The sequence below is a fragment of the Phocoena phocoena genome, chromosome X, assembly GCF_963924675.1.
Source record: "Phocoena phocoena chromosome X, mPhoPho1.1, whole genome shotgun sequence".
NCBI lineage: Eukaryota > Metazoa > Chordata > Mammalia > Artiodactyla > Phocoenidae > Phocoena > Phocoena phocoena.
Window position 1 is genome coordinate 16734820 of NC_089240.1, and position 288358 is coordinate 17023177.

General features: G+C 40.1%; 2 protein-coding genes and 2 non-coding genes across 5 annotated transcripts; 1 reads left to right on the forward strand and 3 right to left on the reverse strand.

Moving 5' to 3' along the window:
• Positions 1 to 4334: 4334 nt before the first annotated feature.
• Positions 4335 to 25480, reverse strand: EIF1AX (eukaryotic translation initiation factor 1A X-linked). The gene is made up of 7 exons (XM_065900698.1): positions 25247 to 25480; positions 14182 to 14265; positions 11976 to 12079; positions 10841 to 10891; positions 8627 to 8708; positions 7395 to 7486; positions 4335 to 4438 (listed from the first exon to the last, which is right to left on the reverse strand). The coding sequence occupies exons 1-7, from the start codon at positions 25260 to 25262 to the stop codon at positions 4433 to 4435; spliced, it is 435 nt and encodes a 144-aa protein (XP_065756770.1). The 5' UTR covers positions 25263 to 25480; the 3' UTR covers positions 4335 to 4432.
• Positions 25481 to 33774: 8294 nt separating this feature from the next.
• RPS6KA3 (ribosomal protein S6 kinase A3) lies at positions 33775 to 139232 on the reverse strand. Of its 2 annotated transcripts, XM_065900546.1 has the most exons (22): positions 139159 to 139232; positions 109772 to 109828; positions 83299 to 83415; positions 77376 to 77457; positions 69942 to 70022; positions 69110 to 69189; positions 68426 to 68532; positions 64213 to 64250; positions 63835 to 63977; positions 63564 to 63634; positions 54763 to 54851; positions 54502 to 54566; positions 54323 to 54425; positions 52221 to 52345; positions 50485 to 50610; positions 47074 to 47163; positions 44960 to 45118; positions 42747 to 42908; positions 38838 to 38914; positions 37969 to 38086; positions 35233 to 35373; positions 33775 to 34571 (listed from the first exon to the last, which is right to left on the reverse strand). In XM_065900546.1, the coding sequence occupies exons 1-22, from the start codon at positions 139225 to 139227 to the stop codon at positions 34449 to 34451; spliced, it is 2223 nt and encodes a 740-aa protein (XP_065756618.1). In that variant the 5' UTR covers positions 139228 to 139232; the 3' UTR covers positions 33775 to 34448. The 2 variants fall into 2 exon arrangements, with proteins under 2 accessions (XP_065756618.1, XP_065756619.1); XM_065900547.1 differs by lacking the exons at positions 109772 to 109828; positions 139159 to 139232 and having other exon boundaries at positions 34449 to 34571; positions 50485 to 50607; positions 54502 to 54560; positions 83299 to 83409.
• LOC136143190 (U6 spliceosomal RNA) lies at positions 56019 to 56125 on the reverse strand. The gene has a single exon (XR_010657885.1). It is a non-coding gene; the product is annotated as a U6 spliceosomal RNA (small nuclear RNA).
• A 52433-nt stretch (positions 139233 to 191665) lies between the features above and the next one.
• On the forward strand, positions 191666 to 191738 carry TRNAG-GCC (transfer RNA glycine (anticodon GCC)). The gene has a single exon. It is a non-coding gene; the product is annotated as a tRNA-Gly (tRNA).
• Positions 191739 to 288358: the final 96620 nt, after the last annotated feature.

The window sequence follows — 288358 nt, forward strand, 5'->3', positions numbered from 1 at the left end:
AAGCCTGGATTGGAACAGAAAAGACTGGCTTTTTAAAAGAGAGCAAGTTAAAAAAGAAAACCAAAAGTGAGCAAGTTGACCAGAGGATAAATATCTACTTCACCTATGTCTTTGCACAGTATAAAATAAGGTCCAGTGAATGGGATTCTGGAAATTTGAGATCATTCTGGACAACTGATTTACCATTAGAAAATGTCTTCAGCACAGGTTTGTAACAAATTCACTTGCCCAGAAAATGCAACCCTGTAACTGCAGTCTGACCAAACGGATTCATTCAAATCAAACAACCAAAAACACAAAAATAAAAAACAGATTAAGTATACATTTCCCTCATACATCAAAATTTTCAGAAAAGAATGATCATGAATAAAAGTTTAGTTAAAAATGTCATAAACAGTTTGAAAAGAATCAACTGCATACACTGTTGAAAGTTATTTCATATTTTATTTCTAATTGCAATAGTTTGCATCTGATTACATAATTCCAAATGATGGGAAAGGAAACCTCCAAATCAGTACCAATTAGCTGTCATGAATCTATGGTAAAAGGACTCATTAAAGACTTAAGAATGAAAGATGACCAGAGCTACCAATATTACTAATTATAAGCTTTCTCTAAAGAAATATAGAGCAAGTTGGTACTTTGCAAAATACCTTTCTTTAAGCAATTTAGAGACTTCCATCTGTTAGTCTTATGCTGAATTAAATGAGGGTGGTAGCAATTATTTTAAATATTGTGTCGACATGAATATACAAATATATATTCTACACACCTCTTTTGTTATAGGAACCAAAGACTGCAAGTAAAAGAAATGGTAAACAGAGAATAAAAAAGACGTGCATATTCTATCTTACACAGTTCTGGATATCAAGTGAATAGTGGCGGACACTGCTCTAAGTGGATCACACATACGAACACACATTATTAATCCTCCCAACAATTCTGTGATTCTGCAGGTACTCTTCTCATCATCTCCATCTTACAGGTGAGGAGCCTGAAGCTCAGACAAGCTGGAGAAGGTGCCCGTGGTCACCTGCAGGTAAAGGGCAGAGTGGGGGTTGTGGCACAGGCTGCCTGACCTCAGAGCCCATGTTCTTCACTCTCTACCACATGCCTCCTAAGCACTAGGCGGCTGTAGAAGGGAGAGAAGACACAGTCGAACACACCCTCCGAATTCCTCGGTTCACTCCATACCTGAGAGGCTAGTGTCTTATCACACTTATAGTAAGACTTAATTCAGATTTTGTTCTTTTCTAAAATAGGAAGAAAAAAGCAATGATGGTAGTTGAAGGTAAATAAAAAAAAGTGGTATGTAAAAGCTGTATAAATGAAACTTCCCCTTACTAAGCAGGACAGAGATCTAAACATCTCACACCAATACAAATCTTTTTAATCTTTATGACAGGTAACATAAAGAACTTACTTTCATTTCACTGCCAAGCCATAGTTAATACTGGATGTTGTTAAATCTGTACACAATACAAATAAAGTATAAATCCAGCTAGGTATCTTATTTGAAACATGCTTTTACCTATTAGATTACTCACTTGCTCTGAAGTCAATACTGACAGCAGTTTGTATCTATTCAAGATGTTATACAATGTCCTATAATTTAATATTTACACAAGATAGATGAGAGTAAGTTAAACTACAAGTCACCAGGAGTTCTGTAAGCAACTATACTTATAGCCATGATTCCACAGATGTGGTGAGTAAACCAATGGCCACTCCTTAATAAAATACAAGAATTTTCATCATGCATAGTTTACAGGCTCCTTAAGAGGTGGTCTCTTTGAGAGGCGGGATTTTCAAGAAAGATTCAACAGTCAAACAATTAAATCTTGGCAAGTCTTTTTTTACACAAACACTTGGTTTGGTTATTTAGCCACCTTAGTAATACAACTTATTTATATACTCTAATTGGAAGTGGAATAAACACTGCATGAAAAATGCATGCCTATCGAACTCATTAGTAATTACTATTACACTCTCTTAGCAGTAAGAATCATTATTCTTGGATTTCAAAGACTTTATTTTCTTTCAGGGCATACTTTATAGCATTGTATTATAGGAATCAAACAGTATAACAACAAAAAAGGTTTTTTTTCTTGAGGACCACTTCCATTCCACCTTTGAAATATAATCAAATCAATGAAACTAATTTCCACACTAAAGACAAGTTAGTAAAATAATTCCTCCAAGTAGTGTTGCATATGAACTACAAGTTTACCCCAACTATTTTAACCATTATAATTTGAGATTTTCTAGGGTACAACAGCACTAGATTGGGCTGTTACTACGCAGACAAGAAAAAAAAATGTCACCTGCAAACACGTGAATTGGGGTAAGAATCTTTAGACAAACCATATTATTAGAGGAGGTTAAGTAGAAAAACTAATGTTTGAGTTGCACCACCCGTACCATGAACTGTAGCACAGATGCAGAGTCAAAACATTCTTGGTAAAACAATGCGGAGGAAAGATCTACATATACCACAAATTTACCAAAACACTTTTATGTACAGAAGCCTAAATATCTTAGGAGGTTTAGATTACCGACGAAAATGATCACTCAGTCAACTCTTCAAGGCTGGTTCCTTACGAGTACTAAAAACCAGTCCATGGTCTCAGACGCATTCCACCTAGGTTAAGTGTTCAGGGACTCCACAGAGTGAGAAACATCAACTGCAATTGTCCACTCTTAGTTTCTGGTTTTTGATTTAATGTTTTATAGTACCTCAGATTTTTATTCCAGAGTTTGCACACTTAGGAAAGGAAATTATGCTAAGCATGGGATCAAAGATGTGCTTACTATAAAAAAAAAAAAAAAAGATGTGTTTATTTTCTGAAGCCATGTGAAGGTTTAATCCTCTGTGTATTACTTTTCAACACTGAAGAGTTCTCTGGAGACCAGTAGAATAAAAGTTTCACAAGCTACATGAAGGATTTCTTTTACAGTTGCATACCACTTCAATGTGGCTAGTTAGGTCTAACTAGCCCTGCCCTTAATTTCATCTTACTAGAGTTGATGATGAAAAACTAACAAAGGGTAAATCTAAATTCCCAATAAAATACAAGCAAAGAACACCTGTACACACAATAAAATACATCCTAAACACAAAGTAAGGGTATAATATACTCTGCAGCATGATACTGTCTTTATTATATTTCTCCACTATATGTAGTTCTTCCATTCAGAAATGAGAGACCATCTTTTCATTAAGTTGTTATTCCCTCCTCTTTCCCCAGCTTAGGGATACTTTCCCAAAGGCTTAATTTGTACAAACTGTTATGAAATTAAATTTTCATTTACACATAATTTAAGTGTTTATAAAGCACTCAAAATTGTAGCTCACACGTATATGACTTCTGAAAATAAAACGACACTTTGAACATAATCCTTTTGTTCTGCAAAAATATTCTACATACGTGCATATGTTCAAAACAATCTGTTGTTGTTTGGGAAATTTCCGATGCACAGTAAGTTAAAAAAAAAAAAAGTTGACAACTATATCAGTATCTCCAATGTTAAGATAACTGGGTGCCACCTAGTGTTTGATTTCTGCAACTATCAACTTTACAAATTCAAAACTGCTACTCAGGTTCTAAAAACCACCTTTTTTGTTGATGTTTATAGTGGCAAAATAAGATCATGAAAAGAATGTATACAATATCAAAATCAGTATAAAAATAGCCACATGCTACTTAAATATGAAAAACAGACCAATCATTTTTGACTTTAAATGCAGATTTCTGCCTCCATTAAACTGTACCAAAATCTCAAGGGATAATTCATCTAAGTAAGTGGAATATACAAAAATTCATTGTACAGTAAACAGGCTAGTCAAAACTAGGGCTTAATTATGATTCATAATGCGTGTACGGGGCTTCCCTGGTGGCGCAGTGGTTGAGAGTCCGCCTACCGATGCAGGGGACACGGGTTCGTGCCCCGGTCCGGGAAGATCCCACATGCCGCGGAGCGGCTAGGCCCGTGAGCCGTGGCCGCTGAGCCTGCGCTCCGCAACGGGAGAGGCTCACAGCAGTGAGAGGCCCACGTACCGCAAAAAAAAAAAAAAAAAAAAAAAGAAGTACATAATGCGTGTACGGCAAATGGTTTTACTCAAAACATCCATTTACTTACTGGAAGTGGTCAAAGTGGGAAAGGCAGTTAACACACTTTTTTTCTCTTTTAGAAGAGCAGATGTGGTCTTTTACCCATAAGCTCCGTCGCATCAAAAGAACAAAGTGGGTTTAACATTTAAGAGAATTCAGCATTACTAGTTTTTAAAGAAATACCTTAGAAACAAATCAGTCTGCTTTAACAAACTGCACTCATGCTAATGAAATTTTAATCTTCTTTAACGGGTCACAGCCCAAATCCAAATTGTTGAATAATCCTCAAAGAAAGTGGAATGTGAAAGGTTGAGTTCGACTTAGATCTGGAAGGAAAAAGAACATCAGATCAACCAAAAGAAGAATTTTTATATTCCAAGAGTCTACCACATGTAAGGGACACATGCACCCCCTTAGGCTATCTGGGAAACAAATCCAGTTTGAAGAGGAAATTCTGAACACTAGGTTTTTCTCAATTCTGGTCTGCTGTCATTGAATCTTTACAGCAGCCTTCAGAATGCTATACGTTATGCAGAATATTCTCAATAAAGTTTACTATTTTACTATCTCCTTCCTTTTGTGCTACTGATTAGAAATTTATTTTGGGGGTAGGAACAGACACAGGGAGTGTTACTTCCTTGAGAAACGGAAAAGTGAGATACCAAATTCTCCTCCCAGTCAACCTGGTTATAGGAGTGAAGGCTAGAACACATAGAAACCATTTGGAGAAACACCTTAGGGAAGAAGTCGGGTTCTCAGGTGACAGACAAAGCGACCCTTACGAAATGTCCAAGATAACTCAAATTCCTTTAATAACTACTACCTTTACTATCCCTTACTGCCAGCCTCAGTTCTGAAGAAGCATTGGCACAAACTGAGAAATACTTTCCCTAGAAAAGCTTAAAAGCTTAATCTAGATCCTCACCCTATCACCTCTGTGTATGTGGCTTCATATTGAGGTATGTACTCTGACTAGGTTCTTTATTTCCTAAAAAAGGTCTTCTACCCCAGCTAAGCTGTCAAAATGTTGGGATCGCTCCTTAACCTATAACACAGTAGTAGCTCCATGTCAGGTTCTTGTCACAGAGAATCATCGATAAATCTACTGTCCAAGTGTCATTCACAGCTTGGTCACAAGAATCCTCTGGCTCAGGGGTTTCCAAAGGGAGATAACATAAAAAATAGAAGGATATTGTTCATAAGAACCTAGGGGCAGGACAGGAATAAAGACGCAGATGTAGAGAACGGACTTGAGGACACGGGGAGCGGGAAGGGTAAGCTGGGATGAAGTGAGAGAGTGGTATGCACATATATACACTACCAAATGTAAAATCGATAGCTAGTAGGAAGCAGCCACATAGCACAGGGAGATCAAGATCAGCTCGGTGCTTTGTGACCACCTAGAGGGGTGGGATAGGGAGGGTGGGAGGGAGGAGATATGGGGATGTATGTATATGTATAGCTGATTCACTTTGTTATACAGAAGAAACACACCACTGTAAAGCAATTATATTCCAATAAAGATGTTAAAAAAATAGAATGATGGATTTATTTCTTATCCCTTTTCATTTTTCTATTTTAGGGTATGCTCTGAAATACAGTACTGTATGTTTAAAAATTCATAAATGCAAATACACACTGGAGATACGTACTCAAATTTTCTTTAATTCATCATGTATTCTAAAATGGTTTGGAGATGCATCAAAATGTAAGATGGACTGAAGGATGAATAAAGGTATAGGCAGGTATGTGATAAACCAAGTACAGAGATGTTAATTGTAGAATCTCGGTGGTAGGTATCACTTAATTCAGACTTCCCCGAGACCAGCCTTTGTTTTTGTTCGGTTGGGTTTTTTGTTTTTTGGGGGTTTTTTGGCCGCGCCGTGTGGCTTGTGGGATCTTAGTTCCCTGACCAGGGGTCGAACCCAGGCCCTTGGCAGTAAAAACACAGAGTCCTAACCACTGGACCGCCAGGTAATTCCCAGCCTTTGTATTTCTGAAAAGCTCCGGGGTAATTCTGTTGCACAAACAATCCCGGCCAGGAGCAACTACTCTAGGTATACTAAAATTTCACCTTTGAATAAAATCAAACATTACTACTCTTATTTTTAGATTTATATACACAGGTGTTCCTGAACTACATTTTTATTTAAAAGGGTTTAAAGAGCCCAACCCAGATTTAAGAGTAACTTATAATACCACCCCAGTTATTAAATAGATTTATATTGCCAGAAACTAAGTTTGAATTTCACTGAAATATTTTAACAGCAGAAGGGCAATGAGGCACTTATTCTTGTGAGCATTACTGCTTTACAGTGAGAAAAAACAACGCATTTTCCTCAAAATTAACACACCAACTCCAAACCAAGAGTTTGCCAATAGTGCATATCCAACAGATAAAATAACTGGCAAAAGGCCTCAATTTTAAGAGGGCGCTTTATTTTTTTGGTGGCTGCGCAGAACAGCTTGTGGGATCTTATTTCCCTGACCAGGAATTGAACCCAGGCCACCACAGTAAAAGCGCCGAGTTCTAACCACTGGACTGTCAGGGAATTCCCTTTAACAGGGCTTTTAATGTTATGCTGTAATTCCAACACTTCATATGAAACTGGTTCAAACAAGATTATTCTTCTAACACACTAGTGTTTCAATTAAGAGAAGGCATGTTTGTATAACACAGGGAATATAGCCAATTATAGTAACTATAAATAGAGTATAACCTTTAAAAATTGTGAATCACTGTGAACTTCCGTGGTGGTCCGGTGGTAAAATTCCATGCTCCAAATGCAGGGGGCCCGGGTTCGACCCCTGGTCGGGGAACTAGATCCCAGATGCATGCCACAACTAAGAAGTCCGCATGCCACAACTAAAAAAAAAAAAATCCCACATGCTGCAACTAAAGATCCCGTGGGCCACAACTAAGACCTGGCACAGCCCAAATAAAATAAATAAATAAATATTAAAAAAAAAATTGTGAATCACCTTACAGTACACTTGTAACTTATATAATATTGTACAACTATATCTCAATAAAAAAGGCCTGTTTCTTTGATAAAATCTTGTATTTCTCATAACTGTCTGCTAAATTTCTTAATAGCTATCTCTCTAGACACCCTTAACTTAAACAAGTTGAGATTCCAACGCCTAGCATTCATATTGCCAAAGCAAATATTGACCTTTTTAGGAAGAAATACTGAAAAAGATGATAAAATTCTCAAAGCATGAACAGTTTGACTAGCACAAACAAAAGTTGAAAAACTCAACGTGAAAAATGCTACTTACATCATCAATGTCTTCATCATCATCTCCAATGTCATCAAACTGGATTTCATCATCATCTCCAGGACCAAATGTATCAGTTTCATTGATTTTAGCTAAAGAAACAATAACAAATATACTCATATAATATAACCAAGATGTTAGTAAAATGAATAAATTGCCCACTAAAAGAAGTGGTTGGATATCAAATGTTGAAGTATAAAAGGAGACTCTTACAAGTCAAACTTTTAAGTTTCATTACCAAAAAGATCCTCTTAACTTCTACCTAACAACCCTAGTATATAGAACAGTATTTTACACAACAAAATCTCTAAGTCAAAATGCAAACAAGTTTCTTTTGCTCACAAAGGTATTTTTAGTGAGGCAGGCTCTAATTACACAAATTCTAAAGCTATTACAACTTCCAGCTACACTTCAAAAAACGTCTGAGCACACGCTAACAAGCCACAAATCATCAGATAAACTCATCAATCAGAAAAATTTGGTCAAATCATGCTTATCCCTAAATAACAAAAATGAACCAGGAAGTGCTAGTCCTATTCCCAGATATATTAGCATTTCCTAGATTGGAAATGCCAAGTAAATAATTTCAGCAGGGTTTTCATGCTCAAGTAAAATTATAGTTTTCTTGATAATATGCAACAGAACCAAAAAATAACTTCCAAACAAAAAATGCAGGCTTACACAATAGTATGTAAAGTCACTTCCCCTTTGATGAGGTCATGAGAAACTTATTTTTATTTAAGTTTTATGCGTTAAGAACGCATAACTTTTGTACTGCGGGGGAGAAACAAAAAACGTTGATTTAACAAAATCCTATGGATACTATGACACTAGGATAAGATGAACTGAAAACTGACTTTTTAATAAAAATCGACAACAGTACCTAATTGCTATCCTTGCTTCACATTTAAAGATGACAGTCTCTTTAGAAAGGAACTTTCAAATAAATACTATAATAAATTTATTCCGTTGACTGGCATTACGCAGAAGTTTAGGGCTTATAAAGGATAATTCCTCACCAAAAGTATATTTATTAGGAACAGAATCCCAGTTACTTTTTTCTTAAGGTGTCTAGTATTATGAAGTACAGGCAGGCATACATACTTGGAATGAATCACGTAAACTCAAAACTAAACATGCAAAATCCACAAAATTCTACCAAAATTCCTTCATCTAAATACCACCAGGTAATAACACTATGTAACAGGTTAATGTAATATCTCAGACATTACCATGTTCTGGAAGTTCGCCATATGCCTTCAGACTTCTAGCCTCATCTGCATTGTATTTTAAAATTACATCAGCTTTATTATCCTTAAAAAAGAGACAAATAAGATTTACAAATGATTATGCCAAAATATTATCCATTATTCCATAAATTAGTTTCAAACTGGATAGAAAATTAAATTTCACTGTTGTGTTATAAACTCTTGTCCTTTTTCTAAAAATTTAAAGTTTTCTCCTACCCTCTGAAAAACATCCTTGGGTTTAACCCAGTAGAAAGAAGCTTGCATGCGTAAATGAATAATGATCAACAAGCTTAGGGAAGACAGTTATAGATTTCACTTCAATAAGAGCAGAACTGTACAGACCCAATCTTTTGGATTATTTATAGTTACCCTTTGATTAGAAGTCTTTTGAAGTACAAAAATTCCCTGGGACCATAATTTACAGGTGATTAAATACTCTAATTCAAAAATTGAGACCGGTATAACGACCCAAGGAAATTATTATACCTTTCCACGTATCAGTGGTTCTTAGGGTACAAATCCATCAGAATCTCCTATGGAGCTTTTATACCTCCTAAAGACAGATAAATTAGGAGATGTGGAGTGAAGTCCATGAGTGTGTATTGGTAAAACATATGGGTATTTCTGATGCAAGTGTCCCACTGAAAACTAATACTTCAGAATGTTCACACTTCCCCATCTGAAAGGAATCTGACTCAGTTAAGGAAGAAAAAAAGGGTTGAAGCTGATTGTTTCAACTTCAAAAATTCTCAAAGGCAACGTAAGTGATCACAATGATCCAAGAATGGTGTGATTCACACCAGCACTTCTTAAAACGGTAAGTGTACAGAAGCCCAAGGGGATTCTGGTTAAAACGCACATTCTGATTTAGGAGGCCTGGGGTGAGGTCCAAGAATCTGCATTTCTAACAAGTTGCCAAAAGCTAGTGATGCTACTGGTCCCTGTACCACCCTTTAAGTGGCAGGGACATAAAAGAAGGATCATGGGAGATTAAGAATTGGAAAACTTAATGTGGCTGTCATTTTATAGTATGAATGTTACACCTTTCAGAACCTTGATTTCCTTATCTGTCAAACAGGGAACTAACTAATTGTTCCTACTTCTGGGGTTATCTTTAGGATCAAAAGAAGAAAATGGACATTAAAATGGTACGAGTTTAAATTAAAGCAGGCTATCTCAACCTCAGCACAGTTGATATTTTGGACCACATAATTCATTGCTGTAGGGACTGTCCTGTGCATTGTAGGATGTTTAGCATCACCCCCGGTCTCTATCAACTAGATGACCAGCACTGATCCCTACCCCCAGGTGTGAAAACCTGAAATGTCTCCAGACACTGCCAAATGTACTCTGGAGGAAAATAATCACCCACGGTTGAGAACCACTGATTTAAGGTAAAGATTTTAATTCTTTATTCTAGAACATATATTTAAAAAAATCAAAGTACGATCAAAGTTATAAAAATAGAAACACGATCACTCAAAATGTAAATACATGGTGATGAGTTCCAATAGGTGGAAACCAAATGGATTTCATAGCCCTAGCATGAGTAGAGTCTCCAGGTTGACATCATGAAGGACAACTACCATTTTCTTCCTAAGTGCTCATCTAAATTTAGAGCACATACTTTTATCATGGTTTGTACTGCAATTACTTGTGTGCCTGTCTTACCCTCTCCACTACCAGGCCATAAGCATTTTGTGAGATGACAGCTTGACTCATTCAGTTGTATCCCCTAGAGCAATGGTTTCCAGATTTTGAGTTCAAGACGTATAAGTTAAAAAAAAAAATTTTTTTTAAAAAATGGAGTCAGACAGTCCAACATAAAATTATTTTTATCTTGCCAAGTAAGAACACCAACAAAACCACCACAATATAGTATCCTCCATTCCAAAAAAGGGAACTTTTTAAATATCAAAAAGGGAAAAAGGACTATTTAGCTTCATGAAAAATTCACACTGTCTGTGATTCTTCTATAGTGAAAATGCAGACTCCACAGACTGGCATTTGGGAACCATGATCCCTGGGGTACCTAGCACAATGCCTAAGACAGAACTGGCCCTTAAGAAATGTCTGTTGACACAACGGTGAATAGCATACTGGCCTGGAACTGGTCAAATATGGTTATGACTTATGTTCTAAACATTAATTGCTCATAAAATTCAAGCAAGTAAACAATGAAAATTTTATTTTTACCTGGTAATCCCGTAGACCAACCAATATAATGTCTGAGGTATTTATCCAGACCTATAAAAGTCACAGGAGGTTACATTTAAAATAAAAATAATCAATCAAGAGCAAGGTAGAGTCAGTCTTCCCATAAAATACACATACTATTCACCCAACTGTGGGTAAAGTACCTGTATTTAGAATTAGGAAAAAAAACTACAGTAAGCAGCTGAGCCACTTTCAAATTTTCTATAATTTTGGATATTAGAAAAGTAACAATCTTATTTAACTACTTGACAGTTTAATAATTCCAGAGGACCAATGATTAGTTTAGAAATTAAGGGATTCTTAATACTGAACCCCTCTAAGTGGTCAGTTATCCATTACAACATATGAGAATAGTAAATTAGGAATGTGGTTTTATCTCCCTCCCTCCCTCCCACACACCCAAATACGCACAGGAAACAGAACTCCTTTAGTTTGGTAACATGAGCATTAACAAGACAAATTTTTTAAAAATCATAAAGACAGGGATGGAGTGACTTTTAACCAACCTGATCAATAAATCTGCCTGAACACCTACCCTGATGAGAAATTAATCACTACTTTCCAAGGCAGCCCACTCATGATCTCAGTTCAGGAAATTTAACATTAATACAACACTTATTTACTGTAATTCATATTCAAATTTTCTTAACACCTCCTTACAGCTATTTCCCCCACCCTCAAACCGGAACCCAAACAAGGGCCACCTACTGCATTTAACCATTGCATCTCTTTAATCTCCTTTACATTGAAATAGCCCACCCTGCTGTTTTTTTCCCATTCATGACATTAACATTATATATACTAGCAGTCAGGCCATTCGTTTTGCAGTGTGTCCCTCAATTTGGACTTGTTAATTGTTTCCTCATGATTTGATTCAGGTTAATCATTTTGGGGCAGGAATACAACATAGGTGATATAAATGAGTCGTCAGACAGATACCTGTATAAAATTACCATCAAAGATCTTGCTGTTTTGACTTAGAGGTAAATCACTGTTCTACTGAAATCTTTTGGGAACTTACAAAAATGAGGTCCTTGGCCCATAAAAACCTTAGAGCCATTTTTTCCCCTTAACCATAATTTTATATTAAAGTAAAACAAGTCTCCACACTTACCTTTTTTCTCAGTTTCCCTCTGATGTGACATAACCTCTTTACACCATCAAAACACATCGCTTCTAATCGTCCATTTCCCAACATTTTGATTACTTGAGCATACTCTGGAGGAGGGAAAAGTAAAGGGTATAGGATATTGCTGAATTTTTGATAAAAGCAACTTAAAAGTCCACATACAACTGATTAGAACATACAGGTGTGTTGGTTAGGAATAAGTATATGCAGTAAAATAAGTACAAGGGAGTGATAAACACCAAGCTAGTTAACGGCAGAGCCAGAACCAACACTGTGTAATGCCATTTCTATGACAAGCTGTCCCTGCTATCAGAAATATTTTAATTATCTACTCATTTTGAGTTAAGTGGACTGTCCACTGTCTTCATGACCGTATGCTCTACTTCTGGAGATCAAGGTGGCCTGGCCCAAAATGTACACTAAAATGTATCTCATCAATCTCTCACTTTGGATCCTCGCCCAACTTTCGTCTCCTTTCCCTCAGAGGGTTAGTCTTTAGAGGCTAACTGCAACACAATTTTTGGTACACCGGCAAATAAAAATCAGCTTATATGTTATTAATGTCTTTGTTAAATTAGAATATCTTAGTGATTATTCTGAAGTTTTCGTAAAGCTGGAAAGATGCTCCCAGACAAAATGCCAAACTTTTAATCAAAAATCTTTCCAAAAGGGTACCCAGGAAGCCACCCTACTTCACTGCCACTTGAAAAACTGAGATTATGAGCAGTGGATTGCACACGGGCCGTCTCTTCTGTCATTAAATGACAGAAGACCGGGGGGGGGGGGGGGGTCACTTCAGAACCTTTAGTTTACTCAAGTTGTATGCAAGGCTGATCCCCAAAGAGGACATCCACCAATTTGTAAATACACTGAAACAAAACTTTCAAAGGCTCGACTGTGGTGTTGACAAGTGGAAGTGAGTTACTCAGACTACAGTGAACCTAGCACCCACCTAGGGCCTCAACAAGGTTGGTCGATTTAAAGGCAGGCTCTCTTCCAAAGTGGGGGGAAAACATGAAAAAGAAAAAGTAATGGCAGTCAAAATAAACTCAACTGCTAAAGGAGGGCAAGAATCAAGGGTAAGAAATAAAAGGGTCTTTTAGCCAAATAACATGTTTCATCTTTAGTGGCTTATATATTCATGGCATGAACAAATCTACCAAGTTCTATAAAAAGATAAGTAGAAAAAGTTCTTTGTTAAAAACTGCTGAAAATTACTGGGATAACTAGAAAAATTTCAATCTGGACTATATATTAGATAAATAATATATTCACGAGTGTGATAATCCTACTGCAGTTACGTGAGAGAATATACTCGTTCTTAGGAGAAACACGATAAAGTAAGTAGTAAGGGAAAAGTATCATGATGTCTTCAACTAACTTCCAAATGGTTCAGGAAAAACACACACACGCACACAAAGATGAAGGGGTTAAAGGAATTCATGGTACTTAGAGTGCAACTTTTCTGAAAGTTTGAAATTACTCAAAATAAAAACATGGGAAATGGGGATATATGTATACGTATAGCTGATTCACTTTGTTATACGGCAGAAACTAACACACCATTGTAAAGCAATTATACTCCAATAAAGATGTTAACCACCCCCCCACCGGAAAAAACCCCCAAAAACATAACTCTCAAAAACCAAAACCAAACAAAACATGGGAAACTACTGTTAAGTATCTGGCACTTAACAAAAATCTTAATCAGTTTGAAAAGGTCAACTGTTCAGTTTCATTTTATTATGTTATGAAATTACATGTAATTTACATGCCTCAGATGCATTCCTCAAATACCCATGGTCTACTGAACATACTATGTAGCACCATTCGCTATCAAAAAAAGTCTACTAAGTCATGGAATCGTCAACCATAGCTTTTGAGGCTTAATTCCCTCTGAACTGCTCAATTCATTCTTAGTTGTAACATGAGTGTTCACATAAAACAGTGAAACATACACATTTACAGAAACGCCATCAATCCTCAGCGCATGCTGAGTATACCAAGAAATAACTACCAGGAGAAAGGCTCTGGAGAAGTGTGGGGGATGAGAAATGGAGAAGAGCAAAAGGGGACATGCGGTTTTTTGCTCAGGATTATGAACAGTATCTCTTTTATGTTGAGAAATTGAAAACCTTACTTAAGAAAGCAAACTATTACTGAAAGAAACCTAACTTATGAAAATGCTTACCTTGCCCATCTTCTTTGAACACCAGCTCTCTCTTTTCAGATTCATTCTCATTCTTACCTCTGCGTCTATTTTTACCTCCTTTACCTAATAGTTTTAAAGAAAAAGACATTAATTATCTGCAAAACAGAAAAAGAAACCAAACTAGGGCTTACAGAATGTTCTTTAAAAGCCACTTAAATTATAAGAAGTACAATCTACTATGTGTAATATAAATAAGCTACACGAATATATTATACAGCACAGGGAATATCGTATTTTACAATAACTTTAAACAGAGTCTAATCTACAAAAATACTGAATCACTATGATGTACATCTGAAACTAATATAATGTTGTAAACCATACTTCAAACAAACAACAAAAACCTGAAAAAAAATGAAAAATTAAAAAATTCACCTAATTTGGTCATGTATCTCCAATCATATTAAACATATACATGTCGTCACTTCCCTACCCTTCCTGGAAATCCCTTTTGGGATACTGCTGACATAAAATACAAACAAACCAAAAGGAGATATCATAAACATAACGACTACTTGGTTGAATACACTGCTCAGTGAACTCCTCCTACAGTGGCCCACAGGACCAAGGAGGGATATATAACGGATCATGATAAATTTTATAAAATGGGGTCTCTCTTGTACCTGCTCCCCCAAATGAAAGGTCTGTGTGCAAAAAGAAGATAATTGGGCCGGGGTGGGGGGTGGGTAAAGTTTTATCAACTGGAAAGGGACACTGATTTTGTGGCAGTAGAGGGAGAGCAACAAGTCTGGCAACCCTGAGAGTTTACATTTTGTCCTATAGCTGTAGGATACATCAAGCAAGTTAAAAAGCAAGGCACTTAGAAACAAATGACAATGGAGACACGATGACCCAAAACCTATGGGATGCAGCAAAAGCAGTTCTAAGAGGGAAGTTTATAGCAATACAATCCTACCTTAAGAAACAAGAAACATCTCAAATAAACAACCTAACCTTGCACCTAAAGCAATTAGAGAAAGAGGAAGAAAAAAATCCGAAAATTAGCAGAAGGAAAAAAATCATAAAGATCAGATCAGAAATAAATGAAAAAGAAATGAAGGAAATGAGAGCAAATATCAATAAAACTAAAAGCTGATTCTTGGAGAAGATAAACGAAATTGATAAACCATTAGCCACTTTCCACTAAGATCAGGAGCAAGAAAAAAAGGGAGAAGACTCAAATCAATAGAATCAGAAATGAAAAAGGAGAAGTAACAACTGACACTGCAGAAATATAAAAGATCATGAGAGATTACTACAAGCAACTCTATGCCAATAAAATGGACAACCTGGAAGAAATGGACAAATTCTTAGGAATACACAACCTGTCAAGACTGAATCAGGAAGAAACAGAAAATATGAACAGACCAATCACAAGCACTGAAATTGAAACTGTGATTTAAAATCTTCCAACAAACAGAAACCCAGGACCAGATGGCTTCACAGGCGAATTCTATCAAACATTTAGAGAAGAGCTACCACCTATCCTTCTCAAACTCTTCCAAAATACAGCAGAGGAAGGAACACTCCCAACTCATTCTACGAGGCCACCAGAACCCTGATACCAAAACCAGACAAAGATGTCACAAAGAAAGAAAACTACAGGCCAATATCACTGATGAACATAGATGCAAAAATCCTCAACAAAACACTAGCAAACAGAATCCAAGAGCACATTAAAAGGATCATACAACATGATCCAGTGGGGTTTATCCCAGGAATGCAAGGATTCTTCAATATATGCAAATCAATCAACATGATACACCATATTAACAAACTGAAGGAGAAAACCCATATGATCATCTCAATAGATGCAGAGAAAGCTTTCGACAAAATTCAACACCCACTTATGATAAAAACCCTGCAGAAAGTAGGCACAGAGGGAACTTTGCTCAACATAATAAAGGCCATAAATGACAAACCCACAGCCAACACTGTCCTTAATGGTGAAAAACTGAAAGCATTTCCACTAAGATCAGGAGCAAGACAAGGTTGCCCAGTCTCACCACTCTTATTCAACATAGTTTTGGAAGTTTTAGCCACAGCAATCAGAGAAGAAAAGGAAATAAAAGGAATCCAAATCAGAAAAGAAGAAGTAAAGCTGTCACTGTTTGCAGATGACAGGATACTATACATAGAGAATCCTAAAGATGCCACCAGAAAACTACTAGAGCTAATCAATGAATTTGGTAAAGTAGCAGGATACAAAATTAATGCACAGAAATCTCTTGCATTCCTATACAATAACGATGAAAAATCTGAAAGTGAAATCAAGAAAACACTCCCATTTACCATTGCAACAAAAAGAATAAAATAGGAATAAACCTACCTAAGGAGACAACAGACCTGTATGCAGAAAATTATAAGACACTGATGAAAGAAATTAAAGATGATACAAATAGATGGAGAGATATACCATGTTCTTGGACTGGAAGAATCAACATTGTGAAAATGACGCTACTACCCAAAGCAATCTACAGATTCAATGCAATCCCTATCAAACTACCATTGGCATTTTTCACAGAACTAGAACAAAGAATTTCACAATTTGTATGGGAACACAAAAGACCTCGAATAGCCAAAGCAATCTTGAAATCTGGAGAAAGAAAAACGGAGCTGGAGGAATCAGGCTCCCTGACTTCAGACTATACTACAAAGTTACAGTAATCAAGACAGTATGGTACTGGCAGAAAAACAGAAAGATAGATCAGTGGAACAGGATAGAAAGCCCAGAGATAAACCCACGCATGTACGGTCACCTTATCTTTGATAAAGGAGGCAAGAATATACAGTGGAGAAAAGACAGCCTCTTCAATAAGTGGTGCTGGGAAAACTGGACAGTTACATGTAAAAGTATGAAATTAGAACACTCCCTAACACCATACACAAAAAGAAACTCAAAATGGATTAAAGACCTAAATGTAAGGCCAGACACTATCAAACTCTTAGAGGAAAACATAGGCAGAACACTCTATGACATAAATCACAGCAAGATCCTTTTTGACCCACCTTCTAGAGAAATGGAAATAAAAACAAAAATAAACACATGGGACCTAATGAAACTTCAAAGCTTTTGCACAGCAAAGGAAACCATAAACAAGACCAAAAGACAGCCCTCAGAGTGGGAGAAAATATTTGCAACTGAAGCAACTGACAAAGGATTAATCTCCAAAATTTACAAGCAGCTCATTGCAGGTCAATAACAAAAAAACAAACAACCAAATCCAAAAATGGGCAGAAGACCTAAACAGACATTTCTGCAAAGAAGATATACAGATTGCCAACAAACACATGAAAGGATGCTCAACATCACTAATCGTTAGAGAAATGCAAATCAAAACTACAATGAGATATCATCTCACACCTGTCAGAATGGCCGTCATGAAAAAATCTAGAAACAATAAATGCTGGAGAGGGTGTGAAGAAAAGGGAACACTCTTGCACTGCTGGTGGGAATGTGAATTGGTACAGCCACTATGGAGAACAGTATGGAGGTTCCTTAAAAAACTAGAAATAGAACTACCATACAACCCAGCAATCCCACTACTGGGCATATACCCCGAGAAATCCATAATTCAAAGAGTCATGTACCAAAATGTCCATTGCAGCTCTATTTACAATAGCCAGGAGACGGAAGCAACCTAAGTGTTCATCATCGGATGAACAGATAAAGGTGTGGCACATATATACAACGGAATATCACTCAGCCATAAAAAGGAATGAAACTGAGTTATTTGTAGTGAGGTGGATGGACCCAGAGACTGTCATACAGAGTGAAGTAAGTCAGAAAGAGAAAAACAAATACCGTATGCTAACACATATACAAGGAGTCTAAGAAAAAAAAAAAAAGGTCATGAGGAACCTAGAGGTAAGACGGGAAAAACGACACAGACCTACTAGAGAATGGACTTGAGGATATGGGGAGGGGGACGGGTAATCTGTGACAAAGTGAGAGAGTGGCATGGACATATATACACTACCAAATGTAAAATACATAGTGGGAAGCAGCCACATAGCACAGGGAGATCAGCTAGGTGGTTTGCGACCACCTAGAGGGGTGGGATAGGGAGCATGGCAGGGAGGGAGACGCAGGAGGGAAGATATGGGAACATATGTATATGTATAACTGATTCACTTTGTTATAAAGCAGAAACTAGCACACCATTGTAAGCAATTATACTCCAATAAAGATGTTAAAAAAAAAAAAATAAGCAAGGTAGTAACTGCCTGATCTTGGAAGTAACCAAGATGTCCTTCAGTAGGTGAAAGCATAAACTGTGGTACTCGCATACAATGGAATACTATTCAGCAATAAAAGGAAATGAGCTATCAATCCCCCCCCCAAAGACATGGAGAAACCTTAAATGTATATTACTAAGGGAAGGAAGCCAATCTGTAAAGGCTGAATAGTATGATTCCAACCATATAACATTTTTGAAAAGGCGAAACTATAGAGAGAGTAAAAAGATCAGTAGTTGCCAGATGGGGAGCGGGGAAGGAAGGACAGGTGAATAGGTGAACAACAGGATTTTTAACGCAGTATGGTACTGTAATGGTGGCTACATGTCACTATATATTTGTCAAAAATCCATAAAACGTACAACACAAAGAATGAACCTTAATGTAAACTATGGACTATCTATAGTGGCTCATGTAAGATATTAATAATAGAGGAAACTGGGAGGGTGGGAGTTGGAACTCTGCAATTTCTGCTCATTTTTCTATCAACATAAAACTGCTCTAAAAGACAGTCTGGTAAAAAACAGTAAAAAGGTACACTAGGGATGCAATCAGCAAAATCTAGCTGGGGGTTGGGGGATGACGGGGACGATGACAACATGGGGACGAATCCACAAGACAATCTGTTTTCTTCAACAGATACATTATGAAGGAAAAAAACCCCACAGATGGATGAAGAACCTACCAGTTAGAAGAGACTTAAAAGATATCAACCAACGACAATGTATAGCCCATATGTGGACCCTGATCTGGTGTGGACGGTGCAAGTTTAGCTGTGAATTAATGACGTCTGAGGCCAGGAGTTGAGTACATGGAGGCTCATTATACTAGTCTACTTTTGTATATGTTCAAAATTCTTCATAATGTAAGTTTAACAACAAATAGAGCAAGCTGAAGAAGAGTATAAAGCTACCATTGTGTAAAAAAGGGATATTCATACTTGATTACATATAAAATATCTCTGGAAGGGCACATACAAGAAAGTTAATGACTGCCTGTGAGAAGAACTCATTGGCAAGAGGACACACTTAGGAAAGACATTTCATTCTACACTTTTTGAAACTTGAATCGTGAATTTTACTATTCAAAAATCTTAAATAGGGCTTCCCTGGTGGCGCAGTCGTTGCGAGTCCGCCTGCCGATGCAGGGGACACGGGTTCGTGCCCCGGTCTGGGAAGATCCCACATGCCGCGGAGCGGCTGGGCCTATGCGCGTCTGGAGCCCGTGCTCCACAACGGGAGAAGCCACAACAGTGAGAGGCCCACGTACCGCTCTTAAATAGTTCGACAAAAAATAGAGGTGTGACATGATCCTCTGGGTGGGAAAACTGGTAAGAAGGTCACTGTCCTTATTACACATAGAATGAAGCACACCTAGCCTGACCGTGAAGAGGAAGGGACAAATAAGAGGAATATTTCTGAGATGGAAACAAGATGGGAATTGTGACCATATGTGAAGGGAGGAATAAAGGATACATGGAGCTTTCACAAAACTTCTCAGGATCTCAATTCCAGCCTCTATAAAATGAGGGAGTTAGAACAGAAGATTCAAGTGCCTCTATATTCTTTCTACCATGTAGGGTTCTAGAATTCTTCTATCTACCGGTAGCCTTAAAAATCTGTACCCTCCCTCCCATTTTCCATACTTTAAATAATGACACTGCTGATCTTTTCTCAACTCTTTTTCTGACTTTTAAAGGGCCACTTGCACTATTCTTGACCTTTCATCACCCCCTACCCCTTCACTATGCCTATCCCTTTTGAGCTTCATTAAGTCCAAATTCTCAGCTTCTGCTTACCTACTTTCTAAGGAAAAATTTCTCTCACCTACCACTTCCATGCTAAGAATTTTACATCTCATCCTACTATTTCAGCTAAGCTTTGGCCTCTTATTTCTAATGTGAGGCTCAGCACATTTCCAGTGAACGGGCTACTGTCATTCAAATTTTACTCTAAACTCAAATTACTTTCTTTTACAAAGTTGGTCCTTAATAAACATCCTTATTTCTGTTAGTAGTTACCTTAAAGAATATAAGTCTTTCAACCTATAAGCGTGACAGCAATCTACCTCTCAATACTCCTCTTCAATTTCCCTATGCTTCAATCCAAGCAGACTTCTCGCTGTCCCAGTAACTCGCCCTTAACAAGCTTATGCCTATCAGATAGGCACTATTTTGTCTTTATCTCACAAGAGAGAATGAAGTGAGAGCTGGTATTTGCATCAGGCAGTATCACCCCAGTGACTATGCTCTTAACCAGTATGCAATAATGCCGCCCATTTACTTGTCACTATCACCCTATGAGATAATAAGTCATTTATGCCCAGTTTACCAGTGAGTTTACTGAAGCTCAGAGAAGCAACACACTATTAGTGAGTGGGGGTGACCAGATCCAACCTAATCCTTTTTTGTTCCTGGCCCCCACATTAGGGTATCTCTCCACAGCGTTTTGTTCCCATTCTAGAACCTAAACCACATTGGCAGCCATTCCAAAAGACAGAAGAAAGGTGTTAAGTGGTAGCGACACTAAGCGACTCACGGGAGGAGCCTGGAAGCAGCAAAAACAGGTTCACAGCCCAAACAGAAAAAAGAACGTGTACCTGGCCACTGCAAAGACAGACTCTTAACTTCTTGAGTCATGTGCACTTACTCGGTCCCAGGGGCAGTCTCACAATGCTCTGTGCTATGTTCGGCAGGCCTCTACAATGTCCTGACCCACCCAGAGTCCTCAGAGCTCATTTCCTAGAAAGAGAAAAAGTATCCTCTGCTTCAAGCCACCAACCATGCCAAATCTTCAAAGCAGAGTGGGCATCAGTGCAAGTACCACACCTACTTTGTTTACTGAGTCACATATTTAGTTGGAAAATTCTTTGAATCAATCACTCAAGAGTAGCCCATACATTCCTAAAGGACTGGTGATTTTAAAACTAAAAGTAGTAACTTCTTTGAAGTGTGGGAGGGAGCACCTTACCCCAACTGCTCTTCATTAGTGGGCCCAAGGCTACCTTTTTTCCCTGAGGTAATAAACTGACAGAGTCTAGAGGATTCTGGAGGAAATAAGCTGGTAAGAATCAATCCAAATCAAGTCATTCAACACACAGTTAGTGGCAACACACAGTGACAATACATGTGTAAACATCACAAAGATTATGTTCACAGGCTCTGGCTTTTCCAGTGAATAAAAACAGAAAAATAATCATGAATTTATTTCACATTAGTAAACCGCATCTCGTAAAACTCGGGAGTCTTGAAAAGTACTGTTCCTCTAAGATAACAAGTAAAGATAACAGATGGGTTTTACAACTATAGGAATGCTTAAACACCAAATTCAGAATGGTGGCTACCTCCTGGAAGAGATGAAGAGAGGGAGCGGAAGGGGATTGGGGAGGGGAACACAGAGGGCTTTAACTGAATATGTGTTGTAATTCTCAAGTTCAGAGTAATGGGTTGATTCCCCAGGCGTTCACTGCGTTATTTATAATTTTTGTATGCCTCATGTGTTATTTATAAAAGAATGATTCATTGCTTGTCAATTTACCAGAATTAACCATACCCTGATCATCCCCTTCCCTATTTTACTGCCATGTAATGAAATGAACTTTAAAGGACGTTTGTGAACTGGATGTGTTTTAATGTAGTTCAGTCCCTTTGGAACCAAGGGAGAGCCTATTATTCACCTAAGGGTGGAGTCAACAGAAGGGAGGTGACTTAATCCAACAATTATTTACTGAGCATCTACTAAGTGTCAAGTGCTAGCAACCCAATGTGGGGTCTCACTGCAGTGGCTTCTCTTGTTGCGGAGCATGGGCTCTAGGCGCACAGGTTTCAGCAGTTGTGGCATGTGGACCCAGTAGTTGTGGCTCGCAGGCTGAGCTGCTCCGTGGCATGTGGGATCTTCCCGGACCAGGGCTCGAACCCATGTCCCCTGCATTGGCAGGCGGATTCTTAACCACTACACCACCAAGGAAGTCCGAATCGCTCGCTCACTTTAAAGTGGCTAACTTTACGTGATGTGACTTTCACCTCAATAAATTAAAAAATATAGTATACGACATTAGGTATATTATATACTTACACTCTAGACATCCTTGAGACAATAGGGGAAATTTGAAAATGGACTGGATGTTGGATGATGTTAAGAAATTACTGTTAGAAATTTAGCATTGATAACGCAACTGTAAATATGTCCCTCTGCCATTTGGGCCACTGACACCACAAAAGCCCGCCCTGAGCTGTGGGCCTCCGGGAACCCCACCCGGCCAGAAGCTGAGCACCAGTGCTGGTCCTGCAGCTTTCCTCTCGGAGCTTCCCCACCCCCACCCTTCTCCTTGGCCCGCTGCTGCCAGTTGGGCCCTGCCGCTGGGACGCTGCAGAGGGCAGGCTGGAGCAGAAAGGGGATTTGCTTCTCGGTTTTACTGGCATAAACTCAGCAGCAGTCTTCTCCTGGCTGTAACTGCTTTCAGTGGTTGCAGATGATTCCCTTTTGCTTTGCCCCAGAACCAACCTCACAGGGTCCTCAAAGACCCTGCTATCGACAGCGCCCCCTCTTTAGAGGTCTGGGCCCCTCCTCCAAGTTTTGTCAGGTTTGTTTGTTTGTTTTTCTTTAATTGGAGTATAGCTGATTTACAACACTGTGTTAGTTTCAGGTGTACAGCAAAGTGATTCGGTTATACATATATATGTATATATCTAAATTCTTTATTTCTGATTCTTTTCCATTATGGTTTATTACCATAAATTCAAAATATTGAATATAGTTCCCTGTGCTCTACAGTAAATCCCTGTTGTTGTTGTCAGTCTTAATAATAACAACCTCTCTCCTTTTTTCCCTCCAGTTCTAGGAGCCAGAGCTGTTTCTAGCAATTGCTACCTTAGGGTGGTTCCCTTTTTGCCTTTTCAGCTCTCCAATACATGGGTTAACCAACCTTTATATTATAATGATTTTTTTTTTGATGTGGACCATTTTTAAAGTCTTTATTGAATTTGTTACAATACTGCTTGTTTTATGTTTTGGTGTTTTGGCCGTGAGGCACGTGGGATCTCAGCTCCCCAACCAGGGATCGAACCCGCACGCCCTGCATTGGAAGGCGAAGTCTTAACCACTGGACCACCAGGGAAGTCCCCTATTCTTTATATTAAATTTTGTCTGTGAAAATAACTTTTATTGCTATCTTCTGACAGGACATGACTGATGCATCAACTGCAGACAGTTACTCATTATATTTGCTTTATAGCTTATTGTAGGTCTGAAATCTTTCATTCTAATATTTTCATTTTACCATTTTAATTAGCAACCAAAAAATATAAGGTAGCTAGGAATAAACCGGACAAAAGATGCACATGAAATGTAAGGAGATATTAAACAACACCTAAATAAAGGAAAGATATACTACATTCAGGCACGGGAAGACAAATAGCCCTAAAGACGCCAATCTTCTCCAAACTAGATACTACTTCTCCAATAGATACAATCTTCTCCAATAGATACTACTATTGCCCTTCAGAACTTACAGTCTAGTGAGGAAATCGGAAATCTCATCGCCAGAAATAAAGGTGAAAAATAAGATATCTATTGAATGGATCCAGTTACCATCTCAGAGGGGATAAAAGATGATGTAGGTTACAAGAAAACCATGACTTTGAAAACCCTATTTTGTCACCCCGTCTTTACCAGAATAATTAGCAGTAAAATACTTGCTACAAAAAGGAACGGCAAGTAAGAGGGCAGTGAGGTGGAGTGCCCTGAGAGAGCTGCACCAAATCTCGCACAGAACTGCAACCAAATACACCAAGGAATAAAAAGAGTAGTGACAGCTACAAAGAGGAAATGAGGTAGAATTCCTGGAGCCAGCTGTGAAGTGAAAAAGAGAACAGAGTAGGCCTGGGTCAGGGCAGGGGTCTCAAAGATGACTAATCAAAGGAAACTTGTGGGTTGTGAAATACATGCCTCTCCTGTAGGAAAATACCTTTTCCCTGTTTCGACTTCCACAATTTCCTTTGAGAAATTGTTAAGAATACTGAAGACAGAAACACCATTAAGTCTTAAAAAAAGAATTTCTTTAGGACTGTTCTGCTTTTACCTAGATTAGGCCTTCCATTCAGCAAATTCCAAATAAAATTATCCTCAAATCTGACAGTTTGTGAATGTTTGGCCTAAGAATGGTAGGAACTGAAAGGTCTTTACTCCCATCACAATATATACCGATCTGGAGCAAAAGTAGAAAACTTGGCTAAATATGGAACAGGTGTTCTGGGAAAAAGAAAGCCCCGTAAAAGGATGGGTAAGAGTAAGTCTCTAGAGAGGAACCCTAATGCATCAAGGTTTCGTCCACTACTTACAAAAGAGAGAGGGAGTAGTCTCAACAATACCCAACAACTGCCCATAAAGAATTCCATGCAGAAGTACCTGATGGCTACTTAAAACAGGTATCACCCTTTGAAAGTTAAGAACTGCCGGGAAGGCCAAAGACGCCCATTTGCGAAGCCCAGGCGGCCACGGGGGAGGTCTCCCCACAGGTCCCTATAGTGCCAGGGTCAGTCTGGCGCGAATCTGGAGCAGAAGCACACGTCCTCCCGCAGGAGGCCCTACAAAAATGGCGTCGGCTCCACCCCAATGTGACCAAACTGGAAGACAGGAGTAACTTCCCAGCTCCTCTCCCGAGCCCAGGATCGCGTCCGGATCGCCCAGCTGCGTGCAGGCAGGGCGGAGAGGCAGGTTACTGCCGCCTAGGAGATCCGGAGGCCGCGTGCACAGCCGGGGAGACCGGGCCGAGCGGAGTCGTGGTCCCGGGGTCCAGGCGGCATTACCTTTATTCTTAGGCATGGCGGTGACGACGGCCTCGCTGCGTCTCCGACTCCTATCTGGGTGGCGGCGGCGACTCCTCCGAGGGGCGACACGTGGGACAGCGTGACACGAAGCAGGCGGGGGAGAGCGGACCGCGCGCGCGCGTGAGTCTAACAACCGAGCTCTTCCGAGATCCGTTCGCACCCACGCTGGGCCGCGACAAATGGCGTCGCGGCTGCTTGCGTCGCTTTTCCCCGCCTCCCAGCGCCGTCAGGGCCCGCCCCCACTCCCGGCCCTACGGCGCAGGCGGGGCCGACTGACGCCTATTGTCAGAGCGGAGGGTGACGCGGTTCCGGAGCGTTTACCGCAGTTTGCCAAACCCCTTGGGGGACTGGGCCGTGAGCAGGCAGAAGGCGGAATCCGGGAGGGAGTGGGCGGGGCCGAGGCACCACAATAAAGGCGGGTTCTGGTAGCGCCCGCTGCTGGCTGCTTTGTGGCAGACTGGCGTCTCAAGGTTTGAGCTGCGGGCTCATTAACTCTAATCTCAACAGCTCAGTCTTAACTTGGCCCAAAGCGTAATATTTGCATGACACTTGTTATTACTTTATAAATATCTGTGTTTCCTACTTCACTGTAAACCTTATTTGGCAGAGATCACATCTCTTGGTTACTATTACCAGCATTTAGCAGAATGTCTGGCACATAGTAAGTGCTCAACACACAGGAAGGGAGGGGAGAAGACAAACTCAGTGTTAGGGGCTGCATTGTATCCTCCCAAAATTCGTATGTTGAATTCATAACCCCCAATACCTCAGGATGTGACTTTGGAGATAGGGTCTTTAAAGAGGTAATTAAATTGAAATGAGATCATTAAGGTGGGCCCTGATCCAGTATGACTGGTGTCTTTATAAGTAAGCAGAGATTAGCACACAGCACAGAGGGGAGCATCGCATGAGTAAGAAGGCGGCCATCCTAGAAGCCCAGGAGAGAGACCTCAAAAGAGACTAACACTGCGGACACCTTGATCTCAGATTGGTAGCCTTCAGAACTGTGAGAAAATAAAGTTTTGTTGTTTAAGCCACCCAGTCTGTGGTACTTTGTTTATGGTAACTTCAGCAAGCTAATACAGCTGACTATGCAGGATGAATAGCTTTATTTTTAAGCAAGCTTATTTTAAATAAATCACCTTTCTGAAAACATTAGCATTTCAACATTTTCTAAGGAGGTGGACATACCTAAGTGACAGAGAAATAAAGTACAATTGTCAAACAAAGTGGTTTTCTACCAGGGACATTTGACAGTGTCTGGAGACACTTCTGGTTGTCACATCTGGGGAAGGAAGGCCGTGTTGCTGGCATCTCGTGGGCAGAGGCCAGGGGTGCTGCTAAACATCCTACAGTGCACAGTACAGGCCCGTCACCCCTAAACAAAGCAGTATCCAGCCCAAAACATTATTAAGAGTTGAGGATGACAAACCAATGACAGATGCACTTCTTAGAGGAAATGGAAAGATCCGGGCTTCTCTTTCCATCTGCAGTATTTTGCAGTTTACACGATTGAGGATGAAAGGATAGCTATAAAATTTATTTAAATTTTACTTCCAGGCCAAATAATTGTGAACTTGGGCTTTGGAGTTAGAGAGACCCAGTTCAAATTCAGCTCTGCAGCAACTTATTACTACATGATCTTGGACAAGTTACTTAACCTATTTATAAGGCTCAGTTTTTTTCATCTTTAAATTGGGTGTATGAATAGTACTTACCATTTTGGGTTGTCGTGGGAATTAAATTGATATAATGCATTCAAGTGTTCAGTAATTGTGCCTAGCACGTGGCAAGTAATCAGATTCCAAATATTTGAAGTTTAAATATTTAAAAATCAAAAGTCTCTGTCAATTACCCAATATAAAACACCAAAGGAGAAAAAAAATCAGGCTTCATTTCTCTGTTACAGGATGGCTCCCAAACATGACTGATCATCAGAATCATTTTGAAGGAGGTGAGTCATGGGGACATCTGGGGGAAATGTGTTCTAGGCAGAGGGAACAGCAAGGACAAAGACCCTGAGTGGGAGCATGCTTGGCATATTCAAGAAACAGCAAGAAGGCCCATGTGGCTAGGGGAGCTTGGGGAGATGAGATCAGAGAGGTAGGGAGACCAGATCACTTGTTATAATCCTTAGTAGGTTTTGAACAGATCATTTTTGCTTCTGTGTTAAGAATAGACTGTAGAGGGGCAAGGGAGGAAACAGACACCATGCAGGAGGCTACGCGAAATAGTCCAAGCAAAAGACAATGGTGGTTGAGAGTCCGCCTGCCGGTGCAGGGGACGCGGGTTCGTGCCCCGGTCCGGGAGGATCCCACGTGCCGCGGAGCGGCTGGGTCCGTGAGCCATGGCTGCTGAGCCTGCGCGTCCAGAGCCTGTGCTCCGCAACGGGAGAGGCCACAACAGTGAGAGGCCCGCGTACAGAAAAAATTAAAAAAAAAAAAAAAAAAAAAAGACAACGGTGGCTCTGACTAGGGTACAAAGTTTCTTTATGGGATGATGAGAATGTTCTAAAATTAGATTATGATAATAGTCACACAACTCTGTAAATATACTAAAAAACTTTAAATGGGTAAACTTTATGGTATGTAAATTATATCTCAATAAAGCTGTTTTAAAAAAAGAAATGGGAAAATGGGTCTGTCCAAGGAAAAAACAAAATAATTGACAAACGATACTGAGAGCTTAGCTGAGATCGGATAACATAAATCTGCAGTGGTATCCTTTTGCATAATTGTATGGTTTCTTCCAACATAGTTACTGCTCAGTGGATGCAGTATAAAGGCAAGGATGTAAGGAAATTCAGGGTGTTCCTGAGATAGAAGTTCAGGTGATCAACCAACAAGAGAGGCCTCAGAAGAACACAACCTGGCCAGCACCTTGATCTTGGACTTTTAGACTCCAGAACAGTGAGAAAATAAGTTTCTGTTTTTTAAGCCACCCAGTCTGTGGTATTTTGCTGTGGCAGTCCTAACAGACTAATGCACCATCATAGTATAAAACTACTAAAAATGTCAACTGTGAAGAAAAGGGCTAGCTGCAGGCCTACAACCCATTCCCTCTCTACCAGGAATCAAGACCTCAATCAAATTTTCATTTTATTTATTTTGGCTGTGCCACGCAGCTTGCGGGGATCTTAGTTCCCTGACCAGGGATCAAAAACGGGTCCCCTGCAGTGGAAGCTTGGAGTCCTAACCACTGGACCTCCAGGGAATTCCCCAAATTTCCATTTTAAAAGTGCTAATAATATTTACTAGCGGAAAGAAAATGAAAAATTCTTCTCTCTCAAAAGCTTGTAGCAAGACGCACTTGGTCTATAGAGATGGCTTATTGTAAAACCTGAAATTTATGAATTTATGAGGCATGGTTGGCTGGAGAATGGGGCTCATCATTTAAATTGTGTAATTAATGAGGTATAAAAAGAGGACGATGCAAAACCAAACGACTCCCTTTGTTTATACAATGTCTCTGAAAACACTGCCCAGAAGGAAACTGTCCTTTCATTTTGAATTCAAAATGCACCGTAATGAGGGAGAAAAAGGGCATCGTGGAGCTAAGCCTGGTAATGCTGGACTTCTCCAAGAGAAGACTGTTTCACCTGTGCCTAGTGATCGCCCTGTATCCTTTAAATCATTAATCAAATTTGGTATTGGCTACGATCTATGACTGATATGAGTCTGATTTGACAAACTCTTTGGGTTAACCAAGACTTTGCATAGAAAAATTATTTTGCACTTCTTATTAACTCAGAAACATTCCTGTTTTAAGGTCTATCAATCCAATTTGACAAATGTATACTTCAGATAGAATAATTTGATAATATGAAGGATTAACAGTCATATAATTGAAATAATCTCATAAAGGGACATACATGAATTTATTTGAAACTTTATTATATAAATTTTCATTTCTTTTAAAGATTACAAAACCTGTTCTGTGACAGGAATACAAGCAATATTGTTCCAGGATTATTCATGGATACATCTGAAAGAGCTTTGATTACACATTAATAGTATGATTTGAAAACTTCCCAGATTAGACTCTTAAGTAAAACAATTTAAAGTATTCAGTGATATTTAATCCTTTACAAGCATTTCGTAATTATGGCAGCAGGGCCAAGCATCTGATGCGATTTAACCACCAATAAAAGGTACAATACATATGAACTCATGATATGGTGCCTTGGGCTTCTGGCATGCCTTACTAGAGAGAAACTAGTATAAAGTAAAATCATATATAATAGTAGAAAAATATTTGTGATTTTTTTCTTTTTTAAAAACTGTTTAAGTAGATACCCATCCCTTTCCCACCCATGGCCAAAAATGCAAAATAATTACATCCCTTAGGTGTATACCTTCCCTTTTGCTTAGGGTAAGAGTTAAGATAAACACAATACAGGTATATAATTTTAAGAGTTAAAAACTCATCATCCATAATCATTAAGGATGCTAAGGAATGGCAATACCTTGAAGCTTTTTTTAAAAATTAAAAAACAAAGCCTTAGATGGTAAACTACACTTAGAGAAACGCAAACCAAAACCTTTATCCTTATGCCCTTGCTTTGTATTTAAGTTCTATTTTAAGTACTTGTTTGAAAAACTCAGTATACAGTTCACTCAGTACTATAGTGATAATAGGAGTAAAGATTTTCACTTCCATTAGATATTGAACTAATCTACTCAGAGAGGACTATTATAGCGACTCTCTTCTCACGTACGTTTACATACATTGTACTCAAATGGTATGTGCTCTAAAGAGGTTTTCTTGAGGTTTGCACCTCTGAACTTAGTCTCTAAATTTTCCTTTCCACTAATCTCTATTCAATGTCATATACTTTGCTAGATGCTCTGGGAGAAGTCATGGACATTTAAACAGCTTATCATGCACTTCAAGGTTATATGGCAAAATAATGAGGAAAGTGCCTTAAGAGGTAGGAAGTAGGCTCTCATCCCAACCCTTGGTATGCCCTGGTATGAACAGTTAAAAGACTGGAATCGAAGTGGTAAATGTGAGACTGATAGTAATACAAGGCTTAAGAAAATTAAGTCGACTTAGTTACTAGAATTCTTTGCAAACAGTCACATTGGAACCAGTTACAAGTCACTCGATCACACAGAATACAGCAGTGTCAAAAATACATAAAGCGCACTGTAGATACAAATTCTTCTTGGCCATCCATATTTAGTTATTATCATTCTGTAGATTCTTCACTAGAAAAAGTGGTTAAGCGTGGCTCTGCAGAATACCACACTCCCAAGAAAGTGAGTTTCATTCCTTCATTAACTGGTCTCCACCAATGGTCACTTGGGGAGACCAGCAAAATGTAAGCAATCTGGAGGTGAAAAGAGGACTATTTTCATTAATTGAAATAAAAATGCTGAGTTAAGTCAACTTATCTGTGAATTAAATAAGGCTCAAAGTATACATCCAGTTTGTTAGTCACATGGAGTTGGACGTTTCGGAGGGACAGAACTCTAGGACTGGATTGAAACCTCCTGGTTTAAGCACCAAGGGCAGCCATGGAACCCATCATATCTGTTCATCACAGAAAGCAGACCTTTTCTGACCATTTACATTCCTGAGATATCTGTCCTAATGCCTTCATAAATCTCAAATGCTGCATACCACCATAAGAGAGAATTCTCAATAGTAAAGAAGGCTGAAAAATTTTAGCTCATTTATAAAGGCCAGGAAGTAGAGAAAATCAAAGCCATGTTGAAATGTATATCGCTGACTTTCATGGTGATGCACATCTATACCAAGCCCCCAAATCTTGAACGCTTTTCTGCTCTCACCTGAGGCTGGACGTACCCCAGCCTCTTTCTTACCCAACCCATGCTGCCCATTCATGAAACCTTTCCTGGGCTGAGGGTACAGGGCACAGCTAACAGGCTAGCCCCACCTCCCAAGATGTCCCCTGGTCCCAACAGCAACCACTTCTTAAAAATAGTTGGGAAATGGTTGGCCCAAACCTGCTCTTTGCAGCCCACTGTGTGTGAAATGTAGAATCTCTAATGCACACACACCACACCCTCTCCAGACACTCACTAAGTGACTTTTCCCACACGTCAGTCTCCAGCCTCACAGCATCTTGATTCTGTGCCCTGTCAAAATTATTATATTTTTGGACTTTTGGGGTTGCTTGTGAATAAATGAATCCATATCAGATCTGTTAAAGTGAAGGGTCTATTGTACTTAGAAAGAAGACGTATCTATAAATTAGGAGCTGAAATGACTTACTTATATGACAGCTTAAAAGGACAAAAAACTTACCTTAATTTAGCATCATCACTTGAAAGGGAAGCTACAAAACACATGGTAGTGTGATCCATATTTTCCAGTACGTGCTTGGTAATGTTAAGTCTACCATTCTGGATATTATTGTGGATTATAAGCTAAGAGGAGGTTTGTAAAGGTGGCCTGATAGTTTAGTTCCTTCTTTCATATTGAAATATCTTTCAGATTGAAATAAAACCTCCTGGGAGAAGCCCTGGTAACCAGCAGGACTAACTGGGAAAGGGCCTCACTACCACAACTATAGGGGCCAGGAGGAACTGGACTTGGAGAAATTAATGGAAAGGTTATCCCAGCACAAGCATTACATTTAGAGCACATTGTTGGCCAAGTTTGTCTGCTCTGTCAAAGGCAATAGGAACACCAGAATCACTGATGAAATAAATTATACTCATGAACTGCTTTTTAGGCAGAAAGCCTTCAGTTTTGTGAACATATAACTTGCTTTTCTCCAATAAAACTGGCAGCTGTACTAGGCAAAGAAGGCATTCATATACCAGTAGAGGACTGCCCCAGGAAATATATAGTTTTTGAACAGCTCAGTTTGTGGTCGAGTGATAATACGAGGGGAAGGCAGCACGGTGTTATGAGGGAAAAAAACTGAAAGGGAAGTTAAGGATTCTAGTCTTTGCTTTGGGTCTCAGGTTCTTTACCTGCAATATGAGAAAGTTGGACTAGATAATTTAAAAGCATTTACACATTTACTTCTGGTTCTAAAAGATGATGATGGGCAATACACCTAAGCACTTATGGAATAGTGTTAGTGTCAAAAATCTGAAAATGCTATCTTTTTTCTGCCTAGAGTTACATTAACATTTTAAAAGTGACAAGAATTTGGGATGACCATGGTTGGGAACACTTAATAGAGGAGAAAGAAAAACAAAGCTTTCTTTCCAGGCATTGGAAAGCAGCTGTTCATAGTTAGCATCCATATACTCAAGAATATTTAAAAACTTTCTCCATCTAGATCTTCTGAAATCCCTCCTCCTACACATTTTTTATTTAGAAGATAAACTTACATTTGCTTTCTATGCAATAATCATTTTGTGTCACTTGGGCAAAAGGCATGATAGATTTTCTCTTTCCCTTTAATTGCACAGAGGAGAAATTAAGGAATAATGAGCGGCTTCCAAGATATTTAGATAAACCATGCTTTCCTGGCTTTGTACTCTCAGGGGAAGATTTAAAGCTTCTGGCAGGAAAAAAAGAGTTCTGATGCAAATGACTTAGTACATGACTAGGAAAGATCTGTTCAGGCACATTCTTGATGAGATAAGTTAAATCACCTTTTTCTTGCTCATATGTTTTTCATATTACATATTGATGTATGCTAGGTAGCTTGGCAAAGATACAGGTAATAATGGATGCAGAAGTTTCTTTAATGATATTGTGGAAACTAACAAATTAGATGTAGATAACGAATACTCTAATCTAAGCAGATCCAGTGACCATTATGAAAAGTGATCATTTCTGAAGTTAAAGAAAGCATTATATGAAACTAACACAACACTGTAAATCAACTATACTCCAATAAAAATTTAAAAAAAAAGAAAAGCATTATATGGCTATAAATCATCAGGAGGAATTCAGAAAACACTCAATGCTGAACATTCACTTAGCCTACCTCAGCTATGATTGTTTGATCAAGAATGTTTTATTCCCTAGAATAAGAAAGTTTAAGTCCAATTCCATAGAGAGGCCTGTGGCCTTTATTACATTCAAATTAGTGTTTAATATAGAGCATCTTAATGGGATAGAATTCATTATGATTTACTTTTTTTCCCCAAAAAAGCATACTTTTCCTGCAGGTATACAAGAACAGGTATCCTGTTATTCATATGCTAAATTCTGCAATTTGATCTATTTAAACATGAAATATTCAATGGGACTTCAATGACCTGTTGCTAAATTTTCCTTCGCCAGTCTCTTCACCATGCCTCTTAAAGGCCTTTGATGTATATTGGGAAAAATCCGAAATTTATGTCAACTACTAAGAATGGATACTATTTAAGATTAAAAGTGCAAGGACTACTTCCTTAATAAAGGAAAAAAGACCCTAAGGAGTTGCAAAGTATATGGACTAACTTCACAGGTGTACTCTTGATGTCATACCACACACATATGATAACTTTCTTTACCGTAACAGCTCTCTAGGTTAGCCTGACAGAGCACCTGACTTTAAGAAACAAACGAACGAACCAGTGAAACAGACATGGGGAAAGTTATGTACATTTTGGAAGTATTACATTCAACAGCTGTTCTACAACCTGGCCATTTTTAGGGCTGTCCAACAATACCGTTAATCCAGGTGAACTATTTAACCAGAATTCATAGTCAATTGATTAATAATAGATTCCAAGTTAAACAAGGCATGTATACATTAAAGAAAGCAGTACAGAAATGTACTGTATATGAACTGTTTACAAAAACATACAAAATGTTGGATGGCACAAGGGATACAGTGCTAATATAAACGGATTGTTTAAGCTAAGTGCTTAACATAAACTGTCCATCCCTATAACTAACAAAGAATATTTAAGGGACATGAAATATCTCCTATAAAAATAATGCTATGTGGTGTAGAGTACTTTATTCAGTGTATTTTTAGGTGGTATTCATATGTTCATTATTCTTCTTGTTGATTCAGTGAATATATCTTCATCATGTTTCCATTTTCAGTTCAGCCGAAGCTCCAGGAAAATCTAACCTGCTAACAATCATTTAAAGCGAGAAGAGACGAAAGCGGGAGAGCAGCAGGAGCAGCAGCATTATGGGTACCAGCTGGGACAGTGTGTGCCTGCAGGTGTCTCTCAGATATGTGCTACCTGTCGCCAGAACTTGTGCTATCAGCTTACACCATGGTACCAAATATCTCACTGAGGTCACTTCACAGGGCTGTAGAGGTGATTTTTTTAATACCTCTCCGCTGAGCAAGAGTAGAGCGGCCTACTGGTTCCAAAACTGGTGACTGATTACGGTTTAAAGCAGAGTATGTAGCTGCCATGGCACCCTGAAAACAGGAAAGAAAGGTCACAAATAATGACAATGGGTAGTCTGTACACAGAATATGAAATGATTTTTTTCCCAGATATTTTCTTCATATGCAAATTTATATAGATTTTATTAGGCTCATAATGAAAATAACCACACAGGTCAAATCCTCTGATTTAACTAAAACTGAAGAGGCCAATGTGGGAGGTTGAAATTACCAATGAGAGAGGCACACTTTGACACTTGTTATGAGGTGGGCTCATAACAAGCAGTCCTTACTTTTCTCAGGACTATTAAATTTGTTTTTCCTTTGCAATCCTTTACCATGACAGTCAGCAAGGCATGCTGTTTTAGAATTTGTATTTTGCCACTGCTGACAACCTCCAAGAGTCTGCTTTGGGTTGTGCGTAAGAAAGACAGGTACAAAGAAAAGTTAGGAAATCCATAAAGTTTATCTGATTGATAAATTCAGAAATCATTCCTAAACTGGTTTTATTATGCTATTTTGGCATGCCTTGACTTTTTCTTTTCTAAATCACCCACTGTAAGAGATTCCCACGCAAGAACTGGATGCAGGTTGAGAGGCAAAGTGAAAGGGCAAGGTGCTGTGGTACGGAGAGGGCATCTCATAGTCTCTCCTGGAGGACATGTGGCACACAGTGCCCAAATGGGCCGCTCACCTTGACTAGATGCGGTGCGTCCTGTCTGTTTAGTTGGTATTGCGGCAGTTGGTCCCAGTGGACGATCCAAGGATGTCTGAGCACAAGGGCAGCAGTCAGTCTCTGATGAGGGTCCACATGAAGCATCTTTGACACCAGGTCCTACAATGGGAAAAAGAATAATAAAATAAACTTAAACCTTTGTTTTTCTATAGCACCTGATACTGTTGAGTATTCTTCCTTGGCTTCTATGACACTATTTTTTCCCACTAGCAGACCTTTGGGTGCAAAGCAATTTACTCAATATGACAATTTGTTTAAAAAAAGCAAAAACTTAGGTCTTTGTTTTCTCCTCCCTGAGTAACAGTAATTTTGGTGTATTACAAAGGGTAAATTTACCACATTTTATGTATCTTTAAGGACTTTGGCTCTTTTTTTCCCTCAGATATTCTGAGTTTTCTACATTTTTGTGGATTTATTTATAAGTAATTTTCAGCTACTTAAGACGTTTTTGTGCTATTGGTAATGCTGAAAAGCAGTACATAACTGTCCAATAACAGGAATTAACTTGAGGGCTCTAAATGCTCCCCTCAAAGATTACAGAGTTATTTTTATTTTTTTTCTACTTCCCAATTTTGTGGGTATTCACCGTATTACATTATACTTGTAATCACAGGTCTTAACTGGACAAATTAGCAAACGTTATTAGTAATCACATGGCATTCATAAGATAGGCTGTGAGTTGGATGCAATTTTTTGTGCTCTATTTGTATCTCATCCTCACCTGCCTTGCACTCAAAAAAGCATAATAAAATGCAAGTGAATGAGAACCAAATTATAAAAATTATAGAGATAACCTCGACTTGCTTTAACTTATTAAAAAAAGCAGGCAGTATGTAAACTCTGATACTTTCTACGCTAACATTACTTGATATGCTTGACAACCGATCGTGACAAAGTTTGTGGTGGACTCCAATGGATAAGAACTACTACTTCACAGAGTGACCTTGAAAAAGGAAAATCTGATCACTACAATGCTTAGTATTTTTCAACAGTTCCCCAATACTTAGAGTAAACTCCAAATCTTGAGCATGATCGACAAAGCCTTCCATAATTGGGGTTCATCGGCTACCCTCTCACGTGTACCTGGTACTAGTCATACCAAACTCCTTGCCCTGCCCTGGAGGCATTCTGCCATTCCCATTCCATCAGGACCACGCATGGGCTGATGCCTCAGCCTGGGATGGACTACGTCCTTCTGCTTCCCGAAGCTGCGTGGCGAATCCCTTCATTGCTTCTGGAAAGCTTTCCCTGAAATCTTTCTGATCAAGCATCATCTGTGAACTTCTTTAGCATACAAAACAGAGCATTGTAACAGCACATGTGACACTGTACTGTATATTTTTGGCTATCTCCCAACTAGACTGTGAGCTGTCTGAGATCAGGAATTCCATCTGAGTCACATCTTTTATCCCTGGAGCCTTCACTTATTAAGCACATTGTAGGTGCTCAATACATGAATTAAAAAGTAAACAAGGGGCTTCCCTGGTGGCGCAGTGGTTGAGAGTCCGCCTGCCGATGCAGGGGACACGGGTTCGTGTCCCGGTCCGGGAAGATCCCACATGCCGCGGAGTGGCTGGGCCCGTGAGCCATGGCCACTGAACCTGCGCATCCGGAGCCTGTGCTCCGTAGCGGGAGAGGCCACAACAGCGAGAGGCCTGCGTACCGCAAAAAAAAAAAAAAAGTAAACAAGTACCCAGAAAAATGAATTATCTGGTTTAAAAAATTTTATTGTTAAACAAGGGGAAAGGCTGACCTATCACTTTAAATACAGTTACAAAACTAAATATTATCTACACAGGCATTAAGCTGGTCAACTGAGGCTTCATCTCTATGCCAAAAGTAACTATAAAAATTTCTGACATACCCTATTTACTAATGCAATCACCTCAACTCAAGCATCCACCTCTAAGCAAAATGAGCCAGCACTTTTCACCAATATGTATTTTCCTCATCTCCTCTATGTTTTCCTTATTTTGAAATGAAAAACTTTGCTCTTCTTTTTAAAAAAGAGTTTTCTCTAAATAAAGTGAAACTAAAAAAAAAAAAAAGTGAAACAGAGCAGGGTTAGAAAGCAAATCAGCGTTATTCAGGGGATGGCAGGTCTTCCAGCGAGAAAGCCTTTCCAAATAGATTTCAAGCAGACATATAAAACTAAATTACTGTCTACTGTGAAGAAGATTGACCCTTTTCTTCATAATATGGACCAAAAATAGAAAATGGTGTAGTTATTCTAGGGAACGAGGGCTTTGGAATCAGCTATTTATTTTTGAGCATCCACATGTGCCTGGTGTATAACTGAGGGTAAGTTCACACTAAAATTCTGGGCTTTGGTTTCCTACTGTGAAATGGTGACTCTACCACCTATTTTACAGGGTTGTTAAGAGGATTAAATGGGATAATTTAGGTAAAGTGCAGTGTGAGGCACAGAGGAGACACACAAATCATGAAGACCATCACCATTATTATTCATCATGTTCATCAGTAAGAAGTAGTTTGAGATATATAGATAATAAAGCCAAACCAATATATTCTGGGAAAGAAACAAAATTAGTGGTCAATTTTTGAGTTCGAGTTACTTGGTAACATCATTTCAATACAACTTTATAAACAAGTTTCTAACTGATATTATTTTTTCTCACTAGGGATTATGAAAAATTATTTTCTCAAAAGCTTTTAATAGGAAGCCATACTTACCTTTGCTGTGTCTGAAACAGAATTCCAGTAGCCACCACTGAGTGAGAATTTTCCACTTCCTATCCGTGCCAGTATTTCCTCTGGTGTATCATCAGGGCCATTTGCAAATGGAGTGTAACTAATTTATAATAGAATTAAAATGCTAATGAATAAAACTTCTTTTTTGGTTGGTAATTTTTATATTTATTTGCAGTATCCAAAAGTACTCTAAGTAGTTCATTTAATGTAATACTTTATTAAAACCTACTAAAGTAAAAAAATAACAACATGAAGCTTCATAAAGCACCAGGTCAAGATATAAGTTATGAAATATTAATTTAGATTTAATACACAATAATATAAATAAGATATGACACATTCTAGAATAAAATATTTAAAAGAGTATGTGGGGCTTCCCTGGTGGCGCAGTGGTTGGGGGTCTGCCTGCCGATGCAGGGGACGCGGGTTCGTGCCCTGGCCCGGGAGGATCCCACATGCCGCGGAGCGGCTGGGCCCGTGAGCCATGGCCGCTGAGCCTGCCCGTCCGGAGCCTGTGCTCCGCAACGGGGGAGGCCACGGCAGTGAGAGGCCCGCGTACCGCAAAACAAACCAAAAAAACAGTATATGTTTATGACATAACTAGACTACAAAAAAGATATGGAAAAAAATCAACTTATGACCTCAAGACATTAATAACAGTACACTATAGAAAACAGTAATGATATAGCTATAAATGTGAGAGAGAGAGAGAGAGATAGGACTGTATTATTAAACAAGATGAGAAAATATGGAAGGAAAGATATTACAACATAGAGATTGAAAAAATAAACCTAGATAATTTAAACAAAATATTGATAAATAAATGCTTACAACATATGGTACATACTCACCCAGTGAGCATTGTATAGAGGAGGACACCAAGACTCCATATATCGCAAGCCGCATCATAGCCTTGTCGTTTTAAAACCTAGAAAAAGTAAAAATTAGTATTAACACACTGTTTATTATATAGATTTGGATAGGCTGTGAACTGAATTATATCTCTTAAATCAATGCACACAAGAAAAACAGAACATGATTAACAAACAAGGCAATATAGTAATCCTATTCTAGAACCTTCTACTACTACTAATTCATATATATAAATTTAAATTTCTTTTGGCATTTTAAATCTTTTTTTAAAAAGTTATTTTATTTTATTTATTTTATTTTTGGCTGCATTGGGTCTTCGTTGCTGCAAGCGGGCTTTTCTCTGGTTGCGACGAGCGGGGGCTACTCTTTGTTGTGATGTGCAGGCTTCTCATTGTGGTGGTTTCTCTTGTTGGGAGCACGGGCTCTAGGTGCGTGGGCTTCAGTAGTTGTGGCACACGGGCTCAGCAGCTGTGGCTCGCGGGCTCTAGAGCTCAGGCTCGGTAGTTGTGGCGCACAGGCTTAGTTGCTCCGCGGCATGTGGGATCTTCCTGGACCAGGGCTCGAACCCGTGTCCCCTGCATTGGCAGGCGAATTCCTAACCACTGTGCCACCAGGGAAGCCCCCGGCATTTTAAAGCTTAAAACTTTATTTCCTTCTCGGTGAACTAACAACTGCTTGGGACTCTGGCCATGGACCTATGTCAGACACGTTCATAGGTGAGAATTGTATAAATTTAAATTTTGATATTCAAATTAATTTACTGAATGCTGCTGTGGCACACAGTGGACTAAAATAAATTGAAGGTAAATTTCTTATTTAAATGTATTTATATTTTGTATGGGGCTGCAGAAACGATTAACATAAAACAATTAAGAAAACATATAACTAAGTATAAATGGTATAGTGCAAAACTGTTCTTTTATATATATATAATTTGATTTACTCAAGCATTTAATAATCACCAACTATTATCAGGCATAAACTGTGACAAATACATTGTGACCACCTAGAGGGGTGGGACAGGGAGGGTGGGAGGGAGATGCAAGAGGGAGGAGATATGGGGATATATGTATATGTATAGCTGATTCACTTTGTTATAAAGCAGAAACTAACAAACCATGGTAAAGCAATTATACTTCAATAAGGAAAAAAAACTGTGACAAATACAAAACAACGGTTTTCCTTAAGAAAATCAGAATCTGGCAAAGGAAATAAACATATACATAGTTAACAATTCAACATGATAAGTATTCTAACAAAACTATATGTGTAAAGGATATGAGTACAAAGATGAGGAAGCAATTCATTCTTGATATGGGGAGAGAGGGAAAGCTAGGAGCAGCCTGCTTGTATTGGGCCCATAAGTAAGAATTCAGGAGGCAAAGTGAAGAGGTGGGGGAGGGCAGAGGACACTCAAAGGGCAGAGGCAAGAGAGCAGAGCCTGCTTAGTGCCAGGCAAGTTCAGTGTGGCCAGATTTCCAGACAGGGGATACTAGAGAGACCGAAGGTCTTTTTTAAAGGCTTTTAAAATTATTTATTTATTTGGCTGCGCCACACAGCTTGCATCCGGGATCTTAGTTCCCCGACTAGGGATCAAACCTGGGCCCCAGCAGTGAAAGTGCTGAGTCCTAACCACTGGACCGCTAGGGAGTTCACTGAAGAGCTTTTTATAAAAAACTTGTTAAGTAATCTAGATTTTTTTCCCTGCAGGCAATCAGATGTTATTGAAGCATTAAAGAGGGAAATAAAATAAGTGGATGTGTATACCAGAAAGATAACTCAAGGCATAGAGGAAATGCTGGCAAGAAGAGAGAATGGAGACAGGCCACCTCATAGGAGGCAATTTGTAAGGCAGGACATGAAGGCGAAAAGACATAAAGATAAAATGGGAAGGACTTAGTAAAGATTGGATGTATAGGGCTTCCCTGGTGGTGCAGTGGTTAAGAATCTGCCTGCCAATGCAGGGGACACGGGTTTGAGCCCTGGTCCGGGAAGATCCCACATGCCACAGAGCAACTAAGCCCATGTGCCACACCACAACTACCGAGCCTATACTCTAGAGCCCGCGAGCCACAACTACTGAGCCCATGTGCCACAACTACTAAGCCTGCACTCTAGAGCCCATGCTCCGAAACAAGAGGAGCCACTGCAATGAGAAGCTCGTGCACCGCAACGAAGAGTAGCCCCCGCTCTCCGCAACTAGAGAAAGCCCGCGCACAGCAACGAAGGCCCAATGCAACCAAAGATAAGTAAATAAAATAAATTTTTTTAAAAAGAAAAGCATTAAAAAATATATCTTACTGTATGTTATACGGCAAGATAAAATTTAAAAAAAAAAGATTGGATGTATGGGGTAAGGGAAAAGGGGTCTACGGTATTTAGGAATCAGAATGGAAAGGATTTGGCAACAGACTAAATATGGAGAAATAACAGACAAGGAAGATTTCAGGAGGACTTTAAAGTTTTAACCCAGATGACTAAATGGTAAAGAGGAGACAAAGAGTTAAGAGGTCTAAGGACAGTATGATCACTGAAGATTTCCTGAAGGAGAATTCAGAGGCAGGGTCTAAAGCAAAAAACATTCCAAAAACCATTCCAGTGTGCCAAGGCATAAAAGCTACATGGTGATTTCAAGAAGCAGACTGCTTATATGAAGCAGGAAACAATCATGAGGAAAAATTAGATGGCTGGATTAGGGGGTCATGCTTGGACACCAATGTGTGTCAGAGGCTGTGGATATGTGGACAAAGAAAAGAATCTGTCCCTCATCAGTTCTAGTATCTCTGGGAGAACAGACTCAAATAATCTTTAAAAAATATTTTTCTATCTAAAAAGTAACAAAATTACAAAAAGTTTGGGAAACAGAGGGGGGATCCAACTATCTTAACATTATCAACTATTACAATTTTTGTGAAATATCTAGCACATGGTAAAAGCATAGACTTTGCAGCCAGGTTGCCTGGGCTCAGATCTAGATCTGACCACAGGCAAATGACATCACCCCCTCACTGTGCACCTGGTTTCCTATAAAATGCAAATAAAAGTACTCACCTCACATAAGTTATAATGAGAATGAATTATTATATATAAATTATATCTCTGAGGATGAAATCCGTTAATATATGTGACTGGCACATAAGCCCTATATTAGGATTAAGTATTGTAGTTACAATTTTTTACACAGTGATAATCAAAAGGCAAGAAATTTTGAGGGCAAAGCAGTGGATTTTAGAGTTGCTACAGTAGGGAACTGCAATTTCTTAGGAAAAGAAGCAACCTGATCAAAGCAGTGCTTGAAGAAGACTTCAGCAGCTTTGTAGCTTCTTTGTGGACTGATCACAGAACAACAAAAGGAAGCAACGCGCACCTAGGCTGCGGCAGTCATCTGGGGGTGTGGTGAGGGAAGCAGGGGCTAGGATGACAGTTCTGTGAACAGAAGAGCCCCGAACCAGTTGCAGGGGATAAAAGAGATGGTACCTGGTTATACAGCTAAAGACAAGAAGAGCCCATGGTGTTTTAGCCTTAGAAATACAAGGAAGATGGTGACAAAACCAGGAAATTCGAAGGGTGTTAGGAAAGGGGAAGAATAAGCTAGTTTCCATTTAACTCCATGCACTGACAAGCACGGAAGTGTCAGTGATAGTAGTTAGCTATAGATGTGTGATTATGCAGAAAGACAGAAGTCAGAGCAGGAAAAGCATTGTAGGTAGTACTGGATTGATGACAGGATGAACTACCAACAGAAGAAAAAGGGCTGACATTTCATTCTAATTATTTGCTCAGTAACTAACTCTTCAGTTAAACAACTATTAACTATTCTATATTAAACACAGTAAATGAGTTTTTAAACATACTGAAATATTGCAAGCAAACTCTTTCGCAATTACCTCTGGTGCAACAAAATTTGCAGTATAACAAGGAGTCATGAGAAGACCATTTTCTGCTCTTAGCTGTTTGGCAAAGCCAAAATCACAAATTCGAATAGATTCTGGATTGCCAGATTCATCCACATAAAGAATGTTGCTAGGTTTCAAGTCTCTGTGAACCACCTAATTGAAATACAAATTAAAGAGGTGCATTAACAATACATTTCCATTATGGAAAATTATTTATTCACAAACTGTCAAGCAATGCACTTAACAAGATGATGGGTACCAACCTTTACATTATCCCAACATTATAAAATGCTGACAGTGTAATATAACTGCAACACAGAACTGGGGCAAGGTGAGGAGGAAGAAAGAACAGTACTTACCTTCCCCCTCTTTGTCCAATTAAGTAAGCGGATTAAGGAAAAATGCAAATAGCAGTAATATCTGTCTCCAGGTTATTCATAGTTCAACAAATATTTATGGAATGTGTATCATGTATCAGGGTATTATACAAGGAGCTGCAGATACTTTGGTGAACAAGACGTGTAAGATCCTTGCCTTTATATGCTAGGAACTTAGTAGTAAGGGAGGCAGAGAATAAATAGGTGAGAGATGGGGCATAACTTGAGCGGGTCAGGAAGGGTCTCTAGAGGAGGTAACAACTGATCCAACATCTGAAGAACAGAATGAACAAGTCAGAAGAGTGGGGGTAGTCATTCTAAGTAGAGGGAATGGCGTGTACAATGGATGAATACAACAAACATATACAGACAGGCTCAATGGAACAGGCATGGGTTTTAGGAGTAAAAAGGAAAAAAAACTCCCAGATTTACGTAAGTACTGCCTACTTGATATCCAAGTAACAAAGTCACAAACACAAAAAGATACCATTCCTTTAGAGTTTGTATTACTTTCCCCCTTTAATCACCTACGTGAATACTTCTTTTATCATAAGCCTCTCTGACACTCCTTATTAGACTTATGTCTTTCCTCCATCACCAAATTTTGAGTCTATGTTCTAATCAATAACCTCAGTTTTAGGTCCTAACATCCGGAACACTATTTCTCCAGACCATTTTAATAACTAATTACTGCTGAGGCACTGAGAAAAGAACATAGAAGAGTTAGATGATTGCAAACTCACAAATTCTTCAGTGAAAACTGAGTTCTACCAATTTCCAATCCCAGTACTAGGCAAATCTTGAGCAGCTACAAGTCAAGAAGCTCTAGAATTAAATTAACACATTTCATTTGTTAGCTTCTAGGGGCAAAGAAAACGAGAATAACGTACTGAAAATAAACTCCTTAAGAAGAGATCTCTTATTCTTTTCTTGTTTCCCATTCCTCTTCACTCCTCTGCTGTCCTCCTTTCCTTCCTCCCCTCATCTCTCCTTTGTTCCCCTTCCCTCCCAGACTTCTCTTCTTTTAAAAATATGATTTTTTTTTGCCACTTACTAAAAATCTATATGCAGGAAGAAAGGAGGAAAGCATCCACCATCCAGAAACCAGGTGGCTATTTGGCCTCATCTGTTTGAAGGATTTCCTTTTATAAGTGAATACAACCCATGACTCTCTGGTTCACTTCTAAACTCAAAATGGGCCCAGTTCTCAAAAGTACACAGTGGCCTAGCAAAAACGGTGCTACATCTTCCAGGTCACAAAATCTCACTCACTTCTTGGGAAGCATAAAAATGTAATGTTTATAAACAAGCTAAAATTTCAAAGTAGAACTTCAAGCTCATGACATGTACACACTGCTATATTTAAAACGGATAACCATCAAGGACCCACTATATAACACAGGGAACTCTGCTCAATATTATATAACAACCTAAATGGGAAAAAAATTTGAAAAAGAACAGATACATTTATATGTATAACTGAATCACTTTGCTGTACACCTGAAACTCTCACAACATTGTTAATCAACTATACTCCAATATAAAATTAAAAGTTAAAAAATTAAATTAAATTAAAAAAAGAAAGAAACAAAAAAGAATTTCAAGCTCAATGGGAGAAGTCTACATAGAGGAAGAACAGTAGGATAATTAAGCTAATATATTTTTCATTACAGGCATAAACTAACTTCTACCTTTGTAATTTCAGCTCAAACATTAAGAAAGAAAAGGTAAGAAAAAGAGTATTTGGTATTTTATACCAAATTTTATAAGACATTATATATATATGTGTGTGTGTGTGCATATATGTAAAACATTAAAAAGACTTACCCCTTGTGCGTGAAGATATTCAACAGTTTTGGTTATAGTAAACAGGACAGCACTGGCCTCTCGTTCAGAGAAAAATTTCTGTCTAAGAATTTTATCCAGCAATTCACCCCCTTTCATAAGTTCTGTCACTACATACACATATTTTCCATCATCATATACCTGTAACATTTAACAGCAAAATGTAAAAAATTATGTGAAGCTTTACATGTGCTCAGCACACAGTTTGGCATAGTAAAGGAGAAATTAAAACTCACTTTACATACAAGGAAAATTTTACTTATCACAACCAATGAAGGATATAAAATTTGCAAACCATTTTATACACATAAAGATATTAAAATAGGAATTGATGAGACTGAATGTCAGAAAAATAACCTTTAGTTTCCTTCTGTGAACCTTAACTCATGGCAATCAAAATAAGTATGGGTATGGTATCCGAAGGGGCACTGAACTTCTGCTCTTAGGGTGTGCTCTTCTTGATCTTTCTACCTACTAATGATGAGAGGGACTGGTAGAAAGACATGCTGCTGTGATCTTCCTGGAACTTCTGCAACTGCAGAACTTCTGTATTTATACATACAGTACAAAGAATTATTCTGGTTTTGATTAAATCGAAAGACAAGCTGTGGCAAGAACTAAGTAGGAAGATTAAGTAGCAAAGAGAAATTCCATTCAACCACGCAGAAGCATACCAATTTACTCCTAATGTCGAAAAAGAAAGCTCACTGTAATTTTGGATTTGTACTCTAGGCAATCCCAAACTGAAATAACCCTCTCCTTAAACTTCAGGCCCTTTTATTCCCCTCTTCTCATAGAGTTACTGCACACTTCTGCTTAGCTCCCTAACAGGTACCATGTATTAGGGCCCCAAATATAGAGAAAACAAGGTACCTGCCCTCAAAGTTTTTATTCTAGTAGGGAGAAACAGACATAGAAATAAGAGTTTAAAAAAATGTTGGAGATGCTGTAACAAAAGTGGGGATAATTTTAGAGACTTTGGAATTTGAAATGAAGGAAGGAGCAAAGATGTAAAAAATAGCAACAGCTTAGGGAGTTCCCCAGGAAAGGCTGAGAGAAAGTGTTTTCTACATTTCCTTTTTAATTTACTTGGCTGGATTCTTGGAGGTTATATTAATTAAAGAGTCACTTAAGTGAAACATTTAATGGGACTAAGTTAACATTCTCCTCTAACAATGAACAGTGATAAATTATTCTGAGGAAATTAGAGTTTCAGTTAGGAAGGAGAAGGGAGGATAAACGTTGGAATTCACAGAACCTCAGAGGTGAAAGGTACCTTAGGAGTCCTCTGGCTTAGCTGGCTACATGACACCTCTGGTCTACAATACCCAGACACGGCCTTTCAGCCTATGTGGGCACCCTGAGCAAGAGAGGACTTAATGCTGCCTGAGGAGTTCGCACCCTTTGCCAACACCTCTGTTATGATGAAAGCTATAAGTAGCAGGGAAAGGAAACTTCACTTGTCTGGGGGGTGGTGATGGGCAGGGCAGGATTCCTGAAGGAAGTAACGCCTTAGCTAAGTCTTAGTTGTGTGGTGGTTAGCCAGGCAAAAAAGGGAAATGGCATTCTCAATTGAGTGAATCATAAATTCAAAGACAGAGCAGCAGAACAAAACGAGGCATGTTAAGAAAAATTTGTACATACTTGAGCATGGCTGGAGCATAGGGTGTGTGAGGAAGTGTGAAAACTACTACAGATGGAGGAATGCAGGGACCAGAGGTGATGGGGAACATGAACTGTAGGCAGGGAAGTAACATGGTTAGATATAAGGGACAGCTCTCTCTGGCAGTACTGTGGAAGACAGTTTGGGGAGCCTGTGGAGCCTGAGACTTGTCAGTCCTGAACATAATTAATACCCAAGTGTTCCAGTAAATACTGATATTAAAAGCAATAATGTAATACTTTTTTTCCTTAAAGGCAGAAAAATTAACTAAACATTTTTCTCTATAACTGGAATTATGCTATATATGTTGGCCTCTAATTTATTTTTTTTACTCACTATATCGAATTCTTTGTCTACCACATGATATTTGAAAACATTCCAAATATGAGTTAGACAACTGAGTCAAATGATCTACGTTAAAGAATCTACTTACATCCTTTAGAGTAATAATGTTTGGATGTTGTCCATAACGAAGAAGAATTTCAATTTCTTCTGTAGGGTCTCTCTTGCTTTTATCAATAATCTAAAAGGCAAATATTTATCATAAAATCTCATGAACTATACAGTATAAACGTTAAGTATTTACAACTACAGGCTTAGGTGTTATTTTGTGTAAACACTGTATTTATAAGCCATTTATCAACCATTTTTATTCAAGTACCTGGCCAGACTGTCTAATCAAAATTTGAAAGCCAGTCTTGATATAGATGGCAAGGCTGTAAAGTAAACTCTACGCCATGAGTCACATTCAAACCAGGTCTGTCTAGTTTAAGTTTTTAGCAAGTTTAGGATTTAATAAAAACTCAAAAGCCTCAAGAAAAGGTACCAAGAACACAGTTAACATATCTTTCTTCCAGCCTTCAATGTCTTACACCTTTGGGAACGCAGTTAACTTTAAAAAAAAACAAAAAGAAGATTTATTTATTTGTTTATTTTTGGCTGTGTTGGGTCTTCGTTGCTGTGCGTGGGCTTTCTCTAGGTGCGGCAAGTAGGGGCTACTCTTCATTGTGGTGCGCGGGCTTCTCATCGCGGTGGCCTCTCTTGTTGCGGAGCACGGGCTTCAGTAGTTGTGGCACGTGGGCTTCAGTAGTTGCGGCTAACAGGATCTAGAGCGCAGGCTCAGTAGTTGTGGCACACGGGCTTAGCTGCTCTGCAGCACGTGGGATCTTCCTGGAGCCGGGCTCAAACCCGTGTCCCCTGCATTGGCAGGCAGATTCTTAACCACTGCACCACCAGGGAAGCCCTCAGTTAACTTCTAACCCCTATCAATACAGATAATTAAGAGCAAGATGTATTTATAATATCACCGTTAGCATTTGTTTATTGAATTTACTTTCTTTAATAAAATGCTTCAATGGAATATCCCATCAGTTGTAAGCTACTTATAAAAAATTAATAGTTATGTAGAACAAACTTTATTTTTGAAGCTAGGAAGAAAGCTAAGCAGAATACCATACCTAGAATTCTACTTGGCTAGAATGAAGTTTAATTATTACAATAAAGCCCTTAAAAATACTAATTTAGCTTTCCAACTCTTTTATGTCACCTGCTTCTTAAAAATACTTCTGTTAATGTTTTAATCTGTTAAAGTAACATTATATTTTTAAAAAGGCAACAAGGACTTCCCTGGTGGCACAGTGGTTAAGAATCTGCCTGCCAGTGCAGGGGACACGGGTTCGATCCCTGGTCCGGGAAGATCCCACAAGCCGCAGAGCAACTAAGCCCGTGCACTACAACTACTGAGACTGCACTCTAGAGCCTGCGAGCCACAACTACTGAAGCCTGCGTGCTCTGGGGCCCATGTGCCACAACTGCTGAAGCTCGCACGCCTAGAGCCCATGCTCCGCAACAAGAGAAGCCACTGCATTGAGAAGCCCACACACCGCAACGAAGAGTAGCCCCCGCTCGCTGCAACTAGAGAAAGCCTGTGTAGCAACGAAGACCCAATGCAGCCAAAAAAAAAAACTGGAAAAAAAAAAAAAAGAAAAGGCAACAAGTTTTCCTTTCATTTCATCCAAAATGTAGTCTGAAATAAATTTTGTGACCTTCATACTTTCAGTTTTAAAACAGCTTAGTAATTATGTATGCAATAAATACCCAAACGCTTCAGCATCCTAGGAAAGAGCTTGCAACTCTCAATATGAGCCAAATCTGCTATCTGAAATGGATTTAGTTGTGAAAACAGTTCTTTATTTGGAGAACAGGTAAGTCAAACGTACAGGCGTCCACTGTGATCAACTGCAAATGATAGTGCAGAATCAGGCAAATGGATGATTAAGAGGAAAGGTACATGGAATAGACATGCTGACTCAAGGGAGATGATTTGGGGTTAGTCTTTTGAAAACCAGAACACATTGGGAGGTTTTATTTTATTTTTTAAAATTTATTATTTACTTATTTTTTGGCTGCATCACATGGCTTGTGGGATCTTAGCTCCTGGACCAGGGATTGAACCCGTGCTCCCTGCAGTGGAAGCGTGGCATCCTAACCACTGGACCACCAGAGAATTGGGGAGGTTTTATTTTGGGCAACATTCTCTCTGATCTGCTAATCTTGAGCCCAGCTTACATTATATCCATAACTCTGCTTGTGAATCTTAGATATGTAGTAATTTCAGTAGAATCAAGTGCTGGGATTGGTTTTAGGGATCTAATTTAAGTCACAAGAATCCACATATAGCTGGAGGATGTTCTCAAGGTTTTGGTATACTGCTCCTGGTTTCTATAATTTGAAGGAGGCCTCAGGACACTTCTGCTTTTTTCTGATGTGTTTATGGAGGCAAGATACATTCTTAGATTGCCTACCAAGTACATTATTCACATTCTCTCCTTTCATGTGTGCAGTTTGAAAATTTCTATGTACCCCACATTTCACTGAGTAGAGGAGCAAATTAAAATGTATTTCTATGGTTCATCCTTTTAACTGACAGAATGCCTTACAGACACTGATGACTTTTTAGAACAATTACATCCAAGTTTAAAAAAGCAGCAACCATTTTTGGGTGTGTCCTCCCAGATATTTGCTATGCATACATAAAGCACATTTATTTTTACTTTTACACAGTAAAATCATACTAGATCTAGATAAACGGACAGATTGGTGGAAGGATAGAAGTAATAATAATTAATGCCACTTTCCCCACTAACTAAACACGAGCTACCCATAGTTATAGACTAGTTCTAAGGCTCAAATTAAGTTGAAAGCTTTAGACATTACTTGAATTGTTTGTGATGGGAGAGCAGAGGCATCCAACTCAAGAAGTGAAAAGGCAGAAACTTGAATATAGTATTTGTTCACTTATAACTAAAGGTTTGGACTCGAACTTTATTACAGAGGTATGTGCGTTGGTTTTTGGCTTAGAAAATCTTTACTGTCTTAGGATGCTTGACGAACTTAAAACAGCTAATGATAATATATTTTATGACAGTGGTTCTTATTCTTTTATTGGTTCACAGATCCTTCTAAATGTGAAAGATGGTATGAACATTTTTGCCATAAAAATGTAAACATACAAAATTTGGCATATAATTCCGAGGAACTCCCTGACATCTTGACCATAAACGAGGGACTTCTGAGAGTACACGGGGTGCTACTAAAAACCAGGTCAGGTGTAAAGTGGTACTGCCCTCCACAAACTGGATGTATGCTGCCTTACCTTTTGAGCTCATAGGAGGATCTATGGTTCCAGATTAAGATCCCTGAAGATCACTAGCCAGACATTTAAATCACCTTACCTTTTTAAAACAAAAGGCACACTTACCAAAGAAGACTATAATTTTTAACTGGTACTAGCATGCATGAATAAGAACTGTCAGAGGTGCATTTGAAATCTAAAAACACTTACCTTCACTGCAAACTCCATGTTTGTGGCTTTATGTATACATCTCTTGCAAACGGAGTAGGAGCCAACCCCAATATCTTCTTTTACTTCATATCCATCAGTAAACTGAATACTGTTCCTGTGTAACTGCTACAAACACAATTATAAATTGATGAAGAGCCCTGTAATGACTTTGGTACATTACATAATAGGGAAACATGTTACTCAGCATGCATTATTGGCCTTAACTATAAATATAAATGAATTTAGTAAAAGTAAAAATGAAATTTTCTGCATATATTCTTCTACAACTGTGCATTTCTGAAGTGTCTACGATACAATGCACAGCAAGAAATATGCCTTTAAAAAAGGCTTATGTTGAAAAGAAAAAACTGAATATGTACAACAAGAAACACAGAGCTACATGATAAGGGGCCGACAGCCTTGACAGTGGTTATGCCCCATTCTACTCCCCAAATGGCTATAGGTCTTTGAAATACCTTTGCAAACGGGGAGACATTTGAAACCTCTGGTATAGAAGAAAAGATTTAGGAGGATTCAGAATTAGAACATCTGGATTCTTCTCTCCGATGCACCACACAGAAATCATAAACATACATTCTAGAGAATTCATCACATGCTTGTCATAATAAAAGGGACAGACTATTTCAACATGAACTTTGTTCAAAAAACAGTGCTTAAATTGGTTTTCTAGAAAGTGGAAAGCAAGATAACTGACTTGTGAAAAAAACTTTAGCGCAAAAGCAACTTAATCATCAAGCAAATTCAAGCACTAAGTATACCCTAAAAACAATTCAGTGCTTCAAAAGATATATCTAGTTCCCTCTATGATTAAGAAGATGAATTTAATTTATCTTTCCATGATACTACGATGGGAAGAAATAAATCTAATGGTTTGTACTATTTGTGTTCCTCTAATAACATTTAATTTAGCAGTGCAGTCGCCTGCTACAAACACACACACTCAGAAACCTGCTTCTGTAGCTCCTTTTTCTCCCACTGTGATCAACAGATGGGATAAGGAGGGAGGTACCCTAAGGCAGTACCCATAACCATTTCTTCCTAATGACAATGGGGCTCCAAAAGAACAAGGACACAAATCTTGGAAAACTTAAAATTTAAGTTTATTTTTATTTCTTATATATTTCTATGGCAGAGGTTGGCAAACTATGGCCTGTGGGCCAAATCTGGTTCACTACCAGTTTTTGCTAAACAAAGTTTTATTGGCACACAGCCATGTTCATTCATTTACATACAATCTATGACTGCTTTTGTGCTACAACGGCAGAGTTGAGTAGTCGCAACAGAGATCCATAGAGCCTACGAAGCCTCAAATATTTATTATCTGGTCCTTACAGAAAAAGTCCGCTGACCCCTGTTCTAAAGTATCAGTGAACTAGGAGACCTCAGCTCACCACAGCTGATCTAACAGAGACAGAGGATGAAACAAATTAGGCCCAATAAACATTCTAAGGCACAGGAGACGAGAGACAAGATGGTGAAACTTATCTCAACTCTCTTAGAATTCTACTTTCAAGTCAGATAGGTATCCAGGATTCTGGCTCATGCAACCTTTTCAAAGGTATATGAAAGGAGTTTCTAAGAGTAATGTCAATGATATAAAATGTATTTTAAGCTGCTCACTTAAGGTCAGCAGATCAAATCTAACATAATTATCCACACAATGAACTGTATCTTACAACACTTCAAATTTAAAATTACTTAAGACATTCACTCACCTGAACAATTGAGTGCACACCAACTGTCTGCATAGCTTGGCTTTCATCATCTGAGGTAATAGCTACAAAACTAAACCCCCGAAAAAGCTGATGTGCATTAGCACTAGGTGGAATGCCAGGTGAATCTGAAAAGAATAATAAATTACTAAGAAAGTAATTGCTTTGAAAGGTAATTAAGGGAAGAATTGTCAACATTATGACCGTTCTCACTTATTCTGGAATTCCACTTCTCAGGTATCCAGTGTTTCCAGGATAACTAAGTAAGGCACTGTATCAGATCTGTCCTGATGGCTTATTGCCATCAAAACTCTAACATCCTAGTCCCTCAGAGCCCAGAAAATTGCTAATTCATTTGAAGAATATACTAAATTAATGAATTACTGGGTTAATATATTCTAAATTAGCACTGTCCCAAAGACTTTCCTGCAGTGATGGAAATTTTCTTTATCTGTGCTGCCCAATACAGTAGCCCCTAGCCACATGTAGCTACTGAAAATTCGAGATGTGGTTAGTGTGACTAAGAAACAAAATTTTACATTTTAATTAATTTAAATTTAAACAGCCACATATGGCTACCGGCTACCACATTGGACAGTGCAGCCCTAAATAATAACCTAACAATGCTATGGCTCCTGGTTAGGGGGAGATATAAGGTTGATCTGCAGATAATTTAGGAGAAAGGGATTTAGTCCAGTGGTCTCAATACATAATGTCAGAATCTAGAAATCTAAACTGAAGATAAAATTATTATACATGTAAAAGATCAAATTTATATATATATATATATATATATATATATATATATATATATATACACACACACACACTAGGACAATCACAGTACGTAGTCCTTAAAATGTTTTATGACGTGACATGTATTGTTATTCAAATTATTTATGTGGAATCTACTGGCATTAACAAAAACAGAAAAATACTTTCACAATATAGTTAATGCTCACTAAAAAAGAAATAATACAAGTATAATAAATATGTTATTCATAAATATAAACATACAATTAGGCATACTAATATTTATAAACATACTATAAAGGCTAAAGGCAAGCAAAAAACAGGTAAATCTACTTAAACATCAACTCCACATAAAGTTCTCTTTTAATATCAGCTTGATATTCTCAGCAATATATATTGTTTAGTGAATTCTACGTCAATGTGACAGAATTATACTGAAGACTTCTGCTAAGAGAACCTATCTGGGCAGAATATAATATAGAACTGCTCTATTCTAAGATTTTTTCCTCTATCAGGACAAATTGTATTGAGAAAGAAAAGTAAAACATTACCATATATCATCAGTTCTATGCATATCACTGTCTATACATTTGATAAAATTCTGTTCATGTGTTAATCCAAATTTCTAAGGCTGCCTTACAAAAATAAACACCCATCATTGCTTAATATAGATTGTTAGACTTTTGGCTGTAAAGCTTTATAGCAAGGTTTGAATGATACACTCTATGGGAAATACACGCAAGTACATTTTCTATTTATTTGCTTGTCAGTGATAAACCTGGGATCTGATACACCTAAATGAGAGAACATTAGAGTGAAAAACACCATTATGTATAATACACACACTAATGAATGAAATACAACTTACCATTTCAAAGATCACTTCTCTAATAGTCACTGTTTGTGCAATTTTAGGATAAAGCCTGATACACGATATGAATCATTTTGAAGTTATCACACCTCACATGAAGTTTAAGTTATGCTTGGGATTTGAACTTTGTAAGTACTTCCAGAATACCATATAATATTAGAATTTTAAAGGGCACTACTTATGCTGTGGTATTTCATGTGAACATAGCTACAGGTAAATAAACGCACAACCAAATAATTTTTTCACACAAATTGTATGGAAGTTTAAGGTACAACATAATTTGCTAAAAGATTTAAGAAGGATCTTGACTTCTATAAAATGCTATAAAGGATTTACTAATGATCTAGTTATTACAGCAGGGGTAGTGTATGAAGGGAAGAAATGAGGACAGTATATAGAGTTATACTAGATAAGATTTTCTGATTGAACAAGAAAAAAAAGTACATTGCCTTATATTTGGGTTTTCACGTTTTCTCCTTACCTTTGGGAGTTTTCGCAGTAAACTCAGGATCAAAATAGAAAGTATCTTCAGGCCTGCCAGTTGCAGGTTTAAAAGGTGGATGAATTTCTCTTCTATACAGTTTCTGGAGGAAAAATGAGAGACTTAGACATGTGTTAATTATAAAAAAAATTTCAAGCAAGCTTTCATTCTATACTTACATTCCAGTCTATTGTTGAGAAAAATGAATGTCTTTTAATTTCTTCAACTCCATCTGGTCCTGCGCCTATCAAAAATTGACTAGTTTTGATTAAATGGTAATTTTATTTCAAGGATAAATATATATATTGTTTATTCAGTCTTCACTTTTAACATTTGTCCTACTATTTCATAATCCCACAACAAACACAAATATCCATCTCCCCCCTAGAAAACAAACACCAACAAACACACAAAAGAAACAAATTAATTAAAAATTTTACCTAATCTGTTTGCAGGATTTCGTTTGAAAAGCATTCGTAAAAGACTCTGGGCTTCAGGACTCAAAAACTGTGGCATCCCAAGTTTGGCTCTAAATAATAAATCCATATATTTTATGTTTTGGAGGTATCTGTATTTTATTTTTAAAATAAACTTTTAATTTTAAGATAATTATGGATCCCAAATCAGAAATAATACAGAGAGAGCCTACGTACCCTTTACCCAGTTTCCCCCAGTGGTAACACCTTACAAAACTGTAGTGTGATATCACAACCAGGATATTGACATTGACACAATCCACTGATCTCATTCAGATATCTCCAATTTTCATTGCACTTATTTGTGTGTGTGTTTAGTTCTATGCCATCTTTTAAATTGAAGTATAGTTGATTTACAGTATTACATTAGTTTCAGGTGTACAGCATAGTGATTCAGTATTCTTGCAGATTATATTCCATTTTAGGTTATTATAAGATAACGGCCATAATTTCCTGTGTTATATTGTACATCCTGTTGCTTACTGATTTTATACATAGTGGTCTGTATCTGTTAATCCCACACCCCTAATTTGTCCCTCCCCCCGCTTCCATCTCCCCTTCGGTAACCGTACGTTTGTCCTCTGTGAATGTTTCTGTTTTGCATATACATTCATTTGCATTATTTTTTGACTCCACGTGTAAATGATATCATACAGTATTTGTCTTTCTCTGTCTCAGTTATCTCACTTAGCATAATGCCCTCAAGGTCCATCCACATTGCTGTAAATGGCAGAATTTCATTCTGTTTTATGGCTGAGTAATATTCCATTGTGTGTGTGTGTGTGTGTGTGTGTGTGTGTGTGTGTGTGCGCGCGTGTGCGTGTGTATGCCAAATCTCCTTAATCCAATCATCTGTTAATGGGCACTTGGGGTGCTTCCATGTGCTGGCTATTGTAAATTGTGCTGCTATGAACACTGGGGTGCATGTATCTTTCTGAATTAGTGTTTTCCCATCAACAGTGTACAAGGGTTCCCCTTTCTCCACATACTCCCCAAAATGTGTGCTATTTTTTTGGCCACACCGCGCACCTTGCGGGATCTTAGTTCCCCAACCAGGGATTGAACCTGGGCCCTCGCAGTGAAAGTACGGAGCCCTAACCACTGGACCGCCAGGGAATTCCCATCCAACATGTGTTATCTGTAGACTTTTTTTTTTAAACATCTTTATTGGAGCATAATTGCTTTACAATGTTGTGTTAGTTTCTGCTGTATAACAAAGTAAAAATATGGAATGCTTCACGAATTTGCATGTCATCCTTGCGCAGGGGCCATGCTAATCTTCTCTGTATCATTCCAATTTTAGTATATGTACTGCCAAAGCGACCACTATTTGTAGACTTTTTGATGATAACCATCCTGACAGCTGTGAGGTGAAGTTCTATGCCATTTTATTACATTTCTAAGTTCCTGTATCCACCACCACAGTAAAGGTACTGAACAGTTCAACACCAAAAGAATCCCTCAAGTGGCTCCTTTATAACCACACCCACCTCCCTCCCTCCCCAATTCCTAACCTCTGGCAACCACTAATGTATTCTCCATTTCTATAATTTTGTCATTTTAAGAATGCCATGTAAATGGAACCATACAGCATGTAACTTTTTTCATGCAGCAGAATTCCCTTGAGATTCATCCAAGTTGTTGTATTAATAGTTCATTCCATTTATTTATTTATAGATAATAGATCTATCTATTATATTATTTATTTGGTTGCACCGGGTCTTAATTGCAGCACGTGGGCTCCTTAGTTGCTGCTCCAGGGCTCCTTAGTTGTGGCAGGTGGGGGTCCTTAGTTGCGGCTCACGGGCTCCTTAGTTGTGGCTTGCTGGCTCCTTAGTTGCAGCACATGAACTCTTAGTTGTGGCATGCATGTGAGATCTAGTTCCCTGACCAGCGACTGAACCCGGGCCCCCTGAATTGGGAGCATGGAGTCCTATCCACCGCACCACCAGGGAAGTCCCAATAGTTCATTCATGTTTATTGCTAAGTAGTATTCCATGACAAGGATATTCCACAGATTATCCATTTATCTGTTGAGGGACATTTGGATTGTGTCCAGTTCGGGGCTATTATGAATAAAACTGCTATGAGTATTTGGGTCTAGGTTTTTGTGTGAACACAGAATGTTAGCCCCAAATCTTCTAATGAACTTTTTCATTTTTCAGAATTTTGTAAAAAGCACTACTGTAAAAGTAAGATCATCTGAGTCTTAGTTCTGGGTCTGTTACTAAGAACTTTGTGACCTTGGGAAAGCCAATCCCCTTGAGCCTGTTACCAGTTCTTCATGAGCAAGGGGATTGGATGTTAGATTAATGGCTGCCAAACTGTAGACTTGGAACTCTTTCTCAACAGGAATTTAAGAAATCCAACATTTAAAACATTTAAAAGAACATGTGCTTCACACACCTATTTTTTCCCTCCCGTTCCCTTTAATAGCCCTCCAGGGAAGGGGAGCTGGTGGGAAAGGGGTCTGTGGAACATCTAAGATGTCTGTGGCACACAGTCTGAAAACCACTGGCCTGGATGAGCTTGAAGGTCTGTTTCACTTCTAATATATAATTTTACTCTTTTTCTCAACCTACAAATTAAGGAAACCATCCTGTAAGTATGAAAATAATAACAGTGCTGGAGAAAATGGCTAGCAGAGAAATTTCTATTTCAGAAATAGATCCATTTATTATTCAGTGAGTTGTTATTGAAGCTACTATGTGCTAGACACTGCTTAGGATACGGAGATAAAGACAGCCCCCACCCCCCCCACAATCAGTGGGGAAGACAGATATAGATAATGCTAGTACATTAAGAGACAAATTCAGAAGGACACATGTAAAGAGTGCTAAGGGAACAGTAGGGAATATCTATGTTAACATGGGAGATTGAAAAAGGCCTTAAATGCAATTTAAAGGTTGAGAATCTATTCGTTTGGCCAGTGTCCCCCAATATTTTACTAAATAATATTAATTTCCCTAGACACTTAGCAACAACAACAAAATATTTCATGATCCAGTGAGTTTGTGGAATGCTATCTATTATACCCCTTGTTAGAGACATAAAATAAAATACGTTGCGTATAAAAGGCCAATAAATTTAGAGTAATGAAATCAGTATTTTTCTAAACATTTGTTTTTAGCACCTCTTCTTCAGAGAATACCTATTAACATCTTGTAGAATTAGCATTCTGTTGAACAACAGAAACGAGGGGAAACACTGCCGTATTTGGTAACAGGAATATAGCAGAGGTCTTTAAACAGTGGACTAACGGACAAGATTTATTTTCAAGAGGGAACTCCAAGGGAAGTATAGAATGATCTGGAGTGGGAAGCGGTGGTAGGCAGTGAGCAATCTACTTAGAAGCTTGGCCCTATAGTGTGGGTAGGAGATCACCATGGGTAGGAGATCTGAGAACTGTAAGCAGTGCAATGCAGAAGGAAGGCTGGGACAGTGAAATAGTTCGGAGACTGAATTTGGTGAATAGCTTTGTATGCAAGAGAGGAAGAAATCAAGAACGATTTCTAGGTTTCTGGCTTAGGAGATAGGGTACATGGAAAAGCTGTTAATTGGGAATACAAGAAGAGGAACAGAACAGCGAACAAAGATAAATTTAGTTTAAAAATGTTAAGTCATGCAGGTGAGTAAATGGAAATAAAGATCTGGTGCCTGGTAAATTAAGGTAAGAAAGAGTGATTTGGGAGTAATTAAAATGTTCAATAGTTATTGGAAAGACTGGTGCCAGTCAGGAAAGTGAGTCCAGGAGGGGAGAAAAGCATATCAGAGATGGAACACTGGGTAACGAGAACATTTAAAAGGTGGTCAGAAAAAGAACCATTTGGGCATTAAAAATAATGAATGCAATTGGCTGAATCACACTGATTAGTAAATCCCATGACTTCGTTATAGTGAAAAAGGAAAAGGAAAAAGTCAAAACTAACATAAAAACCCAACTCATCGGACATCACGCCCACTGGGGCTCATCTTGTTTGAGCCTCATTTCAAGGTAACTAAATAGCCCTAGTTGATGAGGAAAAGCTCATTGCTTTGGAAAATACCAGCTAATAAGTGAAGGAATAACAGTAATAGAAAATACACAATTTAAAATCCCTAATAAAATAACTGTTTCAAGTAATGATTATCAGTGGATGAAACTATTAGATGAAAACCTGACAGGGAACTTTACAATGGAGGGATCAGCTGTAACCATGGGAATTCATCACTTAAAGTGGGGCAACATGGTGCTGTAAGCCTCCTGATATGATGCAATAGGGTGCAAAAGCACGAGCTATGAAATAATGTTGCCAAAAAAGTTTAACCAAAAACAGGATAAAGTAACAAGTGAAAAAACATCACAAGGAGAATAAAAAAACTTCACACTCCTGGGAAAAGACTAATTATTATGTAACCATGGTAACAAGAGAGGCACCAGAACCATTCAATTGATCAAAGACTACTTGCCTAGGTGAACAGAGTTTTTTGTTTTTGCAAACCAACGAATCAGTAACTGCTCTTCATCTGTGAAAATTAGCCAAATAAGAATGAACTGACGCCAATAACCACACCTGAGTGCCAAGAGTCCCACCCAAGTAACCATACTTACAGATGATGTCAATTCATTTTAGGCCCTGAAAACCTGCCAATTCTTGAACTCCACCCTTCCCCAAAACCCTATATAAGAACAATGGTCTACTCTGCTTGGAGAGATTCTACTGGACCAGCACCGCTTTCCCTACTATAGTAAGCAATACAATCACCTTTATGCTTTTTGTTTCAGATATTAAGAAGTGGTCTCATCTTTTAACAAGATAAATTCAGAAAGTAAAATTCTATAAAAGTGACATGGTTTCTACAAGTAAATGGCAGGGGAACAACAGGGGTACACTGTTCTAGATGAACAGAAGCTGAAGAAATACAACGAAAGGATACGTGCAGACTTGATTTGGGATACAGTTTTGGAGAAAACCTGAAAAATCTGGTTAAGGATTGGTATTAGATGACTATTACCAGTTTACATAAGAAAATATCCATATATTTTAGCAATGCAAACTGCAGTAGGTGAGAAATGACATGTCTGGAATGCTTAAACTATTTCAGTAAAGAAGAAAAAAAGAAAGGAGGAATAGACAAAGCAAATGTGGCAAAATCTTTATGACTGTTGAATGTGGGTGATTGGTATACGTATGTTCACTGTATTATTCTATTTTTGCGAATTTACCCTTGAAATTTTTCATAATTAAAAAGAGAAAAGCAGGCAGAGAAGGAATGGTCAAGCAAAAGAGACCAAAAGAGGAATGGCTAGAGAGGTGGGAGAAGTAGATGAAAGTAGGAAAAACGAAGGGGGGAGGGGGTGGCCAGCAGTGTCAAATACTCCTCAGAGAGACCTTCCTTAAATGTCTCATCTAAAATGATTCCTGCCCCTGCCCCTTCCCTCACACTTCAAGAGTACCCTGGTTTATTATCCCCACTGCTCCTATTACTACAGGAAATTATTATATTTATTTGTTTAAATATTAATTCCTTGTCTCCCCCACTAGAATGCAAGCTCAGTGAGACCACAGAAGATCTTGTCAGTCTTGTTCACATTGCATCCTAAGCACATATAGAAAGACCTCAATCATCTGTTGAATGAATTGCGTGAACAAATCATACAAAGAGTCACCTTTCTGACAATCTGCCACTAGTTTAAGCAACCAGGAAATTACTGATGACCATAGTGAGAGAATGGAGCCGCTCAATGGAGCGGCAGAAATGAATGACAAACAGGCTATGGGATAAAAGCAGCCAAAAAAAAAGTAAGAGAAAGCACAGACCACTCTTTAAAGAGGCTTTTTGTTGAAAGAATGCAGGAAGATGCTGCAGAAACTTGAAAGATAGGCCAAGTCAAAGAAATGGTTTGTTTTTCTCAACACTAAAGTGTGTCTATTAGCTGAAAGGAAGGGGCCAGAGTAGATGGAGTGATGAAGGTTCACTGAACATTCATTTGTATAGCAAATATGTTTCAATGTTTTTTATTGTGACGAATAACATAAAGTGCAAAAAACAAAACCAAACCTCCCAAATCTAAAACCAAAGTACACAGCTCCATGATTGACCACAAAGTGAACAGTCATCTGGCCAAGAAATATAACATTGCCAGAACCCCTCATCCAATGTAACTACTTTCCTGATTTTGCCACAGACTTCTGCCATCTAAATAGGGACCCTAAAAACTATGCTTTAGTTTGTCTGCTTTTAAAACTTTATAAATAGGATCATCTATGTAGTATTCATTCTTTTGTGTCTGAATTGCTTTTGCTCAACATTCTTGTGAGATTTACCCAAGTCATTGTATGTAACTGTGGTTTGTTCCTTTTCTTTGCTGTATAGCACACTACACCCACGGGCAAAAGGCTTCAGCCTATTTTTGTATGGCTTTTGAGCTACAAATGGTTTTTACATTTTAAAAGTGCTAGAAGCAAATAATAAACAATACAAATATGTGACAGAGACTGTGTGTGGCCTACAAAATCTAAAATATTTATAGTCAACCCCTGCTGTATTCCACTGTATGAATATACCACAATTTATTAGTCCATTCTTCTGTTAACAATCTAGTTTCTACCTTTTGGCTATTATAAATAATGCTGCTATAAATATCTGGGTACTTGTTTCTTGACGTGCAAGTACCTTGATGCATAAAAACTGGGTGCATGCCTAGGAACAGGATTACTGGATGAGGTTATACATGTATTGGACTTTAGAAGAAATGCCAAAAACTGCTTTCCAAAGAGGTTATATGAGTATTTACATTCCTTCCAGCTATGTATGAAAGCTGCCACTGCTCCACAGCCCGTCAGCACTTTGTATTGTCAGTCTTTGTACCCTTAGCTACTCTGGTGGGTATGTAGTTGTAGCTCACTGTGGTTTTAATTTGCATTTTCTGATTAATGAGGGCAAGCATCTTTTAATAAGCTTATTGGCCATAGGATGCTGTCTTTTTCTTATTGATTGACTGGAGTCCTTGACATATTCTGGAAACAAGTCCTTTGTTGGTTATATGTTATAAATTTCTTCTATTTTTTCAATGGAATATTTTGATGAGAAGTTATTAATTTTAATGTAGTAATAATTTATCAATCTTTTCCTTTATGGCTCATGCTTTTTGTGTTGAAAGACTACTTCTTCTACACCCAGGTCATGAAGATTCCTCCTATATTCTCTTCTAGAATCTTTCTGCCCTTTTCCCATATATATGTAAAAAAATATATATATATATTTATAATATACTTGGAAATGATTTGTGTATGGTGTGAGGTAGTTGTTTTATCTTTTTCTGTTTGAATATCATTTTTTCCAGCATGATTTACTAAAAAAGGGTGCTATTTCCCTACTGCTCTGCAATTTCCAATGGTTGTAAATCGAGTGTCCATATATGTATAGGTCTGCTACTGGCCTCTCAAGTCCATTGCACAATTCTATTTTCTATACTTGTTTTAATGCCATATTGTCCTAATTATAGTTATAGCAAGGCTTGATACTTGGTAAAGCAAGTCCTCCTATCTTGATATTCTTCAGGAGTGTTTTAGCTATTCTTGGTCCTTTGTATTATCATATAAGAATCAGTTTATTAAGTTCCACACAAAAAATTGTTAGGATTTAAATATGATTTGCACTGAAACTACAGTTATGCTGTCCAATATGGTAGCCACTAGTCACATACAGCCACTGAGCACTTGAAATGTGGCTAGCCCAAACTGTTAAGTGTAAAACCTGCAGTGAGTTTCAAATAAAAAAAATAATGTATCATGTCTCGATCATTTTTTAATGCTGATCACATGTTGAAATGATAATATCTTGGATATACTGGGTTAAATAAAATATATTACAATTAATTTTAGTTGTTTCTTTTTACTTTTTTAATGTTGCTACTAGAAAATTTAAAATTATGTATGGGGTTCACATTATATTTTTTTATTGGATAACACACATCCTTTATAACACTTAGGTCTGTCATAATGTGAATATGGTATAACCTTCCAAGTTACTTTGGTCTTTTAAAATTTCCTAGCATTTTCTAAGTTCTCTGCATAAAGTTCTTGCATAACTTCTGCTAGATTTCTCCCTAGGTTTGATTTTTTTTTTTTACTATTGTAAACAGTATCTTTTTTAAAAAATTCCGTTTTCTGTTGCTAGTATACAGACATGAAATAGATTTTATTTACTGACCCTTTATCCAGCAACTTTGCCAAGCTCTCATTAATTCCAAGGATTTATATGAAGATTTGGATTTTCTATGGACACAATCGTGTTAACTAAATAATGACAATTTTTTTTGGCCGTGCCGTGGGGCTTGCGGGATCTTAGTTCCCTGACCAAGGATCGAACCCAGGCCCCTGGCAGTGGAAGCATGGAGTCCTAACCACTGGACCACCAGGGAATTCCCAATAATGACAATTTTATTTCTGCTTTTTAAACCTTAAGCTGCACTTCTTTTGGATGCCTTACTTTACTTGCTAGTACCTCCAGGACAATGTAAAGAGAAATAGAATAATGGGCATCTTTTTCATATTCCAAATCTCAAAGGTAAAGCTTTCAATAGTAACATGAAGATAATTATGAGTATTCTAGATCTATGGGGTTTGCTCATATTTAAACCACATAATATTGATGTCATAATATCAATGAATTTCTTAGTTATTTCTTAGACGATAGCTAACACTCTAAAAATCTCATTTTTTAGTTTGAAGCATTTATTTTTAAATCTCATCAAAACACATCCACTAGGGAGTACTTACTTAAGAATCATAGTCATTGTTTCTTTTCGATCTTTTCCTTGGAAAGGTAGTGTACCAGTGAGCATCTCAAACTATAAAAAGGCAAAATAATCAGAGGTATTAGTCAGTAGGTATAAAATCTCAAGGCTAGAAGATAAAAAAGCAACATCTTAATTACAACCACATCTTCTAAAATTGCTATACAATAAAACAAGTGATTTATATTTCTACTATATTCACTAGTGAACTTCAAAAAAAAAAAAACAAACCAAAAAAACACCCCAAACCTTACCATTAACACACCGAAAGACCACCAGTCCGCACTCTGAGTATGACCTCGACGATTAACTACTTCTGGAGCCATGTATTCCACAGTTCCACAAAAAGAATATGCTTTCTTTTCATGGTCAATAGACTCTTTACTTAGGCCAAAATCTGCCAAAATAAATATCAAGTTCATAAATATCCTACAATAATTTGCACACGTAAAGTTTAAACTTTGAGTTCCAAAGTTTACATTAATAGTTCCAATATTTACATTAATTATTTAAAAATTCTAATTCAAGTTTTTAACACAATGTGTTACTTAATATTTATACCATGATCAACCTTAAAGGAAATTAATTATATAGAGTAGGAGAGACTATTTTAACAAAATGAGGATTTTTACCTGTTAACTTGATGTGACCTTCTTCATCAAGAAGTATGCTGAAAGAAAACAAAGTTAGAAAATCTTTTCAAACCATTAAAGAGAGATTTTTCGAAGCTAAAACTGAAATTACTTTGTTAAGTATCAGATCATCACATTCGTTCCAAAATATTGCTTTAGACTCTGAATAAAAAGGCGAAGGTAAAGGAGGAGAAAAATTATTTTTTTGGACACACGTATATAACGAATCCCAAAGGCAAAGACTTATAACTTGTATTAATGAGCCAGGGACACTTGAGAACTATGAGGAAAGGAACCAAGACCTATATTCTAAGTTGCTCTTAGTGCCTTTCTGCAGAGGTGGCCTAACTAGACTCCCTAGTGCTTGCACAATAGACAGAGGTCTGGACAGTTAAGTCAAAAGTGTTAGAGCTGTCATTTTAAAGGCATCTGACTCAATCATTCTTTACTAGCTTTTTTTCTTTTTCTTTCTTGGCTGTGCTGTGCAGTTTGCGGGATCTTAGTTCCCCAACCAGGGACTGAACCCAGGCCCCGGCAGTGAAAGCGATGAGTCCTAACCACTGGACCGCCAGGGAATTCCTTCCTAGCTTTTTTTCTGACACAACTTACACAATCCTCTTCTCCTCAACACACCTTCCTCATACTCCTTGTTCTTCTTGAACCATCACTACATTGTATATATTATCCAGTGTTTTCTCTCTTTTTCAGTAAACTGAGAGCTCCTTGAGACTTTGACCTTATTCATCTTGTAGCTCACTGTTCGGTAGAGCACAGATAAATAAGAAATGTATATTGCATGAATGGGGCCAGTCTACAAAGAGCTGATAGAGCATTCCAAAGAGTTTGGATTTCTTCTTAAGGGCAATGAAGATCATAAAAGGTTTACATGCATGGAAGGTAAAGATAATCAGATCTGCAATTTTAGAAAACAATTTAGAAGGAAAAATAAAGAATATTTAGTGTGCTCTTAGGTATGACTTATGATAAAGAACAACAACTGGAGAAGACACTCAAGTTTCTGGCTTTAGCAGATACTTGAGTGTAGAGTAAGGTCGTTAATTAAGGAGCTATAGAAAGGAGTTAAGTACTAAGCTGTTAAGCCAGTCACTGCATTTCTGGATGGGTATTTTAGTATACTGACTTGAAAGGTCAAGTAATAAGGTCAACTATTTCACTCATATTCAAAACTATTCCATAATATAGGCATTTCCTTACTTTTAATACATTTAATTCCTTTTAATTCCTTACTTTTAATTCTTTTAATTAACTAAAAAAATGTGCAAGCCAAATTTTGTTATAATAAAATTTTACTATGTCAAAAATACTACCAACCTTCCTATATCATCAGTTCAACTATGATTACAGTAACGTTTACCAGTGAGGGTAATTCAGTAGGGACACAGTGTTCAAGTCTCTTTCACTACAAGGGACTTGTTATGAAAAAAATACTGATCTTGATTATGCTTGACTAGAAAGCAGACCAACACATTTAGGGAATATAAAGGGAATTATCAGGTATGGTGGGAATCATCCTCCCTTCTGTCTAATCAATACCTGGAAGACAGTTCTAAAAACAAAACAAAACAAACCTCAAATCATTCTTGGTAATTTTGAAAAAATTTAAAAAGAAAACATGGCTAAAAGGGCATTACTTATACTTCCTATAGCAAGTGCTTTCTAAGATAACCATGCCCGTCCTTTATCTTTGAAAGAAAAAGTCAACTGTATTACTCTCAATAAGCGAAGTTCTCTTTCAATTATTAATAATTATTTTTAGCCATATTTATTGTAACAGAGTTCTAGTTTAAAAGGATCTGGAAAACCCCTTATAGTGAGTAAAACAATTGGTCTAAAAATTTAAATTTCTCCTAAGCTCTACATGATGATATCACTTGGATCATTTAACAATTAAATGTTATTTCAGTTTAATAGTGTAGTCTAGACATTTACGTGAAAAATCTCACTATAAGCAATCTTACCCACGTTAGATCTTATTTGATCTTTGAGACAGGATCCATGCTTTATATATAATTTTAAAACCAACATTAATACAATGGTCTACAATAAATACATTCAATTAAATGATATAAAACACGAACACATTTTTATTATGAATGTTTAATCTTATGTTCACAGTAAATTTTTCTTCTAAGGACTATATGCTTGAATATTCATTCTCACTAGGAATTATATTTTATGTTGTGATAGTTAGACATTGGGAAAATGATGAGAAAAACTCAGTCATTATCTGGGGAATAAAATCAGAACCATATGAAACTTATCCAAAAACAAAATACCTGAAAAACAAACGTAAAATATGAAAGTATAACAATTTCTAAATGATCACTTAACAGGATTCCAAAGGAGTATTTCCTTTGTTTCCTATTGTAATATATAATTTAAATTTTGCATGTAACATTTTAAGGTAAGTAATATCCAAATTCTTGATAAAGATGATAGTTACACAACTCTGTGAATATACTAAAAACCACTGACTTGTATACTTTAGTTTTAATAGCTGGATATTAATATATCATATAGGTCCAAAGATCAGGACACAAAGATTTATGTACAGTATTTATTTAATAAAGTTTAAAACAAATGAAACCTATATTGTTTAAGAATGCATACTTAGGTGGTAGAACTATTTTTTTAATTAAAAAATTTTTTTTTAGTATAATTAAAGGTTACTTTCCATTTACAGCTCTTCCCCAATATTGGCTATATTCCCTGTGTTGTACAATACATCCTTGAGCTTAACTTACACCCAATACTTTGTACCTTACCGCTTCCCCACCTCTATATTCCCGCCCCACCCCCCAGCAGCCACTAATTTTATTCTTTTTTATGGCTGAGAAATATTCCATTGTATATTTATAACACATCTGGGTTGCTTCCACATCTTGGCAATTGTAAATAATGCTGCTATGAACATTGGGGTATGTGGACTGTATCTCAAAAAAGCTATTTTTAAAAATTCTTGAAAGAACAAGGCTCTTGTTTATATCCTTAAAAAAGGAGAAAAGAAAACCTTTCTTTCTCAAAGTGGTAGATAGTAAACACTAACAAATTAAAACAAAGAAGTGTGTACAATTTAAATAATATTAGCTTCTTGATAATCACTACTATGAAAGTAAAGGGAAATTTGCTTAACTCTCATTAAAAATTTGAAATCATGTGGAGAAGAAAATTTTCAATAAATGGTATTTGGAGGAAACAATTAGCTCCATGCCATCCCTCACACCAAAAAATTTCTAGATGGAGTTAAAAGTAAAAAAAAAAAAGAAAGAAACCATAAAATGAGAAGAAAAAAATCTTATCATGAGAATTGGAAAAGCCCTTCGAAGAATAAAAGTCACAGAAGAAACCACAAAAGGAAAGACTGGTAGATCTGAGAGAAAAATACTTGTGTAGGTTAAAATAACACAAAATTAAAAGATAGGGACTTCCCTGGTGGCGCAGTGGTTAAGAATCCGCCTGCCAATGCAGGGGACATGGGTTCAATCCCTGGTCCAGGAAGATCCCACATGCCGCGAAGCAACTAAGTCCGTGTGCCACAACTACTGAGCCTGCGCTGTAGAGCCTGTGAGCCACAACTACTGAGCCCGAGTGCCACAACTACTGAAGCCCACACGCCTAGAGCCTGTGCTCCACAACAAAGACAAGCCACTGTGATGAGAAGCCCGCACACCGCAATAAAGAGTAGCTCCCACTTGCCACAACTAGGGAAGGCCTGCGTGCAGCAACGAAGACCCAACACAGCCATACATACATATATACATACATACATAATAAAATAATAAAATTAAAAGATAAACTAGAAAAGTGTATTTGCAACATATGTCAAATGGTTAAATTCTTAATTTGTATAGAAAGGTCTCTTACAAATCAATGGGAAAAAAACAACACTCCAAAAGAAAACTGAGCAAAGGCCATGAACAGAAAAATCACACAAAAATACAACTGCCAATAAAGCTATGAGCATAGATTTCCACTTCATTAAAAATCAAAGAATGCAAATGAAAACAAGGTAATGTTAACAGGTATTTTGATTAACAGATATTTAAAAGTATGAGAACATAAAGGGTTAGCAGAAATGTGAAGCATACGCATTCTAATCCAGTGTTTGTGGTAGTTCTATGATATATTATTTTATATTACCCCCTAAATAATTATATTACACTGTATTCAACTTAGCAGCATGATTCCTTACTTTTCTGGTTTTAAGTCTCTATAGATTATTCCCAGGCTATGTAGATGGTCTAAAGCAAGCGCAAGTTCAGCCAAGTAGAATTTGACATCTTCTTCTGTGAACATGACCTAAAATAAAATAATAATTTTTCTGTCTTTATTTTCTTTTTGCATTTTTTAAAAGTTCCATCCTACAGTTTAAATATCAAAAAATTATAAATATGCTAATTACACAATTCACTTATGAAAGAAATTTTCAAAAATGACTGAGTTAGTCAACTAATGACTTACTAAATGCTAAATATGCACTGTGGGGAAAATAATTTTACATTTTGTTAAGTAACAACTATATTCAGATTGTGCCATTGCTGCTCCATCACAGTAACGTCTTAGAAATGAAAAATGATCTTTACAATGCAGGTTGAATTTCCACTACTGATTGTTTAAGGATATCTTGTTGTTATATTATTGCTTCTGAAAAAACTATAACTAAAAGAAGCAGGGCAAAAGACAGTTTATCAATTTAAAATCTACTTTCCGAATAAATTCAGAAGTTAGGAAAATAACTCTTTTTGGCTCTGATTCGTCAATGTAAGAATCTTGTGCCACTTGACAAAATACGACAAGCATAATATTGAAATATAACAAAGCTTTAGTTGAAAAAGGATGTGTATAAATAGATTTAAAACAGAGATTAATTATATACCTCTTTGGATAAGCGTGTAAACAAATCTCCTCCCCTGAGAAAGTCCAATATAAGATACAACTTCCCTTCAGTTTGAAAAGCTGAATGAAGAAACGAAAATTTCCATTTAATTCATAGTTTAATTTGGGGGGCTTACATTAGGTCAACTCATTCACAAATGAATACTATTTTAGCAAATTAATGACTACATCATAGATCTAAACTGATTTTTATTTAGAAGTTAACCAATGATTCCTCCTAATTTCCACGTAGAAATGTTAAATGCAGTGTTTCTTATTATGGAACCACTAAAACATGTGTTAGATTTTATTCAGGCAACAGTCTCTCAGGAATACAACAGTTCTAGAACATGTGGTCAATAAGAAAAATTCCCAACAGAAAGGACTTACTTAACCATGAAACAAAATACAAAATACCATGTCACTTAACTACAAAAAAAGGTGGATTGGTCAGCTTTAATTACACAGAATAAGAACATCAGGACGTCGATATTAGGGATCTTTCTTGCTTGTAAGTTAGTCTAACACATATAGACTATAAAATACTGGTACATTATTATTATTATAATTTAAAAATGATTATTATTACCTGTTCCTATGGCTATCACTCAGAAACTATAATGTTTAAAAGAAACACGAAGCTAAATGCAATAAAAGCTTCTAAAATTTATCTAAGAAGTAATGGTTTAATTTCCATGACTTTACTATATGTATCTACTAGACACATACAAATATACACAAATAAATATTTATATTCATTAGTATATCTGAATGCACTCAGGGAGTGGGAGAATGAGGTAAAGGGATGAGATGGCAGGTTGTTCATAACTTACCATAATGCAACTTGACAATAAAAGGATGGTTAACTTCTACCAAGATATCACGCTCCATTTTTGTCCGAACACGGTCTCGAACTATAAAATATTACACATATGGCTATACTGTAATAGCTTCCAGAGACAATCTTTAAAACAAAATCTCTTTGGTGACTATTTTAAATAAAATTTTGCTTATATGTATAAAAGTGTGAATTCCCATATAAATAAAATTACTTATATGTATAAATAAAACTATTCATTACTCTTGAATTTTCAAAATTAATAACTATTGTTTTACTAAATTATGTTACCAGAAGAAATTGTATATATTTATAAAATCTGTGCTTTACATTAAAGAAATACAGAGAACATATTAGATGTTGGCTTTAACATCAGATTTCCAAGTATTTTGATCAAAGTTATGAAAAATAGCCAAAAAAGGAGCAACTTTTTAAAAACAAGGCATTCCAATGAAATGTTAAAACACACACAAAAAATGAAATAGTTTTTAACACTTCTCCTTACCAACCTTATCAACTCAATTCAACAAACATTCATTAAGCATCTAAAATATGGGGCAGACATGGTGAAGGACAGATATACTCCAAAAGGTGTATTTTGAGGGAGGCAGGAGAGGAGAGATACTGAGAGGAAGTACTGTGGTGCAGCTGAAAGAGCAAAGGCTTTTTGGAGTTAGAAAAATCTGGATTCGGATCTGTGTCATCTTGACCAAGTTACTTATTTAAACTCTCTGTGCCTCTATTACACCTCTCATCTATAAAATGAGGATAACACCACTGTGTCTTTGGGGGCTATGTGACCATTTCAGATAAGGTTTGTGTATCGAGAGCCTCGCATATAAGAGATATCCAATTAAATAGTAGTTATAGCACCATGAATATGATAAAGGGATAAAATGATGTATTACCACCAATAAGCAGTACAAGAATTCAGAAAAGGGAAAGATCAGTTTTACTTGCATAGGAAGACTAGAGCAAAGAGGTGGGGTTAGGGACTTTTAGAGTGGAATTTATATGGGCAAGGAGGATTGGACCGAGAGAAGAAAAGTCCAGGTATCGAGTACCAGTGCAAACCAGGACATGGAGGCATGCATGATGAGCAAGAAGGAACCTAATCAGTGTGGAAACTGGGGGGGTGGGGGTGGGAGGGGTGGTGAAGTAGGGAGGATCCAGATTCCTGACAATTTGGAATGCCAGAATGAATTTACATTTGACCCAGTAGGCAAAGATCTCTTTTACCAACCAAATATTTCCTGAGCAAACTCTACATGCCAGGCACTGTGAGATACAAATAAAATAATCTTCAAGAAGCTAATAATCTGGTGGGAATGACAGACAAGTAAACTGGTGATTAATCATCTGATAAGTACTCTGTTGGTAGCTCAATGGATTTAAGAGGTGAGAATGATCATTCATTAAAGTTTTTTTTTCTGTTGCATAATAAGGATAAATCACACATAACTTCTATTTTTCAGGCCAGAGAGACTGAATGGTTCTGCCAAAGATTAAATAGAAAGAATGGAAAGAGCGTCTTTTTTGGCAGTGGGGGCGGGAACAGACAGAATGATGAGTTTTCTTGTCAATTTAAGGTGACCACTGATATCTAAAACTCAGAACTAAGCCCTCTGGGAAAAATAAACAAATAAACTTAAAAAAATCCTACGTTTCCCATTCTACCAGTTTTCCACGCCAACTGGGAGATTTTGGTGCCAGTGACTGAAAATAGGCAAAACAGGAAAAGGACTCAATTGCTCTTGATATCAACGCAGCTCTTTTTATTGACTTGTTTTGTGGATGTATCAAATTCAGGATCAATCTCTGATTTTGTTATCTTGTCCTATCACTACAACTCTGATGCCTTATGTCCAACAGGCCCTTTCTATTATTTGTGTGAATGAGGTTCATCACCTAGGCCTGCTGACAATTCTAGTCTAGTCTGGCCCAAAACTGCCCTTTTTTCCATCGCTACCCATACAATCTTGGATTATGTTCTTATTACCTTAAAGCTAGATTCCAAGTTTCTACCTCTTTCAATACTTATACAAAGCTTATTTAATAAGCAGCAAAAATATCCATCAGTATATTTACTGTATATCCCTCTTCTATTATTGTACCACTATGGAAAGAACAATTACTTGGGAGTCAAGAGCTATAGTTTAGTGGCCATGCTAATAACTAGATGAGTTACCTTGGTCAAATCCTTTCATTGCTCAAGGGCTTCCTGCTTCCTTCTCTATAAAATGAGAGGCTAGAACCAGATGCTTTTCTTTCTATTATGATTCTCTTGTGAGATAGTTTCCTTATATGCAACACTGATGAGACCTTGTTTAGTTCAAAACGAACAGTAAGATTCACTCACTAAAGAATTCCTTCCTTCTGTCTGAGACAGGACTGTGTAATAGTTCTAATCTGGTTTCTTTTATGTATATAAAGACCTAGTGACAAATATAAATCATCCTACGATCAGCAATTTTGATTAGGATGTTAGTGGTTCAGAAGAAGGCATGCTTTACATTGGTTAAACTCTAAACCCCCAGAACAGAATTTGTTAATACTGACTCATGTTGGCAAAGCAACTACATTCCGCTGAAATAATTTTTATCACATACTAGTTATTACATTTTAAATTCTACTTGACTTGAACATGAGAGTGAATAAGAAGAAATGCTGTTTATGTTTCTAGAATTATGTATTAAGAAAATGCTTTAAGCAATAGTTTACAAAACCTTTTAGGCCCACAGACTACTTTATTAGGACACAAGTCCCCATAAACTCAACATAACACTTTTGACTTCTTTTTGTCCCCATTTATTATATTAATAGAAACTTTAAAATGGAAAGAGATTTCTGGTTAAACATGGATGTTTTACTTTCTACTTTCTTCTAAAACCCTATTGAAATTACAATAATGGAAAAATTATGCATAAACTCACAAGGACAAAAAAGAGAAGCAGTAACAGAAGGTGACTAAGTGGTAACTCATACAGCAAATCAGAGAAAGCTAAAATCTAAGCTTAAAGAAAGGAGGTCAATGAGAAATAAGCAAATTCTTGCCATAGAACCCCTTCTAATCAGCTTTTTGGTACCGCACTTTTTTTTCTTTAAAAAAATTTATTTTATTGAAGTATAGTTGATTTATAATGTTGTGTTAATTTCTGCTGTACAGCAAAGTGATTCACATATATATATATATATATATATATATATATATATATATGAATATAGGTACCTCACTCTTAAATGAGGAAAAGACAGCAAAGAATTCCCAGGAATTTAAGGAAAGACTCTAAACATGAAAAATAGCTATCAAAATAAGTAGAAAAATATAGACCTTATATAGATCCTGATTCAAACAAATTACAAAAAGAAAAATGAATTATAACAATAGGGACAACTGGAAACTTGAGCACTGATCAGATATCTGTATATTAATTTTTCAGGCATAATCACAGAATTGTATTATTTCAAGAGGCTTTATCTTTTAGAGATACATACTAAAATATTTATGGAAGAAATTATACAATGTCTGGGATTTGCTTCAAAATATCAAAAGAGGGGAAGGGAGAGAACACAGATAAAAAAAGATTGATTATGAGTTGATAAATGTTGAAGGAAAAAGAAGGGTATATGGGGCTTCTCTATATTTTCTGTTTCTTTCTGTAGATGTTTGACACTTACCATAATAAAAAGTTTTTAAAAAATGTAATAATTAGGGCTTCCCTGGTGGCGCAGTGTTTGAGAGTCCGCCTGCTGATGCAGGAGACACGGGTTCGTGCCCTGGTCCGGGAGGATCCCACGTGCCGCGGAGCGGCTGGGCCCATGAGCCATGGCTGCTGGGCCTGCGCGTCCGGAGCCTGTGCTCCGCGGCGGGAGGGGCCACAACGGTGAGAGGCCCAACGTCTGAGAGGCCCGCGGACCGCAAAAAAAAAAAAAAAAAAAAAAAAAAAAAAAAAAAAAAGGAAGAATTAGAGAACAAGGAAAATCTAGGAAATTAAAAATAATGGTAGAAACAAGAAGTTAATAGCAGGGTTGGAAGATATATGATAAAATTTCCTAGGAAGCAGGAAAAAAAAAGACAAAAATGGAAAATAGGATGGAAAAAAAGTAAAAATTAGGCAACGACCCAGGAGGTTCAAAATATCCAAAGAGTAGCAGTTATAAAATGGAGAAGAAATGACAAAATACTTTCCCAGAACTGAAGAAATGAGTTTCTAGATTGAAAGAGACCACCCCATATCTGGTATGATGAATTTTAAAAATCCACACTAAAGAAATACCATTATACAAATTTCAGAACACCAGGGATAAAGAGTAGCTTGATTCTAAAGACTTCTAAGGAGGAAAAGCAGCTTATACACAAAGGACTGGGAACCACAATGGCAATAAATTTCATAATTGCAACACAGGAAACTGGAAGACAATGGAAACAATGCCTTCAAATATCTGACGGAAAATTATTTCTGATCTAGAATTTTACATCCAGTCAAATTATAAATTAAGTGAGGGGCAGAATAAAGGCATTTTCAGACATGTAGTTACAAAAAATTTACCATCCATTCAGCCTTTCTAAAGTAGCTACTAGAAGATGTGTTTCACCAAAACTAGAAAGTAAACTGAGAAAAAGGTAGGTACAGAATTTAGGAAAGGAGATCTAATACAGCAAAGATGTGAAGGATATGTGACTTCAGTACAGGAACAATTTGTATAAAGCATTATGAAAACATTACTAGGAGGACATGAAAAGGGAAACTGTGTGTAAGAGAACTAAATCCTAATCTTCCATGATAGGAAGTCAAAAGATTATGTCTCCAAATGAAAACAATCAAAGAATTACAATATAAGAATATTGAATGTGGAGGTAAAAGGCAGAAGCAGCAGCTAAAGAGATGGAAGTCATCGTCTCTGGGGGTCAAGAACTGGGATAGGGAGAAGGGTAGGAAAAGCACTGCTATTTTATAAGACTCTATACACATATTACTTTGATAAAAATAAAAATAAAATTTAAGAACACACCAGCAGTCTATAATTCCAATATGTCAAGTAGCTTCACTTTTCTATGGTCTCTTATATCGCTAACATCTATATAATTTTACATACTTGTGGTAGCCAAATTCGTTATAATGTTCACTTACAAATTTTTGTTACATTCATTTTTATGATTATATTTGAAATATTTCATTTAAATAATATTCTATTAAGTGGTATACCATATTTTTCTAAACATTCAATATTTATAAGATTTCTAAATTCTCGATATTCTAAATAATGTTGCAATGAAAATTTTCAAGTACACAAAATCCTTCTTTGAGATTATTTCCTTAGGTTACTTTAGCAGCAACAATGGCTCATTGTACTTACTGCAAAACCGCTTTCTAACTTATGTTGCCATTATATGAAATAACTCATTATTTTATATGCATTTATCAGAAAACTGGGACATTTCCCCAAATGTTATTTATTTTATCCCCTTGCATAAAAATGTATTCTAAAACCCTTTAGGTGGAGGTTGTAAAGTTATTTCTTAGGAACTCCTAACTCAATCATTCCTTTTACATTTATTAGTTGGAATTCCATTGTAAGGAAGAGCCTTCCCTTGTTCTCCATTAATTTATGGATTAACGCATGGATTCTTTATTCAGTGGGTTGTAATCGATCACTGTCATTAATTATTGCAATGTTTAAACTGTCCTAGATTTGGCCAGTAGGAGCCTTTTAATAAATTCCTTATATATTAATACTTTGTAATATTTGAGGCAAATAATTTCCTGATCTCCTATTTATACTATTTTTCATTGTATAAAAGGCCAAAAGTTTTTGTACTGTCAATTTGTTTGTAATTTGTGCTTTGCTCAATATCTCTTCACAAGTTTCCTAGGATGTGTTAAGTTGTAAAATTCAGTTAGATTGTTTATTATGGTATATGGTTTAAGAGAAGACTCTAGTTTTTTTGCAGGTTGTTCACGAGTATTTCAAACAACATTTAAAAAATCAGTATTTAATTTCCCATTGTTCTGGCCACCTGCTTTGTCATACAGCACAGCACTTACTCAATATTTTTGCAACAAATACATGAAACTTTAATATATAATACTTTTGTACTGTTTTGTTCCACTGGTTTATATGCCTGTATTATTTTCCCCCAAAACACAATGAATTATTACTGCTTTTAATAAGCCTTAAACCTGATAAAACTTGTTCCTTTCTCATTCTTCTTTTTTAGAATACTCTTTGAGGCGTATGTTTTCAAGTGAAATTTTCAATATTTCAAGGAAAATGCAACAGGAATCTTGAGGATATGGAGCTATCTGGATGATTAGAGGAATACTAAGAGTCTTAACAGCCTTCTCTAAAAGGAATTGGGCATGTATTTCCTTTCCCAATATCTTTTAGGTTTCTCAGAGTTCATAGTTTCCTTTACATATACTATGCACAACACAAATCCTGTTATATACATGAAAAAAACTACTTTTGTTGCTTTTGTAAATGAACTCTCAAATAAGTTCCATCTATGCAGCTTTATAGCATGGAATTCATGAGTATAAAATTATAAAAGTAGTGATGTAGAGTAGGGCACTGAGGATATAATTTAATTTCCTGGCCCTAGCAAGAATCAAGTAAGTAGTATGCCCAGGGGTGGAGACTGGATAGGAAAGAAAATACATTCAGGAAGGGAGCAAGAGAACAGAGGCAAAGGATGGTGTTTATAGAGGAAGGTGAAATTTCTTGAAACGATGATAATATCCAGTGTGAGTTACTAATTGGGAAAAATAACATCAGAAATAATAAGTGATCATCACAGATATTCCTTCCAGAATATTTCAAAACCTTTAGAAAATACAGGTACGTTGAAGAGGAAAAAAAGAGATGTCAGGAATCAACACACAAAATAATTAGAGGTTATGTGGTAAAATAACTGATATTACTTTAAAAAAGGAAGATCTAAGTATTTAAAAATCTATGTACAATTTTTTCTAAGTGACTGTTTACCTATAAGAGCCAAATCTGACATTAGATTTTTCAAAATCAGAGGCTTAGAATAAAAACTTATTTGGAGACCAGAAGTCAAAATGATAAAGTCCTTAGAATAAAAGCTATTTTGCATCATAAATCAGTAAGTTTTCAAAACACTGAAATAATAATATGAACTGGAAGATGCATCAAACCTAGTTTTAAAATTCTAAACTTCTACTTGCCTAAAGCCCAAGAAGAATTTATAATACTTCTTTTAAAGCATGGCAACTCCCATTCTCACTAGTCATATGATTCCTAGCCTTGTAGGAAAAATCCACTAAAAGAAAGTCTAAATTTAAAGACAGTAACGGGAACAGATTCTGAATTTAAGTAACTGGCCTAGGAGTCACATGAGACCTATTCAGATTTTTCAATTTGTTCATACTACGCGAACACTACAAATAGCAGTAGCACTTACCTTTCAATGTGGCCTTCTTCAATACTTTCATGGCGTAAAGCTGTCTCGCATCAGAGCCTGAGATTTTTTTGACTAAGAAAACCTGTATTTAAATAAGAGAAAATAAGTCTTACAAAGTATCATAAACTATACTATTGCTAAAATAAGACCCCCTACTGTAATATAGCTTATTATTAGAAAGATTCTGATACATTAACTATTTTCCTTAAAATATTACCAATTATAAATATAGTGAGTTGTAAACACTGGTTATAACTTTGGGTGTCAATATAAGTGAATACATTTTTTGTTGTTGTTTGCCAATTCCCAAAGACCATGTGACATGTAAGACAGAAACAAAAATCTTTAAACTATGAAGCAATTAGAGAAAAGTCTAACATGTTTAAAGTATAACACAGGTGGTGATTGCTCTGCTTCTAACAAAACAAAAATTCTGATTCCATAAAAACTGTTATACAGAAGTTCCCCTTGACCACAATTTTCTGTTGATTCAATTCTGTTGACCGATAGTCTTTTCTATGTATGAAAACTCCACAATTTCTCATTGCTGGGCAGAACAATTTATTTTTATTTTTTAATTTTAGTATAGATGATTTACAATGCTGTCTTAGTTTCTGGTGTACAGCAAAGTGATTCAGTTATATATATAAATATATATATATTCTTTTTCATTATGGTTTATTACAGGATACTGAATATAGTTCCCTACACAGTAGGACCTTGTTGTTTATCTATTTTATATACAGCAGTTTGTATCTGCTAATCCCAAACTCCTAATCTATCCCTCCTTCATCCTCTTTCCCCTTTCGTAACCACAAGTCTGTTCTCTATATCTGTGAGTCTGTTTTTGTTTCGTAGATATGTTGATTTGTGTCATATTTTAGATTCCACATACAAGTGATATAATAAGGTATTTGTCTTTGTCTTTCTGACTTCACTCAGTGTGACAATCTCTAGGTCCATCCATGTTGCTGCAAATGGCATTACTTTATTCTTTTTTATGGCTGAGTAGTATTCCATTGTATATATGCACCACACCTTCTTTATCAATTCATCTCTTAATGGACATTTAGGTTGCTTCCGTGTCTTGGCTATTGTAAATAGTGTTATGAACACTGGGATGCATGCATCTTTACGAATTAGAGTTTTCTCCAGATATATGCCCAGGAGTGAGACTGCTGGATCATATGGCAACTCTATTTTTAGTTTTTTAAGGAACCTCCATACTGTTTTCCATAGTGGCTACACCACTTTACATTCCCACCAATAGTGTAGGAGGGTTCCCTTTTCTGCACATCCCCTCCAGCATTTGTTATTTGTAGGCTTTTTAATGATATGGCCATTCTGACTGGTGAGAGGTGATACCTCATTGTAGTTTTGATTTGGGCAAAACAGTTTAAAACACTTATAGTGAAGAAATTTACTCACAACTATTTAATGTAAATTAAGTCGGAACCCTGCCTCCCCATCTTTTAAAAATCAAATATACACATATACCTAAATATTAAGAATACATATTCCCAGGGGAATTCCCTGGCGGTCCAGTGATGGGACGCTATTGCACTTCCACTGCAGGAGGGGTGCGCGTTCGATCCCTGGTAGGGGAACTAAGACCCCGCAGGCCGTGTGGTGTGGCAAAAAAAAAAAAAAAAAAGCAAGCAATCCCCAGGTATGTTACTGAGTATCTTGATTTTCCAAATATTTTTGGCTGTTTTCAAAATATAGTGTGGGATTTATGCAAAATGAATAAAGTCTGCTCTAAATAACTCACGGTCATGCTATAACTTGTCTAATACAATACCAAACTATCAATAAATCCCCTCTGCTCATTTTGACCATTAGTTTCATGATCTTTTCCAGCAAACCTTTACACAGACTTGCTAAATGGACCTGAATTTCAACTTTTTTTCTCCTACCCATTCTTTCCTAGCAGTGCTACTGAGCTGCCACAGATGGTAAGAAGAGACTCAATTACAATCAAGAATTAACTCTAGGGTCAGCTCTCTATTATCTGCATTAGCACACTAGGCTATTAGCACAAAATAAAAAAATGATTCATTCAACTGATTCTAGGGCAAGGCAGAGTTCCTCACTTCGAGAAATTGTGCCAAAGACAATGGTCAGTGACCTCACGTCCAGTGAAAAGTGCCACAATGTGCACAGAAACCCTGATGCAGGGTGTGTTTCTCTCCCCAAATTACGCCCATTGTCCCCCTTCACCGTGGCCCATGGTGAAACTTCCTTTTAGCCAGTTAGCAGTGAGCCAACCTAGGGAGCGAAAAGTGTATTCTCAATCAGGGTTGTTCCTAAGATGGAATGATGTTTAAAAATTAAAGGCAATCAGAGATTATGAATATTTTTGAACTGAAATAAATTCTAACTAGGTGGGGATAATTAGGATTTACCTGATATTTATTATTCATTCATTCTTAAGATTCCCTAATCAAGCTTCTTCGTACTATTCTACAAGAAAAATTCTCCTCATGGGTTCAAACTTTCTTCATCCTACTTTGAAAGCACCCTCTTGATACTTTTCAGCACATCTTAGTTTTTGCAAAGGACCTTCACAAGCATTTGTAATGCATCATCGTGATAATTTTGGGAGGCAGGCCTACTAAGCAATGCCTATTTTATAGCTAGGGCTTTGAGATGTTAAATAATTAACGCAGTGTCACAGTGGAGGTATTGGGATAAGAATCGGGCCAGCCACCCAGTTCTGTGCTTCTGCTCAGGGCACTCAATCTGTTGCCTCTGGCTGGTCACCAGTCAAGCGCAGCAGGAGCAGCAGCAGTCCCAGATGCCATCAGATCTTCCGCCACCAGCATTTCTGACTTTTCGAATCCCTCATGAAGCTATTCTAGGCTGTGACAGGTCATCCCTGTTTCCTTGGCTGAGACTGGCTTTTGAGGATGAGTAAGAAAGGAGACGCCCTATTTTTAATGTTTGCTATTTATAGTAAGGTATTTAAGTTACTTTTAAAGAAATAAAGGGAGAAGCATGCTAACTCCTGGGAACTTCAATATTATGTTCCCTGAAAATATAATGTGTAGAAATAAATCCATCTATTTTGGTTTATCCATAATAAATTGCATGATAATACAATCTCATAGCAGGTATTATGTGCTTGGCCTTATACCATTTAATTCTTACTACTACCCTATGAGGGCAGGACTATTATTTACTCATTAATTCTTTCCAGAACTGTATGTTAGGTACCGTGCTACTGGTTCCATGCTGAGACATGGTTCAAGGCATACATGGCCCCTGCACTCATGGAACATATAGTCTAGTGGGGGAGACAGCCAATAAACAAATAATTACACAAACAAAAAACTGCAACTGTGGTTAGTGCTGTGAAGATGAGGTATGTAATGTTCTGAGACGGTAAAAATAGACAAATATGACCTAGGTCAGGATGGCTGGGAAGACTTCTTTGAGATCCTAAGCTTAAGAGGAGCCAACCAGAGGAGGAAGGGATGCGGGTGGGGCAGTGTTTTTCAGGCAGAGGGAACAGCATGTGCAAAAGGCTTTTGCTTATGGATTAAAAAAGAAGGCCAATGTGGCCAGAACACAGGCAGTGAAAAGTATATAAACTGATGTTGATGAGGTAGCTAGGGGGCAGACTGAGGGGCTCCTCAGCCATCTTAAGAATTTGTCTTTCTCCTAAAAGCAAAGGGAGGCCTCTAAAGGGTTAAGTGGATGGAGTATAAGACTAGCTCTTGTTGGCTGTCATGTATTGATAAATAAAGGTTTGAGGCAAAAATAAATTTGGGAAGCCCAAGGTAGGAGCCTCCTTCAATAGGCCAGGGAGAAATGGTGGTGGCACAGACTGGAGAAGTGGCAGGGAGAAGAAGAGAACAGGCATGATTTGAGAAATCTTCAGTAAATCAGCAGAACTTGTCAATGGATCAGATTGGTGGGGGTGGGGGAGAGGGAAGGGCGGGGACTAGAAGGATATGTCAAGAATGCCTCTCAAGTCTCTGGACTGCTTAACCAGAAGTCATTCATAGTAACAGAGAAAAATGAAATAGAGGTTTGGGGGTTAGGGGAAAATCATGAGCTTGGTCTTAGATATGTTGAGTTTAAACTGACTTTGGGGCATGCAAAGAGAAAAAAATAAGTAGCTGTACATACAGTTCAGAGCTTAGAGTCACAATCTAGATTGGAGATATAAATCTGTTACATCAGCTGTATGTGGGTTTTATTAAGATAGTGGGCATAAAGAAATTAATTAGTAGGGAGTATAGAGTGAGAAGGGAGCCTAGAATGGAACCTTGAGAACTTCAATACCTAATGACTGCCTAGAAGAGGAAAATGGGGCTCCAAGAGGTTAAGTAACTTGCTCAAGTGCACATAGCAATTACGTAGAAAAAACAAAACAAAACTAGAATCCACGTCTGGCTGACCTAGAGCTCAAACTTGCAACCATTATCTTCTTTTGGCTACTTAATCTATATCTGGATTAAAAATATCATTTTGGGCTTGAAAGAGGTTAACAGCTGTAACAGATTACTTATGTTAGCCAAGAATTGCTAAATAGTCCCGATAAAATACACAAGAGAGCAAAACGGGTGTTGTTTTGAAGCTTGCAAAGCCTATCTTCAAATGCTTCCTCACAGAGAGGTGGCACGGAAGCACTGCACTGTGAAAGCTGAACGCAATCTCAGAACGTTCCTCTTGCTGAGAAATGGACTAGATAGATCAAGTAGTAGTGATTATAATGCTGTACTTCTCAAAATGGAGTACAGGAAGCGCTCCTGAGGTATGCAGCAGGGGGACAAGGAATACTTGAAAAATGATAAAGATGTTGCAATTTTAGTTGGTGGATTTGGGAAACAGTTGAGAAATATTTTTGGATATTAAAAACAGACACAGAGGGGCTTCCCTGGTGGCGCAGTGGTTGAGAATCTGTCTGTCAATGCAGGGGACACGGGTTCGAGCCCTGGTCTGGGAGGATCCCACATGCCAGGGAGCAACTGGGCCCGTGAGCCACAACTACTGAGCCTGAGCGTCTGGAGCCTGTGCTCCGCAACAAGAGAGGCCGCGACAGTGAGAGGCCCGCACACCACGATGAAGAGTGGCCCCCGCTCGCCACAACTAGAGAAAGTCCTCGCACAGAAACCAAGACCCAACACAGCCATAAATTAATTAATTAATTAATTAAAAAAAAAAAAAAAACCAGACACAGATATCACTGAATAGAATGCAGCCTTTGAGTTCATTTTAAAGACAAGCTATAAGTCCCCCAAATTTCGTACATGTAGTGGTAACCCCCCACCCTATTTCCTTGGGAGTACCTATTCGCTTTCTGCTGGTATTAGGGGTACTCTGGAGGAAAGATTGAGATGCACTGTTATAATGTATTGTAAGATCACCTTCCGATTCTACATGAAGACTCAGAAAGAGGCCAGTGTGTCACGGGAACATTTTGTGATTTTTTTAATCATTCAGGAAGTGCAATTAGGGCTTCCCTGGTGGCGCAGTGGTTGAGAGTCCACCTGCCAATGCAGGGGACACGGGTTCGTGCCCCGGTCCGGGAAGGTCCCACATGCCGCGGAACGGCTGGGCCCGTGAGTCATGGCCGCTGAGCCTGTGCTCCGCAACGGGAGAGGCCACAGCAATAAGAGGCCCGCGTATCGCAAAAAAAAAAAAAAAAAAAAGTGCAATTAGAGACGTCATATACTCTTGAAGATAAAATGAATATGAAGTGAACACTGCCAAGTTATGAAAGTTCCCATTGTACTTCTGAATGACTTTATTCACTTTGTCACACTTATTGATAGTGAGAATTGTAAAAACACAGAAAATACTGCATTGTAGGGAGATGAGTAGTATTTCATAAAATATTTCTGTTCCCCATTTGTATGAAATATACATGAATTCCAAAAAGCAACTTTTTACAAAGCACATATTCATGGCTTACCTTTCCAAATGATCCCTGCCCTAGTACTTTTAAAAGTTCAAACTGGGAAGGATCTGCCTTTTCATGTCCTTCCTTTACATGATGTGTGATTGCAATTTCTTTGATACTGCCTTCTTCCTGTTGATGCAAATATAAGGGGATAAAACAGAGTTAGAGCTACTTCCTCTGGCTATAAATCAAGCAATGTAAATTTATTGTATCATATTAGAAATCCTCAAATTAACATACACAAACCACCTTTACTGACCCACCAAGTAAAACGAGAACACATGCCAAGCAAATATACTTCCAAGTTAAATGTCAGAGAAAGAATAATACCAGCCAACCACATAGGCCAGTTTAACCTCTACATAACATTAGTTCTGAATACTTTCAAGTCTTCACTCTTCCTATTGGAGATAATCAGAATGATTAGTTTCATGGGGTGAGGGCAGAGTGTGTAAAGAAGACTGAAAACAGATCAGAGTAATCTGGTGTGCTCTGATATGTGACTGTATTAGGTAGAACCAATACTATACACAACAAAACCTGATTATTGGGGAGAGGGGCTGAAAAATATTCCAGGGTCAACGTGGAGATTTCTACCCTCAGCAAGGCCGTTTGAATTAGCCTGCTGAAGTTTACTGTGTTTGAAATATCTAAGTTACTTTCTGTTTCTAGGACTAACTGAGATCTGAGATGGGAGAAAGGAATAACTCTAAAACACAAAATCAAAAAAGATTTAACATTTGGATGGAGGATTAGACAGAAAAAACATGTTCAGCATGATGGAAAAGTAGAAGGTCTTGGAGTTAAGAGAAGGGTACTTAAAGAATGTGGATGCTTTACTATACCTGAGAGAAGGTGTCAGAAGAGAAAGGCTGAAAATACATGTAAGTAAACATAGAATTTCAATTACTTAATTACCCTGAGATCAGCAGATTAAGTACACCTTATTTATTCAATAATCAAGACGTACTTTATCAGCCCAAAACTACAACAATAAAACAAAACCCAACAAAACAAGAAACATAAGCCTGTCAAAGACTATCTTTTTTTTGCCTATGTTTTTTCTAGTGCATACGTACTATGAGTAGAATCTAAATGTGTTATACAAACATAAATAATTCATTATTTTTTATTACCATTGTATTCCATATAAATGCTTGAACTCAACTAACATTCTCTGAGACACAGAAGGCTGGCAATATAAGGAATTACAAAGATTTCTCGAAAAGATATACCAAGGATATCCTAATGTGGTAGCTTTTGAAAATGAGTAGTAAAAGGAAAAAAAGCTCCTATAAGAGAATAAAAAAGAAATCCAGGCCCACCAATTTACTCTGTAAGAGAGAAGCTGTAGTTTGTAGAATGTTCTACTACTAAGGCAGCTTAATCATTTTGGACTTTCCTGGAACTTTGACAACAATAATAAAACAATCCCCTAATATGGTTGAGTCTTTTATTTTGTAATTCCATATGTATTATCTCATTTAATTCTCACAATGATCCCATGCAATAAGCATTAGGGTAGAATCAAACATTAGCTGACTCCTTCCTGGGCACCCTTCTCTCTAAATGAGACCAATGTGTACAAGGTCTTGAGAGTGATAGCTGTTCCTAGGCGCATTAGGAAAGAAAGGAAGCAAATTACCAAATTCTTTAAAAAAATAAAATAAAAAAAAATTTCAAAGAACAATGTATATGTGGGATTGATTAAGTAAGAAAGATTCAGATTAAAATCCAGCAAATATTTATTAAACACCTAACATGTATCAAGCCCGGGTGAGGTGTTTTTTCACCTTTTCTATTTATGCTTCATGCAAATCTTTGACTACGTATCAGTATTAGAGAGGGCTAATGATAACACAGAGTATACCCCAAAGCAAGCAAAAACATTTCAGAACTCTCTACAGATTCCCCCATTCACCATTAGAAATTTTAAAGGTAAAATGGTCTGAATATTCTACAGTCTGAAGTTTAAAGAGATCAAGTAAAGAGCACAAACTAGTAACTGGCAGACTTAGGGCCCAATTCCAGGTTTTCTGACTTCTAACAACTTCTAAAACAAGGATCTTAGCATTACACCACGTTGAGACTGTCATGAGGCTCTTGGTGGTGCCCCATCCAAGATCAATGACAGGAACATACAGACTTATTCCCCTGGCCTTTGTAACTGGTCTGTATCTCTTCGGTCAGTTAGCTAAACTGATTAGTGAAGTGGTCTCTGAACTTCTGGTAGTACACCATTATTAATAAAAAAAATAGCATATACCCAATATTTGTATACTTATTGGCTCATATATACTTTTGTATTACTAAATTACATATACTTATAAATTATATACTTTTTGTATTACTAAATTATATACATTATACATGGAAATGAAACTATAAAGAAGTTCTCCTCTTTCTTTTCTGTACCCTAAAGTGCTGTCACATCAAACTTTGAAGACTAATGGATAACAGACTTGAACTCATGAGGCTAAGTTCATGGGTTGGATTCCAGCATGTGCCAGTGTGCCTCCTGTGGGAAAAACGAACTGTTCAAGAGCCTAACTGAAATCTAATGGCTATTTACGCCCTTATATCATGACGCTGTGAAGAACTATACCCTGTAATGTTCTATATATTTTACCACTTTTCTTTCTTGGGTTAAGTGGGATGTAATTTATTAGGCTGCAACATTATTTCATCTTATATTTCATAGCAAATACCTACTACAATTGTCTGTCACAAATAAAGAGGCAACATAGGCAAGGAAGGACTACTGAATTATAACCGTTCTGCATTTTGTCACAGGCATACAGCATCAAGCCTTACTCTCACAGTGTGAGCTACAATCAGGCCATGGATCTCAAAATAAACAGCAGTTACTATTCAAGAAAGATTTCATCTTTGATGACTATCCTTCCTTTCATGTCAAAAAATTACTAAAAAATGTAGAGTCTCCCTTGGATCCCTTCACTCAATAAACACACTTAAGCACCTATTATGTATCAAGCATGGTTCTGGGAATACCTTTCATTCTAATTCCCGTAACATCGTCCTGCTGTAATCCTTCATTACCTTTCCTGTAGGAAACTGAAACTAGCTTGGTCACTCCTAATGCCCCTTTCTGCCACTGCCACTCCAATCCATCCTCCTGACAAATTCATTTTCTGAAAGTAGACAGCTCCAGTTACATGCCCAGACTGCTCAAAAACTCCTCCAAGTTTTTCCAAATTAAATGCACTGCTTTACCTTGGCATTGGAGGCCGCCTACAATATGGTCTCAACCTGCTTTTCTGGTATTATTTCCCAACATTCCCTTACACGTAGCCTTCTGTCAACTTGGGTTATTTCCTGTTCCCTAAATTTTTTGTTTTTAAAGTCAAAGTAATATATGCACATGGGTAACAAATCAAATAGTGGTAGAATAGCTTATGGTGAAAAGCAAGTCTCTTCTCACCCCCATACCTAAGCTTTAAAAAAATTTTAATTCTTTCTGCACTTACTTTGATCATTTCTTAGTTTATTAACTTTAATACCTATTGATTTAAAAATAAGAAAGATGAGGGACTTACTTATACTATGCCCCTTCCATCCATCACCTTCCTCCCCACTGTTTGATAATTATATTAATTTCACATAAACTTCTTGTCTTTTCTATAAGTTTTAGACAGAATCCTAATTCTTCACTTTGTAAAAGGAGGGTAATAGTGCCCATACATTCTTTCCCTCAAACTTCCCCCCACCTGCTAATAGCTTATTTTTATTAATATTTAAGGTTATTAATATTAAGGAAATTAACGTTCTCTCCTGTAACCACAACCAACTCCTTCATGCTCTCACTACAGCTTGATTCTAAAAGCTGAAAGCCTATATAAGCAGCAGCATTTTCATGACAATATATTGCTCAAACACAGGCTAGGAAGTGTATTAAATTTCCTTTCATATGGGCCCCTAACAGTGACTTGTGGGACAATCCAAGGGGACTTTAAGTCTTAGATTTTTACCATACTTTCCATTCTTCTGAGAGCCCTCTCTTACCCTCCCATCAGGATGGGTTGTTCTCTAGGCCTTGCTGCATAGATATTATCTCGGGATATATCTTCAGTGCTTTCCTGGTTGAATCCACTATTTTCAGTTTCCCATGTCTCTTTCTTAGACTACTTGCTTGTAACTTCCTAAGAAAGGTGATGTGGAAGAAAACTTTCTGGATCTTGCACATCTGAAAATGTCTCTATTTTGTCTTCACATTTGTATAATTTGGCTTGCTACCAAATTCTAGAATAAAAATAATCTTGCTCAAGAATGTTGGCGCCATTCGTCCACTGTCTTCTAGCAGTCAGCACTGCTGATGAGCTGGATGATGCTAGCCTGATATATACTTTTTGGTACGTGACCTGGTTTTTCTTTCTGGAAACTTTAAGAATTTTCTGTCCTTGTATTTCTGAAATTCCACACTAAGTGAGATAAATATGGTCTCCTTTCCTTCAGAATGCTAGATGCTTGGTGAACCTTTATAATAATCTAAAGACGTGAATTCTTTACCTCTGGGGGAATTCTGACATTTCTTTGATAATTTCCTTCCATCCACTCTTCAGGGTTTCTCTTTTTGCAACAACTCTATTAGCTGGATACTGTATGTCTGGAATTTAATTTTCATCTTTTTTTCTCCTATTTTCTGTCTCTTTTCTGAGAGACATCCTTGACTTTATTTTCCCACCCCGATACTGAATTTATCCTGGCAAATCTTATTTTAAAGTAAATCTTCAAGTGCTTCTTTTCTCAATATTTCTTTTTTTTTAAAATAGCACCTTCCTCCACTCCCTACCTCTTCCTCCCCAAAATGGATGCAATCATTCCAAACCTCCTTGAGGATAGTAACTAGACTTTTAAAAATCTTTTTTCTAAATTGGGATGCAGAGGATACAAAAAATGTTCTTGGGGGTGGAGAGAAAAGATCAATGCCTATGGCCCAAGTTGCAAAAACTTGCAAAAACTATCCCCAACACATTTTTCTGCTCCTTCCCAGTTGAAATTTTTACTAATCATATCAGCAAGCCATTTTCTATCTACTTTTATGTATATGTGAAGTCACAGTAGCATAATAGGCACAATATCCTTGGTTGGTATCTTGATCCCCAAATTGTGCTTTATGTCACCAGTCTTTCCAAGTTATGGGATCATGAATATCTTCGAAATGAATTTGAGGTTCAATTAGGACATAATACTAATGCTTGGGCAATCTTGGACAACAGATAGGAAAGCAACAATGTGCCCTTCTAGCTCATACCTGGAATCCAATGAGCTGGATGCAGAGAGGGATATCAAATTTCTGAAGACATTGATAACCAAGGACAGACTGATATTTGCATGTGACAAACCTACCTTAGGTCACTAAATCACCTGTTACTGAAATAAATCTGTCACATGACAACACAGAACTACAGTTTGATAGTTTGTAAAGTTGCGTTTCTGCCTGTAAGTATACAGTGAAGCAACTGTAATTTTATGGAAAAAGAATTTTATCAATGAAGTAGAGCAGAGATGTAAGTTATATCCATTGTAATTACTCTGTGAAGCTAACATTTTTACATTTTCTGGCACAACTGTACTTGAACTGATACATGGATACCTGCCCAGTCATTACCACAAAAACTTACTTTGTGTATTTTTAAAAGTTATAAAAAATTCCATGTTTTTATTTTTACAAAGTCTACGTTTATTTGCTAGATAAAGGTCTACCTGTAGGCAAAATTGTGAAGCTGCCAGCTGGTCTACATCACAACCCTGTATCCTTCATCTACACTCCCAGCACTTTCAGACATTTGGTACTCACAGTTGCCAAACTCAGAGGTGTTCAGTACTCTCAAGCTATGAATGGGAATTCATTCGTTCATCTATTTAAACATTTATTTATTGAACACCTAATACATGCCAGGCACTCTTCTAGCTGTCTGAGATATACAATAAATGAAACAGACCGAAATCTTTGCTGTTTTGGGGAGAGACCTAATAGTAATAATAATAATAAGGCTCTTGTACTTTTGCTTCTTCCTGACTGCCTGGTCCTGATGGAAGTGTTTCTGGTCTATGACATATTCTCTTAGGCTCTTTCCTTTTAATTAGAAGGCAATTCAGATTATGGGCCAGGTACTGCACTAGGTATTAGCAAAACTACGATACAGAAGAGTATCTGCTCTCTAGGAATTTACCTAGGGCTTCAAAGATGTACTACTGGGAAAATACTTGTTGAGATATGACCCTGATAGATAAAACAAAGTCAGTTCAGTTAAAAAATATCTATGGGACTTCCCTGGTGGTGCAGTGATTAGGAATCCGCCTGCCAATGCAGGGGACACGGGTTCGATCCCTGCTCCGGGAAGATCCCACATGCCGCGGAGCAACTAAGCCCATGCACCACAACTACTGAGCCTGAGCTCTAGAGCCCGCGAGCCACGACTACTGAGCCCGTGTGCCACGACTACTGAGCCCGTGTGCCACAACTACTGAAGCCCGCGCACCTAGAGCCCATGCTCCGCAACAAAAGAAGCCACCGCAATGAGAAGCCCGTGCACCGCAACGAAGAGTAGCCCCCGCTCGCCGCAACTACAGAAAGCCCGCGTGCAGCAATGAAGACCCAACATAGCCAAAAATTAAAAAACAGAAAAACAAAAAAACCCTGTAATTTTAGGAATTTGTAAGGAGTATCATTTTAAACATCACAGAAAAATGGCAGAAGAAAATTCACGGACAGGTGGATCTTTTGTTGTTCCTCCAGTCACAGAGAAAGCCACCTCATTTGTTTCCCAGGACCAACAAAAGGTTGATAGGTTCCATCTTAAATGGTCTTTGAGGTTCACCCCTTACTGGGAAAACATTAACGGGAAAAAATTAACTCAATGTTTCCTTTTCAAGTTGAAAAGGAAAATATAAAATTTTGTTCTTAAAATGTTTTTAAAAAGGATTAAAGAAAAGGGACTGAAACAGACACTGCTTACCTGAGTTATATAAAACCTAATACTGTAACATGCAAATATCAAGAAAACAAACTGGGTGACATTAACTGATTTTAAAGAATGATTCAACATTTGGCATTATGCCCTGCCTTGTATACATAATTTCCTTTTTCCTCCCCTCCCTTGAGTCAGGAAGTGTGTTCTTAAGGCATTTGTATTTTTTAAATTGTTTTTAATGTCAGAAAATATTGTTGAAGCTCGAAATAAAATATTTAAATATTCCTTAGTGAAAGCCAATAAATATTTTCTACTCATAGATATGTAACCATTTTTTGGCCTATCATAAAAAAAAGACCCGACAAATGAAATTATAAGATTTTATTTATCTCTTAAATATAATCCAAAAGTAAAATAAAGCATCGCTTTCTATATAGATAATTATAGTTCAATAATATACTTTTTTTAATTTGAAAAAGATATGTTAATTTTTTTTTTGATGATCAAGATACATAAAAATTATTTGGCTGTGACACAAAATTAGTCTTGTCATTCAAGCTGTGGTGAGAAACCACATTTTAATTTATTCTAGATTACAATTTGACCAAATTCAATCTACTTGATTTGCTAATGAATAATACATTCAGAATTTTTCATTTAGCCAAATTCTTTAAGAGAGTATTCTAGGCCAGCTTCTTGAATCTATGTTTGAGAAAACAGCATTGCTGGTTCTCCAGACTAATATTTTCAATAACTGCTAGAAAGAGCATGAGTTTTCTCCCAATTGGGAATCCCGATCAACAAATTTAATTCTCTTTAAAGAGCAGCAGGATAGCACAATTCTCATGGCAAAATATCAAGTTGATTTTGGCAGGATTTTAGATTAAATACAATACAAATTATCATTCACTAAGCACATTTCAACAAAGTTATGCTTTGAAAAGTGTGCCTACTGTAAGATAAAATTACTTGCTTAAAGCTAAATATAATTGATTAAAAACTTCAAAGTTTTTAAAGAACCAATTTCAACAAAAATCTGTTTTTAAGTTCTTGACTTTAAAATAACACATTCTCCTACTCATCAAAATGTTACTTACATTATTATTACATAGTAATCTCCTAAATATTAGCAGGTTCACAATTTTGTTCACGCCTAGTTCAATCAATACTGAGAGTTACAGTCATCTGTTTTATTATACAAAATTACAAACACTAACAAAATTAAAAATTACTTTAGCACTAAAAAGGCAATGTAAAATAAGTTTACAAAATACACAGAGTTGAAATATATAATACAAATAGCTGGCTTAATTTTAGTAAATAGAAATATTATTCTTTAAATGTTCTATAAGAACTGGTTTTGAATTTTGAAAAGCTTCTTAAAAGAACATATAAAGTGAAATAATTGTTTAATTAGTATAATTATACTTAGCTCTAACCGAAACATTTTAGTCTCTAAAGAAGTTGAACAAAGCTTACCTGTATAGAGCGAACACGAAAAGACAGAAATTTAAACATGGCTATGAAACCATGATGGTGATAAAGAATTTCTAACGGTAAAACTTAAGTTAGAAAGGGAAGGCCAAGCCCCTGCAAAGTTTTCCCCTACCAGCTGTTCCGGCAATTAGAAAATTTCCTGTCAGGCGGGTCCTGAAATGCTAGAGAAAGAGGCCTGACAATTTTCCTGTGGTAAAAGAAAGGAGAAACGTAATGGCGAGGGCACTAATGTAGCTGATAGGTAGAGAGGCCAGAACAGGAAACCAAAACAGATTTGCTGATAGCAAAATCCTGTTGAAATGTTCGTACTCCTGGTTCCCAGAAATCCAGACAATTTTCACAACCCGTGAAACGAACATTATTTTATTTCAGAATCCTGAGATATGCTGGTATTTCTTAACTATACGACACTTTAAAAGCAACTGAAACTAGTCAGCACAATTAAAATAACAAGTCATCAATTCTCATGTGAAATTTTACCCTTCGTAATGTTTATACACACACTCCAAAGGACAGTTTCAAGACTATTTTAAGGTTATATATAGACATGTCATGGGTGTTCCCTGTCAATGAGGAAGAGTTTCCGAACTATGGGAAGAAAATGACCACAAGAAGCTTTTTGATTGTGATGTAAGGACAAATTCTTCCTGCCTTCAATGAAAGTGAATTACATATAAATTCACAATGGTTATAAACATCAATTATCAACCAGGTTAAAGACGTCAAGGCCCACAGTTAAAACTCACATTCCTAGCTGATAAAATCTAAATTAAAAAAAAGTCCACTCCCTGGGCTATTAGTGAGCAAAAGGAACATTTACTGAAGAAGTCAACCTGGAAGAGAAGGAGGGGTCAAGCTAACAGACAATCCCTTACTCCATTTCATCCTCTAATAACTTCCAGAAGTTATTCTAAGGTATTTTTGCTTTGGGAAATATTTTTGAAAGTATGCCAGTATTCAGAACATGATCACTGAGATAGCGGCATTTAAACAAAACCAAAGGACAGAAGCATCGAGAGCTGTGGGAAAATACTTAATGTACACAATCTATGTGGAACCAATAAAAACCTCAAATGTTAATCTACATACCCTATATGAATTTAATAAAATCACTGAATTTTCAAAACCTGAAGAGCCTCTAAAAATCACCAAGCTTGCTCCAAGCTTGAAGGAACTATGATCAAGGCAGGGACATATTTGATGACGGAGCTATCTAACATGGGAGCTCAGTGCTGCTGTCCTGTATTGAGCAAACACTAGAGGGTCCATTAGGTGCTACAGGGTACCATGTGAAAGGCCAGGGCTCTTCCTCCTAGATCAAATTTTTATGGTAATGTTCTATAAATGACCTAATGCAAGGTGAAGAATAAAAAAAAATCCTGCTTCGGACTTCCCTGGTGGCACAGTGGTTAAGAATCCACTTGCCAATGCAGGGGACACAGGTTTGACGCCTGGTCCGGGAAGATCGCACATGCCGTGGAGCAACTAAGCCCATGCACCACAACTACTGAGCCTGCACTCTAGAGCCCGTGAGCCACAAATGCTGAGCCGACGTGCCACAACTATGGAAGCCCGTGCGCCTACAGCCCATGCTCCGCAACAAGGGAAGCCACCGCAATGAGAAGCCTGCACACCTCCAGGAAGAGTAGCCCCCACTCGCCGCAACTAGTGAAAGCCTGCACACAGCTACGAAGACCCAATGCAGCCAATAAATAAATAAATAAACAAATAAATAAATGTATTAAACAAAAAGACTGTCAAGAAGAGGCAAACATCATGGTTACTATAGAACCAATTAAGGGGTACAAAATAAAACAGGAGTGTCTCTGTGCAGAGCAGTCATCAATTTTACTCAAGTAATACTTCAGAACAGAAGCAACCAAATAACCTTTTTTGAATTTGAAGGATTAGTCTAAATTGGCTTTAATGACTAGTGATGCTCAGGTTAACAATTCACATTTTGCTGTGAGTTATGCTTTTTAATACTACCCCTAAAAAATGAAGCAATATTTCAGATATCAAAATCTGAACTAAGTCTCCCTCAGTTGAAATGATACCTTAATTAAAACAGCATGGTACTGCTGTATAAAAGCAGAGTGACAGAAAAGAATGTGACACTTTACATCTGAGGGAGATGTTAGGATATTTGGCTACCTGTTTAGAAAATGCAAGCCATAAAGGAAAACATTGATATAGATTTGATTATAAAATTCAAAAACTCCTCTATGTCAAAAAGTACCATAAAGTTAAAAGACTAGCTCACACGATTAGAATCCCTTATATACAAGATATCACTGAGCAACTGCTTTACTTGGGTGTTAGCTATCTCCGAACCAGAACGAACCCATATCTCATTATAAGCAGTTGAAACACTGAAAAATGCCTCAGCGTTCCTTTTGTGTGTGCTCAAATATCCATACCATGTCTAAGTATCAGAGGTATTCCAGGAGTCTTGTCAGGCTTAGAAAAATTGTGGCAGTAAACCCCAGTGTCTACGAGAAATGTTTGGATATTTTGTCAATTTTGTATGAGTACAGAAGGGACACTGCTTATGGCATTTATTAGTATTTAAGCACAACCCATTGTCCCTATCAGATTAAGCTTCAGAACAGGCAAACAGCACATAGGAGGAACTCAAATAATGGCTGCCCAACTAAGTATCATACACTGAAATCTGAAATGGACACTACTTGTGTGGTTGTGCACATGAAACCAGATATTATTGTTGATATTTTCCTGCCTCTAACCTTTTTCCTGCCTCTAACTTTAACTATCTTTAAATTTCTCGTATTAAGTTTTCAGCTAGTTTTTCATTTTTGTGTCTTATTGTTTTTATCATTTGCCTTACTACTTGAAGAGTAATTTTATTATAAAAACTATGCATGTCCAGTAAAGAAAACTTAAATAATAAAAAGAAGAAAAACAAAAGAGGGAAAAAATCCTCTATGTTGGTGCTTTCTAGTCTCTGTCTGTATATACGCACATATACACATGGACCATAGTACACATATTATCACTTTTTTTTTCTGTAGAGGGCCAGAAAGTAAATGCTTTTGACTTTGCAGGCCATACTGGTCTCTGTCAACACTGCCACTGCAGCGTGAAGAGGAATGGGTGAGGCTGTGTTCCAATAAAACTTCATTTACAAAAATAGGGGGCAGGTCTCAGCTATAGTTTGCTGACCCCTATTTTCTATTATTAAATCATCCTCAATGCATTATTTTTTTTTATTTTTATTTTTTTCAATACGCGGGCCTCTCACTGCTGCGGCCCCTCCCGCCGCGGAGCACAGGCCCCGGACGCGCAGGCCCAGCGGCCACGGCTCACGGGCCCAGCCGCTCCGCGGCATGTGGGACCCTCCCGGACCGGGGCACGAACCCGCGTCCCCTGCATCGGCAGGCGGACCCCCAACCACTGCGCCACCAGGGAAGCCCCATCCTCAATGCATTATCAATGACTGCAGAGCATTCTACTATATAAATCCCCTATTGTTGGGTACTTGATCTTCTATATCACTGGGATGTCCCCATCCTTTGTGCACATTCACAATTTATTAGAAATAATTTCTGGAAGTGGCACTGTATTTCTAGAGGTAGAGTATGCAGCATTTTAAAGTTTCTTGATTGTAACGTATTTGCCAAGTTGTCCTCCGGGAAGAACCTAAAAAATAATGAGAGAACCACACCAAGACCTCAGGCAGGGGTAAACTACAACCAGGCAGGGCCAGTCAAGGGCTAAATCTGGTCATGCCCATGTCTATTTACATAAGAGCTCCTGCTGGTTTTTTTCCCTACATAATGGCTACAGCTGACTTGAGTAGTTGCCACAGAGCCTAAAATATTTACTACCCAGCCCTTTATAAACAAAGTTTGCTGACTCATGGTCTTGAGTCCTCCAACAGAATGAGCAGCAAATGCAAAAGCCCTGAGATTAGGAATCGGCTTAATGAATTCAAAGCACAAAGGAAAGACCTTGGTGGCTAGAATGTGGTGAACACCAAGGAAAGAGAAGGAAATGGGGAAGTAGGTTCAGGCCACATTAAGCAGGGCCTTACAGACTATCAAGAAGTTTGGATTTGGATTTGAAGCTAACCTTACTCATTTTAGGCAGCGGCACCAATACCAATCTCCCAAACCTGTAAGTCCTGTTGGGCTTTTTCCTTTCTAATCTAACTTCCTTCCCTTCATATATAATCCATCAATAAATTCTACTGATTTTATCTCTGAAATAAATCTCAAATCTGTCTATTTCTATTTTCTCTGACACTGTCAGTACAAACCATTATCATCTAGTGCCATCTAACCGGTTTTCCTCCTTCCAAATTTTTCCTGTGCAATCCTTTCTCTTCATGGCAGCCAGAATAATTTTAAAACAGAAATCAGGCTTGGTCGCACCCCCACCTCACATTCTTCAATGGCTTCCCATCCCAGAATAAAACTCAAATTTCTCACAGTCTATGGAACATAAAGCAAACACTAATAAATGCTACCTTGATTCTGACTTGGGAATATATTCAGTAAATTATTCAAATAGGATATCAATATTTGGTTTTAGACATATTTTAATCATGTTAATATCAGACTACTTCCTCTTTACTAAAAGAATGAATATTCAATTTTTAAAAATGTCTTTTTATTATCTATTAATACAAACTTAGCTTCTCTCCTTTGACCTACTGATTTGATAACTCATATCAACAGATGTCCTAATATGCTTGTATTCCTAGGAAAATTCCATTGTTTTAATATAAGTCTGTACTTGATTTGTAAATTTTTAAAAGGATTTTTCTGTCTGTATTCATAAAGTGGCACAGTTTCCTTTTCTGTGTTAACTTTCATTTTCAGGGCTATGCTAACTTTATAAAACGGACTAGAAGGTGATACACTTTTTTCCTACGCTTTAGGACAATCTATTTCTTGAAAGTTTCCAAGATTTCTCCTAATGGAGCCTGGGGCCTGGCACTGTAGTGGTGGGGGGACCACTGTAGTGGTGGGGGGACCACTGTAGTGGTGGGATGTGTGTGGCGGTACGTGTTCTTTAATAACTTAAATTTCTCCCTTGCTATTGGTAAAGTCATAGTTTTTCTATTCCTTCCTAAATATCGTTTAGATTTTCTTAGAAAACCACGTATTTCAGCAAGACTTCCATATCAGTACAGAGATATATTGAGTATACTATTATGTTTTTTAAATAAAATTTAAGGAAAATTTCAAGCGTATCTAAAAGTAGACTGAATAGTATAACAAACCCTCATGAACCCACCACTCAACTATAACAATTATCAACTCATGGCCAATCTTGCTTCAGATACTCACTTCCCCCCACTCTCATAATTATTTTGAAGCAAATCCTAGACATTATATCATTTCATCTGTAAATATTTCAGTTATTATGATGTTTTAATCTCCTTCCTATCTGTGGTTATATACTGTTTTGCTTTCCTAATGTTGTGCATTTGCTTTTTAAATTTTTCCTGTTTTCCAATTCACTGATTTTGGAATTTAAATCCTTTCTCTTGCTTTTTTTTTTTTTGCGGTATGCGGGCCTCTAACTCCTGTGGCCTCTCCCGTTGTGGAGCACAGGCTCCACCTGTGAGCCATGGCCGCTCCGCGGCATGTGGGATCTTCCCGGACCGGGGCACGAACCCGTGTCCCCTGCATCGGCAGGCGGACTCTCAACCCCTGCGCCACCAGGGAAGCCCTCTCTTGCTTTTTATGGGTTTACTTTGTAGTTCTTTTTCTAGCTTCTTTCACTGAATCCTTAGTTCCTTTATTTGAATTCTCATTTATTAATAATTTTTTCTTTCAAGTATAATTCTGACAATTATCATATAAGGTACTACTATATGCTAAGAACCATGCTTTACATGAAATTACTTCAGTTAACTCTCACCACAATGAGATAAGTAAATACTATTATCTACACTACAGATGAAGAAACTAAGGCTTAGAGAGAAGTTAAGGAACCTGCTGCCCAAGTTCCCACAGTTTGGAAGTGGAAATGGCTGTGACGTTGGTGGGAGCATAGACAGGCAATTCTATCTGGGGAAGGAGCATGTATATGTATGGTCAGTGGCTGACTTAGGTCAGAAGCCAGGAGGTGCTAAACCTTTTGATAAGACCCTGAAGGAAGACAGCTCGATAGAGGGTCCATAGCAGAGTTTCTGAACACTTTTTCTACACCATACGTTATATTTGTCTGGCGAAACCCAAACCTTGGTCAAACCCAATTATCAACCATCTTCATGACTCCATGATGGCTGAACCTTGCTGGAGAAAAATAAACTGCTATAATAAAAGCTTAAAATTAACATGTTCTTAACCAATTCCTTCAGATAGTTTTTTTTGTATGAATCAATTTTTCAGATACTAAAGGGTTTAATATCTAAGGATTTCCATTTAAGTACAGGAGAATTATTCTGTAGCACACATCCATCAGTAGATAATGTTGTAAAGTGCTATGGTTCTAAGGTTTTAAATCAGAGATGGGAAATAAGTTTTATGATCATCAACCTGAACCAAATGGTAGTGGCTTCCTAGAGCGCTGAGAGGGGTTGCTTCTAAGGCCCTGTGTCAATGGAAAGCATGCTATATTCCACTCACAATATCTCCCCTGAGCATGACGAGAGGGCGAGGGGGCAGCACCACCGGTGTCCCAGCTGGAATCTTGCAGTAAGTAGCAATACACCCTAGGTGGTATTGCTGGTCACTGTATTCACGCATTTTTTTTCCTGCTTAGCCTGGACTTTTTTTTTTAATACTTTTTTTTCTCTCTTTCTATTTATTTATCTGTTTTTGGTTGCGCTGGGTCTTCGTTGCTGCATGCAGGCTTTCTCTAGTTGCAGCAAGCGGGAGCTACTCTTCATTACAGTGTGCGGGCTTCTCATTGTGGTGGCATCTCTTGTTGTGGACCATGGGCTCTAGGCACGCAGGCTTCAGTAGTTGTGGCACGTGGGCTTCAGTAGTTGTGGCTCATGGGCTCTAGAGTGCAGGCTCAGTAGTTGTGGCACATGGGCTTAGTTGCTCCGCAGCATGTGGGATCTTCCTGGCCCAGGGCTCGAACCCGTGTCGCCTGCACTAGTAGGTGGATTCTTAACCACTGCGCCACCAGGGAAGCCCTGGAGTTCTTTTTACTTAGTCATTTTTGTCTAAAATGGTTAAATTAAGAGACTCATTTAAGTACAGGAGTTACAACTTTCAATACACCAGTATTTCAGGTTGACTCAATAAACCATTCATACTTCAAGAGAACTTAGATGAATTTTCTTTCCAATTATGGTTTAGATCAGTCAAATTGAACAAATGGGTATTGTGATAAGTAGACTACAGCAGAGGAGAAGCAAATTTGGATCAGAGGGATCATATGAGTTAGGCAAGCCACGATATTTTTTAAAAAGGGGGTATTTTTTTTTAAAGCTCTTAGGGGTGGAGAAAAGGGACACTAGAAATAAAAAATAGCCCTGAAAGAGGGCCAAAAATGTAGTAAAGGAAAACTTACATGCTTGGAAATTTTGCCTATTATACACACACTCTATTTAATGCGACCATGCAGTGCTAACTATAATGCTATTTATTCTCGGAAATATTTTCCTAAGTGGTATATACTCAAATCTACTAGAGCATATCTTCCCCATGCTCTAAGTGCTAAAATATACTCTCAGCTAATGAGAGTTAGATAAACAGACAATACTCTAAACAATTAGTCAGTGTCATTAATGTAACACTTCACAAATGTTCCCTGCCAATGAGCAAGCACTCTACCGTACTTTCCTGTTTTGAGTGGGTTCTTCGCTGTCTATTGTCTACTCCTCTAGGGTTTCTCTTTTTTTAAAAAATTTATTTATTAATTTTATTTATTTTTGGCTGCCTTGGGTCTTTGCTGCTGCACACGGGCTTTCTCTAGTTGTGGCGAGCGGGGGCTACTCTTCGTTGTGGTGAGCGGGCTTCTCGTTGTGGTGGCTTCTCTTGTTGTGGAACACAGGCTGCAGGTGCGCGGGCTTCAGTAGTTGGAGCACACAGGCTCAGTAGTTGCGGCACACAGGCCTTAGAGCATGCAGGCTTCAGGAGTTACAGCACGTGGGCTCAGTAGTTGCAGCACACGGGCTCTAGAGCACAGGCTCAGTAGTTGTGGCGCACGGGCTTAGTTGCTCCACGGCATGTGGGATCTTCCCAGACCAGGGATCGAACCCATGCCCCCTGCATTGGCAGGCGGATTCTTAACCAGTGCGCTACCAGGGAAGTCCAGGGCTTCTCTTTCTGTAGTTTATTTTGTGTTTAACCCATGATGACTGAAAGAGTTATGCAAGTGTATGCTGGACTCACAGCTATGAGTATCATTTTGGATGTTCAAATGCAAGTTTTAAGGGAGCTTGAGGGAAGCTTCAAAGAAATGGAGAAAACCAGCAGAGAACAGGGAACTGGTGAAATTCCCTGGATATTGTTAAGGCCATCATACAAATCACTGCTGCCTTAGGGTTACTATATGAACAGTAGCTACGGCATGCATAGAAGTTGGAAGAAACTACCGCTAAAGGCCCATGAGGAGATTTGAAAAGAATGGGGCACTGCTGGTGTACTCCTGCCTGTGACCTCTACAGGGGTGCTGCTCTTTAACTTGGCATCCAAAGTCATCTACAGTCATCTCCATTTTATCTTTTTAAACCATTTTTACCACTACTACTTTTAACAAGCTTTCTCCAATTCTTTTTTAAAATTAATTAATTTATTGTTTATTTTTTGGCTGCATTGTGTCTTTGTTGCTGTGTGCAGCTGTCTCTAGTTGCAGCGAGCAGAGGCTACTCTTTATTGCGGTGCGCGGGCTTCTCATTGTGGTGGCTTCTCTTGTTGCGGAGCTCAGGCTCTAGGCACGTGGGCTTCACTAGTTGTGGCTCACGGGCTCTAGAGCACAGGCTCAGTAGTTGTGGGGCACGGGCTTAGTTGCTCTGTGGCATGTGGGATCTTCCCGGACCAGCGCTTGAACCCGTGTCCCCTGCATTGGCAGGTGGATTCTTAACCACTGTGCCACCAGGGAAGCCCATGTTTTCTCCAATTCTTAACAATCATGCATGTGACTCTGATACAAGAGCTACAAAGACTGCATTGATAAATATAGTGTTTAGGACTGTAGTAATATAATACAAAGTTAATGTTATGAGTGATTAATGTATGCATGGTTATTAGAAATAAACAATAAGGGGAACAGAAGGGTCAAAGGACCAAATTAAGAGAAAGTCAGTTCACAGTTTTGTCTGAGGCCAGGCCTACTGTCAGCCAGAAAATTACTGCATAGCATCCTAGTTCCTAAGAGGAACTAGGTGAATAGTCTGAGAGAGCAAGATCAGCATCTGGGAGGAAGAGGACAGGAAAATTAACACTTACTGGGCTCTTCCTTTGTGCTAGGTACTTATTTATCTCCTTTAATTCTCAAGCCTCAGAAGAACCTTTGCCTGCTACTGTAAGAACCATTAAGAGAATTATTTCCCCACTAAGCAAGAAACTGCTTTAATGATTCTTGGATGATTATGGAGACCTAAACAGCCCAGACTCCCTATTTCCTCTGCATGGATCATCAGAGCATGGAGTCCTCTGGCCAGCTGAGAAAGGATAGAAAATTCTGGAGTCCAGGAAGGTATCTTGGCTTGAAGGGCTATACAGCACCCTACCTTCTGCTATGAAGGCAGTCTCTCTCCCAGCCCTACTGGAATAACGGATAAAAATAATCAAGTCTCTCCAGCAGGGAAGGGAGAAAACAAAATACACTGGCTGGAACAAGTTAACTGGTGAGAAATTCAACTAATTGTACATAAGTATGAATTAACACGCAACCATTCCTGGGGAGGGAGATGGTGGAATGTGATGTCTATCTGTTATATTCTGGTATGGATCAATTTAATTAGATAAATTTCGTATACTTCATGAGTGGAAGAAATAAAAATTTTACTTCAGGTGCATAAAGACAAGAAAGGATTGAGCCTTCAAAAAGCCAGAAGAAAGGAAAACAGCATTAAATTTTAGAAGATGAAAGAAAAGTAGATCTAGGATATAGGAAGGAGGCAGATCGGAGGGCAAAGAACAAAGGGAAGAGAGGAAAACATGAGGTGTGAAGAAGGGAGAAAAATCCAGACAGAATGAAATGGCTCTACCACAAATAGAAACCAGGAGACATGCTCAAGAGAAATCACAGGGGCAGCTCCATATGTCAAGAAGGTCTGAGTGAAGATTAAAGGGTCAAGTAATGATGCAAGGCTTATATAACAAAAAGGTAGCAGTACCCAGTGTTCTCGATACCCTTTCAGCTCTATTCATTGTTCCCTCTGCTATTTATATGATAGCTAATAACCTTATACTATTTTCTCCTGACTCAACAATTTCAGATATTACCTTTAGACATCCTATTACAGCTGACTTGACACTCATAGCACACATTTTGGTTAAATCAATATTGAGTCTTTACAAATATTATGACTATGTAAACACTGTTCACTGCTTGAAGTAATATACTCTAGTTACATTTCTTGTGTACAACGTTTCTATTTTTGTTAAATCTATAGTTGCTTTGTTTTAACACTTGTTTTCTTTTCTTTGCACCTATCTCAAATTCTTCTCACTTTGCCTCTCAAGTGGATTTTCAATACTCAAACCTACTGGACAATTCATAACTTCTTTTTTTCCCCTAAAGACAGCCCTCCTGGAATCATCTGTCTGCTTCAATCTGGACTGAGTACTCTCTAAGCCTACTGAATGAACTAGTCTTCTGAAGCATCCTTTATTCATCATAACGGGAAGGAACTTTCTTCACTGTGCTTGTACATGTTGGGTCTTTTGCTGCCTGAATCTCATGTCTTTCCTTTAGTTAATAACCTTCTACTGTTGGCAGAAGAAGGTATTCTTCTTCCAAAGAATAGGTACATGTCTGAAAATACCTTCATTGAAAATCATTCTCACTAAGCATTTCAAAGGCACTGCTCCTTGACTTTTAACTTTCAATGTTGAAATATCGTATATTATTCTTATACCCAGGCCTTTATTTTATAAATTTCTTTATTTTTCATTTTTGGCTGCATTGGGTTTTTGTTGCTTTGCTTGGGCTCTCTAGTTGCGGTGAGCGGGGGCTACTCTTTGTTGCAGTGCACGGGCTTCTCACTGCGGTGGCTTCTCTTGATGCGGAGCATGGGCTCTAGGCACGTGGGCTTCAGTAGTTGTGGTAGAACGGCTCAGTAGTTGCAGCGCGCGGGCTCTAGAGCGCAGGCTCGGTAGTTGGGGTGCACGGGCTTAGTTGCTCCGTGGCATATGGTATCTTCCCGGACCAGGGATCAAACCTGTGTGCCCTGCATTGGCAGGCGGATTCTTAACCACTGCGCCACCAGGGAAGTCCCCCAGGCCTTTATATATGGTATAAAAAAAATTTCTAAAAGCTTGTCTTAGTCTGTTTGGGCTGCTATAACAGAATACCATAGACTGAGTTGCTTACAACAAACAGAAATTTATTTCTCACAATTCTATAGCCTGGGAAGTCCAAGTCGCCAGCAGATTCTGTGTCTGGCGAGGATCTGTTTCCTTGTTCGTAGATAGCCATCTTCTTGCTGTGTCTTCACAGGGCAGAAGGGGTGAGGGAGCTCTCTGGGGTCCATTTTATAAGGGCACTAATCCCATTTAAGAGGGCTCTGCCCTTCTGACCTAACCACCTCCCAAAGGCCCCACTTTTAAACTTCATCACATTGGAGGTTGGGCTTCAACATACAAATTTTGAGGGAACACATCCAGCCCACAGCAAAACTTTTAGGATCTTCTCTTTATCCCTGGTGTTTTGATATTTCATAATAACGATCCTTCTTGAGTAGGGTGGTTCTTCTTCTTTTTATTTTATTTTATTTTTTTGGTTATTATTAACAGGCTTTCAGTAGGCTGTTTTAATCCGGAGACTCGTGGTCCTCATGTTGGGGGAAAAAAATATTTTTTTTTGGTATTTTAGTATTCTACCTAATCTAAGAGCACAATTAGCACTGTACCATTAAGAAAGAGAAAGTGCTGCCAATTAAAATGTGTCACACCTTCGATTGTAACAAACATTCTGATTTCAGAGATACTAAGATGTTGGGGGGGAAGCATGTATCTTATGGTATTTCTTTCCTAATTTCTTCCCCTCCATTTCCCCACTGTCTCTTTCTGGAATTCCTATTAGGTAAATGTTAAATTGCTTCTCTTTCTTTTTCTCTCCTACTTTCTATTTGTCTTGTTCTATTTTGGGTAAAGTTTCCTCCATTTTAGCTTCTAAATATTCTACTAAAATATAAAATATTACTATCACATTTTTAATTTCTAAGAGTTTCTTCTTTTTCTGTTTTTAAAAAAATAGCATTCTGGGCTTCCCTGGTGGCACAGAGGTTAAGAATCCGCCTGCCAATTCAGGGGATACGGGTTCGGGCCCTGGTCCGGGAAGGTCCCATGTGCCGCGGAGCAACTAAGCCCGTGCGCCACAACTACTGAGCCTGCGCTCTAGAGCCTGTGAGTCACAACAGCTGAGCCCACGTGCCACAACTACTGAAGCCTGCATGCCTAGGGCCCGTGCTCCGCAACAAGAGAAGCCACTGCAATGAGAAGCCTGTGCACTGCAACAAGGAGTAGCCCCTGCTTGCCGCAACTACAGAAAGCCTGCACGCATCAATGAAGACCCAATGCAGCCAAAAATAAATAAAGTAGATTTAAAAAATAGCATTCTACTCTTGTTTTAGGAAATCAATTTCACCTCTTAGCACTCAAAGGATATTAATTTATTTTTTCTTTTTCCTTTTTCCTGCATTGTCCGTTTCCCCCAAGATCTTATTTTTTCATGTTGGAATCCTTTCTCAAGTGTCTGGTGATATTTGGCTTTTAACTCATTTTTAAGAGTGACGCACTAAGAAGTGGACCAGATGTTCTGGAGCTTGTCAACTGGTAGGCTTTCTTGTAGGTTAAATGGTCAAGTAGCCAGCCTTTACATTGAAGATCTCCCAAATGTCAGTATCTGAAGGTCTTTTATCAGGGATCATTCAGTTTCTTCAGGAAAGACGACTCCACTCTCCTGTCTGGAGGATATGGTCCTGGTTGGTGAAACGGGGAGGGGAAGGGGATCATAACACCATTGAGGAGTAGGCTTTCCCTTGATCTCCCTGTTTCCGGCCCAGTGTCTCACCCCACTTCCTACTACGCCTGGGGTTCCCCATGTATGGAGCCTCTCTGGTTCATTTTTCTCTATAAAATACTTTCTGTCCCTTCCAGGGGTAGGAGAGGGGTTAGAGTAAAGGCTTTCTATATCGACATTCAACCAATCTCTATTTTCAGCCTGGGCCATACCTCCACTTTCCACAATACTTAGTGACCTCATTCTTGAGCTCTTCTGGGGCTTTGGGGCCCTGAATAAGGCTTGCTTCTTGATGATATACTCCTCACCAGCACTTAGGTCCTATAACTTCATCTTGTTATGACTCTTTTATCTGCTTTTCATATTTATATATTGTGGTTCAAATAACAGAAGTATTCTAATTACAAAGACGGTGTTTCCATTTCTTATTGTCCTTGTTGTTTTGGGTGATAATTTCCCAGAGGACAAGAGGACAAAAACTGCTTTATTTTGCCATTTTAAAACTGCAAGTTTCCCTTATGTGTTTCTGTGTCTCTAACAAGTTAGCAGAGTTCTTGGCACCAAACAGACATTCATTAACTACTTCGTTAATGAATGATTAGATGTAGTCAGGGTACAGACTAAGCTGCTCTAACAAAAAGGCCCCAAAATGCAAAGTCTCGAGCAAGGTAAGTGCCTATTTTTCTCTCTTGGAGCAGTCCATAGGCACGAGGCTAGGTTAGAGTGAAGAGGTGTCGCTAGATCCTTAGGTCACTAAGGATCCAGGTTTCTTCTCTCTTGTTATTCTCTATCTGCCCTATAGTCTTGTTGAGGCCCAAACTGGCTAATCATCACACTCTGCATTCTAGCCCATAGAAAAGGGGTCAATCAACCTACAAGAAAGCCTACCAGTCGACGACCTCCATACATACAGTTAGCATCTCACAGTTCCTATGGGCCAGGAATCTGGGCCAACAAACATGTGAGCTTGGAAGCAGATCCTTCTCCAGTCAAGGTGCAGATGAGACTCTAGTCCGGGCAAACTCCTTGACTGTAGTCTGTGAGAGACTCTGAACCAAAGAAAGCCGTGCCCAGATTCCTGGCCCACAGAACCTGTGAGATAATAAATGTATGTTGTTTTAAGCTACTAAGCTTGGGGTAATTTGTTATACATAAAATAACTACTGCGACATCTCAACTTTCACTATTTAAATGATCAGTAATTGACAAAAACTTTTAACTGTACATCAGAGGCAAATACAATTTAAAACTACAAGGCTAATACATATTTGACAATCTTTTGGATTTAATACCATTAAAGAAATATTAAATATTAGGTTTTCATCTTATACTCAATTCCTATAATGTGGAATGATCTCAACAGCTTTACCCACATTGCTGGTAGTATCTTAGTCCTGCACCTTTTCAACCTACCTACCTCTAGAATGCAGTTCACTTCCAGATGTAAATGTTGCTAATGCTGTGAGTACTCAGAGGGAAAGTATGAGCCATGTATGCAGAATACCACAATGGAAAATTATTTGATTTTAGACTTCAGAGAATAAAAAATTTAGAGGTTTTCCTTCCAAAGGAATTGTTGCAAAAATAAAAAAGGTGGCTGGTGGCAAAAAAAAATCAGTATTAATACTTACTGATTGTTTTTACATTTGCTTAAATGCTAATAAACATATACTATAGACCAATGAAGTTAAATAACCCAAATGGTTTGGGAGATGCAGAAATCTAGACCAAATCTGAAGGCAGCCTTGGGCACTAGGCCCCATGATAGCCAAGACTTAATTCACATGTTCCTTTAATTAACAAGCACTGATGGAATACCTACTGGGTACTGGGAGCCAGATACGTGGATGTAAAACAAGGAGTAAGTCAGACATGGTCACTGCCTCATGTAGCTCACAGTTTAGTAGGAAATACAGACAAGTAAATAAGCAATGGAATCTAGTGTGGTGTTGTCATGTAGCGTACACATGGGCTGCTAGGGCAGCACAAAGGAAAAATACTCAATTCAAGGTGGAAATGAAAGTGGTAGCTGTGTCAGGAAGACACCTCAGTTGAAGTGATAGCAAAACTTGGACCTAAAGGATGACCAGGACTTCATTGGAGGGGAGTGGTAATGGAAAATAATTCTGGGAGAGGGAGTATCACCTATGAAGGCTCAGGAGTAAAAGAGAACCTGAAACATACGACTGATTAGACTTTCAGTAGAGGGTAGAAGTGTGCAAAGGTTTTATTACGCAGGGTTTGTCACACTGCAGAGTTTGGACTTTATTTAAAGGAAGCATAAAACTTATGAAGGGTTTTGAGAAGAAGAGTACAATGATCTCACTCTTTCACAACTGATGTTAAAAAGCACATAGAGGGCTTCCCTGGTGGCACAGTGGTTGAGAGTCTGCCTGCCCATGCAGGGGACACGGGTTCGTTCCCGTGTCCGGGAAGATCCCACATGCCGCGGAGCAGCTGGGCCCGTGAGCCATGGCCGCTGAGCCTGCGCGTCAGGAGGCTGTGCTCTGCAACGGGAGAGGCCACAGCAGTGAGAGGCCCGCGTACCACAAAAAAAAAAAAAAAAAGCACATAGAAACATCTAATTTTTTTTATATACTAGCAATAACTAAATGGAAGACACAACAGAAAAGAATTCCCACTTACAATAGAACAAAAACTATAAAATGTCTATGAATTATCTTAATAAGAAATGTACAAAACCATATTAAGAAACCATAAAATTTTGATAAAGGATATAAAAGAATATCAGAATAAATGAATGTTCCTGGAAGTGAAGACCCAATATTTATTAAAATAATTTTCCTCATGTTAATTTATAAATTTAATGCTATTTGCATAAAAGTCTCAGTAAAATTTTCAGGAGTGTTTGATAAACTGATTCTAAAGTTCATCTAGTAGATGTATAAGACTACAATTTTGAAAGGTAAAAAAGATAGGAAGGCTTGCCTTGCCACATATAAAAAACATATAATAAAAGTACAGTAATTGAAAAGGTACGTAAAGTCAAAACATTCAGGGATGTTGTGGGTTGAACTGTGTCCTCCCAAAAGGTATGTTCAAGTTCTAATCCCCGGTACCCGTGAATGTGATCTTACTTGAAAATAGGGTCTTTGCAGGTGTGATAAGGGTAAGATGAAGCCATACTGGAATAAGGTGGGCCCTAATCCAATGACTGGTGTCCTTATAAGAAGAGGGAAATTTGGACACAGACCCACAGGGAGAATGCCACGTGACAATGGAGGCAGAGATTGGAGTGATGTCTACAAGCCAAGGAATGCCAAGGACTGCCAGCAGACAACAGAAGCTGGAACAGGCAAGGAAGGATCCTCCCCCAGAACTTTCAGAGAGAACATGGATCTGTCGACACCTTGATTTCAAACTTCTAGTCTTACAAATTGAGAGAATAAATTTCTGTTATTTAAGCCACCCACTTGTGGTACTTCATTAGGGCAGTCCTAGGAACTAATACTAGGGGTATATGGCTATTTTACATCTGGTAAAAGAGGGATCTCAAATGAGTGGGAATGAATGGGTTTTATTTATTCAGTAAGTAGAGATTAGGACAACAGGCTACCCGTTTGGAAAGAAAAGTTATATTTCTGCATCATAACAGGTACTAAAATTCCAAGTAGACCACAAATCTAAATGCAAAAAACAAAACCATAAAAGTGGTAGATGAAAATGTGAGAGGATATTTTTATAAACTTGATTCAGGGAAAGATTTTCTAACTAAAACATGAAACCCAGAAGCCAGAACTGACCATTTAAAAATGAAAACTTCTGTACACGTACAATGAAAGACAACATAATCACTGTTAAAAAAAGTAGGGGAAAATATTTGCAAGATATATTATAGACATGGAGTTAACATCCAGAATATATACAGAGATCATATAGACCATAATGAGACAGTAAGTAACCCAAAACAAAATTGGGCAAATACAGAAATACAAAGGCCAATAATGCATGGACACTTCACTAATAATCAAATGAGATGCAAACTGAAAAGAGAAAGTATGATTTATTTAGTGTGGCTCAAATTAAAAATAATTTCTGATAATATCTAGTGTTGAATAGGGTATGGTCGAACAAACACTCACACATAGTGAAGTTTTTACAACTTTTTGGTTTGGGGCGCAATCTGGCAATGCTTATTGAGATTTACATGTTCATATCCTTTGTTCCAGCACATCCTTTTCTAAGACTATGTCCTACTGAAACACAAGTTCACAAAAATAAATGGGGGAAAATTACATTAAGTACAGGACATGCACAAAACAGAATACTATGAAACCATTTAAAATGAGGCAGATCTACATGTATTGGCATAAAAAGATGTTCAAGACATATTAAGTGAAAAAAGCAAGTGGCAGAGTATATATATTTTGTAAATATCAATAATAATTGTCATATACAGAACAAAATGATGATAATAACTGAGCTAACAATGGTTTTCTTGCAAGGGGAGACAATTTATTAATTCATTTATTTAATATTTAATGAGTGCCTATTACATGCCAGGCACTGGTCTAGGTGCTGGGGATTCAGGACTGAACCAAAAACACAAGATGAGGAAATGGTGAACAATCATTTTCAACGTTAAGTATCTCCAAAAAATAATGACCTTTATACTTATTTCACTAATAAATCTATGGTTAGTTTGCTTTTTTTTAAAGTTTTTTTTTTAAATGAAAAACCTTCAACAATGTAAAGTAGTTTGTCTTGTCCTTCTCTTAAAATCAGTCTCATCAAACAGTTTTTAAAAATGTCACTGGCATATTCAAGAATGTATTTTGGTAAAATTAATGTGAAAGCATCAACAAGTTTCTAACACTGTAAAATCATTACTTTGTTCAGTTTAAAGATAAGAATACTTAAATTTTATGGTATCTAATTTATCTGTATCCCTTATGACACAATATTTTACTTACAGTTTGTGGATTAATCTCCTCCTCTCCCATAGGTTCATCCATAATTTGCTGTCCATTCTGTGAAAAGTATAGCAAGTAGAAAGTTACCAAAACAGATCTCACATCAGTTTAAGTCAAATGAAGACAGGTAAAACAAAACCGTATAGGAATATGTTCACCCCTAAAGGGTTCTAATGAAGTACAGAACCACCATTTAAGTATGCAGTTGCCAATTTGCAACAGGTTGTGCTTCAAAAGTTAATGTGTAAATTGATTATTTAAAACTATAAAAATATTTTATCCATGGAAATGATATAATAAATGATGGTTACCTTTCCAGGTAAGCCCTTGAGTTTAATAGTTAAATGCACTACACTGGTCTTATTTAAACCTCACCAAACATTGTTTACAATACATTCTGTGTCAAAACACATTCTAAATTCCAACTCCATTGAAAATCAGGGCAAATGATTAATTATTTGGGGGAAAATTAAGCTAGGTCTCTACATCAAAGAGATTCCAGATGGATTAAACGTTTAAATGTCAAAAAGTAAAATTATACAAGTATTAGAAGAAAATATAGGTGAGTACTACTTATGAGGTAAGGAGGCAGAAATCATAAAGGAAAAAAAAATGACATTTGAATCCATAAAAGTTTAAAACGTCTTCTGCCAGACATTAAAAAGATAAAGACAAATTGATTACAAAAAAATAAAAGCAACATATGACACAGGGTTGGTATCCTCAATACATAAAGAACTTCATTTTACAAACCTGTAAGAAAAAACAATGAACCTCAACAGAAATGAGCAATAAGGGAAAAAAAGAGTTCAGCCTTAATACTAATCAAAGAAATGCATTTAACCAAAAGATACCTTTGCCTATCAAATTGCTAACGATTTACAGAAAAAAATAATACCCAGTGCTAATACGGATATGGGGAAAAGAGCACTCTGGATATACTGCTGGAGAAAGTGTAAATCAGCACAACCCTTCAAGAAGGCAATCTAAGTCTGTATTTAAAAAACAAAAAGAGACACATAAAACTTTGAAATGTCCCATCATTTCAACTTTAAAAAAAAAAAGACAAGTGTGCAAAGATGTACATATAAGAATGCTCACCATAACTTTTTCCAAAAAGAACTCCAAATTGTAAACCTAAATTCCTAACAATAGAGAACTAGTTAAATATATCATGGTACATCCATATAATGGAATACTATGCAGTCACTAAAAATGATGATAAAGATGTAAATTTATTGACATGGAAAGACAGTCACATGTAATAAGTGGAAAAAGCAGTTTACAAAACAATATGAATTGTAATGATCCCATTTTAAATAAATATATACATGTTTTAATGTATATATTTGTATGGGAAAAACTCTGGAAGGATATACACCAAAATGTTAACAGTGGCTATCTCTGAGTGGTAGAATTTTAGACAATTTAAATTGTTTGTTTTGCTTATTTGGATTTTCTAATGTGCCTACAATGTCTATGATGAATATGTATTATTTGTGTAATTAAAAACAAAACAAAACCAAAAGTCAGGTATACGTAATGTCTTCTCTAGTTCCCTCACTGGGAAAAGGAGTAAATGCCCCTGACCACTTGTTAATTCAACAAATGTACAAGGATATAAGCTAACCATCTTTGGAGAATTATCAACTGGGAAATAAAAGGTAGCCCACCCATTACCCCACATCGCACATGAGACAGCTGCTCTGAATTTGAACTCCTCTCTCTACTCTCCCTAACTCTATTTATTCACCCAACCATTCATCCATCCATTTCACTTCATTCATGCTATGTTCTAGGCACCAAGCAGGAGATGAAAGGTTAATGAAACATGCCCCTATCCTAAAGATCCATCTTACAGGACCTCACAGGTCTACTGACCCTTAAAAAGGGTAACTTTCATTTTCAAACACTCAGAGTATGTTCCTAGGTTAGGGAATGCCCACACAATATTACAAAGCACAGAAATGGTGCCAAAATGCAGAAAAGGGGGAGGCAGGTATAAAATCTTTATTTTCCGAAGACACTTTCAGAGGCTGAGTATTGCCCACTTCTTTGGTAAGGATTCAAATAACTCCAGGATACATCCTCTTAAAAGCCACAACCATTTATTCAACTGAACACTGATGATTTTTATCCAAACATTCCAGACAAACCTTAAACTAGCTCTTAAGAACACTGGTTTTGGAGTCAGACACCTAGATTCAAATTTCTGCTCTTACACTAATTACGAAGCCTTGAACAAGTTATTTAAACTATCTAAGCTCTACTTTCTTCATATGGAAAGTGGAGATTGAAAAGTCTTCAGAGAGTTGTGAAGACTAAATGAGATAATGACATAAGACCTGTCACATAGTAAACAATCTAAGTTAGCTATTTTAATTATAGCCAAAATTCAATCACTCCCTCTGTGGCCCACCAATCTGCTACTTCTGCATTTGCTCTTAGTAAATGGTATCATCATTAATCTAGTAGCCCAAAGTAGATTTTCTCATTAATTATACACAGTGTTCTCTTCCGATTGACACAGATCTACTCAATGGCTCCCCATTATTTGGCTTCTAGAACCCTTGGTTTAACTTGAGCTACATTTATATTTTCCATGGGAATATAATTTGAGAATCATCTGCTCCTTGTAATTTTCAATGCAAAGTAACAATCACAGCTTATAACTTACTTTTTGGTGTGGTAGAAACAGCACTAAAATCAGAATTGGTAGACCAGGGGTAGAGTCCTAGGTCTGCCACTTAAAAGCTTTATGATTTGGGGCAATTCAGACTTTCTCCTAACCTATTACTTGATCTGTTCAAAATGGGGATACCTGCCCTGTCTACTCAAAGGGTTGTTGTTAAGCTCAAAACTGAGATAACTCGTAAGAAAATACATTATAAACTGTAAGAAGCTGTACCAACGCAAATTACTATTATTAAGGTAAGGTAGCTTCATGAGGATAAAATAATACTGCATAAAGACCTTTTGATCTTAGAATCAGAAAAAGTTTAGAATTGGTAAGGGATCTTGAAAGTTTTCTGTTCCAAATATACAAATATACTCATATCATATGCTTAAGTTCTTTCTATCCCATTCTCACCTATAGTTGAACACTATCAGGACAAGAAAGAAGTATCTCACCAGGCAGCTTACTATACTATCTCAGAACAAGCACTGGCTGCTCGATAACGCTCTTCTTCATACAGTAACTTTCCTCAAATGCAAATTCCCTTTAAGAGGATTACTAATACATGATGACTAACTTGCCTGCACTCTATCTACAAAGTCACAGAAGTAAATCTACAGCTATGACTATAAACTACCCCAAGTCTGTTCTTTTCTAGATAACTCGAGGTCCTTCAAACACTCCTTTTAGAAGATGAGACCACTTTCTTCTCTGAGCATGCATCCAATTCATCTGAAAGGGTAGTAAAGAGAATTGTGTGCAATTAACATTGCAACCTTGATATGACCAATGCAGAGTAAAGTAAAAGGCATATCACCTCCCTTGTCCTACATAATAAACTTATACTAATGCAGTTCACATATGCATTATTTTTGGAATGTCCACAACACATTGCTCGGTCATACTATTTTTTTCCCTGTTTTCTGTTACTTCCTTGTTTTCTTCACTTACACTGCAACTAAGCCCTCTATCCTCTATTCTGCACTTAGTCTCATGAATAAAGCCTTACTTTAAATTTTTGAATTCATCTTTTTCCAGTTCTGATTCATTGCTACAACCTCTACAGATTAGATTCCAAATCTGCCAATCAGCTACTTCACTATTTTCAGCTTCATGTAATCCATAAATTGTACAACGTATTTTCTTTTCTGAACTTTTCACCCAGCTAATTAATAGCGATATACTAACAAAACAATCTAAGAAAAAAATTAAGTGAAACATCTAATGGTATTTTATGCTCTACTTTTTGCAAAAACAACTACTTCCTTCCTAAGTTTACCAAAGATTTAAAATTTTGAACAATTTAATTTTTAAAGCAGGAAAATATAAAAGCTAATGTTATCCTCCATACCAGTGAAGCTTTACCAAAACCGACCCACAAAAGCACCTTTATTTCAACAAACCTTTTGTATCACTTTGCCAAAACAAGGATTCAAATGCTATCTAATAGAAATGAGTATAAAGTTACCTATGCAGCTAAGAATTTTCACTTTTGAAAAAGGACTCTCGACTTCACTAGAGATTAGGTTACATGGATCACCAGTCTGACTCAATATTGTAATACTTATAGTTCCAAAAGTTCAAGGAATAATACCAATTAAACAAGAAAATTTATTTCTCTAATTTTAAGAAACAAAGAGAAAAAAACATGTGGTCTGAATCTGGCTAGTACCAGGTTTAAACCCCAGTTCTGTCACTTACTACTGTAGTTACCTGACCTTGGGTAAGTTACTTAACATTTTGAGCCTCAGTTTCTTCATTTGTAAGATGCATATAATATCTACTTCACAGGGATGCTGTAATTAAAAGGACCCACCAAGGGACAGTAGATGCTCAGTAAATGCTACATCCTGTCCCCTCTTTGGCCTCAATTGACTGTGTAACATTTACATTTCTACAGTTAGCTTCCAAAGTGTAATGCAATAAAGAAGTACAAGAGTGTTGAGATACCTGTTTCACCACTTACTACAGCCAATTTCCTGTCAAGCAGGGTAGAAGAGATCATTCATATGTGTGATATATTTTTATACAATGTGGCTATAGAGTACAAATGCAAAAGAATAGTTTAAACGTGAGGCAAATGTATTTATCCTCTCTCATCCCACCATAATGCCTTCCAGCCAAAAAATCGCAGATCTTGGCAGACTGTACATATGCAAATATTATGTGAAATACTAGAAAAGGTTAGGAAATGCTAATCAAGCTTTACTCTGGTAGTCTGAAATGTGTAAAAGTCAAAAATTAGAATAACGTACAATATGGGCCTTATCAGAACAAATCAGAAAAAGGAGACTGTTAGCTTGAGTTTCAGCAGGTATTGTTTTCAACATTAACTTCTAATGTTGTGGTATAAAATTATCACTTAAGATAATTTTCCTGCTCTTAAGGCAATAAACAATTCAAGTCAGTAATTCTGAACGAACGTTTCAGGACTTCTAGAATATCCCGAAGTATTTTAAGGAAAATTTTGAAGTGTTAAAAATAAGAGTATTTTTCTAATTAAAAAAATTTTATTTTAAGCAGCCCTATTAAACAGATTGTTTTGCTGTAATGGCATGTTACAACCACACACATTTCCAGGCTGTTTGGCTGTTTGATACCTCTGAAAAAATGCACTGAGTCCAGCAGGAGATCATCTTGTATAAGTACACTAGGACTAAAAAAATGATCTGTGATTCAAAAATGCTACCTTGAACTTAGTAGGACATATCATCTACTGACATCCTACTACCACCTGGAAATGAAATGTATATATGAACACTGGGAGAAAAGAATTCCTCACAGAGAACAGCCTAAAGTAACAGGAAGGGAGGAGGAAAAGAATGGGGCCAGAGCCCTAGAGTACTAATTTGGAGACCCAGGTTGTAGATATGAGCAAGAATCATGCCTTTTTATTTTTTTCTTTACTGTCCTCAAGTTTCCACAAGTGTATCTGCCTTCCGAACTCCCTGATATCAGCAGTGGTTTTCCTGTCCAAAGCGTATGCCATAGGACTCCCGTGAAGGTGCTGAGGATGAGGCATGAGAAACCTCTCTAAAACTTCAGTTAAGATACCATCAAATTGTTCAGAATCCAAAGAATCTTCTATGCAATCACATTGAAACAATAAGAAACAAGCATTTTATATTCTTAATAAGGAATGTATATAATCCTTACCAATATGACAGGATTAAGAATCAGCTCCTCATTTATCCTAAGGAAATATCAGAGATGTGCATAAAGACTTATGTACAGTGATATTCATCATACTCATTATACTGAAAAATAGAAAACAATCTAAATGACCAACAGGGGACTGGTTAAATAAATCATAATACATCTATTCATATGTAGGAATACTATGCAATGGTTAAAATCAGGGCCTCAAAGAAAAATCAATGATGCAAAAATATGGTTGCAATATATTAAGTTAAAAAGGATACAAAACTAAATAGTATGATCCCAATTTTGCATACCCCCCTCCCAACATGTGTGCATGTAACTGGCAAAACATATATAAAATCTTATCAGTAGTTACCTGGGTCATAGGATTTTCTTCTTTGTACTGTATTTTCAAAATTATATGCATTTATTATATATTTTTTATAAAGAGAAAAACAATCAATGTAACTAGAAAAATCCATTTATTTCTAGTTAAGGTGCCCTTACATGTGCTTTGCTATTCCTCTAGCAACTAAAGGTCTGCTAGTACTCAAGACTATTCTATGTTCTAGACTAGGGTAGGAATGACCACTGGTTATATTTACATTATTAAGTTTTAGAGGAAACTTTCAGAAGCTTTTTTTTTTTTTCCTCTCTGATGGTTTCCTGTGGTTGTGGCCTCAGAAAATAGATACGGTTTTAGGCCTGAATCCATCTCATTTTTTTGGAGTGTACCCCTATGGGGAATTCTGCTTATGAAACAAGAGTATGTTGAGATAAGAATAAAGAAACGAAAACACGGTAGCCAAAATTAAATCTGCATTGTGAATAGCAAGTATTGGAACTGACACTGCAGAAAACAGAATCCATGCCAAGGAGGACAAACTTGAGTAAATGAAAAAAAAAATGAAAGAAAAGATTAAAAAACGATGGAGGACAGACGTAGAAATAATCTATGAATAACAGATGCTCCTAAAGAAAAAACCCCAGCAGTTTAATCAATCAAAAGTATAAGAAAACTTTCCAGTTCCGGAAAAAAATACCTGAGACTGGAGACTGAGAAGGTTCAACAGAGATCATCAACACCAAGACATGTCCTGGCAAATGTTTTTAAATTTCAAGGATAAAGATATAATCCTACAAGCATACAAGCAGAAAAAAATAGGTTATTTTCAAAGAAACTAAAATCAGATTGACCTCAGATTTCTCCTCTGCAACAATAAAATGCCAGAAGACAATGAAGTAATGACTTACAGAGAGTTAAAAGGGAAAAGTTATGATCTAAGAATTTTATACCTTGTCCTACTTGTTCATGTACAAAGATCACAGGAAATTCTTCTTAGTTCTGCAGTCTTATAAAATTTCACCATCCTGGTAGTACCTTTTTTCATAAACTGTTCAAAAGTATGTCTTAGACCATTGAAAGAGAAACAAAATAAGAACTCAAGAATACTGAGGTAGGAAAGAATTGGTGAAGTATATTGATACCAACTTAATATCTAGAAATAACTGAATAAAATAACTAACCCCAATAAAGGAGAAAGGGTCAATAATGAAGAATAAATAACTGATATAAGTATATAAACAATATAAACCTTTAGAAAGTTAAAGGTAAGATTTGTAACCTCAGGATAAATTAATGTGGACTCAAATTAAAAGAGGCAGTGGAAGAAGGGAGAAACTAAGATTCTAAATTCTCTGTCTTTCCTAAAAAGATATTTTAAAACCACTACTTTTAGTAACTACCAAATAAATATAAATTTTGGCATGCTTTGAAAAAGCATACAACAACCGAGAATTATACTTATTTATTGCAGTCCAAATCAGTGGAGAATATAATAACTGGCAAAGACTGTGAATAGTACTTTATGCAGGCATCACATTCAACCCTAAGCACGGAGGTAGGTATAATTACCCCTATTTCACAGATGAGGAAACCAAGGCTCAGCAAAGTTAATTTGTGAATGGCAGAAGCAAGATTCAAAGCCAAGCCTTTCTAGCTCCATAATTCTTTCGTCAATATTTCATAACCTCTTCAAACAAACAAATCCATACGGCAGAAGAAAAAAAACAAACCATAAGGAAAAGAATAAAAAACTTAAAATAGGATGACAGAAATAATTCCAAAAGTAATAATGTAAGAAATGTAAAGTATCTAATTAAAACAAAGTGTCTTACTGGATATTGGATGCCATTACAGAATTACTGATGTTTTTATGAGTGATGATGGTATGTTTGATGTTTATAAAAGTCTTTATCTTTGAAGAAATATAAATGTAAATATTTATGTCTGAATTGATGTATCTAGGAGTAGCTTCAAAATAATCCACTGGAGCCAGGGAGGGGAAGAGAGAAAGTAGTGTGTATGATGGGGAGTACAGATGAAACAAGACTGGCCATGAGTTGATAATCTTTGAGGCTGGGCTATGGAAATATGGTGGTGGTTCATTATACTATTCTCTCTACTCTGGTATGTGTTTGAAATGCTTGATAATAAAAATTTTAATAGTCTTAGGTTATATTTTTAAGAAGCTTAAAAAATCCACACCAGTATTTACTGCTTTAAAGAGAAAGCCAAGCAAAACCAGATAAGCATAGAAAAGCATAAAGAAAAAGAAGAAAGCAAGTGTATGTATTATTAAGGCCAAAAATAAAATGTGAAGCAAAAACCTTAAGCTGATTAAATAAAAAGGTGATTTGATTTGGACTAAAAATGTAATTAGTACTTAATACATACAGTAATAATAATTGCTATCATTTACTGAGCAATTACTGCACACCAGGCAAGTACATCTTTGATGCTTCTAAGAACTCTGTGAGGCATTATCACTAATTTACAAATGAGGACATTAAGCCAAGATGGGTATGTCAATCTTTTAAAGCACTGTATCCTCAGCCCCTAGCAAAATGCCTGGCTGGCATACAGTAAGTGCTCAATAAATATTTGTTGAATAAATGAAAAAGTCTAATATCCTGCCTAAAGCAAATAAGTAGAGCTTAAATTCAAACCTAACTCTGATTCTAAAACCCCTACTTTTAATCACATTTAAATCTTTTCATAATATTTCATAGTAAGAGTGAAGATGTTTATTTCCTCCTGTGTATGTTTCTGTTTGTCAGATTTTCTATAATCAGTCTGTGTAACTTTTTTCAGACAAGTCATTAAAAATAATAAATGCAAAATAGTACCGAACACTTAATCAGGTTACCGACTAACCTAACCACAAAACACAAAAGGAGATGTTCTGGGGACTATAACATGAAATAAATGGATACAAGTGGAAGGGGAAATTTTAGCACACTAACATCAACTAGCATAATGAATAAAACAGGACAAAGCATTTGATGTAACTTACATTAGAATAGGTAGATATTGAATTTTATAATGTAAAAAGAATATGGGTTCAAGTTATCTATGAAAAGTTATAAAAGACTGACCATGTTCTAGGCCATGAAGTAAATCCAAAATTCTTAAAAGCAGGAACTCTACAGATATTTTCTGATTATGATAAAAAACTGAATAAGGAAATAAAGCACTCATTCAGAAATCAACATTATTCTAAATAACTACTGGCTCAAGGAAATAAATAATAACAGCTATCATTTATGCAATGCTTATTTTGTTCAAAGTACAGCGTTGGCTATGTTGCATATATTCTCTCATTTAATCCCAATTAATCATTAATCAACTATGAAGGATGTTATTATATAGAGAAGAAAAAACTTAGGTTGAGAATTAGTAACTTGTCCAAGATCACAGGGATATTAAGTTTGCGGATAAGACAACTGAACCCAAGTCTGAATCCAAAGCTCACACTACTACACAGAAATGATGTCATATTACTGTTAGAATTCAAGTATAGGCATCTAGCTGTGCTCATTTTTCTCTATTTATAAAATAAAATTTTGTAATAAAAAGTGGAGAAAACTACAACTCTTAACACATGTTCTGAAAATGTCCGTTTGTTAAATACACTACACTAAGAAGGTAATGGTTCGTTTTTCTAACGTATCATTGATCCGACATAATATTTAAAATTGCATAATCTCCTAAAAGAGACTCCTTTGAATATATTCATATTCTCGAGAGGGCAATTAAAAAGGAAGAAACCATAAAATCAGATAAAGTAGGGAATATAAGGTAAACATGATTGTCACTAAATTTATCTCTAAAAAGTCACTATTTTCTGGTACTTATCTGCAATCCATAAGAGTTCAATGGAATCTTAGCCAGCATGGATTTGAATCCACCACTAACTGTGGGCAAGCCCTTAAAGCCTCTCTGATTTGTGGTTTCTTCATGCATAAAATATGTGGATATCTAAGGGCTTTTCCAGCTTGAAAATGTTATAATCCTGTGACTTTAAGGATTAAAAGTATTTAAAATTTTGTGGGGTTTTTACACCTGAGGAAATTACTAATTCTGTATTTAAAGCTGTTTTGTACGTTATTTCTAACTGTAATTCCTTCTTTCTTTTCTGCATCTAAAATACAGTTTTATCTATATCCTTCATTGGTACCTTTGTATCCAAGTGTAAACAAGGATAATACCAAAGAATGGATTGTAACAAATGCTGTCACCTGAAAGAGAAGTACCAACAAAGAGAAAATAAATGAAACATTGTTTTTCTGTACAGATTAAGGAACCTAAAGCAATTTTATAATTTCCACAATCCAATCTTACTAGTCTTATTTTACTAGTAAAGTGTCAACTTATTTTTTAAGCTCCTCTGTGTACTCCCACTGCTATTTATGCCTTCCTAACACCTTCAAACTCCACCTCTTAGTACCACATGGAGTTGGCAGTGTTTCCCAAACCTGTGTGATGATCAGAATCACCTAAGATTCCTGTTAATAATACACTACCTGGCCTTACCTCAAACTGAAACTGAATCATAAGTTCCAGAAGCCCCGTGGCTCGGTATTTCATTTTTTAAACAGGCACCTTAGATGACTCCTGTGATTAGGTTAAGTCTGGGAAATCACAGTGTAGAGAAAAGATCATGGGCTTTGGAGCCTGACATACCAAGTTTCAGAACCTGGCTTTGTCCTTTATTATAGGTGTGACTTTGGGCAAGCTACTTAACATGAGTCTCAGTTTTCTAATCTACAAGATTTGAATACCAGTTATGCCGGAGGTTGTAATAAAGTTTAGTACGCTTAGCCATGCTGGGTGCCCAGTAAGTGTTAGCTTCTCTTTCCTCCTGCTCATCTTGCCAGAGGAACTGACAAAAGCAAATACTTGAGGGTATTCTGGTGAGTCCCTTACCCTAATGGGTCCACTTCCATTTCTAGGGCTAAAAATCTGAGTACTAGATAATTCATTAGTGCATTACTTGGTTTGGCTAATTTAGGTCTTAGGAAAAAGTCTAATAATTTCTTCTGGTTTCCAGAGGCTTAGTGAAGTCCTTCTATCTAAAACAGATACACCATGATGCCGAGCTTCAAAGCCCAAGCTTTATTTGTTATGTGACTGTGGCAAAATTACCTGAACCTGTTTCTTCATCGGCAAAACAAGCGGTGCTTAAATGTTTGATGAACTGAACCCAACATGTGTTACTGATAACATAACTGTTAACTAAAAGTCACTTTAATTAAACTTACACACAGTCTTACAAACATTCATATGAACAAAACGACAGCAATGATAGCTTGCCAGTAAGTGAAACGAGACAGAATACGACTTGCTCAAATACACAGTAAAAAAGAGCTTAACAGCCAAGCAATATCAACTGTACCTTAACACAAAGTGTATTAGACAAGTTTGGAACTGAACTTACTCAGGAAAAAACAACCCAAACTACTCACTCATTAAATATATATACATATATATATATATTTAAAAGTACCATAGGTACAAACACAACCAGGCACCAAGGTTTATTTTTGGAAAAATGAGAAATATAGTTTATAATTACAGCTCCATAATGAATTCTAGCTGTATATGTATTAAGCATAAACGCTATTAATAAGAGCACTCTACTAAAAATTGTTAGTATTAACTGTCCAGATAAGCTACAAAATAAAAGAAACCTAAAGAAATTAGAAAAAAACTAAAAATCTGGGAACATTCATTCAAGACAGAGGAAAAATTTTTTAAAAAATAAACAAGAAAATAACAAACCTCAAATCCTACTGAAAGTAATTTAAAGAACCACAGCTTTTCTCTCAACTTATTTATTCTTTAATACAACTATTTTCTTTCATTTAGTTCCTGCCCTTTGCTTATGTTTATTTCCAGACATTTAATATTTTTACTGCTATTCTGAATGAGACCTTTTTTCCCATTACCATTTCTAACAAGGAAAACTATTTATTAATTTTTAAATATATATTCTGTTTAATACCACCTTATTAGACCATTAGTTTTCACAAAGCTTTTTAGTAGTCTCCATAGATTACCTAAGAAGATGATTACATCATCTATGAATAGTTATCTTTTATCCTTCTTTTGAACACCTTTTGATTTTCTTGTCTAACTTCATTAGCAAACTCTTGTAGAATGTAAAATAGAGGTGAAAACAGCAGGCACAATTTTAATGAGATTGCCCATAATATGTCTCCATCAAGCATGATGCTGGCTACTGGTCTGAGACTATTTTTTAATAATGTTAAGGACACACCCTTTTATTCCTATTTTACTGGGGTTTTTTTTGGGGGTTTTTTTTGCGGTACGCGGGCCTCTCACTGTTGTGGCCTCTCCCACTGCAGAGCACAGGCTCCAGACACGCAGGCTCAGGGGCCCAGCCACTCCGCGGCATGTGGGATCTTCCCGGACTGGGGCCCGAACCCATGTCCCCTGCATCGGCAGGCAGACTCTCAACCACTGCGCCACCAGGGAAGCGCTATTTCATTGTTTTTAATTGAGAATAGACACTGAATTTTATCTAATGCTTTCTCAACTTTTTTCCGAACTTTTAAATTAGAAATGATTATATATTCACAGGAAATTGCAAAAATAATAGAGAGGTCCCATATACCTTTAACCCAGTGGTTACATCTTACACAACTTCCTGTCAAGACCAGGAAAATTATACTGGTACGATGCCCAGACCTTACTCAGATATCACTGGTTTTACAGGTTCTCGCGTGTGTGTCCGTGTGCGTGCTCATTGTTACACATTTTATCACGTGTATAGGCTCCTGTATCTACCACCAGAGTAAAGATACCAGTTCTTCGCCATCAGGATCCTGCGTGTTGCCCCTTTACATCCACCTCTCTCCCACCCTTCTTCCTAACCCTGGCAACCACTAATCTAGTCTCCAATTTTGTCATTTCAAGAATGTTATATAAATGGAATCATATGGTATGTAACTTTTTTCCACTCAGCACGAATTCCCTGAAGATTCATCCAAGTTGTTGTGTGTATCAATAATTCATTCCTTTTAGTTTAGTAGTATTCCAGTATTCCATGGTGTGAACATACCACAGCTTGTTTAACTATTCACCCATTGAAGGACATTTGGTGTCTAACTTTTGGATATTACAAATAAAGCTGCTATGAACATTTGCGAACAGACTTCTATGTGGACATACATTTTCATTTCTCTGGGATAAATGCCCAGGAGTGCAACTGCTGGGTTATAAAATAAGTGTATGTTTAGTTTTTAAAGAGATGACCAAACTATTTTCCAGAAAGGCTGTATAATTTCACTTGCCCATCAGCAATGTATGAAAGATCCCCAGTTTGTCCATATCCTCACCAACACTAGGTACTGTCACTATTTTTCATTTTGGGTATCCTAAAAGGTATGTAGAGATATCTCATTGCGGTTTTAATTTTCATTTCTCTGATAGCTAACCATGTTGACGTCTTCTCATATGCTTATGTGCTATCCATATATCCCCTTTGATGAAATGTCTGTTTATCTCTTTTGTCCAATTTCTAACTGGACTATTTGCCTTTGTTACTGTTAAGTTTTGAGAGTTCCTTATATATATTCTAGATACAAGTCCTGTCTCAGATATAGGTGTGCAAATACTTTCACCCAATCTGTGGCTTGTCTTTTCATCCCATTAACAGGATCTTTTCCACAGAGCGAACATTTTGAATTTTGATCAAGTCCAATTTATTATTATTTTCTTTTATGGATTGTGCTTTTGGTGTCTGGTCTATGAACCCTTCACTTAGCCCACAGGCCCGAAGACTTTCTCTTATATCTAAGTGCTAAATGTTTTAGAGTTTCCACGATCCATTTTGGATTAATTTTTGTATAAGGTGTAAGGTTTAGGTTGAGGTTCACTGTTTTACCTATGGGTGTGTAATTGCTCCAAGCACCACTGCTGAAAAGGCTGTCTATTTTTCCTTCATTGAATTGCATTTGCATCCTTGAAAAAAATCAGTTGGCCGTACTTGTTTGGGTCTATTTCTGGGCTCTCCATTCTGTTCCACTGATCTATGTATTTATCCCTTCACCAATACCACAGGATTTTGATTACTGAAACTATTTAGTAAGTCTAAAAGTTGGGTAAAGTGATTCCTCCCACTTTATTTTTATCCTGTTTTGGATATTTTAGTTCCTTTACCGTTGCATATAACTTTTAGAATACGGTTGTGTTAAACCTATAGAAGAATTTGGGGAGAACTGGCATCTTTACTATGTTGTGTCTTCTTATGTATGAACATGGTAGACCTCTCCATTTATTTAGACCTTTGATTTCATTTAACATTTTTTAGTTTTCAGCACACAAGCCCTAGACATGTTTTGTTAGATTTATACCTAAGAATTTTTTTAAGCAATTACAAATGGAACTATGTTTTTCATTTTCGTTTCCACACGTTCATTGCTAGTATATAGAAACACTATTTTTGTATGCTGATCTTGTATCTTACAACTTTGCTGAACTCACTTATCAGTTCTAGATTTACGTAGATTCCTTGGGATTTCCATTGGAGACCTCATGTCACTTGCAAATAGAGACATTTTTATTTCTTCCTTTCCAATCTGTATGTCTTTAATCATGTTTTGCACATTATTAATATTTTTATTCAACTTTAATATGGTGGACTACATCAATTGATTTTTTGAATACTGAACCAGTCTTACACCCCTGGAATACAACCCACTTGATCATGCTGTATACTTCTTTTTATATGTTGCTGGATTTGTTTTGCTAATATTTTGTTGAGCATTCTGTGTCTATATTCTTAAGGGATACTGATGTGGAGTTTTCTTTTCTGTACTGTCTTTAGGTTTTGGTATCAGGGTGATACTGGCCTCAAAAAATGAGTAGTGATATGCTTCCTCTTCTATTTTCTGGAAGAGAATGTGTAGAATTCATGTTATTCTTGATGTTCCAGATCCTTCTTTTATCATTTCCTTTCTGCTTGAAGAACTACCTGTAGTCATTCCTTCACGGTCTGTTACAGACACATTCTCTTAGCTTCCCTTCACCAGAGACTGCTTTGATTGCACCTTCACGCTAGAAGGATATTTTCACTGGGTATAGAATTCTGGGTTGCCAGATCTTTTCTTTCAGCACTTAAAAGACAGTGTGCCATTTCCTTCTGGCTTCCATGGTTTTTAATGTGGGATCTACTGTCATTTGAATTATTATTCCCCTATAGGTAATAGTTCAGTTCTAACTGCTTTTAAGATTTTTTGTCTTTTACTTTGATTTAGAAACAAATTTTAACTGTGGCAAAATACACCTAGCATGAAATTTACTGTCTTAACTGTTTTTTAGTATAAAGTTCAGTATGTTAAGTATATTCACATTGGGTTTCCCTGGTGGCACAGTGGTTGAGAGTCCGCCTGCCGATGCAGGGGACGCGGGTTCGTGCCCTGGTCCAGGAAGATCCCGCATGCCGCGGAGCGGCTGGGCCCGTGAACCATCGCCTCTGAGCCTTCGCGTCCGGAGCCTGCGCGTCCGGAGCCCGTGCTCCGCAACGGGAGAGGCCACAACAGTGAGAGGCCCGCATACAGAAAAAAAAAAAAAGTATATTCACATTCTTGTGCAACCAATCTCCAGAATTTTTCATCTTGCAAAATTAAAATTCTATACCCATTAAACAATTTCACATTTCCGAAGGTTTGATTTTGATGCGCCTAGGTGTGGATTACCTTAGTTTACCTTATTTGGAGTTCAATCAGCTTCTTGAATCTGTAGGCTTAATCTTTTGCCAAACTGGGGGAATTTCAGGCATTATTTCTTCAAGTCCACCTTTTTTCTCTGCTTCTGAAACTGTGGTGACATGAATATTAAATCTTCTGTTAATGTTCCCAGGCACCTGAGACACTCCATTTATTTTTCAGTTTATTTTTACTCTGCTATTCAGATTGAGTAATTTCTATTGCTCTATCTTCAATTTTATTGATTCTTTCCAGTCACCTCCATTTTTTTTTTTTTTTTTGGCTGCACCGCATGTGGGATCTTAGTTCCCTGACCAGCGATCGAACTCGCACCCCCTGCAATGGAAGCACAGAGTCTTAACCACTGGACTGCCAGGGAAGTCCCTCCATTCTTCTATTGAGCCCATGTAGTAAGTTTATTTCAGTTATTGCATTTTTCGGTTCTAAAGTGTCCATTTTCTACTTTATTTCTTTTCTGAGACTAATTTTTCATTTGTTTCAAATGTCTTTGTGGTTGCTCACTGAAGTATTTTTATGATGGCTGTTTTAAAATCCTTGTCAGACAATTCCAATATCTGAAGCATCTCCGTGCTGGTATCTGGTGCCTTTTTTCTCATTCATGATGCAATTTTCTTGGGTCTTAGTGTAAGTGAACTTCAGCTGTATAATGGACATTTGGGAGATTTTAAGACTCTGGATCCTATTTAATCTTTTTTAGCAGGCAGTCTACCAGTTGAGGTGTAGTGTGAGGGCAGGGTGAGTGTGTATGTTCAGCTTCCTGCTGGGCTCCGCCAACACCACCCTGGCAAAAGTGGAGCAATGACTCACATTGCTCTTTTGCAGATGGGTGGGATGGAAGTTCAGCTTCACTCTTGTACCCAGTGAAAGTGGGGCACCAACCCATACCACCTCATTGCCTCTGAGCAGGGATGCAAGCTCAGCTCCCTGACAGACCCTACTGACAACAGGAAGAGGGGAAGTGGAGGGCTGACTCACACTGCTTCATTGCTGCAGGGTAGAGTGGAGTTCAGCAGAGTTCAGCAGAGCTCAAGGTAGACTTCGGCTCCCTGAAAGGCCCAGCTGACAACAGGAGAGGGGAGAGGGAGAATTGGGGTGCCAATCAGCCCTGCCATCTACCACTCTGTTCCACCTTGTAGATGCCAGATGGGGGTGGCATCTGGGCCCTACTGCAACAGCGGAGGGGGGAAGCAGCGTTGACCAGGCCACCTCCAACCATCTTGTTCTGCCTTGTTGATGCTGGGTGAGGGTGGACCTCACTGACACAGGGCGGGAGGAGGCTTAGTGGGGACTAGTCCTACCTCACACCACCTTGTTATGTCTCATTGCTTCCAGGTTGGAGTGGAGGGTCAATTGGCTGCTGGACCCCACTGACACTACCCTAGTGAGAACACCACCTCCTTCTGTAGGGAGTGCGACAGGGGTGGTGGTAAGGGAATATCAGGTCCCTGCACAACCTGCCAAAGCCACCGAGCAGGGGGAATCAAAGTGCTGTTTGTTTTTGCTAGGCAGCGAAGGGGAGAAAGGGCGATTAGGTCCCTGATCTGCCCAGCCAACACCACTGGGTGGAGGAATCCATCCACTGCCACTTGCTTCTTAGAAGCAGGGTGGGGTTTTTCTGTTGGTGTTTGGCTACAGTAGGGTGGGTTTTGTCAAAAAGGTTTACTGTTGTTAGCCCACCCTTTCTTTAGTCATCTGGCTAAAGAGAACAGGCTTTTCTTGGAACCCTTTTTGTCTGTGCCTGTTGGTGGTTCCAGGTTGGAGGCTTTTAAAACACCCTGTCCAGGATATATGGGAGGCAATAAGAACACCCAGGGAACTCACTACTTGTGTCATTCCTTTAATCCCAAAGTCTGTAGGCAGTCTGCTTTCTAATTTCCACCTTTCAGAGTGTTCCTGTACTTGTTTGCTGTGATGTCTTAGGTGTTTTAGTTGTAAAGGAAGACCTAGGAGGAAAAGGACTCCTCCATCTTGGCAGAACCAGAAGTCTCCGCCAAGTGATTAATTTTTATGTTGAAAATAACATTTTCTGTGTGTGTGTGTGTGTGTGTGTGTGTGTGTGTGTGTGTGTGTGTTAAAAGAAACTTTACTGGGTGTTTGGGGTAATGACATTTATTTTCTAGGTGTCTACATTATGGTTAAAAATGCACTATGGAAAACTGCTATATAACATCATACATCAGAACTTTCCCCTAAAGTTCCGATTATGCTTATATCATTCCTGGCTAATTTGGCTTGCTTCATGTTATTCAACTGCCTGTCCACCTCAGTACTTTCACACTATAATATTCCAAAGCAAAGAATTCTATCTCATTCATTATCACCTAGTACTATACCACACAAATTCAGAACAGCCAGGGGGAAAAGATCACTTTAAAACTCAATTTGAGCTCCTCTTTTTAATAATCCAAGGCAAATCTTATTTTTAACTTGCCTCTGACATTTCTCTCTTTAAGTAACCCCCCTTACTGCTGTCAACATCCATTGTGATAGCTATTTTTCTTGAATTATACCAAGAGCCAGGAGGAACTTGAAGGAAAGAAGGCCAACAGGGGTTTTGCTTTGCATTTTCACTACTTTAAATGAAACGTCTGTATATCTCACTTTAAGAGATGGATCCTTGAAAATTCATTTATTTGTTGACTTATATTTAATTTCAGAGATTCTACACTTTTTGTTTTGACTGACCTTCAATTAATTCCTGTACTCTTGCTTTAAATAAGAAACTACAGAATAGTATAAGAAGACTGAGGAGACTGTAAGGAAAAATATCACTGCCTCAATTTTTGCTTTCTTTGTATAATTTGTTTTATAATTAATCTTTTAATTCTTTGTTGTGTTCCTCTAGAAACTCTGTTCTGGCTGGGAGAAGGTGTGGCCCAGGTGAAGTAGGGCTCTATTCACCCAACTGGAAAGCCATTGTTCTAGAAAAAGCTTTTTATTTATCACATCTAAAAATAAAGGAAATCTTTTAAAAGTGCAAACTGAAACTAAGTTTTCTGAGAACTATGTATATAACATGACACAGATAAGGATCTTCTATATCAGCATTAGAGCGAAACTCCATTTAAGTCCCTAAATCAGCAGCAAAACAAGCACGAGAACTATGGATACAACTAGACAATAAGCACATGAAAACATCCTTCACATTCCCAGTCATTAGAGAAATGTAAATCAAAACCACAATGAGATACCACTTTCAAACACACTAGGGTGGTTATAATGAAAAAAACAATAACAAGTGTTGGTGAGGATGTGGAGAAACTGAAACCCTCGTGCATTGCTGGTGTGAATGTAAAATGATACAAACAAGTTGGAAAACTATTTGGCAGTTCTTCAAAATATTAAATATAGACTTACCATATGACACAGCAATTCCACTCCTAGGCAAACACCCAAGAGAACTGAAAACATGTTCACATAAAAGCTTGTATACAAATGTTCATAGCAGCATTATTTATAATACCCCCAAAATGGAAACAATCAAAATGTCCACCAACAGATACACTGATAAACAAAACTGCTATAACCACACAATAGATTACTCAGCCATAAAAATGAAGCATTGACACATGCTACAACACTGATGAACCCTGAATACATTATGTTAAGTGAATGATGTCGACACAAAGGTCACATATCATATGATTCCATTAACATGAAATGCCCAGAATAGGCTAATCTACAGAGACAGAAATTAGATCATTAGTTGCCAGGGGCTGGGGGAAGGAAGGAATAGGGAGTGACTGCTAATGAGTATGGGATTTGGGGGGTCATGAAAATCTTCTGGCACTAGATAGTGGTGATGGTTGCACAACTTTGTGAATATACTAAAGACCACTGAATTGTATACTTTACAAGGGTACAATTTTGTGGTATATAAATCATATCTCAATTTTTAAAAAGATTAACTAGGGCTATTTAACCTAAGAATTAAAAAACCCAAAGGGGGGGGGAAAAGTCACCAATGATCAACGTTTCTTTAAATTTCCTTTTCTTTTACTATAGCAAGATAATTGGCAACTTTTTCAGGTTGTGCCACATCCTGTTTTCTGGCACTCTGAGGGAAAGTCAAATACATTTTTCTGAAAAGAAGATGCAAATATAAAGAGGTAATGATTTAATAAGCTGCAATTAAAAAACAGAGCACAGTTACTCAAGCACACACCTAGGGGCTTCTGTATGGAGAGGTGTTAAGTTACATCTGGACAAACCCCCTTTTTCAAGTACAGTAGTTTTTGTTTCAAATTCTCACTTGTAAGATAGTTGCTTAGAAATCTCAAAAAAATTTCCCATACGATGTCACATACGATGCTGTTTCTCAGGCCAGCTCACAAAAGCTTATTTTACCCATGCTGTATTTGGAGAGTAATATCAATTTTGCTTTTCTAAGTCTCCCTGTACGTTCCCATGAAGACACCTGCTCAATACAAACCACCTGGACCCTTTTGCCCGTAGGAGGAGATGTCATCTAGACCGAGTCACTCACCTCTACGCTGTTTTCAACCAAAGCAGGGCAGTCTAGTGGAAAATCAGTGGGATTGCGATCTGTGAGACCTGGTGTTTGAACCCTGCCTCCTCCACTTAATAGCTATGCAACCATGAACAAGTTACTTAACCTCTCTAGGCTTCAGTTTCCTCACCTGTAAGTTGAGGTTAATTACATCTACCTCATTCAAGTTGATATACACAAAGTGTCTAGTCAGAGAGGGCGTTCAGTATATGTTAATCTCCAAGATGAACCAATCTACTTTCCCAGTATTAATTAGCTGGGAAATAATAGTATAGTGAACAAAATGCACCAATTCTGATAGCTAAATTTCCCCAATGCTTCGATGTTATCACTTGAATGAGAAATGTCACTGTAAAGTTAGTAAAGTTGTAGAAAGTGCAGAATGGTTATTTGAGGGGCATGTACCACTTAGGAGGGCTTATCAAAATCTTCAGGGTAGAAGAGAGACAAGACGAAGCTGATTAAACATAATTTGAAACAGCATATTAAATATATTTTTCATTTAGAAAAAGCTTTAGCCTATTAATTTCAAACTACAAGTAAGAAAAGGTAGAGTTGAAAAACACTGGTGTAGAAAAAAGGGTTCAGTTTGTGCTAATTCTATAATCTAGAACTGTGCTGTTCAATGTGGTAGCCAATAGCCACAAATGACTATTAAAATTTAAATTAATTAAAGTTAACTTAAAAATTCAGTTTCTCAGCCATACTGGCCACATTTCAAGTGCTCAGTAGCCACACATGTGGCTGGCTAGTGGCTACTGAATGGTACCCATCTAGAAGCTGGGTTTTTTTTAAGTGAATCTTTCCTATTATTTTATATTCCTTTCAGGTAGACTCCTCTGCTCCTAAATGTGAAGAAGTGAAATAACATCCTGGGTAACTGAGGTTTTTAGTAGAGATTCTACAAGATTTCTGAAGATTTCTCCCAAAACACTGCACTTGAGGTGCACTTCAATCTATTAATGTCAAAATGAACTTTTGTTTCAGGCTATCATTTGCCATCTGCTTCTAACACATATCAAATGACTGAACCAAGTTTCCTATAACAAGTTTTGTGGGCCAAAGGATTAGAGGCAAGCTCACAGAAATCTAGATGACCAGGTCAGACATGAAGATGAGACCATCACCATATGTAAGATTATAAAAATCAATTAACATGGTGGATAAAACAATTAATTTTTAAGGTATGTAAGAAACCATGGATAGAGTATTCGTTAAGATGGGAAAATCTGATTTAAGTTATGCTACTGCTGTAATTCTACTTATACTAATAGAGGGGAAGACTGATAGGAAGTATAAAAGTGCTTTTGGATTTACGCATAAATGTAGGATTATCTAATATTCAGGCAACTAGCACTATTTCATGAAAAAACAAAACAAAACACGAAAATACCCTCCAAAAGACAATGTGGAGAGCTGACTCCAGGTGGGGCAGTAGGCTAGCCTCCTGATCTTTAGTTCATTCACGTTCCTTTCTAGCTGACACCTTCAAGAGAAGAAGGTACATATTCAGAGTAGGTAATGCCAGTAATTGAGCTATTCCATTATGGTATGCTGAAGCATAAAATCACTGTTTGTTAGTAGGTAATACGCCCCTCGAATACCCCTGACTCCAGAGGTATGTGTATATAATGGGCAGAGATCAGAAAAAGGGTGAGGAAGTCATTTTACATCATTGGTAAGCTGTAAGTAAACTTTTTTTTTAAAGATGAAGTAACAATGTTCCCAAGTTAAAAACAGCTGCATCAAAATGTCATTAATCCTAGCTGTTTTCTAGTAACTTCAAGTTTGAAGCAATTAATTAAAAAAGAATGGGAGAAGTAGACAGATTGACAGCAGCATAAAATAGCAAATGATAAGAGTTTTTTTAAAACTATGAATATTAAAAGTAAATTACAGAGTAAGTCCATGAGGGAGCCATTTAGTAGGGGCAATTAGCTTGATATTAAGGTAGAATATGACCATTACCTTTCAAAACACTGAATTTTAAAAGTTCAAATTATTTCAAACTTTTATTTAAACTACTGCATTTAAATTTTTAGTCCACTATTAAGATGGAAAATTGTTACACAAATTAATTTAGAAAGACTCCAATTCAAAATGAAACAAAAACTCGTTTGACAGTTACAGAAAAAAAGATTTGATACAGTCAATTAAACATTAACAGCTTGTTTCCAGGCAATACTGGATCATGTTACTGTAGTTATCAGACTTTCCAAAACTGTGTTCTGCAAAGCACTTGTGTCCTCTGAGACTTCAATAGATGGTTCATAAAAAATGGGTGCTGACATCAAGTCTCAAATGCTGTGAGCTATTTCCTTTTTGCAGATTCAGCATGTACATTATCACCTTAAAAGTTCTAAGATGTTATGCAGTAAAGACATTGGTCAGATCTCATTTAATTCCACAATCCCCAAATTTATTCGATTATGTCACGCTCCTTTGGTTTTTTTGGAGGGAGAAGATGGTTGTTGGGGCACAGACACACTTTGAAAACTTTCAGAGACTTCTCAGCTGAAAATACCATATGGACTGTTGAAAGTTCCTTAAGTACCAGTATCACATAGCAGAACAAAAACCAAAGGATTGTATTTCCAGACAGGAAAAGCCAGTCACTCATGGCATATTCAAATAACCGAAATAAATGTGTTTATAGTAATGGGGAGGGAAGTGTGCCATATTAATTTCTGTCCCTAAAAAATGAAATTAACAGAACTGATCCTAAAATATAAAAAGGTGTGCACATTTTGTTTTGGTACTTTTTAGAAAGTAAGTTAAAATTCTACCTATTGATGCCATATATTGACTTTATTTCTTCAGAGACACACTTCCTTCAAGAGGTTGACATATAGGGTATACCATATTTCAACAATTATAAGACACCATCGTGTGTGAGATATACTATTATCTTATATATCACTAAGAGAAAAAAGCCACTGCTGATTAAACAATGACATGCCGTGGACTGTGAGAGGGCTTCCAATTTGAGCAACGTTGAAATATGAACATACTTTCTTTTCTTCCTTCTTCCGCACATATTCTTCAAAATGTTTTTTATGTGTTTCCCCCCTCTAAAGACAATATTGAAGAGGGGAACAATATAAAAAAGGATAAGATTCAAGAGATTTCTGTTCACCTTACCCTTACAGTTATATTCAGATATTATAAAGGTTCTCTTTAAACAGATCAATCAAACAAACCATTTTGTTTGTTTGGTTTTCTTTTTGTTTTTTTTGCAGTATGCGGGCCTCTCACTGTTGTGGCCTCTCCCGTTGCGGAGCACAGGCTCCTGACGCGTAGGCTCACGGGCCCAGCCGCTCCGCGGCATGTGGGATCTTCCCGGACCGGGGCACGAACCCATGTCCCCTGCATCAGCAGGTGGACTCTCAACCACTGTGCCACCAGGGAAGCCCCAAACAAACCATTTTTAATTGTTCTGTTTGATTCTGGAAAAATGACCCCAGAGGAAAAACAGAACTTCCTAAGACAGTGCTGTTTGAGAGATGATTCATTATAACTATTATTTATTAAATACAAACCATGTACTGACCCAAGTGCTTTACATATATTATCATTCAATTCTCACCACAACCCCATGAGGTAGATATTATTTTCATGCCTATTTTACAGATTAGGACGTTGAAGCATAGAGACATTAAATAACTTGCATAAGATTACAAAGATATTAAGTGGCAGAGACAGGGTTCAAACCCAGGTCTTCATGGCTCCAAAGTTTATGTACTTTAACACTTTGCCATACATCCAAATTATCCCACAAAGGAGAATAAGTAAAATTGAAATATTTAATTGCTAGTAACTAACGTATTTGCTTAAAATAGCCAAATGTGTTAAATGATAGTTATGTTCTACACAGATACATTTTATCCTGTTTTATACAACGAATATAGTATATTTGTGTTTGTTTTGTTAACTTGACACATTTTACTTAACAATTAAAATTTACAGTTGTTTTATCTTTGCTTCTATGCTATTTGGTATTAAATTGAAAAACCAGAGTATCTGAGATTTGATAACTGTCCCAGATTAACGAAAGGCACAGGAAACTGTATCAACTCCTAAAGATGGGGGGGGGGAGTGCGAAAAATCTAATGCCAAGTATTAAAATGCAACTGCTTGTTTTTTCTTTCTATTACGTGAAATGGGGAACGGGATGTGTAAAATATACACTTCCTCGATTGCATTCCAATGCTTTAAAACTTGTCATTCACCAAAACACATAAACAACTGAGCACTATCACACTCACGCATTACCAAGAGACCACCAAGATGTCACTGTTGTACACTGTAATCTGAACCACTGGGTCTAAAGCATCCAGTCTGCACTGGACAAACTGGGCCACTTGACGTCATCCATCATTCACAGCCTGGAAGATCACATGTCCCTGAACACGGAACTCTAGAGCAAATCTTCTCAACGATCACAATGGTATAAATTTTTTAGTGGATGATAAATTTAAAAAAATCTTTAGAACAACTCTTCTGCAATTCAGACCTCTGAGAAATGATCTGCTCTCTCTCTCTCTCTCTCTCTCTCTCTATATATATATATTTATATTTATTTATTTATTTAGCGGTACGCGGGCCTCTCACTGTTGTGGCCTCTCCCGTTGCGGGGCACAGGCTCCGGACGCGCAGGCTCAGCGGCCATGGCTCACAGGCCCAGCCGCTCTGCGCCATGTGGGATCTTCCCGGACCGGGGCACGAACCCGTGTCCCCTGCACCAGCAGGCGGACTCTCAACCACTGCGCCACCAGGAAAGCCCGATCTGCTATATTTTTGATCATTCTATAATTTACTGAATGTCATGTCCTTGGTCAAGAGTGCACATCCCAATTATGCCACTCTTCTTATATAAAAATAAGACATACTTATTGTGATTTCCAGAAACATACTAATGAAAAGGCAAAGTCCGCCTATACTTGTTTCTTTAATTGGGTAAGTTTCCCTCTTTATCTTAAAATTTAAATGTATCAAAGAAGTTTCTCATTTTGGATTAACCCCATCAGTATAGGATCAAGCTTCCAAAATAACACAAACCTTCCTAAATTCTAGTTTAACAAAAACTGATATTATAATCACTGAAAACAACAAAGTGTTCAATAATGTGTCACAGTTACTCGACAGTTGACATGTAACAATACCTGTCCTCTCCTCAGATCTTCACTTGGGGGAAAGAAAAAAACCTGAAAGGTGGTAAAAATGAAACAGGAAAAGGAAAAGAAACTTAATAAAATATTATTTTTTCAAAATCAAAGATCACACTTTAATAGAATGTTTTTCCCTACAGATGAAACTTAAGAAATCTAATATTGATACAGTGGAAATATTACAGAATCCAATAAAGTCTTTGAGGTTAAAAATGGTTGCACACCCACTGAAGATGGTTTCCAAAACAAGGGTCTCATTTTTTATAAATAAAATATTTATACAGTTAATATTTTCCAATGCACTACGGAACTTGTCATTTAAAGGAATTCGAGGTAGCTATTTTTACATAACACATTTCTATAAAGCAAAAAGAACCTCCTTAATTTTATTATTTTTGAAAATTGTTCATATTTACATTTACTATAATATATCTTTACTAAAAATGAGAAAAAGGTGTCACTTTAGGTCAGGTTTATGATCCAGTAAATGTCCCTAACAGCAGTGGCAAGAGTTTGTAGAAAAGAATAGCCACAATCCCTGGATATCCATCTCCTAAACAGTCAAATATTCAAAAACACACTAGCGTCTTTAACTCATTAAAGAGTTCTGAATTCACCTGGACTATTTAGGAAGCTATTTTGTTTTTAATCTTGTACCAACCTTGACTTTGCTTACATAGTACTTCCTTTATTATTCTAAATTTGCTTCTTTAAACATTTGGCATAGTTCTAGCCTATCATGTTTTGACCCATGTTTGAGTTCAACCACAAGGGTTTTTTTGTTTTGAGCACCATGAGACCCATGTGAGGTCAAGAAGACATGTAAAGGAATGAAGAAACTGCCTGTACTTTTAGTGAGGTACTCAGTTCTTTTAAGATTGCTCATATTTCAATGTGAGATTAAAATGATAAGAACAGAGATAAAATTGATAATTACCCTATTCCTGACCTTCATAATTAATTCGTCGGTCATCTAGGGGGCCTATACTATGTATGCGCCAGGCACTGTGTTAAGAGCTGAGGATACAGAGAAAAAAAAAGAAGTCTCAGCTTTGAAGAATTCACAGTCTCCTAGGGAAGAGACCATAAATGTAAATTTCTATAGAGATCAACCCTGAAATCTTTTAGCCTGAAGAGAAACAATCTGGTGTTTTTACTCACATGACTATTTTTTAAAAATCGTAAAATACAACTATTCACTGATAAGAACTTACTGAGGAGGAGATGGCATAACGCTAAGCATAATATTAAGGTCAATATCAGACTTCCAAATGAAAATTTTCAACCTTTTCCTTACTGATTTCAGTATTTCCAAATTTGCATCAGAAGTAATTTACTTGAAACAGCTGAACAACCAAAGGCAATAAATACCTAAGGGCAATTTGTTAAAATCTAATTTTAATAAATCTAGGCAACACTGGCTCTGACTGACATACCTTATGCCAGAATATCAAGAAAATTACTTGAAAATGGCAAATCGTGGGAACCTATCTGCCAGGTTCTGGAAACCATGACAGTAACTGAAATAATCAGGCTTTAACAAATGAGACATCTTATAATACCATAATTGTTTTTGAAAAATACTTGACCTCTAACTACCGGTTTACTTATTTATACTGATTTTTTTCCACAAAAGATTTGAAACAGCTACCCTAGCATAAAGCAAAGCACATGAATTATATCCATCTGGCTCTGAATTATGGCTCTGCCATTTACTATTTATAATCTTTGTGCCCTTAACTTTTGAGATCAGTTTCTTAATCTGTAACAATGGGGACCATAATCCTACTCTGTTGGGTCATAGGAAGGATAAAATGAAATAGCATGAGCACCGTATCTGGCATATAGTAAGTGCTAAATAAACATTAGCTTTGTGCTTTCTTTATCCAATTGTATGCTATATAGAAAAAGGATCAGGTGGAATTTTAAATGACTTTTTTTTTAACACACTGATGCGTGCCAAGCAGAAGTGTGGACTGATTACGAGTTGCAAATGTTAACGTTTGCATCTAAAAATCAGGCTCAAAGCAAATTCAATTTCTTTCCACAAGGTTGGCACTCTGAGAACACATTTTAGCTATATTACTTAATATAACCTTTTAGCTATATTACTTAATGCAAAAATTTTTCTGAAGGAAAAAAATGAATGAAAAGAGCCCCGGGAGCACTATGTTTCATACTATCCAATTCCAAAGATGATTAAACATTCTAAATTTGATTTTCTTACAAAAAATTCACAGTATTAGACTGGCTAACAATTTTAAATGAAATTCTCGTAGATTTCCTTTGAAAAAAATTTTTTCAGGAAACATCTATTAATGTGTTTTCTATTGAAGAGCAGCGTTTCGTTTAGGTTTTAAAAATATGATCCAAGTCGCAAAATACTAAGCACCAACCGTAAGCACTATTACAATTCTGCATGCGATAAAGAGAGAGCAAGTAAACATTTTATACAGCAGCGGAGGTGACTAGGGAAAAAGTGCAAAGTGATTTGAACTGATCCCCGTCCGCCTCCCCCTCCATTCTACCCGAGAATGCAAGTGTCCCGCATCTCAGATCAAACTGAGCCTCGGTCTTACTGACGTAACCAGTAACCCTATCCACCTCTCACACTGCGGAGGCCGGCAGGGCAGCGGCTGCCGCCAAGTACACCACTCATCAGAGCCTGTCCCATTCCACCCCCGCGCTTCAGTCATGCTTTCCAGAAATGGGGTCACTCGCTCAGTAACTATTACACACACGCAGCCTATCATCCTGTAATCCCCCAAAGTCCGCTGTGGGGAATAGAAGACAGCAAAAAGTCAAGAAGGAAGAATCACAGACGCGCCACCATCAGGAATTGATTTTCCGCTCCGGAGAGGAGCGCTGATGCCCTGGAATGGGTCTTGTCTGGATTATTTTCGCAGACCCCGAGTTGGTTCTGGGACAGGGGCGGCTGCGAAGAGTCGGCCGAAGTCTGTTTTGCCCTGTTTAGGTATAGTGTTTGGGTCACTCGGGTGGGTATCTCAGGGACGGTCACCAGATCGCGGACAAGGAAAACCAGAAACCCCTTTACTGCGGCCGCTGATCTCCTTGAATACCACCCTCGCACCTCCATGGACAGGAAACTCAAGTTAAACTCGCAGGGACGGGGTCCTCGAGCTCAGGGACCTCAGAAACGGGGCGGGGGGGGGGGGATGGAGGACCTCAGGCTTCCACTCTCTCCCTTACAGCAGCAGAAACCGCTGCGGCAGATGGGGGGGGGGCAAAAACCCTTGGCTGTCCCGCACCCCTTACCCGAAACCCTCACAGGTCGCCACCCCTGCCCTGGGCCGTTCCTGCCCCCGCGCGCCCGGCTCCCCGGGGCAACACCCTCCCCCGGCCGGACTCGAGAGTCCCCTCTCCCCAGCGAACCCAATCCACACCCCTCCCGCATCCCCCAAAGTCACCGGGGTCCAGGGAAGCCCCCGACCAGGCAGGGCCAAACTTCCCAACTCCTCGCCAGCCCCCGCTGCGCCTCCCGCTCCCCCCACGCAAAGTTGATGAAAATCGGCTTCTTGCAGAGCCCCGGCGCCCACTCCAAACCCCACGCGCCACCACACCACAGCCCCCCGAGGGAGGGAAGGGAGGGGAGAGTGCGGGTGGGAGGAACAGAAGAGCAAATAGATCAACCCCAACTATCCAAACCGGAATCCCGAACCAAGGGGAGACGCGAGCGGCAGAGGAAGGGGCCGAGTGGTCGGCTCCCGGGAGGGGAGCGAACTGGCGGGGGCGCGGGGAGGGGGCGCGCCGGCCCCGGCCGCCCGGCTGCACTCACCTCAGCGCTGTCGGACGGGCTCTCCACAGCCATCTTCTGCCACGGGTCCGCCAGCTGCGCCAGCGGCATCTTCCCCCCCGGCCCGCCGCCTTCACCGCCTCCTCCCTCCCCGCCCGCCCCGCGGCCGGCCCCGCTCCGTCGCCGCCCGAGCCACACGGCAGCAGTGGCGGCAGCAGCTGCAGCAGTAGCGGCGGCTGCCCGGGAGAGGGCTCGGCGCCGACACCGACCCTCGAACGCCGCGCGCCCGGCTGGAGACGCCCGCGCGCCGAGCGAGAGCCTCGCGCCGCTGCCGGGCACCGGGTCTTGCCCCTTTCTTCCTCTCCTGCTTCCGCCGCCGGGACTACAGCTCCGCCCCCCCGCCGGTTCCCGCGCCCGCTCCCAGCAGAACAGCAGCCCCCGCGCGCTCCGCTACTTCCGCTCACAACATGGCGCCTAAGCGATACCTGTCTCTCAGAGCGAGGCTCGGCCGCCGCCGCCACCGCCGCGCGCACCCGGGGGCGGGGCCTGGGAAGACACGCCCCTGGCCGCGGCGCTCCGCTAGTCCCTCCTTCCTCGCCCCAGCCACTGCTTCTGGGCCTCGCCTTCTTTCTGGAAGGGCGAGCGGGAGAGATCTGGGGGCGTCGGCTGGAGGTGGGGGAAAGAGGGAAAAGGGAAGAGGTGCGAAAGGCTGGGAGTTTCTAAGTGCCGCGAGTCCGAGCAGGTTGAAGGCTCCTCGGGGATGCAGAGGAGTGGTCCCCGCCCAGCTGGGGAGAGAGATGGGCGAGGCGCAGGGGGCGCCGTACAGTGCCGAGGACCCGGGGAGGGGGCGTCGGGTGTCTTTTCGGCGCGATTCTTCCATGGGTGCACGTGGGCGCGCCGAGTCTATGGGCACATCCCGTAGTGGCCCAGGACCCTGCCTCTCCCAGGGTCACACGATGGGCATTCACCTGCCCCTCCACCCCCCCACGACGGGGACACGAAAGGGTATGTGTCCCGGAGCCGCCTGGGGGTTCGGCTCTCGGTTTGAGTCAAGGCTCTCCAAATTGACGCTCTTGTGTTATATTTTTAATATTTGGAATTAGTTTGTCTTGCATGACTCGACCCCCCGCCCCAAGTCCGCAGAACCCTGGGGCTTCAGGCCCGACCCTCCAAGCGCGCCCCCTCCCCGGGTCTCCGCTGCCTAAATCCCTCACGAAGGAGAAAACAAGGAGGTTCTTTAAGGCTGCCCCTCTCTGCAGAGGTTGGGGAATTATTCATAAATATCTTGTTGGCAGGAGCCCGGGGTTCCTGCTCTTCTGTTGACTTTAAATAAAAGATTAGATTAAAAATCAGGCTGGCGGTGGGTGGAGGAGGGGGGAGAGGGAGAGCTTCTAACTCCTGCCGCCCGAGATAGGGAAGCCCTAGGTTAAGGAAACCCAACCCCCAGAAGGCAACGGAGGGCCGAGGACGGGGAGAACTTGAGGAGAGAAGCCTGGGTGTCTGGAGTGGGTTGGGGGGAGGGGGCGGAGGGTTCGACCCCCTGTTCCCCGCGCCAGGTGCCGCGGCGAGCTCAGTGCGTCCGGGCAGAATTGTGTAAAAGTCCCCAGGCTGAGTGGAAAGCTACCGCAGCGATCGGCTAACCGCCCTACAAGGAGAAGGAAAAAAGTAAAGGGAAATCTCCAGGCCGGCCAGTGCCTCTACCCCTTCAGGCCTCGGCCCATGCGTCCCGGCCCTCCCACGCCGGGCGACCACAGCGCGACCCCCGCTGCGCTCCTGGTGCACGCCTTTTAACAGCTTCCTTTCATCCTCCCGGGACCCGCACACCTGGAGAGTCCTGGCCTCCCTCCCTAACGCAGGTGTGAGGATGAGATTAGAGCCCCACACCTAGCCGGCCAGGTCTGCGCGGGCGGTGCAAGGTTTCTCTCTGGGCCGAGAGAGGCAGGTGTTAGGCTCTTTCTGCTGCCTTCGCCTGCGCGCCCCTGGGCACAGGCTCGAGGCCCGGGAGCCTCGCGGCCACCTGAACAGGCTCCATCTGTTCAGGGAGCCTGAGGAGGCGGCCGGAAATACTCGCTGCGCGCCCTCTCCCGCAGCCTTGGACTCAGGGGGACAGCTCAGGGTTGAGCAACATCTGGGCAGGCTCAGCGTGGTCTGTTGGGTGGGGGTGGGGAGGACTGAGCTCGTGATTTTGTCACCTCCCCCAACATGCTGATTCAAGTGCTGCAAATCCAATCTGGACCCAAAACTCAGCTAATTTGGCAGCCACCGTCTCTGTAACTCCTGACGGTAAAACCAGCTTGCAGAAGTTGGAAGATAAGGAGTTGTGTACTGTTTTTCATTTATGTACAAAGTGCCTAATTTATCTTTCATTTATATTGCAAAGCCACGTTACCATTCCTTACAGCGAAAAGAAGTTGGTCAATTTGGTTACTTTAAGGTAAATTACCCCCCAACGGTGATCAATTATTCCAATTAACATTCTTTCTTTAGTAAAAACATACATAGTTGAAAAGAGTTACTGTGTCTAACACTGTCCAGCGCTAAATACGCCGCTCAAAGGGTGAACTAACCTTTTTAAAAATAAATCAAACTGTATACTGAAAAGTTGATTTCGGTATCAATTTTTATTCATTTCCTTTTACCTTGAGAACTACAGGAATAACTTTTAAAACAGCGAATTGATCTGTAAAAGTAGTGTGAACAGTGGTCACATTGCAGGAGTTAAGCATTAAATGAACTTAATAATGGGCTAAAGTACCACTAGCACAGCTGTCTCGCACACAGGATCAACTTGTTAAGTATGTGAATTGATTCGGGGAAACACTATTCTCCTTCCTTTTGCCCAAAAAGAAAAGAAAGCAAATTTTTTTCCTTTTGGTTAACAATAAACTTTTTTCGTTTTTTCATTTATTAAATCCAAGAGTGGTGCAACCACTCACTCTGGCTGGGAGAATTTGGGAAAATCAAATGAGGCTGGGGGATTTTTCTTGCAGGTGGCAACAAAAAGAGTTATTTGAACATAGAAGGTGATATTGCCCTGGGCAGGATTACTTTTTGTTTTCCCCCGTGTTTAAGAAAGGAAAACTCTTAGGTATTCAAAGAATAGCTGCCTCTAGAGAGCACCTGTGCAGGGTTAATATGGGAGCCTCTTGAGCATTTAAAATAGGTTGGCTGGTCGCTACCGAGATGTGCTATAAGTGTAAAGTTCACACCAGATTTCAAAGGCTTAGTACCAAAAAAAGAATGTAAAGTATCTCATTAATAATTTTATAATGACTATGAGTTGAAATGATACTTTCAATATATTGAGTTAAATAAAATATTTTGTTAAAATTAATCTCCTGTTTCTTTTCACTTTTTTTTTAAAATGTGGCTACTATAAAATGTATACTTCCGTACGTGGCTTACTTGTCAAGATTGGCATTATAGTTCTACAGGACAGTGCTGCGTTAGCATTGAGCCTTTTATATATTCCTACAAGTCCTGTAATGTTAAGTGATATCCTCACATTCCACTGTCTTTTTGGGCTCCTCTGTGCAAAATCAGCAGAAACGGTGGATTCAGTTACCTACTGATTCTATACCCCTCCCCCCAACACATGCATAAGTCTCTCAGTCAGAACCAAAATATTGGAAAGTTATTACTTGAAGCTACAGCAAAGGGAAACAGCAAACCTCAGTCGAAAATCTGGACTAGATTTCCAAGAAATGATTCCTGCTGTATGACAGGACAACCAGATTTAACCTCCTCTGTCCCCAACAATTTCCTGCTATAATTATAACCTTTGTATACAAGTTCAAATGGGCATTTACTTAACAAAATAACATTTGTTCAAAAAATGGAGTTACATCAGTCTGGAAAAGTTACAAGATGACTAAACTATGGCTCATGGCACAATCTCTACCTCATATACAACCAATACTCACAGCTATAGGTTTGTCCCTATAGAAAACAAAGTGTAATCATCAGTGCCCCTCTGGAACAAGTGTTTTCCCTCTACATTATCTGACCATTTTTACTTTTCATACAAAAAAGAAAAAGTAATCACTAGACACTATTTAACTATTTCTTTCCAGTGAGAAAGAAAGATAAAACTTAGGCTCAAATTTTATCTTGCACAAGACGATAATTAAACAAAATATGTGGTGACATATTTTTTTGTGTGTATGAGTTTCATCTTTTCTTTGAAATTTCCCAAGCAAAAATTATTAAGAATATCTTCCTGAATGACACACATCTTAAGAGACAACAAATTCTTCTACACCTATTCGAACATGTTTTTTACGAGAATTCAAATTTTGGAAAATGTAAGATGTTCTCTAGATTCTCCTGCAGATACAAAGTTCAATGATTCTGGAGTTGCATGTGATGAAAGATGCTAATAAAATCTGTAAGGAACTAAGGGGAAGACAATCTATGATACAAATACTTGAAACGTTTAACATTCTTCAGGGTAAGGCGGTATGGGATCATGATAAGAGCAGAGCTAGGCCTATGTCCAAACTCCAGTTTCCTTTACATCTCTAAGCTTCAGCTTAAAGGCCTAAAACAGGGTCTGGTACATAATAGTTGCTCAGTAGATACTGGCAAAATAAGCTTTGTTTTCCTCATCTGAAAATAGGATAGGGACTTCCCTGGTGGTGCAGTGGTTAAGAATCTGCCTGCCAATGCAGGGGACACGGGTTCGAGCTCTGGCCCGGGAAGATCCCACAGGCCGCGGAGCAACTAAGCCCGTGCGCCACAACTACTGAGCCTGCGCTCTAGAGCCCGCGAGCCACAACCACTGAGCCCGCGTGCCACAACTACTGAAGCCAGCACACCTAGAGCCCATGCTCTGCAACAAGAGAAGCCACCGCAATGAGAAGCCCACGCACCCCAACGAAGAGTAGTCCCCATTCGCCGCAACCAGAGAAAGCCCACGCACAGCAACGAAGACCCAACGCAGCCAAAAATAAGAAATAAAATTTAAAAATAAATCTTTAAAAAAGAAAATATGATAATAACACCTACCTTGTAGAATTTTGAGGAAGATTGAATGGAAATAATGTCTGAGAAGCATAAAGCACAGTGCCTGCCACATAGGAAGAGCACTCAATAAATGGAGCTATTGTTACGAGCTTCAGAAAGGGAGTATTCCTGCATATATAATGCAGTTCAAATACTTCACTCCTAAAAGTTATTTCTTTCCATTTGTTGTGTGAGCATTTCATTATGGTATAATCTATTTCTTTAGGGCACTCTTGTATCACACACACACAAAAAAGAAACTGTGAGTAACTTCCTGTGGAATCCAAATAAAAGAGCATGTAGGGTAACGTCCTGTTCTGTTTTTCAAGCCACATATGTTGAAATGCAAATGATTACAGGTCAGTTGCCTCATAGGCTATGATCAAAACTTTGTTTACGTAATGCTCAAAGGAAACTAACTAATGTATGATTCAAAGTTAACATTACCTGACTCATACTTATGTAGGGAGGACTGGAGGAACAGGGAAGTATGGAGGAAAGGTCTGTGTCAGACATGCTTTAATGTTTTCTTTTACTGGTTTCCAAAATGTTTCATCCTCAGAGGTGTCAGTTTGTTTCAGAGTTGTTAGAAGAGAAAGAATTATGGGGCTTTGAGACTTGACAAGGAACTAAGAACCCATTCTTGGAGCTTTAATAAGCTACTGTTTTCCTCCAGCTTTCATTCTACTAGAACAGAAAAGACCCACTAAATGTTCTTGTTTATAAACACTAATTCATAAGAGGGAGATAATACATTAAAATTTCATTTTCAAACTGATATTAAAAACGACTGCTTTTAACATTAACCAAAAATCACAGTATAAAGTACTCCTTCAGAGGATAAACATTCCCATTTTATAACTATCAATTTAGTCTGGTTGGTTAGAGCAGTGGTTCTCAAATTTTTTTTCAGTCCACAAACCATTTTGAAACAAAAACCCAAGAACCACCAGTTCCTACTCACCACTATGGAAAAAAACCAAAAACCAAAAACCAAAAACCCAAACTTTATGGAACTGTTGCTTTAGAACGTGGCTGTTATTGTGGTTACGCTTCTTATTTTTCAAGTTTATATTTGTGCTTTTGAATGTAGATTTGCGTCTGCAGCTAGAAAAGATTCTTTAAAAAATATGCTAGCTTTTTTAGCGACTTGCATTTAAGATCAGTCTATGACCAGACCTCAACTGGGGAAGTGACTTTGGGGAAAGCTATGGCATCAAATGGAACTTGATTCCTTGACCACCGAATGAACCTCAGATCTCTATGTTTGGGAAATCTGAAGCTTTAATCACAAAGATGTGTGAAAAATTATGTGAATGGGGCAGTGTCAAATCAGGTCTGGTGCTGGAAAAACTGGTTGTGGATAATAATGCCATATTTGTAAATGAAGTACATTTTCATCAAGCAACACTTCACTTATGATTTCAGTAGCTTGTTTTCAAGTCATGTTCCTGGTGACTAGTAAATAAAATAAATACTTTGGGGAGATATAAATATTAAGGAATTCCTTTATTTTAAAAAGTCGAATTTAAATAACTTACAATTGCCTACTAAATAAGGCATGAATTCTATAGATTACACAAAATATAAAGAAACCCCACCGAATGAAACTATATGCAAATGTTGAGTGTATGTGTAAGCCAATTAATAAACCAATTAGAAGTTGCATTGGCAGTTTTGGACACTTTACCATCTTATCTAATGATGGTGATCTTGACAATAATAGACAGACATTTATTTCATACATACTATGTGTCAGGCACTATTATAAGTGTTTCATGTATATTAACCTTTTTTTTTTGGCCGTACCGTGTGGCACGTGGGATCTTAATTCCCAGACCAGGGATTGAACCCATGCCCCCTGCATTGGAAGCACGGAGTTTTAACCACTGGACCTCCAGGGAAGTCCTATATTAACCTCTTTAATCATCATTGCAATCCTAAAAATACTAAATACATATTAATAGTAGCTAACAGCTATTGAGTACTTAAAAACTGTTAAATGGTTTGCATACATTGTTTCTTTCTAACAATAGGTATTTGTTAGCAAAAGTGTTTTATTGTGATAAAGAATGAATGTTTTTCACTATAATTAATTCCTTCAAAAAATTCAGGAAAATGCTTGGGGAAAATGTACCATAAGATATAGTCAAATAAGTACTTAAAGCATCCTTATTAAATATATCTGCATGTCATGTTGCTTTCTTATTCTTTATTTCACCTTGGTGGAGACAGCAAGATTCTGTGAATATCATTTTGAAAAAAAGAAAATAAGTTTTAGTTTCTCCAAAGAGTAATGTAAGGCTTTTGAAAGGATGCTAAAGGAGATAATTTTCAAATGAAAACTTTCCCTTCCATAGTTCATCATGAGTCTTTAGACCACTGTTTCAGGCTGAATTCTGCCCACCCTACACCCCACTCTCACAATGATATGTTGAAGTCCTAACACCCAGTACCTCAGAAAGTGACCTTATTTGGAAACGAGGTCATTGCAGATATAATCAGTTAAGATAAGGTCATACCTGAGTAGAGTGTGCCCCTAATCCAATGTGACTGTTCGCCTTATAAGAAGAAGGCCATGTAAAGGCAGAGGATTGGAATAACGCATCAACAAGCCAAAGGTTGCTGGCAAACCATCAGAATCTAGGAAGGGGCAAGGATTCTCCCACAGGTTTCAGATGGAACATGGCCCTGCTGCCACTTTTATTTTGGACTCCTAGTCCCTAGAATAGTGAGCAATAACTTTCTGTTGTTTTAAGCCACCCAGTTTGTCGTGCTTCATATGGCAGTCCTAGCAAACTGATACAACACAGAGAAGATTTTTGCTTATACACTTGCATAGCATTTTTACTTCTGAAAACACTACATCTTCTACTAAGGAATTTCTAAAATAGTAGGTGCATCTCTGTAAGTAATAGGGCAAAAAATAATGATAGAGAAGAATTTGAAATATGTTTTAAAATGGACTAGGAATAGAATTTAGAATTTAATTTCTTCAGGTTAAACACTTACTGCTAACAAAAATAATCCCTGATTCTTATCTCTGGAATCCAGACAACTCTATATGAGCAATCCCCCCCTTCCCCGACAAGTATAGTATGCACTCACTGTTATTTACTAAACTGAAGTGGAAAAAAAAAAAAATGCTGTAGCATCCTAAATCTCTGTCCTTCTGTCTGGGAGGTCTGTATTTGAGCCATATAGTTTCTCCTTTAGAAAGTAACTTGCCTCTACTTCTCTTCCTGTATTTCTCAAGGTAGTTTTTGGCATTATCATCTACTTAGTTCACCAGATTAGAAATCAAGGGTTTATCCTGTCATCCTACCACACTTCCTCTCGCCTCCATCCCCTATGTTATTTGACAGCTAGATTTTGTTGATTCTCCTTTCTAATCTATCTGGATTCTGTCAAACTCTCCTATTCCACCCCCCCCCCCCAGAGTTTGCCATATCTGGCCTGTATTATGACAGCTCCCTTTAGAACCTTCCGGACTTTCACCAGTTCTCCACACTATGGCCAACAGTTGCTTCCTAAAATGAAAATCCCATCTTATTTATCCCTTGCTTAAAACCCACAGCGGCTTTTCTTACCTCAGGATAAAATCCCAGCACCTTTGCATAGATGCAAGACACCTGCCTTTTTCTCCAGTCATTAATGACAATTAAAGAGAAATAATTAAGGATTTATCATGCTTTTTCTTGTATAAACAGTATTTCAGGCCAACCATGTAATATTAGTTGATGTAAGTTCTTTACAGAATTATATCGAAGGAATGACAGACTTAGAAAAGTGCCATTTTGAAAACCATAATGAAGAAGCTGATTCAGGCAAAAATTGTAAATGAATGAAGCCATTAGATGAAAGGTGGATGGAGAACTTGAAATTGGAAGGATCAGGCTATCACCACCTGAACACAATGACCAATCTTAGCATCAAAATATATGGCACAACCAAGCACTGTAAGCCTCCTCTGTCATGCAATAGGAAGCATATAAGACCACCTATGAAGTATTCTTTCCAAAAACCTGAAATGGAATTCAATTAAGCCTCTAGAGCTGTGCTGTCCAATATGGCAGCCACTTGTCACAGGTGGCCATTTAAATTTAAATTAAATATGATAAAATTTTAAAATTCAGTTTTTAAGTCCCACTAACCACATTTCAAGTGTCAATTTTCACATGTGGTTAGTGGCTATGGTATCGGTACACATTATAGAACATTTCCACTGTGGCAGAGAGTTCTATTGAACAGTACTGCTCCAGAGCTAACTTCTGTCTTTGAGAAAAAGGGGGTTAGAGAAATTGAACGACACCAGAGGCAAACAAGTAGACAAATATAAAGAGTGTGATATATTCTGCAGGTTTAGTTGATTCGGTTTCTACAATATATCAATGGAATGAATAAAAAGGGGGAGGGGGGTTTCCCTGGTGGCACAGTGGTTGAGAGTCTGCCTGCCGATGCAGGGGACACGGGTTCGTGCCCCGGTCCGGGAGGATCCCACATGCCGCGGAGCGGCTGGGCCCGTGGGCCATGGCCGCTGAGCCTGCGCGTCCAGAGCCTGTGCTCCACGGCGGGAGAGGCCACAACAGTGAGAGGCCCGCGTACCGCAAAAAAAAAAAAAAAGGGGGGGGGGAGGGAGTGATGCTTTATACTGAAAGAGACAACCAAATGTAATGTGTGGACCTTGTCTGGATCCCGATTTGAACAAACCAACTGTAAATATATTTTTGAGATAATCATCAAAATGGGATTATGGATGGAATTTGGTGGTTTTAAAATTTTACTGAACTTTGGTATCCCATTCGGCTCTTGAAATGCCCATTTCCCTGACTTTAACATCTTCAGCAGCTTTAAGTGAGAAGAAGGACTCCAGGTCTGGCCACAAGACATCCTGAGTGTAATGAGTGAGGAAGCGGGGCGCAAGGCAGAAGCAGGCAAATGTGAACATCTGGAATGGCAGAAGGGTTGTCTCTTCTCTGACAGCAAAAGGACAGCCCACAGCAAACAAATCCCTGAGTGCAACAGAACTTTAGAACTACTCTAAGTTTGGAGCACTCTCCTAGGGATGCGTGCTGCCTGGGAGCCAGGCAGGGCAGTGGTTCTGAGAAGGACTGGAGGCAGATTGTGTTATTAATGGGGAATAACCAATTTGAGGTGAAACCAAGAGACCAGAATTGAGGTCCAGGATCAGGAGATACAGCTGGTATGAATGAGAAAAGAAGGTGAGAGTGGGGTTGGAACTTCCACCATGCTATTCTAAGCCGGGATAATTGGAAAAATCATGCGAACTCCAGAATCCTGGAGACAAGAGGGTCAGATGAGCAGATTGGTCTCCTCTTCCCTCCACTGAGGAAAGGCTAAATTCTAAAACGCTTTCTCTGACAGTGGTCCTTATAAACAGCAGAGTAGAGAACCATTTTCAAACCCCACTTGCTAGATTGGTTTCCGTTAGTTCTGGACTGGGCAAAATTGGTTTTCTTTGGTTCTCTTTTTCCTTCTCTCCCCAAAATATGGGTTGTGTCTGAGGTCCTATCTTCTACAAAATATTTTAATTGTGATAACAAACAAATAAAATGTACTATCTTATCCATTTTACAGTGTATAGTTCAGTAGTGTTACGTATATTCACATTATTATGCAACGAACCGATCTCCAGAACTTTTTCATCTTGCAAAACTGAAACTCTGTACCTCTTAAACAACTACTCCCAATCTCCCCTCTCCTCTATGGCCACTGCCATTCTACTTTCTGCTTCTGGGAATTTCACTACTTTAGATCCTCATATAAGTGGAATCATATAATATGCCTTTTCTTGTGGCCGGCTTATTTCACTTAGCATAATGTCCTCAAGGTTCATCCATATGCAGCATGTGTAAATTTCCTTCCTTTTTAAGGCCAAATAATATTCCACTGCATGTACATACAACAGTTTGTTTATCCATTCTTCTGTCAACGGACACTTAGGGCTGTTTCCACTTCTTGGCTATTGTGGATAATGCTACTATGCACGTGGGTGTGCAAATCCAAAGTTCTTTGATGACGTGGTAGATTGCAAAATGGCCATAAATTATTCCCTTTTTTGTATCCATGCCCCTTTGTGATGTGACTTTGCAGTTTCTCCCATCAAAGCGCAGAGTTTATTTCCCTATTACTTGAATCTGGAACAGCCTGATGACTAGCTTTGGCCAATAGCATGAGATGGAAGCAATGTGGTACTTGTTCCAAGTCTGAGCCTTAAGAGGTCTTACACACATCTGTTTGCTCTCTTGGAACCCATGTGAACAAGCCTAGGTTAAACTATTAGAGGATGAGAGAGCATATGGAGCAGAGGTGAGCCATCTCAGATGAGGCCTGAAACACGTACATTCTATATAATGCATATGTAGCAATTATGGAGTCATACAGTTTGAATGGTGAGTTTTATCAAAATCCATTTCGACATAATTCCAACAACTGTCAGCAAAGTTGACTTGGCAGCTCTACTGGCAGATACTGAGTGAGCCCACAAGAGACCAATATAAATGTCCAGCTGAACCCAGACCAAATTGCTAGCCTGCAGAGCTATGAGCTAGATAAACGGTTGTTGTCTTAAGCATTTTTGATTGGCTATGCAGCAATAGATAACTACTAAATATTACTTCTCTTTCAACTATATTCATCCTTCCTTGGAGATCTAATCCAATTTTATAGGGACTTCAGTGATCACTTCCGTATTGAATGACTCCAACTCACTCTCCCCAGCTTTGACTCTGATCTTTTGCACAGCTCTACCTTGAATTTGGAACTCCGTATTGGATACTCCATCTGGATATCAAGTTAACACTCCAAACTGAATATTTCGAAACCTGGGTTTGTCATCCAGTATTCAAGCCTTATATCCTCTGTTGATGATTCTATTTCTGTTGGTGGTACTACCATTCTTTCAGTCAACCACACTTGAAACCTCAGTGCCATCTCTGATTCCTCTCACTTCTTCCCTTAGTCAGATGATAGTTTTCAGTTACTTTTTGCCACATTCCCTCACTTTATATTTGTAGAACTACGCACTCATCAAAACTTCCTCACTGTTCTCACATCTCTGGCCTCTGCACCCTCCAATTAATCTCATACAGTGATTTTAGATTCATTCTTCTAAGATACAGAATGATGAGTTCACTTCTCAGGTTTATTCATTACCAGCATATTTTCCTTATGTCTACTGATCTTAACATCTGGGTCATCTCCACTGATTCTCTCCACTGATCTTTTTTTTTTTTTCTCTTGAGTATGGGTCATGTGTTCCTATTTCTTCCTATGTCTAATAATTTGGGATTGTATCCCGGATACTGTAAATGACATGTTTTAGAGATTTTGGATTCTGTTCTGTTCTTCCAAAGGATCTTCTGGTTTGTTTTTGCAGGCAGTTAACCTGGCGGAGCTCAAATTCCAAACTGTCTCCCCCATGGTGGGCAGCAGCTGAAATCAAAGTTCAGTTTTGTTTTTTGTCTTTTTTTAAACCTTACCTGGGCTTCTTGGAGTCTGCCCTGTACTTGTGTACTTCCAAGATCACCCAGAGATTTAGGCAAAGTTTAAATACAGAACTTAAATTACTCCATTTCTGTCTTTCTCCATTCACAGATTCCTGCCCCCACCCCTCCCCACTCCAAACTGTCCTCTGGCTCTTCAATCCAGTAAGAATGCAGGTTTAGCCGCCCTCCTTGGTGAAGACTGGGACTTGCCTTCACACAAAAAGCTGTAAAATGAATATGGGAAACTCACAAAGATTTGATGTTGTCCGTCAAGTGTTACCCCTACCCCCCAGTACCTTCCTGCTTGTTTGCTCTCCAGTGTCTTCAGGTAAGATTTAAAAAAAAATCTTGTCCAGCGTTTAGAGTTGTTATCTAGAGAAGGGTGGTCACAAAGGAGCTACTCTCACATTATCAGGAGCAGAATCATTCCACAGATTTAAAGCCTTCCATGATTCTCCACTGAAATCTGCGGACCAAATCTAGGACTTGGTATCTATTATAGGTTCTTCTTAACTGGATCACCCGTGCTTCCCCACTCCTGCTAAGCATTTTCCTGTCTCTGAGCTTTTGTTCACTTTGTTCCTTCCTGTTAAATGCCCTTCTCATCTCCACCTATCAAAATGCTATCCATCTTTAAAGTGCCCCAGGAGTTGGTCCTAGGTCTCTGTTCTACTGGATCAACACTTTCTCCCTATTGATCTTATCTAGGTCCATGGCTTTAAATACCATCTATATGCTAATGATTCACAAATCTATAGCCTCAGCCCTTATGCCTCCACTGAGCTCCAGATTTGTGTGTGTAACTGTCTACTCGATATTTCCACTTGAATGTCCAACGGGCATCTCAGACTTAACATGATCAAATTAGAATTCTTGTTAATCTTCCTCCTCAGCCCCATTCCCTCTGCAGGCCTTCTCAATAAATGTCAACACTATTCATAAGCCAAAAGTCTAGGAATCATCTCTAATTGCTCTAGTCCCCTTACACTCCACGTGCAATCCATCAGGAAATCTTTTGGCTCTATCTTCACAGTAGATCTTGAATCTGTCCACTTCTCTCTAGCCCTCTGGCTACCACTGAAATTTAAGACAACATGATCTCTCACCTGGACTCTTCCAGTTGCCTCCTGAGAGGCGTGCCTGCTCCTACTCGTATCTCCTTACAATCCCTTTTCCACCTTACAGCCACAGCGAACTTTTACAAATGCAAACCAGATCATGTTACCCTCTTGCTCAACCATTTAATGCCTTCCCAAAGCACTTAAAGTCCAAAATCCTTCCTATGGCCTACATGGTCTTACACAATTTGAACCCTATCTACCCCTTTGACTTCATCCCCTATCACTCTCCCCGTTTCTCATTACACTCTGCCTCCATTGGCCCTATTCCTATATCTTGATTTCACCACTCTCAAATCTTTATTTCCTCACTGTCTGTCTTCCCTGTTGGATTGTACCTTCTGCGAGGGCTGGGACTTTTCCAATAAAATTTTTGGGGGAGAAGGAATGAATTCAGCATCAATGCACTTTCTCCACAAAGCCTTTCCTGTACCTCTTTGATGGCAATATACTCTCACTCTCCTTGAATTTCATGTCCACATCTCTTTTAGCATGTACCACTTCCTGTCTCATGTTGTAGTCATTTGTGTATGTGTTCTACTGTCCCCAATTAACTGTGATATCAGAATGGGCAGAATCCCTGCCTGATTCATCTGAATGTTCCCCACATGGCCTACTATAAGGCTTTGCACAGAGCGATGCTGATAAATGTTGAATGAATAACCATGTCATTATTTATTTCTATCGAAGGGGAGTATCATTAACACTAAAAACAGTGCCAACAGCTGTCTTTGGTTAGGCTACTGCTAAATTCCTTTGGAATTAACAAAACATATTTCACTAACATCTATTTTATGAAATGTTGTAAGTGGTTTGTAATGTTTTAGAGCTTCATTAGAAATGGTGGAAACTACTGAAGTATTCTGCCTGAGACACATCTGAACAAAACTGCCTGCAATGTTCATGCAACCAATATATCTAAATGTTCTAAAAACATACCCATGAGTCATGACTAATTCAGCCAGCAGAATTTCGTGGGTACATTCTATATAATGGATAGGTAGCAATTCTGGAGTCATGCTCGTAAAGTTTGAATGTGAGTTTTATCAAAATCCATTTCAACATAATTCCAGTCCCTGAAATGGAAAAGTTTTCACTTTAATTATACAAATCTCAGACCTGAACCTTAAATAGACTGCTTTTTATGATCTCATCTTTCTCCTTGGCTCCCTTTTACCTATTCTTTCTAGTTTCCCAGCCCTTGCTGCTGAACTATGCTTTTCCCTGGTACTATTTCAAGCTTCTACTCAGCATCTAAACTCATTCACAAAGCTCATTAATGCCATAACAGCTTGACCTCAGAGAGAAATACTTTTTAATGTATTTTTTCATCTCACAGAATGATTCACAAGTTTTACTGCTATAGTTTGCTCGTCATTTTTAGCTCTTTTTACTTGCTTTATTAACTTTTTGTACAGTAAGACCAATGTTTTCGATTGTGGATTATTTATTTGGTGGGGGGTGGCTGTTTCCTTATTTCCATTTTCTCTACTTTTGTATTCTGCATGTATTCTGTTGTATTTTGCTCAGGTTCAACAAAGAAGAGTTTTAATAAATTGAAAAGAGAAATTGAAGCAAAGCCAACATGGAAAAATATATGACTGAAAACTATGTGACCAAGGTAAATGAAATGCAAAGTTAAGATGCTGTTAATGTTGAACTGCAAAAGACATTGCTCATAAATGACACCGTGGAACAAAGTATTAAATAATTCAAGACCACTGATGTCATTGTTATCCACATAAAAACATTGTGCAGATGATGAATAATCTTTTCTCTTTTTAAGTTACTTCGTGTAAGAGATTTTCCGTGTTCTACTCATCTTTTTATCCCAGTGGTTAAGCTTTTAGAGTAATGCACGAAAGTCTAGGTAACATGCAGTGAAGCCAAAGTATTGCTCTTTTGTATTTATACCAGGGGAGACTTATCAGTTAGGATGTTTTTTACTGCAAAGAGCTGAAGACCTAACTAAAAGAAGCCTAAGGAATAAGGAAATTTGTTATTTTATATAAGGAGAGAACTAAGGGTAGAGTGATTGCAAGGTTAATTAATTCAGTGACTGACAATGTTATTAAAAGCCCAGGCTCCTTCCATATTTTTACTCTGCCATTCTTAGAGAATTGGTTTGCTCCTCAGGCTTGTCCCATCGTGGCTGCAAGACGTCCACAACAGTTCCAGCTGTCATACGGAGACAACATAAATTTATGTTCTCATAGTTCTGTTGCCTAGAAGTCCAAAATCAGTTGTTGGCAGGGTTGGTTCCTTCTGAAGGTTCTGAGGGAGAATCTATTTCGTGCTTTTCTCCTAGTTTTTGCTGGATGCCAGCAATCCTTGGCGTTCCTTGGCTTACAGATGCATCCCTCCAATATATGCTTCTGTCTTAACGTGGAGTTCTCACTTGTGTGTCTATGTGTCCTTAAATGGCCTGCTTATACGGATACCAGTTATTGGATTTATGGCCTTCCTAATCCAGTATGACCTCATCTTAACTAATGACGTCTGCAAAGACCCTATTTCCAAGTAAAGTCACATTCTGAGGGTCTGGATGGACATGAATTTTGGGACACCATTCAATCCAGTACAGTGGTTAGATGCTTTCTAGACCCATATGACCCTTGACAACTTAATGGGAAAGAAAGAATTTTTCTAAGAGAAAGTCAGTAGCCTGTCTGAAGGCAAGTGATATGAAGAACATTGTAATGAACTTCTTTCATTATTAAAATAATTACACTTCCATACATAAGTGTTTAACACATTCCTGTACATACAACTCTGTTAAACCTGCTATTTTATTTTTGAAGGGCTCCTTTTCTATTCTCTGAATACTTTATAGGTATTGAGCAACTCTCTGTATAATGCCCATCCATACACATGTGTACATGTGTGAGACTACATGAATACTGTAGGTAGCAGATAGCTTGCTTTGCAGTGAATGATTAATGACAAATATATATTTGATGAGGTTTCAAAGAAATTATATTAAAAGAAAGAAAAACAGAAACAGAAAATCAGCAAACCCTGATTTGATAATATTTAACAATACAATATAATTTCCCCAAGTATGCCCAATCAGTTGTAAAGGTCTTGATGCAATCTTCCCCAAGTCTTCTTCCCTCCATAAATATAAACTCAAGGAAACCCATTCTTAAATATCTCTGGTACTGTTATTGCTCTACCCTTAGATATTAAGATGAACACAGATTTTAACATGCTGGACTCTCAGGGTAAAAACTGGCCAGTAATTCATTACGGTTCCGTGGAAAATTGGTGAACTCAGACCACTTCCCAGCATTGCTAGAAGGGGCAGGAAAGAAGATAGGTGAGTAAGGAACTAGTTAATGTCATAGAAAATTCCATTTTGGTCTTTGTGACAAATATGGATAATATCATGTTCTTCCCCTGTCCAGAGAGTCCTAGAGGAGTTGGTGGATAAATTGCCACAAATAGAAAAGCACCCTGTTCTCTTATGCAACAGTCATCACACTTATAATTACATATTTATGATCTTCCCCATTCTAATGTAAAGCCCATGAGACCAGGGACTAAGCCTGTCTTATTTATTTTTGTGTCCCCAGAGCCTGGCACAGTGGCTGGCAAAGAGAAACAATGAAATATTTGTTGAAGTGAATTGAAATAGAAAAGGTCTTAACTCCTTGTGGGTATGGATAACTTTACTACTAAATACTGAATGAGATTTCCTGGTACCCGCTGACTGTTTAGATGATGTATGGGGCTGACACTGCAAGGTATTCCCAAGTAACCATTCTTCCCATCTTTAGTTGGAAACATGGCCATCCAAAATGAAGACTATACTTGCTGGTTTCCCTTGCAACTCGGTGTGGCCAAAGGGATATTAGCAGAAATGATGTGTGGCAGTTTCCAAGAATCTTCCTTAAAAGATGGCTAGTGTGTGATCTTTGCTTCTTATCTTATTTTCCCTTTCTTTCTCTTGCTGCCTAAAGCACAGGTATGGAGCTCTAGCCACTATTTTAGACCATGGGGATGAGGGTCACATCCCAGAGTTATATGGAGCTTGGGTTCCTGAGGACACTGTGAAGCAGGGCTGCTGTAGCAGCCCTGGATTGATTACTTCTTCTTTTTAAAAAAATTATTTATTTATTTATATTTTTGGCTGCTTTGGGTCTTTGTTGCTGTGTGCGGGCTTTTCTCTAGTTGTGGTGAGCGGGGGCTACTCTTCGTTGCAGTGCACGGGCTTCTCACTGGGTGGCTTCTCTTGTTGCAGAGCACGGGCTCTAGGCGTGCGGGCTTCAGCAGTTGTGGCACTTGGGCTCAGTAGTTGTGGCTCGCGGGCTCTAGAGCGCAGGCTCAGTCGTTGTGGCGCACGGGCTTAGCTGCTCCGCGGCATGTGGGACCTTCCTGGACCAGGGCTCGAACCCATGTCCCCTGCATTGGCAGGCGGATTCTTGACCACTGCGCCACCAGGGAAGCCCTTGGATTGATTACTTCTTAATTTTTATGTGAGAGAGAAAAAAATTTTAACCTTGTTTAAACCACAGGTATTTTGAGTCTTTGTCATTTGCTAGATAATATAAGGTAATCCTTCACAACTGGTGTACTCATATACAATATGATCTACCCTAACTTGAAAATCTTTAGACATAATTTTAGGATGATACCGAAAAAATAACCTACTTATTTTATCAAGTCCGTACGCCACATTTATCAATAAGACATACTTTTTTGTGGACGGTATTCTAAAAGCTGAACAAGGAGGTCATGATGCAGTTTCCAGAAATTATTACCTTACAAACAAGCTCAGGTTTTATGAGAAATCATTAACTATAAAATATATAAAGAGTAATCAAGAACAGAGGCATGGACTTCTCTAGCTGAGTTCTGGTTATCTGTCTGAAATAGTTCATGCCTCATTTCTTACTTACTATAAATCTTTCGACTGTCATTGTCAGGCATTAATCAAAGATCACACACATAACAATAATTCTTCTGTAACCAAAGACATGATTGGTACCTCCAATTACAGTAAACTTAATAATAACATATAACTAGAAAAACAGTCAAACATTGCCAAGAGATTGACTATGGAATCTGTCTGTCTGGCATGATAAAGTTGTTTGATTCCAATAGTTTAGACTTTGTGGGAATTTCATTGTATTTACCTTGTACAATCCTGAAGAAAGTTTAAGTAATAATGTAGTATAGAAATACTGAGGGGAGCACATATATCTTTATCTGCCCTGGTGTGGGAGAATGCTAAAGGACGTAAGTTGCACTAGGGTAGTAGTTCATCAACATTTTGAGGTCAGGATCCCTTGAGAATTTGATGAAATTTATGGATCTCTCCCAAGAAAATACCTATATTCAAGGTGGCGATATATATTGGAATTATCTCCTTAGCACCTTTCTTCTGGAAATTGTCTCATATTTACAATAGTCTGATAGCAGGTTATGTTATCGTATATATGTATGAAACAAAACTTTGTTTCATTAGCAGTATCCTACAATTCACCTTTCCCCTATTTCATACTTTTCCATCCATATTTATCAAGATTTTTAAAACGTTTTAAGTGCTTTTAACATTAGCGTATTGATTTTCCTTTTGAATATAAAATGAGAGAGAAAAGAAACAAGAGCATGCCAGTTTATTTCCTGCTGCTCTAGGAAGCAATCAGGTCCCAGCAAACTATAAAATAAAATTTATAGGAGTCCGTTTTGTGAACCAGAATGAAAATTTTATTAATTTAGAGAGAGGTGTAGACTTTTCTAGTGACTTGAACCACAGAGTCTTTTCTCCAAGGTACTCCCTTCCCGATATAGCTAGAAACTATCTTATTTATCAGCAGGCCATACTGATGAGGATGGAATTACAGAGAAGAAATCAAATGATGATAAGAGATAGACTACCCAGGCTTTGCTATATCCGAATGAACTACTCTTCTCAAAAACAGAATAGTAGTCTATGGGAAAGTTCTAGATATCCTTCTCATTGCATTGAAACGTTTTTTCTTGTCATCTATTCTGCTGGATGGATCCCGGCTATCTTCTTGAATTTTATTAATTTTCATCAAAGACATTGCCTTCTCTCTGATTTTTGACTGATTCTCTGTTCATGTAGTTCCTGGATTTCACCTTTACCTTCTGGGTCTGGAACTCTTTATTACTCGCCAGGTCCAGCAGGTTTGACCAGGAGAAGGTCCACAGAAAGCTGAATATTGAACGCAACTCCAATTCCCATAATAAGAATTTAATGAAACTAAAAGAAAAATATGGAATGACTTACGCAAATTCTAGGGTCACAGCCTGAGAATAAACTTGTAACCTAATTCTGAAAGGAGAGACTAAGCTCTTGGAGGATGGAATAATTCTCTCCAGCCAAGTCTGTTCCCATTTCATTTACACGAGGCCTCCCCTTTTATAAATAGGTAGATGTGAGAGAGTTTCCACACTAGGAGATACTGCCTTTTATTACGTTTGCAATAGAGTAGGAGCTACACATAGTAGTTCATCAAAGAGATTCTGTCAAAATCTGGAGGCCCCCATATTTTCTGCTTTTAAAATATTCATGCTTCCTTTCTTACTATCCTCTTGCTTGCATAAATGCTATTGTGTTTCCAAAAGAGAGCATTTATAGGCTTTAGAAATGTACATGGGTTGTGACATTTGTAGCCAGGGTCTGACATTTAGATGGGTTCATATTCAAAACATGTCATTCAAAATTAGCACAGGAGCCAAGGAAATATAGTCAGAGAAAAGTGACGATACACACACTTCAGGGTTTTACTTCAGGCATTAAGTAGGAATTGAATTGATTGAAATAAAAAAATGTCTGCAACAGGGTTCTTGTGAGTAAACCATCTTAGAAGTAGATCTTTCAGCCCCAGTCAAGCCTTCAGATGACTGCAGCCCTGACTGATATCTTGAATGCAATCTCAAGAGAAACTAGGAGCTAGAACCTCCTAGCGAGATGACTGACAAATCCCTGGCCAACAGAGACTGAGATAATGTTTATTGTTGCTTTAAATTACTAATTTTGAGGTAATTTGTTATGTAGCAACAGAAATTGATACAGCCTATAAGGTACATAATCTTGCCCAAGGCTACTTCTCTGACTGCATCTTGTACCACTGTTCCCATTGCCCACTGCCTCTAGCCACGGTGATCTTTTTAGTATTTATTGACTCATTAAGCATGTCCCCTCCTCGGAGTCTGTACTCTTACTGTTTCTTCTACCTGGAGTGCTATTTCCCCAGCTTTCTACATTATTTACTGTGTCAATTCACTCATGTACAAATAAGAAGATATATTTTAAAAATCAATAGTTTTTCCTCTTTTCTAGCAATAAGTACCTAGAACAGGAAATTGAAAAAATCTATTCCATTCATAACATTGAAGAAAACCCACATGAGATTCATAACAGAAAGCTAATAAGAAAGGTTCAGAACTACCATGAAAAGGCGAATAAATTCAAAGTGAAGGTCATAAAACAAGATGTGACCAAATGGAAAGACACTTTAAATCTTGTAGGAGACAAGATAAAAAACTCGATTTTCTCCAATTAATATATTGATTCAATTAATTCTAGTTAGAATGCCAGTAGGTGAATTTTTGTAAGTTTTTTTAAACTGAATAAAATATCCTTTTTCTCTTAGGTGGAAGAATAAATGTCTGAATGTCTGAGAAGAGTCAAGGCATTTTTTTTGGAAATATCACAATACAAAGGGCAACATTTTGCCAGATGAGCGAACATATAATAAGGCCCAATCAATACGGTAATTGAATAAGAATAAACAAATATTTCAATGGAAAAAAAACAGTCCATAAAAAATTCCAAAACATGTAAGAATTTAGTAATGACAAGTAATTGTGGGAGAGAATGGAGAGTTGTGGGAGACAACAGAGAATTGTACGAGAAACATGGAATTATGTGAGAGGGAATTTTGAGGACTGAGAATTACGAGAGAGGGAATTGTGGGAGAGACAAGGAATTGTGGGAGTGAGAAAAACTGTGACAGATGTAAGGAATTTTGGAAGAGGCAAAGAATTGTGGGAGAAACCAAAGAATCACGGGAGAAAATGGAAAAATGTGGGAAAGACAGGGATTTGTGGTAGAGAATGGGGAACTATAGGACAGAATGGGGAAATGTGGAAGAGATAGAATTCTGGAAGTAAATGGAAAAATGTGGGAGGAATAGGGAATTGTGGGAGAGAATGGAGAACTGAGGGAGACATACGGAATTGTGGGAGAATTGTGGAGAGACAAAGAATTGTGGGAGACAAAAGGAATTGTGGGCAAAACCAGAGAATCCCAGGGGAAGATGGAGAAACATGGAAGAGACAGGAAATTGTGGGAGAGAGTGAAGAGTATTGGGAGATACAAGGAATTGTGGGAGAGACAAGAAACTGTGGGAGAAATCAGAGAATTTAGGGAGAAACTAAAGAATTTGGGGAGAGACAGGAAATGTGGGAGAGAACGGAGAATTTTAAGAAGAGAAGGGTGACGTGTGGGAGAAGGATGGACTATTTAATACATGGGGTAGGCATAACTGGCCTGTGCATCTAGAAGAAAATAAAGCGAGACCTTATACACTGTACACACAAATAAATTTAAGATGTATTAAACACTTAAGTGATAAAAATAAAATAATAAACATCTTGTTAGAAAGTCTAGGAAACTACACATAGCAAGTGATTTTCTTAACCAAAACTGAGCTCAGGTATATTTGACTTTATAAAATTGTAAAAGTGTCCTTAACTTTAATGGACTAACAGTATATTTGGAAAAACATTAGCAACATCAGACAGACATAATAATACATTTAATAAAAAGAACTTTTAAATTCAATGTAAGAATGGGTAAAAGATTTAAAGAGGCAAGTATTTCAAAACATTCTTGAAAATAATTGACCTAAGTTCTTGAAGGAACACACCTTTTTTTTTTTTTTTTTTTTTTTTTCTTTTTGCGGTATGCGGGCGGGCCTCTCACTGTTGTGGCCTCTCCCGTTGCGGAGCACAGGCTCCGGATGCGCAGGCTCAGCGGCCATGGCTCGCGGGCCCAGCTGCTCTGCGGCATGTGGGATCTTCCCGGACCGGGGCACGAACCCGTGTCCCCTGCATCGGCAGGTGGACTCTCGACCACTGCGCCAACGGGGAAGCCCAGAAACACGTTTTTTATTGAACGACTGAAGAACATTTAAAAAGTCTAGGGACTTCCCTGGCGGCGCAGTGGTTAAGAATCCACCTGCCGATGCAGGGGACACGGGTTCGAGCCCTGGTCCGGGAAGATCCCACACGCCGCGGAGCAGCTAAGCCCATGTGCCACACAACTACTGAGCCTGCGCTCTAGAGCCCACGAGCCACAACTACTGAGCCCACATGCCATAATTAATGAAGTTCACGTGCCTAGAGCCCTTGCTCCGCAGTGAAGAGTAGCCCACGCTCACCGCAGCTAGAGAAAGCCTTCACGCGGTAACGAAGACCCAACGCAGCTAAAAATAAATTAATTAATTAATTTTTAAAAATAAATAGAAAGTCTAGATCAGCTAACACTTTAGATGCTTCAACAAGGTTTTTTTGTAGAAGAGCCAATTTGAAGATAAGTATCCAAAACACTTGCAGTTATAGGTCCTAAGCTTTCTGCGTTTCTATTTTATACATATAATTTCTCTGCCTATAGAGAAAGAGGCCAAAGAGCAGATGAAGATGGTCAACATCAGATGAAAAGATACTCTTAGCAAAGGGAAATGCAAGTTAAGGTAACAATGAGACATTGCCCAAGGAACAGGTACAAAATTTTAAAGTATCTATAACTTATTGCTGGTTGGATCAGGGGAAAGGACACTCTCATTCACTGCTGGATGAAATTTGACCTGCTACAGCTTTTTGCAAGATAATCTGGCAGCATCTATCAAGACTAAAAATATCCAAGCCATTTGATCTAGTCATCCCTTTTCAGGGTATCCAGCTCTTAGGAATTAAAAGCAATAATTGTGAATACACACACACACACACACACACACACACACACACACACACACAGCTTGTACTAGCAGAAGATTATCAAAGAAAATGCCCATCAATAGGGAATGGTTGAATAAATTATGGTACACCCACCCAGTAGAATATTGTGCAATCAGTCATTTTAAAAATGAATGAGAGGTATACCGTTTTACTTGGAAATTTCCAAATGGTGTTTTTGAATGAGAAAAGCAAGATGAAGAAAAGCAGTATAATATAAATCCTTCTTTCTAAAACAATGACCAAAAAAACCCCTTAAGTGTTGTATGTGCAGGTGTGTGTGTGTGTGTGTGTGTGTGTGTGTGTAAAATATGAGCTCGGAGAAACTATGTAACGATAGAGACTAAGTTGCTATCACGGATTACTTGAAAGGGGGATATAGGTCGGGGAGGCAGGCGAGAAATGGGGAGAGGGAAGCCAAGTTGAATGGGAAAAGAAGAAGAAAAGACTGCACCAAAAATCCAAATGTGTATGATATGATCAGATTTATGCATTTTTGTAAAATTACATTTGTGAGTAGAAACATAAAAAAGCAAATTTTTTCAATGTGAATACTGGATTTTAAAAAAAAGTAAATGTTCTAAGCTCAGGGCATTATTTGAAAACATTTTTATAAGGTGAATTCTTGCCATGAAATTCTTTTCATTTTTGTCCTTTCCTTTTCCTCTTTCACTGCAAGCTGAAGGCCAGAAAAAAGTGGTAATGCAAAAGTTCTAATTGAGTTCTGGTTCTCATAAATTTTCTCTAAGGAAAGAGAATTATATTTGCCAGTGGGTCCTGAAATTTTCCACAGAGATGCCCTTTAGCAGAGGACAATAAATTCATACTTTGCATTTTTCTCTTTAATATTTGCATGCTTGATAATATAAAAATATTGAAATTACTTAGTCAAATTATTTAATGTCCTGTTTGATATCAGATAGGGTCTTGCCTGGAAACAGATGGCACATTCAAACTGGGTAACTGAAGAGGGTGTGACAGAGGGACTATTTACAAAAGCATTGGCGGGGAAACCAGGAAGGGATAGTGCATCACCCTGCAAATAGTAATATTGAGAAGCTGTTACTACCTCTAGGTCTGGAGAAGCAAGGGGAGAGAGTGGCTGTGGGGACTCAGCTGTACGAAGTGGGCTGTCTGACAGTAGCCAGCCTTCAGCCGAGGGATGGAGCCGACCTGTGGAGATCCTGTGGAGACAGAGCTGAGGGAATCGATACCCTCTAATCTGCTGATGCTCCCCATTCTTCAAGCTCAATCAGAAACCAAAAGACAAAAGGGCCCATTGATGCAGTCTATACAGGTCAGCCTCTAGGAGCACAGAATTGGGTAGAGAGGGATAGAGAGTGGATGTGAAGGGGCAAAGGTTTCATCACTCTTTTCCACAATCAATTTCTTCAGCTAATTTGATGGTTGGTAAAGACGAATCATAATATTTAATCTATGGCTTCAATTATCCCGTGAACTTGGCCTTATACTTATGGGTATCCATCAGTATATTTGAACAGCTTAGCGTGAAGCCATATGATACGGTCATGTGACTCAGATGCCACTCAATACACAGAAGAGAAGCTCCTGAGTTTAAGACTCAAGGCAAGTAAGCTCTGGTAGGAGTTGGGAAGGAGAAAAGGGAAAGAAAAATTTCAGTTTTCTCAAGGAGGAAGGAAAAGCTTGGGGCATAGGGCCTGAGGTTCAGAAGATGTATCTCACTAAAATAGCTATTTTGCCTAAAGTTGGTTATGTTCAGATGTATGTATGTAGGCCAAAGATTATAAGTCTAGGAGTTAGAATACCTGGGTTCTGGATCCCTGCTACTCCCTATTTCTGGCATTTTGGGTACATCATTTATTCTCTCTGAGCCTGCTTCATTCTCCATATAAGTAGAGGGTAGGACTAAAGATTGAAGCTTCCATTCGGTTCTACAATGTGTGATACTATTATTTCACCCAAACGGACACCTTAAGATGACTTGATAAAAACCTTAAAGCTGAGTTGGAAAAGAAGTTCAGAACATTCAGAACAAGAGTCTAATTAAAATTATGATTTCAAGCAACTTCTAATTTTCCCCTTAGGATACCTCACCATAGAATTCAGCAGGGCGCTAAGATACAATAAGCCTCCCTATTCAATGAACACTAAGTTCAAAGCATTACATCCTTAGGGAACACTTTCATTAGGTAATGACAATAGAGTATTTTAGGAAGAGGCAGTCAAAAGCAGGGGATAAGGTGGTTTTACTGTATTATGGCTGAAAACCATTGAATAATCCCCATCCTACTTCTTGTAGTATCACATAGAAATCTTAAAAGAAAAATACTAGTAAGAAAGAAAAAAATACAAAGATGGAACCATGTACACGATGGTCAATTGCACCCCTTCCTATTTAGCAGAGGGAGTGACTATCTCAAGGTCACCCCTAGGTTACATGAATGAGTATAAAAACCGTAATAATATCGCAGTGGTATGCTGAGACAGTGGCAATGGAATTCGCAGTTTGACTTTTTCTTTCTTATTTTCTTACGCATTAAATGTTCTTGGAGCATTTTTGTAAATCCATTCTCTCTCTCTCTCATAACTGGAGGAAAAAACTAGTATCTACAAAGATTTTTCGGTGATGGTACTTGCTACCCAGAGTGTCTCTTAATTTTAGAGCAACGTTGATTTAGGTCTACTAGATCACTTCATACCAACAATAAAAAAGGAGAGAGTCCCCCCCCAAATAGGGGGAAAGTAGAAGCAACTTATACTTTATGAAGATATGAAATGAATAACTTTATTTTAGAGATACAAAGCCCTGAGAGTAGGCAATAATATCTAGAATCCTAGAAAGCCAATATTCTATGACAGTTATTCAATGCTCCATGGAGGAAGATGTTCTGTGATAGAATATGGCATAGCCTGTTAGTCAATGTTATATGGGGGATTAAGAAAGGTTAGGACCTGTGATTTGGTCCATCTGCTGGGGGCAGAGAAATCGAGAAAAGAGAAATGGTTGGGAAAACAGAAATCGAGTTTAGCAGATAAAGTACAACATCCACAGGGAGTGGTAAAATCATGTTGTAATTTCAGGCAAGCAACCAGCACTAGGAGTTTGAGGAGAGATACCTGGGAGTTCTAATGAATAGGCAGAATGCATTTAGAAGGAACCTGGGGAGGAGAGAAATGGATGAATCCAGGTAGACAGGCAGTTAAGGTAAACAGGTAGCAGGGCCACCTGCTGGAGTTTAGGAACAGGATTGTATTGGTTTGCCATGGCTACCATAACAAAGCACCGCAGACTGGGTGGCTTAAACAACAGAAACTTATTGTCTCACAGCTCTGGAGTCTAGAAGTCCACAGTCAAGGTGTTGGCAGAGTTCCTTCTGAGGGCTATGGGGGAAAGGGTCTGTTCCAGGCCTCTGTCCCGGGCTTGTAGATGGATGTCATCTCCCTGTGTTTCTTTACATTATTTTCCCTGTATGCACGTCTCTGTGTCCAAATTTTTCCTTTTCATAAGGACACCAGTCATATTGGATTAGGGCCTTCCCCAATGACCTCATTTTAATTTGATTATCTCTGTAAAGACCCTATGTCCCAAATAAGGTCCCATTCTGAGGTACCAAGGGTCAGGACCCCAACATGATTTTGATGGGGAGGAGGGGACACAAGTTAACCCATAACAGAGACTGAAGACCATAAGATGAAGCCCTAGTGCTAGCAGGGATGGGGGATTACCACGATAGCAATTCAGACACAGTCCAAGACAGAACTTGGATGTTAAAGCGGGGGCACATGGTAGGCAGACTCTTGGAAATGAGACAATTGTCAGAACTGGAGTCTGGGTCCAAGCCTGATGCATTCTCAGGTACCTGAATTGAGGTACAAGAACTACTGAAGGGCAGGATAGGATTCGCTGTCCAAGCCTGCATGCAGTTAAGAGGAGGTCTCAACTTCTGGGAGAGGGAGGCCAGCAAAAATTGAGGTCCCATGGGGCTCCATGAAGAACTGGGAAATTCCATGGGAAATGGAAAATCAAAGTGGAAGGCACTGACTTTTTATACTCCCTAGTGAAGCCTGTGTAGAGACGTTTTGCCAAGACTACTTGTTCCCCCTCCTTGCCCCAGTGGGTGTAGTCAGAACCTGATTATCTCTGCTCCTGATTTCCTCAAAACTGGAGTGCGCTAACCCTAGGTTCTCAAAGGCATTTTACGGACAGGTACTTGAAGCCACAGGATAACTAGGGTTCATATTCCTAGAGCATCCCTTTAACGTGGAGATTATAATGGAATCAGATGCAAAGTTAGTGTGAATTTTTATAATAAATTATGAGATGAGAGAAATTTCATGCTTGCAGAGAGTACAGCTGACTATTTGGGTCACACCCATGTCTCCTTGACACTCATCGTTCCTGTACAAGCCAATTGGTGTCTTATGTTACTACAAACACCTGCGACTCTGCCTGCGGGCTTTCTCTTGGTCAGAGCAGCAGTTAACAAACCTGGGATCCATCCTAAGCCAATGATGAATGGGAGTTGAAATTTCAATACCTCTGCTTCCTTGACTTTGGGTGGGGGTGGGAAGGGAAACTTTGATTTACGTTCTGTACTGTTTCTCAAAGGTCCCCTGTGGGACTGAGCCCTTGGCCCACAGAGGTAACCTGCTCATTAGTGTACCCTGGATTGGCTTCCTTCCCTGTTTAGCACACTTCCCCCACTCTCCCATTGGTGCTTCTTGGGTTTACTTCCCAAATAACCACTCAAATCCAACTCTCCAGGTCTGCTTCTGGGGCCACCTGCCCAAGATGCTGAAGCTGGTTTGAACCAAGTCCCCAGACTCTAGGGTGGGTAGGATGATGGTGAAGTTTTAAGAGTTTATATCCATCTGCCTTTAAAGGAACTTTGCTGGTCAATTAAGAAATACTGGCTTAAAAGACAATCGTATTGCACTTGAAACTGTTAAACCAGCAGTGCTCAACCTTTTTTCTTCCCCTAACTCATCTGTGAGGTTCCACGTATTATCTTCAACAATTCGGGTGAACTCTGACAAAAACACTTTAGGTTATTCTCCTTTCTTTACCCTCCAAACACAAAAACATAAAAGTAGCAAGAACCCCAAAGCAACACACCAGCCCACACCGAACCCCAGTGCCCTAGGAACTCACCACGGATCATCGAGGACTTACCACCATGATTCCCCCAGAACTAGCTTCGTTCCCCCGAGTGTGATTTACCTTTTATTTGAAAGATATGTATATAAAAATGTGCTAGTGGTTTTCTGTGTTGCTAGAAATGGGTTTTTTTTTTGGCTCTTATTTAAAAATGAGAATTACAAAAGAATCTCCCAGGACTCTTTCTTGCTGCTTAATAAAACACACTTCGTAGCAGAGATGTCCCTTGACTTGAGCTCAAACAGTACAGACTGCTAAGTGGGAATTATTCCGTTATCCTTCACCCCGCTCATGCTTTATTACTTAATAACGCTGCTTTACACGGCAGTTGCTGCTGCTGCTTCTACGAATATCGCTCCATGATCTATGCGCTTTTTCTTCCAATCTCCCTTCACTATTTCTGTAAACAAATGTTGGTAGCATATAAAGGAATACAATAAATAAGTGAAACAATAAACAACCTGCTCTTGGAGTAAACTGAATGCTAGTAGAGGCATTTCTATCGATAACTTAAAATGTTTATAGTTTACATAATTCTTTATAAAAAGTGCAGTGATATTAAACTGTACCAATTTAGTCTTCCTGCCTCTCAAAGGAGTCCTTAAGATAAACAAGCAGGTATGTTTGAAAACAAATTTTAAATAACAGTAGTAGAATTGCTAAGAAAGACATATCCAAAGTGAACCTACTGGGATGCTGGAGTGGTTCCTATTTAATTTTCTATGTTTTTACTCATATTTCTACACAAGAACGTTGAATAATAATTAAGGTACTCTTAAGGAAATGAACATAATTATTGATTTGCAATGTTACTTATGGAGAAGCCACTAGCAAAATTCATTTATAGCTAGGGTTTACTTTCGTCATGTTTATAAAGTAACCTCATGAAATTAGTGCTATCATAAGTGGATTATTCACCTCATTTGTTTACTGAAACGCTGATTTTTTTTGGATGAACCTGAACCTGAAGGGAATGGTAGGGCGCTTTCCTCATTTTTCATTAGGTTTAGAGAGTAATCCAGCTTTAAAGATATTTCTCCCCCTCCTCCTGCAAAAATTGAGTCTCCGGGCTCTAAGCTTTCACTTTTGGCCTTGGAAAAGGAATATGTATATATTATGTGGTAATTTTAGTAATACATTTATTATTTATAATCTTTAAAATATAGTTGTCTTTTCATGAGGCTTTATAGTGGTTTTCTCTTGGAACTTGATCCAGACTCTGGGATCATGCAAAAAAGCTCTCTGTATTCTGGGATTTAAAAAAAAGGCTGGTAAGACATTTGTAATAAGTAGGACGCATGTGACCTTAGAACTACAGGATTCTAATTGTCCTACTGTGACACTTTGATTTGTTTAGGACATTTATTAAAGGTCAAAGAGATGCCCACTTCTAGGTGTCAATGGAACCAGTGCTGGTTTGAAATTCAAAAGAAATTTGAATATTGTAATGACATCATACCCTCTCTTCAGTAAAATTGGCTTCCTCTCCCTCCTCCCTACCCTATCCTCACTTTTGATTGTAAAAACAGTATTATAACACCTAAGAGCATTAAGAAACAAAATTCCTAATACTACTATTATCATCTCTATTTGTTGCCTTCTACTCTTTGCCCATACGCATTTATATTTTTAAACATAGTAGCAATCACAGTATATATACAGAATATCGTATTCTGCTTTTTTATCGCCAATTCTTTTTTGAAAAGAGAGCTGGAATTTCTATAAAGAGATTATAAAATAGGACTAAGGAAGCTACATCACTCTAGCAGAAAAAAAAAAAGGGAACATGTGTTGATTGCGTGAATTTCAAGCTTTTCAAAAGTGATGTAACATTTACCTTAGATTCTTTAACCATAGATTTGAACCCAACCATCTTGGGTTGGAAAAGGGTATGGAATGTAATTAAACTAAAATTTGTGAATGAAAGTAGAGCAGCATTTGCTTTCTGACAGATTGCTAATTAAATGCCACGGAAGACTTGCATATTTAATTTTAGCCATGTAGAGAATGTGCAATAGTTCGTAGGCAAGAGTTTGGGCCAGGAAAGAAACAACTATATTTTTAGATCATTTCGCTATCCTTGTTAATTTATTATCCTCTGATGTAGCTGAAGTGTAGAAATGGAAAAGTTCCTTGACTTGATCCAGAGTTAGGGTTTTGCCAGGCAAAAGGGCAAGATACTTGAGGATAATGGCAAAAGAATGGCTGAAGTGATGTGCCATGAGTTCTAGACAGAATAAGGAAGGAGATGGAGACAGGGGAAGGCTGATAGATGAAAACAAAGTAGAAGATGTCAAGGGGCTGGAGGTCTCTGTAATAAAAACAGACGTAATGGTAAAAATCGAGCAAGATAACTGGAAGAACGGAGGGTTGTGTTCAGCAGGTTTATTAAAACTGAAATAAATCTGAAATGCAAGTGAGTTGGCCTATTTCAAAGTTGTTTTGGTTTTGTTTTGGGTTTTGTGTTGTAAAATATCAATGCTCGAATAGAGAATAAGACATGGGAATTGAAATCCATTCATTAACTCACTCCTGCGTTAATTCAACAAATACCTTGCTAAGACCCACCCTAGGTGCCAGGTGCTATTCTAGGGACTGTAAATACAGTAGTGAAGAAGGCAGAAAAATTTTTTTTGATGGTTTGGAATTTATACTCTAATGGAGGAGCTAGGCACTTAGCAAATAAATAAGATATCAACCTGTAACAAGAAAAAGAAATTATAGCAAGGGCATAGAGTCATGAGGGCGGGGGAGCTATTTTAGACATGATGGTCGGAACAGTCAAGCGGGGGGAACGCAAGGAAGAACACAAAGGAAATGAGGGAAGAAGCCAAGCAGATACCTGGGGAAAGGGCGTTCCAGGCTTAAGAAGAGCAAGCGCGCAGGCCCGGAGAGGGGAAAAAACTTGGCAGGCCTGTCCCTAACATTTGTGAAGCCCAGGGCGAGAGTGCAAATGGAGGCTCATGAAATTTATGTCTAGACATTAAAAGTTATAAAACATATCCTATCATCCAAACTTGACCAGTATACCTCCATATTGGCCAGGAAGGACAGGTCTAGATTTAGAATTCTCGGACTCCTCAGGGTTCTACACAAAAACCTGGTGGTACCGGGTGAGCCAGCCTCTGGCATCTGGTCCCAGCCAGAGGCCAATCCCCCTTTCTCTTCCCATCCCAGGATCCTCCCATCACCATGAGGGGTCTTGCACCATGTGAGTGGACATCCCTGCCTACAGGTCCAAGTTCTGTTCACATACCCCCAAACAGCTGCCCTCTGATGGCTCCTTGGAACTGGGGATGTGCACACTCGTGACACAGTCTGCTCTCTGGGAAGATGAACCAGGGCAGAGGCCCATGCTGTTCCTGGAAGCCAGCTCTTGGCCATTTGGGCAGCCTATCCTGGGGTACTGGGCACCCAGAATGTGGTCTAGATGGGGCACAGCCCCTTGACCCCACTGACTCTGCCCTGTAGGGAAGGGTGTGGCTGGGGGAGGATCAGAGCAACACCCTTGAAATCACAGAGGCCAGGGCAGTGGCCCCTTTTCCAGGACCTAAGGGTGGCGCTTTTGCTTGTCATGCTTGACGAGGAACAAAGAGACGAGTCCCTATATCCTCAGGATTTGGACTGTGATGATGGAGGAGATATGAAACTTCCGTTCTGTGGAGGGTCTATAAAAAGTAAAGGAAGGAAGAAAAGAAAATCAGAATGTATGGAGCATCTGTGCCGAGCCTGGCTGTGTGAAATACACTTTGGCTCGTGTGATCTAACGTAATCTTCCAAATAACCCTGGGAAGTAGGCTTCGTACTCTCCTGCATACAGTTAAGAAAAGAAAACAAGGGAGGTCACTTCCTTGCCCAGAGTCACACAGCCAGTGAGTCATGGAGCAGAGGCACAAACCCAGGGCTCCGACTCTTTCTAAAGCCCGTATTCTTTCCACAACAGCACATCTCCTTTGAAAGACATCCTCAGAGAGAGACTTCATTTGGAAGGAGAGTGAACAGCAGTAAACAAAGAAAATCCTATACTTTTCAGAGAGGAAAATGGCTGCAGGGGTCCCTCATCCAGGGCTGGTTCCTCTCCCTAGGTCTCTAGAGCTCCTGCGAGTCCATGAGGATAGTATGTTAGTTTATGGTCTTGAGGTATTTTTTTTTTAACTGAGGTAAAATTTATATACAGTAAAACGCACAGGTCTTATATGTATAATTTGAAGAGTTTTGTTTCGCAAATGCAAACACCCATGTAACCACCACCCCAATCAAGACATTTTCTCAATCCCAGATATTTCCTCAAAATATGTCCCTCATCCCAGAAATTTCCCTGTGCCTCTCTCCAGGCACTCTCCTCCCATGATAGGCAACCACCCTTCTGATTTCTATCACTGGGGATTCGTTTTGCCTGGTTTAGAACTTCACGTAAGTAGAATCATGCAGTCTGTATTCTTTTTATCTGGCTTCTTTTGCCCAGCACGTTTCTTTGTTTGTTTGTTTTGTTTTTGTTTTAGATTTATCCACATTATGGGATAAAAGGAGTTCTCTCCTTTTTACTGTTAAGCATTCCATTGTATGACTATACCACCATTTGTTTATCCATTCATTTACTGATGGGCATTTGGGCTGCTTCCTATTTTTGGCCATGATGAATAACGCTGTTGTAAATATTCCTGCACATGCCTTTTTGTGAGTGTGTGTATTCATTTATCTTGGGTCTAGACACAGGAGGGGAATTGCTGGGTCATATGGTAAGTATAGATTTCACTTTTTAAGAAACTGCCAAGCTTTTCCAAGGTGGTTACATCAGTTTACACTCCCAGCAGTAATGTATGAGTTTCCATTAATAAACTCATTTTTAATTTAATGTATTCAATTTTGAAACGTTCCAAACATAAAAAAGAATAATACTAGCTGACAGCCTTGTGTCTATCATTCAGATTTAATACATTAAAATTTCCTGCATTTGCTTCCCATCTTAATAAAGGAAATATTACAGAGGCACTTGAAGACTCTCTTCCCATCTCCTTCCCCTTCCTCCTCCCTGGAAATTAGCATCATCCTGAAGTTGGTGTGTATCTTCCCACATCTGTCTATTTTTAAGTATATGACAGAATATATGAACTATTTTCAATATCTCACCAAGTCTAACAAAGATGGCATATTTTCCTGTGATAAGTCTGGCCACGGTATTTGAAACAGCAGCCATCTTAATAAGCTCAATTTAATTCTTATTTCCTATTTATTGTTGTTTATCGATTCTAATATCTATAACTTAGGCTGTTTATGCCTGCAATTAATAGAAAATGGGGAATATTAATTTTATTTTAACAGGCAATTTACAAGGCAGGTGGAAATCCTTCAAAGCTTGGAATCCTTGAAGAAAAAAATAATGAGGAAGTTTTTGGTGACTGCGCTGGTGGGAACTGTAGAGCTGATGTAACCCTCCCATATTACAGATAAGGAAACTGAGTCTCATACCGATCGTGACTTGCTAGGTTTTTATGGCTAAAGAATGCCAGTACCAGCACCAGGCCTTCAGATGTCCATTCTAGAATTCTCTTGACCACAGCATGCAGCTTCCATGTCGCTGAAGGCGATCAAAGATGGAGAAGGAAGAAAGAAGAAAATGTGATGTGCAGGGGGGAGGAAGGAAAAACTTCATAAAAACAAGACAGCAGAAATGTGGTATTTTAAGGAAGAGGTTTGCCCTTCATATGAATGATTCTTGGATTTTGGTGTATATTTTTGGTAGCAGTATGTGGTGAGTCACTAACAAAGAGCTTAAGACAGATGAGTTAACATAAATGGACCAAAATAAGCTGTGGTCTCTAGGCTGAGCAGCTGTTGGCCAAACCTGCCAACAGTTTATTTCCCAGAGACACTTGCAGCAGGTTAAAGTGAGCAGGCGGTGAGTGCCACATTAGAAAATTCCACACCGTTCAGAGCTTCCTGTGCCTGAGATGTGGCTATCCAGGGGGAAGAGGAAAACTCGCAGGTATTTATTGAAGCCCCACTTTGTGGAAGAGGGTCAGCAGGGCTGCAGGCCCCAGGGGGGTGTGTTAGCGGAGGATAAGGTGGGGCACAGGAGTCAGAACGTCATGGGTTTTCAGCCCTGATTCGCCACTAGCTGTGTGACCGAGGAAGATTCCCTTAGCTTCTCTGTGGCTCTCTGTTTTTCATCTTCTGAGTGAGGGGCTTTGATTGGATGACCTCCTAAGTCCCTTCCAGTTAAAACATGTATAGTTCACATTTATTGAGCGCTTACTTTGTGCCAGGCACTTCATGAAGTACTTTACCTATGGATCTTTCCCCTCCATTAAACCTTTGAGGCTGTTTCAACAGTAGTCCCATTTTGCAGAGAAAGAAACTGAGGCTTCTAGAGGCTAAGAGACTTGCCTGAAGTCACGTAGCGATGTCATGAGCAATGGCAGAGCCTGGACTCAAACCTGAGACTGTCTCGGAAACCTGGCTTCTTAATCACCATTCTGCATCGTCCCTTCTCTCTGGGCAGGAAATTAGGAATGAGTTAGCGTCACATCCTCCTCCCTCTCCACAGCTTTTATCTGCTTCTAATTGTTATGCTTTCATTACACTGCAGTGGATTTCCCGATCCTAGCTGGAGTCCTGTACTGCATCCACACACTACACTGTGGGTGAATGGCTTTAAAGATAGTAAATCACATTCAAGACACACACCTCACACAGGACAGAAATAGTGTTGAGCAGGGCACAGCAGGGCTGATTCACAGCCTCATTGTCAACTTGAATATTTTGTACATACTCTCTACTGGACACGCTGTACTTGGTGTTCCTGCTGATGTCACTGGCAGAGATGTCTCCTGAGGAGACACCCTGTTTGAAAAGCCAATTCAGTATCCTCCTCTATCCTGATTTAATATGATAAGGCCATGGCAATGGCTGTGATAGTGGCAGCTCCTTTGTTCCCCTTCATAAATAACACGTAATTTAAGCAGCTTCCTGCACTGCCTCTCTTCCAACGAGAACATCAGACATAGGAAAAGCACCCCTCTTTCTAATAGAAAATAAAACGAACTCTAAGATTGTGGGTGATTTTATCTAACCTCTATTCAAGATCAGCCTTTAGTTGGTGACTAGAAGTCCTGTTAAAATCTGTCAGGATAGTTATAACTGAAGTCACACTTTCCATAGCTCTTTCTTTGATGTCTACATATATAAAAATGGAGAACTGAAGCATATCTAATAATTCAAACCAAAACAGAACTGCTGGTTATATTTATTGTGATGTTTTAAGACACAGAAAGTTTGAGCTGAAAAGGGAAGGGAATATACACTCAACCTTCTAAGTCAAAAGGCAAGCAGTAAAATACAGCAGATTGCATTAATGACCTTGATTCTTCACCTCTTCCTTTAGTCACACCCATTACCACGTGACCTTGGAATTTCTTTCACTAAAGAGTCAATTTTCCCTCCCCTTGAATATAGGTTGGCCTTGTAGCTTTTGGCCAACAGAATGTGGTGGAAGCGATGTTATGTCAGTTCCAAGTCTAGGTCTCAGGAGACCTGAGTGTTTTCATTTGCTTGCTCTTCTTCTGTTTGCCATGAGAGTATGCCCCGATTATCCTGCTGGAAAATGTGACATGAGGAACAGAGCTGAGCTGCCCGTCATTGCAGCTGAGGTTATCCCAGATCAGCTGAGCTGCAGCTGACTGCAAGACCTCTGAGCTCAGTTGAGATCAGAAGCACTGCCAAGTCTAAATTGCCAACCTACATATTTATGAACTAAATAAATGCTTATTGTTTAAAGACCTTGAGTCTTGGAGTGTTTTGTTACACAGCATTATGCAGTAACTGATAATTGACACAGAAAGTGAGACTTTAGTTATCAGAGAAATATCCAGGAAGTACTTAAGGGTTGGGAGGATTACAGGGAGTAGCAAGAATCAAACTGAGATTTGACACAAATTTGAAGTTTTTCCAAATCAGCACAGTTATGTATACCACTCCAACAGTCATTCTGCATGCATATACCGAGTCTGTGATTGGTGAGACACTATGCTAGGAGGAATACCTAGGGAACGGCAGCCCAAGAAAAGCAAAAGTATAATGACAGACACGATTCATAGAGGTTGGCCATGGGAATGAGGTTGGTCAAATGGCTGAGGATGTTTAGGCTGATGGAGAAGGGTGAAATCAAGGAGCTGGCTCTGGGGCCAAGGGTCAGGGAGAACAGTGACAACAGGATAAAGTTAAAAGCCTCCATAAAGAGGAAGGCATTGAATCTCAGTTATGGAAGGAAATACCGATATCAGATGTGTGTCTGTGTGACTAAGTATTAAAATAGAAAATAGGTAAGATTAACATAAGAAAGCGTAGCAAAGCTGTCAGTACACCCCTGCCCTGAAACTGTCCGGTTGGATGGGCTCTGGACAGTTTCTAGCTGCCAGTTTCTGCATCCCTGTACCCGAGGGCTTTTTTTCCAGAAGTATGGAAGGTCACTTTACAGGTCAGAAGTGCTGGGAAATTAACATCTACCTCCCCCCTCAACATCCCAGCAGCAATCCTCAATCAACGACTATGGCAGCTGGTACATAAACACCCCAGCTGTCCCAGCTCTTGGGTGGGATGATTTTGAAGCATGAATTTTTACCTTTCCCATAGCTTGCCCACAGAATGAAGCTCTGGTCACCTATTGTGGCAGCTGGCTTAACATACCCTTCATCTGTTGCCTTCCCTTCCCTTCCCTGTCTCACTTCCCTACTCACTCCAAGGCCACTAGCCTCCTTTCCGCTCCTCTTCCTGCCCAAGAGCCTTTGCAGTTGCTGCTCTCTCTCTGCCTGAACTGCTCTTCCCCTGACATATGCACGACAGACTTCTTGTCACTTACGTCTCGGGCTAAATTTCACCTTGTCAGAGAAGCCTTGCCTGGCTACCAAATCTAACATAGTTTCATCATCTGATCTTAATTCTCAATGTCAGTCACTGCTTTCACTCAGATGTGTTTCTTGCTTGTTGGTTTTCAAATGCTTTTGGCGAGAGTGCCAGTTGGCACGACCCTTTTGGGAAGGCTGTTGGGTAGTAATGTCCATCAATAGGAGAATGCATGAATAAATTGTGAACTATTCTACAATGGAATACTACACAGAAATATAAAGAATGAACTGCTGCTACACACAGCACATGGATGAATTTCATAGAAATTAGGATGAAAAAAAGGGAGCCAGGCACAAAAGAGAACACAGTATATGATTCCATTTCTATGACATTCACGAACAGGCACAACTAATCTATGCTGGGAGGAGTGGGAATAGTGGTTACCTCTGGGTGGGAGGATATTGCCTGGGAGGGAGACTGAGGTCCTGGAAATATTCTGTATCTTGATGCGAGTGGTGATGACATGGATATGTACTTATGTAAAAGGTCATTTAGGTGTATACTTAAGATCCATGCACACTCTATATATGTCATACATTAAAAAAGAAAAAAGTAAGTTCCGTGGGAGCAAGGATATTTTGTGACTTGGGCACTACTGTCTGACACGTAGTATGCCATCAGTAAGTACTTCTTACTTACTAAGTGAATAGATATGGATTTGTATTAAAAAATTTTAACCCCCAAATTAAGTAGAGTTTTACTGAGTACCTATTCCACTTGCTGTATATCGGAGAGGAATCAAAGGTAAATCAGCTTAATGAAAAATACACGATTATATAAAATGGCAGCCTGTGATAAATGCTGTAAAAACAGATGCCAAACAAAGTGGTAGCAGAGCTAGAGAGAGAGAGCCATTTCAATTTTAGCTTTGGGGGAAGTGAGATTTGATCTGGCCCTGGAAATATTTCTGCAGGTAGGGCTGGGTGGGAAAAGAGACAAAGAAGGGGGTGGGTGGTGAGTGGCAGGGAACAAAGACTCTGGAACAGGAAGCCCAGGGCACGTTTGGGAAATGGAGAACCTTGAAGCAGTTGAAGTCAGGGGTGGAGAGTCCTGGGGGAGGGAAAGATGAGCGTCTGTCCAAGCAGGTTGGGGCCTGCTCTAAAAGGGCCTGGACTACTTTGCAAGGAGTTTGGCCTTCACCTGTAGGGATGGAGTTTCAAGTGTCTTAAAGCAGTAGAGTAACTCTGAAGAGAGACTTGTTATCCTCCCTAAATTAATATTAAAAAAGATGTTCACTTACAGAAAAATCTGAAAAGCCAGTCCAACACAAAGGACACACACCTGATATAATCACTGCGATCGCCTTCATATGTCAACTCTGAGGTACTTTTTAAAAAACGAGATATAATTCACATACCGTAAAATTGGCCATTTTAAAGTGTACAATTCAATGCATTTTAGGACATTCACAAGGTTGTGCAACCATCACCACTGTCTAATTCCAGAACACTTTCATCACCCCCCCTCCCCAAACTCATGAGCGATCGCTCTCCATTCCTCCTTCCCAACCCCCGATAATCACTAATCTACCTTCTGTCTGTTCTTCCTAGATACTTTTCTATGTATACATGTGCAAAACACACACACACACACACACACACACACACACACACACTTCTCTCCCACCCACAAAAATGGATTTGTTAATCCTGCGAAGTGAGCTGTGTTGACTCTTGAATATATATATCTTGATTCTTGAACATATCAGATCGGCTTGTGAAAAATTAGCCTGGGTGGCAGGGCAACAATGGATTGGAAAAAGAGGTTGGGGGCAGTGACACTGCTAGGCAACACCTGCAGTAGTGGGGCAAGAAGGTCATGCAGGTACGAATGAGGACGCCGGCAGTCTAGTGAATGGTGTGGTGCGCCTCCAAGATCCCCACTCAGGACTCGGGCGTGCGGTAGCTCAGCTGCAGGAAGGGCTGGTGGCTGGTGGCTCTCAGCTGAATCTCCTTTGGGGCCTTGTACTCACCAGAGGAGAGCTCCCAGCCCCAAATCACATTCGTTCTCTGTGAGAGCTTACGTCCAATAATTCAACAGTGGTGTGGGGGAGGGCAGTGGGGGCAGTTTATAAAGGCCATCCCAGCTCTAGAGCTCCCTAAACGCTGAGGCTTTTCTCGTGACTGTATTTCAGCCCAACCCCACTCCTTCTTCCCAGCCCTGCTAACCTCGCTCCTCCCCAGGTGCTGTTCCTAATAAACTTCCTGCACTGATCTCTCTTCCTCAAAGTCTGTTTTCCAGGGGACCACAGTCGTGGCAAATATTTAGGCTAGAAATGGAGCTGGCATAGGTAGATGTCTTTGTGGAGCAATTGAGTGGACAGAGCTTGGTGACTGATTAGAGATATGGGGTGGGAAGGGTGGAAGAGTTAAAGAGAAGGAGCAAAACACATACACATATATAGTTTATAATATATATAAATACACACACACACTTTATATATATGTAAATGCACAATACATTCTCAGGCACTTACTCAGGGTCTACTTTGTACAAGAGACACTTTTGGAAGCTGAAGGTGCAAATCTTTTTTTTTTTTTTTTCCCGCACCCCACAGCTTGTGGGATCTCAGTTCCCTGACCAGGGATTGAACCTGGGGTCCCACAGTGAAAGTGCCGAGTCCTAACCACTGGATCGCCAGGGAATTCCCATAGATCTGGTTCTTTTTATTTATTTGTTTGCTTGTTTGTTTATTTATGGCTGCGTTTTTATGGTCTTCGTTGCTGCACGTGGGCTTTCTCTAGTTGTGGCGAGCGGGGGCTACTCTTGTGGAGCACGGGCTCTAGGCGCGCGGGCTTCAGTAGTTGTGGCTCGCGGGCTCAGTAGTTGTGGCTCATGGGCTCTATAGCACAGGCTCAGTAGTTGTGGTGCACTGGCTTAGTTGCTCTGCGGCATGTGAGATCTTCCCGGACCAGAGCTCGAACCCGTGTCCCCTGCATTGGCAGGCGGATTCTTAACCACTGCGCCACCAGGGAAGTCCTAGATCTGGTTCTTTTGTGCAATTAATCCACAGTATGTTGGGGCAGACAGAGAGTAAACAACTAATGCTAATACAGTTTGTTGCACACCCTGGTAAACGATAGGGAAAAGTGATGAGGAAATATTAGAAGACGCCGCCAACGTTTTAAGCCAAGGTGTCTTGAAAGATGGTAAAGCCATCACGTGACATGGAGAAGGCAGAAGAAAGACGTTGTAATTAGAAAATAAATATCAAGGTTAATATGTCCTCCAAAGAGTTGGAAATATGGGTTTGGAACTCCTGAGAGAGGTCATGAATAGAAATACATATTTAGGTGGTATCTATATAGAAATGACAGTTAACGCCTTGGGAGTAGATGAGATTGTCAAGGGAGATCATGTAAAATGGAAACCTGGGAAAGATCTACAGCAGAGCTGAACTCAGGCTGCCAGTCCCTATGTTAACACCCATGGCAGACATAGGTAATTGAACATAGGGCCTCAGAATCCTTCTCAACACATGGCTTCAGGGAGTCACTGCCAACAAATCCATTTACCCTTCCTGGTTTCTTCTCAAAGTCTAGGTGTGGTAATCAGGAACAACTGTGGGCATCCAAGGAAGGTGAGCTGCTCTGGTTATTAGGGGCAGAGAAAGCACCCAGGAAAGCAGGGGAAGTACCAGAAGGGTGGGGAGGGGGGGTCCCAGAAGAAGAGTGTTTAAAGAAGGAAATAATAACATTTATCAAATGACTAAGTTGAGGACCTGAGGAGACAATGAGATTTGAAGGGGGAGGCCAGTGGTGACCAAGGAAAGCGGTTTCACTAGTGGTTTGCAAGAGAAGAGAGATGAAGGAAGTTGGAGTAGAGAATGGGAGGAGTTCCAAATGCTCAACTGTAAACGCACTGCCTTGAACCTCCCTGCGGAGCGTATTAAATATGCATTTCTAGGACTCACCCCAGAGCCCTGGCCTCAGGGTGTACTCTGGCCTCCCGGGAGCTCTTCTATCAGGATTATCTGTGTGGCAGCGAGAGGCTAGAAGCCACAGGTGGGTGCTCACTGTAGCAGATGCTGTTGATATCCCTTTCACACGCGTTCAGCACTCGCCGTTCAGTACACACTGCTGGCGTGATACACAGGCACATGCGCTCTCTGCCCGAGTTGAGGACTTTCTCTGGAAGCTGGAGCATGCTGGCCTGCTTGCCAGAAATGCCAGAGCGTTAATTTCCTAGGGAGCAGCCTTCAACCAAGAAGGGCAGAAGTTGGTGGATAAATAGCTCAACTTGCTCACCTCTCAGGTGGAATAACTCAGGGCTAATTTTATATCATCTCCCAGTAGGTTGGAGCCAGAGGATGCTCATTAACATACTCTGTATTGGCTTCTTTCCCTCTGTCTCACTTCCCTACCCTCCTGTTGGTGTTCCAAGATCACGTCTTGCCTAAACTATGAGTACCCATATCCCTGCCGGTCTCGGAGTTGGCTCTTGGGGAAACCCCAAACTCACCATCTCATTTCCTCTTCCTGGGCACATAGAACAACTACATATTCCGGTGGCTCTTGCAGTCTGGTTGAGCCCAGGTGACTAGGCTGTGACACATGGGCAAAAGTGATATACGTCACCTCTGGGCCTGGCCACAAAACTCCTGGTGTGATCATCCCTCTCAATCTTTCCTCTCCATGGTGACTCCAGAGGCCATGTGTTTAAGATGGCAGCATCACAAGATAGAAGTTGCCTGGATTCCTGAGTCAGTGATTGGAGGGGACCTACTAAGGAGAGCTGTCCCACTTGTACCAGATCGTGACACGAATGAACGAGAAACAGAACTTTACTACGTTAATCACTGAGTTATTTTTTGTTGTTACAGCAGCTAGCATTAACCACCCTGATTAATATACCTGCCCTCTCAGTCTTCCCTCACTCAATTCTCAAAAATTACTGCTCTCCACCCTTCCTTAAAAATTTCCATTCCCTCAGCATGGCTAATGACATAGCTGAAAACGGCCATGTGTTAAATGCAAGACACAATTATCTGATGAAGTACACTCAGTTGTGAACAAGAAGTACCAAATTATCTCCCCAAAGATAGTTCTCTTTTCAAATGGATTCCTTATTGGTACAATCTATGAAGGAGATGTTCCTTAAGTATGCTGAGCCTTCTCATTGTCTTTGCATAATCACTGGCCCAGCCTGTTCCCAGCTTTATCTGTACTGTCCACAAGAAAGAGGGGTCAGCCGCTTCTAAGAGATTGCTGAACTCTGGCCTCTGTAATAAAGCCCAAACTCCTCAACCTGGCATTTCCAGCCATCCCTGGTTGGCCCCAACCTGTATTTCTACCCTGATCTTTGTCCCGCTCCCCCTCGTCCATGAAACCTCTCGAGAATCGTACTTTTGACAGGGTGTGCTTTCCCAACTCCACACCTCGGCTCCACTCTACTCTCCACTTGGAGTGTCCTTTCCTCACTTCTGCTCCTTTCTAGATCCAGCCCCCACTCACAGGCCTGATTCCAACTCTATCTCCTCTCTAAGGCCCTGAAATCCCATTTTGCCTTCCCTTTTGTTGCTGTGACGCAACTGAATTTCAGCATTTGCTGCTTACTATTATTTACATCTTTTTATGTGTTTATGTCCTCTCTTCTGAACTAGAAATGAACTATTTAAAGAGAATATTATGCCTTTTTCTCTTTTTAATCCCTTTAGCTTTTAATATGTAGTCAGGGACATGATTACTGAAGATAGACAGAGATACAGCAAATTGAACTTCTTAAAGATCACAAATGCAAAGTCTCGTTAACACATGATTTAAAAAAATATTATTTGGAAATAATTGTAAATTAACAGAAAAGCTGCAGGAATAAAAATAGTATAAATAACATCTGTAAATACCTTACCTAGATTCACTTATTCACTTACTGTAAATATTTTACTTCCTTTCCTTTATATTTCCATATCTCTATCATCTATCTATCTTTCTGTCATATTCTCTTCACACACACACACACACACACACACACACACACACACTCTCACACAGCGTTTTCTGAAGCATTTGAGGGTAAATTACATGCACGATGAGGCTTTACCCTTAAATACTTCAGTGTGTATTTCCTAAGAATAGGGCTAATCTCTTACCTAATCACAAGAGAGTGGTCAACTTCCATCAATTTAATACTGACATAACACATTTGTATCAATAATTTGTTCCCATTCCAATTTTGTCAAGTAACCCAATAATGTCCTTCATGGCATCTTGTCCCTCCAATACTGGACCCACTATAGGGTCAGATATAGCACTTAGTTGTGTCTCTTTAGCCTCCTTTAACCTGGAACATTTCCACAGCCTTTTTTTGTCCTTTATGACATGATTAGTTTTCAAGTTAACACACCTCCCCCTTTTAAAGAATGTCAGAATTAAAAAAAAAAACTCCTAGGTTGGCAGGCTATTTTATATACATACATCTGGACGGATGTGGAGTTTCTGAGTAGTGTCATAACCGATCCCAGTGCAAGACTCCAAACTTGAACCTCCTTTTATTCTCATTCTGAACTTATAATCAATGGCAATAGTTTTAATGCTGCCATACAGGAACCTTTGCCTTATTTTATTTACAATGCCTTTCTCCTTATTCAAGTGGAGTTGGAGTGGAAGAGGAAATCACAAAGCTCTTTCTCCTCCAGCTTCTGCTGGGCTGCAGGCTGCATGGGAGGAAAAGTCAATATAGGAAGTGAGAGAGTAAACTGAGAAGTTGAAATCAAAGTGGTAGGCCGCTAAGTCTTGGCTGTGGTGTATCTCAAAGCATTTTTACAGACAGCATTCAGCCATCATTAAATAAAATCCCTATGCTGTGGAAAGCGAAGGCATTAGTAATTTCCGTTGTCTATGAGTGGAAACAGAGACACTGACAGGCGTAATGGCCTTTCTACTTTGAGTCTGAGAGGCAATGAGGAATCATGGAAAGAGCCGATAAAGGAGTGAATCTGTTCAGGAGATTTGAATCTATTTATTACCATCGCTGCCAAGGAGTTATATAGCTCAGCAAGTCATATCCTCTCTGGACCTTGATATCATTATCTGTAAAATGAGGGTTTGGAGTGACTAGACTCGCCCCAAGTTTCCTTCAGTGATTCTAAAATTCCACGATCATGAATTCCAGCACACATTCAACGCACACCTATGGAGTGTCTACTGTGTGCTGGGCACTGCGGGGCAGTAGTGGTGGAGGGAAGGCATGTCAACAAAGAATTGGGAGAAGGGCCACAAAAGGGGCAAGTTCAAGATACAGGAGTGTTACAAAGAAGACAGTAAGCAGCTTTCCCCGGGGAGTTGCACGCTTCATAGAGGAAGCGTCTGACAGTGGTTGCTGAACCAAGTCTCGAAGACGGAGATAGGGCGTTCCAGGCAGAAGACGCGCGGCTCTTTGTGGACCGCACTTTGGATTTGAACACAGTGTGCTCGAGGTTAAGTGAGGGTGGTGAGGCTGGAAAGGTAGCCCGGCAGGGCCAGATCTAGGAGGGCCACTTTTCCAGGTAGAGAGGAGTTTGAGGGGTGGGGTGAGACTTGAGGCCAGGAGGCCTATTGCAGAAGATAAAGGATAACGGATTGAGAGACGCAGGGGAGATGAAGCAGCAGAGTGGTCGGAGACACGTTTAGGAGAAAGAATTGAGAAGGCTCACCAATTGAGGGCAGGGGGAGGGAGAGAAAGGGCTGTCACAGGACTTCCACGTTTCGGATTTGTGCAGGGGACTGGACTGTGGTGCTGTTAACTGCAGTCGGAAGTCCCCAAGGAGGAGCAGGTTTGGGAGATGTATGAGTTCACTGTAGGATGTGTTGGCTTGGCCTAGAGATGTGTATGGGACACCCAAGTGGAGATGGCTAGCAGGCCGTTGTGTAAATGGACCTGGAGCTCAGAAGTCTGGGCCGGAGACACATCTGACGGTTAACATGTTACAGGTGTGAAGGATGTCACTCAGGGACGGTGTAACTTTAGGAAAGAACTGTGCCTGAGGGGGAAGGACGGGAGCTCTGTTGTCTTATTAGGTCTGGATTCATACTGCTGAGACCTTCTTAGCAGGTAACTTTGGGCGGGTAACTTTGAACCTGTTTCTTCATTTTTAACAATCAGCCCGATTTGTAGACTTATGAGAGTTTGAGATTAAAAGAAATCCAATCGATGGAACTTGTAAGAAGAGCAGAAAGGGCACCCCAGGAAACACCATTAAGCTGACATCTAACAGACACAAGATGGCTCCTGACTGTAGGTTTCAGGAGGAGCCATTTGCTAAGCTGCCACATTAGTTTGTTACCAGTTGCTTAATTTCTCTGAGCCCTGGCTTCCTTTTCCTCAATATGGAGATAATAACTACTCTTCCGGTTATCTCAGAGAACTCTTTTGAAAAGCAAGCAAGATAAGGTTTGTGTGAACACTGCAAACTGAGATATAATGTTAGTTATTATCAAAATGAACGGAACAAAAAGATGTGGCCAATTCCTCAGCATACTTTGTGCTGTTACCACCACGGAGTGTCTCTCAGCATCAATACTGGGCAATGTTCTAACTAGTCAGTGGCAGAACGGGAATAAAACCCAGGGTCTCTGACTCTGGGCCATAGTTATGCTAATCCCTGTATGAGGCCATCTTACTACCTGGGAAAGAAGAAGTAGAACTGTGGACTGCAAACCTTGTGAGACCACCAGGGGCTTGGGGTCTCCTGTGACGACGACTTCATCTCTTCTGCTTTTCCTCCCATCAGGAAGTGTAAAAATGTGATCACAACTCCTCCTAAAACTTCAAGTTCTCGTTTCCAGGTGGGGAAAGATAACCCCCTCTGCATAAATAGTAGCATTATTGCAACAACACGGAAAGCCTGCCAGCACCCAGAAAGCCCTCAATAGATGTTAGTTCACTGGGCAGGCCAGATACAGTATTCATGGAAGAAGTCAGCAGTATCCACTGGGTGAGGCAACCTCAGGTCCAAACTAGTCCACGATTACACAGGGACTAGGCCAGATTCTGGTCTGGGGGCAACGATGGACGAGATTGACAACCGGAGCTCACCTCCAGGTTGCTTTTACTTCCATTTTCTCCCAAAGCGGCTAACAAACCATGCGAATGACATAGATGAGATAAGAATGCAACGATGGAGATGCAGCTCCCCTTCACTTCTCTTGCTTTTCTTAGTGATCTTGGCAGCCCGAAAACAGTAAGACATTTCCTAGGTCAGAGGAACCCAGAGTTGTGGGCCCACAGCCTTTAAAACTCCATCCATGTCAGCATCCAGAAACAACTTGTACAATCACGTAAGGCAGCAGTCTGGCACTTAGCAAGCCCCTCACTCAGGCCTGAATTCCTGCTGGAGCATCACAGGGGCAAATGCCTCTTATCTGTGCCTACACCGTGGGCCCTAGGAGCTTTCCATTTATGATTACTTACAGGTTTTCTGTAGCAGGCCTGGTGATGGCCTATAGCACAGAGCTAAACCCTCCATCTCCTTCTTTCTCTTCCACTCCTTCCCTTCTTCCCTTCTTTCCTTCTTACCTTCTCTCTCTCTTTTTAAAAATAGACTTTATTTTTTAGAACGGTTTTATTTTGGGCTTTGTCTGATGCTTTTCTCATGGTTGAACTGGGGTTATGGGTTTGGGGGAGGAAGATCACAGTGGTAAAGTGTCATTTTCATCGCATCACATCAGGGGTACATACTAGCTACCTGACTGATGACTTTCGACATTAATGCTGGTCATCCGGCTGACACGGTGTTTGCCAGGTCTCTCCACTGCAAGGTTACTCCTCGTTTTCCTTCTTTCCATGCAGTCCTCTTTGGAGGGGAGTCACTCTGCACAGCCTACATTTAAGGAGTAGGAAGTCAGGGTCCACTTCCTACAGGGTGGGGTAGCTACAAAATTTATTTTCAGTTCTTCTGCATGGAAGATTTGTTTCTTCTCCCCATTTATTAATTTATTCAATAATTTATTTATATCAGTATGGACTCATGGATATTTATTTTACACTTTCAGTTATAATCCAATACTACTTTCTTTCTTTTGTTATTCAAACTGTTCCAGCTTTGACCACTGGGAGGTCTTTAATTATTTTTCATTTATTCACTCAACCAAAATGCAGTGTGAGCTTACTGGATACTAGTCAGAGAAGATTCAAGAATAAACAGGGCTTGGATTAGCGCAAGATGCTGGGGTAGAAGGACGTGAGCTTACCCCCTGCTTAGGAAAACACCAAAATCGCAACTAACTGCTGAACGACCGTTGACCAAAAAACGCTGGAACCTACCAAGAATGAACAGGGCTTAGCTCTCCCTTCAAGGAACTCTCAGTAGGGGTGGCAGGAGGGAGGAGAGACAGGCAAGAAAAGATACAAAGACATGATACCATGGTGAGTGCCTTGGCAGAGGATGGAAGTTCAGAGTGTTGGGCTCGGTTACGTGGATTCACTTCCCTGCCTCTCTCCGGAGCATTTCTGACTGATGGTCTTAGGAGAACCTTCCGCTCCACACCCTGGGTTAGTTTCTCTTTCTTCCCTTGGTATCCAATCGCTGCACTTTCCTAGGCAGGGCAGTATTATAGAAAGAGCACGGCACCCACCACAGATAACCTAGACTGACACTTAACAGATATATAAGGTGGCTCCTGACTACAGCAAAGAAGGACTGTGATAGCCCTTTGTTAGCCCTTTGCAGTTCCTGTGGGCATGGAGTAGCTTATGATTATGCAGAACAGGAAGGGAAAGTCAGTGAGACCTGCAACAGCAGGAATTTGATTTTAGTCCCTCCCAACCTGCAGCCTTATGGGGGTCCCAGGAACCTGCTCTCTCAGCCTCCAGCTTCACATTTCCAAAGTCCGGCTCCTGGCCAACCCTTGGTTAATCGACATCTGAGCAGTAATTATTTTTAGATTGCCCACTATACGTTCTGCCACTCAGTGTTATGCGATCATGTAATGAAATCCATGCCCTAGTGCATTAACTAACCTTTTGAAAAAAACCTTTCAATAGCATCTCCCCCGCCTCCCCCTTCACAAAGAGCTGGCAAAAAGCTCCTGGACTTGAGTGCTAAATGTCGAACCATTAAAAACGCTGGTGAAAGCTATGAAGTCATCAAGTATTGACCTGAGAGAACATTTAGCACCAACTGATTTCTCCATCCTGACATCAACATGAAACGGACCTTACATGCCAATGAATCACTTTCCCTATTTAAGTTCACAGGGTTTGTCTAAAATAGCTCCCCTGGTACAAAAGGAAATTTCAGCCTAGGGATTATAATGGTGAGTGGTAGACTCAAGTTCTACTGCTTTCTCTATAAGAAAAGGAGGGCTTACTAAAACTGGATTCTTTGGGGGGGGGGGCGGGGGAGGGATGATAGAGTAGAAGTGTCTTCTTCACAGAAGCCATTAGGAAATCAGAAATCCAATCTCACGTGTACTACATTTTCTTAATACTCTATGTTCTCCAACTATACTGTGAGGAACTTGTTCAAAATGTAGGTTCCAGCCCCTCACACAGGTATGCTGATTTAGCTGGTAGAGCAGATGATGCGGGGTCCCTGCCTATATTTCCTCAACCCTTACAATTCCAATGCACCCAACCTGACCACCAGTTCCTAGCACCTTCGTCTTTTTGCCAGAGGGCTATGATTTTGCAGGCCAGAAGTACCAGGGAATTAACACCAGCCAAGTGCAGCTTCAATCTATGAGGAGAGTTGGTGTCCAAACACCTCGACTCCCTCTCTTCTTCACTGGCAGGATGCTGAGACGAGTGTACTATGTTGCTTCCAAAGTTCCCAGTGGGATGAAACTCCAGTTACCCACAGTAGTAACTGGCATGACAGGACACCTTTTATTGGCCGCCTTCCCTTACTAGTGTTTCCTGGGACCACCTCCCCAAATCAGCTTTCTGCAATTGAATCCTTGTCTCAGGGTCTATTTCTGAGGGAGCTCAGACTAAGACAGTTGGTCTGGAGTTGAGCCCAGTAATCTGCATTTTTAACAAGCACCCTCGGATGATTTGATGCACATGGCACAACATAAGACATTTTGAGAGGCTCTGTTTTGTGACTTTTATGATAATTAACTGTAAGGACACTAGCATTCTTTACTGGTCTACTATCTTCTAGAGCCTTTGCAATTCCCTTGAGTCTTATGACTATTGCTTGCGGGGAGAGAGATGGAGAGGGAGAGGGAAGGATTATCTGCTTGATCTCTTTCCTCCAGGATCCAGGCTGGGGTTGGGAGGGAGAAGCCGGATGGTGTCCGGTTAAGTTTCATCAGGAAGTCAGGGGGGTACGAAGGGCACTTGGAGAGGAATTGAAGGGGATCATTCCTGAAAGAGCTGTTTCAAGGAAGCACCACGAGCGGACAATGAAAAGTTGAGGAATGAAATAGCACTGCTGAGTGTTGGAGCAGTAGAATGGCTGGGTCACGACCTGGAAGTGCTGAGTAAAGATAAAGTCAGAGGTGAAGGGGCAGGCCAAGGGCATAAAGAGAGGCCTGCTCAGGGCTGATCACATGAATGCTGGTGGTTCACTCTGGAATTTCCCATCATATGTCCTCGATGTTCCCTGTTGGGCTGGGGACAGACCAGTATAGATGACCCCTGAGACAGACTAAACATGAGATCATGGTACACGCACACGCCACAGTGCGTGCCCCACCCCCACCCCCACAAACACCCATTTGAAGGAAATGGATACTGAGACAACTTTGAAGACGACATCATGCAAAGAAGCAGAACGTTGTTGGATTTCCTTATACTTATTTTCTGGTTTAGGGTTGTTTTCATTTGACATTACATGTCTTTCACAGTGTGGTGAACGCCAGCTCATCTGACAAAGACCCTTCCCCTGCCAAGCCTTCATCAGGGCCCCTTCTTTGAAGGAGATGTACCCTGTCCCTTGTGCCTCCAGACACTGGCTGGGATTGGGTTCCTCCTACATCCCACTGAAATCAAGATGCTGCCACTCTTATTGATCTTGCCCAGAGCCTTTTGCTGTTGGGCTCCTGCCCACCAGATTATCAGATAACCTTGACTGTTGGAGCCAGCAGGCCCTGGAACACTGTGATATAGATTGCTGGCCATGTTCCTTGGGACCGGCTTTATGGACCACTCAGAATATTTTGCCAAGCTCTTTCGAACCCTGCTATGTTGCTCCAAAATTCCAGCACGTTTTGCAGCTGAGCCTGCATGGCTAATTGGAAAAAAATACTTTAAAAAGTAACAACTACAAATGTAAGCTCTACCAACAATATCCATCTGTTTTTTCATTGGTGTTTCCCAAGCCTTTGAACAGTGCCTGGCACAGTAGGCATTCAATCGAACTTTGTTGAATAGATGAATGATACGATGTTGACAAGGAAGAAAAGGAATATGGCATGTCACATAGGGAGCTTTTCAATTAGCTCAAATATGTATGTGTTATAAATGGAAGGGGGACTAGACATAACTTTTTAATGAAGAGTTTCAACTCAGTGGGGATAGAGACATGAAAGTGTTTTATTTAGCTTTAATCTCTGTTTCCAACTGTGCTCTGTCTTATTGCCCTTCCCGTTTCCTTAATAACATCTTGGGCAGGTTCCATAACTTTCTGGTCACTTTTGATTATTAGAAGTCCAGTCCAGCTTAAAATTTCAATTTCAACTTTGATCTCAATCGCTCATTTCCTCTCCTTGCCCAAACCTAAGGTTGAGCTGTGTTGGAGTGGCCTGATCTAGCTCTAAAATATATCCTTCACTTAATACAAAAATATGTCTTTTACTTAATGGGATGCTATTGTTACTCTCTCTTGGTTGTTATGGCTTTTTGGGTGCACACCGCCAGGCCTCTGTACCCTCTTGGTGGCAGCTTTCCAAATGCTGACTTTCTTATGGGGCACATGGTGAATTACTTAGGGCAGTGGTCTGTGAGATCAGAACTATTTACTTATTAACACTAAGATGTCATTTGTCTTTTTCACTGTGTTGGCATTTCCAATGATAATGCAAAAGCAGTGGGGGATAAAACTTCCTGTCCCTTAGCATGAAGCAAAGCAGTGACACTAAGTTCTACTAGTAGTCATGGTATTCTTCACTGCTGTCACTCTTGGTAACAAAACAAAACGAAACAGAATCCAATTTCAATTAAGAATCCAGTTGCAATTAAGAATGTCCTTGACGAAGCAGTAAAAATTACTGTGTTAAATATTGACCTTTGAGTACACACCTTCTTAATACTCTGCATGACAAAATGGGAAGTGTGCAGAAAGCACTTTTGCTGTATACCGAAGCATGATGGTTATCTTGAGAAAAATTATGTGTATGGTTGGTTGAGTTGCGAGCTGAGCTAGCAACTTATTTTCCTGGAAAATCATTTGGACGGGAAAGAATTCCTGACAGACAAACTCTGGTTATTTAGACTCAGGTATGTGGCAGCCATTTTCTTGTAAGTGATTGAAGTAAACCTGCCACTTCAAGGAAAACAACTGACACCATTTGTTGTCAGTGATAAAATTTTAGGTCTCAAGCAAAAATTAAAATTTTGTAAAACCTGTATTCATCATTTTTGAGCATGAAAGCTTCCCAGTTCTTAAAAAAATTTCTGGTGAGCTGACTGGTGAGATCACTGGTGATATTAACAAATGTGACTTTTTGAAATTATATAATGAAATATGTAAACATTTGGAACATCTATATAACTCAGTGAACCAATATTTTCAAATTATCAATGCATGATTTTACAAAATATGTATGGGCAAAAGATTCATTCAAAGTACAAGATAGATGGATTTTAATGTAAGAGTATGAAAAGTTCATCGTTGTGGTTTCAGATTTCACACTGTAACTAACGTTTAAGAAAATACCTCTTATAGACTTTTACTGTGGCATCAAAGAAGAGTACTTATAATTACCTGAAAAGGCCATTAAAATATTCCTTTCTTGGGGACTTCCCTGGTGGTCCAGTGGGTAAGACTCCGTGCTGCCAATGCAGGGGCCCCAGGTTCGATCCCTGGGCGGGGAACTAGAGCCCACATGCATGGCTAAGAAGAAGAAGTCCGCATGCCGCAACTAAAGATCCCACATGCCGCAACTAAGACCCAGTGCAGTCAAAATAATAAATAAATAAAAACAAATAAATATTTTTTTTAAATTCCTTTCTTTTCCAACTACAAAGCTGCATGAGGCAACAGACTGAATGCAGATGCAGATGTGTGAGAATACAGCTATCTTCTAAGTCAGAGGTTGGCAAAAATGTAAAACAATGCCACTCACTAATTTTTTTTTTCCCTTGGAAACTATAGTTATCTTCCCATAAAGATAGGTTCTTTATGGTAACCTGTAGTGGGCTTTAACGTTATTTTTAAATGAATCAATTAATAAATATTAAACATTCTCAGTTTTAAGTCTGAATTCAGTAAATATCAATACCTATAATGCACATAAACAAAAGCTCCTTGGGACCTCAGTAATTTTCAAGACTGCAAACGGATCCCAAAACCAAAGAGCTTGAGAACTAGTGATTTAGGGCTTTGACACTTCAAGCCAGTTCACGGACCAGCAGAATCTGGATCACCTGGGATCTTGTTAGAAATGCAGAGCCCCATCCCAGACTCACTGAATCAGAACCTGCGTTTTAATAACATGCCCAGATGATCCACGGGGGCCACATGTACTATTTTAGAAGACGCTGGAAGGCCTCCCCACTATATAGGTCCCTGAGGGAGGAGGTCTGGCTCAGTCTCTTTTTCCTCCCTCTCTGTCAGCTACCACCATTGGGTGTCCGCCCCAAGCCTCTTGCCACTGGGGGTCCCTTGATCTAGTGGGCAGCCCTCTTGAGTGGGATGAGGTATGACTGCTTAAGCCCAGATATCTTCTTCCTCAGTGTCTCCTTGGCCTGCAGGAAATGTACTCATTCTTGCCTTGCCAGATTGTGCCATGCAAGCACATCCACTGCCGGCCTTCTTCACCATCCTTCCAGGGTGGGCTGTTCCAGCATCCACCTTGCTCTACCCTGTTCTACACCTCCAGGCTAGAAGCAGGCTCCAGTATCCACGCTCACATAAACCTCCAAACTCCCAACACTCTCTCATCTTTAGCATGTGGAGCTACTCACTACTTCTCTGTCCTCAACTTTAGGTCCAAAGTCCCATCCAACATGCTCTAATTTATGAAAGAACAAACACAAGCCTGTAAAACTATTATCAGAACAATTTTAACCCCAAATGAATCAAAGCTAACTCTTTTGGGGCTAGGTTTTTCAATTTATCTTGGCTCACAGAGAATAAAATGGGATTAGCCTGACTGCTTGGGTCTGATGGGGTCATGTCAGTGGGCAGTAGAGAGAATGCAGAAAGGTCAGAACACATCTGGTTAAGAGGGATTGAAGGCAGAGATAAGCGAGGGGATCAGCAGAGAGCCACAAGCTGCTATAAATGGATTTATGTCTTCTGACACAGAAAAATTACAATCCAAGAGAATTTAGACAAATGCAGATGAAATTTCTGAGCCACAGCTGGTAATTCTGAGGAACTGTGGGGAAGAGGAGAGCTCAAAGACTGGAAAAGGGAAGATGTCCGAATTTCCCCAGACTTCTCACCTCAAAATGGAAATTGAGTTTGCTCAAAACTCTAGAATGAATTATTAAATTGAGTGGTTTACGGGTACTCAGACAGGGAAAAGGGGGTGGCCAGCAAACAGCCCGGAGTCACGAACTCATGCCCGGTGAGTCCCCAGATCGTAAGTGCTCTGGGCAGATTAGGGGCGTGTTCCGGTGTCGAGACTCCATGACCGGATTTTAGTCCTGTTTGTCACAGTGATTTATAAAAATCCATTTCCTGATAAGATGGAGAATTATGGACTGGATGAAAAACAGTTGGGGGTGGTGTGCCTATGGAACTGGTTGAACAACTCTACCCAGACAGTGCTCATTAATGTTCAATCTGAAGTGGATCTCCAGTGATAACAGTAATAATAGCAATTATAATAATGATGACAGGAACAATAGCTGTCACTTACTGAGTTCTTACTATGTGTCAGGCAGTGCTAAAAATGCTTTATTTGTATTAACCTATTGAACCTTCACAATTAGTCCAGGAGATGGGAGCTATTATTATGGCTGGGTGTACAGACGTGGAAAGTGAAGCTCAGAGCAATTAAAGCATTTGTCTAAGGCCACACAGTAAGTGATGGGGCTGGTACCCAAACCCAGAGGCTGGCTTCTCAGCAAGCATGCTACATCCTGTTGAAGATGCGTGTAGATGTTGGAGGATAGATTCAGGATTCGTCAATAGAAATCCTGGCTCCGGGAAGTAGTATTTTATTTTTTCTGTACTAGGTCGCTGTTTTGGGGCATATGATTCAAAACGGATTGGGGGGGCTTCCCTGGTGGTGCAGTGGTTAAGGATCCGCCTGCCAGTGCAGGGGACACGGGTTCAAGCCCTGGGCCGGGAAGATCCCACATGCCGCGGAGCATCTGAGCCCGTGCACCACAACTACTTAGCCTGCGCTCTAGAGCCCGTGAGCCACAACTGCTGAGCCCACGTGCCACAACTACTGAACCCCGCAGGCCTAGAGCCTGTGCTCTGGAATAAGAGAAGCCACTGCCACTCTTGATGAGAAGCCCGTGCACTGCAACGAAGAGTAGCCCCCGCTCGCCGCAACTAGAGAAAGCCCGCGCACAGCAACAAAGACCCAATGCAGCCAAAAATAAATAAATACATAAATTTATAAAGAAAAAGCCAAAACCAAAACAAAAGGAATTGGGATGTGAATGGGGTGTGAGTGCAGCCACCTCAGGCCCAACCCCTGGGACCTAATGCTTAGGCACTGCAGTTGGTCCCTATTTGCCCAGCACAGGTTTTTCTCACTTTCCGTGAGCAGACAAGCCAAGGTGGTGGGAAAAACCGGAGCTGTGGCGTCAGTACAAGCAGGTATGTGTGAGGATGTAGTCAGTATCCTCCCAGGAGCTATCTTTTCTTAAAACTTATCTCTGATTGTGGTGTGAAATGCTATGACCTCTATTTAAGATATCTATCTGCAAACGGGTGGATTGGGGTGCCTCTTTCTGAATATCCCCCTCCTCCCTGAATTTCCTCCAGAAAGGTCCCATCACATTGGAGCCTGTGTAGGAACTATTTTTTTCCCTCAGTCTTTTATATCAGAGCTTCTCAGACATGAATGTGCATGGGACTCTCCTGGGGATCTTGTCAAAATGCAAATTCTGACTCCTGAAGTCTGAGGAGAGGCCCCAAACTCTGCATTTCTAACAAGCTCCCAGAGGATGCTGGTACCTCTGGTCAGTGGACCCACTTGGAGTAGCGAGATTCCACATCATCCTTCAGAGCTCGGAACCTATTAGTAGCTCAAAAATGCTTAGTAACCTGTAAATTGACCTGGAAATGTCTCCTATTTAAGAACATTAGTTGTTAGTTACCAGGCTATAGAAAACACTGTAAAACATAAGAGGGCGTGGTTTATAGAAAAGGATACTTTATTTGTAATTCAGAGCAAGATCTGACTGACCTTCTGACTTTAGTCATTTGAGGGTTCAAAGATGACTGGGCTCTTATGGAGAATCAAACCTCGCTGTTACATAGATGGCCAACACAAGGCTTAATTCCCATGACAAAGATGGAAAGACAAGCATGATAGAGATTCACTACTCACATGATGAGTCAGTGGTGAAGGAAACCCGCTTGGATGACGACATCAAGTCATCTCCATCTAGTATATTTATTTAAAAAATTCATGTATAGGTGGACCCGTGCAGTACAAACCCATGTTGTCCAAGGGTCAACTGTATATTTATTACACAATCTATATAGTTCCTTTCTTCCCAGTACTATCTTTAAAAAGGAGAACTTTTAAGCAGGACAGTCCTTTCCTCTTTCTCACTCTGGGGCTTATGGAAAATATTATGGTTTTTAGCTAAAAAAATTTAAAATACGAGATCTAAATTTGGTTTTTCAGATACTTTTTCTTCATAAAAGTTATAAATAGTCTCATTTTCTACATATTGCACAACACTCTTCTTATGCCTTCTAAAATGAGCCAGGCTCCCTCTCTGCTGCCCCATAGCAAGAAAAATGGAATGGGCCACGTAAACATTCTAAAGCCTGGTCAAACATACCGGAAATGAAGGCTTGCGAAGACTGACAAAGAAGAAAGATGCAGAGACACACCCAGCGCAAGTCCATTGTCCATTTCTAGATTATTCTGAAAGCAAACCCATTTTAGGGTGAGGGTAGGAGGGGGAATGAAGAATGAGAAGCCAAAGATTAAGTTAGAAGCTCTCTTGTTGACAACTTTTTTTTGGACACAACTTTTGAGTAGTGTGCCAAGATGATTATTGATATATGTCTAGGTTTCTGTAGCCCTTGCTGACTTGTGTCTCCTCTCTGTGGCCTTAATGAGTTCACCCATGAATGTTAATTATAACTTTAGGAAGGTAGCAACATCCACAAGCAGCAAAACGCTAGACAAGGGTACGATAATACATCCCTGCCAAGCTCTGTTATTTAATATCCCTTTGCCTTATGAGATCAATTTCTGCCCTGGTGTAGAGATTTCTGTAAAAGGTCAGTTCTGATATTGGGAGGGAACATTTAATCAAAAATAGTATGTGAAAAGATAATGAGAGATTATATCAAATAAGAACCTTCATTCCCTCTGACATAAACCAACCACTACCCAAAATATTGAAACGCAAAACTATTGTGTGCTGAGTCATATTTAGAGAGTTAATATTAGCTGTAAACTGGCTACTATACAGAATATTATAATGCAAAACCATTGTGTTATATTTAGGGAATTAACATCATCCATGGAAAAAAAGAACTTATTTTTTATATGATCAAAGTTAGCAAATGCTCTTGTTTCATTCAAGGCAATGCACCATTTCGTTTTTTTAAAAACATTTTTATTTTTATTTATCTATTTTTAAAATTTATTTCTTTATTTTTGGCTGCGTTGGGTCTTCACTGCTGCGCGCAGGCTTTCTCTAGTTGCGGAGAGGGGGGGCTACTCTTCGTTGCGGTGCGCGGGCTTCTCATTGTGGTGGCTTCTCTTGTCGTGGAGCACGGGCTCTAGGCGTGTGGGCTTCAGTAGCTGTGGCACACGGGCTCAGTAGTTGTGGCTTGCAGGCTCTAGAGCGCAGGCTCGGTAGTTGTGGTGCACAGGCTTAGTTGATCTGTGGCATGTGGGATCTTCCCGGACCAGGGCTCGAACCTGTGTCCGTTGCATTGGCAGGCGGATTCTTAACCACTGCTCCACCAGAGAAGTCCCCATCATTTAGTTTTACTTTTTTTTTTTTTAACATCTTTATTGGAGTGTAATTGCTTTACAATGGTGTGTTAGTTTCTGCTTTATAACAAAGTGAATCAGTTATACATATACATATGTCCCCATATCTCTTCCCTCTTGCGTCTCCCTCCCTCTCACCCTCCCTATCCCACCCCTCTAGGTGGTCACAAAGCACTGAGCTGATCTCCCTGTGCTATGCGGCTGCTTCCAACTAGCTATCTATTTTACGTTTGGTAGTGTATATATGTCCATGCCACTCTCTCACTTTGTCCCAGCTTACCCTTCCCCCTCTCGGTATCCTCAAGTCCATTCTCTAGTAGGTCTGCATCTTTATTCCCGTCTTGCCCCTAGGTTCTTCATGACCTTTTTTTTTTTTTTTTTTAGATTCCATATATATGCGTTATGATACGGTATTTATTTTTCTCTTTCTGACTTACTTCACTCTATATGACAGTCTCTAGGTCCATCCACCTCACTACAAATAACTCAGTTTCATTCCTTTTTATGGCTGAGTAATACTCCATTGTATATATGTGCCACATCTTCTTTATCCATTCATCTGTCGATGGACACTTTGGTTGCTTCCATGTCCTGGCTATTGTAAACAGAGCTGCAATGAACATTTTGGTACATGACTCTTTTTGAATTATGGTTTTCTCGGGGTATATGCCCAGTAGTGGGATTGCTGGGTCATATGGTAATTCTATTTTTAGTTTTTTAAGGAACCTCCATACTGTTCTCCATAGTGGCTGTATCAATTTACATTCCCACCAACAGTGCAAGAGGGTTCCCCTTTTCTCCACACCCTCTCCAGCATTTACTGTTTGTAGATTTTTTGATGATGGCCATTCGGACCGGTGTGAGGTGATACCTCACTGTAGTTTTGATTTGCATTTCTCTAATGTTTAGTGATGTTGAGCATCCTTTCATGTGTTTGTTGCCAATCTGTATATCTTCTTTGGAGAAATGTCCATTTAGGTCTTCTGCCCATTTTTGGACTGGGTTGTTTGTTTTTTTGTTATTGAGCTGCATGAGCTGCTTGTATATTTTGGAGATTAATCCTTTGTCAGTTGCTTTATTTGCAAATATTTTCTCCCATTCTGAGGGTTGCCTTTTGGTCTTGTTTATGGTTTCCTTTGCTGTGCAAAAGCTTTGAAGTTTCATTAGGTCCCATTTGCTTATTTTTGGTTTTATTTCCATTACTCTAGGAGGTGGGTCAAAAAGGATCTTGCTCTGATTTATGTCATAGAGTGTTCTGCCTATGTTTTCCTCTAAGAGTTTGATAGTGTCTGGCCTTACATTTAGGTCTTTACTCCATTTTGAGTTTATTTTTGTGTATGGTGTTAGGGAGTGTTCTAATTTCATTCTTTTACGTGTAGCTGTCCAGTTTTCCCAGCACCACTTATTGAAGAGGCTGTCTTTTCTCCACTGTACATTCTTGCCTCTTTTATCACAGATAAGGTGACCATATGTGTGTGGGTTTATCTCTGGGCTTTCTATTCTGTTCCACTGATGTATATTTGTGTTTTTGTGCCAGTACCATACTGCCTTGATTACTGTAGCTTTGTAGTATAGTCTGAAGTCAGGGAGCCTGATTCCTCCAGCTCCGTTTTTCTTTCTCAAGATTGCTTTGGCTATTCGGGGTCTTTTGTGTTTCCATGCAAATTGTGAAATTTTTTGTTCTAGTTCTGTGAAAAATGCCACTGGTAGTTTGATAGGGATTGCAATGAATCTGTAGATTGCTTTGGGTAGTAGAGTCATTTTCACAATGTTGATTCTTCCAATCCAAGGACATCCACCATTTAGATTTTATTCATACTGTTGGTAAAATGTCATTGAATTTTTAAATATATCTCATTTAGGTTCAGCTGCGTTATGTTTTCTTTTAGCAGAAAAGGAGAGACACAAGTGCAGCAAGCATTTCATTTTTAAATGTAAAATCCTCAAGTGTTGCTAATGTAAAACCATGCCAAAATTATTTGTATATGTCCACTTTCCAACAATTTATTAGGAAACATGTATATTCTCCCCATCTAGTACTAGTCCCATCTTCTGCCCCTCTTAGTCTCACAGCAGTTTCCATCACTGGTATGCTTATAACAGGGAAGAGACAGCAAGGCCTAGGAATTCCCCCCGTGGGCAGGATATCTCCAGAAAGTCACATGCACATGCAAGAAGAGGGGCCATTTCTATCAGTGACACTTCTACCACCTGACGGAAGATCAACAGATGTTAGATTTTTGTCTCTATGCGTGTCTCACCAGGAGAGGAGTGAAGGGTGAAAGCTTCTGTCCACCACTTCCCTGAGGACACAGGGTGGGTGTCTCCAGGGGCTGCGAGTTCTGGAAGCTACACAGTGAATTCTGCCAAGGAAAGGGCTGCACATGATGTGTCCCCAACACAAGCCCAATGCCTGGAACATAGTGGGTACTGAATAATGTTGATGGCATAAATCCACGGTTGCCTCCTGCCACCAGGGGTCCCAGACTGGACTGGAGGAGAGAATAGAGGCGAGCACTACATTGTGTAAGTAAGGACTCCTAGGGTAATTTACCTCAGGACTCCAAATATTTCACCTGGAGTCGTCTTTCCAGTTTACATTGTGCTTTCACATTTCTTATCTGATTTCAGATAATAGTTTACTCCAAACTACCCTCCATAGAGCCTTCAGAGTAATTTTTTTTCTTTTTTTTGCCGCAGCGCACGTGCAGTGGGATCTTAGTTTCCTGACCAGGGATTGAACCTGTGCCCTTGGCAGTGAAAGTGCAGAGTCGTAACCACTGGACCCCCAGGGAATTCCTGTAATTTTTCTTAATATGAACCTAAACTTGGTGCTCTCCTGCTTGAAATCTTTGAGAGCTGACTGGCTGACCTCAGGATAAAATGTAAACTTCTTCACAGGCATGCTCAGTCCTTCTATATGTAATCTCTGCTCCCCCGATGGTGGTTGCCCACCCTCTCTTCTCCTTAGACATACAGAACTCTCCAGACACAGAGAACCGCCTACTAGTCCCACATTCACACATGCATTCTGCCTTCTCTTCCTGCTGTTCCCTCTAGAATATACCATCATGTATCTGGGCTGTAACACACATCCATCCAGTTGAACTCCAAGAACTGATGGGGGTATGGTATTGGTGATGGAGGTACGTGGCACGATTGGCTGAGGGTGCAGGGATAGGAGACATGTTTAGAAAGTCTGCACACAGGATATGAGGAAGGCGATGGAATGCGGACTTAGGACCAATCTGGAAGTTGGTAGTCAAAGCGGAAGTATTATAGCTGCTTAAGGCCAAAGGAATATTTTTGAGTAGAAATGCTTCTTCATACTGAGGTCTGGAAATCCCAACCAGGAAGTCAGGTTGGGATGAGGGGGCATACATGTTGTCTTAGTTGGGGTTCCCTCAGAAGCAGACCTTGAGACAGAATTTGAGTGCCAGTAGTTTGTGCGCCAGGTGATCCCAGGAAGCACTGGTAAGAAAGTACTGAGATAGTGAAGGAAAAGAAGCTGGTAGAAGGAGTATTACTGAGCAGCTTACTGATCGATGCACCTGAGAAACAATGGGAGATAATGTAGAATATGCTTCCTATTCTACCAGTGAGGTAAGGGAGCTGGGGAATTTATCTACCAACTTCCATTAGCCACTGGTTGAGGGCTGTTTCTGAGTGTGTTGCAGGGAGAAGGGTATTAGCTACCTACACACAGGCTGAGAGGGTTCCAGCAGCCTGAGAAAGGCCCTAAGCAGAGTCACAGGTGCTTGTATTTGGGAATCACTGGGTCAGCATGTAAAGCAATGGTAAATTCCAAGGGGATATAAGCAAGGCTCTTAATACCATCTGCTACACACTTGTACATGGTGGTCAGAGATGAGACAGGGAGAAACAAGGGGACACCAATCTCAAAGACAGCAGTCCCAAGAAAGTTCAGGCAAATGATCGGGATGCATAAGGGTGGCTCCTTCTGGAAGATCACGGCCAGGCAAGGAGGGGAATGATTATCAGAGCCCTGGGTTAGGTAACAGGAGTTCTGGGTCTGAGTTCCTTCTCTATCACCTTCCATCTGGGAGCCCCTGGCCAAATTACCGGACGCCTGTATATCTCTGTTTCCTCACAAGCAAAATGTGCCATACCTGCTTACAGATTATAGAGAAGAACGAGTGAAATAACTTACAGGAAGCTCTCAGAAACCTGTGCAGGACCATACAATTGTCAAGAGGAATGAGATGGTGAGGAACAAATTAGGAAGCAGTTTAATTCTAAAATGACTTTTTTTGTTCGTTTGCAACTAGGGAGCTTCAAAGATGTCTTCTATGAAGGCAAATGCCAATGTCAGGTGAGCAAACAAGCTTGAACACTGAGTTGTAAACATCTGGCTTGGGTAGGGAGTATGTGGACAGGATGCAGAAGTTGCTTCTGGCAGCAAGGAACCAACTAAGTACTGCCACTGAGACCAGCAAAGGCCACTGCGTACAACACTGACAGGTGACACCAGGAGGAAAGGTGCTGCCGTGAAGAGGGAGATGAGGATTTCAGATTTTTTTTTTTTTTTTTTTGCGGTACGCAGGCCTCTCACTGTTGTGGCCTCTCCCGTTGCGGAGCACAGGCTCCGGACGCGCAGGCTCAGCGGCCATGGCTCACAGGCCCAGCCGCTCCGCGGCATGAGGGATCTTCCCAGACCGGGTCACGAACCTGTGTCCCCTGCATCAGCAGGCGGACTCTCAACCACTGCGCCACCAGGGAAGCCCGGATTTCAGATTTTAAAAAATGGGGACCTGAACCTTAAAAGGAGTGAATTGTAATTCAAACACTAATACTTTTCACTTAACTTCTCCAAATCAGTCATCCCAATTAGACTTGTTAAACAAGGCATCAACTAGATATGAACTTTCTCCTGAAGTAAAGGTCAGAATTTTTGTTGTCAGAGGGTAGTCACAATTCTACATAAAATGCAGGTGTGCTGAGATAATCCTTGTACTGGCTCTCGCTGAGTATAATTGCTCCTGGTGCAAGTGTGAACTGCCACAAAGGGAAAATAAGAGGGTTGTCACAGCATCTTGGAGATGGCTGTGATTTTCACCAGGATGTCTATCTAATGTCTTTTTCTCAAGGGATCTTGATAATGGTATAATTTTCAGTGAACACTATTTAATGGAAAGAATTCTGTGAAGGTTTCACAAGATCTAAAGGCTCGACTTGCTGGTGCAGCCCATACACTGGGATTTTCCAAGTGTGGTGTAATAGTGCTCTGAAGAAAACCAGTGAATGAACTAATGAGGGAGGATGGTGCCTGTGATAACAGAGAGAATGCACGACCGCAGTTTTATTAGAGTCAAGTAATATAAAAATACCGTAGTGGGTCTATCTGGGAAGCCCCTAATTCCGAGAATAGGAAGGACGTCACTAGTATTTTACAAATAATCTCTTCAAATAGAATCTCCCCCACTTTATCAGATTCCTCTCCCGCCTTATGCAAAAAGACTTTTACACCTCACTTTCTACTTGCCCGTTATTTCCCCATCATTTACTAGTTTCCCCCACTTCATTTCTGACCGGAAAACTGCCAGTGACATTTGGCTTATTTTCAAACAGGCAAAAGAAGATACTGGAGTTTGCCAAATGATGATGTACTGTAACTCACTGCAATCCGAAGTCGGAACTCCAAGCAACTACTGCTGGGCTATGAGAGGTAAGAGCTTCCAAACAACATGACTTTATTTCACTGAATAGTAGCCTTTTCAGTTCTTTAGCACTGCCTCTACACCTCCTGGAGCACAGAGAAATAAGTCAGTGTTGATTTACACAGATTTCCTAAGTTCCCGTCGGCCAATTCCAGCTTAAGTCCTTTCCTCCTCTACTCTCCCAGTTGGGTACCTATAGGGATGACTGGGTTTAACAACAAACCCACCTAGAGTCTCTCCTCCTGGCCCCTCCAAAAATATGTGGAAGGACCCCTACGACATCCCTTTGTATCTGTTAGCTTAGTCATTGCCTCACAAGAGACAGAAGTTCCCTTCAACTTTTCATTTGCTTCACATGAAATAATGTATCTTTACTCCAAAGATGTTAGTCACCTACTCATTATTTCTTTCTGGAGCTTCTCTCTGAAGTTACATCTATTTCTCCAAGACTCTCTTATTCATCTATTTGGCCCAGAAGTATAATGAGTAGTTTAGGAGAAAACGATCACTAAGGATACAACGAGTGTATTACGTGTCTCTCCTACCTCACTCTCTGGAGGTTGACCTTGTTGGAGCTTGCAGTTGCTAAAGCAAACACTGTGAGGTTTTGTCCCTTGACCTGACCTCTGCCTTCCCCTCCAGTCTGATCCATTGCTACACTTTCCTTTGCTCTCTATCCTCCAGCTTACCGAACGATCTTCAGTGTCCTGAATTTGTCATAGCGTCTGTTTCAGTTCTGTCCCATCTGCATCTTTAGGGTAATGCTAGTTGTTCAAAAGATGCTAGGAAGAACATATGTCTGCTACTGTCTTAGTCTGGGTTCCCTTGAAAGCAGACCCTGAAAACAGACTTGGGTGCAGGTAGCTTATTTGGGAGATGGTCACAGGAAGCACGAAGAACATGTGCCTCATTGACCCGGTTACCCTGTGGGCAACTGAGCTCGGCGCCTCTGGGGGCCCTTTGAAGAACCGTGCAGAATGCACCTCAGAAATGTCTTCCCAGTGTTGGACACTGGAGCATTTATCCACCCTCGTTCACCATCGCTTGAGGGTTTTCTCTGGGACAGTAACTGCATCCTCCCACCCTAACTGTGTTTCTGGACTGCCCTGGAAGAAACAGCCTTGGGAAAAGCTTTGGGAAAAATCCTGAGGCATAAAAGCAGAGAGATGTGGAGAACTACGAGGTGGGGTGCTGGCAGCATGCATGGTACTGTCCACACAGCTGAAGTGGAATCAGTGGTGGGCTGAGGTACACGGTGCAGAGCACAAGAAGTGCTTTACCTTTTATTGGCTTCTTGATGGTTGCATCTTGTCGCCTGCTATGGACTGGACTCTGTGACAGGCCCAAGATACAGAATGGGGAACAAAAGTGCATGGTCCTACCTCTCACGAAACTTAGAGCCGGTGGGGGAGAGAGACGTTAAACAACTAGGTAACACATTTAGTTATGAGGGATGATATCACCACAAGGAAACTGATGTGATGGGGAGTGCAGGCAAGGTGATGAGGATGGTGCAAACCACGTAGGGCTTTGTAGAGAATATTAAAAATTTGGTTTTCTCCCCTGAGCAGTATCAGTAACTACTAAAGAGTTTTAATCAAGGGAGTGACATAAAATCAATCGTCATTATTCATAGTTTCTGTACTTGTGAATACTGATAAGGTCCAAAATTTATTTGTAACCTCCAAATCAAGACTCTCGGTGCTTTACTGGTCATTTGTGGACATGGGCAGAGAGGTGAAAAGTTGGAGTTGCACGACATGCGTGGGTCCAGCTGACGTTAGATAAGGCAACACCCTGCCTTCTTCTGTTCCAGCTCTCAAACTGTAAACAAGTGTCCTTTTTGCAATATATTTATTCAGTGCCACATTTTTCATGTTTTTGAGATTTTTTTTGTTGTTTAAAATGGTTCCCAAGCTAATGCTGAAGTGCTGCCGTGTGTCTCTAAGCACAAAAAGTTGCAATGTGGTTTGTGGGGAAAATACATGTGTCAACGAAGCTTCGTTCGGCGTGAGTTACAGCGCTACTGGCTGGGAATTTAATGCTAATGATTCAACAATATATATTAAATAAGGTGTCTTTCAACATAAACACATATTAAATAAAGTGGTGTGTTGATTGGTTGATGAAAATGTGACCAGAGGCCCCCAGGAACCTAAGTCTGTATTTCCCCTAGGAGCAGTGCTTCAGTTTTTGTGAATTCAGCGCTAACGGCAACTTCTAGAACATAACTACTGCGAATAACAAGTAAGGGCTCTAAAACAGAAATATAGATCAATGGAACAGGATAGGAAGTGCCGCGATAAACCCACACATGTATGGTCATCTGATCCTTGATAAAGGAGGCAAGAATATACAATGGAGAAAAGACAGCCTCTTCAATAAGTGGTGCTGGGAAAACTGGACAGCTACATGTAAAAGAATGAAATTAGATCACTCCCTAACACCATACACAAAAATAAACTCAAAATGGATTAAAGACCGAAATGTAAGACCGGACACTATCAAACTCTTAGAGGAAAACATAGGCAGAACACTCTATGACATAAATCAGAGCAAGATCCTTTTTGACCCACCTCCTAGAGAAATGGAAATAAAAACAAAAACAAACACATGGGACCTAATGAAACTTCAAAGCTTTTGCACAGCAAAGGAAACCATAAACAAGACCAAAAGACAACCCTCAGAATGGGAGAAAATATTTGCTTGCAAACGAAGCAACTGACAAAGGATTAATCTCCAAAATATACAAGCAGCTCATGCAGCTCAATATCAAAAAAACAAACATCCCAACCCAAAAATGGGCAGAAGACCTAAATAGACATTTCTCCAAAGAAGATATACAGATTGCCAACAAACACATGAAAGGATGCTCAACATCACTAATCATTAGAGAAATGCAAATCAAAACTACAATGAGGTATCACCTCACACCAGTCAGAATGGCCATCATCAAAAAATCTACAAACAATAAATGCTGGAGAGGGTGTGGAGAAAAGGGGAACCCTCTTGCACTGTTGGTGGGAATGTACACTGCTACAGCCACTATGGAGAACAGTATGGAGGTTCCTTAAAAAACTAGAAACAGAACTACCATACGACCCAGCAATCTCACTACTGGGCATATACCCTGAGAAAACCATAATTCAAAAAGAGTCATGTACCACAATGTTTACTGCAGCTCCATTTACAATAGCCAGGACATGGAAGCAACCTAAGTGTCCATCAACAGACGAACGGATAAAGAAGATGTGGCATATACAATGGAATATTACTCAGCCATAAAAAGCAACGAAATTGAGTTATTTGTAGTGAGGTGTATGGACCTAGAGTCTGTCATACAGAGTGAAGTAAGTCAGAAAGAGAAAAACAAATACCATATGCTAATGCATATACATGGAATCTAAAAAAAACCAAAAAAGTTCTGAAGAACCTAAGCGCAGGACAGGAATAAAGATGCAGATGTAGAGAATGGACTTGAGGACACGGGGAGTGGGAAGGGTAAGCTGGGACGAAGTGAGAGAGTGGCATGGACGTATATACACTACCTAATGTAAAACAGATAGGTAGTGGGAAGCAGCCGCATAGCATAGGGAGATCAGCTCGGTGCTTTGTGACCACCTAGAGGGGTGGGATAGGGAGGGTGGGAGGGAGATGCAAGAGGGAAGAGATATGGGAACATATGTATATGTATAACTGATTCACTTTGTTATAAAGCAGAAACGAACACACCATTGTAAAGCAATTATACTCCAATAAAGATATATATATATATATATATATATATATATATATATATATATATATATATATATATAAACCTCCAACAAATAACGGATACCCAGAATAAATAAAGAATTCCTACAACTCAATAAGAAAGAGAAAGACAACTCAATAGAAAAATGAGCAAAAGACTTTAACACAGACTTCACATTAAAAGGTATCCAAATGGCCAATAAACTTAAGGAAAGGAGCTCAACTTCATTAGCCGCTAGGGAAAGGTAAATTAAAACCACCAGAAGATAATCTTCCTTTTCAATCCGTATGGCTGAAATTTAAAAGAAGGAGACTAATACCAAATGGAGCAACTGGCATTCTCGTATGCTGCTGGCAGGAGAGTCAGTTGGTACAAATACTTTGTAAAACTGTTTGGCAGTATGTGTACAAGAATATGTACAAGAATGTTCACAGCAGCACCACTTATAATAACCCTAAACTGGAAACAAGCTAAATGCCCATCATTGGTACAGTGGATAAATAAACTGTGATATGGTTACTTCAGAGAAATCCATATAGCAATGAGGATGAGAAGTCTACAGTTTCACGCAACAATTCAGATGAATAAAAGAAACCAACACAAAGCAATACATCCCGTATGATTCCATTTATATGAAGTACAAAAGTAAGTCAGGATAATGGTTATACTTGGGAGAGACCAGTGGGTAGAAACTAGACAGGGGCTGGAGGAGGATTTCTGGATGCAATTAGGGTTCTGTTTCTTGATCAAGGATTGGTTACACTGGTGTTCAGTTTATGAAAATTCATTCAGCTTGTAATATTCATTGTAGACTTGTAACATGGGTACGTTACTGTGTCTATACACAAAGGTTTTTTTTAACTTGACTAAAATAATTACTTTCAAGTTGAAAAAACAAAACAAAACACAAGTGAGGGCTCTGTTAACCGTTGGCTGCCTCCACCTTTCAGGCACTCTTAGAATACGGTATGCCACAATGTAAACAGATCAAGAGCATTTATTCAATTAAATTCAACATGTATTATGACAAAACTTACCAAATTAGACAACTGAAGTATGTGCATTTTACCATATCCCAATCCATACTCATTAACACTGTGAATTTTAAAAGTTCCAAATGAAAAAGCACGAGTGTAAAAGGAGAGGTTAGGAGTTTGTTGCAAACATCCAGGTGACAGATGACAGTCAGGTGGGTCAAAATGGTGGCAGTGGAAATAGAGAAGAGTGAATTCTTTCCAGGTACATCTTGAATGTAGACCAGGCATGACTTGGTGATGGATTGGATTGGGAGGGGGACTGGAGGCAGTTGGTGGCAAGGAGAGAGATGTGTCAGCCATGGATGGCTCAGCAGGTTTTCTGCTTGAGCCAAGGAGCCATCTGCCAAAGTGGGAACTTTTGGAATTCGATCAGATTTGGGAGGGAAGATTTGCGTGTCCTTTCTGGCCATGTCATGAGCTTCTAGGTGCTTAGAATGCAAAGAGAAACAGTAAGGTTTTTGAAAGAGACTGTCACGTAAATTGATACTTTCAAGATAATGTGTTGAGAGCTGTTGTAGAGGAATGCACCCAAATGTCTGACAGTAGAGAGAACAGGCTGGCCTGGCTGGGTATTCAGACATGGCTTCCTTGGTGATTTGGCATCTGAGCTGAGACTTGGAGGATAAAGTCTAGTTGTTCAGCTGAGTGTGGGAAGAATAATCCAGTAGTCGCATGTTTAGGTCTCCAGCACTTTACATGTATTGTTGTGGTGGCCTCCCAACTGGCCTTTTTGGATTCCTCTTCTCAATTAATTCTATACATAATTGGATGATAAAAGTGCAGCTATAGTCATACTATCCCCCTGCTCAGAAACTTTAAAATCCATGCCTGACATTCACAGCCCTCTAAGGCTTGGTCCCAAAGACCTTGCTAGCCTTCTCTCCTACGGTCAGTATATGAAGATGCATCATGGCGCTCCTAGGACTGGGTGATATTTGTACAGCAAACAAGAAAGACAGGGCTGTGCTGAAATCTTATCAGAAGGCTGGTATCAAGAAGAGATGCCTGCCATGCATACATCAGGCTAGCACACCTCGATGAGACCACCTAAAAAGCCATCTCCCAGACTCCCTTTCTCTGGAAGAATAAACTGAACTCTCGATGACTTAAATGGGAAAAGGTTTAATGAAAAGATTTTGGGTAGCTCACAAAGTATCTTCAGGACAGGGCTTCCCTGGTGGCGCAGTGGTTGAGAGCCCGCCTGCCGATGCAGGGGACACGGGTTCGTGCCCCGGTCCGGGAGGATCCCACATGCCGCGGAGCGGCTGGGCCCGTGAGCCATGGCCGCTGAGCCTGCGCGTCCGGAGCCTGTGCTCCGCAACGGGAGAGGCCGCAACAATGAGAGACCCGCGTACGGCAAAAAAAAAAAAAAAAAAAAAAAAAAAATCTTCAGGACAGCTGGACCCTAGCTCAGACCTTGGCCGATGCAGCCCAAACTACCAAAAGTCACACCTCAGTGTGACATTCTTCTTGCTTCCAGTCAACACTGGATGTCACAGCTTGTGTCACTGCACCAGTGGCATTGGATGCTGCCACCTCTGCCCTGGAATCCAGATGTGACTACCACTGCTGCCAGTGCTGTTGCCACCACCATCAAAATGGATTCTCCACTGTCCCTGTTGCTTTCTTTCGTTAGCTCCCAACTCCACGTCCGGGAAGAGTGTGTGCAGTTGTTGGAGCGGTCTCACATGGGAAAGTAATGTGAAACAATAAGTGTAATAAGACATTATCCACCTTGAGGCATCTTCTTCCCATCGCCATACCTACTGCTTCCAAAAACTAAATTGCCTCTGAGAGTCTATGATTTGCTCATTTTCTACAGCAAACTACTCTTTCAGTGGGGGATTTATTCTCCAGGTCAAGGCTATTACAAAAAATATGGATATCTTTCCTGGTTCATTTACTTATCAATTTTATGCTACCAACTTTTGTTTCAAACTAGAACGGAAGAGCAGCTTCCACATTTCTTCAGAGCAACAGACTGCAATAATGTCTCAGTATTACAAGACAGCCAAAGGGCTGTGTCAAAGATATTTAGTTGTTTTCACTCTCATAATTACACTGGTTTTAGCAAGACGGGTGTGATTTCTCAGGCACTCTATTACAGGTGGGAATATGAAACTGCCTTTCAAAATCGCTAAAAGCAACTCAGTGTATCTACAGTACGATAATACTAATCCTAGCTTGACAAAAATGCTAGTTTTATGGTTGCACACTCTGTAAAAAGTACATCGTAGCCTGAAGAAAATGCCAGTGTTCAGATAGTTTTGACTTTAGTTTGTCTCTCTTGGTCTGTAATAATCATGTTTAATTTTGACACAGTTAGATAAACCCCAAATGCTCTGTTACAGTAAAAGAACTTGGAGCTGAACTAAAAGTTCAGTAATTTGTTGAAAAATTGCATAATCTACCGGGGAAATTTTAGCCCTGTTGACACTGTCACTTAATTATATCAAAATGTAAAAATCGCTGGTCACATTTCTATCGGGCCTGCAGTGGAGGATAAAGTAACAGAATTATAAAATCTCTGATTTGGTAAGGATTGTTAATGTTCATCGTTTACAGTGTTTCATTGAATTATTATTAGGTTTTCTATGAAAAAAACTTGTTCTGAGATCAAAGAAGTATGGGTAATTCTGCATTCTCTATCTCTCTTGTGGAGATTCATGGTGCATGTTACTACTTTAAAGGCACTGAGAAATCCTGCAAGACAGAAACCTGTTCACCTTTGTAGCATGCTTCTTAAATTTGGTCATGGAATTTGGTTTTTTTGGTTTGTTTTTTTCTTTTTACAAAAACATGTTGACATAATAAGATAATCAAAGGTTCCATGCAGTTTGGGAAACACATCTATCATAGCCTCCTGCCCCATTCGTAACATTCTTGTCAGACATATGGCCATCCAGGCTTTGTTTGATGGTTACCTTGGCAAATTCAAAGAGAGCATAAACAAATAGACATGGGTATTCTGGTGAGCAACGTAGTGGCTCTCATTACTACATTGGGACCTTCAAAGAGAGAACACATGTAAACAATTAAGTTGCAAAAGAATAATGTGATGAGCTAAAACATAAAGCCAGCCATTTATCAGTGTAACTTTTATCAAACTATCTCACATTTCCTTAGGAAGACTGTCTTGAGAAATTAAGTACTGCCCTCAACGTGTCATCTCATAGTATTTGGTTTTAAACTGACTTTCTTTTGACATAACTACTGTACTACATTTAGTTATGGTTGATGGACATCAGTAACGTGCTACAATACTGTGGTGCTAGTGCCAAAATAGAAAATTTCTACATGAGTCAAGAGGCATTTTCACACATTTGTAGCCATAGAGTGATCGTTGCCACCACCTGTCACATTTGGAAATGGAAGGTGTGGAGCTACCGGATGTTTTTTGCTTTGGGGCCCAAGCCCTCTCCCCAGTTCTGCGATATGGCTCAGGCCTGGCCAGTCGATGCAGTCCTTCCCCCTGACTGAAGTGACTGGTTCAGCAATGAGGATATGACCCAAGGCAAACCAATGAAACTCAATTCTGGAATTCTCTTTTGGGAGACAATTCTCCACGGGTATCTCACATTTTTGCACATGTTGTGAGTGAGGCACTGAATGTCCTTTGTTCCAGACTATCTTTTCCAGGAGGTTTATGTAGCCAACAATCTTGGAAGATTAAGATACTGGCTTCTTCCAAGACTCAAATCAATAGAATTAGAAATGAAAAAGGAGAACTAACAACTGACACTGCAGAAATACAAAAGATCATGAGAGATTACTACAAGCAACTCTATGCCAATAAAATGGACAACCTGGAAGAAATGGACAAATTCTTAGAAATGCACAACCTGCCAAGACTAAATCAGGAAGAAATAGAAAATATGAACAGACCAATCACAAGCACTGAAATTGAAACTGTGATTAAAAATCTTCCAAAACAAAAGCCCAGGACCAGATGGCTTCACAGGCAAATTCTATCAAACATTTAGGGAAGAGCTACCACATATCCTTCTCAAACTCTTCAAAATATAGCAGAGGGAGGAACACTCCCAAACTCATTCTACGAGGCCACCATCACCCTGATACCAAAACCAGACAAAGATGTCACAAAGAAAGAAAACTACAGGCCAATATCACTGATGAACACAGACGCAAAACTCCTCCACAAAATACTAGGAAACAGAATCCAAAAGCACATTAAAAGGATCATACACCATGATCCAGTGGGGTTTATTCCAGGAATGCAAGGATTCTTCAATATACGCAAATCAATCAACGTGATACACCATATTAACAAACTGAAGGAGAAAAACCATGTGATCATCTCAATAGATGCAGAGAAAGCTTTCGACAAAATTCAACACCCATTTATGATAAAAACCCTGCAGAAAGTAGGCATAGAGGGAACTTTCCTCAACATAATAAAGGCCATATATGACAAACCCACAGCCAACATCGTCCTCAATGGTGAAAAACTGAAAGCATTTCCACTGAGATCAGAAACAAGACAAGGTTGCCCACTCTCACCACTATTAGTCAACATAGTTTTGGAAGTTTTAGCCACAGCAATCCGAGAAAAAAAGGAAATAAAAGGAATCCAAATCGGAAAAGAAGAAGTAAAGCTGTCACTGTTTGCAGATGACATGATACTATACACAGAGAATCCTAAAGATGCTACCAGAGAACTACTAGAGCTAATCAATGAATTTGGTAAAGTAGCAGGATACAAAATTAATGCACAGAAATCTCTTGCATTCCTATACACTAATAATGAAAAACCTGAAAGTGAAATCAAGAAAACACTCCCATTTACCATTGCAACAAAAAGAATAAAATATCTAGGAATAAACCTACCTAAGGAGACAAAGGACCTGTACGCATAAAATTATAAGACACTGATGAAAGAAATTAAAGATAATACAAATAGATGGAGAGATATACCATGTTCTTGGATTAGAAGAATCAACATTGTGAAAATGACTCTACTACCCAAAGCAATCTACAGATTCAATGCAATCCGTATCAAACCACCACTGGCAGTTTTCACGGAACTAGAACAAAAAATTTCACAATTTGTATGGAAACACAAAAGACCCTGAATAGCCAAAGCAGTCTTGAGAACGAAAAACGGAGCTGGAGGAATCAGGCTGACTTCAGACTATACTACAGAGCTACAGTAATCAAGACAGTATGGTACTGGCACAAAAACACAAATATACATCAATGGAACAGGACAGAAAGCCCAGAGATAAACCCACGCACATATGGTCACCTTATCTTTGATGAAGGAGGCAGGAATGTACAGTGGAGAAAGGACAGCCTCTTCAATAAGTGGTGCTGGGAAAACTGGACAGGTACATGTAAAAGTATGAGATTAGATCACTCCCTAACACCATACACAAAAATAAGCTCAAAATGGAGTAAAGACCTAAATGTAAGGCCAGAAACTATCAAACTCTTAGAGGAAAACATAGGCAGAACACTCTATGACATAAATCACAGCAAGATCCTTTTTGACCCACCTCCTAGAGAGATGGAAATAAAAACAAAAATAAACACATGGGACCTAATGAAACTTCAAAGCTTTTGCACAGCAAAGGAAACCATAAACAGGACCAAAAGACAACCTTCAGAATGGGAGAAAATATTTGCAAATGAAGCAACTGACAAAGGATTAATCTCCAAAATTTACAAGCAGCTCATGCAGCTCAGTATCAAAAAACAAACAACCCAATCCAAAAATGGGCAGAAGACCTAAACAGACATTTCTCCAAAGAAGATGTACAGACTTCCAACAAACACATGAAAGAATGCGCAACATCATTAATCATTAGAGAAATGCAAATCAAAACTACAATGAGATATCATCTCACACCAGTCAGAATGGCCATCATCAAAAAATCTACAAACAATAAATGCTGGAGAGGGTGTGGAGAAAAGGGAAAACTCTTGCACTGCTGGTGGGAATGTGAATTGGTACAGCCACTATGGAGAACAGTATGGAGGTTCCTTAAAAATCTAAAAATAGAACTACCATATGACCCAGCAATCCCACTACTGGGCATATACCCTGAGAAAACCATAATTCAAAAAGAGTCATGTATCAAAATGTTCATTGCAGCTCTATTTACAATAGCCAGGAGATGGAAGCAACCGAAGTGTCCATCATCGGATGAATGGATAAAGAAGATGTGGCACATATATACAATGGAATATTACTCAGCCATAAAAAGAAACGAAATTGAGGTGGATAGACCTAGAGTCTGTCATATAGAGTGAAGTAAGTCAGAAAGAGATAGACAGATACCGTATGCTAACACATATATACGGAATTTAAGAAGAAAAAATGTCATGAAGAACCTAGGGGTAAGACAGGAATAAAGACACAGACCTACTAGAGAATAGACTTGAGGATATAGGGAGGGGGAAGGGTGAGCTGTGACAAAGCGAGAGAGAGGCATGGACATATATACACTACCAAACGTAAGGTAGATAGCTAGTGGGAAGCAGCCGCATAGCACAGGGAGATCAGCTCGGTGCTTTGTGACCACTTAGAGGGGTGGGATAGGGAGGGTGGGAGGGAGGGAGACACAAGAGGGGAGAGATATGGGAACATATGTATATGTATAGCTGATGCACTTTGTTATGGAGCAGAAACCAACACAACATTGTAAAGCAATTATACTCCAATAAAGATGTAAAAAAAAAAAAAAAAAAGGGCTAGAAGGATACCAAACTCACAATGTAGCTTACAAGTGTGGCGGGCAAGATTGGGGGTTGGGGAGTGGGGAACTTGTGATATCAATAGTTTATTTCTTGAAAACAACTACCAAAAAAAAAAAATAAAGGGAAACAAATATGACCAAATGTTAAAAGTTTTAATTCTGCATGATAGGAATATAGGTATTTATTGTGTTATCCTTTGTGTTTTTCTGTATTTTAAACAGTTCTAGAAATGTAAATAAAAGTAAAATACAAACATCCAAAAAAAAAAAAAAAAAGATACTGCCTTCCTCCAGAGCAAAGGACAGGCAGGCTTCCTGTCCTGCATAGTACAGATAATAGTTCTCTCCAGACAGTTATAAAAGATTAGGTTCGTCAAGCTCAAGGCTCCTCTCCTATAATACAATCCCCTGTGTACAGGTGTCACTGGGCCTTCTTTGTATTGCCCTGTGGGAATTGGGTCTGGGGAACCAACACAAAAATGCTGATACTCTAGTTACTGCTATTGCTGTGAGTAATGAACTATCCGTCATCTCCGACCTAGGAGTTTTGTGTCTTCTCCCAGCATCCATGAAACTGTGGCAGCATAAATTGTTAGTTTGCAAAGAGGGTAAAATCTCAGACCCTTCACAGTCCCTGGCACTTTGGTCGCATCCCTTGTTTTCCTGCTGAAGTTGCTGGGGGGAGGGGATATATATAATACTTGAACCTGCTGGCAGCCATCCTGCCACCACAAGATGTGAGCTTGTCTGACTTGGAATGGAATCAACACAGAGGAGAAAGTAAAGCATAGAAATGGGGACAGAGGGTGAAGGAACCATTATTACAGCTGCCACTTATTCATCGCCTACTGCGTACCAGGAGGCATTAGGCACTGTTTGTACTTTTGTTATCAAATCCTTCTAGCAATCTTAAGAAGTTGGTATTTTCCCCACATTTTACAGAAACAGCAGCTGAGCATCAGCGATTAGGCTCTTCTTAAATGTGGACAGTAAAGAGAAATACAAATATCATTCTCTTTCCTTTTTATGTAGGTCTTTTCTATTAAAACATTAAATAGGGACTTCCCTGGTGGTGCAGTGGTTAAGAATCTACCTGCTGATGCAGGAGACGCGGCTTCGAGCCCTGGTCCGGGAAGATCCCACATGCCGTGGAGCAACTAAGTCCCTGCGCCACAACTACTGAGCCCGCGCTTTAAAGCCTGTGAGCCACAACTACTGAGGCCCGTGTGCCTAGAGCCCGTGCTCCGCAACAAGAGAAGCCACCGCAATGAGAAGCCCGCGCACCGCAACCAAGAGTAGCCCCCGCTCGCCGCAACTAGAGAAAGCCCACATGTGGCAATGAAGACCCGATGCAGCCATAAAAATATTAATTTATTAAAAAAATTAAATAGTATAAACATTAAACGATTTCCCAATAATTATTTTTAAAAATATGTTAAAGAGTAACATTCAAAGGAGGACAAAGTCTTGGGTTTAAATGGCACATTTCTCTTATTGTAAACTGAAACCATTATCCGCTCCACCAAAACCGATGCTTTTTTTTCCCTCTTAGAACTCTTAGGCTCAGAAGTGCAAAACCCTTGGACAATTACTGTACCTTTGTGTGCCTCAGGTGTCTCATCTGTAAAGTGAGGCTTGGCAAGAGTACCTACCTCATGGGCTTGTGGGACTAAACGAGTTGCTACCTGAAAGTGTTCAGAACAGTATCTGGTACATTCAGGGTCTCAATGCATGGGAGCTACTTTTGTTACTGTTGCTATCATTAGAGGGGGTGAGAGTGGGTGAGGGGAGCAAGGAGGAAGAGGCACAGCAGAGGCCTTCAGAGAGCCTTGTTTACTGGGAGAATATCCCTCCCACCTCCCTGCTGCCTGTGTTCCTTTGCTTACTCCCACTTGAAAGAGAAAAACAAGCAGAAAGGAATATAACTTTATCCAACATTTTGATAACTTCCCTCAGATCGGCATCTTAGGCTCCAGGCTCTAGGTTTCTCTTTTCTATGTCATTAATATTCAGAACTTTGCTATGCTCTTCAGTTTTATTTGTTCAGATACTTTTTTCTTTTAACATCTTTATTGGAGTATAACTGTTTTACAATGGTGTGTTAGTTTCTGCTTTATAACAAAGTGAATCAGTTATACATGTACATATGCTCCCATATCTCTTCCCTCTTGCCTCTCCCTCCCACCCTCCCGACCCCACCCCTCTAGGTGTTCACAAAGCACTGAGCTGATCTCCCTGTGCTATGCGGCTGCTTCCCACTAGCTATCTGTTCTACATTTGGTAGTGTATATATGTGCATGCCACTCTCTCACTTCGTCCCAGCTTACCCTTCCCACCCCCCGTGTCCTCAAGTCCATTCTCTACGTCTGTGTCTTTATTCCTGTCCTGCCCCTAGGTTCTTCGGAGCCATTTTTTTCTTTTTAGATTCCACATATATGTGTTAGCACACGGCATTTGTTTTTCTCTTTCTGACTTACTTCACTCTGTATGACAGACTCTAGGTCCATCCACCTCACTACAAATAACTCAATTTCGTTTCTATTTATGGCTGAGTAATATTCCATTGTACATGTGTGAATATTCTTAATACTACAGGACTATACACTTACACCTAATTAAAATTTTGTCATATTTTAGATTCTACATATAAGTGATATCACAAGGTATTTGTCTTTCTGACTTACTTCACTCACTATGATAATCTCTAGGTCCAGCCATGTTGCTGCAAATGGCATTTTTCATTCTTTTTTACGGCTGAGTAATATTCCGTTGTACATATATTATGCCACACCTTCTTTATCCATTCACCTGTCGATGGACACTTAGGTTGCTTCCGCGTCCTGGCTATTATAAGTAGAGCTGCAGTGAACATTTTGGTACATGACTCTTTTTGAATTATGGTTTTCTCAGGGTATATGCCCAGGAGTGGGATTGCTGGGTCGTATGGTAGTTCTATTTTTAGTTTTTTGAGGAACCTCCATACTGTTCTCCATAGTGGCTGTACCAATTTACATTATCATTAAAATTCATAATCATTTCATACAGGTAGGAAGCATTGGTGGGTCTATAGTTAAGAGACTTGATTATTTCCCCAAAGAAAGTGAGTGTTGAATATCCCTTCATCTGTTTAAGGAGCCCTTCCTCTCCTCCGTTCCTGACTCCCTTCGCCCACAGGGACAGAGCAGTTTAGATATATTTACACATGGCTTCCTCCTGTATGATTCTGACACTTTAGCAAAAAAAAAAAAAAAAAAAAAAAAATTCTCACGAAGCTTAAACAATGTGAAATAGACACTTCTTTAGAATTTCTCAAAAAAAGAATCGACTCCTAAAATACACAAGTGCATATTCCCCCACTCCTTAGTTCATTTCTTAATAGTTTAATACCAACCTTATTAGCAGCCACTGATTCGAATGCCAACCTTGTTCAGCTCAGTGTTCCCTGGGCATTGCATTCTTTGAGTTTGGCTTTCTCTGTTCTCAAGTTCTGGACTTTTCTCCAGCTCCTCTCTTAGGTCAAGAGGGCAGGGGCGGGTTGGGAGAGAAAAGGGCTAGGGGGTGGGAAGGACATTTCTTCAGTGCGTTCTCATCGCCTGCTGCTCCACTTCCTGGAAAGATGTTCATTTTGCTAAACTACAAGTGAGACAACTTGTTCTCCTTGTTCTTGTTCTTGTTCTCCTTGTTCTCCTATTCGCATCGGTTTCATTCTACAAGGGATTGGAGATGATTGCCTCCTTAATGCTGCGGCAAACAAGCTGCGAATAATGGGAGAATCTGGGATGGGACCAGTCTTTCTTATCTAGTGATGGGTATATGTCAAAAACCAGAACGAAAACAAAAATGAGCAACGATATCACTAATAACATAGTTTGGCAGTGCTCAAACTTTTTTGTCTCTAGTCTAGTGTAAAAGCACTCTTAAAAATAATTGAAGCCCCCAGAATGTGAATTGGTACAGCCACTATGGAGAACAGTATGGAGGCCCCTTAAAAAACTAAAAATAGAACTACCATATGACCCAGCAATCCCACTGCTGGGTATATACCCTGAGAAAACCATAATTCAAAAAGAGTCATGCATGTATACACTACCAAAAGTAAAACAGATAGCTAGTGGGAAGCAGCCGCATAGCACAGGGAGATCAGCTCGGTGGTTTGTGACCACCTAGAGGGGTGGGATAGGGAGGGTGGGAGGAGGGAGACGCAAGAGGGAGGAGATATGGGGACATATGTATATGTATAACTGATTCGCTTTGTTATAAAACAGAAACTAACACACCATTGTAAAGCAATTATACTCCAATAAAGATGTTAAAAAAAAAATAATTGAAGCCCCCATAGAGCTACTGTCCACATGCGTTATAAATATCAATATTTACCATATAAGATACCAAAACAGATATTTTAAATTATCAATTCATTTAAGATAACATTAATAAGCCATTACATGTTAACATAAATGACATTAAAAAAATAACTCCTTTCCAAAACAAAAGACATTTAGTAAGAAAGTAGCATTTTTTTTTCTGATACAATGTAATCTTTCTTTAGCTTGAAGTATAGCTGATTTACAGTGTTGTGTTAGTTTCAGGTGTACAGCAAAGTGATTCAGTTATACATACATATATATATCTATCCTTTTTCAGATTCTTTCCCATTATAGGTTATTATAAGATATTGAATTTAGTTCCCTGTGCTATACAGTAGGTCCTTGCTGTTTATCTATTTTATATACAGTAGTGTGTGTATGTTAACCCCAAATTCCTAATTCATCCCCCTCCTCAGTAGCGCTGTTTTCACATTTTTGCAAATCTTTTAATGTCTGGCTTAATAGAAGATTCATGGATTATCTTATCTGCTTCTGTGATATCACACATCGTGTAGCTTTTGGAAAACTCCACTCTACATTTGAAAGGAATGAAAATGAAAAAGATAATGCCTTAGTATTACTGTGAAAATAGTTTTGACCTTGCAGACCCCCTGAAAGGGTCTTGGGGACCTTCAGGGATCTCTGGGCTCTACTTTGAGAACGGCCGACACAGATGAACTTATTTTTAAAGTGAACTCATTCAGTTAAGAGTCACAGAGGAACTAAGGGATGACACTAAAGGCAAACTCAGATTCCGTATAATTAAGGAGAAAATGATTTTTTTTCTTTCTAGGTGACTTCGAGAAATAAGCTTTTGAATACATCGAGGATAGAGAAAGCCACTATACCAGCACTGTCCATCAGAACTTTCTGCAGTGATAGAGATGTTTATATCTGTGCTGTCAAGTACTGCAGCCACTAGGCACAAGTGGCCACTGAGCCCTTGAAATGTGGCTGGTGGAACTGAAAATGGAATTTCTAATTTTACTGTTCAACTGATTTAAATTTGATCTGACATAGCCACATGTGGCTAATGGCTACCATACTGGATGGCACAGTCCTACAAAGAGGAACCGCCTGGGGGAAGCCACTCCATCTAAGGCACGAGAAATCTTCCCAATGTAGGGAGACGTCATTTCCTTTCGGAAGAGACATCACGTGTCGAAAGAAGCCTCCACTCCCAAATGACCTTTAAGGACACGGTTGATGACATGAAAATGAGGCTACAGTTGGCTTTTCTGGGTGGCTGCCACCACTCTCCTTTTTACAAAGGAGTTCGTGATTCTCAGAACCTAAGGGTAACTTCTCATTGACTAATATTGCACAACACCATCACTTCCCAGGGTGCACTGTTCTGCCATAATCCCAAGTACAATGTCACTTGAGATGACGTGACTCTGTCAGGGACGCCAGGATCAGGGCATCCCCGGAGGGTGGCTGTTCCCGCCCTGAAGGTGGTGGTTCTGGTCAGGGTTGGGATTAGTTACTCCTCTTGCCTCGCCCTAGTCCTGCCGTTGGTCTTGGTGAGATGTGTAAGGGAGATAAAGAGGTGGTATACGTGATAACGCCGGTACATTGTTTCACACACACTAGGGCCTCAGTAAGTGTTAGCTTCATTGTTTCCTGGGGACGAGGAGCCTGGAAAGCAGGAGGTGGAGCCAGAGCTGGTGAACTAACTGTCGCTGAAGTTCTTGGGCTGTGACAGGCCCAAACCTGGGGTCCTCATCCTGGATCCCAGGCTGGGATGCTCCCAGGACAAGGGGTTGTGCGTCACTCTAAGGCACATGCCTGTGAGCGAGGAGCGGGGCCTCAGGTTCCTTATCTCTAAAATGTAAGGTTCGGAGATCAGCGACCTACCTCCACCCAGTTCTGAGAGCTGTTCCTTTGCACACGGTGCCACCACCCCACGAAAACTATTGAACTTGATGATCTGTATACGTTTTTCTAGAAAAGAATAGTTAGCACACGGATTGCTGGCAAGGAACTGCAGCAGTGCTTCCGCTGTTTGAACCCATGTCAAGCCCTCCCTGTGGCACTTGCAGACAATTAAGTGAGATAATTACCTTGTGGTTTTAATCAGGGTAGCCAATAAAGGTAATTCGCAATAGGTCCCGCCCTTTTCTGTCTATGTAATAATTACCCTTAATCTAGGTCTTGATAAAATAAGAAGCTGCCCTGGAATGTCAGCCACGAGAATGGAGAGGAAGTACCTTGGAGAAGATTCAAAGGGAGATAAGACGGTCCTGAGATTGGCTATATAGGAAAAGGAGAGGCAAGAGGCAAAGATATTGTAGGGCAGTGGTTCTCAAAATGCGGTTTCTGGACCAGCAGCAAAGCATCACCTGGGAACTTGCTAGAAATTTCCTGCCCTTACTGAATCAGAAACTCTGGGGCTGGGACCTAGTCATTTGTTCTGAGAAGCTCTCCATGGGACTCTGATGAACAATGAAGGTGGAGAATCCCCAGTGCAGGGGATGCTGCTGGTGCCCCACCTCCACCCCTCTTCCCAGGCTGTGCACCTACCTGCCAGCTGCCAGGAATATTGGTTGCTGGCTGCTCCCAGCTGGCCCCATCTCCATCTCTGGAGACTTGCCTTTGGCCGAACAGGAGCCCCATGGCCTGAGAGCTTACAGCCCCCTGCCCCTGACCCCAAGGCCCAGAGTGTGATATTGGGGTATGAAAGCTGGCCCTTTGGTCTCGAGGAATGACAATGTGTGGTGCAATTTATGCTCTGGACTTTACCTGAGACCTCATCCTTGCCTGCCTCTTTCCCCACCTTCTTCTGCCTCCCCTTCTCCAAAACAGGCTTTTCAGAGAGCAGTCCTTCACTCCATCATGAGCATCTGAATCCCTGTCTCAGGCTCTGCTTCCAGGCAAAGCAGGTGGGGGGCTGGAAAAAGGGCTCCCAAGATGGAAATGTAGAGAATACACGACTTAGAATCACTCAATCTGACCTTGAATTTTAAAAAAACACATTTTTTTCAATGAGTAATACATTTACACGGTTCAAAAATCGAAAAGTATAAAATATGTGGTGAAAGATCTCTCTCCTAACCCATTTCCTGTCTGCCCATTCACCTCCTTTCAAAGGTCACCACAACTGTTAATTGCTTCTGAATGATTCCCGGGATTTAAAAAGTGCATATACGAGTAAATACAGATTTCTCTTGTCTTCCTCATCCCTTTTACACAAAGGATAAACTCCTATACTCAGTGCCTGTATCTTGCTATCTTAAAGGTTGAGCGTTGTGTTGTGGGAGAATCTCCCCTTTACAAAAACCTGATGTCTGGAATGACACATTGAAAGAGCACATAAATTAGGAGGGGATGGTCTTCTTTTAAAAGTGCTTCATTTAATACGAGGTTTGTCAGAGTTCTCCTTTAGATAGAGAATTGTTAGGTCTCAAAAATATGATTTAATCTAACAAAACTTAAGTTACCTTTATCTTTGCAGGAACACATCTAGTGTTTTATATAAAGCAAGCCACTCCTATATTGTTTTGTATTTATCACACACTGTATTGGAATTCGTAAGGACCGTTTAAACATTAATACTACTGCACTGAAATTTTGTTATAGTGAATGGGTGTTGGTTAGGGTTTGGCGATCCTATTGTTGAATAAACATTTTTTTGCCAAAATGGTACTTATTTTTTATGAAATTCAATCTGGAATGATCCTTGGGGATCTTGAAAGATGTAGTTCACTTTTTAGAACCTGGCTTTGGAAAATATTTTGGCTTGGCACTCTAGATATTTGGTTTTTCATCTGAACAGTCTTTTCAACTCTTTTTACCAGTTCTTCTCTTTCATTTGTTATAATCCTATAACTAAAAGAATAATTAAGGTTTTCTCCCAGAAGGAAGGAGGTGTTCTAAATATTTTAAAAATCGATTTCTTAGAAACAAAAAAATTTGTTTTTCCAATTGCTGAAGAAAGCCTAATTTAGAGCTATTCTTGGGATATTCTGAGTAGTTTTCTGAGCGTTTTCTCCCTTTTTTGACATATCAGATTTATATGGCATAAATTACAATTTCAGGTTCAAAACTTGTCGTCCAAGTTCACTTAAAGTAACACTTTACTGTTAATTTCCACCAGTGTTACACCTGAACAGATTGCAAATATAGAGCAGTGTTACCAACACTGTTTCCACAGAGCAGGGAAGTTGTGAGGTGTTAACTGAATGGAAGAATTTGGTCTTTATAACAGATTAGTGGGTCTTCACTATCTCAGTTATCTTGGAAATTGGGATTTTAAAATCCTCAGTCCTATATATCACCCCTTGAAAGTGCGAAATAAAAATAGGAGTTGTTGCCGCTTCAGCATACGCAGGTGGACGTGAGTTCAGGTAAGAAAGGAATGTGTTACCTAAGGCGAGAGAGAAGACTCTCATTACACCGGGGAGGAGTTTTAACTGAAAGGGCACTTTCTAAATTTCCGGATGAGCCCGCAGAAGTGACAGACAGGGGAGAGTCACAGACTTTTCTCAACAGAATTTTGTGGCAAAACATGGAAAACAGGGAAAGCATTTCATGTTTTACCCATGTGCTCAGTTGTGCCAATATTGGCTGAATGTTGCATAACAACACAGTAGCTGTACTTACCGCAGCTGTCGTTTAAGGAATGTGGCAGATTTGCTTGACTTAAAAATTCTTCCAGCAAAAATTCCATTTTTACTTTAGGAATTTTCCTTAGGAATTGGGGCAAAGGCTCAGAGAAACGCAGAGTTGAATGCCCACTGCTCTTTACCTGTCCCATCCTGTCTCCCCTGCTATTTGGGGAGGGCACAGCTGGGGCGGGATCCCAAGGGCCTGGACGGGGTGGGAGGTGGGGAAACTACGTGCTTCGCCCAGGGTTGAAGTCTGTGAAGCTGGTGGGCAAACAGAATCAACTCTGTTGAAGTTGGGGATGGAGGCGCTCACCCCCAAACAAGACGAATTGCAGAAACAAGGCCATCTGCGTAATCAGGACCTAGGAAGCCAGTGGCGGGAAAGTGAGCCTGCAGGAATCGTGGAGCCCAAGCGCACTTTTTGTGCAGTTTCCTTGCAGGCTCTCCTGGGCAGCGCGTGCCTCTAACTCTCCCTTCTCTCCCTTTCTTCAGAGCTCCCTTTCACCAGTTGACCTGGTGTGGAACTCTGAAAATCTAAGAGCTCACCCATCTGGAATGTTAAGTGGCAGCATCTAGATAAGAGGGTTTGGGTTACAGGAGAGAAACGAGGCTGCTTTTTCCTTTTTTTTTTAACCTTCCATCGACTTGGTTTATTAAAGAATGTTGTAAATTATACATCACATGCATTTACCATTTTAACCATTTTTAAGTGCACAGTTCTGTGGCCTGAACTACACTCACATTACTGTGCAACCGTCCCCGCCATCGTCTCCGGAACTTTTTCATCTTCTCAAACTGAAACTCTGTCCTCCCTTAAACCTTAACCCCCAACGCCCGCTGCCGCCAGCCCCTGGCGACCACCATTCTCCTTTCTGCCTCTAGGTGCCTCACCTAAGTAGCCTCATCATTTGGGGGAGCATAAAAATCCTTCATTGGGCTCTGTACTTGCTGGCTGAGGGGCTTGCGTTTGAATGTAGACACTACTGATGCGGGCAGACATCAGGACAGACGTGAGTCTGTCCAGTTGGGCAAACGCTGAGCGAGGACACACAGCACATCAACAGCGTGCCTGCGTGCCCATGCGGACCCGGGCAGGGGCCAAGAGGAGGGTGCCATTTTAGACTGGAGCTTGGGATGGAGAGCCTCTGTATTTCAGTTACTCACTGGTAGACAGAGGAAGTTGAATTTTAAAAGCTGTTTAATGAGGGAATGGTGAGGGCTGGGCAAACACGATTAGTCACCGAGCTCCCAGCCTAGGTTATTTATTCTCTGGAGAAGCCCAGCGTCTGTGAGTGGGATGGATTGCCGACTGGGAAGCTGAGTAAATTTGACCAAGAGGCCTAAACCGAGGGGGAAACTGGTCTCTTTATGAGCTCTATTGACACTGAATAGAAACGTGGGCTTAATTCCAGTTTGTTTCCTAGCAAAATAAATACACAAATATCAAGGGAACTTCCTTGTTTTCAGAAAGAGGAAAGAGTCGAAGTTATTATGAGTATAAAAGGCAAATGCAAAGGAGATGAGTGGTTTTGAGGATACGATAAAAATATCTTGGGAGGCAGTTCCACGTAAGTGTAAAAGGATACTCTGAAATCTTTCCTGGCTGCAAGGGCGAGGAGGAGTGAATTACATTCCCCAGAAAGGTTGTGTGTGGGATTATATTTGCGGATATGCTGGGCTTGGACACCGGACCAAGTCACAACATAAACCTTAGAAAAAACTCGTTTGTTTTTTGCTAAAATCACAACAAACTCATCTCTCTTAATATGCCGACGTTATATTAAAGTCTAGAACCAAATATGCATGAAAATATTTATCGAGTGGATGAGTGAACAATACGTATACTTTAGAACTACAGAGTTCCTGGTTTAAAGAAATCCTACGCGTCTTAAGATACACTGACAAAGCCCCTATTCTTGACGCTATGTGGCTCTCAGATCTCGCTGCTGCGTTACCTTTGGTTAAGGATCTTAAGACTATGAAGTAGACCCCTCCTCATTAGGAGCTAAATTGTTAAAAACAGCTTTTGGCCCTTCCAAGCAGAGACTAGCCTGTCCACGGGCAGTGTCTGTTATTACATATGATAAACCGAACATTTAAAAGTGAACTGAGAATTCAAGGTGGGTCCTTTCACACTTCCAGTTTCTTATAGCAGTTTTGAGAATTTGTTATTTACTTAACATTTTCATGTCCTGCTTCTAAGAAACAACACATGCACATCGTAGAAAGCTTAGGAAACAGAAATAGCTGTAACAAAAAATAAAAATCACTGGTAATCCACTATAAAGAGAGAAATTCTGTTCTATTCTGATGTATTTTCTCTAGTCTAATATATACTAAAAACAGAGATTACAGCTTTATATCTCCCTTTTTCATTTAATATTTCATCAGGAGCATTTTTCTCAGCCATTAAAGATCTTTCAAACGTGGTTATGATAATGGCTGCACCATTTAATCATGAAGCTGTAACATCCTTTATTTAACTATTCTGCTGGTGTCAGAGATTTAGGTTCTTTCAGGTTCTTGTTATCGGAAATGGCTCTTTGATGAGCATTTTTTCCCCAATAATCTTTGACTTTTCCCTCAGGTCAGAATCCCTAGGATTGGGAGTGTACAGTTTTTAAAATTCTTGAAATCTTGTGCTACATTCTTTTTCCTCAATCACACTCTCACCAGCAGAGTATAAGAGTGCCTGTTAGTATTACCCTCGAAACAGAGTAAGCACAGGAATGTGAAAACAAACTTTTCCACTTTGGCAGGTGTAAAATGATTATCTCAGGGTTGTTTGAATTTGCCTTTCTTTGATTGCTACTTACGCTGAATAGCGTCAATGTGTTAATTGGTTATTTGTGTTTCTCCTGAAAATTGCCTGTTCATGTCCTTTGCCCACCTTTTTTTTGTATTTGCTTGTCTGCCTTTTGTATGCTTGATTAGAGTTTTTAATTGACCCTAAAAATAAAGTTCTTTGTCACCAGGAGTAACCAATAGAAAACTCAATAGGAAAACAGAAGTTCATAACAGTAGAACAAATTATAAAGTTTTGGGAGGATTCTATGGAGAAAAATTTAAACTTTATTGAAGGGGGACTTCCCTGGTGGTGCAGTGGTTAAGAATCCGCTTGCCAATGCAGGGGACAGGGGTTCGAGCCCTGGTCCGGGAAATTCCCACATGCTGTGGAGCAACTAAGCCCGTACGCCACAACTACTGAGCCTGTGCTCTAGAGCCCGTGAGCCACAACTACTGAGCCCACATGCCACAACTACTGAAGCCTGTGTGCCACAACGACTGAGCCCATGCGCCACAACTACCGAGCCCGCGTGCCTAGAGCCCGCGCACATCAATGAAGAGCAGCCCCTGCTCACCGCAACTAAAAAAAGGCTGGGGGCAGCAACGAAGATCCAATGCAGCCCAAAATTAATAAAATAAAATAAATAAATTTATAAAAAAAAACTTTTTGAAGGACTGAACATATGGAAAGCTTGCTACATTTACACTTCGGAAGACTTAATACTCTATAGATGTAAATTCTCCCTAGGTTAAGCTATATATTTAGTGTAGTTAAAAGCAAAAAGCTTTACAGGATTTTTTGGGGTGGGGGACTCAACAACAACTGAGTCTAAATTTAATATGAAACAATGAGAGTGCACAAAATCTTAAATAATTTTGAAAAAGAACAAAAGATGGCAGTGGGGAGAAAGAAGAAACCCATCCTTGTAGATGTCAAGACATAATTCAAAATTATGACAATTTGAATAGAATGGTATTGGCACAGGAATAGACAAACTAATCCATGAAACAGAATAGAGACCTTGCCCCCAAAGAGCCACTGATATGTAAAATGGCTTGTTTCACAAATCAATTGGGGAAAAGACCAACTATATTCAATAAACAGTGTTTGGACAATTGGCTCTCCATATGGAGAAAAGTTAAAATTAGATCCCTAACACGGGGAGGGGGAATGGTAAGCTGGGACGCAGTGAGAGAGTGGCATGGACATATATGCACTACCAAACGTAAAATAGATAGCTAGTGGGAAGCAGCCGCATAGCACAGGGAGATCAGCTCAGTGCTTTGTGACCACCTAGAGGGGTGGGATCGGGAGGGTGGGAGGGAGACGCAAGAGGGAAGAGATATGGGGACATATGTATACGTATAACTGATTCACTTTGTTATAAAGCAGAAACTAACACACCATTGTAAAGCAATTATACTCCAATAAAGATGTTAAAAAAAAATTAGATTGCTACAACATGTCCCCAAGTAAATTCTGCTACATTAAAGTCCTAAAGGTTAAAACAACAGCAAAACAATGTCTCAAGAGAGAAGAAAATGGGGCTTCCCTGGTGGCGCAGTGGTTGAGTCCGCCTGCCGGTGCAGGGGACACGGGTTCGTGCCCGTGTCCGGGAAGATCCCACATGCCGCGGAGCGGCTGGGCCCGTGGGCCATGGCCGCTGAGCCTGCGCGTCCGGAGCCTGTGCTCCGCAACGGGAGAGGCCACAACAGCGAGAGGCCCGCGTACCGCAAAAACACACACACACGAAGAGAAGAAAATATAAGAAGACGATCTTGATGACCTAGTTCATGCAGTTATTATCTCTTGCCTGGATACTGTGGTCCCTTCCAACTCATCTCTCTGGTTTCTCGCACGCCTCCCCCGCAACCTGTCCTCGGTACTGGAGAACACAGTGACTCTTTTAAATTGTGAGTAAGATAAGGTCTCTTTCTTGCCTCTCCACAGTGGCCCCCAGGAGGCCCCTGCCCTGCCTACCTCTCTCGCTTCATTTCCTACCACCTGCCCCTGCTCGCTGGACTCCAGCCCCACTGGCTTCCTTGCCAATAGCTCCTGCAACACCGCAAATGTCTGTGCCCTCTCAGGGCTTCTTCTCCACTTTTCCCTCTGTCTGGAAAGCTTCTGCCCCTGATACGTACATTGCTTACTCCCTCATTCCTTCCAGGTCTCTGCTCGGAGTGGCATCCCCCCACCACCCTAGGTGAAGTAGCTCCCTTGTCCCTGTCTATCCACTTACACTTGTTTACTTTCCTTCACAGCACCTTCATTCCCCCCAGTCAATTCTATATTTACGTAAACTCCACAAGGGCAGGCCTTGTCTGTCTTATTTATTGCTGTAAGTAACAGCAGAAGAAAGAACAACACAGACACTCAATAAACATTCATTCAGTGAATGAATGAGTGGACGATCTTGGGTTAGATTGCTTCATTCCCTTCTTCTTTCTCTCCCACCCTCCCTCCGTCTTCCCTCCGTCTCTGCCTTCTTCTCTCTTTCTTTCAACAAGACATAAAAAGCAAAAGGGAAAAGATCAATAAATTTGTGCATCAAAATACAAAATGTCTCTTTGGCACATGCTATCACAAAAATGTTTGTTAAAAGCCCTATGATGAACAACAGAAGACACTCAAAAATGATGAGTACCCAGAATATACAAAGCAGCCTTACAAATCAATAAGGAAAAGACAAATAACACAATAGTAATGAACATAAAATATGGCTCGGTAATTCACCGAAGAGGAGACACTAAGGACCACCACCCCCAGGAATGAAAGAGCAGAGGGAGAAGGTTAGAATGTTTAAACCTTAGAGGCTTGGAGCAGGGGCCCCACGGGGCTTGGACTTGGACCTGCGAGGAAGTGGGGCTGACCGGCTGGTCCTGGTGTCCTTGAGCTCAAAGGATGCATGAGGACCTTGTTCTGGGAGCCTTGGAAAAATTGCAGTCTGGAATCTACTACTACTACTACTACTACTGGCGTGAATCACCACTGCTGGGGCGAAGAAGCATTACTAGATTAATGCTGACAGGCACAGGAAGTAAACAGGAAGAAGCCTTCACTTTTCTTTCTTCCCCAAACTTCTAGTTTTCTTCTAGAATCCTCTATTGGCAGTCAATATAGAGAGCAGCTGGCAAAGGAGAAATGCGGTTTACAGAATCTCAGCCTCAGCATCACAAAGTGGTATACAGGAGACAGGGTTTGAAGCCGAGGGGAAAAAATAGCTTAGCAACTGACACTCTCCATTATTTGTGAGTCAGTTGGGGAGACGGGGTCTTGTCTCTGCAAGGGGGGTTAGATATACCCTCTCCCCAACCTTGACAGCTAGGGCGTGACCCAGGACATTTGAATGGACTTTGAATCTCGAGAGAGTGATGCCAAGATTGAGGAAGAGTTGAAAAATTACTCAGGGTCGAAAGAGCCATACTGAGAGTCCAGAGGTGGGGATGTCTAGTGTGCAGGTGTGGGAGGACCAGCGGTGGCTCCAAATAAGACTGCTCTTGTGCCATAACTTGGCTGCGCTACCTACTGTCTAGTTGCCCTTGTACTTGCCTGTCTTATCAGGCCATCTCCAGACTTTCCTTCTCTACTTTAATGGCCCAATAACCAGTGTATCCTTTTTCTGCTTATTTGAATTCAAGTACTCAAACTAATAAAAAAATACCATGCATGTGAATTTTAAACAAATGACCAGAAGCAAACGTTAGAAGATATCAACAGTTATTAATTTGGGGTGATGGGGCTATAGGAGTTTGTTACATTTTTCTTTGTATTTTTATAACTTTTAAGTTCTCAAAAATAGAGAAAATTAAACAATCATGTGAAAATTACTTTAAAATGCATAAAAGACAGAAATCAGCCAAATATTCAATCACATATTTTCTTATATTTTTAAAAGACGCTTTTAACTCTCAAATAGATCTGAAAATGAATTGGTAGATATAGGAAGTGCAGCCTATAGCTGGAAATGTTTGCCCAAAGAGTCAATTATCCCAGTGGCTAATTTCCTGGTCCCATTTGCCAAGTAATACTAACTTGAGTTAGCTTTTGAAAGTCATCGTACATTTTCGGGGTATTTTTCTGGTGCTTTATAAATCTTTTGGTAATAGGTTTGCACAAGCTGTATTAGTACCAGCCAGAGCTACACACCATTTTAAACCCTGAATTCCATACTCTCCTATTGCAGGTTGGGTTGCCCGGGAAGCAGGCCCTGAGACAGAGTTTAGTGGGCAGGATGTTTACTATGGGTGCCCTGCGAGTCAACACCTGTGGAAGGGCGCAGGGGGAAGCAGGAGTGGACAGAGGGAGAAGCTGACTTGCAAAGCAGGCCTGGCGACAGATTAGGCCAGCCCCACAGGGAGCGGTGTGACTAAACGGCCCATCCAAGTTGTCCTATGTTGGGCCCAAATGGTCAGGCCTTTATACCCCTGCCAGCACTCGCAGCAGCGGGGGCGACCAGCCCTTCACAGAAGGGGGCTCTGTGTCCACCACATGCTGTAACATGTGCTGGGGCACATTCCCATTTGTTATATCACACCATTCTCATAGCGCTCTGAGGTACAGGTTGTGTTTTGCATTTTACACATGAGGAAACTTGACGTGTGTTTGTTTTTCCTGATGAAAACCCAGCATGGGGCAATATTTCACAGGTGGCCAACTGCTTGGAGCAGCCTGCCGGCTTCCAGAAAAGGAGAGCCAGCTCTTTATAGGGGAGGGACAAAAATTTGGACGTGCTGTTCTGCTTTGAACTTCCTCTTGTCCCCTAGGGTAAGGGTAATCACTCTCTCTCCCTGCTCCCATTCCCTTTCATTTCAGTTTCTCATTTTTACAAGATGTGTAAGTTAAAACAAGACTCACGAGAGCTAGAAGGAATTCTCATTTCTCTTTTCCCGTTAAGGTTTTTTTTGCAAGGGGGCGGTTTGTCTTGACCTAACAAGCACGACTGTACCAAAGAATCGATCTCTGCTCCTCTGACTTGCTGCCCCAGAATCGTTTCCCTGCCCTTCATTGACTTTCTCATTAGTCAGCAAGTGGATGGCCTAGCCGCTGGGAACACAGAGGTGACTCAATTCATTATCTGATAATCTGGAAAGTTAACACCAGCAGGGTGGTGCTTTAGTATCATCAAGGGAAGCAAATCGGTACCTATTATAACTTCAGAAGCCGTTTCTGCTAGGGAAGCGCAGACACAGCTTTCTCTGTGAGCAGTTTGACAGGGAGCCTGAAGATAACCAGGTACCAGGAGAAAACCAGTGGGAATGAGGCAACCCTGTGGCAGAGCGGGAGAGAGGGGCCTGGGGTGTCTCTCCCGACTGGCTCTCACATCAACGTGTGAGGCCAAAAAACAGCTCTCTGGGCCTTCACTTCTTTCTCTGTAAAGGTTCCTCAAAGCTCTGTGTTTCTACAGAGAGTCACTTGGAAACAGAGGCATAGCACTGGTAAAGACACAAAATTTTAAAAAAATCATGTAAAAGCATAAAAGATGAACCAAAGGGGTTGTATTAGATAGTCCTATTCCTTGGCTTTTTAAAAATCCTCTGAAACTGTTAAAACGGTCCAGTTCTTTTCTTCTTAAGATTTGATGATCACGTGAACTGATGTGGGAAGAGAGGACTTCTCAGCATTTCAGAAAAGGAAGATTCCGTCAATTTTCTTCTGGTGAGGGTTATAAAGCTGAGTCTTGAGGTGGCCAGCTTTATACTTGGAAAGGTTTTAAAATGGACGTTTTCACAATGAAAGGAGGATTCTGAAGAGCTTGGCACATAATAGAGACAATGAAAAATTCCTGGATATAGCAGATTGTGGCTCACGTTGATGAAAAATACTTTCTTGGCCCAAATAAAATGATGAAAGAATAATAATTCAGATGAGCGGAGGCACCAGAGGTGAATTAATTTTTTTCTTTATACATTTATGTATGTATTTATTTTTGGCTGCGTTGAGTCTACGTTGCTGCACGCGGGCTTTCTCTAGTTGCGGCGAGCGGGGGCTACTCTTCGTTGCGGTGTGTGGGCTTCTCATTGCGTTGGCTTCTCTTGTTGCCGGAGCACGGGCTCTAGGCATGCGGGCTTCAGCTGCTGTGGCACACGGGCTTAGCTGCTCTGCGGCATGTGGGATCTTCCCGGACCGAGGCTCGAACCCGTGCTCCCTGCATCGGCAAGTGGATTCTTAACCACTGCACCACCAGGGAAGTCCCAAAATTAATTTTTAAAATACACAAAGATAAAGACTCAGTAGAGACTCTCTGCTACGACAACTTAAAGGAAATGAGGCCTCTACCTTTTATTTAGTAAAAGTGACGTCAATGAGTTCAAGGACATTAGCACAGCGCCCTGCTTCAGACTCTAGCTCCCAGCTTACTAGCTTTGTGTGTCTGGGAAATCTACTGAAACCTCTTTGAGCCTTAGTTTGTCCAGCTATAAAATGGAAAAAATGTCAGTACCTATGCTTTGAGGATTAAAAACACCTGCACAGTGCCTGAAACAAAAGAGAAGCTCAAAAATATTAGGAGAATATAAATCTGAAATGAACGCCTTCATTTTTACAGGCTATTCTGAAATTGGTAGCAATTACAGAACAGATAGAGAAGCAAACTGAGGACGTCTGACTCATGAAACTAAAGTCATCTACAAATTCAATTGTGGAGATTTTAGCACAGGGAAGAGAAGCCAAGAATTGAAATTCTATATTCTAGTCATTATGCCTTTTTACAGCAGAACTCCAAAGCTTCATTACTATTTCCTGTCCCTTTAAATATTGCACTAATTACTATGTCCTCTGAGAGTGAATTAACAAAATTCCGTCTAGACTCCTGAGTGTAGAAATCACCTTATTTTTATAAAGATTTTAAACGGTTCCATCGTGAGTAGATACACGTGCAGCAGGCTATGCATGTCATTGATTCTCTTATCTTAGAAAAAAGGTTAATCAAATGCCCTGTTTGAGAAAGAGATAGAAAACAGCCCCTACTGTTTGTGCTTCTTTAAAATGCTTTCCTGCCGTTATCAGTTGGTTGACTCAAAATGTGACCTTAGCCTCCTGTGGGCAGTGAACCACATCTTTTCTGTCTAACTCAAGAAACACAGATATATATATATATGTATGTGTGTATGTATATATATGTATGCATGTATATATGTATATATTATATCTATAATATATATTATAGTTTATACATAATATATGTGTATATGTATGTAATATATGTGTAACTGTCCCCCTTTTGACTCTATTCCATGCTGTACCTGTTCTGAATTACCCAGAATGGAATGTTTCTTCTGGCTCCTTCCTTTCTCCTTGTTGTTTCAGTAGTTTGTTGCATGTAAGTATGTATGTATGAGTGGGTGTATGAGTAAAATACTGTGACAACACTTCACCTCAAATGAATGCAGGGATGTAGCAACCTGACCTTTCAGGAACTTGGGCGAGAACTAATAAATAAGTAAAACGGGCCTCTGAGTGGCTAAAGTGGATTGATCACTCAATCCGTGCACAAAAGCTGGTGCATTTTATTGTAGGGAACGCTCCTAGACCCTTATTCAGCACATACTTATTTATACTGAACACACAATTCTTATCCACACGATTATCTGCCCTCACTCCTACCCACCACAGTTCACAACAGATTAGAAGCAGCAAACTCGAATTGCTGTTTTGGGAAAGTACACTCCAGGGTAGGGGTGGGAGTGGAGTGGGGCTGGGGTGTGTGTCACCGCTGATGACTTATAGGAAGGGGGGGAGAAAGAAAAATTATAAAGCAGTCACACGGACTGAAAAAGCGCAGCAATCTGGGACCATTTAGTCTTGGGAAAAATTGACTCTGAGGGCATCAGTTTTACACAGAGGAGAACAATCGTTGGAATTCCTAATTCTTTTCAAATCCCAAAGCAACAAAGAATGGTCAGGTTATGTTTAGAGGTAGAAAATGTAAGACAGTAGGTAATAAGATTTCAAAATATTTCAGTCTGAATTGATGAAAACATTTTAAACAGGTTTGCTGAGGCATAATTTACATACTGTTAAATTCATCCTGTTTAGGTGTGTATAGTGCTATGAATTCCAAGAAATGTATATAGTTGTGTAACTGCTGTACGTAGCCCTTCAAGTCTGGCTTCTTTCCCTTGGCATAATGCTTGAGATTCATCTATGTGAACTGATGAAAATTTTTAAAAATGTTTTGCACCTTAAACTAGAAGAACTTGCTTATCACGTAAGACTTTCTGATAACTGAGATTTGCTCTACAGATAATATAAAAATAGCGAGTTCTCTTAAAATAAATCCACGCTGTGGGAAAACAGGCAGCGGCATTTACCAGTGGTGGGGAGAGTAAATTTTCAAACTTTCCTACTCTTTCCTAAGTTCCTCCTTCTCTCCTCTACGCCTTGTCAAACGAACACACCAGAAAACCTGTGGGAAGTGCCCATAATATTGTATGGCACACAACAGGTGTTCAGTAAACAGTCATTCCTTTCCCTTTCCCCTTTCTAGTCTCCGTTTATATCCCACTTTCTCGTTTTTCCTCACACCCTTTAATACTCTCCCTTCAAGCTGCTTTATAGGTCAGTTAAGGTGAGTAATTATGATAAGAGTTGCTTATTATTGCCCCAATTTCCTTGACTTCTAAGAGGTGCTGTACAAATGTTAATCTTTTTCCAAGCCTCTGGGACTTAGTCACCTGTTGAAAAGTTATCCAAAGAGAAACAGGGCTCACAGCTTTGGCCTTTCATACTGTATTTATTTACACATGTGTGTCAGGCCCATTTTAGGATGCCCGTGGAACTCACCCCTCTTTGAAATTGTCCTTGAGGAAGGGGAGAGCTTAGGCTGCCATGTTTGTACTGTGTAACCTTTGGCCTCAGCTGATTAGGCTGGGAGTGGACACCTGATTTGGGGCAGCCAATCACAAGCTGGGCTGGTGTAATCAGGTCATCAACTGAGACAAAAGAATTGAGAGAGAGAGAGACTCTGTAGTGGATGGAGTCTTGAATTGAAAAGTTATAAGACTTTTCTCTGGGGGCATGAGAGGCCCCAGAATTAGCCTCTGTCCCCAGCATGCCAGTTGCCGCCTCTTAGTGGCCTGACAAGACTGTGTGTCCTCCTTGGATGTCTGTCTGAGGGCTTGCCTGTTGTATTCTTACAGTTACCACTTTCTCTTATTCATGCAAAAGGGAGTGGCTCCAGTTCACTGCAACCAAACAAGGTCTACTAGGACAACTGCCTTGCAGTTAGGATATTTATGTTTTTGGTCTTCTGATGGAAATGTGCTTATATATAATAGAATCTTCGTGGAATATTTCAAAATTGCGATGTAATCTGTATTCATTTCTTAATACTGTTGTAACAAGTTAGCACGAATTTAGTGGCTTAAAGCAACATCAATTCATTTTCTTACAGTTCTAGAGATTAGACGTCAGAAGTCCAGAGTCAGTTTCACTGGGCTAAATCAAGGTGTTGGCAGGACTGTATTCAGGCTTCAGGAGAGAATCTGTTTCCTTGCCTTTTTCACAACTTCTAGAGGTCACCTGCATTCCTTGGCTGTGGGCCCCTTCCTCATATCACTCCAACCTCTAGCCTCTCTCTAACCTCTTGCTTCTCTCATCATATCTCCTACTGTCCCCCTTAAGCTTCTTGCCTTTCTCTTATAAGGACCCTTGTAATTTTACTTAGGGTCCACTCAGATAATCCAGGATAATCTCACCATCTCAAAATCTTCAGCTTAATCACATCTGCAACGTTCCTTTTGCCATATTAGATAACATTCACAGGTTCCAGGGATTAGGATGTGGCTATCTTTGTGGGCCATTATTCAGCCTACCACACTGAGGATTTATTTTTAGCCTCATAAGGTCAGAGTATATCAGAAGGAAGATTGTATTACTGGAATGTGTGAAGTTGAGTGAAAGTGGAAGAGGAATTAACGGACAAGAGACACAGAGTCTTGTAGATTCTGAGTCCCGAAGGCCAGGAGTGGGGAAGTAGAAGTATGTCATTGCAAGGTTCTTATACTATACATGAAGTGGTATATTACTTGAAGGTAGACGGTGATAAGTTAAAGACATGTACTGTAAATCCTAAAACAAACACTAAAATAACAAAGCAAAGAGTTTTAGCTAATGAGCACACAAAAAAGATAGAACGTAATCATAAGAAAACTCAATCCAAAAGAAGGCAGAAAAAGAGGAAAAAAGGAACAAAGAACAGATGGGACAAATAGAAGACACATAGCAAGACGGTAGATTTAAACCCAGCTGTATCAACAGTAAGATTAAACGTAAATGATCTAAATACCCCAGTTGAAAGGAAGAGGTGATCAGATTAGATAAAAAAGCAAGACCAAACTATATCATGAGGAAGACATGTTAGCTATATTAATTTGATTTTGATTATTTACTTGGTTATTTTCTTTTGAAAATAGTTAGGCATACTAAATATAACTTGAAGTGAACACCTTAGGTGTGTTCTGTATTGAAATTTTACTCATCAGGTGAAGTTTAGATGTATGTTTATTATTGTAAGACTGTAAGGTCTGTTGATTTTAACTACAAAAATGATTAAGAACTCAGCTAAATAAATAAATGTACAGAATATAGGAATATTAAGAGAGTGCGTTAGCTTAGTAACTTTAGGGACTTCATTATATCCTTTTCGACTCAACAGATGTTTATAAAAATGTAATAATAATGTAAGAAGAAATTCTAAAATCACACATAACAACATTCATGAGATATCACCCTCAGTCCCTACATAATGAAGAACATAAAGAGCATGAAGATAAGAGGAAATTATGTTTAAAAAATGAGCTACATGAAAATATCTCGTTTCTCCACCCACCTCAGGTGAAAGTGAGCATTTATTGAATACCCTAAATTATTGTTTTGATACTGTAATGGCAACTTCAAATTTTTTGACTACTAAAAATTTTATAATGAAACTGCAATTTTAAGTAAATTTTGGATGAAAGTTCTAATTCATTCTTGTATCTCAGAAGTTCATTCTGTGATGGTGAGATTTGGTTTCAGCCAAATATCAATTTTAACGGTCAGTCATACGATATTCAGCCGAAACACGCATTCAGTGTGACTCTGTGTGCAGATATTCATATCCTGTTTTCTAAACTAAACATTATAATATAAACATGAAATGCCCTAAGTATCTAATATTCTTTTATAATATGATTCTAAATAACTGTATAAAATAGAATCATTAGACTATCATAATTTAATTATTCCCTTACTGTTGGCCGTTCAGTTCTTTGCAAATTTCTGAGTGAATATAAATGTTCTGAATGTCTAGTATAATATATCTTTAACTTCATCTCTGAAATTTTTTCCTTCCCAGAAACCTAACTTCCACTCCTAACGTATAAGAGTGCCATTTTCCTAAAGCCTTGCCTACGCTATTATACGGTTTATAATTTCTGACAATTTGATAGGCAAAATTGGCATCTCATTATTAATTTAATTTGCAGTCTCTTTGCTTACTTGGCCCAATTTCTTCTTTTGTGACATTCCTATTTATGTCCTTTCTCTGTGGTCCAATTGATGTTGGTATTTCTCATGTTTATTTACGAGTTCCCGCTTTATACAGTAAGGATATTAACATTTACTCACTACAAATGAAAAATGTTGACTTAGAAACGCCTTCCATATTCTCATGTGTTAGTTACTTTGATAGGCTCAGATGGAGTGGGCGGAGAGGGAATGCGAGGGTGCTTACTGGGAACATTACTGGTGGGGAGCATGTGAGAGCGGAAATTCGATTCATCCTCCAGACACCTCCAGACTGAGTCTCCTAAAATAATACTGTCAACATGCCTTCTTCTGCTCAAAATCTCCCCATTTATCTTTATCAGCCATCTAGCAAAGCATAATTTCATCAGCCAGGCATTAACATTTCTCCATATTTTGGCTCTAAATATTTATTTTCAAGTTGTGTTCAACCCAACCCAACTCCCTGTATACTAGTGCAATGTTTCAGTGCTGAGGATACAGAAGTGACAGGTCCCTATCTTCAAGGTGCTCACAGAGGAGGTGGAAGTGATAAACAGAAGATTGCATTCGTGATACAGACCTTGTGCGGGGAAACATTCAAAATGCACCATGGGGGAAGAGGGGATGGACAGGCTGACTAGAAGAGAGAGGCCATGGAATCTTACCAGGAAAGAGGATGGCTAAAATATCTTGATGGATGGATAACTGTCAGTCAGCCGAAGAAAGGTCACAGGCGAGGAGGGATATCATTAGAAGAGGAAAAATCAGGTGAGATTCAGTTCAGGTCCGGTAGAGGAATGTAGGGGGAAGGGGTCAAAGCTGAGCTGGGCAGAGTCCAGATAGCCTGTTTCGTCAAGGGGGTTGCATTTTAACCTTACGGTAGTGGAAAGTAATCGAAGAGTTTGTAAACAGAGGATTGACCTGATCAGGGTCATGCTTTAGAAAGGCCACCTCGGCTGTATCCTGGAGAATCAATCAGGGGGGAATATTCAGAGTGAATGTAAGTGCCAGTTGGCTTGAGACAGTTTCGATTTACAACTGTTGTCCTGGGATTCTGCCCAGTTTAGCATTTGTCCTAGGTTTTTCATTTATAAATTAAGTATTGTAATTACAAAGCATTAACTTAAGCCTAGGTGAGTTTGGTAGACTTCCATTTTGTGCTTCCAGCTTCTGTCATGGTCTTGTCTAGTAGTGAGAGGCATATTCACTGAGCAGAGGTCTCACTTCATCATGTGGTTAAATCTGGAACAAGACCAGTGATAGCTTACCTCTCTTTTCCTGACCCTTTCTAGATGCAAGGTAGCTAATACCTGCCTTTTAACGAAGGGGAACTTGCAGGTGGCTCCCTGATAAAACCAAGTGGGTTCAGACTTCAGCCGGTAGAGGAATCGAAGCCCTTCCCGTCTCGGGTGGTGGTTGGAGAGATATTTGAAGCTACTGTCCTTGCCAGCCTCTTTGTGTGCCAGGCAGTTGCTGTGATTCATGCTCAGAGGCCACCTCTTGGCAGTATCAGTGGGAAATGCAGAGTAGTCTACACTGCTGCGGAGTGTAGACAGAGTAGTCTCAATGCTTTTTTAGAAAATAAATTTATTTATTTAACTGCCTTCATTTTTGGTTGCATTGGGTCTTCCTTGCTGAGTGCGGGCTTTCTCTAGTTGCAGCGAGTGGGGGCTACTCTTCATCGCGGTGCGAGGGCTTCTCATCGCAGTGGCTTCTCTTGTTGCGGAGCACGGGCTCTAGGCACACAGGCTTCAGCAGTTGTGGCTCGCGGGCTCTAGAGGGCAGGCTCAGTAGTTGTGGCGCACGGGCTTAGTCGCTCCACAGCATGTGGGATCTTCCCGGCCCAGGGCTCAAACCCGTGTCCCCTGAATTGGCAGGCGGATTCTTAACCACTGCGCCACCAGGGAAGCCCAGTCTCAGTGCTTTTGCTACAGCGGTGTTGTTGTTTATTGTACAGTGCAAACCTATGTCTATTTCCTCATTTACTGTATTATTTGCTAATGCTTCTTTTTTGTTGTTTCTGCAATAAAACATTTTGACATCAAACTTAAGGGAATGTTAAATGAAAAATTAAGTACTGAGTTTTCACCTCTCAAGTAGGTTGATGTTGAGTATATGACCCGCACAGAGTTGTTGGTGCACATTTATCACCTGCCATGGAGGCCACAGAGACACCACTAACCACGCGGGAAACAGAAAAGCCGAAGCTGCTGAAGAAGCACTATCATGTGCTTCAAGAGGTAACTGCCACTGTGGGGAGACTGCGTGGAGATGGTGATTTACCACATGCAGCTGCAGACGTGGGTTCTGGCTCTTCCTGACACTTGTGGGCCCCGGGCAAGAGGACAAATGAAGGCCCACATTCCATTAGGTTTAAATATTTACGAGAGATAAATCAAACTAGCAAACTGTTAAATAAAATATGTTCTATGCTCCCACCTTGACAAAATACCTTCATAATGACCGACCCCCCCCACCCCCCGCCAAATGTGTGAAGCTACGGTATTTATATGGAGTTGGCAAAAACTCACAGATGACTGAACTTAAATACTGAGCACATCTGAATGTTGTCTTGATGGGCTGTCAGAGTTTAGATGAGTAATACAAGTAAAGTAATATGTAACGCATGATTTATTATATATATTTGTTCTATAAAATTGTTTTTTTCCCTTCACTTCAGCAAAACCACTAATTACATACTTATATTTGCGATCTTCACATAACATTTTTTCTATTGCCAGTTAAGATCTGAAAGATTAAAAACTAAAATCTAATTATATGAAATGTATAAAACTTGAATATATGTTCATCTAAAAATGTAAATTAAAGTGAATTTAAAATATAAAAAATTAAGTTACTTTTCATGTTTTCAAAAATGGTGTTTTTCTTCTAAAATAGTCAAAATTATCAATTAAAATTAAAAGGGAAATACAAAGTATAATTCATGAATAGCATCAAATTTTATGATCAAAATTAAGAAACGTGAATATCTCAATTTAAGTCTGAAATTGAAATTCCAACTGTATTAAGGAATTTTATAAAGGTATAAAATTCACAAGTCTAGGGTTCACTGTCTATCCAGTTACAAATTTAAGGAATCTGCAGCACGCTTCACCCATGTTATAGCTAGGTTTATATATACTTACACATAATTATATAAAACTAACTAAATATATTTATGTGTATGGATATAGGTAGACACATACCAATTTAAGAATATTATGAATTGTTGAACACTGAAAACATTACTAATACATAGTAACTCATTGGTACCTTTGGAACCAAGAAGTGGAACAAAAAGAAAAGCAAGGCAATGGATGCTCAGGACTAACTGGAGATAATATGGTTATGCATAAATCTCCTGCATTCTTGCTATCTGCAGGGAAACATTTGAAAAATTAATTTGCCTTTTCTCTCACATAAGTCCCTGTACCACTCAGCTCCTCCTTGCAGTCTAAACCTGTTTCCGCCTTTGATTTCAGCAACAGCATTTGCATGCAGTTGCTTTTTGTTTCTAGAACACTGGGGAAGAGTTGTGGAAAAGAGATTCCTGAGCTTTGAAAGGTCTTAGCCTTGAGTGTGGACGTTTAGGGTTGTGGTTCATAGTCTACCAGTACTGAGCTTTGGATCACGAGCGACACGGCTGTCCACGAGTTTTTATTTATTTATTTTTAATTAATTAATGAATGGCTGCATTGGGTCTTCGGTGCTGCGCGCCGGCTTTCTCTAGTTGCGGCGAGCGGGGGTTACTCTTTGGTGCGGTACACGGGCTTCTCATTGCAGTGGCTTCTCTTGTTGTAGAACACGGGCTCTAGGCATGCAGGCTTCAGTAGTTATGGCTTACGGGCTTAGAAGCGTGGGTTTCAGTAGTTGTGACACATGGGCTTAGTTGCTCTGCGGCATGTGGGATCTTCCCGGGCCACGGCTTGAACCTGTGTCCCCTGCATTGCCAGGTGGATTCTTAACCACTGCGCCACCAGAGAAGTCCCCCACGAGTTTTTAAATGTAGTTATTTTTCATGTGTTTGTGATGGGCCAGGCCCCCTAAAGTTCATGGCCCAGGGCAGGGATCCTTCTTGTCTACACCTAGGGGTATTTACATATCACTTCATGGAGCATATATTTCCATATAGATCAAACGGCTGAACTGCATTCCAAGTTTTCTTGTGCACATAGAAAAAGTGAAACGAGAGCTGTCAATGTGTTGGTTCCATCAGAAGATGAAGAAGTTCACGAAGAGTTAAATGATACATTTTGTGTCCTTTGAATAAAAAATTAGTTCATTCCAATTATAATTTTCATCCAATTCATGGAATCAAATGAAGCTTTGGGAGATTCATTCTGTCAAAGGTGAAACGTCTGCCATTATTTTTAGTAAATTCATCTTAGAAGTTTAACATTTGAAGATAAAATTGTTTTGAGGGTGACGGTTAAAATACAAATATTGGTGCGGTACAGCATGATGGGAAAAACAACGTTCTTACTAAAATTGAGAAATCTTTAGCATACCTGGAACTTAACAAGGTGCATACATGATTTATAATTAACTGTGTACAAACAAGCTGCAGTATTCTACCAATCAAAATAGAAGATGCAGTTTTCAGAATTTACAAATGTTTCTATGTATACAGCGTCAGAGCAATGGAAATACGACATTTTTATGACAAAGCTGATGCTGCATTAAAAATACTTAACATGACAGTTTGTGCTTTCTCTTTTTCCTGGCAGTCATCAAGTAGATTTTAGAAATCTCTGAGGCTTCGAAGAATTACTTTGTAAATCAAACTAAGTGTTCTACATTGCCTTTGAACATTGCTGTGATTCCTCTAAATTTTATTTCATTGTTTTCTCAAAACCATTTGGAAATCTTTAATCAAAGCATTCAAAGAATGTTCACATTTGAAGATTTCAGAAAAAGAAAATCGTTGCAAACAGAAAAACAGAGATTTATTTCTTTGAAACAAGAGGGGAACTAAACAAACACATGGCATTTAAGATGCTCGCTTAAAACTCTTCAGTGATTTCCCAGTGGCTTTCCACCAGCCTTAGAATTAAACTGAAATCCTTCAAATCCCAATCAACTGACTTATGAACAGACTTGGAAGAAACTCATTCTCAAGTTCGGGAAAGGAGGTGGGAAGAAGGCAGTATGTGCTTATTTTTTTAGGAGATGGTGATACAAGACTGAGACGTGGTCACCAAGGAGGCATAAGATAGAAATGTGGGTGCTGGGATTGGCTAGGAATGCAGGACTGGCAGCAATGTTGCTTCAAGGTTGACAAGCAGGTGACCTGGTGTTAAATTGGGGTAGTTTGGAGAGCAAGCTTGGGAGTGAGGTGAGACGGGGAATCAGGCAGAGCAGGAACTCCTGCTTACTTGCACTTTTTCTGAATGCTGAAAACCAGGACTAGGGTCAGGCAAGAAAGCTGCCAGAGGCACAAAATGTAAGGTGGCATTCACTCACAGATGTGTGCAAGTGTACACCTGAAACCTTGAGAGTGAGTTCCTCCTCCCTAGTTGCTTCTCTTTCTTGGCTCTAATCCAGGCTTTGTAGAAAGCACTTTCTCTCTACACCCAAACAAGAGTTATCAAATCTAGCTGAACATCATAGTTACCTACGGAGTTATTCTTGGTTTATTATTTTTTTTAATGCAGATCCCCACACCTACACTTCAAATATACTGAAGTAGAGTCTCTGAGGAATCTGTATTTAAAAACAAAACTACTTCAGTGATTCTGATGTATGGCGTCTATAGGATCAACTGGCTTTCCACACCTAGGTGCTATTCCCTTATGCCTGACCTCACAGCTTGATCCTGGTAGGTGAATGGGTGCAGGATATTAATAAAACACACTCTTTGTCATATGCATTCTGAATCAACTGATAGAGAGATGCACAATCCATATATGAATTAAAGAATAGCATCCTTGTGTTAAAGAAGAAACCACAAAGGAAATTAGAAAATACTTGGAACTGAACGTATCAAGAACTGTGGGATGCAGATAACACAGTGCTTAGATGAAAGTTTATAGCATTAAATGGTTGTATTGGAAATAAAGACAACTTTCAAATCAATGGGCCATGCTTCTACTGTAAGAAGCTAGTAAGAGAAGAGCAAATTAAATCCAAAGCAAGTAGAAGGAAGGAAATAATAAAAATAAGAGCAGAAATCAGCAAAACAGAAAAAACAGAAAATCAAACCATAAGTTGGTTCTTTGAAAAGATCAATAAAATTTATAAGCCTCGGCCCAGACTCATCAGGAAGAAAAGAAAAGGTGCAAATTACCAATACCAGGAATGAAAGAGGAGACACCACTAAAGATCATACAGACATTAAAAGGACAATAAGGAAATACTGTGGACAGCTTTATGCCAATAAATTTGATAAAGTAGATGAAAATTTTTGAAAGGCATCAATTACCAAAAGCTCAATCAAGGCACAAATTTCCAAAAGCTCCGAAGTTATACTCAGGATAAGTTTATAGCTATTAAAAAATTTCTTTCGTAATGAACCTTCTTCCCCCACAAAAAAACTTTACTAGAGAATTCTACCAAACACTTAGGGAAATAATACCACTGCTACACAAACTCTTCAATCAAATAGAAGAGCAGCAAAATTTTCTCAACTCATTTTATGAGGCTTGTGTTATCCTGATACCAAAGCCACATAAAGACATAATAAGAAGACTATAAGGGGACTTTCCTGGTAGCACAGTGGTTAAGAATCGCCTGCCAATGCCAGGGACACATGTCCGAGCCCTGGTCTAGGAAGATCCCACATGCCGAGGGGCAACTAAGCCCGTGCACGGCAACTACTGAGCCTGCACTCTAGAGCCCGCGTGCCACAACTACTGAAGCACGTGCGCCTAAAGCCCGTGCTCCGCAACAAGAGAAGCCACCGCAATGAGAAGCCCGCGCACCACAATGAGAAGCCCGCGTACCGCAATGAGAAGCCCGCGCACCACAATGAGAAGCCCGCGTACCGCAATGAGAAGCCCGCGCACCGCAATGAAGAGTAGCTCCCGCTCGCCGCAAGTAAAGTCTGCGTGCATCAACGAAGACCCAACGCGGCCAAAAATAAATTAATTTTAAAAAAAGAAAACTATAGGGTCTTCCCTGGTGGTCCAGTGGTTAAGACTCGGCGCTTCCACTGCAGGGGGCACAGGTTCGATCCCTGGTTGGGGATCTATCCCGCATAACGCAAAGGAGATATTATTAGCACACCAAATCCAGCAAGGTATGAAAATGATATTACACAATGAAGAAGTGGGGTTTATCTCAGGAATGCAAGGCTGTATCCTTCAATGCAATTTACCATATTAACATATTTAAAAGGAAAAATGATCATTTCAATAAATGCAGAGATTTTCTGATAAAATTCAACGCTCATTTTTTAAAATAAAAACTCTCAGAAAACTAGCAATAGAAGGGAAGTTCCTTTATAGCTAAACTTAACGGTGAAAGACTGAATACTTTCTTCCTCAGAACAAGAATAATGCAAGTATATTTTCTCTGATCATTTCTATTCAACACTGTACTGGAGGTCCTGGCTAGTGCAAGAGGGCAAGAAAAAAAAGGCATAAAGATTGAACAGGAAGAAATAAAACTGTATTTATGAACAGACGAAATGTTCATCCACATAGAAAATGCAAAAGAATCTACCAGAAAGCTACTAAAAGTAAAAGTGAGTTTAGCAAGTTTGCATGATACAGAATGCAGTATAGTAGCAATGAATAACTGGAAATTGAAGAAAAATATCATTCAAAATATAAAAATCGGAAATACTTAGGTGTAACTCGAACAGACTGTTATAAGACTTTTCTGCTGAAAATTATAAAACATTGCTGAGAGAAATTAAAGAAGACCTAATAAATGGAGAGATATGTCATGTTTATGGATTGGAAAACTCAATACTTAGATGCCAGCTCTCTCTGACTTGATCTATAGATTCAACGCAATACTAATCAAAATCCCTGCAGGATTTTTTGATAGAAGTTTTGCAAATTGACTGTAACATCTGTATTCATGTGCAAGAATACAACATCAGCTTTACCGTTAGATAAAATGCTGGAAAACATTTACTGCACGCTTACTGTGCTGCAGGGATTGCTTCACGCACTTTGAGTGTATTAAGAAATCGAATTTTCACAACAACCTTCTAAGGAATATGAAATAGTGTTATCCCCGTGTGATGGATATGCAGACACAAAGAGGGCAGGTAACTGGTCTGAGCTTATCAGCTTTTCGATTGTGAGTTTACCACTGACTCAACTGGAACCAGACTCTAGCTGTTCAATTACTTGGAACCACCAGTTTCTGTATCAATTAGCTACTGCTGCAAAAAAATCCACAAATCTCAGCGGCAAATAATAATCAGCATTTAGTTTCCGCACGTCTGCAGGTTGGCTGGCATGGCTTTGCCGACTTCGGCTGGGCTCAGGTGGGCAGCTCCAACTGTAGGTTGAGTTCACGTCTGCTCTACGTGTATCTCACCGTCCTTGAATTACTGGCTTAGTCATGGCCTGTTCTTCACACGGTGAGAGCAGAAGCAGGAAAGGGGGCCTCCCATTAGAACTAAGGCCCACATCAACCTTTCTACTATTTTCACCTTTAATTGCCTAAGCAAAGAGGGAGCAAGCAGAAAACTGCAGGTCTCTCCTGCAGGGCAAGGAAGACCCACTCTGGTATGCTTATAACAGGGAAGAGACAGCAAGGCCTAGGAATTCCCCCCGTGGGCAGGATATCTCCAGAAAGTCACATGCACATGCAAGAAGAGGGGCCATTTCTATCAGTGACACTTCTACCACCTGACGGAAGATCAACAGATGTTAGATTTTTGTCTCTATGCGTGTCTCACCAGGAGAGGAGTGAAGGGTGAAAGCTTCTGTCCACCACTTCCCTGAGGACACAAAAGTATAAAGGAGAACGTTCTATTTAAGGGCCAAGGAGAAACAAACAGAAGAGCTTTTTCTCTCCCAGAAGGTGAGAACTGGGTTCTATACTTCATGTCATCCCTCTTCCAGTATCTATGAGAACTATCAACATAGAAGGGTCTCAAGGAATATTGGCAGTTGAACAGTAAGAGAAAGTGTGGTGTTTTTCACCCTTGAAGAAGAACCTCCCAAATCTCCCTTTCGCACTCACTTCCTGGGGGTTCTTCTTGGCTGGGCAACAGAAACACTAGTCTGTATTCTGCGCAGTATTTTGGCCATTTGTTTTAGTTGCCCCAAGTTCCTCAAATGTGGCGCAGAGATGCTTGTCCTGCTGGGGTTTAGAACTGATTGCAAAACTAACCCTGGCTAGTGAAACTGGCAAATTTTGCTGTGTGTGTGTGTGTGTGTGTGTGTGTGTGTGTGTGTGTGTGTTTTGTCGCATTTGTGTTTGTGATTTGTGTGTGCTTTGAACAGAGTTTCCATAGGAAAAAGAAAGGCAAGGTGTTGCCCTGCTGTATTGTTCGGGCAGGACTTTTTCACGTAATTCTCTATAGAAGTTTCTGCAGTGCTCCTATCCCTTCCTGGCTTCCTGTTTATATAGAATGGCAAAGGTTTACTGAGTCTTTCCAGCTGTAGCCAAAGTCATCACTGAGGTAGTTTCAGACGTCCATTCTGAGGTGGGAGGGTGGAGGAGGGGAAGTAAGGAGGCCTGTGCCCTTATTATATAAACCACTCATTAGTGGCAGGGATTTGGGGTAGGCAAGTAATAGTGTCTGCTCCAGAGGCTTTGTTACTAGCAATAGCTTCCAGCGTGAGTTTTCTAAGCAATCATGACAGGAATGCTAAGGTCTTAAGGATGGAAATGCGGTTCCCACTCCCGTCTGGGTTTTCGTCAATGGACTCTACAAGCTCATTGTGCATTAGACCTACCTCCGTCTCCTCTTCACACTCTCTCAACCTCACTTGTCTCCTGGACTCTCTGCCACTTGTGTTGCTATGGCAATCATCTCTGTGTGGGCCCAAGTGGTCCCCTTTCTGGAGGCTGAGGCCTAGACTCTTTGATTTTTCTCACTGTTCCTCAACTCAAATACAACCAATGGGTGTGGGATCTGGTTTTCCCAGTGAGGCAATGCAACAGGGAAATACAGGTGACTTAACTCCACATGGTGTGAACTCTGACCTATGGAAAATGGGAGACTGAGGTGAGCCAGCAGGTAAATTCTGTCTCCATGCCTCCGTTCCATGGACTGTTCTGAGACATGACTGAACTGTGCATAGCCTGTCCGGAGGCATCTAGCATGGCTCAGTGATTGGCTGTGTCTCTTTGAGAAGCAGTGTCAGCTCAGGAAAGCATCACTTTACTTGGCTGTTAACCTTTCCCTGCCCTACTTCCTTTGTCTCCCTCTCTCGCTGTCCTAGGATTGCACCTTCTAATAAAGTACTAACCCTTAAGCTTTGACTCAGGTTCTCTTTTACAGAGGATACAGGCTAAGACAGTATGGTCCACGGTTTCTGCAATCTCCTAAAAGCAAGGCTTCTGCTAAACTGTGTGGCTAATGTGGCCTGGACTGGAGGCTTCTTACCTTCTACCCCAAATGTATACACTTTGGGTACACATTCAGGTATGCTCATGGGGATACGACTGAGCTTGCAGAACAGATTCAGTAACCAGCCAGTCACGAAGACCAGAGGCCTGCCCCCCACCTGGTCACAGGTTGGACAGAGGGTAACAGGCAACACAGGTATCCCACCATGGGGATACCCTGCTCGGTGTTCCTTCTGCACAGAGACAGGGAGTGACGAGGTGGGCAAGAGTTGGAGGTTCCCATGCACCTGAGTACCAGCAAGTGAGAGGGAAAGAAAAATGGGAATGCCCTGTTGGGTGGGCTTACATCATGGGAGCTAGAAGCAGAGGCGAATCCAGGACCCCATACCCAATGCATGAGGCAGGCCCTAAGAGAGGAAGCGTGGAGCTATGTTCTTACATTAGAGGCATGGCCATCCTGTCCAGTGGTAAATATGGCCAGATTAACATATCCTATTTTTTTTTGAAAGGAACAAGAGACTAAAATTGACAGGGGAGTAGAAAGCCCATTCTCTGGGGAAATCTGAGGAGAAAAGGATAAGTCGTGCCCCTCTAGGAAGAAAGAATCTCATTTCCTCCTTTCAAAGGAGGTAACTAGAATTTTCAAAGTAAAATCAGGGATATATGCTAGAAAAAGTATGTCTGGATTTCAACAAGACATGTAACAAAGTCTCTCAGGCTACCCTTGGGCTAGGCTTTGTCATCCTTGGCACTACTGACATTTTGGGCAGGATAATTCTTTGTAGCGGGGACGGTCTTGTACATTGCAGAATGTTTAGCAGCACCCATGGCCTCAACGCAACTCACTAGTTGCTAGAAATACCCCTCTCCCAGCTGTGACAACCAAAAATGTCTCCAGACAGTGTCAATTGCCTAGGTGGGTAAAATTGGCCCTGGTTGAGAATGAATGCTTTAGATGTTGATGTGCCCCAAAGTTTTACCTCTGATCATCCTCTTTTCTCTCTCTGTACACTCTTGGTGATTTGTTCACCCCCTTTATCCCTTTTCAGTGCAGGCTATTACCTGCACTTGGGCTATGCCCAAGTGAGCAAAAGAGTCATCTTTGACCATTCCTCTCTGTATCACCACCACGCTGAACTAGTCACCATACTTTCAATCCTGCTTCCTTAATAGCTTTTTAAGCATCCACTGTCCTCCAGCCCCAAGACTCCAGATAAGGCCTTATAATTTTTTTGTCTGGATCTCCCTGCCTCCAGTCTTACCTTCTTCCAATCAATTCTCTACATAATGGCAAAAATTATGTTTCAAAAACCCGAATCCTTTATTTAGTTTCTTTCAAAGCTTCCCCATAGGCATCAGGATGTAATCTAAGCTTCATGCTTTGAAAGCAAGGCCCTTGGTGCACAGCTGGAAGTAGGATGAGGCAAGCGAGGCACCTAGGGTGCAAAATTTAAGGAGGCACTCACCCTCAAGGTTCATAGGGTTAGCACTTGAGAGTGAATATCACCTTAAATTTTACTCCTTAGGTAGATTGCTTGCCCCAGCCTTGTTGCTTTGTCTTTGCACATGCCCCTGTTACTCTCTCTGGTCTCATCTCTTATCACATTGCCACTCAGGTCCTCATTTCTAACACATTGGGCTGTTTGTACACCTCTGAACTCACCTTATTCTTACCATTGCTACAATAACACCCGTCTGAGCAGTGGATTATTCCTGAGGCTTCAGGGTAATGATAGAGGGACAGGAACCCAGAAAATATCTGTCTCATGATGAGCCCAAACATCAAGAGAGCAGGAAATGTGATTTAAGAAAAATTTATAGTGATAAAATACACCTAATATAAAATTTACCATTAAGTGTACAGTTCAGTGATATTAAATATATTCATACTGTTGTGCCATCATCACCACCATCCAGCTCCAGAACTCTTTTCATCTTGCAAAACTAAGACTATAAACCTACCTAAGGAGGCAAAAGACCTGTACTCTGAAAACTATAAGACAGTGATGAAAGAAATCAAAGATGACACAAATAGATGGAAAGAGCACCGTGCTCTTGGACTGGAAGACTCAATATTGTCAAAACGATTATACTACCCAAGGGAATCCACAGATTCAGTGCAATTCCTATCAAATTACCAATGGCATTTTTCACAGAACTAGAACAAAAAAAATTTTAATTTGTATGGAAACACAAAAGATCCCAAATAGCGAAGGTAATCTTGAGAAAGAAAAACAGAACTGGAGGAATCAGGCTCCCTGACTTCAGACTATAAAACAAAGCTACAGTAATCAAGACAGTATGGTACTGGCACAAAAACAGAAACACAGATCAATGGAACACGATAGAAAGCCCAGAAATAAACCCACGTACCTATGGCCAATTAATCTACAACAAAGGAGGTAAGAATATACAATGGAGAAAAGACAGTCTCTTCAGTAAGTAGTGCTGAGAAAACCGGACAGCTACATGTAAAGGAATGAAATTAGAACATTCTCTAACCCCATACCCAAAAATAAACTCAAAATGGATTAAAGAGCTACATGTAAAACCGGATACTATAAAACTCCTAGAGGAAAACATAGGCAGGACACTCTCTGACATAAATCGCAGCAATATCTTTTTTGATCCGTCTCCTGGAGTAATGGAAATAAAAGCAAAAATAAACAAATGAGACCTAATGAAACTTAAAAGCTTCTGCAAAGGAAACCATAAACGAAACAAAAAGACAGCCTACAGGATGGGAGAAAATATTTGCAAAAGATGCAACTGACAAGGGATTAATCTCCAAAATATACAAACAGCTCATACAGCTCAATATCAAAAAAACCAACAACCCAATCAAAAAATGGGCACAAGACCTACATATACATTTCTCCAAAGAAGACATTCCGATGGCCAACAGGCACATGAAAAAATGCTGAAGATTGCTAATTATTAGAGAAATGTAAATCAAAACTACAATGAGGTACCACCTCACACCAGTTAGAAAGGTCATCATCAAAAACTAAAATAATAAATGCTGGAGAGGGTGTGGAGAAAAGGGAACCCTCTTGCACTGTTAGTGGGAATGTAAATTGGTAACAGTCACTATGGAGAACAGTATGGAGGTTCCTTAAAAAACTAAAAATAGAACTACCTTATGATCCTGCGATCCCGTTCCTGGGCATATATCCAGAAAAAATCATAATTCGAAAATATACATGCACCCCAATGTTCATAGCTGCACTACTTACAATAGCCAAGACGTGGAAGCAACCTAAGTGTCCACTGACAGAAGAATGGATAAAGAAGACGTGGTATATATATACAAGGGAATATTACTCAGCCATAAAAAAGAATGAAATAATGCCATTTGCAGCAACATGGATGGACCCAGAGATTATCATACTAAGTGAAGTAAGCCAGACAAAGACAAATATCATATGATATCAGTTATGTGTGGAATCTAAAAAAAAAGTGATACAAATGAACTTATTTACAAAACAGAAACAGACCCACAGACATAGAAAACAAACTTATTGTTACCAAAGGGGAAAGTGGGGGAGGGATAAATTAGGAGTTTGGGATTAACATATACACACTACTATATATAAAATAGATAATGAACAAGGACCTATTGTATAGCACAGAGAACGATACTCAATATTTTATAATAAACTATATGGGAAAAGAATCTGAAAAAAGTATATATATATATATATATATACACATATATATATATGAATATATAACTGATATTCAGTGATATAACTGAATCACTTTGCTGTACACCTGAAACTAACACAACATTGTAAATCAACTATACTTCAATTAAATAAAACCCAAAAAGCAAAAAACACCAATGCCGCTTTCCCCAATCCCCTAGCCCCTGGCAACCACCATTCTACTTTCTGTCTTTATGATTTTGACTACTTTAGGTACCTCATATAAGTGGAACCATACAGTATTTGTCTTTTTGTGATTGGCTTATTCCACATAGCATAATGTCCTCAAGATTCATCCACGTTACAGCACATGTCAGAATTCCCTTCTTTTTTTAAAGTCACTGTATGTATATACCATATTTTCTTTACTCATTCATCTGTCCATGGACACTTGGGTTGCTTCCATGTTTTAGCTATTGTAAATAACGCTGCTATGAACATGGGTAAACAAGTATCTCTTTGGGACCCTGCTTTCTACTCTTTTGAGTATATACCTTGAAGCAGAACTGCCAGATCATATGGCAATTCTAACAAATGTGATGTTTTAAGCCTAGCTCAAAGGCTTTCATTCCGACAAAAGCTTATACATGTAAAACAAATAAAAATACTAAAATCCATCTTTTATTGTAATCATTGCCATAACAACATCATATCTCATAGCATATGGTTGCTGTGCTGTAATTTACTTTAAAATACTTCAGCAAAGATAGTATGACAGATATTTATGCCTCTTAATTTTAATCTATACCCTAGGGGCGGCTGTTAACATTTCAGTTCCTCTAATTGAGGATATTCATTCCAGGGATTCTCTTCTCTTGAAAGACTCTAATCAGAAATCAACATTACCTAAGCATCTACTATAAGCCTTCAAGTATCTTTATCTCAGATCAGTATCCCAGGCTTTGTTAATTAGCCTAATGGATGTTAGAAATAATTTCACATTGATGAAATGAATTGTATTTAAACAGTGTGGAGGAGCTAGAAATATTGTTCGGGAAGTCCTACCTTGCATGATAGGGGTATAAGAGTCTGGTGAGGCTGACACCCCACAGCCCTTTAGAATGGCACTCAAGGCTTAGGATCCAGACTGGTGCCTTGTTTCATTATTTTGTGGGGACCTGGTTACCTGATTCTGGCTAGAGGTTTTGGTAAATTCAACGGTCCCAGTATTGCACATGTAACTCATGTGAACCTTATATGCAAGGTGCAGTAGGAGCAGCCAAAGGGTCACAAAGACGGGACTTCTTTGAACTTCCAGGACAGATTGCATGGCTGTCTAGGTGTCTCCTTGCTATGAACGTTTGCGTAAGTGTTAGAATTTGGTCTGACACTTGCTTTTATTGTAACATACTACCTGATAGTGAGATTGTTGGAGAGAAGAACTATTGCCCTCAGCTACTTCTAATTATTGAAGGCTCCTCCTATCCAGCCAAAAACCCCCAAAACCCCAAAAACTTGTGACTCAACAATTTTCTCAGGTCAGTTTGCAGTGGGTACCTTAGCAGAAACAAATGGGAGGGTAAATCTGCCTACGCAATCTTTGTGCCAATTTGGATATGCTTGCCTGCTTGTCAAGGAGATCTCACCCAGTAACCCTATCATCCTTTGGCCCTTAGCATCTCGTAGCATGTATCCCCTGTCCAGTAGAACTGAGAAAAAAAATCATCACTGTGGAGCTGGTACTCCAACACCTTGATAACTTGTTCCCAAATACTGCCTCCTCAACATCCATCAGCAAAGCTCAGATACATTAAAAGATTACATATACAACATTGTAGAGCAACTATACTCCGATAAATTAAAAAATATTACATATAGATGAAAAGTGAAGGTGGAATATTCTACTTCGTTTTCCTTTTATGGTCCTGGTCTAGGAAATACAAGATGCTAGATGCACTAAGCATAACTGAATAGAAGCACTGCATATTAAATGTCTGAAAGAAAGAACAGACATTCCATGGTGCCACAGCCAAGCATCACTGACTTCTTTAAACGGAAAATCATAGAATTTTTATAAACAATTAAATGGAGAAAAAGCCGTATATGATTTGAGTAATAGTTAACATTTTCTTTAGTTGTTTCAGCTGTGGCCGTATTTTACGAGCAGCAAATTACAAAGATGGCAAGTTCATGATATAAAGAAGATTCATTTTCATATATTGCTCACAGAGTAAGTCTCATGGATTATTGCCGTAATCAAATATAACTTGAAACCAACAGAACAGATTTTAATGATATGCACATAATTGCTATTGTACTGAGTGGTGACTTAGCTTAAACAGTAAGCAGATCACTTCAAGGATATAATGAGTATTACATTTATAGAGTTGAATCACTTTTTGTGTTTTTCTCTTCTCACTCTGATACAGATTATACGTCTCGGAGCATTAAGGCTGACAGTTTCCTCCCATCTTTAAACTGTCTCACGTGTACACACAAAATGGCACCCACTTAATGCTGAGGCTGGGCTCAGACATACCAACCTTTGGGGTTTCATTGTCCCTCATTCATCAACCCTCTAGGGCCCAAGGAGGAGGCTCCTACGCTGCCACTCCCCACTTTGGGTCCCTGTATCAGCGTGAGTTCTAGCATCAACCCAGTGAGTGGGGCGCTGTCATAAGGAGAAGAAGAATCTCCTGGGGTACGGGGAGATTATTAAAAGAAGGGAGAAGCTGAAATGTGAGTAACAGTGGGCCCGAGAATGACTCAATCAGGCCCTCTCTTCTCCTTCTCACTCTTGGTTCAGTCCCTTCTCCAAACCACCCTGGAGCCCAGTGCTGGGAAAACACGAAATGAAATTGGATATTCAGCGCACTTGCTTGGCACCAGACTGCTATGAAAAGCTGTCAACGTCAAATTTTCATGTCAATACGTTTTAACAGTTAAGTGTCGATAGATTAAGTCTCTGCATAAACTTTTTGGAATATCAATTAATACTAATACTAATACTAATAAAGCCCTTCCCTGGTGGTTCTCTTGGCACTCCTACTCATGGGTCCCTGACTATACCCTGAGATACCCTCTCCTCCTTCTGAGACTGCCAGTCTAGGCTTATCAACCTCAGCTCAATGGCCCAGAGTCTACAGCCTTAAGAACTCATTGATGATACCACCTTGGCTGAAAGCTTTTACAAGGACCCCAAGGCGGAGGGTGGCAGGCAGAGCAGTATGTTTGAGCAGTACGGAGAGCCTTCACCTTGGGCTTTGGAGGGCTGGGGAATCAGGGACAAGCAAAGCTCAAGTGTAGGTGTATCTGAGCTGAGCCTTTGGGTGCTGTTTCGTGTGTGGCAGCGCGTGATTAATTCTGTGCCTGGAGAAAAGCAGATAGAAGAACGAGCTCTGGAATCTGAGTTGCTGGAAGTCCTGGAGTAGAGGATGATAACGTTGGGGTTGAGGCTAAACGGGAGAGAATGGAAGATGAAAGGGTGTCTTTGTTTTGCAATCTACCAGGAAACACCCGATGGAAACACCCAATAAATACATTTCCAGGAAATGAACTTAATTGCATATTCCAAAGCTAGTATGACATCCTATGGTTAGTGGATTGAGCACTGTCTTTGAAGTAAAATCTAACTGGGTAACTTTGGGATAGTTTCTTTTCTTTCTTTTTTTTTTTTTTTTTTTTTTTGCGGTACGCAGGCCTCTCACTGTTGTGGCCTCTCCCGTTGCGAAGCACAGGCTCCGGACGTGCAGGTTCAGCGGCCATGGCTCACGGGCCCAGCTGCTCCGCGGCATGTGGGATATTCCCGGACCGAGGCACGAACTCGTGTCCCCTGCATCGGCAGGCGGACTCTCAACCACTGCGCCACGAGGGAGGCCCTGCGACAGTTTCTTAACCTCTATAAGCCTCACTTTCATTATCTACAAAATGAGGATGCATCTGGATTTATTCAGCAAAAGACCAGACTAAAGCACCTAGGACTGTAGTACAGGGAGGTTGTGGTGGTCTCCTACATCCAGAGCCCCCATGAACCATATCTCCCCAAATTCCTGCCTTTGTGTAGTTCCTGTCCCTTGAATCTGGGCTGGCGCTGTGACTCCCTTTAACTAACGGAGTGTGTTCAGCTCCTAAGCCTTAGGAACACCTGGTAATTTCTGCATTTGTACTCTTGGGAGCTCTGACACACCACACAGGAAGTCTGCCTGCCATGAGGGAAGTTCTCTGAAGTGAAGGGAACACGTGGAGACCGAGAGAGGCCTTGAGAATCCATGGAGAGAGGGAGATCCAAGCATCGTAGTTTCCCAGCTGAGTCCAGCCCTCAACCAACCTGCCAGCTGAATCCAGCCACCTGAGTGATTGCTGGTAAGACCAGCAGAAGAACCACCTAGCTGAGTCCAGCCCAGATTGTGGAACTGTGAGCAAATGTTTGTTGCTTTGAGACACTGGGGTAGTTTTTAACCTAAGAATAGATAACTGAAAGGGCTCATGAATACTATGCAGATATTATTTTGTATAGTAAATCCACATCATTCATATGGTAGGTGTCCCAGGCCCTTCTTGAAGACATTCTGGCATTTAAACTCACAGTATGCAGTCAGGCAAGATAAAAATATCTGAGCAGCCCCTTCAGGCTTATGATGATTTTTGAATATAGTGTTTTTCTAGTTTTTATAAAAGACCCTGTCACTTCTTCACTTCAGAGCCAACGTTGATAGTTGCTGTCACCTGAGGGAAGCTTTCCTTAAGGAGCAAGGTTTGCCTCTTATTAGAGCTGTGTAGATGCAGGAGAGAAGAACAAAACCACTCTGAGATGCTTGACAGGTGGTCGGCTTCAACAGCTAAGCACCTTTCCCTGCTCTCTGGTTTTGCAGCACGGGCAATGCAATAAGAGTGTCATGGATATTCGACGTGACTCAGGAATAGCTGGAACCATGAATGTTAAATCCACAAATGGAAAGTGTAGCAAGCTGGGGCAGGTGTAGTTACTGTCAACCTAATAAACTGTCTTTCCCTCCCCAACCTTCTTCTTGTAGTGAGAATTTATTTTGCTTACGGAAAATCCATTCTGGATGAACTTTGTGGAAGTGACCCCTGCTTCTTGCCACAGGGTTGGGCATGTGATCCAGCCTTGATGTTCAGCAAATGTTGGGCTCCCTTGGTAAGTGTTGGGAGCCTCTGGTGGTTAGCAGTTGGTGAAAGTCATGTGACTATCCTACAATGAAAGCAAGTCTTAGATAAATACTACAAAAGGTACATTTATTAGCAAGCAGCCCCAAATATACCATTCAGTCTGCTCTGTAGAAGTTCCATACTTTTTTTTTTTTAATATTTATTTGGCTGTGCCGGGTCTTAGTTGTGGAAAGTGGAATCTTTGTTGCAGCATGCAGGATCTTTAGTTGCGGCATGTGGGATCTAGTTCCCTGACCAGGGATTGAACCCGGGCCCCCTGCACTGGGAGTGCGGAGTCGTAGACGCTGGACCACCAAGGCAGTCCCGTTCCATTCTTTTTAGATACTCAAAACAGCACCTTGCATGAGAGTCCTTTGTAGATGCGACAATATTCTGACAATAGGACAGGTCAGCCCTGTAAGTAGGCCTGATGACAGGGTTCTTCTGTTTTTTTTTTTGCGGTACGCAGGCCTCTCACTGTTGTGGCCTCTCCCGTTGCGGAGCACAGACTCTGGACGTGCAGGCTCAGCGGCCATGGCTCACGGGCCCAGCCGCTCCGCGGCATGTGGGATCTTCCTGGACCGGGGCACGAACCCGTGTCCCCTGCATCGGCAGGCGGACTCTCAACCACTGCACCACCAGGGAAGCCCAACAGGGTTCTTCGTGAAGGGAGTGACGCAGGGCAGTGGGGTTCCATCCCCAAGTGCTGCCTATGGCATTAGGCTGCTGGGTCTTGCCAGCTTCTCATGCAACAGTGGTACAACTTGTATAGCTTTACTAACAATTTACTACTTGGATTATTATTCATCAGTAATATTTTTCTAACATTCTTTAAGTTAACTAAGAAACATCTCATGTTTAGATTTTTTTTTACATCTTTATTGAAGTATAATTGCTTTACAATGGTGTGTTAGTATCTGCTTTATGACAAAGTGAATCAGTTATACATATACATATGTTCCCATATCTCTTCCCTCTTGCGTCTCCCTCCCTCCCACCCTCCGTATCCCACCCCTCTACGTGGTCACAAAGCACCGAGCTGATGTTCCTGTGCTATGCGGCTGCTTCCCACTAGCTCTCTACCTTACGTTTGGTAGTGTATATATGTCCAGGCCACTCTCTCGCTTTGTCACAGCTTACCCTTCCCCCTCCCGATATCCTCAAGTCCATTCTCTACTAGGTCTGTTTCTTTATTCCTGTCTTACCCCTAGGTTCTTCATGACATTCTTTTTTCTTAAATTCCATACATATGTGTTAGCATACGGTATCTGTCTTTCTCTTTCTGACTTACTTCACTCTGTATGATAGACTCTAGGTCCATCCACCTCATTACAAATAGCTCAATTTCGTTTCTTTTTATGGCTGAGTAATATTCCATTGTATACATGTGCCACATCTTCTTTATCCATTCATCTGATGATGTACTCTTAGGTTGTTTCCACCACAGGGCTATTGTAAATAGAGCTGCAATGAACATTTTGGTACATGACTCTTTTTGAATTATGGTTTTCTCAGGGTATATGCCCAGTAGCGGGATTGCTGGGTCATATGGTAGTTCTATTTGTAGTTTTTTAAGGAACCTCCATACTCTTCTCCATACTGGCTGTACCAATTCACATTCCCACCAGCAGTGCAAGAGTGCTCCCTTTTCTCCACACCCTCTCCAGCATTTATCGTTTGTAGGTTTTTTGATGATGGCCATTCTGACTGGTGTGAGATGATATCTGATTGTAGTTTTGATTTGCATTTCTCTAATGATTAATGATGTTGAGCATTCTTTCATATGTTTCTTGGCAGTCTGTACATCTTCTTTGGAGAAATGGCTGTTTAGGTCTTCTGCCCATTTTTGGATTGGGTTGTTAGTTTTTTTGTTATTGAGCTGCATGAGCTGCTTGTAAATTTTGGAGATGAATCCTTTGTCAGTTGCTTCATTTGCAAATATTTTCTCCCATTCTGAGGGTTGTCTTTTGGTCTTGTTTATGGTTTCCTTTGCTGTGCAAAAGCTTTGAAGTTGCATTACGTCCCATGTGCTTATTTTTGTTTTTATTTCCATTTCTCTAGGAGGTGGGTCAAAAAGGATCTTGCTGTGATTTATGCCATAGACTGTTCTGCCTATGTTTTCCTCCAAGAGTTTGAGAGTTTCTGGACTTACATTTAGGTCTTCAATCCATTTTGAGCTTATTTTTGTGTATGGTATTAGGGAGTGATCTAATCTCATACTTTTACATGTACCCATCCAGTTTTCCCAGCACCACTTATTGAAGAGGCTGTCCTTTCTCCACTGTACATTCCTGCCTCCTTCATCAAAGATAAGGTGACCATATGTGTGTGGGTTTATCTCTGGGCTTTCTATCCTGTTCCATTGATCTATATTTCTGTCTTTGTGCCAGTACCATACTGTCTTGATTACTGTAGCTTTGTAGTATAGTCTGAAGTCAGGGAGCCTGATTCCTCCAGCTCCGTTTTTCGTTCTCAGGATTGCTTTGGCTATTCGGGGTCTTTCGTGTTTCCATACAAATTGTGAAATTTTTTGTTCTAGTTCCGTGAAAAATGGCAGTGGTAGTTTGATACGGATTGCATTGAATCTGTAGATTGCTTTGGGTAGTAGAGTCATTTTCACAATGTTGACTCCTCCAATCCAAGAACATGGTATATCTCTCCATCTATTTGTATCGTCTTTAATTTCTTTCATCAGTGGCTCATAATTTTCTGCATACAGGTCTTTTGTCTCCTTAGGTAGGTTTATTCCTAGATATTTTATTCTATTTGTTGCAGTGGTAAATAGGAGTGTTTTCTTGATTTCACTTTCAGATTTTTCATCATTAGTGTATAGGAATGCAAGAGATTTCTGTGCATTAATTTTGTATCCTGCTACTTTACCAAATTCATTGATGAGCTCTAGTATTTCTCTGGTAGCATCTTTAGGATTCGCTATGCATAGTGTCATGTCATCTGCAAACAGTGACAGCTTTACTTCTTCTTTTCCGATTTGGATTCCTTTTATTTCCTTTTCTTCTCTGATTGCTGTGGCTAAAACTTCCAAAACTATGTTGAATAAGTGTGGTGAGAGTGGGCAACCTTGTCTTGCTCCTGATCTTAGTGGAAATGCTTTCAGTTTTTCACCATTGAGGACGACGTTGGCTGTGGGTTTGTCATATATGGCCTTTATTATGTTGAGGAAAGTTCCCTCTATGCCTACTTTCTGCAGGGTTTTTATCATAAATGGGTGTTGAATTTTGTCGAAAGCTTTCTCTGCATCTATAGAGATGATCGTATGGTTTTTCTCCTTCAATTTGTTAATATGGTGTATCACGTTGATTGATTTGCGTATATTGAAGAATCCTTGCATTCCTGGAATAAACCCCACTTGATCATGGTGTATGATCCTTTTAATGTGCTGTTGGATTCTGTTTCCTAGTATTTTGTGGAGGATTTTTGCATCTATGTTAATCAGTGATATTGGCCTATAGTTTTCTTTCTTTATGACATCCTTGTCTGATTTTGGTATGAGGGTGATGTTGGCCTCGTAGAATGAGTTTGGGAGTGTTCCTCCCTCTGCTATATTTTGGAAGAGTTTGAGAAGGATAGGTGTTATCTCTTCTCTAAATGTTTGATAGAATTTGCCTGTGAAGCCATCTGGTCCTGGGCTTTTGTTTGTTGGAAGATTTTTAATCACAGTTTCAATTTCAGTGCTTGTGATTGGTCTGTTCATATTCTCTATTTCTTCCTGATTCAGTCTTGGCAGGTTGTGCATTCCTAAGGATTTGTCCATTTCTTCCAGGTTGTCCATTATATTGGCATAGAGTTGCTTGTAGTAATCTCTCATGATCTTTTGTATTTCTGCAGTGTCAGTTGTTACTTCTCATTTTCATTTCTAATTCTATTGATTTGAGTCTTCTCCCTTTTTTTCTTGATGAGTCCGGCTAATGGTTTATCAATTTTGTTTATCTTCTCAAAGAACCAGCTTTTAGTTTTACTGATCTCTGCTATCGTTTCCTTCATTTCTTTTTCATGTATTTCTGATCTGATTTTTATGATTTCTTTCCTTCTGCTAACTTTGGGGGTTTTTTTTTCTTCTTCCTCTAATTGCTTTAGGTGCAAGGTTAGCTTGTTTATTCGAGATGTTTCCTGTTTCTTGAGGTAGGATTGTACAGCTATAAACTTCCCTCTTGCAACTGCTCTTGCTGCCTCCCATAGGTTTTGGGTCGTCGTGTCTCCATTGTCATTTGTTTCTAGGTATCTTTTGATTTCCTCTTTGATTTCTTCAGGGATCACTTCGTTATTAAGTAGTGTATTGTTTAGCCTCCATGTGTTTGTATTTTTTACAGATCTTTTCCTGTAATTGATATCTAGTCTCATAGCGTTGTGGTCGGAAAAGATACTTGATACAATTTCAATTTTCTTAAAATTACCAAGGCTTGATTTGTGACCCAAGATATGATCTATCCTGCAGAATGTTCCATGAGCAATTGAAAAGAAAGTGTATTCTGTTGTTTTTGGATGGAATGTCCTATATCAATTAAGTCCATCTTGTCTAATGTGTGATTTAAAGCTTGTGTTTCCTTATTTATTTTCATTTTGCATGATCTGTCCATTGGTAGAAGCGGGGGGTTAAAGTCCCCTACTATGACTGTGTTACTGTCGATTTCCCCTTTTATGGCTGTTAGCATTTGCCTTATGTATTGAAGTGCTCGTATGTTGGGTGCATAAATAGTTAACAATTGTTATATCTTCTTCTTGGATTGATCCCTTGATCATTATGTAGTGTCCTTCTTTGTTTCTTGTAATAGTCTTTGTTTTAAAGTCTATTTTGTCTGATATGAGAATTGCTACTTCGGCTTTCTTTTGACTTTCATTTGCGTGGAATATCTTTTTCCATCCCCCGCGCCCGTCTCTGGAGCTCCTTTAAGCAGCGCTCTTAATCCCCTCTCCCTGTGCACGAGAAAACAAAGAGGGAAGAAAAAGTCTCTTGCCTCTTCGTCAGGTCCAGACTTTTCCCGGGACTCCCTCCCCGGCTAGGCGTGGTGTGCTAGCCCCCTGCAGGCTGTGTTCACGCCGCCAACCCCAGTCCTCTTCCTGCGCTCTGACCCGAAGGCCGAGCCTCAGCTCCCAGCCCCGCCCGCCCGCCCTGGCGGGTGAGCAGACAAGCCTCTCGGGCTGGTAAGTGCCGGTCGGCACCGATCCTCTGTGCGGGAATCTCTCCACTTTGCCCTCCACACCCCTGTGGCTGCGCTCTCCTCCACGGCTCCAAAGCTTTCCCCCTCCGCCAACCGCAGTCTCCGCCCGCGAAGGGGCTCCTAGTGTGTGGAATCCTTTCCTCCTCCTTCACAGCTCCTTCCCACTGGTGCAGGTCCCGTCCCTATTCTTCTGTCTCTGTTTTTTCTTTTTCTTTTGCCCTACCCAGGTACGTGGGGACTTTCTTGCCTTTTGGGAGGTCTGAAGTCTTCTGCCAGCGTTCAGTAGGTGTTCTGTAGGAGTTGTTCCACATGTAGATGTATTTCTGGTGTATCTGTGGGGAGGAAGGTGATGATCTCCGCGTGTTACTCTTCCGCCATCTTCCTGTCCAGCTCCCCATGTTTAGATTTTGAGTGCTACATCATCACATCTTTTGCTGAATATTTTCTGCTGGTCTGTCCAGCTCATACTCTCCACCCTTTCTCTCTCTGCTCTCTGGCCTGGGAGGCTGACCTGTATGGACTGTGTCAATAGGCTCCCATACATACCCTCTGGCTTCCAACTGATTTTGGCCAATGGTGAGGCCAGCAGGTGATTGGGAAGAGAGAAGCGAGTGGGGTTAGTGTATTTATTCCCCCAATTCTATCCCTGCAGGGCCTCCTCAAGCTGGCTGTGACCCATCTTGAAGGTCACAGTTCCTGTCAAGGTGGTACCTTCTACATGACTGTCTCCTTCCAGGTTCTGGTAACTGCTGCTTTCTCTCATCTCTTTGGGCCTAGGGTGGTAACAGTCTTGTTGTTACTAGCTCCTAAGTACTGTACTATCCTTTGAGATTTCTCGACACCCTATCCAAACCTTTGTAAACCATACGTTTATTAAATCATTCTTGAGTTATCCAAATTTGAGTGGGCTCTCTTTTTCCTGCTGGAATTTTGGGAAGGTACTGATTCTTGATTAGTGTACTTCTAGCTAATCACTCCTGGGGTGTTGATTCCTGATTGTAGGCTTTCAAATGCTAACCACCCCTGGGGTGGAGATTCGACTTGATTTATATACATATTTCACACTGTTCATACTGAAACATTTAACAAATAAATTGTCACAATGACAATTAAACATACAGCTTCCTGGCAACAGTGGTTGGTTCAAAGAAGGATCTGTAACTCTAGATGGACCAGGTGGAGCTTCCCCAGGATTTTTTGCTAAGACAAATTGTAAAGAGGCAACTGCTTTTTGCTGTGATGGCTAGAAAGAAGGGTAGGTACGTCTTGAACTTCTAATGGATAAATATGCCACCCAGAGAGGGAAGCTTACCAGAGACTGAAAGTCAACAACAGGAAGACAGAACTGAGAGACGGATAGAAAGGGATGAATCCCTGGTTACGTTATTGGATTCCTGGATCCAGGTATGCCTGAAGCTGAAGCTTTCCTTCTGAACTTCTCAGTTATGAGAGGAAATAAATTTTTTTGGTTTGTGTATATAAGCTAATTTTTTTTATTGAAGTATAGTTGATTTATGATGTGGTGTTAGTTTTAGGTGTACAGCAAAGTTCAGATTCTGTTCCATTATAGGTCATTACAAGATACTGAATATAATTCCCTGTGCTATACGGTAGGTCCTTATTGTTTATCTATTTTACATATAGTAGCGTGTATCTGTTAATCCCAAACTCCTAATTTATCCCTTCCCCCCTGCCCCCCTTTGATAACCATAAGTTTGTTTACTACGTCTGTGAGTCTGTTTTGTAAATAAGTTCATTTGTATCATTTATTTTTTTAGATTCCACACGTAACTGATATCATATAATATTTGTCTTTCTCTGTCTGACTTATTGCACTTAGTATGATAATCTCTAGGTCCATCCATGTTGCTGCAAATGGCATTATTTTATTCTTTTTAATGGCTGAGGAGTATTCCATTGTATATACGTATCACATGTTCTTTATCCATTCCTCTGTTGATGGACATTTAGGCTGCTTCTATGTCTTGGCTATTGTAAATAGGGCTGCAGTGAACATTGGGGTGCATTTATCTTTTTGAATTATGGTTTTCTCAGGGTATATACCCAGTAGTGGGATTGCTGGGTCATATGGTAGCTCTATTTTTAGTTTTTTAAGGAACCTCCATACTGTTCTCCATAGTGGCTGTATCAATTTACATTCCCACCAACAGTGCAAGAGGGCTCCCTTTTCTCCACACGCTCTCCAGCACTTGTTATCTGTAGACTTTTTAATGATGGCCATTCTGACTGGTGTGAGGTGATACCTCATTGTGGTTTTGATTTGCATTTCTCTAATAATTAGCAATGTTGAACATCATTTCATGTGCCTGTTGGCCATCTGTATGTCTTTTTTGGAGAAATGTCTATGTAGGTCTCCGGCCCATTCTTTGATTGGTTGGTTTGTTTGTTGGTTGTTTTCTTATATTGAGCTGTATGAGTTATTTGTATATTTTGGAAATCAAGCTCTCATCATTTGTGCATTGTTCGCAAATATTTTCTCCCATTCTGTAGTATGTCTTTTCATTTTGTCTGTCGTTTCCTTTGCTGTGCAAAAGCTTATAAATTTGATTAGGTCCCATTTAAAAATATTTTTGCTTGTATTTCTTTTGCCTTGGGAGACTGACTTAAGAAAGTACTGTTGTGGGCTTCCCTGGTGGCGCAGTGGTTGAGAGTCCGCCTGCCGATGCAGGGGACGCGGGTTCGTGCCCCGGTCCGGGAAGATCCCACATGCCGCGGAGCGGCTGGGCCCGTGAGCCATGGCCGCTGGGCCTGCGCGTCCGGAGCCTGTGCTCCGCAACGGGAGAGGCCACAACAGTGAGAGGCCCGCGTACCGAAAAAAAAAAAAGAAAGTACTGTTTTGATTTATGTCAGAGAATGTTTTGCCTGTGCTCTCTTCTAGGAGTTTTATGGTGTCATGTCTCATGTTTAAGTCTTTAAGTTTATTTTTGCTATCTAAGCTCATTTGAGTTGGGGTTATTTCACTTGCAACTGAGGCTTGACAAGTACATCAAGGGTCTATTTTCATGATATTCTTATATCTTTTAGAGAAAGGCTGCACCTTTTCACAGGTACCTGAAATGAGTTCACCCAATGCAGGCCACTGCTACATTTTGACAGAGGAGATGGAGATGCCATCAAAGAAAGAGAGTTGGCCACCCAGGCTGGGATTCAGTAGGCTGGCAAGATCATCAGGAACTTGCACATTGAGACTTCAACATTGCAGGTCCAGAAAACTGACTGTCTTAGTATGACCGAAGCTAACCAGCTTTGGGGGTGTTGGCTTCTGCTAGTCAGTCTCACAGAGACTAATGCATAAATCTAAAGTGAATTCACAGGGACTTCCCTGGTGGCACAGTGGTTAAGAATCCACCTGCCAATGCAGGGGACACGGGTTCGAGCTCTGGTCCAGGAAGATCCCACATGCTGCAGAGCAACTAAGCCCGTGTGCCACAACTACTGAGCCTGCACTCTAGAGCCTGTGAGCCATAACTACTGAGCTCGCGAGCCACGACTACTGAAGCCCGCACGCCTACAGCCCATGCTCCGCAACAAGAGAAGCCATCCAGTGAGAAGCCCGCGCACCGCAACGAAGCGTAGCCCCCGCTCGCCGCAACTAGAGAAAGCCCGCGGGCAGCAATGAAGACCCAATGCAGGCAAAAATAAATAAATTAATTTAAAAAATAAAAATTAAAAAAAATAAAGTGGATTCACAATAGAAAACCTAACTGCTGAGCTGGCCAAAAAGTTTATGTCTCTGGCTGGTGTTGTCTCTCTCTTTTGGTGAATCTATAAAAAAAAATGCCAAATTATTACCCAGAAGGTTAACTGGAGAGCAAGGAATCAGAGCCGGGTCAGCAGGGAGTGAAGGCCCGGGGGGCAGGGAAGTGAGGGTGAATTGCTTGGATATAATGGGAGTGTCCCTAAGCTCTAACTGCCTGAGGCACTCATTCTGAGCTACCAGTTGTATTCCTTCTCTGTGGCCTCGGTAACAAATCACCACAAAATCGGTGGCTGAAAACGAGAGATTTATTCTCTCACGGTTCTGGAGGCCAGAGAATCATTATCCGTGGGCCAAAATCAAGGTGCTGGGAAGCCCACACTCCCGCTGGAGGCTCTAGGGGAGAACCCATTCCTTGCCTCTTCCGGCTCCTGGTGGCTGCCTGGCGTTCCTTGGCTTGTGGCTGCATCGCTCTAATCTCTGCCTTCACCTTCACATGGACTCTTCCTCTGTGTCAAATCTCCCTCTGCTTCCCTCTTATAAAGATACAAGTAATGGCATTTAGGGTCCACCTGGACAATCCAGGATAATCTCCCCATCTCGAGATCCTTAATGTCTGCAAAGTGATTACTTTAATCACTTAATATAAAGTAACCTTCACGAGTTCCAGGCATTAGGATGTGGATATCTTTGGGGGAGGGGTGTTTTTCAGCCAACCATAGGGGTAGATCTGTTGAGTAGAGTGGATGCCCATTTTGGCTGTTCAGAGCCCCTTACTCTAGGATGCCTGTAGATACACTGACTAATTCTTGCTCTCTGATTCTTCTTTTTCTAGCCTCCAATCTGAGAATCCTTTTTTTGGCTATTAAAATATTTTTTAAGAACAGAAGATAATCGAATCAGCTTTTTAAAGTTCCAGTCATATTCTCTGAGATCCGTCTCAAAATCTTTTTGATGGGATCGGGGTATCCTCAAATATTTTCAGCCACAAGTTTATAGGGTCTGTATAGGTTATTTTTGTGAACGCTAGTCACATCTGTTACTTAACTTCATCCCTTTCTGGATGTGACTAGATGTCACCCCTCCACATATTGACTGCAACAGAGACTATGGAATATCGAAATACCAAAATCTCTTCCTATCCACACACACACACACACACACGCGCGCGCGCGCGCGCGCACGCGCGTGCACACACACTAAGTTTCTTACATTTCTGGAAACTTCTGGGCAATTCTCCCACTTCTGTAATCCTTTTGGCTTGTTTAGACTTGGGCAGAATTGCATTTTCACCTCTTATCAAATGTGAATACAAATAAGATTTAGCTTGTTTAATGCTCCCAGCCAGCTTCGAATTAGTTAGGACTACAAGTGTATGAAGTAGGCACACTTGATATGTTTTGAGTTTCTCCTACTTAGTATAGAACACTTAAGGTACCTATGGTACTGGAGAGCTTTCAAAAAAATACAAGCCATTCCTTCAACTCTGGCAGGCATGATAGCCATGAGGAAACTGCCAGCATGTGCTTGACAATTTAAAGGGTAGAAAACGGAGCGCCTAAATTTGACAAGCCCTTTATGTTCCCTGCATGAGGGTTGATGATAAACAAATCTTGATTAAATGCTTATTTGTACTGTTACTGGCTTTCAGAAGAGGAAAATATTTAATTCCACTTTGATTGTAGACTACTCTTCTTGGGACTCCTGCCTTCCTCTATCAACACAGGGCAGATGTGATTCAATATTTAATATGTAAACACATGGCTCAGCCTCGTGGGTGACCACTTCTGGTCACCAGGCCCCCATTGAGTGCAACATCTCCATTCAACAGAGGTCTTTGTATTAGTTTTCAAAGGTTGAGGGACTTGTGCCAAAAAAAATTTTTTTTTTCTCTTTTGCTACATACTGTTTTCTCTATTAAGTAAATGACTTAAATCATATTCCGCTACCTTGGAATACGTGGTGTAAGAGTGTTTTACCTGCTGGCAAAAAGCAATGTCCGGAGAAAGCTTATCTGATGCTACCGTCTTGCTTATTAATCGGTGGCACCTCATGACTTACAGGATAAAGACTGAACTCATTTACTTATATTCATGTCTCTCCACCACCTGCCCCCAGGAACTCATTTACTTATATTCATGTCTCTCCACCACCTGCCCCCTTATTATCACTAACCATTTGCTATTATGAAATGATCCCTGAATATTAATTTCTACCTCCTTCTCTCCTTCTCTTTCTCCCTCCCTCCCTCTTTCCCGTCCTTCAATCCCCCTTTCCTTTCTCCCTCTCCTTCTCCGTCCTTCTCCCCCTTGCTTCTTCCCAGCACATACTCTTTAGGCACCTACAGTGCGAGGGACTCTGTGCTTGGTGTCAGCCGTGCAGCTCCCAGCACTGTGGGGGAGATGGACATAGCGGCGGTACTTAAGCATTTATAATGATGGATGAATCACCCAACTTTACTTGAGGACGTCAGAGAAGTCTTCAGGGAAGCGAGGACTTGCACCCTGAGCTCTGAAACACAGTCCGAGCTCACCAGGTAGACAAAGGCAGAGGCACAGCACGAATGGAAGAGCAGCAGTAAGAAAGCCCACAGTCTTCCTCCCTCCCTCCCTCCATCTCTATCTACTGAGTGACCGTGACCTGGCAAGCACTGCTCGAGTCCCCGGAGCTATGGCACTAAAAAGAAAGATAATATCCCTGCCCTAGCACAATTTTTCTGCTAGTGATGGAACGGCACGTCATTTGCTGAGTCCCAAACTGTGCTCAGGGGCAACCTTGTCCCATGAGACATTTCACCCAATGTTCAAGCAATGTTGCATTCTGAGCACTCCCTCCTGCTGGAGGTTCACAATGTACAATTTCACAATCAAGGCCCTGGGAAGTCCTATATCAAGAAACCTGTTATCCTCAGTTACTCAGCATTTCCCAAACGTGTTTAACCAGGGGAGCCTTGTTCTAAGTTGTAGTTTTCTGAAAGAGTCTTTGCAGGCCTGGCTCGAGTGTTCCACTCTTCCAACCTCTGCCTAGTATATCAATTATCTATTTTCATAATAACGCTGCATAAAAACAGTCACAGAACCTCAGTGCCAGGAAACAATAAACGCTTAGCGCTCACACAGCTGTGGTGGTTGGCTCAGCGGGCTCCTGTGCCTGGGGCCTGCCTGCTTCTTGGCTGGGACAACTGGGGTGAACTGGCTTTGCCCTGCTGGTCTCTCAGTCTCCAGCAGACTAGCCCGGGCAGCTCTTCCTGGTGGTGCCTGCAGTGTAAAAGGCAAGCGGAACTATGCGAGCCAATTGTCAGGCCCCTGCTGTGTCGAGTCTTCTAACACCCCAATGTCCAGAGCAAGCCACGTGGCTGAGTGCAGAATCAAAGTGGTCAGGGAAGGGCTTCCCTGGAGGCGCACTGGTTGAGAGTCCGCCTGCCGATGCAGGGGACGCGGGTTCGTGCCCCGGTCCGGGAAGATCCCACATACCGCGGAGCGGCTGGGCCCGTGAGCCGTGGCCGCTGAGCCTGCGCGTCCAGAGCCTGTGCTCCGCAACGGGAGAGGCCACAACAGTGAGAGGCCCGGGTACCGCAAAAAAAAAAAAAAAAAAAAAAAAGGTCAGGGAAGCGGCAGGGGCTACAAAGTTACATGACAAAGGGTGAGCATACAGGGAGGGGGTTAGAACTGGGGCCACTTTAGTAATAGGTCACATCTCCCTAAGGCCCCAGCTCAGGTATCACCTCTTCAGGTGATTTTTTTTTCCTTCTGAGATTCGCCACTGCACACCCAGTCTTCACTGCAAAGTTTAGCATTCTCTGGAGCTCTCTTGAATTTTCAGCTTGCTTCCCATTGGCTCCCCCCATTAAACGACAGATCCCTTGAGTGTGGAGACCATACCGTATACTTCATTTCATCTGCCAGATCACCTAGCACAGCGCTAGGCACACAGGGGACATTTACTAAAGACTAATTAACTGAGGTCAGAAGTCTCATAGATGCGTGGGACCCAGGGCCCCAGGTCAGGCTGTTGCCTGGGGGCTACCCCTGAACACCCCACACCAGCCTGGTGCTACCACCCAGGTCTGTGCCCAACCACAGGCCCGGACCAGCTCCAGGGGGTTGGCTCTTGTGTCAGACAAACACCAGGAAGCCATGCTGCAGAGCCGGAAGTGGCTCTGCTCTCGCTGTGGCTCTGCTCACCGCTTCCCCTGAACTTCAGGCCCTCCCCGAACCTCACCCCTCCTGCGGCGGTGGTCCTCCTGAATTCCGGTCACTCGGCTCACCCCTTCCTATCTCACTGTGCTCTTCCTGTCTCTTGTGACTATGCGGACCCGGAGGCCTGGTCTCGGTTTCCCTCCCCAGCCGAGCTGTCTTGATGCTGTGAGAAACGCACCCTGGATCCCTGCCCCCAGGACCACCCTGGGGGCCTCACCTGAGAGCTGGGTAGCAATGCACAAGCTCTGGAACCAGACTCTGCGTTGTATCCAGCTCCCCGGAGGTACAGCCAAGTCTGAGAAGCAGCAGCGTGGGGTCACAGCTCCCCAGCACCCAGCTCTGTGACCTGAGAAGTCATTTCACTTCTCTGTTTTCTCACTTGCCAGGTGAGGGGGTTGGACAAGTTGATCTTCTCCCTGATATCAAATTAGAGGTGTTTAATTATGCTTGTGGTAATTTGGATTACTTTGTCAGATAAGTACAAAAGTGTGGGGAGTGGCAGAAAATTATATTCTGCACAGAATCGAGAACTTTGAGAACCGGAAGGAACTTCATTGAACATCTCCTCTAGCTCCCTCCTGTTTTACAGAAAAGGAAACAGGTAGCACAGCCACTTAGGGTCAAGTCCCGCTAAGGAGAAAGTCCATCTCCTGCTGTCTGGACACTTACTGCATGAAGCATGGTCCCCAGACCAGCAGCATCACTGTCATCTGTGCATGTGTGAGAAATGCAGACTCTTGGGCCCCAGGCCAGGACTTCTGAGTCAGAATCTACACTAACCAAGCCTCCCAGGTGACCTGAGTGCACAGCCAGGTTTGGGGAGTGCAGGATTCAATGAGGCAGTCACTGGGAATCCTTGAAGATAAGCTAGGCCCAGAACAGAAGTGTCATTTCACAAGCAGTAACCTGGATTTGAATCTCAACTTGCCAGTTTCAGCCTTGTGGTTTTCAGCAAGTTACTTAACCCTCCCTGAGCTTCAGTTTCCTCTCCTGTGAAATGTGTAAAGCACTTAGTATGATGGCCAGCGCTCGGGAAGTACTTAGGAAATGTTAGCACAACACAACAAGGCTTAGCGATTAAAAGCACAGATTCTGCAGCCAGACCGCCTGGGTTTATAATCCTCACTAGCTGTGTGACCTTCAGCAAATCAGTTCACCTCTCTGTGCCCCAGATTTCCCCATCTGCAAAATGGGACTATCAATAGGGTTGTGATGTCAATTTCATGGGTTAATATTTGTCAAGTGTTTAGACAGTGTCTGGCATATAGTAAGAGCTAAATGCCTGTTAAAATTGTAATATTTTTACTTTATAGACTTGGTGAAAGGAGGAAAGGCAGGCATACATAAATATTTTTAAGCTTCAATAAGACAGCAGTCTGTTTCTCCCTCATATAAAAGAAGTCGGGAAGTATGCAGCCCATTGTTGGTCTTCTGGTATCATCAGGACCCAGACACCATGTCTTTTTGCTTTCCCATCCTCATCATATAGACTCTATCCTCGTGGGCAACGAGGGCTTCTGTGGCTCTAGCTCTTGTATCCAGGTATCAGGGCAGGAGAAGGAAGAAGGGGTTCTGGATTAGTTACGTATCGCTGCTTAACAAGTCATCCTAAAAATTAGGGGTTGGAAATCGTATTATCTCAGTTTCCATATCATCTCATAGATATTATTATCTCATAGTTTCTCACCATTGGGAGCAGCTTAGCCGTGTGTTTGTGGCTCAGCGTCTCACAGGCTGCAAGGAAGGCAGCGGTTAGGCTGTAGTCACCTCAAGGCTCCGCTCAGGAAGATGTGCTTCTGAGCCCACTCACGTGGTGCTGGCAGGGTTCAGAGTCCCCCTCCACACTCACTTACCTGGACCTCTCCGCAGGGCTGCCTCATGACTCGGCAGCTGGTTTCTCCCATTAGAAGTCCAGCCTGCGCTCAAGCGGAGGGACTCGTACAAGGGCCTGAATACCAGGAGGTGGGCGTCACTGGGGCCATTTTAGAGGCTGCCTCTGTGCAGGCTCTTCCCAGTGACCCAGCTTCCTGCAAGCAGCCTTCCTGGAGTTCCCACCCGACACTTCTCCTTATAGCTCACAGGCTATAATTTAGTCACCTGGCCACATCAATTGCAAGAGAGGCTAAGAAATATAATCTTTCAGCTCGATGCATTTCCACCCTGATTTAAAACCAGTTTCATAGAACGTATTTACAAAACAGAAACAGACTCACAGACTTAGAGAAGGAACTTATGGTTACAGGGGGGAAGTGTCAGGGGGAGGAACAGATTGGGAGCTTGGGATTGACATGTACACACTGCTATATTTAAAATAGATAACCAACAAGGACCTACTGTATAGCACAGGGAACTCTGCTCAATACTCTGTAATAACCTAAATGGGAAAAGAATTTGAAATGGATACATGTCTACGTATAACTGAATTACTTTGCTGTACACCTGAAACTAACACAACATTGTTACGCAACTATACTCCGATATAAAATAAGACTTAAAGAAAAATAAAGGCTCTCAAAATGAAAATAAAATAAAATCATTTCATTACTAAAGAAGAGAGAGGGAACGGCCACTTCATTTTCTATAGCCTTTCTTTAGAGTGATGGGTCTCAGGTCTGGACTCTAGACCGTCAGCGTCGGCATCATCTGGGAACTGGTGACGAATGCAAATGCTTGAGTCCCAGCCCAGACCTACTGACTCAGAAACTCTGTGGTAGAGCCCAGTGATCTGTTTGAACAAGCTCCCCAAGGGATTCTGGGGAGTGTGCGAACTACTGCGATAGAGGACAAATTAGCTGCCATTCATATGGATGTTTTAATAAAACACGTAGTTTGTTTACAAGAACCCACAACTTGGGGTTATCTTTAGTCAGCTGTTGCTCATGAACTAGGTAGGAGGCTTTTAAAGATGAGCTGGGGATTATCTAATGATTTAAGTACAATCCACTTCATTGGTTCCATCCTGAGGTAACAGAGAACTTTATCAGATGGTAAGCTCCATTGTACAGAAAAAGCAAAGCAATCCTGAATGAAGTTTCCTGTATGGTGAGCAAAGAACTGTAGGTTCTCAGTGACTGGAAATTCCTTACCGAAGTATTGATACTAGAACCATAACAGGGTGATGTAATGGACTACTTAAGGAATCAAATCCCGCAAAGCTGAATGTTTTACTCAAAACTCAGAAAATCATAAATGAGGGCAGGCTACAAAAAATGGGTGTTATGGTCTGAATTTTTGTGTCCATCCCAAATTTATACGTTGAAATCTAACCCCCAAGGTGATGGTATTAGGAGGTGGGGCCTTTGGAAGGTGATTAGGTCATGAGGGCAGAGCCCTCGTGAATGGGATTAGAGCCCCCATAAAAGAGACCACAGAAAACTCCCTTGCCCTTTCCGCCAAGTGACATTACAGCTAGAAGGCACCATCTATGGTCTATTGAACCAGGAAGTGGGCTCTCACCAGACACCAAGTCTGCTGATGCCTTGATCTTGGACTTCCCAGCATCCAGAACTGTGAGAAATACATTTCTGTTATTCAAAAGCCGCCCGGTCTGTGGTATTTTGTTACAGCAGTCCAAATGGTCAGAGACAATGGGAGATGTCAATAATCCACAAGTAGACTGTTGGGAGGCAGCTGCCTGGGACGGAAAACAGGACATGGAGTCTGCGGCCTAATTCCATTTGAACATGTGGCCAAACTTCAGTAAGATTCAGGACTTCTGAGCTCCAGTTTTCTCCTAAAATGGGGATAGTAATAGCTACAGGTTTATTTGGTAGAGGAGAGAAAATTCTCTGATGATGTATTTCATGTGGAGCACGGAACTCCATCCCTGGCACACAGTGGGGCAACGATATGATGTGGTCTGTCTTCTTTCCCTTTATCCGAATCATGTGTGGAGAGATGATATGTAGTCACAGTACTTTTAAGCAGTTTCAAAACTTAACAAGGAAATAAAGTATTCTAAATTAGGTTCTGATTTCCTTGAAAATCTGTAGTTTCTTTTGTTTTATTCCATTTCCCCTCTTTAGGCCAGTTTACATCAAGTTACACAATTCTTGCTCCATTTGGTGTTTATCGTGAATCTTTATTTTTTCTGTATTGCTGTTGCACCCTTTTTTTGCAAATGGATTTTGCCACTTAAACGTGCTGGTTCTTTTTTGTTTTTGTTTGGCTTGGGGTTTTTTTTGGCTTTCCCTTTAATTAAATATTCCTGACAACTTCTTGCTTTGGAAGAGCTGACGCGATCAATCAGAATCCATCATTTCAGGTGTGGCTCTACCATAGGAAGGAATATGACCTCATGCTGAGGTGACACGATGCTGAAAACAATGCCATCTTTCTACTTCTTGTGCGCGTGTGCGGGGGGGTGGGGGGGTGGGGGCAGAATTCTAGGTGCCACTCTCCTCCCCACCCACGTCTGCTCTAGCAAGATGGACAGCCCACTCCTCCGCTCCTCGGTTGAAATGCCCGCTGCTGTGGGGAGACTCTCTGCACCCCAACTGCAACCCAAGAGGGGAGCTGCTCTTTTTGCTGAACACAAGGCCCCTTCTCTCAGAGTGGGACCAGACAGTGGTGCAGAGGTGCTGGGGAAAGAAGTTCAACAGTGAACACTAGGCAGGCCTTCTGAGGGCACTGGGCCCCTCATGAGCCAACAACCCAGAAGCTTCTTTCTTTGGCCCTCTTCTCTGCCCTGGCTTCTTGGGGTCAAGGGTCAGGCAGGGTCTAGTCAGGGGACAGAAGCCACACCAGTATTTGAACAGTAAGGTTCTCCAATGGAGACATCATTAACTGAGTATAAAATAGTTAACTAGGGAACCAAAAGGGTGAAAGGAGAATTCTAAGATGTTACTGACGTAGCAACCGCAGGAAGTAGCTCCGACCCACGAGGGAGGCCGAGGGAACAAGGAAGAAGCTGGAAGGAGGAAAAGCTAGAGACTTGGGGGAGAGACAGAGGCCTGAGGCGGGCACTGCCCACTGGTGCTGACATCTCCGAGAGGAGAGGCTCGGGGGGCCAGGCACAGATCCCTCCCGAGGAGGGGATGTCTTGCTGGCAGAGCCAAACCGTGAGCACCCGGCAAAACAAGAAATGTAGTTTGCGGAGTCCCGGCACCAGTGTCACAGAGCAGAGCATGGACGGGCGGGCGTGGGGCTGAGAGAACACGTGAATAACTGGACAACTACTTAACAACTGACACAAGTCCTTTTTGACAACTGAGCACATCCCAGGACAGTGTCTCAACTTTAAGGTGCATACGAGTTCCCCGGGCCTAAGCTTCTGCATCTCTGACAAGCTCCCAGGGATGCTCTCATTTGAGCGGCGAGATCCTAGGAGGCCTTGAAGAAACTGGCGCTTGCGCCTTCCTGTTAAGTGTGGAGAGCAGCCCTTTGCAAAACTCCTCTCTGGTCAGCTGTGTCCTTGCGCCACCCTTGGGGCAGGCATGTGGCGTGCCTTCCTTTCCCACCTTCCTTACTCTGGGGCTTTCTCATTTCTTTCCTCTGCATCAAATTTGCCAGGACTTCGCCGGCCGATGGGGATTCAGAGAGTTCGCCTGGCCTCTCCTAAATGATATTAACATTTTAACTTGAGCCATTTCATGCCTTCAGTCAAATAGGAATACAGGAAGGGGCTCATCTGGGCTAATCTCAGGTGATTTGTCCCACGTAGCTGAAGATGACGGGTGTCTACTCTCCAATTTTCTGTTTAAGAGGCGAGGAAGAATCCCAAACTCACACATGATCTCCACACAGGCTCTCCGTGCCAGAGCCATCTTTTCCTAAGGGGATCATGTTACCCAATGAGTTTGAGGAGAAAGTAGATTGTCCCCAAACGGTCTGAATGAAAAGACCACGCTTCATAAATTGAAGATATAACAAACAGGGTGGTGGCCACAGCCCAGAAGTGGAAATCTGGGAACATCTTGAGGAAACATCAGCCATAGAATGAACTCGAAGCAGCCATGGCCAATATCAGCTCTTGGAAGCCTGCTATGGGATCTCAGTAGCTCCATAGCTGGATCTAGCTCCCAAATTCTCTCCGCAGTGGGTATTTGAAGCTGGCCTTACACTTCCTTATCACAAGAGAGCTCTCACAAGACAGTGATTACAAAGGCGAGCAGGCAGTGAAAAATAAATTCTGCGATTCAGATAACGCCAAGGTGCGTGCTTCCCGTGATGCTGTCCATAGAAAAACTTTCCTCCTGGCGTCTGAAATTACAGTGTTCCGATACCTTTCCCCATTCATGTATTAGGAACATTATTTTATGTTTGATCACCATGGCCTTCTGAAACAGGAGCAAGAATGGCTTTTTGTGGACTGATTTTACAAATGACAGAACTGGGCAAAGACATGTTCAATGACTTTCCAGAGTCCCATGGTGGCAAAATAGTGATCTAGTCCCCTGGCTAGAGAGGTAAGCGCTCCAAAGACCCTGGAAATATGGCTGCTCAATTCTGGAGCCCATTGTTTTATACCAGGGGTCAGCAAACTTGTTCTATAAAGTGTTCAGTAGTAAAAACTTTTGGCTCTGTGGGCCATACGGTCTCGGAAGCAACTGCTCACCTTTGCCGTTCTGGCGTGAAAGCAGCCGTAGATGGTATGTAAACAAATACATTTGGCTGTCTTCCAGCAAAACTTGATTTATGAAAACAGGCAGAGGGCTGGATTTGGCCAGAAGGCTGTAGTTTGCTGACTCCTGCTTTATACCAACGGCAAAAGTAGAAAATGTGATCATGCACTTGATTTAATTCTTATAGAGACAGAAAAGAATCTGAGGTAGAAAGGAAGATGGGAGGTGCAGGGGAGACACCGGGGGCAATAGGAGAGTTGGGTGAGAAGGGGGAATAGAAGATAGACACAGGGTGTCGATGGAAGGAGACAGGAGATGAAAAGAAAACGAGAAAAAGAAGGAATACGTGTTAAAACAACTTCAACTTTTTCTGAGACCAGTAAGATAAAAGATAAGTGAGTTTTGAGGCTTATCCAGGGCTGTGTGAAAGCCAATGAAATTTTGCCATAGTTTTTCCATGTGAGATGAATTCACTTTCCTCATTTTCTCTTCAAATTGCACACTTAATCAGGGCAGGCACAACGAAGTTTGTTGATATCAAATCACTGTCAAGTTGTGCCTCTGTAAAAAGAATTGTCCAGCCGACTCTGTCAGCTGGCTGACAACAATTTAGAAATACCTAATTTATGACCAGGAATGATGAAATCTAGAAAACATTTCCTAAGAAAGAAACATGTTTTAGCTGCCCGATAGCAAAACAAGTCCTTTGTTATTAATGCACTGATGCCATGACGTCTTTACTCTTTCAAAGATTAAAGAGTTTCTTTTGGTAGATATCAAGTACCTGGTATTGCTGAAGATTTCAGAAGGTTTTGGAGACAGTTCTTATTGTTTTGCAAACATATCCTGCTTCTACGTACTTTGAAAGATGATTTCAGATCTCTTTAAAGAAGCTTTCTTCTTCGTAGTTGCCTAATTGGCTTTATTGCTTTCCAATGCCAGCAAGAATACTATCTGAGCCAGCAGCACAAAGGCTTCAAAACATTTGAAGAAGCAATTCGAGTTGCTACTTAAAAGAATATGTTTTCTAAAAAACACAGGAACCTAGGAGCTGGGAAATTGCATGACTATGGAGAGCGAGCTGAATCAAATAGGACATTAATCATGGCTGCACGCTTTTGTACTCCTCCACTTTCGAGTTCTGGAATATGCTGTGTGTCCAGAAGCCCTGTGGGTGGTGATGGCTCCTTTTGCTGGGGGAGGTGATGTGCAATAGTTATGGGCACAGACACCCTTGGCTTGACTCCCAGCTCTGCCAATTGCTGGGTGGGCAATATTAGAAGAGTTAGTCTGCCTGTGGCTCACCTTTTCCATCTGTAAAATGGACATGGTGACATCAGTATCTACCTTAAAGAATCTTTTCAAAGATTGAGTGAATTAAAATACATATGAGCACTTAGGAGAATGCCTATAGAAAGCACTCAGTATGTTATTATTATTATTAATGAGGAATAGAGAAAAACCATAATGAATCAGATTTTCTTTCGAAAGGTTGTCACCTATGGAATAGTGTGTGTGTGTGTGTGTGTGTGTGTGTGTGTGTGTCCGTCAGGCTGTTAAATGTTAGCATTGTAAAGCTTTATATTGTACACATGTATGCAAAATTGCCATGACAATTTTTGGGCAGAGGTGATAGCGTAGCTAATGAGGTTCTCATCAAAGCACAGTTATTGCTGATTGAAAGCTGCCATGACTATCAATGTATTGATAGGTGAGATTGATTGGATTTAAGTGTTAAACTTTAGCCCACATATTTCCTCCGAGCTCTAGACCCCTTTCGGATATTAAAGGTACCTCAAACTCAACGTATCCCAAACTCATCTCAAACTTAGTTCAATTCCAGCATAACTTAACTTAGTGAATGCACCATTGTCTGTCCAGTTTTGCAAACCAGAAACGTGGAGTCCTATTTGACCCTTCTCTATTTCTCACTGCATCTAACCCACCATCTTGCCAATTTTACCTCCTGCATATCTCTCAAACGTGGGCCTATCTTTCCATTACCATTATGGAGAACCATTGCAATCCAAGCTACAAACATCCCACATAGACTATGTTAGCCTCCTAATTGGCTTGCAACCATACATTCTTTTCCCCACGAAATCCATTCTTCTCAAAACCCAGATTCAGTTCTATTCTTGTAACTGACATCCACTTAAGCAACCTGCTGGATTTACCAGCGCTCTCCAGTGATACCCTCTGTAAAACACACTGTCCATGCCCACAGCACACTGCTCGCTCATTGCTAGCAGGCTACTCTCCAGGACGCGCAGGTATTTCTGCTCCTACCAATTGAGCTGTATGTTTACTAAGAGTCTCTAACCTGTCTTTGTCAGTTTTTGAAACAATTACCAAATTTAATGAAGTATTATGTAAGCTGATGAAACATGAACACATTCCTATTTCAGAAGGTTTTTTTCCTCCGAAAACTAGGTTGGATGCTTTGGGAAGACTCAATAAAGATAGATTGCTATAAAGAAAATTGTTCAATTAAGTATAAGTGAGAAATATGCAAAAAATTTCATAAAACTCTAGAGTAATTCTGCCCTCAAAATTCTTTGCAAGTGTATTTCAGTTCTTTATTTAAGGAAACTGAATTGGAAAATTGCAGTCAACACATTATGGATAAGAAAGAGGCCAAGGAAAGACATTCATGTAACCCATACTTAAAGACAAAGTTTGGATCTTCATGGAGAGACTGATGAATGAATGCATATTTCAAATAAAATGTGGAAGGTATGCATGTGTCATTTTAAATGATTCTTATTTTATGGAGCTTTTTCAACAAACTGCTTAATTTTTCTGTATCGATTACATAGTATGCCTTGAACTTCATATATCTGAATTCTTCTCTTCTCTTAGATTATACACCAAAAATCCTTAAAATGGCCGATAAGGTCTGGTCTAGATGAATTGGAACCTCAAGGTCATCTTGAGCCTTGCCTCCCCCACCCCTGACCTGGTACTAGCCAGTGCCGCCTTCTTTCACAGGGACTTTCCATGTGCCTTTCCCTCTGCCCAGAGCACTCACCCCTTCCCTCTTCATCCCTCAGATCATTCCCTGAGGTGGTCAGATCCTTGTGGTGTTTGCTTTCGTTACATCACTTAACTCTTCATCATCACTTTTAGCACAGCTGCAATTTTACATTTATTTTGTGGTTACTTGACTAGTATCTGCTGTATTAGTTTCCTAGGGCTGCCGGGACAAACTGCCACAAGCTTGGTGGCTTAAAAAACCAGAAATTTGTTCTCTCGCAGTTCTGGAGGCCAGAAGACTCAAAGCAAGGTGTGAACGGGGCCACGATAACTCTGAAGGCTCTAGGGGAGAATCCTTCCTTGCCTCTTCCAGTTCTGGTGGCTCCTGACTTGTGGCTGCACCATTCCAATCTCCGCCTTCCTCTTCACATGACCTACCCTGGGTCTCAGAGTGTTCCTGTTCTGCCTCTTAGGACACTGATTGGATTTCGGGCCCACCCCAACCCAGGGCCATCTCACCTTAATTATATCTGCAAAGACTTTTTTTCCAAGTAAGGTCATACTCACAAGTTCAGGCAGACATATCTTTTGGGGGCCACTATTCAACCCACTAGATCTACCTACCCCACTAGACTCTTAAGTTTCACAATGGCAGAAATTAGTTGTCTTTGCCTATTGCAACGCGCGACACATAGTAGGTACTTAGTAAGTATTTGTTCTTTGAATAAATAAATGGATCTGTGTAGTCTCTAAACCGATGATTAAAATTATTAATCCGTCAAATGGAAGTGTTCGACTCCTGACACGCTAATATAAATACGCTGATCACAGTTTAAAGTACTGGAAACTCATTCATTTCTAGAAAACAATTCTATTGCTCCACAAAGTCAGTACCTGCTACTCTGTAAGTGTACCAAACCCTCCTTTCAAATCAACTGACCACCTATTTCACAATCTTGGAAAATAAAGCTTGAAAATCTAAGATCTAATTCCTTCTGGTTTATTATTATTCATTTAAAATTTTTAATAGGGTCTATTTACACCGGCCCAGCCAGCACTGAGTGACAATAGAGTATCGTAGAGTTATACATTTCTGGATGGTGTTATTATTTATTACGATTGTTACAGCTTCTAGTAATACATGGAAGTTTTACCTAGGGACAAAGGGAGAAAACCCTCAACAACCCCAAAATACACCCCCACCCCAAAAGTTAGAAGCCCAGGCTGCCCATTTTATTAAAGTTTTTGCCTTGAGTTAAATGCGGCACAGCCAGGGTGGTTTCAGCATTGAATTTATACATCCTACAATTAAAGAAAAGTGTATTTATACTCTAAGCTGTGCCTAGATTTCCAGACATTACTTGACACTCTGGAATTTAAGAGAACAACAAGAGAGGCAGCATAGTAATAGAGGTGTCATTATTATTATTATTATTACTATTTGCCTCACCACATGGCATGCGAGATCTTAGTTCCCCGACCGGGGATCGAACCCGTGCCCCCTGCAGTGGAAGCATGGAGTCTTAACCACTGGACCACCAGGGAAGCCCCTAGAGGTATCATTATTGATCCCTTTCATAAAGCAGGTCCCTGTCAGGTGAGGTTACAGCTGACTAAAAGTCAAAGTCACTGGATCATGGAGTCCTATCTTCTTCCTCATGAGAACCAACTATCAATTTCTAGGACATCTCTCGGCTGATGGATACGGGAGTGGGCTGTTAGCCTCGTTTTCATTCCCAGGGAGGAGGAGCTTGGAAACCAACCAGGAAAGGCTGTAGTGTCCATTAGCAGATAACGACAATAGCAATTTACCATTTATTAAGCATCTAGGAGTTCCCAAGCACCTATATGATAGCAAATTTTCCTAACAACCTGATATGGTAGAGATTCCTAGGCTCAATTCATAAACAGGGAAACCAAGGCTCAGAGAGGTTAAGAAACTGGCCCTAAGTCACACAACTAGCAAAGATCTCTTAGGACTGGGACACAGCCTGTCTTGCCTCCAAAGTCCCATGTTTTCTTTTTTTTTAATTAATTAAATTATTGGCTGCGTTGGGTCTTCGCTGAGGTGCGTGGGCTTTCTCTAGTTGCGGAGAGCGGGGGCTACCCTTTGCTGCGGTGCGCGGGCTTCTCATTGCGGTGGCTTCTCTTGTTGCGGAGCACGGGCTCTAGAGCTCACAGGCTTCGGTAGTTGCGGCACAAGGGCTCAGTAGTTGTGGCTCGCAGGCTCTAGAGCACAGGCTCAGTAGTTGTGGTGCACAGGCTTAGTTGCTCCGCGGCACGTGGGAACTTCCCAGACCAGGGCTCAAACCCGTGTCCCCTGCATTGGCAGACGGATTCTTAACCACTGTGCCACCAGGGAAGTGCCCAAAGCCACACGTTTTCTACTTTGCCAAGCTACCTTCCAGAGTTCGCTCTCTAAGGAAAAGGGCTAGCTCGTTGGTGATTAATTGCTAAAATAGCCTCAGATAGCACCTGGGTTTCTTGCTTTTCAAACTGAGATATCTGCACCACAAGACCTATGAGGTGACATGCCAGGGTAAGCAGAACCACATAATAAACTTGATGCATCTTTAATGTCAAGTCATTCATGATGCATATTTGTATAAAAATAAAAATTTTAATATGAAACAAGATTAAAAATATATTTCCTGCTTTTGGAAACTGCTTTGGGTTAAACCATCAGATGTCAGCTACGGGGAACAAAGCAATCACATTCATCCTTCTCTACCTTTAGAAGGACTTCTATAGGAAAGTTTGAGAACTACTGCAGTAGTATGGGAAAACTTAGTTGTGTGGGTGTATCAGTCAGTGATCGGTCAGGAAGACAATGTCCATTCTAGGTCTTTCAGAGGGAATTTAGTACAGGAAATGGTTTACAAAAGTGTTGGCAAGGCACAAAGAGCACAAGGGAAAGGTGAAGAATCCCTGAGAGTAGTAACTGCAGGAAGCTACCCCAAAGACTGGAGGAACCATTGCTAGGACTGGAGGAGCAAAAGGAAAGAGGTGGTGTTACCAGAGCTGAAGGGCACATTAGTCAGTGAAATCGTTCAAACGCTGCCGATGCTTTTGGAATCCTGGTCACTCCTGAGAACACCAAAGGCCACTGGAGCCTGTAGCTGTCCCTGATGTCAGATCTGCTACTTTCACTGTAGCCCTCAGTTGCTGGCAGCCACCAGCAATTGTCCATGACCACAGCTGCTGGAAAGACAGAAGGCCACCTGCTGTGCCAATGATACCACCAGAAGCGGGAGAAAAATAACTTCTCCCTTTCTTCCACCTTGCAATCTTCTGTCATTCTCTCCCATTGGCAGAACGCAACCAGAGGCCGACAGGCAAGGGAGTCTGGGAGACGTAGTTTGCAGGTTTCCAGTCTCCTCCAATAAAGAGATGAGTGAAGAAGAGTGGGAATGATCCAATCAGGCAATTGAAGAGCCATGGCCTATTACGTTGTTATTAATCTAATGTATTTCCATGAAGGCTTACCTTCTGTTTCTTCTCCAGGGATGGTAATGAATATGTATGTCATCTGAGAGGGGTAAATATAAGTATCCCTTGCTTTCCCAAATCCATTTGGCTTCTGCTTTCAGACAGTGAGAGTTTAGATAAGTTCAGATAGTGAGGGACACCTCTTTCTTTTTTTAAAAGCGACCAGCCTTTATTAAAAGTTCCAGTGTCGAGCCTCACACACAGAGTCAGGGAAGGGCCAAAGCCATCCAATGCTTTCACTTCTAGGTCCAGCAAGTAGTAACATGAGGGTCCCAATGAGAATAATTTCCTTAGGGAAGGGTTTCACACTCTCTACCGTACGGTTAATATGTATTCTGCAAAAAGCAAACTTTCCATGGGCCAATATTTTCTTTTTGGTAAATGATGTACACTACAGCCTCCTCTCCGTTTTTTTGTGTTTTTTTTGCATTGGCATCAATTCTTTTCCCCTCAGCTTTACCGAGATATAACTGACATATAACACTGTGTAAATATAAGGTGTACAATGTGATGATTTGATATACATATCTTCAGTTGACCCTTGAACAACCAAGGTTAATCCACGTATAATTCAGTTGGCCCTCTGTATTCGTGGTTCCACTTCTGCGGATTCAACCAACCATGGCCCGTGCACTATTGTAGCATTTACTATTTTTTATTTTTTTGGACTTCGGTACAATCATTCTTTTTTTTTTTTTTTTAACGTTTCTACTGGAGTATATCTGCATATACGTAGACCTGAGCAGTTCAAACCTGCAATGTTCAAGGGTCAACTCTACTGCGAGATGGTTAGCACATAATGTTAATGAACACATCCATATCTATCACCTCACATAGTTACCTTTCTTTTTGTGGTGAGAAATTTTAAGACTGATTCTCTTAGCAACTTTCAAGTATACAACACAGTATTATTAACTGTATCACCATGCTCTACAGCCCTCTTTGTATAGCTTTGCAATACACACATACATTTGAGGCTTTGAGAAGTTCTGCAGGAGACAACCCAGTTTAACCTGATCTTATTTGATCCTGGAAACCTCTTTTCACTACCAGCTGGCAGGGCCCTATGACCTGCTGCCGTGGGGAATCACCACCAGGGAGGGCTGTCTCAGCCAAATTGTGATGTGTCCAAAATTTCTTTCAGGGAAGCATAATGTTAGCTCTGAACTTCATTCCTTGGCTCCAGATCTCCTTGCTTTGTAACTTTGGCAAATTATTTTTCACCCTCTGAGCCTTCATCTCTTCATCTACAGAAGGGGGGAAATAATACCTACTTCACAGGCTTATTCTAAAGACTAAGTGAGATTACATGAAAACTCTATGGTAGGGGCTTCCCTGGATTAAGAATCCGCCTGCCAATGCAGGGGACACAGGTTTGAGCCCTGGTCCAGGAAGATCCCACATGCCGCGGAGCAACTAAGCCCGTGCGCCACAACTACTGAGCCTGCGCTCTAGAGCCCACGAGCCACAACTACTGAGCCCATGTGCCACAGCTACTGAATCTCGCGCGCCTAGAGCCCGTGCTGCGCGAGAAGAGAAGCCACCGCAGTGAGAAGCCCGCGCACCACAACAGTGTAGCCCCCGCTCTCCTCAACTAGAGAAAGCCCGTGCACAGCAACCAAGACCCAACGCAGCCAGAAATAAATAAATAAAGACAAAGTTCCATTAAAGAAAAAAAACTCTATGGTAAAGTATAAAGTACCACACACACATAAGGACTCCAGGCTTCTCTAAGGTCTCTTTGAGGACCCCAACTCATAAGGCTGCTCAGGATACCTCTCCGCAGCAGCCCCTCTTGGGCAGAGTCTCCATCCTGCAGCCCTTTCTTCACCTTCCTGTGATTCAACGCTTACCTGGGGCTTATCACCCTCTTCCAGCTGCAGCTCTCAGGTGAATCCTGACAGACGTAACTGATTCACCTGTCCCTCTTCTCTGTCTCCCTCCGAACCATCCTTGACACTGTTGCCACAGACATCATTCTAAAATCAGATTTCTGATCTTTTCATTCCCATTCTTAAAATAAAACTTTCATTGACTTCCCTCTGACATCAAATCCATTGACATCAAGTCCAACTGTTCTTAGGTAGACAATTAAGACACTTTTCTAACCTCAAATGCCCCTTACCTCCAGCACCAAAGTTCTAGGCATACAGTCCATCCCTTGTTCTCTATTAAAACTCTAAGAGACCTGGGTTCAAATTCTGACAGAGCCATTTATTAGCTATGTGAACTTGGACACGTTACTCAACCTCTCTGTGCCTCAGATTTTCTCCTGTGGAAAAGGTGATAATCATAGTACTTATTTTATGGGATTGCTTTTTAGGATTACATGACGTAATGTATATTAAGTGCTCAGGACTATGCCTGGCATTGTTAAGTGGTCAACAAATGTCAGCTATTTACTATTACTATTTTTGTAACTATTAGAAACTTATAATTTTCTTTCTCTCCTTCTGCTGCTTCTTCATCTGGGTATGCCCTTCATCTTAGCTCCACGATTTGAAATCTGACTCATTTGTTTTAAATGTAACTTTAGCAAATTATTTCAGCTCTCAGCCTTCATTTGCTCATTTATAAAATAGAGAAAGTCATATATACTTTATGTCACGTATACTCATTTATAGTATTCATCTCCATTTTGATACACCCTGAATGCTATAACCTCATAAGACTTTGTATTTCATTTTTGGTATTTGTCATATCATGGTATCATTATAATTTACCTCGTTATTTCTGTACATGTGTAGATTGGAATCTTCTTAAATGTAAACTGGGGTTTCCCTGGTGGCGCGGTAGTTAAGAGTCCACCTGCCGATGCAGGGGACGCGGGTTTGGGCCCTGGTCCGGGAAGATCCCACATGCCGTGGAGCAACTGAGCCCGTGCGCCACAACTACTGAGCCTGCACTCTAGAGCCCGCGAGCCACAACTACTGAACCCATGCACCTAGAGCCCGTGCTCCGCAACAAGAGTAGCCACCGCAATGAGAAGCCCGCGTACCGCAACGAAGAGTAGCCCCAGCTCGCCGCAACTAGAGAAAGCCAGCGCGTAGCAATGAAGACCCAACACAGCCAAAAATAAAATAAACTAAAACAAACAAACAAAAACAAAATAGAGGTAAAAATCACACTTAAAAAAATGTAAACTGATGTGTTCAGCTGGCACAGTGCAAGGTAGCAGAGTGAGTTTGCTGAATTGAGCTGAGACCCTGATTCATAACACAGGTTTAGTTGATAACATGGCTTAATGTATTCTACCTGCACATTTCTTTACCCCAGGAAAGGAATCTCCAAAGGTGGAATTTCAGCCTTCACTGAATAGGCTACTGGTGTAGACCAGTATTACTCAAAGGGTGGTCCCCACACCAGCAGCATCAGCATTAACTGAGGGCTTTGTTAGAGCTGCCGCATCTTGAGCTCCAGCCCAGACCTGCTGAATCAGATTCTCTGAGGGTGGGTAGGAATCTGCATTTTGACAGGTTGCTAAAGTCTCATGTGTGCTGAAGTCTGAGAAGCACTGTTACAGAAAGTCTGAAGGAATAAATCTTAATTTCCTACATTTGACATTTTATAGAGGAGTGTCTACTTGTAACACCTATTTAATCAAGGGCAACTTAAGCAAATTTCTTGGAATCTGAGAGCATTTTCTCTAGTTCCCCAAGGTGTGAGGAGCAGTAAATTTTATTAGTTTATTTTATCTGTGGCAAATTTTAATTTAAACAAGAAAAAGAGGGACTTCCCTGGTGGTCCAGTGGTAAAGAATCCGCCTTACAATGCAGGGGATGCGGGTTTGATCCCTGGTCGGGGAACTAAGATCCCACATGCCACGGGGCAACTAAGCCCGCGTGCCACAGCTACTGAGCTCGCGTGCCTCAATGAGAGAGCCCACGTGCCTCAAACTACTGAGCCCAAGCGCCCTGGAGCCCGTGCACCACAACTAGAGAAGAGAAAACCTGCACGCCACAACTCGAGAGAGGCCTGCGGGCCACAACAAAGAGCCTGTGCGCCACAACTAAGACTCAATGCAGCCATAAATAAATAAATAAAAATATTTTTTAAAAAAAAGAAAGAAAAAGAAAAAAGTGTAAGAGAAAAACAAAAAAACCCAGCACCCCTGGTACTTTGTTAATCAAGGCTATAAAACCGTGACTTGTTTTTGCAAGAATGTGAGGCTGTTGACCGTATCCTCCAAAAAAGGGTTCTCCCAAACTGTTAAATGAGAGAAAGTACCTTAGGCTGTCTCTTTTTGTACTTTAAAGGCTTTATCCTTCCGTACTGAAAATGGGGATTATATATTGCAAACAGTAATGGTCTGCGGCTGGAACCTGTTATAAACGTTGTCTTCTTGGCTACAGGGAGACATATTGTGACTTCTCGGGCTGTCAGAAAGCCCTTCTTCTTGCAAATGGCAGCACTTCACAGAGACTTTTACATGGTACAGTTTATAATTTCCATGGGTGATCTGTTATTTTAAAATACCAAGAGGAAGATTGAGAATGTGTTGACACAAAAACGGCACCAACCAATGCCCCTTGGCCCTCCTAAACTTGAACCAGAAAGCTCCCTCGCCTTTTAAGGAAGATTATAATCTGCCAAAATAGAAAAAAGGGTTACAAAAGGATTATGTGCTATAATAAGTTTAGGACAATCCAGAATTTTCCTCAAGCAATTACAGACTGCCGCATGATTTGTTTACATGTGTTTGCCCTGACTGGGTAATTTGGGCATAGGTTGTTTCTAATCAAAGAGTAGGACAAAGGATGGCTAGCTCTGGAAACACTTGTGCCCCAAAGTTTGATCTGTTCCTGAATTTTGGACCATTTTGGGGTCTCATCCTTTGGTGGATTTCCAGTGGAATAAATTATACAAGGCTTTGTGAAACATGTGTGACCTAAGGATGCTGGACTTCGCTAAGCAGATAGAACTAAGTGGGATTAATTGAATTAATATCTGTAAAGCACATTGCATAATGCCTGGCACACAGCAAGTGCTATATAAATGTTTGACAAATAAATGAGAAGCTCTACTTTGAACTAAGCAAAGTTTTATTTGGGCTTCGAGGAAGATTTTGGATTCGAAAATGGATGGATCTCAAAAGAACAGATATAATGGGGTCCGGACTGTAGACTCCACAGTTCAGTTGGCACCAATAACATTTTCTGCTCATGGCTGCCATATACACCAAATGTTGACCTGAAATTCTTTGTGGCAATGCAGAGGGGCAGAAAGCACATTGCATTTGTGGTCTCTTTCTAGACAGCATCACCACTTATTAGTTTGGGACTTTGGGTAAGTCGCTTCACCTCTCCCTGTTCCTCGTATTTCTTAGATGTAGAGGCTCACGTGAGATAACAGGGCTGAAGAGCTATGTAAACTTGAAAGCACTATCCATGTGGATGGTTTTATCCTAAGATATTCATTTCCAGCACAACCCCGAGGGGCAGCCCACATAGTTGGTGAGTCACTGGGGTTGAACAGCTAAGAGCT

Coding starts and splice junctions, on each gene's coding strand:
- EIF1AX (XM_065900698.1), bottom strand. Junction 10,892..11,975: donor GAGGGAAACTGAGAAAAAAG/GTAAGTGTGGAG, acceptor TGACTTTTATAG/GTCTGGATAAATACCTCAGA. Junction 8,709..10,840: donor TTGGTCTACGGGATTACCAG/GTAAAAATAAAA, acceptor CTCTTTTTTAAG/GATAATAAAGCTGATGTAAT.
- RPS6KA3 (XM_065900546.1), bottom strand. CDS start 139,227: ATGCCGCTGGCGCAGCTGGCGGACCCGTGGCAGAAGATGGCTGTGGAG. Junction 83,416..109,771: donor AGGAGATTAATCCACAAACT/GTAAGTAAAATA, acceptor TTGCATCAACAG/GAAGAAGGCAGTATCAAAGA. Junction 45,119..47,073: donor ACATTATTACTCTAAAGGAT/GTAAGTAGATTC, acceptor TAAATGTTACAG/GTATATGATGATGGAAAATA.